The sequence below is a fragment of the Neopsephotus bourkii genome, unplaced genomic scaffold (genome assembly GCF_033783945.1).
Source record: "Neopsephotus bourkii isolate Nb327-2 ecotype Australia unplaced genomic scaffold, CSIRO-AGI_Nbou_v1 NB_1765, whole genome shotgun sequence".
In the NCBI taxonomy this organism is placed as follows: Eukaryota; Metazoa; Chordata; class Aves; order Psittaciformes; family Psittacidae; genus Neopsephotus; species Neopsephotus bourkii.
The window spans coordinates 12,103,984-12,355,803 of NW_026902239.1; the positions used below are offsets into that span (position 1 = coordinate 12,103,984).

A 251,820-nucleotide genomic window follows, 5' to 3' on the forward strand; every position below is an offset into this window, starting at 1 on the left:
CAGAAAAATTCAGGAGAACACCTTTCCTCCTCTCCTTCCCTGAGCAGGTGTTTTGCCAGGCCCCTAATAGTTTAACCCCAAGAAGACTTCTCTGTCCTTGCAGCCTTCTAGAGAGTAGCTCCTTTGCTCTCCAAAGTTCCCTCACATGGAAGAGGGGCCCTAGTCCTTGCCCAGCTCTTCCTCTCCAACATCCTCTCCCAAGACAAAATGCTCCATTAGACAAACCCATGTAACAGAAGAAATCATATTTCAGAGGTTACATATTTTGAAAGATTTTTTTTTCCCCCAAGGGAAAACTGTTACTAATTGGTAACACCAAACTACAGGCCCTCAATCCTACTTCCAATTTAACATACTGATATCAAGCCTAAAAGTCTACTCGTGCGGAAGAAGGCATCAAAATGCCTTCAGAAGCACATAAATCAGGAAAATACCAGGCAAGTAGGAAATTATTTTTTAATGAATGTTATAGCTGGCCACAGAGTTCAGCAGCACTCTATTTCCAAAGGTATCTAGAGGGAAAACATGTGAGACATATTAAAAAAGAACACAGTCTGTCAATGTCAGTGTATCATTGGGCAGATAAAGGAACATTGAGGAGGCTGATGGATAGTCATCTGTTAAATAGTGTGTTGAAAGGAAAACGTAAGTGTTTTAGCAACAGATAACAGCCTAGACAGCACAGGAAGAGCTCTGCCTGTGCTTACAGCAATGTTTGTCCATGCAGGAAAGATTCAGAGCTGCCTATTGGCATTTGGGATAAATGAAGATTTAATTTATCACATTGCAGTAATTGATGTGATACACTGACTTATAGTCAATTCTAGGAAGCTTTTGGTGTAGTTTGTAATGAAACCACTGAAAAATGGAATTCAGGAGTAGTCAAAGGGAGAATACTTGAGCAGACAATCTACTCTTGTCTCTGAGGAGATTGGAGCAAACAAATTCCAGCCTCATGAGAAGTAATAGAAATTCCATTAATTTTGAAAGCATCCAGTTGTCTTGCAGTTGCAAAGAGGTCCCTCAGGGACAGAAACAAAAATAGGACTCTGAACAAACAGCAAGATCATTTTTCTTTTTTTTTTTTAATTTTAATCACCAACTTTAGTCATGCAAAAGTACCCCTTGAACATTAGCAAAATTCCTTACTAAGGAGAGCAGTCGCCCTTTTTTGAATATTTACAAATCATAGCATTTTTAAATAATCAAGATTCATTTTTTAACTAAATCTCTGCTTGCTATTTGATACGTGCTAACATTAAATTAATGATAATAAATTTCAGTTCGTAATTATTTGGAAAAATTTGGGGAAAAAATATTTTCTGAGATACTATACTTCTTACTTTTGTGTGGCATTTTTGTCTGTAAGTCTGAATAAACAAGGAATGTAAATAGAACTGAACTGGCATCTTTACTGAACAATTCTTTTCATGTCTTCTTGCAAATGCTAAGGATGTATATTTTTCTCACAGATTTCAGTAGGCTTTAATCTCTTTTATTAGCAACTTATCTGAATGGCACATTCATTTAAAAAAAAATAAGGCATCTTTTCTGCTTTTGCAGACTGCTTAAAGATAATGTATTCTGGACCAGCTCCCCAATAAGAAAAAATATATAATGACATTATCCAGTAATTTGGGTATTTTACTGACTTTATATTCTGGCAGTATGTTTCATGCCTCATTTGGTAGAAAACTCATTAGACTAGTGCAAACCATGTTTTAATGCAATAGGTTGAGACTTCTTTCCCAACTAACTTGAGTCCCTTTCTATTTTCTGTACTTTTATGCTCAAGTTAATAAATTACAAACTTTAAACTTTTCGGTTTGCTCTGGTCTCTTTTACATAGCATTTATTGGTAGCTCTATATTCTGAGAAAGAAGGATGAAATGAAGAGCAGATACCTCTTGGGCTTATGGAATAAATTTTGCCTTTATATAATCTTTGTTCTTATAGGGCATTATATTTTATTGAGCTTTCAATTTGTGACAAAATCATTCACTGGAACACAAGAATATCAATAGGGAAGAACACAGAAGAACAAACAAAAAAGTTTCAAACCCAGAGTCTTAGCCAAGATTTTGGATTTAATAGCTGAACTCAGTTGGAAGATCTGCTAGGACCTAATCTATTCTAACATCAAATATAAGTAGATTGCTAATGTGCTTATAAAGTGTAAAATAACATTACCACTGATTAATTAAAAATGGTGCACAGGCATACATATGCAGTGATGCACTGGATTTCTTGGTTAACTGAATGACCGTCCAACTAGTAAGAACTCAGGAGTGGGTCCTTCAGCAATGCTGTGTTGCCATCTCCAGCCTCCAAGACTCATGAGATACAAGTGTGCCATGACTCTGGCTCCAGTGTTCAGAGAATTTACTGAGACTAGACCTAAAAGTAATACTGGCAGAACATCACTGAAATCTTCTTTAGGTGATCCATCAAGAGTATAGACCACAACATACTATTTGTAATTACAGAGTAAGAGCTAGCAAGACTGTGGTTGCATAGTTGCATATGTGGTTACACATAGGAAGAGGTGGAAAATGCCAATTCTAGTCTTGAAATGCAATTACTTCAGAACAAATTTTGATATTTTTGTTGGAGGATGAATTTACCATCTCAAGGACCTGGCTATGTTAGACGATCTAGAACACAGAATAAAAGCCTCTCTAATATCACACTTTTTCCCTAAAATTACATACCTTGGTAGGATCATAGGATCAGAGAATCACAGAATAGTTGAGATACGAAGGGACTTCTGAAGGTTATCTGGTCCAACCCCCTGCTAAAGTAGGGTTACCTAGAGCAGGCTGCCAAGATTCACCTCCAGATGGCTTTTGAAAATCTCCAAGGATGGAAGCTGCTGGGTATGTTGTTAGTCCCCCCAGAGCTGTCTCTCCCTGAGGCCAAGCCAAGCCAGGCCCCTCAGCCTCTCCTTGCAGGGCAATACATTTCCAGGGGTTATTTATTATGCATTTGTCCCCAGTGAATTTCTTAAAGCTCCTGCTGGCCTCCAGCCTGTGTTTGCCCCTTGTTAATGGCAGCCCTGCCCTCAAGCTCCTCAACTGATCCTTCCATCTGCTGTCATCTGCAGACTAGAGAGTGCTGTCTATCAATCATCTCCAGATCACTGATAATGATATTGTATGGGAGAGGTCCCAGGACAGAACCCTGCAGTACCTCATTTGTTACCAGCCTCCAGACAAAGTATAATCCATTGACTACCATCCTCCAGTTGTGCAAGTTGTCCCGCCACAATAGTCTCAGCTATTCCAACAACAGCGTACGTTTGTGACAGCACATGTTGTTCAAGATCCCCCTGCTTGTTTCCCTGGTTATGTGCATTTGTGTGAATACAGTTAATGGGGTGTCCCTCTACATAAATTCTGGAGCAGCCACCGGAACCCAACCACAATTCACACCTCCGTTGCTGCAACTCTTTAGCAAGGTTAGAGCAAGTAATGCACATCTTAATCCATCCCAAAGAAGTACTGAGAAAACTTCATAAGGATTTCACCAGGATTTGATATGTCGACACTTCTGCTGCAAGTCACACTTTTGCCTCAGGTTCATGTGTACACAGAATACACTATTGTCAGCTATTAGTGAGATTATTGTAAGCAAAAGGTTCTGTCACAGTAGCACAACTAAAGAAACAAAATTATAGGAGTAATTTATAGGTCAATAAATATCACAGTTGAAGGAAAAGGAAAATGAGTTTGTAGTTACTCAAGATTGCTTGCAAAAATTAGAGTTTGATCAATAATGTAAGCATGAATACAAATGACAGTCTGGAGGTTTCACTTTGTGCCTGTGATACCACCTGCACTCTTTTTGTGAATCATTTCAGAATAAAAAACACTGAGTATGTTAAAACAGCTACATTTAAAAATAATTTTTAAATGATCTCACAATGAAATAATTCCTTGCTTCTTCTTTGTCCCAGGACAAAATCATTCATTTCTGGATCAGTTACAAATTTCTGAGACATAGGGATATCTAATGATCTACAAATCTAGAGGCACTGTCATTCCACCTCATTCCCCATGAATTCTTCTGACTCCTTTGGCTTTGAATTCCAGTTCTGGTTGCCCCAGATCATGGCATGTGGCTTTTTGGATCTACATTGTTGCTTATGTGGATCTAAAAATAATTTCAGGTTCCATCTAGAGATAAACCTTATTGCAAATAAAATATAAATCTTCATGGGCTAGTAGAAACAAAAAGTGTCAACAATGAATATAAACAATTTTCTTGTATCACATAACAAAGGACAATCTCTGAATAAGGTTTGCTTGGTAGTTGTTGGGATGACCTACATAATTTAGCTTAGGCTTTAACTTCTTTTGAGTAATGCAGGCATCTCATGCCGATAAATTCTTCATATTACACCACCATGTCTTCCCTTTACATAATGCATCATGCATGGTTTGGGGTTACTTGTCGCGTGTCTCAGTCACGTGCGCTTCTGTTTTCCTGAGGGAGATGGATTGAAGGAAATATGTGAACAGAAAAGGTAAAGTGTTGGCACAATGTAGCACTTATGCAGGCACACAGTGCATGTTCCCTTTAACTTAAGTTGCACAACAGTTGAATAACTCTGGCCAAGCACATCTGGTTTAAAACACTGGAAAAAGTTATACATAAAGCAGGAGAGAGAGAAATGAAAACAGTATTTACCTTAGGGACTTCAAACACTCTTTGAGGATTATTGTGTGGCAAGTTCTTAAAAATACTCTTCCCAGAATATGACAATTAGAAGAGCCAAACTTATGTGCTTTCCTCAGTGCCCCTCCTGTATGCTCAATATTTTCCCTACCATGGATAATGTTTTTCAAGAGCCTTGAAGGTACTGTGACCAAACTGCAATATTCTGAAACTAATTAATTTGTGGCACATTTGTAAGAAGCAACTGCATCTCATTATAGCTATCTATTGCTGTAGTGAAAGAACAGCTTAATCTTTCTAATATCTAGTCTTACACGATTTATTACTCAGCTTCTGGCATGATATTTCTTCACTTTTTTGAGTATTTTTCTAATGATTGATAAGCATTCTTATAAAGGTGCTCAGGTGAGATCATTAATCAGTTTTAAGCTATTTAAATTGTGATTATTAATGTCCATGAAGTGTAACGGAGACTAATGTGCAGGTGTGAGGCCTGGGTCAGAATCAGAGGACATGGCTACCTGGTGTATGACTACCTGTTGTCCTGCCATGGTACCCCTCAGCTTACTGGGAGCTCACCAGCTACTCTGAAACCTTGCAGATGAGTACACCAAAAATGATAAGGGAGAGGTATTACTGTCGTAATAAACATTACGTGACCGCAATAAATATGAAAACAGTATCACAAGTTACTCTGATTTGTGATGAGAGAACCAGCCATCTGTGACTATTGCACAGCTCAGGTGTTAAAATCTGGGGTTACAGAACAATAAAACAGTACTGAGCTGTACTCCATTAATCGCACTGGAGATGATAAATTCTTCTCCTTTCCATATCCTCTCTTCCATGTGCTAGTATTTTTCCAGTGGTACATATTAGTAGACACAGAACCGAGTTCTTTGCAGATGAAGTGGAAATATTAATTTAAAAAAATGGGAGTCTGCAGTTAGGTTCTGAAATCTCACTTTTTTAAAATGTTGACCTTTTGGTATTGGTGTGAAAACTCAAAGCTCTCATTCTTCAATGTAAGCACCACCTGGAAAACTTTCAGATTTTATATTTGTGTTCATCTCTTCATAATTTAAATATTTTTTATAAGTGACTCATGCTCCTTGTGATAACATTCTCACAAAAAAAATCCTGAAAATAATTCTTAGTAGACTTCAATGTTTGCTGCTTTACATACAAATACCTACAGGCGTAGGTATGTCATATATATGTACCTATGTATGTAGGTAGGTACATGTCTGTACACATGATTATCAGTGTGTGAACAATATTTGTTTTGCAGTTACTTTTTTTTTCTGTTTTTTTTTGTTTCAGTTGCCTTATTAAAAGCCAGATCCAATACCTTAAGATAGAAAATATTGCATATTGTAATATTCATTGTGAGAAATTGCATACAACCTTTGTACTTAACAACTATTCAACTAATTTGACAACTAATTATAACTATTTGTCAACTAATTATAACAAATACTTGCAGAGAAATAAATGCACATACACAGAAAAGACCAGTTTTAGTTATATTTGGAAGGACTATAATGACTAGCTCCAATCCTTACACAAATATTTGCCCCAAGTATAGTTGCCCAAGACAGTTCTTTTTTTTTTTTTTGTCTAAAGTTATTTTTATTTTGCTATCAGCAATAGCAGTATTCACAGTGCACAGCAGAAAATAGCTAATTTAGGAGAATGAATCACCAAACTGTTTCACAGCCTGTCAATATAATATCAATAATTATAATTGCTATTGTTTATGTCATTAACAACCCATTCAAATAAAGCTGCTTAATGAAGATACGTTATCAAGTGTGGTATGTTGCCATGATACATTCATTCTGTATTCCATGAGAAATGCAGACTTTAGGGGGAAATCTCTCCTTACTTATCAAGCAGAGCTGTTGAAACCTTGACACTTGCAGAGTTCTATGCAAACCTTTCCCTTGGCACAGATTCTAGCCTCTTGAATTTCACTGAGAGCTTTAGACTTGAAATAGTCTAAACCTCACAGTAACACTCAGCCAAAATTGTTAATTTCTGCCAAATTCACAGAGCTTTGAATGGTTTCCATTCCTTGTTAAATCACTGCTGTACAGCTGGCTTTAAAATTGGTTCAGGTTTGGCAATAAACTTGCAAATTAAATCTGACTCAGTTCTGTGCCCACACTAAATCATGCTTGGTAAGTTCAAACCCACTCGGGGAGGGGGAACAGAGCTCCCACTGTGGGGAAACTCTCAGAGGAGCAAACCATGGGCTTCTGCAGTGAGCATCCCTTTCAGCCTGCTCTGTACTAAAATGACATATTGGATGCTATTAAGGGCAAGCATACCCTGCTTTCTGCCATGGAGATTGCTCCTCCCTAGGCCTTGTCATGTTTTCATTTTGTAGCTGTTCTGTCCTCGTTAATATAGCAATCAAATATCCCATCATCTAGCACTGGCTATATTTCAAGGGCAAAACCCCCCCAATACCATTTTTTATCTGGATTAGAGCTGCCTGAAGCAGATCCATACCTGTGCCAGGTACCTGGAATTCAGGGTCCTGATCCACAGATGAAGACTTCCTATCTTGGGACAGTGATCCTGGTTCCCATTTCCAGCTTTCTGCTCCCACTGTCTTCCTCCACTGAGGAAGAGAGAGAGACACTCTGGAGCCTACCTACCACTTACAAAGGTAATCTGGTACTAGTTTCACATTTCCAAAGTACAACAGGATACAAATTATGGGAGCCAAGCAAACAGCTAAGCCATCCAACAGGAGGGGTGAGGAGCTCCAAAAAAGCGTGTGCTAAGCAGATGGAGCCAGGAAAAATTGTGGGTTCCCCATGTTGTAAATCTGCATAATTTCCAAAGGCAGCAAGTCAAGTGTCAGGAACATTACATCACCTCTGCTGGATCTGGGGTTTTTCCCACTAAATTTAAGATGGGATTTGCTAAAACTCCGACACCATTTTGAAAAATAATTTTCTGATTTTTCAATAACACTCTCCAATATAAAACAAATTACAGCCAACTAATAAATTCAGGTTTCTGATCCCAAAGAAAACCTTCGTCTTACTTTCAATGGGCTATGATTGACACACGTAAATTTCACCACCATGAAGAAAAATGATATATTTAAATTTTTGCTTGTCAAGATGAGAATGAAGTCTAAAACCATTTCAAAAACAGTTTAGCTGCAATTTCTATTTACATTTTATTACAAAAAGAGCACAGCAGTAAATATATCTGCCCAAATTAATTTGTAAAATGTTCCCTTATTTGGCAACTTTCACAATGCCTAAAATAACCTATATCATAAAGTCAGCTGTTTCAGAACATTCCAGGTGATGTTCAGGTTAAATCTAGTGTCAGTGTCAATCAACTTGAACAGAGTGTACACCCAAATATAAGCTGCAAAATCATTTGGTTAAAACAGCAGCAAAGTAATACAAAAGGAAAACAAACATTAAAAAAAAAAAACAACCAAAACCAAACTTTAATCTTTTAGTTTCCTTTATGGAGTTGTTTGGACAAAACACACAGCCTCTGCTTCCAGATGTGCTTACAGTAAACAGTGCATCTGCTCTTTGTTAGAGAGTGAGGCAATGCAGATGAACATCAACAACTGGTCTGAAAACAGAGGGCACTAATTTATTTTTTATCATTTTAATAAAAGGAAACCCAAACTTTCTCCTCTTAATTGATGCCTTTGCTAGCACTCTCTGTAGGCAAATCAGTGAGGAAACAGCCCTGGCAAGAGATCTGCCCCTAACTCCAGGAGGGATCACTTTGCCTCACCAGGCAGAACCAGCCTCATATGGCCTTCATGTGGTGGTAGTCCCTGAGCAGCTGGCCCAGCACCAATGTCAAGCACAGGATAATGCTCTGAAAGGGTTGCACTTGGAAACCTGATTTAGCTAGGCAAAAATATAGAGACCTGGCATTTTCATCTCCTTATACCACATCAATTTTCCTTCTGCTTTCCTCATTCTCTTCTGATCATTCCCCCTCTTCCCCTCTTCCTCAGCTGTCTTTCTGCCTTAGGCAGATGTCAGAGCTTAACTTTTAGCACAGGACACATCAACCTCTGTATGGCTGCTGTCACCTTAATCAAAAGAAGTATTGCTGATAATGCTAATAGTGATGAGGAGAATGGTAGATTTTGTAAGTGAAAAAGTAGACTATGTTTAGGAAATCTGCAAGGAGAGAAGCAAAGCCACATGGCAGGGAGCAGATGGAAGAGGAGGGATCCCTTCACAGAGGGGACCATTCCCATTGTTTTGGCAGAAAAATGGGTGTCAGTGAAGACCCTCTATTCTGACGTTCCTTTGCTTTATACTCCTCCCCTTTCCCACTTCTGTTTTACCAGTCTCTCTCCTCCCTTCCTCTCACGCTCTGCCCTGGTATTTCACACTTCACCCTCACTCTGTTGTCTTCTTGGTTCCTTTTTTCCTTCCCACTTTCCATGTCTTTGAAGCCTTCCAGGCTGAGGACGGATGTAATTCCCCTCCCTGAGTTGCCCTGTTGCTCCTCCAATCCTGCCTCCATATCTCCCAAGGGACATGCTCCCAGCACAGGAGTGCCCTGCTCTGGCAGAAGGGCTACCCCAGAGATTTTCCCCCAGGCACTAGTAGCAGATGCCTGACTTGTTGGGGCATGATGAGCTGTCAGCCAGCTTCACAGTCAGCCAGCATGCATGTACTCTCACTGGAAGGGAAACAGGCAGGGGGATCTTGAACCCCCAAGGAGCCCAGCTTCTCAGATTTGCAGGTGTTAGAGCAAAACACTGATTTGTGTCACTGTGATGAAAGCTGACCAGTGCACATTTGCAGTTACTAAAGATACATGTTCTCATTTGTGGTGTCTTCTCATGCATTCCCTCAGGGACGGTACCAAAGGAATTTCACAGTCCAGCATGGCAGCATGGATCACAGAGGAATGAGCACTGGGGAGGAAAAGTGTGAATGTTTGTAAAGGCTCTGTATGCCTCAGTCTGCCTACCCTTTGCTGCTTACAAGAAAATACTCCTTAATCAAATGCTTGTATCAAATGGATCCAAATAGTCCTAATGGAAAAATAGTGTGTTTAGTATGTTCTTGGTATGCTAGGATGGTTTCCATTAATCCTTCACGTAGCTTTAAGATTTCAGCCAGCAGTCATTCATTGTATTAACACATCCTGGATTTTCTAGTAATTACTTTATCTCCTACTGTTTAATACACCACCAAGCATTTTCCAGTTCTGCCCTAAGACCTATTTCCTGCTTTACACTAAACTTAAACTTTTTAACATTCATTTTATAAATTCTTATTTCTTTTATAGAATTATTATGCTAATTCCAAGTCAATTTACAATAATTTAAGGATGCAGTTGTGATAGCATAACAAAATGTTATTGTTTTCAATGAGTTGTAGCACTTACAATGCAGCTATTTTTATGAGAAATTAAACACCTCCAAATTTATGAAGGCTATTATGTGTTTAATGACAAAATTAAATGATAGTGAGAAGAGATAGAAATCAATACATTCAGACCAGGAGGAGAGAAAATCTGAAATAATTGGGATGATCCTTTTGACAGAAAGAAACAGGGAACACGTTTTCTGCAGTGTTGCATAAAATTTACATCAGGCTAAGCAAAGCATGTAATCCAACGGAGACATTTCTGGGGTTTCCTGTCATTAAACTAGAGACAAATCGGGGATCTCTCCCAAAATTTTTCTTCAAGATTTGAAGACACAGTGCATAGCTTTGGGAAAAGGACAATTATTCTGTAATACTCTCTGGAAGACTGTTCATGCAGGAAGCTGTTTCAGAGTAGCTTGGTTTACTATACACTCATGTTGGTCAGTCTGTACATGTTGACAGTCCCTTATGAACAGGAGAAAAGAAAAAAATGGGTAGAGAGAAGGAGGAAAAGAGCACAAAGGGAAGAGAGACATGAATCCATGGAACTGAGGTTTTGAAGCAAGAAGAGTAAACCTGACATTAAAAGCAGTGAGCAAATTCATCTGATTATGCAGGAGAGATTGTGACCATGCATGCATATGTGCAAATGGATGTACCATTCTATGTATTTTTTTAATATGGAAAAAGATGGAAAAGGGGAGACCATCATGTCATTTAACAATTTAGAGAAGAAATGAATTAATGCGTTGTGGTTTTTACTAGTACCAGCATATTCCCAGCAGGAAAGAGGAAAGGGACCAGCTGGGCAAGAGCTGGTTTACATGGGTAAAAGTGAAAAACCCTAGTTCGAAAGCTCAGCAGGAACACCAGGATCCCGACATTCACCTAGGGGGTGCCTTACTTCAAAGAACACTTCTGAGCATGGTCATGGAGATCCTGAGCATGCAGAGGACAGGCCAGGCAGCGAGATACCCCCCATACGTTCTGCCAACGCCCTGGGGCTTCATCCCTTTAAAGAGAGAAGAACAAGATGTGTTACCCTGGAGGCAGTGAACACGGAGTTTTCTTTCTTCCAAAAGGGGAAGTGAGGCCATCTTACAGAAACCAAAGGATCTATTGATTTTTTCATATTTCAGCAAGAGATAGTGTGTTTTGCTTTCCCTCTGGCATTAGGTGTATGAGCTATCCCAAGAGAAATGCCCTTGCATCTCTTCTCTTTTTCTCCTATTGCTTTTCCTACTCTGGTCACACAAAGATAAATTAGTATGCAAGGTGAAAGGCAGAGAGGAATGAGGCAGTCATAGCAGATTTGTGAGAGGAGACTTTGGCATCTGGGATAACATGATGCAAACAAGAATTCTGAAGTACAGACAGAAACTAGAGACATACTCTGCCCAAGAAAAGCACAAAGATAAAAAGTCCAAGGGAAAAACTATTTTCCTCAACACCAACCCAAGGCAGGGATATGAACAAAAAGACCTTTACATCTTCTTAGAGATGGTACTATGAGTGTACAGTTGAGAATCATCAGCATTAAAGCATAAGATATGAAGGTCACTTATCTAAACTTCTATCCAGCCCTAAGCAATGTAGATGTTAATATAAACTCATTACTTTGAAAGCTCAGATGACTCATAAACTGGGAGCTAAAATCTTCAATTTCCTAGCATTATTATAGCATTTTATTAGTTAAGAACGTGATGTGGAGCAAATTCTCCCCATCATCGACATAACTTCTTTTTTTTCACACTATTTAAGAAATTAGGAGCTAGCAAAAAAACTCCATTTCATTATTGTTAATTTTATTTTTTTTTACTAGCTGCCATGTTTTTAAGCTGCCCCATAATCCTCCATCTCAATTTTCATCAGTTTCTTAACAAAAAGCCATGTAAATACAGGTGTTTTCTCAAATATCACATCTGTTACTTGGAGCTTCTTAGTAACACCAAGGATCAAGGTTTGTTTGCTCTGTCTCAGAGCTGAAGGGGCAGCATAATCTGATCTCCTCCTATGACAAGGTGGCCCACTCTAGTGAATGAGGTAAAAGCTGTGCCTGTTGTCTACCAAGACTTTAGTAAAGCCTCTGACACCATTTCCCACAGCATTCTAACTGAAAAAAAAGGCTGTTTATGAATTGGTCTGGTGTACACTTTGCTGGGTAAAAAAAATGGCTGGGTAGCTGAGTCCCAAGATTGAATTGTGGTGAATGTAGTTAAATCCACTTGGTGGCTGGTCACAACTTATGTTCTTGAGGCTCAGAATTAGGGCCAATTCTGTTTAATATCTTTATCAATGATCTGGATGAGGGGATAGAGTGCACCCTCAGTAAGTTTGCAGATGACATCAAGCTGGGCAGGAGTGTTGGTCTGCTTGAGGATAGGAAGGATCTACAGAGGGATCGGAACTGTCTAGATGTGGCTGAGGTATGGATGAGGTTCAACAAGGCAAAATGTGAGGTTCTGCAGTTGGATCCCAATAACCCCATGTAACACTACATGCTGGGGGAAGAGTGGGTGGAAAGTTGCCCAGCGGAAAAGAATCTGTTGGGGGTGTTTGTCAGCACCCGGCTGAACATGACCCAGCCTGTGCCCAGGCAGCCAAGAAGGCCAACAGCATCCTGGCCTGTATCAGCAACAGTGTGGCCAGCAGTGCCAGGGCAGTGATCATCCCCCTGTACTCAGCTGCAATGAGGCTGTACCTTGAATCCGGTGGTCAGTTCTGGGACCCGCACTACAGGACATTGAGGTGCTCGAGTGGTTAGGGCAACAAAAGAAGGGCAACAAAGCTGGAGAAGGGTCTGGAGAATCAGTCTTATGAGGAGCGACTGAGGGAACTGGGGTTGTTTAGTCTGCAGGAAAGGAGGCTGAGGGGAGACCTTATAGCTCTCTGCAACTACAAATTGTAGTGATTTGGGTCTCAATCTCTTCTCCTAAGTCACAAGCAACAGGACATGAGGAAATTGCCTCAAGTTGCACCAGGGGAGGTCTAGATTGTATATTAGGAAAAATTTTTGCATTGCAAGGGTTGTGAAGCACTGGAACAGGCTGCCCAGAGAAGTGGCTGAGTCACCATCCCTGGAGGTATTTAAAAAATGCATAGATGTGACACTTGGGGACATGGTTTAGTGGTGGACTTGATGGTCTTTTCCAAGCCAAACCATTCTATGATTCTATGACTTGTCTCCAGGTTAAGACACCAAAGTGTAGGTGTTTTATCCCCCAAGTTCACATATTGACATCTGCAGTTAGGTAACTTACTCAGTGAATGCCTCTCTAAACCCTCAGTAGTGATATTACATGGAACTCTGTTAATATTTCAACAATATGCATGGTGATTCCAGTGATTCTTATTTATTTCTAGGAGAAGACGATTGTACATATGTGCATATGGTACACATGTTAATTGTGCACAAGTACCTGTGGACCCTAGAGGGTAGCAGTTCTTTTCTCTGTAACAATAAAACTAACTGAGTTTGTACAAGTATTTTTCTTATTTCCATCCATGAGGGCAAATGATAGTAGTAGATAATCTTTGCTATGACACTGCAGCTTTTTCTCTTCAGTTGCCACATTCTGTCTGCACTTTTATCCTTGTAACGGATGTCTGTTGCCATCTCTCTTGCAAAAAGTCCATGGCACCACTAGAAACAAGGTTGTAACAGGTTGATTTATCACTGTCAGAGGTATTTTATTTCATACTATCTAAAATGATTGTTATTATTAAAGCACTTTTCTGATTACGAGCTCTTTATGTGTTCACTATTTGATACTAAGGAAATCATTTGTGGTTTTGCAAGAGAAAATTACCAAGGTCATGTAACTTTTCCACATCTTATTTTGTATTCTTAGATGGAAACACAGCACTCTCTCCATACAGAGTAATTGCTGTCTGTAAAAGGGAACATTTGCTGCTCCCACTGCAAAGGCCATGGTTTTTATATTGGCTTATTGCTTTCAGTGGGCCAACTGCTTCAGCAATTAGTAAGTCCTCTGATTCTTTTAATGTGACCCACCAAAGCAGGTAACGTTCTCACTCAAAGTGTCCCTTGATTGAAAATTCCCCAGTGCACCTCCGTTTCCTGACACTGAACACTCAGTCCTCACACAGCACTGAGTCTCTCAAATCACTCTGAATTGCACTTACAATTTACTCTCAAGCTTTTATATTCTCAGGGGATTCCTATAGTTCCATTTTCCTATGTACAACAGAGTCTTACCTGCACACAGATCATGATGGAACTCACCTTAATATATCACCTCATCATCAAATATATGAAGTAGGAATACATGAAGTATACAAGAGTTCTCCATAGAGATCACTGTAAACACAAAACCAAATTATGTACTTCAACAATGTGAGATCACAGCTTCACTGATCATCCAATACAATTAGTATCCAAATGATATTTGGCTTTGAATGCAAAGCCCTTTGAATAGAGAGGTTCTTTGTGAATAGGTTAGAATATGTCTTGGCAACAAAGGGAGAAAAAAATTTCTTCTGTACTACCGAAATTACAACTGCGTAAACCAAACGTCTAGCCCTTTTGGTGAGCAAACTAACAGACCTTATTTCACAGGGCTTTCCACTAAACTAACTTGCTCTTGATATGCTAGGCTAAACGTTGCCTCAAATTTCTTCCTTCTTAGACAACCTGTGCAAGGTGAAAATTATAGGAGCACCAACACAACCACCAAAAATACTGAGGTAGTCAAACTTCACAGCCCAGTCCCACCTTCCCCTTTGTCCAGGCAGAGGACTACCAAGACCCATAAATTTAAGTCTTGTCCTGACAGTTTTAATGAGTCAAGAACTACAGTGCTTAGTACTGTGCTTAGGATTCAGCTGCAAGCCTGACTGATCTTTCTAGCTTGGCTCTCACCTTGAGCAAGGATGCCTACGGGAAATTTCAGCTCCAGTTCACACTCATGCCAAGCAAACGGGCTGAACATCCAAGCTGAATTATTTTGCCTCTAACAATCACATTCTAACTACAAATGCTTTGGTGATGTTAAATTTTTTTCTGATTTTACCTCCCCTCCCCCAAAAGTAGTCTTCTGCCAGTATATAACTTTGTGCCTGCTGACAACACAACAATTAAAGTTGGCTCAGTACTGTCATTAAACTGTCATCCAGTATAGCCAAATTTGAGAATACGCTCTTTGCATCTACAGTACATTGGCTTATATGTTGCAACCTGGAGCTCCTAAAACTCTCATGTCATGCCTCAGGTGGCAATCCCCTTGCCCCTCCTTCCAACCTGGGCACTCACTGCAAGCACACCCTTAACAGTTTCTGTCAGAACAGGGGTTCTGAAGATACCTTCTTGTTAAACAAAGCCTACACAGGCCTACCACAAGTAATTCAAAATCTAAGAAAGTACAAAAAATACAAGAATTCTGACAGAGTAGACCTGCAAATCAAAGAATCTCTCTGAGCCATCACTGGTGGGTGATGGAAACTGCACTTACACTGAACAACTAATAGAGACCGAAACAGTCTCTCAGTGCAAAATGCAGAGCAACATTTACACCAGAAAACAACAACAAAACAACAAAACCAAATAGCATTAAGGTGATGAGTAATGGCAAAAAAATAAAAGGAAAACATTGTCCCCTGCCCTCATTCCTTCGTGACTTCTGGAAATTATGCATTAATCAAAGATCTGAGCCTGGCTAAGGAACTGGAAGAAACCTACATGTTGACTTTTTTAAGAGGTGAAACTGACCTACTAGTCCACTCTTGTCCTTTAAGATTACCTTTCCATCTAAAACCTTGTAAAATTAAAAAAAAAAAAAAAAACATAAAATTTGGATGGCTTTTTGTATGTGAAGATGCAAAAAAAAATAAGCAAATTCCTTAACCTGCCCTTGTGCTTTGATAGAGCAGCAGAGTCCAGCCTGATGCCTCCCAGTAACTCTTTGGCTCAGTTTGCAAGTAAAAGTGAAAGTACAGAGCATTTCCTGCCTGCCAGCCCAGCACAATTTTGTCCTTTCCATCACACGCAGCGGTAGCAATGCGAGGGTTAGCAGGCCAAAACGTGAACATGCAGGAAAAAACAGGGTCTGGTCCTTTTGCCAGGTGTCCTGTCACAGCAGGAGGAACAGACAGGAAAATCAGCAAAATCTGGATGCACAAAAAAAGTTGCTCCATTGGACAGCAGCATGTAACAGATTTGAAAATATGACCTTCCAGAAGAAGGCTTCCCACTAAAATCACTAGCTTAACACTGCTTTACATCAAAAGTAAATGTCAGTAAAAGAATTTGAGGTAAGCAACAAGCCTGATACTTCTGGGTGTCTTCTTGAAAAGGCAAATTTCCAACTCCAACAGTTGTTAGTCAATTTGCAGCTGTGACAAATAAGAGCTATTCAAATCATGGTATCACCAATAGTATTAATGAACTTGGTAATGAAAAGCTGATAACTTCTAAAAAGTATTACCTGACACAAGATAAATACTATTAAATATGAAAAGTCTCTTTAATTATATATGGACTTTAGAGGCTTGTACTTCCTGGATCCACTTAAACAGGAAATAATATTTCCTATTAGATTTTTTTAGTTTTTTTTTTTATATTAAAAGATGTGCTCATACTTTATTGAAAAGAAGTTCTAGCTGTGTTAGACAGGGGAAGAGAAGGGAGAGGATGGGGCAGAGAACAAATTTATGAAGTATCTTCACTTCACTTGACAGTTGTTTAAAACAGAAGAAAAATCCACTTCTCTTTGCAGTTTCCTGAATGGCACTTTAGCTGTATTTTTTATCCTGCTCATTTTCACTTCTCTGCCACCAGCACTGGAATGTTTTTGAGGAGATCATTTAGCGGTGCTTTGAGTAGCAATCTGAGTGTCATAGGAGTAACCATCTAAGCTTACAAGCACTAACCATGTATGAGCTCTGTGGTACCTCACAGGACTGGTGGTTTACATTTGATGCTGCCACATGCTGCACAGTCACATCTGGTTGCTTTTAATAGGATTAAACAGTACTGTACAACAGACTCTGTTCCTAATAGGCAACATTTGCAAGACCTGACCCTGCAAAGTGCAGCATTTTTCCTTTGAGATGTTCCTCTCTGTTGCTGCTAGGGGCTGAGGAGCCTCAGTCCTGCCAGGAATTGTTCAGCTCATTGCAGAATTCAGTCTGTTGGAGACTTACCATTCCCTGTGTATTAATTATCATTGCCATAGAAACAGACATAAAGAGCATTCAACTTAAGGAGGAAGCACAATTAATATTTTGTGGTTCCAATTTAAAATGTTATTAATCTTTCAGAATCATAACTAGATACAAGTTTTTAAATTACACAGTATTTTATTAAGTTTTGAAGCTGTCTCCACTAAAACCACTGGAAGTGGGGAAGACATGTCTGACTTTTCATGGGAAAGAGGTAAACTCCTAAGTACCTGAACTAACCACAGGAATTTTTTATGAATTATGAGGTGTGATGGGCGCATGAGAATGTGGAAAGAGTTTCACACCTTTGCAATACTAAAGGGCCTTGTCATGTTTATTGCTCACTTTCTCCTGGCCTAAGTATTTGAGAGGCCAAAAGGGAATGCTGAAAGGAGGTGGATCAGGAAAAAAAACCAACACCAAACACAGTATTAAAAGTGTGTGATGATTATCAAATTATTAAAAGAAGATTAAAAGTTTAACATATGTAATTACGGAAATTTTATGGAATTCATAATCCAAACTGCTGGCCACTTTTATTTTGCCAAGAAGAGCCAAGCAGTGATTGAATTTAAGTTTTTTTCATCAATACACACCTCATGTGCAGATCAGAAGCACTGTGGGAAGGAGATGAACCACCATACTGCATGGTAAGTAGCTGCAGTTACAGTGACTTTAGCATCTCATTATGAGCTCACTGTTTTCCTTGGGAAAAATCACAGCGTTAAAGGCAATATGCTTTGTGGTATTTTACTGTGCACTAGATTTTTGGGTGCCTTCAGCTGCCTGCCAGCTTAAATCACCACTGTGAACGTATACACACACATGGATACACAATGTGTGAGTTGTCCTAAGGTCTCCACAGCAGCTCAGCTGACATCCTCAGTGCAATAAGTAAAGCCAGGGAAAACATGATAATATCCTAGCCTCTCAGTTCTCTTCACTTATCATAAAGCTATACCTCATGAGCTTAGGAAGCTCTTGTTTTGCTCAGAGGGCACAGCTGGAGGACCAGTGCACAGTTTGTGCTTACTGCCAGCTCCATGCATGCATTTCGTCAAAGCCAAAACTCCGGCTTACACCAATGGTGCAGTATCAGAGGGAAGGTGCTCCTCAATATCATCTGGGGTTGCTGTAATATGCCAGATGATGCACAGACTTATGAAACAAAAGCACTTTCTGTCTTAGGAAATGGAACTGTAACAACAAAGTATTAATAGTTCATCTAGTAAAAGCTTCACGACATGTTTGATCACACAACTGTCAGAAACTGCCTTAACTTTCCCTCTGCTTTGAGTGCAAAGTACAGCACAAAGGCTCCAAATGAAACAAAACCCTATGAAGAGAAAATACCTCATACATTGATGCATTATAACTCACGCAGACTTTGTTATGGTTTACTTTTCTTGTAACTCTGACTTAAAAATCATACTTTAAAGTCACTTTATATTTCTAACTATGAGTATATGACATGAATATGTGTAAGCTGCATTGTAAACACAGTGAGAAAATCAACCAAAACTTGATACTTTGAGTTATGAACTGCAGAAATATTAAGACTTTATGTGGTAACAGCTTCATAGTATTCCATCCCAGAAATAAACACAAATAATTTTGTGTGTTTAGTTTTCCCAGTCTAAAATAATGCATTGTGGTTTTGGGGGGTGTGTGAAAAAACAATTGTTGAAACAACTTTGCAAGGAACCATCAAAAATTTCACATACACACCAGCACATATGTGAATCAATCAGTCAATCTGTATGTCTATATATCTCTCTAACTGCATGATATATATTGTAGTTTTATCATCCTTACTCCACTATAGAAAGCAAAGTCACAAAAAGCAATAAATTTAAAGTTTAAATTTAAAGTTTAAAATTAAGCTTATTTAAAATCAAATTAAAATCCTCCCAGAACATGTGGCATTTCACAGAATCACAGAATCATAGAATCATATAATCAGAATGGTTTGGATTGGAAAGGACCTTAAGATCATCTAGTTCCAAACCCCCTGCCATGGGCAAGGACTCCTCACATTAGATCATGTCACTCATGTCACCAAAGATTTTGCCCAGCCTGGCCTTGAACACCGCCAGTGATGGAGCATTTACCACTTTGGGCAACCTCTTGCAGTGCCTCACCACCCTCACAGTAAAGAACATCTTCCTTATATCTAACATGAACTTCCCATTTATGTTTAAACCAATCACCCTTTGACCTATCACTACCGTCTCTGAGGAAGAGTTCCTCCCCAGCATCCTTATAGGCCCCCTTCAGATACTGGAAGGCTGCTATGAGATCTCCATGCAGCCTTCTCCTCTCCAGGCTGAACAGTCCCAACTTTCTCAGCCTGTCTTCATATGGGAGGTGCTCCAGACCCCTTACCAGCCTCGTGGCCCTCCTCTAGCCTTGTCCCATCTTCCTCTATTTATAGCTATGTTCTTCATTTGAGTAATAATTAGCATTCTTTAATGTATTTATGTGCTGAGGATGTCTGAGCCCTCTTCTATAGGCAGTTGGGCAGTAGAGACAGAAAAATATCAAGCAACAATCCATAGGCACAGGTTGGACAAGTATTAGAGGTGGAAACCAAATTCATAGACCTGACTGGGGGGGGGGGGTGGGGTGGGGAATAAAGCATAGTATCTTGATTAATCAAAATGGCATAGTTGTTGTAGAAACATATTGGGAAAGATTTCCCAGTGTCTCCTACGGTGCAGGGAGGAGTTTGGTTTTTCATTGTCAAATTCAGAGGTACAAGAAGGCTGTGTTCCAGAATGGCAAAGCAGTTTTGTACTTGTTCCAGATTATTATGCTTTTCACTAACCAGTGTGAATGCCCTAAATACCCAGCTACTACTCACTACTAGTGCCTTCACTCCAAATAAATAAATTAAAAAAAAATAATTAACACAATAATGTCTTATTTTCCTCTCAGTATAAAATAGGAAAAAAGAAGGAAACTCAAACGTGTTAATGGGAGTAAAAAAATATCCAGGGAATTGTAACTCACAAACAGATATTTCTTTCTCCAAAGCATGCTACTTCTGTATGCTATTACTCCTATACCTTTCTATCAGAAACATGGAAGCAGTAGGGCTGAGAGATGCAGCCACCTGAAGACACTGAGAAAGTCACAAAATATTTCTTGAAGCAGCAAATGTTTAGTTTGCTACAGAGATTGAAGAAAAACTGGGGGGGGGAGGAAGGTTCAGGACGGAGAAAAACATGAGAAAGGTTCTGTGCTTACCTTACTGAAGGATGAAGAGATTAAATTAAAAGATGGCTAAATAAAACCGTAAATCTATGTTCATATGTCTTTTCTGAGAGGTGTAAAATGTGCAGAATAAGCAGGAATGTATAGATTGTTGTTTTCCCTTGATACAGGTCCACATTAATATTTCTGGTCTCAGAAATCTTCTCTCTTACTGAAAGTTAGGTACTCCTGACAGAAGGAGTTTCACATTTTAGGAGTGTTTAGCCTAAGGATAGGAGCTGAAGTATGAGTCGATAATGCGAAGTGAAACAAAGTAAATAATAAAATCAATGGCAAAGCTCCCACTGAATCTAGCTCCCAGGAGACTACCAATCAGGCCATAAGGTAGTAGGAATACATCCAGTGGAACAGAAATCCTGAGCTGAAAATGTATTTAGTAAAAAATGTTTCTGCACTTCTTAATGCAATTAAGAGCTATGGAAGGTAGTCAACCATTTGCATTACAATGCTGCTCATGGTGATACAGTGACCTACCTCACCAAGAGCTCAGGCACTGCTAAGGTTAGTAGAGATGTGCAACATCTGTGCAATAAAACAAATTATTACTGGGTAGAGAAGCTATATTCCCTGATTGTTGTGCATGTTGGCAATAAACCCATATTTTCCATCAATGAGGACCTTTAAATTTCATTTTCAAGGTAAAAGGAAATGAAAACACCTTCACCATAAGAAATGCACTTGGAGGAATGAACATATAGTACTGTAAATAGGAAGAGGTCAGATCTCTTCTTATACTTGCTGATCTCTTCTCAAAGGTTTCATTATAAAAATGCCTAAAAAAGCTGAACAATTTGTAAAAGCTGATTAAAAAGTAGTATGAAATTCTTTGAGAAAGGTTATATACGATCACAGGAAAGGGAATGTAAATTTATTTCTGCCAGTTATTAAAAAAAAAATACATCTGATTACCTCCTTTTTCATCATTTGCCTTTTCCTGTTTTTTATTTTAATAGAATTAAGGGAGCTTAATGAGTCCCTTCAGCTCCATCATTTTCTGGTTGGCTGCAGCTTTTAAAGGACCCAAAATTGCCAGGTATTTTTCTGGACAAGAGCTATGAGCGAGGGGCTGCTTATCATCCAGGTTACTTAGGCAAAGAAGGAAAGCACTGAGTAAATGACTTGCACAAAGCAAAACAAGGAATCTGGAGCAGAAATGAGAAAAAAACCCATGACTTCCTAGGCAGAATTCATCACCGTAACAGCCAGCCCACATTTTCGTAATGACCTTAGTGTGATCACAAAAGTAAAACAGGAATTAAAATCCGACAAATGACCCATTATGTAAGCAGGGCAATCTGTTCTGGGGAAGGTATGTTTTAATCACCAGTTTCCCTCAGTCTTCAAACAAAGGCCTGGTGACTATGGTATGGTAAATCAAGAGCTCATATCTGGCAGAACAATGCAGAAAAAGATGCAAGTTCTTTAGTGCTGTGACTTACCTGCAGTTCATTGAGGCTAAAATAAGGCACTAATTTTCCTTTACATAGCTGAAAGTATAAGTCTCATTCAAAATTTGCAGGATGATATCTGATTTTTAACTGCTCATTGCTTCCCTGTTCCTGGCTCCCTGTTGAGGACAGCAGTAACACTATTGGTTGGTCACTCTTCCGAAATGATAATAAAATAGTTAATTCTCTTGGAAATAATCAGATGCTATACAACACCCTAAATTATTCTATTGAACAAAACTCCATCAAAAGTAAAATTAACACATCTAAATGATGCTGTCATGTATTTTCAGTTGTCACAAATAAGAGATCTAGTCATACTCAACATCAATTTTTGCTGCATGGTTTTGTGGAAACAGTTGTCTTCAAAACTCATAACATCTCTGTTATTTTAATATATTTAATTAATTTTTATTATGTTTACTATTATTATTATTTATTTTAATACATTCAATTCAGCTGTTCTGAAGGAAGATTAATAATTGCAATGAGAACTGCCCAATAGCTAGATGACTTCAAAGAATTCCTGCTTTTTTCAATTTAAAACTGAATAGCATTAGATATTCTTTTGAATGCTGGGTTATAGAACCATCTGGCTGTACAGTTGTTCTAGATTTTTAATTATTTTAGACTGCATACTATGTGTTTGCTATTTTAAATTACAGTGCTGTAACTCACATCCACTGGCATGAGAGATGGAAGCTGAAAAACCTCAATGCCTACTAAAGGCTGATGGGCTCAAAGTGGAGCGAAAAGCATAAACAAGTTGGCATTCATGCCCTTGTCAGTGAGATTTTTACATCCAGCTAAAAATGCAACAGCTATCACATTTTTAAAGGTGCAATCTAAATTGTTCTATATGTATTTCGTTGTTTGGACAAGCTTCTACTTCAAGAATGTTTACACAGCTTCCCTCAATAATTGTCTGCCTAAATATTTGTCTCCGTAAATAACTTAAAAATTACACTTCTGACCAGTGGCTAATAAGCCATTAGGATTATTATAAACTTTTTCCTAACAAGAATAAACTAAGAATGACAGAGATATGGGAAGAGGTTTAATTAAATCACAGGATACTAGCTTTATTTAGACAAAGTATGCTGTCTACAAAAAATTCTCAGTGTTCGAAAGCTCAAATGATTGGTGAGTGACTCAGTAAACTACTTGTTACTTCTGTTACTGGGCTTTCAAGGGAGAAATCTGGAGAAAAAACAAACCACCACATCTATGCAACACACCACTATATCCAGTAACAGTATTCTCTGCTTTAAAAATGGTACAGAAAAACTCAGCTGAAAATTGAGTGTTGCTGTCCTCACATTGACCACAACAACATATTTGTCTTAGTGCTCTGACAGTTGAACAAGCAGGCATGCATGAATGATGCTTGGGGATGGCACTTGAGAATGCAATGCTTCCCAAAACCTGTTCAAGGACTCATCATCCTTGGAACACACAATTTCTAATTCTGACAAGTTTGGTGCATCCACAGGTTATCTGCCAAGTAATTGTCACTTCTTTAACCTAAAAGTGTCTGGGGACAGCATTGGTGATCAATGGGAACACAGATATTTTACCTTTCTTCCCTCTGCGCATTCACCTCCCTTCAGCTGCAGGTTTTCCCCACATCACATCCTGCTTTCATACGTCTACGTCCTCATCGAATGGTGATCCAGCCGTAGCACGGAGTGGTATAGGGCAGACCTGAGCTAGCTTATACTAAGCACTGCATAGCCAAGGTGACCATGGTGCAAGGCCTATTACAACAATCAATTGCTTATGAGCACTCCTAGCCTTTGCTCTACTCACCTCCGCAGTCTTGCCTCTGTGTCATCACACTTCCACTACTGCTCTCACCTCTGGCTGCAAGTAATCTGCCTGCACACATGTCCCAGTTCATCACCCTCCATCCCACTTTGCTTGGAGGGTTCCTGGCTTCACCCCTACGTTGTGCTCAGTGCCACACCACAGCTCCTAGCGCCCCATCCTGCAGACCCCTAACCCAGGCTCAGACTCAGTTCTCACCAGAGCTTTGGAAAGAGGTATGCAAAAAGCACCAATTACATCCTCAGCAGCAGTACAGCAGTGCCCCTTGCTAAAACACAGAACCGGACAAACCAGAAAATACCAACCATGCACACTGAGGGCATAAGAGGCCAATGGCAAAAAGCGGGCACCCAAAGCTGCCCTGACATCCATAACCTGACCCAGCTAATGAGAAATGCCCCAGGCACATATCACAAACTCATCGGCAGGGTCAGGAGCACATATGCAGACCCCAGTGGTAGGCAGACATGTCCATCCCCTTTTCAGTCCAGGAAGGGATAATACTCATCTCAGAAGGACCCATAGCCCTGAATCAATACCTGTCTTCCTTAGACTGACTGACGCACGAGTACAGCAGGGTGAAGGTAATCTGCATGGTCAAATGAAGTGAGAGCGAAGGCATTATTATGGTAGATTTGGGTGAAGTTTTACCCTCTAATTTTGACTCTGACTTCCCAAGTGCTCAGATGGTACAATGACAGCCACCTCCAGTTGCCTGCTTCCCTCACATCACCCCTGCTTTGAAAATGCAGACAGAGGTAAAAATGTCATGCCACAACTGTATGATTGTTGTAAAAAATAATATGCCATGTTATTGAATGTACGTCTACCCAAATACCATTTCATCTAACTCTCCCTCTCCCCAAAAGAAACTGAAATTAGTTTGATCCATCACCAGAAAATGATAAAATAGCATGTGTTCTTCACAGTAAAAATTACAGGTGACCTCTGCAATTTTTTATTAGGCTATCCCTGTATTATCCTTGTAATTTGGCACTTTTTCCCTATTACTTACCGAACTATCTGCTGAAGATGCAGGAAAATTCCCTTTATACAGACAGAAAAAACCTTCATTTTCAGCCCTGGTTCTGCTTCGCTGTTGGGGTGAGAGAATAAGGGGAATGCTATCCTGACAATGGAAATCAAGTTGTCTGCAGCCAACTTCTGCTCCAGCATTTTGATGAGAAGGCAGCTGAAGGAGAAAAAGACGTATGGCTTTGCCTGCATCTCTTAGGTGAACAGGGCCTACTCCTGTTGCACCTTCCTTCTTCCTCCTCGAGCCTGCAAGCACACAGACTAACCCACAGCACTGCCTTGCAGGCACTGAGACGCCATAGGGTGAACCGTGGGATGTTCTATACTATCTACCCTGCAATCAGGTATGTGAGAGTGGTGACAGGCAAAAGAAGCAGCCTACCAACATGGTGGGGTAGCTACACTGCACTGCACTGATAAAAGGCATTGACTAATAAAAACATGAACTCTCATGAGACATTCAGAAAAACACTGTTGTTTATTGTTTTTCCAGAAATATCTCAATGCAGACCTCTATTTCACCTATGTGAAAGGCAGAAAACAATCTCACCCTACTACATTTAGATCAGCACGTGTCTTCTCATTTCACTTCTGGTGCCATCTTGTTTCTCTTGTGCTCTGCTTCTTTGAAGTATCTCTTCTTTTAGCTATCTGGCCAAACACCATTTTATCAGTTAAGGAACCCTTGTGAAAAAAAAATTAATGCTCACTGATTTTACACTGTACAGATGAGGCATCCATCACTTTCTGGCTATTCTATATATGCTGATACAAAGTTAGCCCTTGTAGAATATAAGTTATTCATGAAGACAGTCTCATATGCTTTAAACAATGCTCTGCATTTAATTATATTGTCACAGAACAGCTCAACAACTGTTAGGAGTCAACTACTAAAATTCTAAAGAAAAAAATTACTCACATAGGACTTTTGTTTACTGCAAGTTTATATTAAAAAACATCCCAAAAAATATATAGATATTATGTAGCTAAAGATACAAATAATAGCTGTGGTAGCGGTGCCACTTTTTGGCTGCTGTTGCACCAAAGATTCACTTGCCTCTGCGTAATCCTTCCTGGGAAGCAGAAACACAGGGAAACCATACTGTTGAACAAAAAGTCCCCCAAAGTCTTGCTCCTTCCCAGGCACTTCAAATTTAAACCTTATTCACTTGGACCATAAAAGCTCCACTGCTATAAAATACACTCTAACCTGTTTGTGTGAGTTTATTGTCTCCCAAATCTCTATTTGTATATGTAAATTATGTACCTTAATGATACAATGATCTGCCCTGGATTGACCTGTACAGCATGGCAGAGTACTTTGCTCTCTGTGCTCCACAGTGGTGTTTCCCTAATAATGCAGGTATGTTAAAGCTATGATTTCCTTGGAAACTAAACCACAGAAAAAAGGGGTGAAAATCAGTGAGCTGGGAAGAGATCCTGGGTGGTATATGGGCTTGCTCTTTCCACATTTTTCACAGTTATTTAGGATAGCAAGGAAAAATAAACAGTAATTTATTAGGTAAAGCTTTACTTAACCTCTGTGAGTGATATTGTTCAGGCTACATTAAACCTGACAGTGAAAAATCTGTTCCCTGTAATTGCAGGTATGTAAACTGTGAAAAGATCTATCTTAAATGGCTTCCTTTGCAGAAAGCTGCGACCTCAGTCTTACCAGAATACTAGATAACAAGAAGCTTCCTTATAATTCATTCAGAGTGGTAATGTAACAAACAGTAAACTAAAACAAATGGAAGACTGAGCTGTTTGAGCCTTGAAGTAAAACATCCACTGAAAGCCTTTCTACAATTCTATTTTCTTCCCATAAACCTATAATGTAAGAGAAAAACAGACCAACTGATTAGTTACAAATTTAAAAACTGAGGTTGAAATTGCCCTTAGATTTTGTTCCCAGTGAATCACTTCAGCTGTGGAATCATCTTTGTAAAGCTGCCTTCTGAGTAGAACCTGACAGGATGAAATTAAGTTACTTTTAATTAATACAATACCTAGAATATTTGTACAAGGCCCAACATTTATTCCGAACAAATTTCTGAGTTTTGGAAGTCTTATTTTAAAACATGTTTTTAAATACATTGATTCACAAATGTTACACTATAAGATAAAAATTTTGTTAAAAAGTAAAATTGTGATGAACGTGTCAATGAAATGTTTACATGGGATTACTGTTGAGTCCTCAGAGATTTGCTGTCTGTTTTTTTTCATTACTGTTGATATATAGAGAAAATTGCATAGTTTTAGTAACCTACTTTTAGCCCTAAATGGTATTTTGTAATTGCTTAAGCCACTGACATTCAGATGCCTGAACTTACTTATTACCCTATAGGTGGGGTTATTTACCTTTAAATCCAAATTTCAGCCCAAACCTCTTTAGTCATTCACTGGTTATCAGTGAAACAGTGTCAGATATTCTCACAGCTACCAGTTTCCTACAGCTTGAGTATCTCATGTGCTAGAAAAATAATTTCTTCAGCTGAAAATTATGCTTTGTGTTTCATAAAAAGCTGCTATAATTACAAAAAAGCAAAGATATTTTATTAATATATATTTTACCTTTTCACACCCAGTGCAAAGCCAGCATACAGCCCAACAGCAAATTTGAGAGACAGAGCTTAGTCTCATAAATTCCTGCCTCAGCACAACCTTTAGGAACATACTTTACTGTGTGTTAAAAAAAAACGTGACTGAAGGAACTTGCGGGAATCAGGACAAAGAATAGTGGTTATCATGCATACTAAATTTGCTCTGCAATGAATGGTAGCTTTTAAATCACAAAAGATGTGAAGAACACATTTGTCAAATGAAAGAAAAAATATCTAGGTCTGGGGTACTAAATAATAAATCCATCAGGGATTCAGATGACTCTGTTAATTAGTAACAGAGTCTGAAATTTTAATCTTTAGGTCACCCATTCAAATCTAGCCAAATTCAGTAATAAAAGGTTATTGCTGTTTAATGACAGCTTTCTGAACAAGCAAAAATGTGTTTAAAGGTAGCCTTAAAGGAAGCCCAAGGACAGGAGTCCTTTGATTGTGAATCCACTGATTTGAAAGAAAAGACACTTGTCTTAATGACAGCCACAACACTTCATTATTTGTCCTCACATTAATGAGAAAACTTCAATATTATATTGAGTAAGCTATGAAGTTTTTCACTTTGATTGCATTAAATTGTCTCAGTTCTTCACAGTGATCTATAAGGAAGGAGCTTCCTCACATACGATGCTCTGTTTGCCTGAGTCACTGCACAGAAGAGGTTTTACATGGAGATGGCTTTTATAAAAACGAAATTATTTTGTGAATGTAATGTATCAAGCAGTAGCTCGAGGGGAAAGGAAAACATCCAAGGTATCAGGGCACTGACTTTATTCTTTCTTACATCAGTTTAAAAAAAAAAGTTTAACTTCACAGTCTCTCAATACCTAGTGTGAACACTTCAGAGCTCATGGGCACTGCCAGACCAGACTCTTACCTCTTCACTGCATAAGAAAAGTCCTTGCAAAGGTGAAAGGAATGGTCAGAACAAAGCTGGTCAGGACAATACCCCCCTAAGGGATATATGTGTATCCCTGGGCGAAGAAAAAGATCAGCTGTCAGTGCTCCAGTCAAGAACACTGCAGCTCAGTGCACCTCACTACAGCTTTTGAACTGGCTGTGATGGGAACCTGTCAGAGTGCAATTCAGTTACTTTTCATTAATGCAGTGACTGGAAACTACATATAAGTCCTAATGTTTTACTCAGTGCTTCTGAGAAGATTGTAAGAGAGAAAGGCCTGTTTTCACTAATAGTTCATGCCTTATGAACAACGATACAGAGCTACTAGCACATACTGCTGACAGGCAAGAGTGGGTTTTCTCTGGATGTTATACACCAGCTCGCTCACTTGCCTGCTTCCATGCCTGATTCAAAAAGGAAAATCTCCAGAGCTTTCCTACACTTCTGGAAGAAACCACTGGTGCTTGTCTGGTGCTCCTGGGTGATTATCACAGGCATTACTCTACAAGCTCCAGGAGTTTTCTCTGTCGCTTCCAGAAGAGATTTAGAAAAAAAGCCCAAAGCAGCTGTAATTTATCACATGTGAAAGGGCTTATCTTTCTCGTTGGAGACAGAGGAGTAAGTGGAAATGGCCCTTACCAGACTAAGGGTAACCATCCCCCATAGTGTATTTTTTATACTTTGTCCACAAGCAGCCGGAAAAGGAAAGAGAAAGCTTGAAAATCTACAATTTATCTTGCTTTGTAGGCTTTTTTTGGTAATGTTTATTAGTAACATTATGCTGACAAAATATTCTTCAGCATGTATTTGTTGGACTAGTTAGTGTCTTGACCTCCTGAATTATAGTCAAGAAAAGCAAAAAATCACAGCAGAAAAGAAGCATCAACTGGTTTCACCACCCTATTAAAAACTTGTAATATCACCTTAGAAGACGGATTTTTCTAAGAAACCAAGATTCAGACCATTTACAGAATCAAGGGGTCTATACCAGTATTTTATATTTAATCTAAAAATAGCTAGAAGCTATTTTAGATCATGGAATAAAGTAGAATACTTTCTGATACTTAGATTTGACTGCATTTCACACTGCCTGAAGTTTCTTAAGAGCTTTAGAAAGCATGTTAGAATGCATGTTAGTCTAACAAGGAAAACAATTAAGGTGAGGTACATGAAAGAAGGGACGTGAAAGAAGGATACCTGGGCACAAGGAAGAAGCTGGAGATTTAGTGGTGTCACGGATCAAGACTTGGTAAACAACTACTCAAAAAAGAGTCAAGCATAAATTTTCCTCTTCTTGGTGTGTTTCTTCACTTACCAACATCATTTCAGTCCTGTATTGCACTGCATTGTGAAAATTCATCTTCATCAAGTCTCAAACAGAGCCAGATCCCTCTGACCCAGTACTTGAGGTTGAGTGAAACCAGGATGCATTTTATCAACTACAGAACATTGCAGCCTGACCTCAAGATCCCTTTCAATGACTAAAATTAATCTGAGTATAATTGATTGCAGAATTAGATTTATATTTGTAAACATTTGAGTTCTGCACTGAAAAAAAAAACAAAACAAAAAAACAAATATATTTGCTTGTCTGCTCATTGCAGTTTTATGCCTTTAAATAATGTCCACAGTGGAGTTTTTAGTCATGGAATCATAGAATGGTTTGGGTTGGAAGGGATTTAAAGACCATTTAAGTTTCAGCCCCCCAGCCACCTCCCCACTAGACCAGGTTGCTCAAAGCTTCATCCAATATGGCCTTGAGCACTGCCAGGAACAGGGCAGCCACAGCATTTCTGGGCAAGTTACAAATAAGTTATAAGTTATAACTAATAGATTTCTGTATAGTATAGTATAGTATAACTTAAATATTTTATTTTTTTATTAGAAGTAAACAAAACCAAATGAAAATAGGGTTTTTTAAGTTTACTGCTTTATTGTTGGATATGTGGTAGGAGAAAGGAAAAAATGAGTAAAAAGGAAACTTTATGAGAAGCTAGTACCCTTCTTGGAGAGAAGGCAATCTGGTGTACTTTATTTACAGTTATACGAGGCTCGTGTATTTAATCCTACAAAGCTGTTTCAAGAAAAAGCCTAAAATGAACCAAAAGTCTCATTCAAATCTCTTTAGTGATACCTTGTGGAGCAAATAGGTCCATCAGGGAACTATGCTCTTTCTTAATACTTCTGCTTTGCTCCTGTGGGAAATATTTAGGCAGGACATATTGTCTCTTGTCAGGTTTGTACAGGTAGTATGAGAAAGAAACTTTAGTACTGGCCAGTTGCCACCTCATGAGTCTTTCAATAGTATCAATCTAACCTACTGTAAAAGAAAAAACAGTGGCAATGGAGTGGCAAAAGTTGGAAATATATGACTGGGTTAGTAATAACCTTTGAAGTGAACTTTGTAATTGCTTGAAGATTATTCATATATGTATCAGGTTTGCATAAAAATGCTTTGGTAGTAGAGAGGATTACAGGAATGGCTTCTGTGAGAAGCTGCTAGAAGCTTCCCCAGTGTCGGGGTGGGGGAGCCAATGCCAGCCAGCTCCAAGACAGGCCCACCACTGGCCAAGGCCAAACCCATCAGCAATGGTGATAGAACCTCTGGGATACTATATGCAGGATGGAAAAAAACCCAACCTACAGAACTACAGATGGAGAGAGGAATGAGAATATGTGAGAGAAACAGCCCTGCAGACCCCAAAGTCACTGCAGAAGGGCAGGAAGTGCTCAAGATGCCAAAGCAGAGATTCCCCTGCAGCCCATGGTGCAGCCCATGGTGACTGTGCCCCTGCAGCCCATGGAGATCCATAATGGAGCAGGTCTCTACCTGCAGCCCATGGAGGACCCCACACCAAAGCAGGGGGATGCCTGAAGGAGGCTGTAGCCCCATGGGAAGACCATGCTGGAGCAGGCTCCTGGCAGAATCTGTGGCTCCATGAAGAGAAGAGCCCATACTGGAACAGGACTTGTGACCCTACAGGGGACCCACACTGTAGCAGCCTGTTCCTGAAGGATGCATCTGTGGAAGTGACCCACACTGGAGCATCTCATGAAGAACTGTAGCCTGTGGGAAGGAATCACACTGGAGAAGTTCATGGAGGACTGTCTCCTGTGGGAGGAACCCCACACTGAAGCAGGGGAAGAGCTGCCCATCATGTCAGTGATGGGCAGCTCAGATTAAATCTCCAAACCTAAACTGAAGGGAGGCAAAGGATAAAGAGCACTAGACAGGCCTGACACAGGGCACAATTCAGCAACTTCTATTTATGGATCGACTTTCCATATCCACCCATCCTGTTTTGGGAAGGACAGTAGAGCAATTCATTTTAGGTTAATGCATGAACCAAAAGCAGCCCATTTACATTTCTTAGTACTTAATATTATGTCTTCTTATATATTTAGGCATCTTAGCATTTAGTTCACTGCAATAACCATTCATGAGCCACTTCGCAGATGAGCTTGGTAGCAACCCTGCCGCCCTGGTAGCTTAACTTCCAACCTATGCTTATAAACAGAGTCAGCTGCAGAGAACACCATTGCTTCTATGCAGAATTTATTGGTCAAAGCTTCAGAGCACACATGTGACACTCCACCATTATTTCCACATCACAGAAAGTAATCCAATTGGCTAAAACAGGATGGAATTAGGCAGTGTCTAACAGCAGTAATGGTAACAAAAGTGGTTCTAAGAAAGATTTCACACATAGTGTTGAAACATTATACCATGTATGTATTTTTCCTGGTCACTGTGAACCATCCTGGTCAACATCTGGACAACAGCAGATAAGTAGGGCTAAGAAATGCTGGTGTGTAGAGGAGGAGAGGGATAGCTGTTTTAAGGTCTCCTCCTTGCCTCTGGATAGTGCAAGAGACAACTATAAAGTTATCTTGTCCTGGATAGCAACCATGGGTTGTGATTCTAGGTGGCAGTAAATAATGTGACAATATCTGGTTTCATGACACAGTGCCTCAGGGACAGACTTCTGTTGCCAAATGATTGCTTTCTCTTCCCTACTTTTTTTTCTGCACACTTACAGCCATAAGAACTGCTCTCTACCAGCATCCTTCAGCAGTCTGTGCATCATATGGTCCTTATCTGTTTTGTCTGTCTTCAATTATTCAGAGTCAGGCTTCTGTTTTTCCATCATGGAAAAGAATTACTGGGCCAATAACCCTTGCAGAATATGCCAACACGGCCAGCTCCAGACTGGGGGGGGGGGGGTGTATGTATACTTCTTTGCAGGCTACAAAAGTGTGACAGTTGGCTGTTCCTTCAGAACAACTGGCTACAGGGGCACACTGTAGGCAAGTCTGTAGCCTGAAAGTCTGGCACCAGCCCATGTTCCAAACCTCCCAATTTTGCTGAGATGGTGACAGGCAATGGCTTAAATGAAGCTGATGTCTTTTTACCAGACCTTTCTACCAGGTGGCTACACTTGGCATAAACATGTCAATGATGGACTAAACATCCGGAGGTGCAGAAAGACCTCAGTGACACAGGTGTGGTCCCTGAAACGCCTTGTGGAGGCCTCTGTACAGCCTCAGTAGGACTGTTAATAAGACTGGACTGGTGACAGGACAATCAGCACAAGCCTTCCCAGTGCAACAAAGTAGCACAGCCTTCATCAGAACATAATTTTTCAAGTTTATTTCTGTTATATTCAGAGCTCTTTGTGATTTTTTCAAACGTTCCAATATAACTCTGGCAGACAGGCTGTTATCTTTTAGTCATGCTGTATAAACTGTTCTTCACCAACACTCTTGCAAATACTTGCCTGTTAATTTTTCCAGCCACCTGAGCTCTGCACTATCAAATTGTGACTATGAACTAAAACAGAGGAGTAAACATAAGGCAACACAAGACAGAAAATCTTTCTCTGAAGACATATGGCAAGGCTGTAGCAAAAGACAGCATGACACCAAACCACTTCTGGTAAAGATCTTTAAAGGTAACCCCATCTGTTTTTTCCAAAAGCAGTACATTATAGCTCTGCAGAAGGCATTGGATGGGTCATGTCACCCCAGACCTTTTAGAGAAGCATGACTTTTCCCTGCCTGCTAGGTAGGATTAATTTATTCTTCCTTCCACTTCAAATAGAGAGAAGAATAAATTACTTGCAGCTGCTTAAATGCTATGAGGTAAACTTTGTTGTCTACCAGGAAACACTCTTTGCTGATAAAGGAAGAAAACCCAACAACCTAATTTTAAAGACCTGTTTCAGAGAAGTCTGTAAGTAAATGTCTTCCTAATAAGGACCAAACAATAAGGGATGTCCATGAAAAGAAACCGCCTCTACACTAACCTCTGGAGAAAAAAGGTGGAAAAAGTAGGTAAACCTATGTTTATTGTGTGATTCTAGGAGCATGACAACTTTACCCAGATGCCTTATACAGCTCTGTTTGGAATTTGTGCTCTGTATTCATGTATATACGTTAACAATTAACTTATTTTGCTGTCTGTCATCTGTTGATTCAGATGCATAAGGGAAAAGACATGTCAAATTATTTTCATTTCAGCAAAATAGCTGATGCCAATGATGATCTAAAAATAAGGAATAGACCATGAATATTTTTTCAAATGTAGCCAGTTACTGGTTAACTTGAGAAAATGACAGATATTGCCTCTTACAGTAGATATATTATCTAAATATATTGATGTTCAACCACTGTTACAAAACCCCAGCATTCACATCCCATGTTTGCAACTACCCTTTATGTTTATTCAAGACAAAGGCAGGTTCACACCCTGCTGGCAGGGACATTAAAGGAACAGACTTTATATAAAAAGAAAACTAGAGAAACATACAAAGAGGCATGAAACTATAAAAAGTTTAGAGGACCTTCTCCCACTTGTATCCTACTTCGTAGATTTGATTTACATATAAAGATTTCCTCTTTTTTTCAGGACATTACATGCATTAAGACCTTCATGCCACAAACACCAGCCTGAAAGTGAAAAACACGTTCTCCAGTCTTCAGCATCTTCTTTGAGTCAGGAAGGTTTCTCTAAGAAACATTTGCTTCTGACTCAATTATTACTTCCCCTTTTCAGCCTTGAATATTTTCCTGAGTCACATCTTAAACTGAAATCTGCCTGTCTGAAAGCTACTTGCTGCTAATTCACTCTTATAGTTCTTGAGTCTGGGATCCTATACTGCCTGATGCTTTGGGGGGACATAAAGCACTCAGAGAAGCCTTGAAAAAAAGGCATCAGGAAAGCATTACACACTGCAAGCTCAGGGTTGCAGCAATGAACCAGAGCATCAGATGGCACTGAAGCAATACAGCTCTCAATAAAGCAGAAGGCTCAGGGACAACTGGGCATTTGTGGAGGAGAAAGCAGACCTGTGTTTCAGAAAGATAGCCAAAAAAGTGAAATGAACCAGAAGTGGCCTAGTATAGATTGCCAGTGGTGTACTACACATCCTTGCGTTTGCCATTGAACATTGAAAACTGAGAAGAATTTAATTTCTAAGGAAAATAAAGCAAAATTTTGTCCCCCGCCAAAACATTTCATCTAAGGATATTGAAGCAAACTCAATACATTAGGTTTCCCTGTGAAAAAGTTTAGCTCTTTTTTACAGCTGAGGAACTAAGGCTCACCATCATAGACAAAAAAACTGGCAAAGCCATTTTTCTTATCTAGATTTTCAATAAGACCCTGGTTTAGCCAAACAGCAAGAGCAAAGGTCAGGCTAGCTTTTATTTTTTCTGCATCATTTAGCTCAAGCAGTAAATCAAACAAGGGAGTTTCAGTAGGATAAAAGACCAGATTTGAGCTGAAGCTGAAACTCCTGGATTTCATTTAAAGAAGACAAATAATTCACAACTGCATAAGATCTGAGTAGATGTGTGTATTGCATGCACACACACCAGCTGGCAGTGTGCAGCTGACAGCCACTACTCTGTAAGTGATTCTACAAAAACAAATTCACAGAGCCTGTCAGATGGTACCCAGACACATCTAACACATCATCACTATGTGTCAAGGTGAGACAGAACACACATGGCACAGACAGGAGAATAACAAAAGATTAACTCTCTGTCACCAATAGACTTCTGTGACTTGGGGTAAGCGAATCCATCAAGGGCTGATGGAACCAGCCACAACAATTTGAAACAAAAGTCTGTGAAGAGAAAATGTGTGGCGGTGGTAATTAGAACAACCGGAAAAAGGTACACCACTTTTTTCTAGACGACAGAGTTGGTAAACAGTGAAGTATTTTTAACACAAAAGGTTAACTAAGAAAACTAAATACATAACCACTGCTACTTCCAACCCCAAAGCTGTGTAAGACCTGCAGAATGAAAAAGCAGCTTTAAAATAGACTCAAAAAAGAAAGCAAATTTGGAGTAATGCCTCAGTCAATCAGGGTACAGTTAGTAAGCCATGTCTACTTGTTCTATTAAAAAGTGCTGTTGAGCAGAATTAACTCATCTAGGTAGTGAAATAACCATTGGGAAGAGAGGCACAAGAACACCACTGCAGCTATTAGATGAGGACAATTCACATAATCCACATGGCATCACACATGGTTGGGGTGATAAAAGCTCGGGAGCATTTTTGGCTTTGTTTTTTATGAAACAACCAAGGAGCCATTAAATATGGAATTAAAAACTTGTACAAACTAAGCACTCATAATATAAAGAAATAAATTAGTAATTCACAGTGTCCTTTAAGATCTCTTGTTGATACTTTCCGTCATCTATTATAACATATTTTATTCCTTAGCAGGGTTATCGGGTTAGTAATCTCAGCTCTAACCACTTTTCCCTCAGGCTATGTCCTAAAAGAGCCAGCTCTGGTTTGCAACAAAGATGTCCAGTTATTCCCATCATTTGTCTGCTAAGTACAGCTGTTGAATAGCTTCAAAACCCAGCTCCAATAGCCGTATCTTGTTTTCTGCCAGCACAGGAGAATTATGTCACCTTGGAAAGAAAATTAAGTCTGTTTTCCTCTCACGCAATTTTGCCTTTCTGTCTTGATTTAATCATGTCAGAATAAACTCTAGGATCACACCTCTAAATGTGATACTCAAATTTGATGACAGCAAAGAAATCTGTGCTGGAAGAAAGCAGTTGCCACAGTCATAGTGCTGGCACAAGATATTTTAGTGCTGCTGGAGATAATTAAGACTAAAGGAAAGCACAGTAGTAAAGTGCTTTCAGTTGCTCTCAAGCAACTGAGCTTTGTCCCTTAAATATATGCCATATCTGGTGGCTTTCTACTTTTGCTAGGGATTGTGGGTACAGAAATGGGAGACTGTAAGTAAAAGAACATATCAACCTTTATGTAACAGCAGTCTCTTCAATTCTGAGGGACAAGGGAAGAGAATAGAGGTACCTGTCATGACTCGTAATAATATTTTAAAGATCTAAGGTCCAGATGGAATTTCATGGGATGTCTAAAAAAAATTTTCATCTTCAATTGCTATAAGAATAATTATATGAGATGCCTATCTGAATCTTAAATAGCGAAACACCATAAATGATAACCTCCATTTCCTAGCTCAGTAGCTAAAATTCTCTTCAAGGATGTCAGCACTGATAAACTGATTTGGAAAGAGGAATGGAAGTTTGTAGCTCTTTTTCTTTCCTTTCTTTTTCTACCTCTCCCTTCCACACATAACACCATGGCTTTGCTTGCTTGCTCTGAGGGACAGCAAAGAGTCCATTAACAGAAGCATTAAAAAAGATAAAAAGAGAGGAGTAACTTGAGATATTGTGAAAGATGTCATGTGGAGTTGAGCATGATAGCGTCATGCTAGTACTGAACACAATCCTGCAAGTGATCAGAGTTCAAATTCTAGACTCAGGCTTCTTGCAATGTTGAAGAAAATGCTTTTAATCTTTCATGCTTTTATAGAATGAGAGTCAAATATTTTCTTCAAGAAGCATTTATTACAGTTCATCTTCTATGCCTTCTGAAATCCTAGGGAGGAGGGAAAGAGCAGAGCTTTTCTGTCCTTATCTGGACGCTTAGATGGACAATTTCAGCAAACCCTCCCAATAAGAACTGAAAGTTGTGTACACAACAGAGCCTTAATTTTGAGAAATAAATTCTCCTCAGGTGGGGATAAGAAGGAGTTATGAAAGATAATTCCAAAGATACTGGTAGAAAAGAGACCTCTTATAGCATTGATGTGCTATACCAGGAAAGAGTTGGAGTGGAGTAAGATCTGCAAGCTTACAGCTTCACATCTCTGGTACATTTCTATGGTATTTATAAAGTCTGGCTATTAGCCACATTCATCTCATTTATTTAACTAGAGGAAATGTTTAAGAAAAGCTGTGATAGAATTTAATTTTCTTTCTTCTGTTTTTTTATCCTCAATAGGAGACCATCCATTGGGAAGGGAACACACTGGAATCTCCCATCTCTCAGATTCATGCCCTAGTTCTTAGGCTATAGGCTTTGCTCGGAGAGGAACATTCCCACTTCAGGGCTGTTGAGCAATACTTATCAGGGAAAACTTCTCTCCTTTTTTTCCCTCAGAGTTCTGCACTCCTCTCTGAGTCACTACTTTAAAAGGAAAGGTGGTGGGGAATGTACACATTCTCCAGGATATTACTGCAAAGCAAAAGTGGATAATTTGAATCCCCTGAGATACAAAACATGTTGAACACAGACGTCCAACTTCATGAGCAAGTGCTCTAACCACAGGGCTCCTTAATAAGTGGTCAACATTTCTTTCTTCTGCACTCTTAAAGAAAAGCATGAGGCAGTCCCTTATTCTCAAAGCACTGAAGATCAACCAGCTTTTGTGGCTGTGAATCACACTTTCCTCACATACTGAACTCAGAACTGCAGCAAGGAGCCAAATTTGGAGAGACAGAGAGCATTTTATACACATCTGGTCCTCAAACGGCCAAAGCCTCCTTCCAAACAGCATGCTGGGTCTTACGAATCCAGCTTCTGAGCCCTGGGAACCCTACATCTATGTCACACCACTCCCTTATTCCGTGAAGAGCTGGATGTCTAACTTGGGTTTGTGAATCAGATTCCCAAAGTCATGCTTGTTAAAAGTATCTCCCAAAAGCTCAGTAAAAGAAATGCATTTCAAAAGGAAGCTGTCAATAAATTTTTTACAGTAGCATTAAACAATGTAATACTGGGGACCTTTTTAAGAGAGTGGTACTCTTACAAACTCATGATTAAAAAAGATGTGTCAGTCAATATCTCTGCTTCATCTGAAAATGGACCAACTGTTAACACCCTCCTTACCTGTTACATGTATATTTTAGACCATGCAAGTAAATTCCACATCATTAGGCAATATACAAAGCTAGAACCATGATAAATTAGGTGCAGCTGATTAAAAACAAACAAAAAAAAAATTGCCTATTCAGAACATTTATTATAGGAAAGAGCCTTATCCCTTGATTATGCAAATCTCTCGTCACCTCTCATGTATCAATTCTACCTTTCTATAAATGCCTGACCTGTGTGTGTTTGCTGGAAAATGATTCCTGATTCTACAGCTAAACTCACAGGAGAAGCATTTTGCTCCACAGGAGGGGTGGAGTCCAGTGTTCTTTTGGTATAACCAAATCAGATAGGACCCAGCCTTACCCGGCACAGCAAAACAACTGCCTGAAGACTTAGGGGTTTTTTACCCATTTAGCTGATGTCATCCAGGAAGCAATGGAGATAATTAGGAGCAGGTAAATTAGGAAAAAAAAAAAAAAAAGAAAAAAAAAGAAGAAGAACAAAAAAAGAAAAAAGGAAAAAAACCCAACCCAACGTGTCAGCTACCTCAATGGTTCCACTAGGTGGATATGCTGACAAAACTGCATTGAAAGAGGCTCTTTTAGTGCAAGCTCTGGTGCAGCTGGGTTGGCTTTTCATTGCTATCACTCGATTATTGCAACCTGCAGTCTTCCTTTGTTCATGCTTTGGGGTTTTTTTTGGGGGGGAGGAGGGGCTTTTACAGCACACTGCCTGCTGGACACAGCCAGTCAAAACTGAGCATGTACAACTTCTACTTGTATTTGTGGTGGTTCTTTTTTTTCTTCGGAGACACTCCCTGTACTTTCGTGTTCTTTGGAGTATCTTGTACAAGTCTACACTGTGCCTAAAGTGAATTGCTGACAAAAGCTCCAGGGGACTTGTATAGTAATGTTGGGTTGAGGCTGGTTTGTTTTTTTTTTCTTTCAGTCCCCATTGCCCTCATCTTGTGAACAGCTCAGTACACCAGTAACTTTACATGCATCAACAGTCCCACTGAATAGTTCCCATGTGACTTTGTGAGTAACCATTTATAATATTAGGTGCTAACAACAGAAACACTCTGCATACAAAATTTAGAGACCTGCTCAGAGGAGTTCCAGTTTAGGGCCTAGATTATCGTTGTCCTTGGAATGATCATCTCATCACAGAGGCTACAGAATTTAGCAATTTCTAGCTTTGTATTGAAAATACTAATTGTTACTTTCCTCATGCTCCAAAGGAAGTGATGACGGATGGCAGTAAAACCGCTGGTGTGAATTCTTATTTAACACCTGGCACTTAGGGTGATGTTCCTGACTATCGCAGGAGGGGTTGGAACTAGATGAGCTTTAAGGTCCCTTCCTACCCAAACGATTCTATGATTCCATGACAACCAAAAGCAGGCAAGTGACTGGTGAGGTCAGATGGCTTCAGTTTAGGAGCAGAACACTATGGGATGGCTATAGAAATGTGGCAACCTAAGAATGATTTCAGAATACTGAAGAAAGGCACTTCTTCCAGCAAGAAATTCTGCCTCCAAATATTATCATATAAGTAGTGATGAGTTTTGAGGGCAATCTGTGAAAAATATTATACACCCACATACACAGCAATTGAAGCAGAATATGCTCGCTGAAGCTGTGACTGGTATTTCACCATTTAGGAAGCTTTTTCATTAGTCAACTGTCTTTCAATAGCTGAACTCCCTATGTGCTACCTTAAATGTTGCTTAAAAAAAAAGCAGCATAGATTCTTATCTCCTTTTCCAAGCAGGCTGAATTCTTCAATCCTAAATAGTTTTATCTTGGCACAGCTATTGGGCTACATTACACATTTCTGGGAAATGTGTGTCAAAATCAGAGTGCTTATTGTTTAGTTTAAGGAATAGGTTTTCATCTAAATGTGGGAAAATACAACTCAGAAAAAAAAATAATAAAGAAAACCAACATAAAAAGTGAAGGAAATCAGTGATTTTGCTGGATGCAAAATTGGGCCCCTGATCCTTCAGTTTCACGTATAATCCTGAAATTTTATAGAAGCATTTGCTCATATACTTATGGGAATTTGTAGAATTCAGTCCAACATTTCTATGTAACTGTCTTCTCTAAACCTGCTTTTAATTAGTCTATTACATATTCTAACTTCTCAAGAATGGGATTTAGAAAAGCACTGGGCAGCAGCCTTATTTTATTCCTATTAAGTCAATGGTAAAACTCCCCTGAATTCCACTGGGACCACAATTAGACTCACGCCAGGCCCATTTTCAAAATCACATTTGTACTGCTTACGCAATCCCTTCTCCCTGCCCTTGTTTAAAGCACAGACTTCCCTCTACCGTTGCTGGGTTGTTTTTTTTTCTCTTGCAAAATAAAGTCACGCAAATAGACAAACAAACAAACCTCAGCACTGTAACTTCTGGGAGCGACATCTCTCTCTGCTTTCTGATTCTCTGGCTCACATTCTGGAGGAAAAGTCTAAGTTTGCCGTGCCGAACTGCTTAGGTAGGCTCCAAACACGCTCGAAAAAAGTTCGAGATAAACCCCTAGGTGCTGGTCCAGGTAAAATTACTCAGGATTTTATTGTGTTTCCCTGCTTCCCACATCCCCACTGTTTATTGCACTGTTCTGTAACACGAACAAAATAATAAATCGTATCTTCTTGTTGCTGAAACTTTCGCTCTCGCGGGAGGCTTGGGGACCTCGATGCAGCAATTTGATCAGCTACCAAATATGACATTTCTTTGTGCCAGCACCTTGTTATTTCACTTGCACTAGCGCAGACGAGAAGTTTAATATCAACCCTCACGTAGATACAAGAGTTCCCCTACTTCCTCGCAAGAGCTTCACCTGCAAGAAAAGGAAATAAAACGAAACCCCTGTTCTTACGGAGAGCGCGGTTCCTGCTAAAAGCAGCTGGCAGGGCTCCGCCGCCCGGCCCTCCCGCCTAGGCACCGCCTGGCGCCGCTGCCTCCCCTCGCACCGGTCCCCGGCCGTGCGCACGGGTAAGCGTGTGCACACGCGTGTGCAGGGCCACGCGCTTGTCTGCACGTGTGTCGCTGTGCGCGCACCCGCACCCGGAGAGGGGACGGGCGGCGCAACGCGTGTGCGTGTGTGTGTGTGCACGAGTGTGTGCACAAGTGTGCACGTGGGCGCGCGTGCCTGCCCGCCGGCCACGTGCCGGGGCCGCGCGCCCGAGTCCGGCCTCCCGCCGCGCCGCCTCGGGTGGCCGGTGACCCGGCGGGCAGCCTCTGCCGCGATCCCCATCCCCCCCCAGCCTCCTCCCCGGCGGGCGGGCAGCGCCTGGGCAGCCCTCTCTCCATGGAGCTGAGCCCCGGAGCCAAGGGTCCGGGAGGGCGGGAGGGCGGCAGCGGTGGCGGCTCCCGCGCCCCGCCCCCCCCGCCATTGGGCCGTCGGCGGCCCCGCCCCGCCCCGCCCCCGGCCGCTCGGCAGTTACGCGCGGGAGGAGTGGGGAGCGGCTCCCGCGGCGGCGGCCCGGCAGCATGGGTTGGAGCTGACAGCGCCCGCCCCGCAGACGCCGAGCGCTGCCGGCGGCGAAGGGAAAAGTTGCTGCGTCCGCCCGAGGAAACTTTCTGCTGCCGAGGCGGGGAGGGGGCGGTGGCGGAGCCGGAGCCGGAGCCGAGCCGAGCAGTCCGGTCCGGTGCGGTCCCTGCGCGGCGGCGGCGGGGCGCGCTGCCCTGCGCTACCTGAGGCGGCGCGGGGGTCATGCCCGCCGCCAGCCTGCTGCCGCTCTTCGGTAGCGCGGCGGGGCCGGGGGCGCTGGGCGGCCCCACGGGCGGTGGCGCGGGTAGCGGGGGCAGGAAGGCGGCGGGCCCCGGCGCGTTTCGGCTGACGGAGAAGTTTGTGCTGCTGCTGGTGTTCAGCGCCTTCATCACTCTCTGCTTCGGGGCCATCTTCTTTCTGCCCGACTCCTCCAAGCTCCTCAGCGGCGTCTTCTTCCACTCGGCCGCCCTGCAGCCGCCGCCGCCCGGCGGGCAGCCCCGCGCCCAGCCGCAGCCTGGAGGCGGCCCGGTGGCGGCAGCGGCGGTGGCGGCGGCCGCGGGCGGAGCGGGCAGCCTGGAGCGGATCCGCGCGGACCACGAGAGGGCTCTGCGGGAGGCCAAGGAGACGCTGCAGAAGCTGCCCGAGGAGATCCGCAGGGACATCCGCCAGGACAAGGAGAAACTTCTGCAGGATGCCCGCGGCAGGAAAGAGGCAGGCGCCCCCGGGCTGCCCCAGCGTCTCTTCCGCCAGCCCGTCGGTGCCGTGGGGCAGGAGCCCTCCGACCCCGCCGTACGGCAGAAGAGAGACAAAATCAAGGAGGTGGGTGGCGGTGGACGGGACTGCTCCCGCGACCGCGCGTCGGTATCCTCGCGCGGGGCAACAGGTCGCTGCCGGGGCTGGCGGCGGGGGACTTGGAGGTGGAGTCCTGAGCCCTCCTGCTTCTCCTCCTCCCGGCGGGACGCGGTCTCTCCGTCCGGGCCTCGCTCGGCAGGCCCGCTGTGCGGGTCGGCTTCATCGCTCGCGGTTGCACCCTAGCAGTCCGCGGTGCGTTTCGCACCCCTGCGCTGCCGTGGAGCGAGAGCTGCCTGCGGACCCGGCACTGCCGGTGTCGGGCGCGCTCCGTGCCGGCTGCGGCTCCCTCCCTCTCTCTCTCTCTCTCTCCTTCCCTACGTTGCCAACCTCCTTCCGCTGTTGCACCGAAACCCGGGGAGAAAAGGGGCCGGGAGAGAGCTGGGGGCAGCGGCACCGGGACTGTGAAGCCACGCGGGTCCGCCTGCTCTTCCCGTGAGGCATTCCGGGCTCGGCCGCCGGCCGGTGAGCGGCGAGTGGATCACCGGGGCGCGGGAATGGGTCAACGGGGACGCGAGGCGGCACCATCCCCGTGCCGCACCGGTGGTAGAGGAGTTGTCCCGGCTAAGCTGGGTGAGGATCCAGGGCGCGAGGTGCGGTGAAGCGGCTTAGGGATGTCGCGATATGTATGTCCCGATTTGATGCAGTTCACTGTTCAGTGATAGCGGCTGCTGAAAGATTTGAGGGTGTTTGGGAAAAATACGGTCAGTGTAGCTTATAGCGGTAAGGTGTCTGCGCCCTGTGGGTTTGGATTCCTTGCTGCTCGGTTGGTTCAGGTATCGCTGTAAAGTCCTTCCTTAGAGAAATTTTCCAAACTCTGTATAGGCAAGGCTGTCGTGAGCAGAGCTTGACACGGTCCTCTGACAGAAGAATTTCCTTGATAATGTAGTTCATCTTCCCGTCATTACTGGCTGGTTTATTTATCGAGCTGGCAATTTCAGCTGCCTGCAGACATTAGGTTTTGTGAATTAATTAGTAGCGTACGTTTCCTGTTCTGTAGAGATAGGAGTGAGACCAGAACTACTGAGTATTTCTGTTTGTGAAACACAGCCTTATTAAGGAGTGATGTGTTCCTTTTTCTTTTTTTTCTTTTTTTTTTTTTTTGCGTTTGTAGAGAGTGGTCTGAAAAGTGAGCCCTGACATCTTACAGAGCATCAGATAATGCACTCTCACTAATCTCAAGTTTAACTATTTTACCAAATTGTGCAGCAGTCATAAGTAGTGAATACCAACGCAAAGATACTTTGAAGGGAGAATCTCTCAGGAATGTGCACATGATATTGACCACATCTTGAAGCGTGCAGAGGCTATGTTGTCTTCTGATTTAGTCACACAGGCTCCCCGACGCACACAGAGCAGTTAGAAATACCAGCAAACTCTTTCTAGTTACCTTGAATTGCCATGTAGAAGTATGTAGAAGTAATGAGGCTCCAAATGTGTTGAACACAATCCTGTAGTGTAGAAGACTGCAACAAGTAAATAAGCAGGGAGAAGAAGAGAAAACTTAAATATACTGCTGCTTTTGGTTGTCCTGCTATGTGACAACTAGTCCAAGTTCTCTTTTATTACATATGGATCCAGGTGTGTATGTGTATGTTTGTATGTTTGTGTATATATGTATGTATATACATAGCCCAGTATCTCTTCAATATTTCTTCCTCCCTTTCTGTTCTATCAGTCTTCTTTCTCCTCCACTCCTACTCAGGAGCCACCAACAACACAGTAACTGCCCAGAGTAGATTTCTGGCCATGTAAGCATAGGAAATAACAGAGAGACTGCACTTAGTTTCCTAGATCTATATTTTCATTTCATACCTCAGTACGAGTCTTCAATACTATGTGTTGTTTCTGGGAGTGCCCTTTCCTTCTGATTCAGTATGTGATCCTAACATGTTGTTTAGTTAAGTATTCTTACCTGGTTTGTTGGGTTTTGGATTTTGTTTCCCCCTTTTTTTTTTTTTTTTTTTCCCTGTGTCTTGATTGTTTTGATCTTTCGTTTTTAAAGAATACTGTCCCCACCTTGTCCCACTTGGCTGTAAAACAGTGTTTTCTATTCTGTGTTAACTTGCTTCACATTGTTTCATATGTTGGCCTTTATGTTGCTTTTCTCTCCTTCTTTCCAAGCTCTTCTCTATTTATGTTGATACTTTCCCAACAAGCTGAAATTCTAACCTGCAGCCTTTTTGGAAATAGATTTACTTTGTAACTTTTTAAAGTGTGAATGCTCGTATTTCACTGTACACATACAGAAACTGGAAGTATCCCTTAAAGTATCTGCTTGTGTCTGGTGGTTGCACGCTGGAGGTGCAAACGTAAAAAAAATCTTTCTGCTTTCATACTACTTTTTTATGCCTGGAATTTGTGTCTGCATTGTACGATGTACGTCTTATACCTAGAATTCAAACTTTGAAACTGTTCTTGCAGGTATTTTTGACACAAGGAATCAGGCTACTTTAAGGGAAAAGAAAGCCAAAAACATTAAGTTTGTTGTTCCCTATATTTCTGTCATGGAAGAGCCCCGTTTCATCAGCATGATGACATGAAGCTGATGGGACAGAGCTTGGAGATGTTTTGTTAATTTCCTGTTTAATTTTTTTAATTTGAAATCAGTGTTTAGAAGTTTAGCCAGCACAGTATGATTTGTGATCACAAAACAGTAAAGCGCTGTGGCTTTATAGCTTTTCTTAACAAAGTTTTGTGATAGAAATTTTAACCACTTTTTCTATGGCATACCTTTTTGTACCAAAAAAAAAAAAAAAAAAGTGAAACTTGATACAGGCGGGAATATAAAGATTCTTGAACGTTTTTGAGTATTGAAACCAGCATAGATGTATATAATTAACTAGAAAAATAAGTTGCTAGGTGCTTATCAAGCAACTGAAAGACTTGTGGAAACATGGACAAGTGGCAATCCTATTGCTGTTGCTGCCTTCCACTCTGTCACAGCAATACAGCTGCTCTCAAGGTCTGTGTGTGGCATCTGTCCCACCATTACACCCCCAGGGCCTGCCTGTGCACAGGCGTGCCTGTACAGATAAGGGATGTGGGCCAAGGACCAGAGATACTAACAGATGCTGCAATATTCCTCTGTTTCTTTTCTGATGATGACTTACAGGCGAACTCAAAAGGAGTGCTGTCAGTACTGCTGGCAGAGGGTTTTGCCCCATACTTCCTGTTGTAAAACCACTGTCAGTTGCTTGTGACTGCTGATTTTTTTTTTTTTTTTTGTTGGTTGACCTAATGTTGCCTGCTCCGAGTGTCTTCTTCATGCCAGATGCCTCAGGAAGCCTTAAGCAAAGAAACACAGCTGCTTTTGAGCATACCAGTGCACTTGTGTTTTGTCAGAACATCAGTTATTTGGAGAGTTCAACTGATGCTCTGGTATTTCTGTAACTTGCATCAGAGTCTGGGTACCTGGCATGACTCACACTTGTCTCGGTTTCAATGCCCTGATAGAAGCCCCAGTTGGTGAATGAGGGGGTTGTGGTTTGTATTTCTGTTCTTCACCTCATTGTCTTCAGAGGTGACCCCTCTTCTGAGCAAGTACCTGCTGTAAGTTTTTTCCCAATCTGTAAGAAAAAAGGGTCAATGGAAGGCAGTGATGACTCTGTTTCACTCAAATAAGCTGAAAGTCTTCCGGTCTGCCCTTCTCATTGCCGGTTGTGGCTGGACATAATTATTTCTGGTGTCCAGGGAAGACTTGCAGATGCATAGGCAGTTTGGAAAGTATGGCAGCTTGACGTGAACGGGAGTGATTAGAAGAGAGTGGCAATAGTGGGAACAGGCTATCAAGGCAGGAGATACCCAGTTTCAATTAGAGAAGTCTGACTTTGAATCTTTTCCAAACCTCATTCTTCTCTTCCCACTCCCTTCAACCCCCTCACCCCCTCACCCCCCCCCCCAAAAAAAAAAAAGGAAAAAAAGAAGCTTGAATTATTTAGGTGTTTAGAAAATAGCAAAAACTGAACTCTTTATTTCAAAAGAAAGGAATAGAAAATGATGAATGTGCTAGCTCAGGTACTAGGAGCAATATAATCACATTAGTGTGGTGCTCTGCCCTGGCTAATTAATCCTGCTGAACAGCAAGCTATTGGTGTTGGTGGAGCACCATACTAATGTGGCTGTGCTGTTCTTGTATAAGGCAGCTAGCTTGGAAACTGTACACATTATTATTCAGAGCTCAAATTAATTCACTGATTCTGTGGTCATTCCTGGGTAGTAGTCCTTTGAGCTTAACAGGGCAATGGGCACAAGTCAGCAAAACAGACTTTGCAGCTCAAGATCTCTTCGGGCTGCCTTTCTATGAAGAACTGAATTGAGGTTGTATTGCCAGTGTGAATTCTGGAGCTACATAAATCCTCAGCATTCGTTTTGTTTGTTTAACTGTTTCCTATGGTGTCTTTTATGCAGTATAGTTGGAAGTCATTAGGTTAAGCAAAAAGTCTGTAGTGTTTCAAGGAAGTTCAGAAGTATCTGGAGGAATGCTTGTGAGCATGGTAGAAGGCATTAATTGGAGATCGAGTACATGCTTGACATAGCAGTACTTGGACATAATCAGAACTTCCCCATTAACAAGGAGAACTGATGCCAAAATTATGGAATGTGGCTTGCTGCCAAAGGAGGGTGGTTGGCCCCTTGTGCCTTTCCACTATCTTTCCCACTGCCTGGTGTCCAGGTGCTGCTGCTTAGGAGAGTCCAGTTCCAGGTCGGGGGAAGTTTTATTTCCTTTTGGTGATTTTTGTAAAACAAGGAGAGCTCACTAATACTTTTTACTGTCAAAAGAGGAGGGGAGGTCTCCTGACTATTTTTTACTGTCTTCCGCTGTCTACATTGTGTTAATTGTACGGTAGCCCTTTGTGAGCTGCTTCAGCTCACTAAGACAACAGAAAATGGCCAGAATAAAAAAGTTGAATAGTTTTCTGTCAAGCTGGTAAGTTGAAGGTCTTAATGGAAGGGTGGGCTTGGCACTAGTTTTGGCTGTGGTGAGGAAGCAGTAGTACTATGTGGATGAAGGAGGTAATGAAACCTCTTTCAGGTAGCATTGTTCTGGAAGCTGATCTCTGATCTTCTAGTCTAGCTTCTCCCTTAAAATTGAATCTCTGCAATGTGACTTTTGCAAAGCAAAGGTTCAACTACTGTAATAACCTTCTGCAGCACACAGAAGTGCTGTGCTTCAGGAGAATGTTAACTCCCAGACCCTGTTCCCGGAACAGAAAAGGGGAAAAGAAACATGGTGGCAGGAATTAACGAAGTGCCAGCTCCTGTAGACCCAAGATTCAGAGCAATTTTACTGGGAGGAAGGTTGTGGGAGCCTTCACAGGAAGGGAAGGAGTTAAAATGCAGCTGTGATGGTATTGAACCGTTTGGTTTTCAAACAGAAAAAGCCGTGTTTCCTGATGGTGTATTTCTTTAAGAACAAGATAATGTGAAAGACAAGGAGTTTACATGTAATAAGTAAGCAGCATGGTGGTTCCTGGAAACATGCTTATGATGCAATGCATTTCAAAAGAAGTTTTCTTGAAGTACTGTGTGACCTTAATACAGCCATCTCGTAGCTGCAGTTCAGTTTGTTGAAGGAGTTTAAAATTAATTTTGATAATTTTGATCCCCCCCCCCCCCCCGGCTTTCTCTACCTGCCCATAATCTTCAGAGTTCTTGTATCTACTTTTTCTTTTTGACTGTTTTGCAATGCCTTCCATCCTGATAAACAGTGTTTATTACAGGGTTTTGTTTATGTTTTGGTCTTTTTTTTTTTTTTAATGGCCTTATAAATGCACTAAGGAGTTGAACTAAATGCCTAAGTACAGGGAATCAAATATGGTAGGTACCTTATAGCCCTAAGTTAAGGGCATCTTTACAAGGCTGTAGACACTTTCTCTGGCTTTGTTGGGAGATCTGTGCTCCTGTGAAGCAGGAGCTGGAAGTAGCAGGGGTTATCTTTCAGCATCTAAAATGTCACAAACCAGTAAGTTAAATTGCTTCCGTAGGGATAATGGCACTACAAGATACAGAGGAGCTTCATCTGAGTTCCCAAGAGTACGATTCAGTGAGTCTATTGAGCAACCTCTTGGCAGACCCTATGCAGAGCTCATTCTATCCACTTTTGTTGGGTGCATGGCCTGGTGGGGTAGGGAGTCAAAATGTCTTTGTGGAGGTCTGAACACAGTGGAAGCAGCAGATGCCCACTAAGCGAATGCATTTGAAAGGAGAGCAATGTAGAGGAGAATGGAATTGAGGCATTTGTCCACGAGACATGAAATAGGGCATGCCTTTGCCCACTTAATGTTCTTTCTGCTGGGGGCCCTGAAGGTGTTTCTAAGGGGGACATTGTTTCAAGTGAGTTGCTTCAGCTGCTCTTTTTTTCTTTTTTCCCTTTTTTTGGGGGTCGGAACCTGGCAGCCTCTTCTCAGTCAAATGAGTTGAAGTTTCTGTCATGCAGGCAAATGCCTGTCTCATTTGGACATTGGTCGTGAGATGGAGGGATGTCTCATGTCTGAGAGTGTGGCTGGGTGTGTATTTGACTGGAATTGGGTGTATTTCCATTGCTAGTTGGTTGGGGCTTTTTTCACTCTTACACCTGTTTTCTGTGAGCTAAGAATAATATTTACTTTTCTTATGTTTAGGCTTCTATGTTCTCAACAGGTAAATTTACCAAAACTGAAAGTCTCATGTAACTGGACCCTCAGAATTGTGGGGAAATGAAAAAGGCTTTAAATGTTCAGTGGAAAACATCTGGCTTTCACAAAAAAAGCAAGCACATGATTAATTCTTTAACTGAAAACCCACGTGCACATTTTATGCAAAGGCAAAATGTAAATTCCAGACACACAGGACTCTTTTCGTGAAAGCTAAATAAAGTGATGTAAAGACGTGAGGTAAAGCTTAAAATGGAATGTCTCCTGCATTTTGGCAAAAGTTATATTCTCATGGTGATGATTTTGTATTTAATGTTAGTATAGCACCCTATGTCAGCCATTTAATATAAAGAAATAGAGTAAATCATAATGTTGGCAAGTACAGTTGCTTAAGGCTGTGGTTCTGTGCTGTGGGCAAAGCGAAGCGGAAAAATTCCACGTGTTTATTAAAATCGGCCGCTAAGGCCATAAAAATGTCTTATCTCATTCAGGGGGAAAATAAGAGTGGTAGACAGCCAGGCTTTGATAGCTTCTTTGAATGTTAATGAAAGTGCAGGACTCCGAAAAGGAAATCATGGGCAGACAGGAGACAGCACTTTTTATGGAAGGTAATTAATGTCATTACAGAAGCACTCGTACGACTGTTGGATGGGTAGACCTTTTCTTAAAGCTGTTGGAAACATTGCTGTGTGATCTGAGTGTGTTAGCTTTCTGTTTGGCTGGGTTTGGTCTGTTAGTTTACTTCCTTCTTTTTTATATATATATTTTCTATTTTGGGGAGCCAGCATAGATATAAATTTCTGTGGTTTTCAACTTCAATAGGATATCCTAAAAAAGTAGTTCCTTTATTTACAAATATTACATTTGTCTTCCTATCGTTTTGCAGAATAAGAGTAATACATCTGGAAAGTGTCTTTGATTCACTGTTTGCAGCTGTCTAACAGTGCAGCACTTCTGGCAGTAAATTGCCACCTGAGATGGTACTGAGATGATGAAACACTGCTTTTTTGGTAACAAATTCAACTATTCAGATGTGCCTCTGTGTACAGTATATTTCAGTCATTCATTTTTGAAGTATTTTGTGGTCTATTTCAAAGTTACTCTAGAACTGCCATTTTACAGATGAAAAATATAACTGTTTAGGTAAGCCTAGGGATTGAATTAACCAATACGGCCAATGTACCAAATACTCAGTATACTGGTTCTTTCTTCCGTCTGAAAATCTTTTAATCCACCAAATCTGTTTAGTGTGTTGTTTGTTGTTTTTTTTGGGGGGGGGATGTTTTTGTTTATTTCTTGGTTGTTTTGGGGTTGGTTTGTTTGTTTTTAAGCATGTGATATAAAGAATGTGTGCACACTTCTAAGCAGCATCTTTGGTTTTCTGTTTTGCATGACTCCTTATAATTGGGTCTGCAAGTCTGTCATGAAAACATAATTGGTGAGTAATAAAGCACATGCTTGCCTGAACCAGAGTAAGTGAAACCTTTTGCAGAATTGTGGTTGAGCAGCTGTTGTATCACAGTGCTCAGCAACCTTGCCCACAAAGAGTCCAGAAGACTTTGCCACCATGAGAAAGCAGTTTGGTTTTCCAGAGGTGAGAGGGGTCTAGTGACTTGCACAAGACTGCACACTGTGACAGGTTTAGGAGCAGAGTTTGATTACCTGGATCCTTTTTGGTTGCTCCGCACCAAACCATGGGCTGTTGCTCTGTGCTGAGCAAAGACTGTCTTTCTTCCTACCTGTTGCTGTGTGCTGAGCAAAGACTGTCTTTCTTCCTACCTGCACTGTGGGTCTCTAGCCTGGGCATGTCAGCTCACTAGGGTCAGTTTAAACCTGGGCTTTGGAGACTGGCTTACTGCTGCACATGGGCAGCTCTGGTTTGCTGCTAAACTGCTGCTAATAACACTGTTGATAACAGGGGAGGCTAAACCTGAGGCTCCCTGGTTCTGTGTTGAGATCGCTGGCTGTGAGCTTTTAAACCAGTACTTGGGATCAAATGCTCTGGTCCAGTGGTGTTTTGAAGGAAGGCAAGTAGGATAGCAAAACTTCCAGTTTGCCTTTCTTGCATCTTGAAATCTTCCACTTGAACTCTGTTGTAACCAAGAAATGGTGGTACAAAATAGTATGACAACTTGCTATAACTCTGCAGTGAGCTGATTGGATTTTATAGCTGGTGTTTATGAAGATACAGGTATTGCTCATTCTGATGCCTCTAATTTTAAAAGCTTTTCAGAGAGATTGGATGAGCACATAATCTGCTGTTAACATTCTTATAATACAGCCCTTGTGGGAACACTGAGGTACACAGTCTGTTATTCAAAGGTAACTGCAAGTGTAAAATCTACTTTCATTTATCCTCCCACTCTCTCTTGGAAACTCTATGTACCCTTGCTTTTAAATTGTCTTAGGAATAAAGCAAGTGAATGGAAGTCTGGCTTCTAAGAAACTTGGGGCCTTTTTTCAAATCGCAAATCTCTATTAAGGTAAGAAAATACATGAAGATTGGCAGTGATGGTAGGCAGTATTGAACAAAAGACCAAAATTTTCTGTGCAATGAATGAGCTGATGGCTATGAACCATCTGGCTGTTACAAGACTTCCTGTGTGCATCTCAAAAAATTATTTCAGAAGAATCAACTTCTTTTCTCTGATTCTGAGCAGAAACAGACATTGCAATTTTAATGTAAAAGCATGCAGCTTTACACTTCTCGCGAAGATACATGTTGCTGGCATTCAGGTTAGAGGCAGTGCTGTGTATTGCTTATATGAATAAAGTAGAAAGGAAAAAAAAATGCCTCGTGCTTTTTTTCCAGAATTTTACATTTTCTGACTTGTAGAGGGGTGATCTTATTGCTTGGCAATGTACACCTTTTTTAATTCTTTATTCAAAGTCAGTGTATGCTTTTAAAACACTGCGATAAAATTGCATTAGGTCGGTGTGGCTTGCTTCTTTAATTAGTATTCAGACTGCTGTGAGGATTTTTTTTTTTCTCCAGAGTATCTGCATATTTTTCTTTTGCTTAGTCCATTGCATAATAAACATCTCTGCCTTTTGAGGTTTCTTTTGTTCAGGGACTGCTTTCTTCCAAGGAAGTAGGAAGTAGCTTGTGGAAAATAATACCAAGCTAAAAAACATCTTGTTTTCAAAGTATGGTGCCTAAGGAGATAGTAATTTCACTATTCACTGAGAGACACACATATGCAGACCCAGTCTTTAACTCTGCTGTCAGTTTTCTCAGTGCCTTTGAGCACTGACATCTGTTGGTACACTGAGTGGTGATACTAATGATAAAGCTTTGCCCATATTGCTGTCTGTAGGGAAATTCAGTTGCCTGCTACTGTGGTTATAGTTCTCCACCCATCTGTGATTTTGAGAATTGCACTTTACATTTTGTGTTGGACCTATACAGTAATACTGGATTCTATAAACTCAAGTTTAAAGAAGAGAAATAGATGTTAATCATTTGCAATGATCCCCCTGCCATCATGCAATAGAAAACCTGATTCCCATTTAGAAAGCAGAAGAGATATACACATTACCTATTTTAAAGTCATAGTACTTTAAAGCTGCATGCTGTTTGCTTTGTTCTGGTGAGACTGTGAAGAATCATCATGGGAAAAACTATGCTATGTAAAGACAAACTGCAAGTTGACTGATATTTTTATGTCTTATTCTGTAAAGCTCTACAGTAAGCATGGCATTGAACTTGAACCGACTTTTCATAGAAACGTGTGTGATCTTGTCCAAGGGCTGAAGTGATTTCACAGATCAAGAAGGGCATTTCAAAATACAAACTTACTGAAGAAAAGCTTGTAAGTCTCTTTATGCAGTTTCTTAAAAACCAAACAAAAAACCCCCATCCAACCCACTGAATTCATATATTGAGACATAAATGTGTTTGTACCTCTCCTCATATATATGTTTTCCATAAGAGCCAAATATATTGTGCAATTGGTAAATGATAAATTCTGTTGTCTGTAACTGAAGATATAGTTAGTTGGGGGCATGCTCTGACAGGAATAAACACCTTGGAAAAATTAAAAGGTATGGAAGTTTCTTTTTACAAATAATCATCTAAAATGAAAAAATAATTATACATATTCTGCAAGAAAAATCCAGAACACTAGGATGGAGCAAGAAATTCCTATAATTCAATAATCAGTTTTGCTCAAGTTATTTTTTATTATATAAAACTAAACCTTGTATAAAGTAGATGTTCTGTCAGAAAGTTTTCAGGCTTCATGGAAGCAGTTTTCATATACAGCCTGATCATCTGAAATCATTATGGAGACATGGTTGGTCTGCATTTATGCAGTTTGTTCTTTCTCCCAAACTTGTGCAGGATTTTGCTGTTGAGATGGAGAGAGATTCGAACTCGCAACTGGACCTCTGGAGGCCTGATCTCCTGCTTAGAGCAGGGTTAAATACCTTAAAAAAAGATAAACAGTGTTGTTCAGTACTGTGCATTCAAATGTGGAAAATCCCTGCAGAGTGGGATTCTGTAGCCCCTCTGGACAAATGTATTCCAGTGTCTGAAGACCCTTATTGTAGCTAATTTTAAGTTATTATTTATCTGATTAGAATTTGTCTTGCTGCAGCTGATGGGGCACTGCTTTCTATTCTTTCATTATGCTTCCACTGAGAAGATCTTTGCTACCTTTTCTCCATGAGTACCCACTAAGTCATTAAGAAGCCACCTCTGTTCTGAACAAACCCATGCCCAGCTGACTCTTCTCCTACATCGTGTGCTTTCAGTTGCTTGGGGCTTTTTTTAACCTCTCATTGGTACAAAGGAGCTGAAAAGCAAGAACAGGGCTCCTATTTGGGGCATCAGGAATGTCACCTAGAAAGCGCTAATTGCTTCCCGTCACTAGCAAGCACTCTTGCTGATGCAGCCGGCTGTATAGTTAGCCTTCATTGCGGCAAGGATGTCTTGCTTACTTGTGTTCAGCAAGGTGTTTCTCAGGAACCCGAGGACACTTGTTGCAAAGCTGTTTTCTAGCCTGTAAGTTCCAATCATGTACTGTGGCATGGGATTATTTATTCCATGTTATATACAAGATTTTTGCATTTGCTTTTATTTGGCTTCATAAGGCCTCTCAGCTCACTCCTTCAGGTATTGAAGCCCTTTTGGTGGGAGCTCTACTTTCCAGCTTCTAGATTGCTGGAGTTTGATGTTACCAGTGAAATTAGTGAGGACATGTTCAGATTAATTGGAGAGAAATGTTGCCCATAGCTAGGATTTTGACCTATTTACTGCTGTCTTGAGTTTGGAAGTCCAGCAACTCTTTTTCATGAACTTTATTGGTTAGCCACCTAGTCCGTGCCTTTTATGGCTGCTGTAGTGTTAAGGGGGACTGCATCAAAAATGGTAAAAGTCAAGGTAAATGATGTTGCTGCTCTGTTCTCATCCACAGAACCATCGTAATACGTAACTGGGTCGGTTGAGCACATTTTGCCTTTGGGAAATTATACTTGGCTGTTCACAAAATTGTTTCTGTCCTTCATATTCCTGGAAATAGATTCAAGGAGGATTTGCTCCATTTTCCTCCCAGGGTTTGGAATAAAGCTGACTGGCCTGTAGTTTCTCAAATCATCCTTCTTGCTTTTTTCATCAATTATCCGGGACCTCCCTTGGTTACTGTGACCTTTCAAAGGTGATCCAAAAAGACTTTGCAATGACATCGGCCAAATCCCTCAGCACCATCAGAAGTATCTCATCTGGTCTCATGGACTTGTGTGTCCCCTTTTAAGTGCTCTATTCCTGTCTTTGTCTTCACTTACCTGACACCTTTCCCAGGCTCTTGCCACTTTAGCCCCATGAGTTTGCCTTGCTGGCAGAGACCAAAGCAAAAAAGACGGTGCTTAATCTTTTTCATGTCCTTCACCACTGGTTTTCTAAACCTGTTCACCGGGAGGTCCCTGTTTTGTTTAGTTCTTCTTTTGCTGCTGATGCACCTGCAAGGGCCCTTCCTGTTCCATGGCAGCTTCCAGCTGAGCTTCTTGGCTTCTTTCCCCTGGCCTGGGCAGCACTTCTGCACTGTTGTGGGGCAGCCCTTATCTTCACTTGTGTGCTTCCCTGAAGGCTTGGCCTTGGTCTCAGCAGGTCCCTCCTCATGCAGCCACCCTGCTTTCCTGCCATGGGACAGTGAAGATCAGTGCAGTCTCCTCGGCACCGTATCCCCACACAAGGAACTTTCTCATAGGATCCTGCAGATCAGGTCACTGAACAAACAAGAGATTGTTCCCCTGAAGTCTGGGGTCTTTATTACTTGTCTTTATTACTCAGTTCCTTCAGGATCTTAAACTCCCCTGTCTAGCATTTAAATAGGGATGGAGTTTAGATGTTTCTCATTCATGAATTGTCGCAAAGTGAGCTTTTATTATGGGGGGGTGGGGTAATAGAAGCAAATGACATGTAGCATTTCCTGGCTACTTTGCTTCTGTGCTGCCTCTTTCAGTTTCGTTAAGGAAGCTGTCATAGTTTAACCTCAGCTGGCAGCTAAGTACCATGCAGCTGCTCACTCATTGCCCTCCCCAACTTCCCCCCTCCCTCCTAAGTGGGATGGAAAAGAGAACTGTAAAAAATGTAGAATAATACAATACTAACACTACTAATAATGAAAAGGGAAGTAATAAAAAGGAGATAAAACAAATCCCAACAAACAGTGATTCTGACCTCCTGCTGACTAACACCCAACCCATTCCTGATCAGTAATTGGTCCCTCCTGGCCAACTCGCCCCCTTTTATATACTGGGCATGATGTTCTATGGTATGGAATACCTCTTTGGCTAGTTTTGGTCCTGTCTCTGCTCCCTTCCAGCTTTTTGTGCCCCTCCTCACTGGCAGAGCATGAGAGACTGAAAAGTCTTTGATCAGGGTAAATGCTACTGAACAGCAACTAAAACATTGGTGTGTTATCAGCATTGTCCTCAGACTAAAGCCAAAACGCAGCACTGCACCAGCTACTAGGAAGAAAATAACTCTGTTCCAGCTGAAACCAGGACAGAAGCCGAGCAGGCAACTACATGTTAGCTCAGCAGGTATTTGGAAATTTTTAAAAATGAGGAAATGTTTCCTGGACATACAGATATGGTTAACGTAGGGAATTCCTATTTGGATTTTTGAAATACAAGCTATTAATGCAAAACAAAACTCATATTTGCAGCTTTTGCCACTTTTGTGGGTGTTAATGGGTTATTGACGTATCGACATGGGCTGGAAACATACCACTGAAAAATTGTGTGCTGTTTTGAAGTGACTCTCCTCTGCATACAGCTGATCAAAATATCAACTGTGATGTTTAATCATAGCAAATATGAAACTAAGGCTATGAAACTAATGCAGTGTCAGTTCAAAACTGATTAGGTTTAGAGTTTATATTGTAACTGAAATGGATAGTATTGAATTATATTTAAAACGTAGTTCTATTTGATTTTTTTCTTAAGGATCTCATCACTAGCTTAGAAACATTCTGTTATGTGACTTACATAGGGTTATACTATTTGCACTGCTCTACCAATTCATGAAAGTCCAACTCATCAGCATTTGATTTTCTGTCACTTTTGACATCAAAAAGAAGTCTAGCTTTACAGAAGGTTGGTTTTGAAAAAGAATTCTTTCTTTCCACTGCCCCATGCTCAATGTTCAAACTTGCTAGTCACTTCTAAAAGAGTAGACTTCCAACATTACAGCGATACAGGAGTATCCCTTCAGTTTGACACCTATTCTGATTTTGTGATGTGAGAAGCAAAGTGCTTTCCAACTAAAGCCGGGAATATATAACCTTACTTTTGCCTCAACTTTATGACCCTTTGTTACTGGAACAGTGATCACCCATAGTTTTTATTTGGCCTTTAAAGTAAAAGTCTGAAAAAGTAGCTATAAAACTACATTGACTGCTTTTGGTGGGAGCTGAATAAGTTGAGGAAGGGACCTCCACATTTTGGAAAGGAGATAAGCTTGTTTAAATTTATTCTTTTTTCTTGAATTGTCCTACTGTGTCTGCGCATGGAGCCCTCATTTCATCAAGGAAGTTATTTTGATTCCTGTTTAGCAATCCAAAGCGTGACCAGTGGCTGCACCTCCACTTTTACATTTTTGATCTTGAAGTAAAAATTTACCATTTCATTTTCCAGTGTAAAGCAGAACCTATAGTCTAAGCTATTGAAGTCACAACACTTGGGTCTCTTTCATGTGAAAAGAAACTTTGGATGAGCAGTCTTCTGATTTGTATGTACTGAGCATTGAAAAATATTTAGGGTTTTGGGTTTCCTGGCTGGTTTTTGGGTTGGTTTTTTTGTTTTGTTTTGTGGGGCTTTTTTTTTTTGGTGTTAGCTACAGTGTTCATTTCAGTATAACAGCTTCCTGGTGTGCTAAGTACCCATTACTGTGTTCTGTGGTAGGTGAGATTTTGTGGAGTTTTTTCTTCCCTTTGGTTTGAGCACAATATTTTTGTGATGTCTAATTTTTTTTCTTTGTTATGAGGAGTCATTTCCACTTCAGATTCATGCCGCCATTTGAAAAATGTGTATGTTTTGCTTTTCTGAGGAAGGAGTAAGACCAATGGCTGATGCCAAGGCAAGTCTCAAAACCACCTTTGAAAGTCTTCTGTGTTCATGTGAACACTGCAGTGTAAATAAATTAGGATGTGATTTACTACCTCAATGCTAAACACACCTGGCTGTTTTACCAGCCCTACCTTATGTCCACATGGAGAAGCATTTCCTTAAGAACTTTGAGGCTGGTTTTATGGCAGTTTCACTAATAGTGATACTCCTGTACTTGGTAATTTCATGTTGCCATTAGCCCTGTGTTACGCAGGGAACTTCTGCAGGCTATAAAATGATCTATGAATGTGCTATAATCAGAAGGATAATAACTTATTCATAATCTCTCTTTGATATTCCCGCTGTGCTTTAATATCTAGTTTCAAATATGCTGTTTATAGGAAACATCCTGTGTGGCATTGTACTGCTGTGATCAAAACAACTGGGAATTTGTTACATCTTACCTTTTCTACCACCACCATGCCTGCCCCCTACTCAAATTTCAGCAGTCTTTTCCTTAAAATCATTTAGGACCTGACTACATTCCCCAAAGATGCTCTGCAGGAGGAGAGAAACTTTGTGGGTTTTTTGACAAGATAAGGAACAATGAAAGTATGGGAAGAAAAATTTTCTCCTATTTCATTTGAAAACTGGTAACTGGGAACATGATGAATGCGTCACATTTTTCCAAAGAAGCCGGCATATGAAAGAGTGTTTGGAGTGGAGAAAGCTTTGCGTGTGTGTATGTATATTTAGCTACATGTGTATTAATGAAAAAAGACTAAAGAAAAAGCTCATACCTTAATATGTGGAATCATCACCAAACAAGTAAAGCCAAGCTATAATTTTTACCATCTTTTTAAACATGGAGAAGACAGGGTTATAACAAGCTTTTCTGTCTGTATTTACTCTTACTGAAATGAGTATGAATGTTTCACAGCCATTTTGGCTTGCGTATGAGACTAAAACCTCGGAAAGGCTCTCATTTTGGCTGGTAAGTAGGGAGGAAGTGTTTGGCACCTCAGATGATGTAAAGTAGTTCTTGAAGCTTACTGTATAGCTGTATATAAAGGTGTACTAATGATTATCGTATGAAGTCTGATTAAATATTTTATTATTCATATATTTTACCTTTTTCCCTTTGGACTGCTGAGGATAAATAACATTTTTGATCTTCAGAAGTGCTAACGCTAATTAAATATAGACCTCTGAGTAAAAAGAGTATTTGCTTGCAAGTCAAAACATGTTTTAAAACAAATTTCATTCACCATTTTATAGCTTACTGAAAATCCTAATTAGCAGTTCTTGATCATCTTTTTATACAAAGAATCTGATAACAGTTAATTTGTACAGTTAATCTATGTAGTTAATCCCTCTCACTTTGGGACATCACTCATTTCATTCATGCTTTCCAGCTTTTGTGATAGGCTTAGTGTTACTGAAGCACCGATGACCTCAGTAGTACCTCTGGGTAATTTTAGAGCTATTTTGGCTTTTTCTAGCATAATTTTAATTACTTTTGGCATCTTACCTCTAAACCTTCTTGATTCTGTTTCTACAGACAAATACTGAAAATATGCATTGTGAGGAAAAGAGTTTTTACCTTTTCATGACCTTGCAAGATCTATACAGTCAACCACTTTCCCAGTTCAGTATGAACCCATGTTCCTTTTCTTCTTCCTTGGGCTTTGGCAGTACGTTTGATCTAACCAGCCGTGGCTCTGCCAGAGTAGAGCTAGAGGCAAATTCGCCAAAAGCCCAGTGTTTTTCTGGCACATATCTTGCCACTGAAAAATCGTCTTCCCTGAAGGCAGAGTGTGTGTGCTGGTGTCGATCATAGAAGAGATTTAAGTGCACTTGGTTCCAAGCCTTTTGGACTGTAGGGGCCAAATATTTCTGGAAATGAAGGTGGATTGTGGAATATTTGTACTTTTTCCTTGAAGCTTTGGTCATATGATGAACATTGATTCCTTTATTTGCTTTATAATGTGGATGAAAGCCAAGCTAACTAAAACTGTGGTTTACTTTGATCTATAAAAACCACAGCTTGCATGAACAAATTAATTACAGCAGTTTCTTCCCAAGAAGAATATTAGTGTACATGTATGGATCACCCACAGATCCCTCCAGCTGGGGCGAGGGATTAAACTCTCCCATTGTCTGTCTTTTAAGGATACTGTGACATGATGGCTTGAAACTGGCTTTCCCCAGTGCTTTCTTAAAGCATTCTAATATTGCTCCTTCAGTATTGAAAATGGAAACCAATAAGAATTGGGGTATTGCAGTGGATGAGTACTTATGTACTGTATTTGTCAGTTTCTAGCAAGGCAAATGCTACCCCACAGGGGATGTCTCTATCAAGAAAGAAAGCAGTAACCAATTTCTCTTAAAATCAATGAAAAATACCAGACTGCAAATATTAAACAAGTTTTTCAGGGCAGGTGTTTTGAAGACTGTAATTTTTGAATTCAATTTTACTTAATGCTGCTAGGGATTGCATCAAATGCAGATGTATTTCTGGTGTGTTGCTTTTCTTGCAGACCCTTCTTTTTCCATTCTGCTTGATACCCCCTTGGGTTTAGTTTGTGGTCTGATTACAGCATTAGCTTGCATCAGCAGGCATTATTGACTTTTAGAAGCAAGTATATGTATTTGATGCTGACTCTGAAACCTTTTCAGAAGTGTAAAATACTCAGTATTTAAACTTGTTAGATTCTTGCTGTTGCTTCCGGTTCTTACCTGTTAGCAAGTAGCAGTAGCATCAAATATAAAGTAGGCATGGAGTCAGCTAGGGAAATTAAATGTCTGAGCTGCTGCGTATTTGAATTAGTGACGTGTTTGTGGAACCAACAGCAGGCCTGCTTTTTGGCTTTCAGTCCCTGGTGAGAGGCCCTGATACATAACCAGCTCCAGTAACGTCATGCACCAGAGCAAAGCCTTCTCTCCTGTATTGCACAGCCCAAAGGCTTTCCTGCCATGACTCACTGCTGTTGGATGGGATGTGAAAAGCTCAACACTTCAGCTGTGGGCTCTGACTGGTGTGACACTTCTGGAGGGGCCTGCTTAGATTTAGCTGGAGTAATGGTTAGTGACCTATTTCAGAGTCGGAGCAGATGAACACTCTGCCTAGTAGCTTTTATCAAAGCAACTATGCTAGTATGTGTAAAAGCACTAGGCTCAAAGCTGATTTCTCCTCAAAGAAATGACAGCCTTAAAAGAATGTAGGCTATTAATGGGTACAAGTAGAATACAAGGAAATGAGTCTCTTCTGTTCAGCAGGGTAAGGCAGTGATAGAGTTGGCTTGTTTGTTTTTATGACTGACAGATGGGACACTAAGATTTCCCCTTCAGTGTCTACATCAGCACAAGGTAAATTTTTAACTCTCAGTGAACCACGCCAGCTGAAAGTTCATAAATAGGCTTAACCCGGTGTGATGGGTTGAACTTGGACACGCCAGGTGTCCATCAAAGCTGCTCTGTCACTCCCCTCCTCAGCTAGGCAAGGGAGAGAGAATACAATGAAAGGCTCATGGGTCAAGACTAAGGCAGGGAGAGATTACTCACCAGCTACTGACATGGGCAAAGTAGTGACTTGGGGGAAATTAATTTAATTTATTACCAATCAAAATCAGAGTAGGATAATTGGAAATAAATAAATCTTAAAAACACCTTCCCCCCACCCCTCCCTTCTTCCCAGGCTCAACTTTCCTTCTGGATTTTTTTATTATTATTTTTTCCTACCTACTCTCCACCACCAGTGGCACAGGGGTAGAGGGAATGGGGGCTGTGGTCAGTTCATCGCATGTCTCTGCTGCTCCTTCCTCCTCAGGAGACAGGCTCCTCACACTCTTCCCCTGCTCCAGGATGGGGTCCCTCCCACGGGAGACAGTCCCTTATGAAATTCTCCGAGGTGATTCCTTCCCACAGGCTGCAGTTCATGGACTGCTCCAGTGTGGATCCCTTCCATGGGTGCATCCTTCAGGAACAGATTGCTCCAGTGTGAGTCCCTTCCATGGGGTGCAGTTCTTCAGACACAGGCTGCTCCAGTGTGGGTCCCCGGTGGATTCACAATTCCTGCCAGCAAACCTGCTCCAGCACAGGCTTCCCCACAGGGTCACAGCCTCCTTTGGACATCACCCTGCCCTTGTGTAGGGTTCTTCATGGGCTATAGGTGGAGACTTTCTGTACCATGGACCTCCATGGACTGCAGGGGCACTGCCTGCCTCACCATGGTCTGCACCGCGGGCTGCAGGGGAATCTCTGCTCTGGCGCCTGGAGCACCTCCTGGCCACCTTCTGCACTGACCTTGCTGTCTGCAGGGCTGTTTCTGTCACTTCGCTCTCTGGCTGCAGTTCTGCAGGGTGTTTCGCACATGCGCGCGCGCGCGCACACACACACACACACACACACACACACACACACACACACACACACAGTTGCACAGTAACTTCTCCTCCCTTCTTAAATATGTTATCCCAGAGTCACTACCACCACTGCTGATGGATTCAGCCTTGACCAGCAGTGGGTCTGTCTTGGAGCTGGCTGTCATTGGCTTTATTGGATGTGAGGGAGGCTTCTGGCAGCCTCTCACAGAACCCACCTCTGTAGCCCTTCCTGCTACCAAAACCTTGTCACATAAACCCAATATGCCTGGCAAGGTTGTAACTGCATGTAAATCTCTGGCATGTAGCCATTACTATTAAAAGTTGTTACCATGGCAGCAAAATCAGTGATAGCACACTTTTGTGGGGTGCAGCTTTGAGTTTCCAGGTATGGAGTTTTGTTGTCCTAGATACAAAAGTGTGTATTACCATCTTTAGTTATGCTGCTTGCCCAGAACTTAGAGAAAAGTTTCCAACTTCAGTGATAAGCTTAACTTAACTTAACAGACCTCACACTACTGATTTTTTTTAAATGATGCTTTCGAACAGTAGCTTTTTGTTTAAATGACAAGGTAATTCTCTTAAATCTGAATTTCCTGTCCACACAGCATCCTGTGTTTTGACTCCTATTTTAGAAGGTAATTTACTTGTTTGAACAAGTAAATTATTCCACTTCCCTGTTAGAGCACCTTAATTGTATAGAGAAATCATTTCTTTTTGTGCTTTGTACTAGCCCTTAGCTTGTATTTCAAATACATGCAATTTTCCTGTTTCATGAAACATTTATAAGTGTGTGAAAAAGGTAGAAGTGAAAATCAGTGGACTCTTGAATTAAGTTTCCTGCTGTTGTCCATAGTGGACTACTGTAGGTTACTTGGGTTCTAAATTAATACCATGCCTTTTAAAGAGAAATACTTCCTTTTACTTCTCCAAAATGGTGTATATTTAGATACGCACTGGCAATACTGCATTGCTAAAAATTATGAGAAATAAGGTATTCTGAAGTAGCTCCTTATAACATGCTCCAAATCAATAAAAAATTGTTAAAATGAACTTGGTTATGCCGTAATAGAGGTCTCCAGGTTGCCATTGTAAGCCTTTGACAAAGAGGGTCCTAAAGTGTTCCATATGCTTGGCAGACTTCAATCACTGGATGCAGAAGGTGACAGGGCTTGCTTTTTATGATTAACAGAAAACAACTAGGATACATTGTGTTCTACTGTAAACAAGTGATGCTAGAACTTTTCAAAGTGTGCTGGTTTTAAAACAAACAAACAAAAAAGCTACTATTACGGCTCCAAGTCAGGATGTGTAGATGAGTTCTCTATTGTGGTCAGTCATCTCCTGTGCATGTGGAAAGTATAATTCAGCATTTTGTGAAAGTGTGCAGGCAAGACAGACTTACAGATGTGTCAGGATGATTTTTTGTGATGGTTTTCTTTAAAAGTGGTCATTTACAAGGATGGAAACCTTGGAATGAGGGGGTTTTCTGTGTTAGTCTCAAGCACAACTGCAGGGGAGCATTTGTAAGAAATGAAATGTCTCTCCTAAATTCTTTGATGTCAGAGTGAAACATTTCACATTTTTGTGAAAAATGTAGTATTAGAATAACAAATATTTCTTCCCCTTTCATTTTTGAGGGAGACATTCTGAAAGAATTTGTAGGAAAGAAAAAATATTGCTGTTTTGAGAAGACTCTGAGAAGCTAGCTAAACAGCTTTCACGTTTGACTTCTATGCTCAAAAAAGGGGCTCCAGAGGACTCAAATCTCTGTTCTCCTAAGCTGTCGTTTCTAAGGCATGTTAGGGTAATGTGCTAAATGTTATACTTGAAGTCCTAAAAGTTCTGTGTTTCTGTAATTTGATTCTGAAATCAGTAAGTGTATGGAGATGTGAGATCATAGGCAGGTAACCTGCACATCAGTATGAGTAAAAGGGTACTGCTTATGGGCATGGTGTAGAAACTGGATGTTATGATGACACATATCTTATATAAGGTTTTTATGGATGAATTTTAGGAAGTATTTCAGAGAAGATCAGAATTGCTTCTCCATTTTAGAATGCAGGTGCTAAGGCAGATTTGAAGCACTTTGGCTGCTTCTAATACACAAATAGTACATAATTAGAAGAAAGCTAAATTACACATCTCTGACAGTCTGTTTTCCACTGCAAAGATTTTTACCAAAACACATAATAAAAACATACCTTGTTTCAAAAATTTAAGATAAATTTATTTAGTGTTTTCCAGGAAAATAAGGTAATTGGGAGAAAAAGGTAATAATAAGACATTGATTCTTATGGTGTATTTAGTGATGTTATTTAAGCCTGTTCTGAAAAATGTTCCTGTTTGTCAAATATAGGGCACATCAAATGAAACTACTAGATGACAAAATCAGAACAAACCTGTTCTTCATACATCATGTTGTAGAGCTGTAAAGCCCTTTGTGCAGGATGTTGTGTATATAAAGAATACAAAAAGTTCAGAAAACATTTGAGAATTTCAAGAAAGAACTGTTCTGGGGATTATTAATCATACAAACGTCACATCTGGCTCTGAAACTCCCCAAGTCTCAAGCGCTAAGCATTTCTATTACTCATAGGAAGCATTTGTTTGCTTGTACTGTTCTTAAACTTTTGTTAGGAATAGGAAGCTGCAGTAGATAAGCCTTTTAGATTCTCATCTAGCAGTCAGTTTTTCTGTTGGAGATCTCATAAGAACTGGAATGTTTGTTACCTGGCTTGTACTGAGTGAAACCTATTTTTGAGAGAGGATCAACCACCAAAAAAAAAGGCTGGAAGTTAGATGCTGGAATTATTTCAGATTGTCACAAACAGAGCTCCTGCCTGTCTTAAAGAGAATTACGTTAGTATTACCTAAATGCTGAACTGATGAGCAATAAACATCGGGAAAGGTCTGTTCCATTATGAAATGTCGTGAGGCCGTCAGGAGGTCCCTTCCAGCTGTTCCCTCACTGGCAGGTAGGGGGAGCACCCAGGTTCTCCTCGCTGCGTAAGTTACTTTGCAGATATGACCAGAGCATAACAATGTATTGTCCTGTTCCCAGATGCACTGATGATATACCCTCAAACACCTGAGTTGTTTCCCCCATTTTTCTCTTCCCAAGTTCTTTCAATTTATCATACTTATCACTTCCCAATTCAACATAAGGGCAGACTTGAAAAAGGGATCAAGCCCTGAGCTGGATAGAGAACATTCCTTGGGGGGGGGGGGGGGGTGGGGGGGGTGGAGAAGAATTTGGGAAGAAATGTGAGAGAAAAGAACAATTCATGTATTTTCCAAAAATATTTCATTCAAAAATAGGATCTTCAGAATTTACAAAATTTGCTCATGGGCAGCCAGTAAACCAGAAATGAAAATTGACAGGACCTGTCAAGTAGGCTGCTGGGGAAGCTCAGTCCCTTCCTGATCTGCATCTCACGCTTCAGCCTGCCTGGAAGGGACTTGTCAGATTTGCTTTCTATCCACAGCAAGTGAAGTTGATGTGTTTTTTAGTTGTTTGGTTGTTGTTTTTTGTGGGTCAAGGGGAAGCTGTTTCTTAAACACGTACAGCTGGATTTTCAGCAGGGAAATTCTCAACCAGCTCTACTCTACCAGACACTTTGTAGCTCCATGACTTGAGACAGGTATTATTTTTTTGAGGTTGTTATTATCATTTGGATGCTTTGGTTTCACTTTTGCCACATAATTGGGCTCATCTTTAAAGTATTTCTTAGAAACACCTGCAGCAAACTTCCTAGATGGTTTTGGATAGTTTATGCTGAACTATCTAAAACAGTTTGGGGGAGAGCAAACACTTTGTCTCTTCTGTATTGTAGTGTTAAGTATAGTAAATGCTTTGATTGATCTCCTTTGGAAAACTTAGTGTGGAATCAACAGAGATGATCTGGAAAACTTGTGTGCTTTTACATATCTGCCTGAAAAAAAAAAAAAAAGGGCAAGAGAATGAAAAGAAAGGAGTATGTGTGCTGGAAAATAAGTCCTATCCATAGTCTTTCCTTTCTCCAAGCTTGCAGATCTGTTAACTCTGTAGCTGGCTTTCCTGTTCCTGCTGAGGACGGGACAGAAATTTCAGATAGTTGTTTGACTGTACTGTATTATGAAGCCCATCTTCAATTTATTTTTTTTTTTTATGATACCATATATGCTTGTGTGAAGCAACTTTTGTGCTGAAAACTATTAAGTTTAGAAGGCAGTGCAAACCTAAATTTTTTTCCCCAGTGTGGAATCAGAGGTTGTTTAGCCTGGAGAAAAGGATGCTGACGGAAGACTTTATTGCTCTCTGCAGCTACCTGAGGGAGGTTGTAGTGAGGTGGATGTCATCTCCCAGGTAACAGGTGACAGGGCAAGGGGAGGGTTAGATTGGATATTTAGAAAAAAAAATTTCAGCAAAAGGGTTGTCAAGCAGTGGGAAGTGGTGAAGTCGCCATTCCTGAAAATATTTAAAAGACATGTATGTGTGCTGCTTAGGGGCACAGTTTAGTGGTGGATTTGGCAGTGCTGGGTTAATGATTGGACTCAATGATGTTAAAGGTCTTTTCCAACTTAAATGATTCTATAATACTATGATTCTATAATAAGTCTCTACTAGGTGGGTGGCTTGAAAGGTGTCTCCTCCTAATGACGCTACACTGCATGAAAAGTCATCACGCCATTAGCTGTGTTACAGATAGCAGAAACTGGAATTACACTCAATTTGTGCTGTGAAAGCTATAAGGCACTTTTTGTTAACAGCTTAGGAAGTGAAGTATGAAATTTGGGCCACTATGACCATCTGGTCTCTTAAATCTTTCTGTTTCCCATTAAGTTGTCACTGCCTGTATCTTCTGGCAATGATTCCTGAGTGTTTGCCTTTTCGGTAACAAACCTAATGTTTGTGTGTTTCATTTTCTCCTTTTACAAAGATGTTCAGAAGGAGACCTTGCTTTTTCTACGCCTTTACTTTTATCTTGTTCTCTTTTTTGTCCATTTAAGAATAGAGCTAATTTTTCAGTCTTTCCATTGATGAAAATATCTCCATGTCTTTTAATTGAATTATTTCTGTTTCTTCAGTATCCTCTACTGCCAGGAGGTGATTAGAACAGAAACTAGTATTTATCTTGACTGTTTTAATTGCGTATCAGTTTTATGGTTTTCCATTCCATTTCCTTGTACAACTGAGCATCTGATTTCTTCTGCCTGTCATGAAAGCATGAGTACAGATATTCTTCATAAGCCTGAGACAGCTCTTATCAAATCCATGTTAAGCTGATGAAATATTAGCAGTACTAAAATTTTCTATCTATCTCATTTATAAAGGCTTCTTGCTCAGGAACCTTTTGATATATAAGAAAGGTTATTAATTAATGCTTTGCACAATATTTATGTATAACACCAGAAGAGATGCTACCTAAGGATTAAATATCTTCTAATACATAAAAGCAGATTTGTATAGCTTTTTGAGGTTGTTTTTAAATTATATCCTTCCAAAAAAGGATTTACTGCATACACATACTTTCCAGTGTAAAGGTATAATTTCCAAGCTGTCATCCTTAACTCCAGCCTGACTGAAGGAAATTATAGACACCAGTAGATAGGTTTTTTTCATCTGTTGGGCATGAGGGCAAGTATTTTATTACTTTTTTTTGCAGATGTGTTTATGTGAACTGGAAAGCTAATTGATAAATCTGGTCATTGTTCTGTAACATATATACACTATGGTAGTGAAATTAAGCAAAAAGCATAAGTTCAGCACTGGTTGTGTTAGGATCCACAGGACAGGTAATTACATAAATGTTTCAAGAGGAAAACAAAGGACTCATAAAGAATACTAATATTTAGGTTTACAATATCAATTTCAAATGCTGTGATAAAAGTGGGAAAGGAAAATAACTGGTATGTTTTCTGTTGTGGTGGTTCTGTCACTGTTTGTGCAGAGATGCTACGATTAATTTACAACAACAAATTTTCACCTCAGAAAATTTGCTACAATACAGTCCATGTTTCCTGGACATAGTTCGAGGGCTGCAGAAATAAATCTTTCTTAAAATAATTTTCTTCTGAAATCAGGTGCAGCCTTGGGGAAGCTGTTTGATCAGTCCTGACCAAGATAAGTAGATGTAAATGCAAAATGGGCAGAAATCATGAATTCGTACATGACACTAAATCTTCATCATTTTTCACCAGGGTCTGATTATCTAAATTGTTCTTCTTGAATCTTTCTATAGTCAGGCAAAAAGTAGATAGCTCTTAACTTCCTGTCAGATATGAGCTGGCAGTGTTTTGCATAGCTGAAGTAGTTTATTCAGTATAGAAAATCCCCTGAAATATTTCTGGAGGCTGGGAAAAACCTTTTAACTCATAATTCTCTTCTGGAATATTCTAAAAAGCCAGAATCTTGGGCTGAAATTTGAGTTGTGTCCTTGTTTTTGATGGGGAGAAGCAGGTCAATTTGCTTGTTCTGTAAAATTTAGGTAAATATGTGCAAGCCACATTGAATTTAATGGGATCACAGGATAACTTGATCTGAAGGTCTGAGGGCACTCTGGTCTGGCTGTGGCGCAACAGACTCAGCGCTGAGCAGCTCAGATGGAGATACTAAGGGCTGTGCCCTCTTAAGATTGGAAGCATCCAGATGGAGCCAGCACAACCTCCCTAGGTAGCCTGACCCCAGGGAAAAGCCTTTTCCTTCTGGGCCATATGGACTTATTTGTTGGTTGAAGCTCCTTGTCACTGTTGCTCCCTCTTCTTGACCATTGCAGGTACTGGGAGCTGCTGTCCGTCCCCACCCCAGAGATGTCTCCCCCAGGGCTGAGCTGGCCCCATCCATCAGCCTCTCCTTGAGAGGCAACTGCTCCAGACATCACCAGCTTGGGCCCCACCTCACTGGACTCACACCAGCTTTTTCCTGTAGTGGGAGACCCAGAACTGGACACAATATGTAGATGGGGTCTGAGTGCTGAGGAAAGGATAATAATCCTGTACCTTGATGGATAGTCTGTAGTCCTGCTGTGCAGGTGCTGCTGGAATGTCAACAGCTTGCTGTGCACCACAGTCGCAGCATTTTCCTTGCAGAGCTGTTCCCCAGTCCAGCCCTCAGCCCCTGCTGAATTTCAGGAAGTTCATTAACAGGTCAGCCTCCTCCAGCCTGCCTCTGCCTCTGTGACTGGGAAACCCGATTCCCAGATAAGGCGGAGAAGGGAAATCCCAATTTGGTGTCACCTGAAAGCTTGATGAGGGTGTACTGCCTCACATCCTCCAGGTCTCTGATAAAGATGGTGAGGGGGGAGGGGGGGAAGTTCCTCATTAACTGATATATAATAGGTTTTCTAACTGGTTTATGGTTTTACTTACTGTTATTGGCTACTGAACTAGGTTGGTGATAGTCCCAAATCTACTTATAATGCATGGGTCACTGTTTAATTCTTTTTCCTTAAGAAAAAACTGCTGCTGCAAAAAAAAAAAAAGTGTTTAGAAATACTTGCTTCAAATGAAAGCACTTAAATAGAAGAAAATATAGTTAAAGAAAAATTGCACTTAGAAAACGCACCTGAAATTTTGCTTTCCAGTGCCAGATTGGCATTCCTATCAGAACTAGAACAGCAAGGATACTCTCTTGTCTCTTCCAGTTTCTGACGTGTGCCCTGGTAGGGAAGCAGGAATGTGGGGTGAATGTAGGCTCATTCTGCAAGGGGAAGAAACTTTAAGTGGCTTGTTGGTTTTTTTTTGGCTGCTGTTCCTGTTGGATTTTTGTTTTGAAAGACACCATTGTTAGGCCTGGATGTATGGACTTTTTCCATATAATGGGGTGGACTAACATTTGTTACTTACTCAGCAGCAGAGCAGTACTTAGAAGAGTGGAAGGGAGATAAATTGCAACTTCAATATGTGGAAAGAAAAATAAACAGGTTCTTCAAATCCACCTTCATTTTTATGAATTTTAATCATGCTCTAAACCAGCAACTTGAATCACCTTGATGTTAATCACTTCATCTGGATGTGTTGTACTGCATAGCATTGTGCTTATTCTTTATTTACATTACCCCTGGTGAGATTGGGAACTTCAGTAGCAGTGCGGCTATGTAGTGCCAGGTACCTAACAAACACGTAGGAGACACAGTCAATGCTATGAATAATTTATAATCTAATTAGAAGCAAACCTTATCAAATAACTGTTTAAAGAACAGCAGGAAAAAAATGGAGAACAAAAGCATGATTGTATTGTGCAGTTGCAAGAGCCTAGCTGCTCACACCGTTCAGCCTGGGAATTCCTGGAGACTAGCAAGTCATAAGTAGACCTGGGGGAAAAAGAAGTCTGAGTGGGACGAGTCTATGTATGCCACTAGTCTTCGTAAGAGTAGTATTTCCACAAATTACTTTCTTTTTTTCTTTCTCTTTTATGCCATTAGTCAAATTATGCATGAACTTCAGAGGCTGCTACTAGTTCTGCATAAGATCAAAGAAATACATCAGTTTTTTGTACAACTCTGCAATGTTTTTCTGCTTTAAGTGAAAATACTTCAGCTTTCTTTCTGGTTATTATCAGTAATGAACAATGACTTGCACATTACCTTATGATGTGATATGTTTCTCTTTAATAGATGTTTCACTAACGCAAAACATGTGATTTGGCTCTTCAAAAGTTAGCCGTCAGCAACTCTCCTTAGGAGAAAAAAAACATTGGCACATCACTGATCTGTCCATCACAGATATTTAAAAGTAAATCCAAACCACTGAAATAAGAGGTTGTCTGAAGAAACATCATCTACCTCTTGTGATAATAACAAGAAAATAATTTTGCAGTCCCTCTGTTAAAGATTCCATCTGACTTTTTTGTTAAGGATTTGAAGAAGACTCAGCTTTGGAAAAACACGGTGGTCTTGAACGGCAAGCCGTAGGCTTCATGTTTTTTCCCCAAAATGCAGATCTTGGTAACAGTTGCTAAATTGTGAGATAGGGGCTGTGTGGCTTATTCTTTAGACTGCTCTTTTGTTTGTAACAGGATGATTTGGATGGTTCATTTAAGATTTCCATCTTTTGTATGTATGCAGATGCAAATGGCAACTGAAACAAATTGAAAATAGAGCATCTTCAACATTAATGTCATATATGCTCAATTTCATAAAGCTACACTTCAATGCTGTATTTTCATTTCTTTTTCCACTGGTGTAGTTACTGGGAACATGTTGGTTTCCTTACAAGTAACTGAGTTGGAGGCCAAAGTAGTTGGATCTAAAACTGAGGTAAAACTGACCTGTTTTGCATAGTTCAAGGTTGGATGAATGCTGTTATGTTAGATTTGGGTAACTATGTGGGCAAGACTTTTGAACCATGCTTTTCTTTTCCTGAAATCATTAATTTCATTTGGCTGAAATTAGCCAGACCTTGGCTTGGGAAAGTCCAATGACAGTGCTCTTCCTGGAAAGGGTTTACATGTTGTTCTTGCCTTCCTAATTTTTGGTTAGTCAAGGAAAGGGTTTCAGCTAGGATGCTTCTGTTCTGGGTTAAACAGTTTGGGTTTATTTATATTTGTGCTGTTGGGGTGACCAGGTAAGAAGTAAGCTATAGATACCAGCTTGTACTGACTGATATTATTGTTTGGAGTATGCAGGTGATATCTGGTCTTCCTTCAAGTTTCTCTGTCTTATCATCCTGGACTTCTACAAAAATGAACCATGCAATAGTTAAAGCACTATGGCCCAGCTCTCAGAAACTAACTGTAAAGCACTCTAGTATCTCAAATTTTCTGGTAGATTCTGATTTTAGTACCTTACTGTTCAGCAAAGAAAGGCATGCCTGATGAATGAGTAAAATGTAGCTTGTTATCATTGAGTAGTTTGGTATGTCATATAATCGTTTTCAAATGAACTCATGTTTTTTTTGGTGCAGACATATCAAAGCATCAGGGTTGCTGTTCTTATTAATTATTTCTTACGTGAAGTAGTCTCATTTTTCCTGTGTGTTTGTGCATTAAATAAAATATGCAGCAATAGAATAAGCATAGAAAATATCTTACCTGCAAATTTCCTGTTTTCTTTAGTTACTTTCTAATTAGAATTCTTGCTACAGAATTAAGAGGATAATTGATTCCTTTTAAAATGTGTAACTGAATGAAGCACTGCGCAACGCTTGTCCCTGGTTAACAAATGATGCCCAGAACAGCATATGATGAATATTAGTTGGATAGTTTAATACACTGCTAAAGAGGTTTACAAGCTACTGTGAAGAGTAGAAAATATAAGAATTGAAGCTTATCTGTAACTTAACATGTGGGAATAATATTTAGCATTTCTGTCAGGCTTTCCACTTGAGGATTTTGAAGTGCTTTGCAATAGAAATGACAAATTAATCCTCAGAATATTCCTTAATGTTGTTATTTTCCCTTTTAGTTCCTTTTTTTTTATATGCAGATATTAGATTTTTTGTTTTAATTTAGTTTTGTAGGCAAGAAATGAATTATATGTAGGATGCTGAAATGCTGAGGAGTAGCAGGATTTTGCTCACATATCCCTTTAAAACAGAGCATTAAATACAGAGCCATATAAAATATTTCAGTATATGATGTGCATGTTTAATATTAATGGAGAATCCCATAAAACAGTTTGACTAGCTGAGCTCTATTGTGATTTTAAGAGTTGTAGGTATTTTCCCATCTTGATGTGTGGCAATGCCTTGCACTGTGTGCAGCACTCTTGGCCACACTTGAGTTGTTTAAGAGTTCTCCAGTCCTGTCACAATGCAAAATGAAGCCATGAGCTAAATGGCAAGCACCTAAAGTTCCCCAAATCTTTATCTGCTACTTCATGGAAAACAGCAGTTCAGAACCCTTGTTACTGGCCTGTTAACTAATACAAAAGTCTCCTTTGGGGCTTTTCTTGGCTAAGTGGAAGTCCCTGCATGAAGCACTCCAGGAATTCCTGCAGTCTGCACGGCCTTTGGGGAGTGGTTGTCATCCACCTGCTAAATTAGAAGCAGTGACTGTTAAATAAACATTGACAGTGTGTAGCTTGCTTTTAACTGGGGATGATATCATTAGGAAATCAGGTTAGAAATACAAGAAATCTGTCAAGCTTATGATTAGCAATAGTTTTCTTGCAGACAGGTAAGAAATGGTGTTATACATATATATATGTGTGTATATATATGAAGGATCATAGTGACAGGATTTATTTTACGTGCCTTGAAAGAGAAAAACCAAATTTCTGATGCCAGTAGAGAAAGGGAATATGTTGTCATTTGTATGTTCTTCTGTCAGATTGAAGGAAAAAAAGTAAACAGTAATCCAGTGACATGAACCTTCTTGGATATTTGAGATTTTTTCTTTTCATTTCTGGAATAAGAAATTGTAACTAAAAATTAAGAAATTAGAATAAAACTACATCAACTATAATAGATATTTTTTAATTTGAAATCAAACTAGACATAATTCTGCCTACAAAAACCGAGTGACAGAGCACTGGAACAGGTTGCCCAGGGGGGTTGTGGAGTCTCCCACATTGGAGATATTCAAGGCCCGCCTGGACAAGTTCCTGTGTGATGTACTCTAGGTTACCCTGCTCTTGCAGGGGGGTTGGACCAGATGATCTCTTGAGGTCCCTTCTAACCCTTGGGATTCTGTGATTCTGTGATCTGAATATAAACTTTTTATATTTAGTTTTCTTGTGAATCTTGGTCTTCAGCTGAGAAGTTAACTTTGACATTTTGTTTTGTGAAAAGTTGCTTGAAACTAATATTGTCAGCAGTCTAGTGTAACAAAGTGAAACTGAAAAAAAGCAGAAGCAGATATGTATCACTCTTAGTCGTGTGTGTGTCTGCGTGTCTGCTTAGTTTAGGTTATAAACTAATTAGGGAAGAAGTAACTGCAGTAGAACACCCTACCTCTTTACCTAGAATTTCCACTGCAGAGCAAGTCTGAACAGGGTAAAAAGCTGTGGATATTGATAAAAATTACTTCAAAAATCTGATTTATCATACAGTTTTTCATGGAGAAATCCTGACTGGTGGCAGTATCTTCAACGTTACCGTTACGTTTACTAATAACAGTTTTCTGAACGATTGTAAAGTTTTTCAGCTGTACTGCAATTTCACTGGTGCTTGGTGAATGTGAAAACAGTTGAGAATAGGTCTTTTGGTCGGGGTTGGGTAAGATGATCTCAAGAGTCTCTTCCAACATCAGCCCTTTTGTGATTCACATTCACTGGATCTCCTTTAGCTTCAGTTGTTGGTTAACAGTAATGGGAATGGAAAGCAAGAAAGTAAGGCTTTCTAAAACTTGAGGTTTTCCTAATGGTTAATGTAATATTGCTGTCAGAGTGAAGAAACCAGCTGGGGGTTGTGTTGTGGTCATAAACTTCCAGCACTGGTGACGCTATGAGACGTTGTGGTGGGTTCACCTGGGTCAGCAGCCAAGCACCCACACAGCTCTTGGCCCACCAAGTGGACTGCAGGAGAGGATAGGAAGGACTAAAGTGAAGAAACTGATTGGTCAAGGTAAAGACTATTTATTAGGTGAAGGAAGGACGGTGCAGGGACAAGTGATGCCAAGGCAGTCACTCACCACCTTCCACAAGCAGTCTGATGTCCAGCTTCTGAGCAACAGCCACCTTGGAAAGTACCTCCTTTTTCTGCTGTCCCATCTTTTATTGCTGAACATGATGCTACATGGTAGTGAATATCCCTTTGGCTAGCTGGCCCAGCTGTGTCCCCCTCCCAGCCTCTTGGTCAAGCCCATCCTACTTGTCAGGGAGAGTGAGAAGGGGCAGGAGTTGGAAAAAGGGAAACCCTTGCTGTTTTACAAACACTGTTCAGCAGTAGCTAAAACATTGCTGTGCTATCAACATTATTTCAGCCACAAATTCAAAACACCATATGAGCTACTCTGAAGGGCACTAACTCCATCCCGGCCAGACCCAGTATGGTCATCAACTATGCAAGTTGATTTGTACAGGAGAAAACTTTTAGTGGAATGTTTATAGAGGTTTCTTACAAATTCTAGGGATTTTCCTTCATTTTGCTTGCTGATGCTGTGGAAAAATGAAGTATGAGTTACTTCTCTCCTTCCTGTAGCTCTTCTACAGAAAGGAGAGAAGATGCAGGGAGACTAGGCTGAGCGAACATGTAGTTCTGATAAGGAGAAGTTTGAAAGGCGAGAATAACTTAAATATGTAAGGAGTCCAGTGTAAGATGAGAGAAGATTATTTAATCTAGCAATGAGAGTTTAGCAGAGATTAGGCAAGCAAACTGTAATGTTTTCTTCAGAGTTTGGGGTTTTTTTGGCTTGGTGGTGGTTATTTTTCTTTTTTTTTTTTTTTTTAAATTTGTTTGGGGTTTTTTTGTTTGTTGGGTTTTTTGTGTTTTCTTTTTTTTGGTGAAGTTTTTTTTTTCTTGATTGGTTGGTTTGTTCTGTTTGTGAGTTTTTTTATTTTATCTCTTCATTTCCTGGTCTTACCGTACGTTAGTCCTCTGCCTCCCTCCCTTGTCTTGGCATGGTTTAAAGGATTCTGTTGAAGATCAGGATGATACTATTTCAGTGCAATCTTATTTTTTTTTCCTTTAATATCCCAGTTCTAGAAGATGCTTGAACTCTTTGTGACATCCCCTTTTGACATCTCCCCAGCTTGTATGTAATTGCTAAAAATAAACCTTGTTATTATTTTCACTCCACCTGGTACTGCAGTAGTTTGCATCTAAATACCACTATTACTGTGCTTATTCAGCATCACTCTTGTTTTCTGGCCATGTTTTGTGCCTGAACTCCTGGGTACTCCAGTTTGAATAGAACTGTATTTTGCACATTTCACGTGTCTTGCATCCCCTGTAGACACTGTGTCAGAGTGCTTTGGAAGCCGGCAGTAACTAAAATATGAACAAATGGGAGTACATTATCATCACCTTTTGGTTGGGTAGCATTATAACTGTAGAAAAGGCTTTTGTATTTGCTTTTTGCTTCTGGAGAACAAATGTGTGTGGGGTTTTTTATTTCTTTGTTTTTGTTTTTTATTCCTACTTTGTTTTTCTAATGTTCAGTGGGTTTATGATTTCAAAATTATGTTTCAGAATACTTTGCTTAGAGCTCAAGAAAGAAATGCACAGGTCCTTTAGTGCGTAATGTCAGACCTTCACCTTTTTCTTCCAGATGATTTTGCTGATATCAATTACAATAACACACTTTGCTATAGTAGAACAGAAGTAGAGCTCCATCGGAAACAGACTTATTAATGTAGACACAAGGCTTCCTAGTGTGCAGTAAGGCTCTTCTGGAGTTTGAGATTCAATGAATGTATCTTAGTAAAACTAGAAGGACTGAGGAATATGTAACTCTGCCTATTGACATCCTGGAGGACTAATAAGAAATTAATTGAAAGTACTCAGGTGAATGATTTTATTAGACTGTAGAAGACTTTGTATCTGGAATCATCTGGTCGAAAGCTGTTATACTCTTCGTCATAAGGAATTTCTTTTTTTAACAGGATCCTTAATGTTATGTTGAAATATGGATGTTCTCAATAATAGTAATCTTTATTTAGACATTTTAAGTGATCAACAGTACTTGTAGCCAGAGACAGGATTAAAAGGGCCTTTGGGAATTAAAAAAGCCTGGAGATAATGATTTGGGGCTGTCTCATGCAAACAAAAAGGTGAAGACTGCAGAGATAGAGGGATTTCTCAAAAAAAAAACCCAACCCCCTGTTAAAATTAATTCCTGAACTACCATTGCTAAGAGTTTTCCGTAGCACTTCAAAGAATAGTTATCGGTGGGCTGGATCTGTTCATATTGCTGCTCAGTATTTTAGAACTTTTTCATTCTTACGTAGAAAATAAATCTATTCACAAATAGACAATACTGGAAAACTTGATACAGTTTTGTAGTTTCCACAGAGAGGAAAGCATATAGAGTATTTCTGATGTACTGGGTTCTAGAAATGGAGAGTTCCTTGCTGGGTCTGAAGCCGAAAATCACTCATCCAGCAAACAGTGTTGATTAAGGTAGCGTTTTTTTAGGGTACTGTATCTATGGGCTGTGTCTAGTATGGACAGTAACACTGAGTCCTAGTAACTTTTTGCTAAATAGCCATTCATGTGTGTGTCTAGTTGGGATAACCCTTGTCCTTTGGAAACACTAGAAGGCTCGCTGACTATTTTTGGTGGTTTTTCTTTCCATGTGATGCCCATAAACCTCCAAATATCCAAAGCAAGCATGTTCTAAAGGTGTATATTCTTCAGAGGAAACTTACTAAGGTTGGTGTTTTTCTCTATATCTAGACCTTCTCAAAGAGTTCTAAATTACCACTTTGATTAGCCAGAAGAGATGAATCTACTGAGATAATCTAATTCTGGTGGTGTTGTGTTTGTTTTATTTTGTTGTTGGGTTTTGGGTTTTTGTTTTCCATGGAAATATTTCTTAATGCTTTGGGCTTTTTTTCAGATTACTGAGTTTGTCTGTCTGGTTGGTTTTTCTGATTCATGTCTTATATTCATGTATATCATATCATGCTGTTCTAATATGAGTTGTGGTCAACGGCTTGATATTTGCATGGAGATCATTGACAAGTGCTGTTCTTCCACAATTGGTAGTAAGACTGGCACTGTTTAACATTGTGGTCAGCAACATGGACAGTGGAATTGAGTGTGCACTCGGCATGTTTCCCAGTGACACCCAGGCGTGTGGTGCAGTCAACATGCTGGAAGGAAGGGAGGCCATGCAAAGGGACCTTGACATGCTTGAGAGGTGGGCCTGTGTGAACATCATGAAATTCAACAAGACCAAGTGCAAGGTGCTGCACGTGGGTCAGGGCAATCCTAAGTACAGCTACAGGCTGGGTAGAGAAGAGATTCAGAGCAGCCCTGTGGAGAAGGACTTGGGGGTGTTGGTCGATGAGAAAAGAAACATCAGCCGGCTTCAGTGTGCAGTCGCAACCCAGAAAGCCAACCGTATCCTGGGCTGCATCAATAGGAGCGTGACCAGCAGGTTGAAGGAGGTGATCCTGCCCCTCTGCTCTGCTCTCGTGAGAGACCCCACCTGGAGTATGACATTCAGCTCCAGGGCCCCCAACTCAAGAAAGATGTGGACCTGCTCAAGTGAGTCCAGTGGAGGGCCATGAAGACGATCAAAGGGTTGGAATACCTCTCCTGTGGAGACAGACTTGAGACAGTTGGGCTTGTTCAGCCTGGAGAACAGAAGGCTGCAGGGAGACCTTTGAGCAGCCTTCCAGTACCTAAAAGGGACCTACTGGAAATCTGGAGAAATTTTGCTTACAAAAGTTTCTGTTTCCTGAACTGACTTGGTGTGGGGATAGATGAGCACTGCATTATCTATGCTAGAGAAGGAGCAAGAATGTTCTACGAGAAAAAAGAGAGAGAAAAAGGAAGGACTGGCTTTAGCAATTTTAATTTTGTTGTAATATTGCACCTTTAGGCACTTTTATTCAGCCCACTCAATGACAAGCAGATTAAGAATAAATAAATTAAAAGATTCTGAAGTGACTTTTATGAAAAAATAAGCTTTGACAATGCGTAGAAAACCTCAGGTTCAGGGCAGGGCAGTATTTAGCCTGCTGAAATATATAATAATTTGTATATTAATATCTAAAGCTGGGCTTGCAGGTCTGACACATGAAGTCAGTGTAAAATACATATTTTGTTTGCTTGTTTGTTGTGGTTTTTTTTTTTTTTTGTAATGTGCAAAACTATCCAAAACCTTCAACTGGTAAATTAGAAAATACCCTGGGGCCAAATGGTCAGTTTCAGATAATCTTGATCCCTGTAGCCAGGGATTGTGAATACCCAACAGACATAAAGTCTATCACTTGGCTTCCTATTACCAGTTCTGCCTTGGGACAAATTACCCCATCCTTGGAGAGCTCCTAAGCTGTTTTGCAATGAAGTCAAGCAAAGGACACACCACTCCTGCCATCAGTCATACTGGTGCCGTCCATGGCCTGAGACCATTTCCACAGAGCCACTTACTTGCTGCCTTTCGGCTGAGATCTGACCCCAAGCTAACCTTCTGCTTGAAAATGTTAATGTATTAAGTACAGATGCCACTTTTTGCGTTTGTAAAGCTGGGCCTGTAAGGCCTAGAGTAAGTTAACATCCCTGAATTTTCCTGCATTTTGGGTGCATATCTTTTCTTCCATAAATAACAAAGAAATGTTTAGTCTCACTAATGTAGCAGTACTCCAGAAAAATATGTTATTTATCATAGTCTGGCTTAATACAGATTTTAAATTGACACAGTTTCTCTATGTGATTTGAGAAAAGGAAAGGGGAAGGAAGGAAGTGCAGGCTTGCTATTATCAGTGTGTCCCAAGGCTGTTGCTTTCAATTTAGGATTATAACTGTTATTTAACAGAATTATCCTTGACACACATGGCCTCAAGAAGAGGTCTGAAAGCAAGAGGGAAGAGCAGTGTTGTCAGCTGACAGCCTGAAGCAGTATCTTTTGAAAAGGTCTGAAATTGTCACTTTTCCTCTAGAAGATGACCTTTGGCGTTCCCAGGGCTGCTCTGCTTTGTGGAAGAGGGGGAGGAGAGACAACACTTAGGCAAAAATCTCCTTCTGTTATATAAAGTCAGACTGCTTGTGAGGATCCTTAAGGAAGATTCTTCCGGAGCAGGCATTAAAGGTGGTGGTCAGTAAAGGCAGGTGTTGGACCTGCTGGAGTGGCAGTGGTTATTCATCAGGCTTGCAGAGCTGTGTGCACTGCCCTTGCTGCATGATTGAGGAGGGACAGCTTAGCTCCTGGCCATGCACCTGGACCACCCTCAGAAAGAACAGCTTGGGCTAGGTCTGGCTGGTCGTGGTGGTAGAGAACATGAGGTTTCCTTGAGTAAGCCTGCTGCCTTGTCTTCTGACATGGATGTCCTCTGCACGTACCGCAGAGCTGCTATGCTATGTTCCCTGAGCCAGTTTCCTGAAGCAGTATTTACTTGTGGTGCCCCTCTTTATGCAAAACATGGTTTTGTAATAGTAGGTTTAGTTGTAAAAGTTTGTGGCTATTTGTCCAAAATTACATGTGAAAGGAGCTACAGGTACACACAGTAGAATTTACAGTCATAGAAGATCATGTCATAATAACCTCAAAACCATTCTTAGGTGTTCTGCCTGCTCACTCCAGCTTCCTCCTTCTGTTATTAGCCATACTGAGTTTGAAGCACCTAGATTTATGCAGGAAAGTGTCTGCCAGAATCTGAAAACTACTGTGAGCTTAATTTTTACTTCAAAGAATTCCAGCTCTAGGAGAAAAAAATACTCTTTAAAAATGTTACTTCCCTCAGTTTCAGAGGTGTATGCTTAAAAGAAATAAAACCTTATTTGAACTGATATCTAGCACAATAAGTCCTAAAATTAATTATTTGAGTGCAAGTTGACCATAAGCATGCAGGTAAAGGTACAGGTGTATGGGACAGACATGGAGTTCTTACTGTAACCCCTGCCACCTGGAGGAAGTACCACTGTTGGTCTGTATTTCTATTTCACTGTTTCATAGTTCTAATGCATACATCATGAATTTAATTAGGCATTGAATTAAATGTGTTTAATACTAAGAATATTCTCAAGTCAGTATTTGCTGTGGCTTCTTGCTAAATCAACATTATAATCCTGCTTTCGTTTCCCTACAGATGATGAAGCATGCCTGGGATAATTATAAGCGTTATGCATGGGGATTAAATGAATTGAAACCCATATCTAAGCAAGGACATTCAAGCAATTTATTTGGTGAGTAGAGTGTATTTTTGTGCTTAGTGATGTTAGCATAAAACAGTAAATCAGCTGAAAAGCTTACAGGTAATAAATGTGTTCTTTCTGCCCTCTGTCATGCAGTGAGGTGTTTCTTGCTTCTGTTAGGTATAAAAAGTACCAGTAAATGAAGGTGATGCTTTCTATGACGTTTATAGATTCCCTTCTGAGTGAGAATAAATGAAGCATGTCCTTGCTGCATGATAAAGAAGTAGTTTTGTTGCATTAAATAGTGCCCTACCTCAAATTTTTCCTATGAAGTGGAACACATTGACACCACATTTAATAAGCAGGAAACAAAAACTGGGGTGGGGGAATGAGGTAGGTGGGTGTATGGGGGTAGGTGGATGTATGGGGGCAGGGGAAATAAATCTGGTACAAGGAACAAAAGATGCTTTCTGCAGTCATAAAGGTAGCTGAAGCTGTCTACAGTCCTTTCCTTAAAAAAACCTTGCTAATCTGTATCAGTCAGGCTCCCTTATCAGGCTTTCTCTTTCATGAATATAACCATTATTTGCATCTCTAAATGTTGCACAGGAGATGCTTAAATAAGGCCCAAGTTGTTACTGATGTAGAACAAATATGGGGCTAAAAAGTTCTAGGAGGTGAGGCACACTGCAGAAATCCAGTGTAATGAGGCAAGACTTTTTCGGTGTCCAAGTGGGACATAAATAGCAGCTGTAGAGCAACGGCATTCTGAGAAAGCATGAGGAAGCAGTTCTATGAACTGTCATCATCTTAAACTTTGCAGAAAAAATGATGAATTAAACTGTTTGACAGCAATTTTTGTATTCAAATAGCTCGTTTTCCAAACAGAAAACTGAAAAATGAACTAATTTCTAGAGCTGAGACAAAATCAATACACTATTTTGATTTTAGCAGGAACTTATTTTGTTGAATGTTTGGAAAAGATAGTTTGAAGTGGAAGCATTTCTTAAAACACCCTAAATAGAGCACTTATCAAATCCTCAACTATATTTGGAAGTTGCTAAGAGACAGCAATTGTGATTACAAAAATAATTTTGAAAATACTTCTACATTGGTCTTGCTGCACTGGTTGTCTGCCCAAGGTAACACCAAGAGTGTTACTAGGTAATTATTATGTAGTTTGTTACTGAGCTTAAATGTGAATCGGGTGCTTGAAAACAAAGTAGTCTGAGGGAACTTCAGGGTTAAGTCCTATTCTTGTTTTCTTCTGTTTTCTTGAAAACTGAAGGTTTTTATTATCTGCATTCAGGTGACTGTAGTTCTGCAAATCAGGGTAATATCTGAAGAAATATTTAATGCAACCCTGTTTTCTTGGAGGACAACAAAATGTCTCAAGTTCTTAATGTAGTTTCATTTTGAGTGAGAAGTTGTATAAAATATTAAAGGTTTGAGTTTTTAATGATATTGCATGGATTAGCAGAAAAAGCTAATGTATTGATTTCTGAAATTCTTATGTAGTTCTGTGGGTGTTGCATAAGAATAAGTCACTGCATGAAACAGGACAAGTGTTGAATTTGAAAATAAAACTGCATTTAAAGGAGTAAGAGCCAGAGTCAGTCTAAATGCAGATCACTTTCTCGTCGTGCTTATCTAGCATAAGATCTTACTGCTGAGGAGATTTCCTTAGAAACATCTTCACTCTTATTGATCTTGGTGGCAAATCAAAATAAGCATTAGGTCTCCTTCTGCTGAATTGCTTTACTGAATACTAAAGAACAACGTATCTGCAAGCAGTTCTGTCTCATAAGCTACTGCTTCCTGAATCCATAATCTCCTTTTGTTTTTTAGAAACAAATCCTTGTTTCTGTAATAGTGTCCTCAGATCATTAGATCTGATCTGTACCTTCATGTTATGGTTTTGCTTGCTTGCCTTTTTTTTTCTTTTTTTTTTTTTGTCGAATAGTTGAACCCCTTTTTCTCTGAAACGACAGTGGTTTGGTTTTTTTTTTTTTTTGGTTGGATTTGTTTGGTTTTTTTAATGGATTGCAAACTGTTGACTTACTTCTAAGGTAGTTCTGAATTGAATTAGCTGAGAATAGGTTACCTCCAGCTCAGTGTCCCATTAATCAACTTACAACCTTCAGAAATTAAGCCAGACCCTTCAGCTTACTGTTACCCATCATAACCATCTCAAATTTTTCATGGTCATCTTTCTTCTTGATTTCAGGTCTCAATTTTCTGAAGTACAGGTTTCTAATTGTCTTAATAGAAGTAATATATAGCATATTTCATTAGCCAGCTGTTTAACTGTGAACACTTCCCCTCCTATGAATTAATTGGTGCAGTTATAGTACTTTGCATATGTTGGTAAAGTCTGTTATGGGATAAAGACTTTAAGTACCTCACTGTGGGGAACTGCAGGTTCTGATGTAGCTCACTGATGCTTGATGTTGTGTAGGTTACAGACAGTATGGCTCTCCTGACACAGGAGGGGAGAGTTGTTTTCAAATGATACGGTTTCTAAGCTTAATTTCGAAAGTACAAGTTCTTTAGTCCTTGCTATAATGTAGATACATTATGATGGGTGTATCTTGCAGGCATGATGTGTTTCTCTGAAACACAAAAATATAATGGGCTTTTAAGACGTGTAATTACACATAGGTGTGACTTAGCTAATACCATCATGAATTTGGCAATTATGGTGACACTATTGTTAAGCTAAGGGAAGAGTAATTCAGTGGGATGATGATGGAAGAAAGGGTAATGACAACTGGTGGTTCTGACCTTGGGGGAAGAAAAAGCATCCTTATCACTTCATACAAATTAAATATAGTAGAGCTTTTCTATAGCTGAGGATTTCATGCCGAACTTTGAAATGACATTTTATTTGTCCTAAACCCAGGCCCTGAAAGCAGCTTTTGAAGACAAGGACTGCTTTGATCTTGCTGGCATTCTGTGAGCAATATGTGTGAAGAGTGTGTTTGATAAACTGAGGTATTCTTTAGGCTTGTTATGAGCAGAAGTTGCTTTTTCTCACAAGTGCACACTAAAAATAATTAACTTTAGAGAAAGGATAAACATATGTAAACTGAAATATTTCCATTTCAAGCCAAAGCTACATACTTGCCTCTGACCATTGCAAAGTTGTTTCAACACAGCCATATAATGTTTTGATTCCCTTTTTATTTGCCACTTTAGCTTTTACCATGTTGTCTTGGCAAGTAATAAACATTATTGTGGATTTTTTTATAGTTTACTCCAACTACAAAGAATTTAGTGACAATAACATCTATTTGAAAAGGCGAAGTGAGAAGTCATCAGTTGTTGTCTGCATAGCATTCTTAATAGCTTAATTTCATTAAGTGTACAGTTATTTCTAGAGTAATCAAGTAAATTCTTACAGCTAAATGTCTGTTTGCATCATATCTGTGCATCAGCAAAACAAGGCATACTCCTATGCTGATGTGACTTCTGCTCTGAGTACTAATCCTTTTCCCATACCTGGTAAAAGTAGGCCCCAAGTAAGTGCTGTTAAGTTTTAATACTTCAACCTTTAAAGTTTCAGATTACTGTTAATGATAAAGCTAAAATAGAGCTTTATCCACCTACCCTAGTAGTGTGGAAGTGGCAAAACCCCAGTTTTGTCGTTTTTTTTCACAGCACCCTGCTACCAGCCCCCCAACCCAGAAGCTATTCCTCTTCAAGCCTTCTGTACTTATTTTAAAACTAATGAGCATTGCCATACTAGCTGAGAGCTCTTTCTAGAAGTGTTTTCTGCACTTCAGTGAGTGTTACTAAAGGGCTTTTTTAATTACCTGCAACTGTCTTTCATGTGCAGTGTTGCCAGTTTAATAATATTGTAACTCGTGGGCATAGTATAATTAGTCTCTGCAAGTGGAAAAAAAAGGAGCTTTTCTGGAGGGGAAAAGGGAGGCATTTAATAAATACTCAAATCTGCAAAGGAAAAGCACTATAATTTAGCAAGATCCCATTCCTCCCACTTCGAATGGATTTTCATACTTTCTTGTATGGAGAATTGAGGTGTATGAAGATTTTTAAAGCATGCCAAAATTCATATTCAAAACTATCTTGCAATGTACAAAAATATTTTTAAACTGTAAGATTATTAATATAGCTCTAGAAAATTACTTGTATGTGTATTTAAACGGTATGTTGCTTTAAATTGAAAAGCTTCAACCTGTCTCCCCAGTCCCCACTATCTTGTTTTTCTTCACTTTTGCTGCTGCATTCCTTCAAAATTTAGATTTTGGTATGTGGTCTTAACTTTGGAAGTAAGCCCGACATCCTTCCCAACTAAATAGTAACTTGTCTAAAGAATAACATTCACAGATATGTGGATGAATGATTCAACATAGCGTTTGTGAGACAAGGTCAAGCTACACAACTACTTTTTTTTTTTTCAAAGAAGCTGTTCGGTAGGAAGACGAGTTGATTGCCTTTTCAGACTTCCAAAAAGCATTTTCCAGGGTTATTACTTGTCTTGTGGAGCGATTCTTTGCTGCTGAGGCCATGCTCTCAAATTGCTTATCACAGTTCTGGAAAATCAAGTGACCAGAGTGACTGACAGTTTGGCAGCACTAACAAGTTACTTGAGGTAGCTACGACAATGTCAAACTGCAAGCAGTTTCATGAACCCAGAAGGATTCCCCACCAGATGATAATTGCACTTTGAAATAGCAAATGAGGTCCTAAAATACCTAAATTTAAACTGGCACATAATGGCACAGGAGATACAATTCTAAGTTAAAGCACAGAACTGGGCAGACTTGAACTCAAAAAAAGTAGCAAAGGTTGAAAACCCATAAAGAGTTGCATAGGTGGAATGAGCTAGGATTTATTGTTCCTTGTCAGGAACTATACCCTTTGTAAGGGGTGGAAATACCAAAACAGTAGGCAGCATGTTCAAAAAAACAAAATAATGTAGCTTGTAATGAAACATGTAGATAAACTGTGTGGGTGCCAGAAGCAATGGAGGAAAATTTCATCGAGCTCCATTAAATGCAGGCACCAGAGCTGGCTCCAAAATGCACAGATGTACAGAATCATAGAATCAGAAAATATCTTGAGTTGGAAGGGACCCATAAGGATCATCAAGTCCAACTCCTTTCTCTGTGCAGGAGCATAGTTATCTATAATATGTTAAATACGTAAATAACAATAATATATAAAATACACTAAAACATATATAATATAAACAATATAAGAATAAAGATTAGGGAAGGATTCTAGAAATCCCACAACATTGTTTCATATTACACATATGAAAAGCTAGATCTTTAAAAACATTGAAATTGTCTTCTCCCACTCTTACCAGCTGGTAACAGTGACTGAAATTAAATATGTTAGGGTTTCTGAGGGTTTGCCAGTACTTAAGTAAGGTTTCCATGTTTTGGAATAGCATACTTTAATAATTAATCACTCCTGACGCTTTAAATTGCTAATGATATTGGATAAGAGACTTTTCAGTGAACTTCAGATAAAGGAAAACATTGTTTTGCAATCTTAATCAGCTTTTGAAACAGTGCTGTAAGAAAACTACAGTTCAAATAAATATGTTACCTTTGTCAAACCTGTATGTGTCCTTGAATATACTGAGAATAACATAGTTCAGTTGTTCACGTCCAATGTATATACAGTTGAGGAAAACTGATTTCTTATAGTTGCATATTTATAGTTTCTTATAGTTGCATATTTAATGTTACAAAGTGTCTGTTCATACTCCCCATGTTAAGAAAATCCGAATTGTTCTTAATGGACAGATTAAGAAAACATCGTGACAGTTTATGTTTCTGTATTTTTGGCTGGAATCTTGAGTCTGAAACTATAAACTGGAGGAAGATTCTATAGAATACATGTGCTTTGACTGAGCTTCCTCAACTTACAATAACTGGAAGATGACAAAATAGTTTTGCCTCACTGGCTGAAAACAGTGACGAACCTAAGATCATCAGGGTGATACTGAGTGCAATTGAAATACAGCTATGTATAAAAAGTAACCCTAAAGAGTAGTTCTTCTGACAATAATAGAGGAAATAATTTTTTTAACATTTTCACTTTAATTTAAGGAATATCTGTTATTATTTGTATGTGCTGAATTTTTATCACAGTAAAGAAATTACAAATACAGATGTCCTTTATTAACTTTCATTAACTAACGTATCAGAAACACAGAAATGTAACATTTTCTGGAAGAAAACCCAGTATTCTATTCAGCTTGTGCAGTCATGCAAGAACAAGAAATCCTAGTTTATTACACTTGTTGGATGGTGAGCTATCATAGGTGAGGGAGCTAATGTATTGTATGACCTGAGGCCACTTCATAGTTCATCTTTCCTTATCTTCCAGTTTTGCTGTACATGTTGCCACAGTTTCCTTCCATCAGAATATGACACAGAGTCAGAAAAAGAAAAGAATTTGAATTCGAGGAGAGTAAAGGGCCTGCCTTCCATCCAGTTATAGACAGTGCACAGGGACACGTCTGAAACTTTCCTCCATGTACTGTTCTTTATGAAATGCTTGTAGTCCACAAATCTTCGTCTGTTTCACATACATGCATCCCTATTACGTCTGTGTGTATATATATTATATTTGATGGAGGGGAATATGGATATTCTGGAGAACCAAGCCCCACACTTGGTAAACAAGGGATGGGAACAAAATAGTAAACAAACTATAAACGGTACCAACATGCACTCACTCTGGCATCCTGGCAGTATTCTATTACAGAATCTTTTGGCCAAAATATCATAGAATCATAGAATGGTTTCAGTTGGAAGGGACCTCAAAGGTCATCTTGTTCCAAACCTTCTGCCACAGGCAGGGACACCTCCTCAAAGCCCTTTCCAACCTGGCCTAAAACACTGCCAGGGATGGGGCACCCACAGCTTCTCTGGGCAACCTTTTCCAGTGTCTCACCACCCTCACAGTAAAGAGTATCCTAATGTCTAATATCCTAATATCTAGTATTCTAATATCTTCCTAGTATCTAACCTAAACCTACCCTCTGTCAGATTAAAGCCATTCCCCCTTGTTCTGTTCCTCCATGCTCTTATAAAAAGTCTCTCTGCAGATTTCTGGGAAGCCCCCTTTAGGCACTGGAAGCTGCTTTAAGGTCTCCCCCAAGCTTTCTCTTCTCCAGGCTGAACAAGCCCAACTCTCTCAGCTTGTCTCCATGGGAGAGATGTTCTAGCCCTTTGATTGTCTCTGTGCCTTCCTCTGGACTCACTCTAGCAGGTCCATGTCTCTCTTGTGTTGGGATTCCCAGAGCTGAGGTCTCACTAGAGCAGAGCAGAGGAGCAGGATCACCAGCCTCTACCTGCTGGTTACACTAGTTTTGCTGCAGCCTCGCATAGTTGGCTTTCTAAGCCGCAAGCACACACTGCTGTCTCATGTTGAGCTTCTCATCAACCAAGAAGCCATGTCTAAAAACCCGGGCTAGACAAAAGCTTTTTTTGGCCCATCCTCCAGATATTTTGGCCATAAGCCAGTTGTGGTTCTTAAACCATATGGCCACATATGCTCAGTCACAGAGCTGTGCTAATAAGCTTGTCATCCACAGCAGTTCTCCCTGCAGTGACACTGTGGAAACACATACAAAGTTACCCATCCTCTGATCACTTTTGTTTTTCATTCTGCTCTTCCCGCCTGCCCTGAAGCACTACTCCATTCTGTAATGTAATCTCCTCTTATTTCTGTACACATACCTTTGTATTTTTAGATATTAAAAAGCATGCTGTTTAAATGGTCCCACTCTGCATTATCCAGAAGTGATCTAGAATGCTCTGTGCTTTGTATCATGCTATTCTGAAACGTCAGTCATCTTAGTTAATCATCCCCAAATCATTTTAGCAGTAGGTTCTTTTGTTCTTTTGGGTTTTTTGTTTATTTATTTTCTTTTCCTCCAGATCATTGCTGAAGATTTCAAGTGTTAAATGGGAAAGGATGCTCTGTAGATGCTGCTTGATAGTCCACTTGAAGTTTTATGCTGACTGATTTCTTTTGCTTTCTCTTCAGTTAACTAGCTTGTGGGCAATTTTACATATTCTACATGAATCACTCACGTGGAATAAATGGTGCTGTTAGTAAAGGAGAGAGAGAAAAACAGAAGCAGGTTTAACAAAGGAAGTAAAATTGAACATATCTAAGTTCTTGGTCTGAAGGTTTTGGTACGGACTAATAATGTTTCACTTTGGTGGGCTTGTACATTTATCTATCTCTCTTATCAAAATTACTCACTTCAGGCTTATGTTTTAAGAATTTCAAGTACAAGCTTTTCTTGCATGGAGTTACTAACATCTCGAAAGCCTTTGTAGTACTGCTCTTGAGCATATATCCTTCAGCAGTTTTCCACCATTGCTCTCACTTTCTTATGAGCTCAGGAAAAATACAAGTTACTTTGCCAAGCTTAAGGGAAAGTTCTTCCTTTAACATGAGAGAAGAGCTTGGCTCTGGAAAGATATGGTATCCTTCTTATCAAAGTATGCTGCAGTTTTATTAGTGGAATATCTGGGGAAAAACATACAGATTACTTCATTCAGAGAAAGGATTTTATAAGCAATTAGCAGCTGCTAAAAAGAAGTGTATTGGGATGTTGTGTTGTGGCATGGTAATCAAAGTTAAGGCTGTGAATGACTAGTTGCCCACTTGAATGTTTATATACCCAATTTTTAATTGGATTAAACGAAATTAGATTCTGAAATTAGAATTAATTAAATTAATTAGTTCTAACTGAAAAGCCTTCTGTTGGAAAGTAAATCTCTGATTTTTCATGTATTTCAGGTAACATTCAAGGAGCAACAATAGTGGATGCCCTTGATACACTATATATAATGGAAATGAAAGAAGAATTCAAGGAAGCCAAGGAATGGGTTGAAAAAAACTTAGATTTCAATGTGGTAAGTAGTGCTGCTGATTAACATTTAATGCTCTGTTTAATCTCCACGGGTCAGTTGAGGACTGTGTACTAATATTGCAAGCATGATACTAGGCTACAGAATTTAGATCACTGATAGATAAAACGAGGCAGGAAGCAGAAATATGATAAAGTTACTACTCTGCTTCTACATGCAGTTTTCCAGTATGAGAAATTTAGATAGATAGGAGGCAATGACCTGAACTAAAGGAAAGAAAAAGAAATAGAGTATTTACCATTGTAAAGAAGCTTTTCAGTTCTTTTGAATAGAAGAATCAGGACACTTCAAGCATTAATTTTTTAGTTATGTAAACGCTTTACATTTTCGCTTTGTGAAACCTTCTACAAATTAGACTTGCATTTAGAGAAAGCTACACACCATGCATACCATTTAAGTTGTGTATTCTAGTAAAGCTGAACCCCAAGAGTTAGGCTGAACTGTTGGCACAAACTGAGCTGCGTTAGTCTTATGAGACACCGACTGTCATCTACAAATCATTCTCTTAACTGGTAAATATGCATCTGAGAGCAAAGTTCATTATTAAAGTTTTGTCCTAGAAAGGCTCTGAGCAAGCCAGAACCTCTGTAAAACTTTGATTAAACTGGTGAATTGTTTTTAATTTGTAGGCTAGAGTAATTATTGGAATTCCTCAATACAGAGAGCTAGTGGAATACGTTTACTGACAGGTATAGTGAAGTAGGAAAGGGTTGTAGGCACAGTATACCGAGCACTTAAAAGCTCTTGTAGTTGACATGCATAATGGCAGAAACACCTTCTGAAAACAAAGTACTCCTTCTAATATGTTATGCAGAAAAAGTCAGGACTAATTAGCTTCTTTTACATGCTTGAGAATTAATTACCATTTTAAGAAGGAGGAGTTAATAAGAGTGGGTATTATAGTTTATATAAGCAGCAATTTAGTGTGTTAATAATGTAAATACAGGATGTTAAAGTGTGCTTCCAAGTAGTGTCAGGTATACATGCTAACTTTATCTTGTGCATAAGGTGGATTATTTTTTTCCTAAAGGAATCTTTTTAATATTAAATTCCTGTCTTATCAGCTTAGTATTATTAATGTGTTTCAAAATGTAAGAACAAAACACAATAGAAAATAGCAAACTCCACTTTAACGAAGAGCTGAGCTCCACTTGGAGGAACATTATAAAATGCAGTAGAGTGATTTAGATGAATAACACTAAAATCTTTGGGCTTACGTAAATCTTGCTGTGCTTTGCACTGGTAACTTCTAGGTATTGTCTACAATGTTAGCTCCTCTTATTAATTTAGGTACTTTTAAAAATTATATGGCACTTATTTTTCTCAGTAATGCTTAAAAGCTGTGAAGTCTTTCAAAGTGTCTGAAAATCTGTGTTGTTAGTCGGTGAGTGTAGCAATCCAGCAGGTCTACTAAAACTACTTTTACATAGGTGTGCTTAAGGAGTAATACCTTCCTCCTGGTATTCCTGTAAAAAGCTGCCTTGAGTTCAACACTTCACAAAATTATTTTCATAATACTTTATAATCGTATAGAATATTACATTGTTATCACTAATGAGTAGATGAATTTTCCTAAAGCAAAGTGAGGAAATGAAAATAAATAACCTTAACACCAACTTTAATAATTGATGTCAGTTTGTTTAGTGGCTGAATTGTTTGAAGCTGTTCAACTAAACTCTTTTTTGGTTTTCCCCCTTAAAATATGAGTTCCAGTTTCAAATGCTGCTTTTTATATGTATTTTATAGCTTTAAGTTTGAAATTACTTAACACAAAGGACAACAGGGTCCACTTGTTTGTGTTTACGCATTTATCAGGCATTACTTGACATTTTATGTATTAATGTTTCATACAGTCTTACTTGTTCCTGTTTTAGAAATTTTTCCTCCATGAAAGTGAATTAGGTTTTAGAAGCTGACAGACTGACGTGGCCTTAAGTGTTATTTCTTGCGAGTAGTATAAAACATGCTTCTCTTTGACGTTTTTGGTCATTTCCTGGGGAGTGACTGCTTAATCAGCTTCTGAGCAAGCGTGCTTGCCCTTTATTTTTGTACATAGGATTATTTCCATTTTATCTTAAAACTATGCTTTTTAAATAATAAATTTTCTTTAAGCTGTTCTTTACAAAAAATAGATGTGACTGTATTATGTATCAGAATCTTTTCTTTTTATATTCTACACCAGTGTAGCTGGGTAAAGCAAGTTGTCCTCTAGAAGTTTGTAATAGGTCAGATACTCATTGTACATGTTGAACCATTTGGCCAGCACTTGATCATTCCCATCACCCAATCATGAAAGTTTCTAAATGTCACTTTGTAAAGTAAGCACTAGTTTAGCCGTATAAAAGGATTTATGGAATAAAGGTGACTTAATGGGAAATTCCGTAATCTCTTCACATGTTAAGATTTTAATCCCCCAATTCAGTGAATTAGTTGTCAGGGCTACTCTTTTTTACCTTTCTAAAACAAGCAGACTGTTCTGATTTTGAAGGAAAATTCTAGAAAAGTAAGTAAACACTACCTTTCTCGGCAAATTTGTGAATCTTTATAATCTTGTGAGTGGACTTGTTTGGAAACTTCACCTTTTGAAGTATATTACACTGAAGTATATTACACTTTATTATAGCTGGAGCTGGTAGCCCTGTGGTTTTATAACTGGGATATCCACACTGGAATGCTTGGAATTTTTTCCAACTAAAACAGCTAAAACTAATTTTTTCCAAACTAAACTATTTTTTCCAAAGTAAAACATAACTGCTGAAATTCCTTGTATTTGATACATTGCTGTCGTTTCAGCCAAACTGTGTAATCTTTCAGGAATTAAGTTCCATTTTCTGATTCTGTCAATACTGTAAGAGATTTAGAAACACTCATACCTTTTGAAAGAGTTGACATTTGCATTGGCTAAATCCATGGTCTTTGTATCATGGATGTGTGACCTGTTTTCCATTAAATCACTTCATCCCTGTGGGGGGTGTGTCTTTGCTCTTCAGTTAATATAGCTGACAATTTGGGCTGACTTCCCCGAACATGCTGCTGCCCACACAACCTTTGCACAGTGCTCCTGCATGGCCCTGCGTAAAGCTGCACTGGGCTGGGTTCTATATCCGTACGTTGCAGCAGAGGAAAAAAGGAGCCAGTCTTTCATGGGATCACTAGGGATCTTGGCTGTTTCCTAGCTACAACTACGCACATCTGAGTGTTGCTCTGGTTTTATTTTTTCATTATTTGCTTTAGAACCTGCACACACACAGAGCATTCATAGCTTTCTGAAAGGGCTTCTGTACCAACACCCAACTTTAGCATCACACTGGGGAGGAAAAAGGTATTGGGCCCTGCAATGCAAGGGGTGAACCACACTGAATTCATACTCAGTAAGAGAAACTGAAAGAGGGATTTTAATGAAATGGATGAAGGGATCAGGAGTTGAGGAGCAGTAGTGCAGGAGCTGAGCTGTGGGGCAAAGCAGTAGGGTTGTCATTTATTAAGTGCTGGAATTGATTGTTCTTCACATCTACACCCAGACAGGCCCCAACATCTTTAGGATAACACTGATGGATCTGTCCTCATCTTACTCAGCCCTGCCAAGCTCCTTCCCCTCAAAAGGAGAGTCTTGCCCATACAGCATACTGTGAATAATCCTTGGCCTATGTGGCATCCTAAAGCATGCCTGAACATTGGCTGGAACAAGAAGGATGCAAACCAGACCAGAGTGTGCTAACAATTTAATGATATGTGAGATGGTGCTTGAATTCATTCTCTAACCCACTGATAAGCTGTCTGATGTGGGTGTAGTCAGGTAGAACCAGAATGGGAACGAGGTATGGAGCGGGAAGCCATGCATTTATTGGGAGAAGAGGAAAATTGTTTATTTTAAGATACCTCAAGGTGAATCCGTATTCAGACAAAAATAATCTTCCTGTTGATTACTAGTGGATTTGTTTGCCTCATCACTCTCTATTTTATATCAAAATGAAGGATGGCAGGAAGTTATGATTGCTTAGTCAGACACAAGTGGCAGAACATTTGTTCAATAGCTCTATCTATGTGGATATAATTTGGTTGACTTCAGTTGACATTTTGTGAGAGCATTGACTCATGGTGCGTTGTCTGTCTCATCACAGATAACTTCCCTTGTTAACTGCACAGGGTGGATCAGTCTAGGAAAGAGCTGCTCTTGTGCTGTGGAAGAGTATAAAGAGCAGCTCATTATTTGCTCTCAAAGACAGGTAGTAAATTAATTGAGGAACTGCATAAAGAGAAGGGAATGAGTAAGACAGCAAGGCTACTTTCATTCTTGTGTCCTGCCAGCACTCTTAAGCAAATCTGTTTTCAGAGACCAGTCAGTTACTGTGTATAATTTTATAATCAACCCTGAAGCTTGAAGGCTTGCTTACCAGTTCTGATATTCATCTTTGTTCTTAGCTTTGCAAATTTGAGTGTCTCCTAAAGAAGCTTTGTGTGCAGTTTCATGCAATGTAGTTTAATGTGTAGAATGTCTTCTATTTTGGGAATGAAAAAAGAGTTGGAAAAGCATAGAAACTTGGAATTATGTTTATTTCTGCTGCCATGTATAGATTAACATATCCTTTTTCCAAGATCCCAGAATAGCAAATAGTATTTGAATGTAATAATTAATGCTTCCGGCATATATCTTTGCTTCAACTCTATCTGTGCTTAGGTAGTCAGTAACAAGATAGAACTTTTAGAATTCAGATTGTTTATTTCAAACTTCAGAATTTGAGGATTTAAATCATACTAATCTCAAACTATAGGTGTTATGATTGACTTGTAATTATATTTAACAGCCCATAACCTAATGTTCTGGCTTGGAGGAAGATGTTTTTCTCGTGCTTTATTTTTGGTGCTTTTTCTCTTTGTGAGAAAATCAGAAAGTTTCCTTATGCAACAATTTGCAACAGAAGAGCTTTCCTGTTTAAAAAAAACCAAACAAACAAAAACCAAACAAACCGCTAAAACAACAACAAAAAAAAAGTGTGGGATGTATGAGTAAATAGACTTCAAATAAATGTTTAATGGGTCTGTGAGGAAGATTAAGGAAGCCAGAAGCTGAAAATGGTTCTTCAGCTTATAGAACTGCTTATTTACTAGTTTGCTAGATAACTTGTTTTATTACACTCAAAATAGAATCATAGAAACATAGAATAGTTAAGGTTGGAAAGGACCTTAAGATCATCTAGTTCCAACCCCCCTGCCATGGGCAGGGACACCTCACACTAAACCATCTCACCCAAGACTTCCTCCAACCTGGCCTTGAAAATGTCAGACTTCAAAGTGACACTTGCAATAAAATGGTGGCTAAAACTGCTCCCCTTGGCTAGAGGAACTGAGTATTTTAGCAAGCTACCACTAAATGACACTTAATTTGTGGAATATGAACGAAACTTTGTTTCCCCACAGTTGCAAGTAATTGAAATGCAGTAGCTTTAAGTGATCTATCCTAGTGATCTTCGTGTCTCTGTCATATTTCCTGGACTGCTTGAAAATGCTAAGATTTGTTGTTGTTTCCAGCCTTTTTGCTTCAACAGGGAAATATTATTATTTAATATTAATTATGTTGTATTATGTTTTATTATGTTAATTTATCTATAAACTATTATATATATTTAATCATTATTATGTTCAATAATATGTTTAACATTATTAATATTATTATATAATAATAATTATGTATCTCTCTCACTTGAAATGCAGGCCCTTTGTGTCCATTTTTTACTCTAAAATTATATACATTATTTAGCATTGTTCAGTGTAGGGTCCCTGGTGTTTTCTTGCACAGTTTATTAACCTGCAGGATATGGGCTGTTTATAGTGGCACAGTACTTTCTGTTACAGATCTGAAGGAAAAAAAAAATATAAAGAATCTGTAATAAAGAAGACTGAAACATAATTTGGTGGGATTTGTGGCCTTATTTGGGTCTTTATAAAAACTAACAGAGTAAGCTGTTTATCAAATATAAATTAAGTTGAGTTGATTGCTGTGAACATATTCATTCACATAAAAAGCACACAGTATTTTCTCCAACTGAATCACAAATGGCAGAGCAGGTACCGGTGCTTGATGAGTGCCAGGTGAAAGCTGATACTAGATAAATGCAATTGAGTTGTATTTCAAATGCTGGACTTGTAAATGAGGGTGACTTCCCATGAGAAAACATAGACAAATTATTTTGGCCTTGATCTACAAATCTGTGGAGAAGAAGACTTTCAGGAAAGAGATGTGTTAAGGAAATTGTCCAGAAGGATGTGAATACTGATCTGATTTTTTTGAAAGCTAAAGGCATCCATAAGGAGAAGGGCTTCAGAAGAGCCCATCTGACAGTAGTTTTGTTGTCTGAACAGTGCTTTCAACATTAAGTTCAGCCACAGCTGTTTGAAGCTTCAGTAGCTTACCAGTTATAGACTGAATCTTATGGTTTATGGAAGGGTGAGATGCAGCTGATATTAGATTGACCTGTCATAGGTTTGCAAATGAAATGCAGAAGCAGAGTAACGTGAACTATCTCTTGGAACTTCTGCTATTCTGCGTTTGGTAATATCTGTTGCTTTTTGAAGATGGGTCTTCCTAAGGTACAGACAACTACTCTTTTTTTAAAAGGAGTTAGTTTGATAGCTTTACTAGTTAAACTGCAACTTCTTGAGTGTTTCTAAGCTATGGTTCTTCTCTTGGTTAAAACCCCCTCATTTTAATATTTCTCCTTGTCAAGTCAAAATGGGGTAACACTCAACTGTTTTGTCATTTTAGCATAGAGACTTACTTGTGTGCAGCTGGATCTGAGGGCAAAATAAAAAATAACATTGCTTACTTAGGATTTGACTGCTGAGTAGAAATATACAGACTTCTTTGTGCAAACTGTGTGTGGTTGCTGATTAAAAATATGAAAAGAGGGTAATGATCAAGGTGTGGTGTCTTAAATGCATAATACAAAAAATTATTAAAAATCGAGCCAGAAAGAAGGGTTAAGTTGGTGTAGCAGAAATCAGCTACTTCTAGGAACAGTTCACTTTTCCTACCGTATCACTTCTTCACGACTTCCATGTAGAGGTGAATGTCTCTTTGACATGAAACTATAAAACTTCCTTAACTGTTTTAACTTCTTTAACTGTTTTGCAAATAGCTATAATTCCTATGCTTTCTGAGAATACTACTAGCCTAAAATAATGAGCTTAAGTATAACTATGTAGCATATAGCTTTCAAATGTACCATTAATGAAATGTCTATTTCATTAATTGCATCTGCTTCAGCGGCTTGTATGAGGAGTTCAGAATGAGATGAGGATTTTGACCAAAGGTTTAGAGATGTGTGCAAGTGAAGTATTGGAAATCTGATAACATTAAAGCAATGATCATCTTCAAGAAATGTCCCAAAAGACCACCACTTCAGCAAATGTTCAGGATTACAGTGCCATTAATCTTTGTGATTCAACAGTAAAATCTTCACATTACCTCAAAGTCTTCTTTTTGTCCATATTTGATTTTCAGAAGCAGGTGACGGTGCATACATACTGAGCTTTTCTTAAAAGGCCTTCGTATTCCTTGACAGATAGGACTGGTTTGTGAGTTAAGTAGTCATATTAATCCGGAAAGGCAAAATGTAAGGTTTGGAGACAAAATATTCAGCTCATATATCACTCAACTTACTTTGAGCAATTGAAAATCAAAAAAGCAGTTTAATTCAGTCCTCACAGGAAACACAAGTGTCTGTGTTTTGAGATAGATAGTGCCTCGATCTGCACTGCTCGGTACAACAAACCTAGTGTCTGTCATCGGTAAAGACTAGGCCAGTACGGGAAAGGATGTCACTGCAGTACTGAAAGATCATCTGCTCCCTAGTGAATACACATCATGATTACATTTTTGTCATGAACGTGTAACTGACTCATTCTAGCGTTACCTCTCATTTTACAATAACCTGCATTTACACTGAAGGAGGAAAGCTCTTGATACAACATTCTGATCAAGAACTCCTACAGTGTCTGAGAAGAGATGGCGTGTGGTGTGAGGTAGTGTGGGACATATGACCTTAGACCACTTCGTGTTTTTGAGTGCTGAGTCATCTACAGGGAAGTGCTGTGGATGTGTGGATTTAGAGAAAGCCCAAGTGGAAGAGATTGAAAGTTAAACAGGATGAAGACAATGGAGAGGTTATTTTGTTAACACGAGGAAGAAAAGAAAATACTTTAAAATGCCCTTAAATTAACTTATGTTGTCTTTCCCTATATCTTATGTTTTGCTGTTTACAGCTGTTATAGCTTAAGCCTACATCTATATAAAAAAGACAAAAGAGGCAAACAAAATGTTACAGACCATACAGAAAAGTATCAGGGAATAAAACTATGTTTGTTTATTTCAACAGAATGCTGAAATTTCAGTATTTGAAGTGAACATTCGTTTTGTTGGTGGACTACTTTCAGCTTACTATCTTTCAGGAGAAGAGGTAAGAGATTTCCACATGGTTTATCTTAATTAAACTTGTTTTGAACTTTGAAAATGGCTTGTACAGCAGAAATCTGTCCAGTGGGTTTTCTTGCTTCTATTACTGTTGTTTTATGTAAGTATTAAAGCTATTACTTCATGTAAACGTTAAAAGTTTTTATTTTTTTTTGTTTCTGAGTTGAAACCATACCCAGTACATTCTTACTGGACCTTGTGCTGGACTGTGTAATTATGGAGTTCCTATGCCACGGTAGTGGTAGATTTTGCTCATCAGGTTCTTGCTTCACAAATTGGTTTTGACCATATCCTTTAACTCCTATGAACTGTACTTCTGTTGGCCATCCTGAAGCTGAAGCTTCAACTCACATGGAAAAGGCATGTTAAGAATGAAAACATAACTGGTAAACCTATACATGTGAATGTCTTTAAAGAATCAATATCCCATTGATCTCTATTGTCTGTCGTGTTTTCTGGAGAGGATGAAGAAGTAGCTTCATCTAAGCGCTTTGTCTAATGCGACTATTTCTGTGATGTATTTGGAGAAGGTTATACTAAGTCGTAGGTATTGTGATATTTTAAATTTTTAGCTTGATATTGAAGAGTCTTTAATCTTGCTAATTTAAATTCTTGTTCCTGTTTGTGGATTATAGTAGTGTTTTATTATAGGATTAACACAAGTTAATACTCTTTAACCTTAAGTTGAATTTATCATCAGATTTCTTTAAATCCAAAGCAATTACTGGTGGAAACTCCACAAAACCCTGAAGACATATAATTTTCTTTCATATGTAAATTTCCCCAATAGTGGGTAAAGCTCTGTTTTGAACCTGCCTAACTTGAATTCTATGGTGTCCATGTTGTTTTTTGTTAAAGTTTATCATTATGTTAAAGCTGTCTTAGAAGGCACTATTGGGTCATGTACCTGACAAAGCAGTTATGAGGAGGTAGTGTTCCTTTGACATTTTTACTTAAGTAGACTTACCTTTTTATTTCCCATAGTGCTGAGGGTAGGTGATGTTGATAAGACTTTAATGTTTTAAAATAAACAGGCTTCCTTATTGTATCTATCTTATAATTTTCTCTGGGAAGAGAATTGCACGTAGACACATTTAAAATTCACACTTAACAGTAATGACAGAATTTGGGAAGTGGTTGGTAGCTGACTTCTTGATCTTTACTAACTGCTGTTTTATTTAGTGTGCCATCACTGAGTCTTGAAGGAAATAGTTTGTCCCTCTACAGTAACTCAGCAACCAGAAGTAAGAATATCCAAGGGTGTCTAGATTTGAAAGCTGTTCCTTCTGCAATGAAATAGTGACACCTTTCACTGCAGATTTACTTCTTGCAAATAGGAGTGAATTTTTCCAGTATAACCTATTGCTACATTTTAATTAACTGATTCTGACAGAAGCAGAGGATGTTTGACAGACAACAAGCTGGTAAAGGACTGCACGTGAGCCTTTACATCAAGCAGCAGCTGTCTGATAAGAAATGCCTGAAGCATTTGTCATCTGTGTTTCATATGTATGTTGATGATTTATATCTTGTGTCTGTTAATAAGCAGTTTCACTTTCAATCAGTGCACATAGTTTCTCCTAAATAACACCTACTCATTGCTTCTTACCCATTCCCTCATTTTGTGATGAGTGGCAGTTTTACCACCACCTCTTGGACTAGACTGATAGCAACATCAGCGTTCAAATAAAACTCTTGTACAAATTAAATGAGGAAACATTTAAAACTGAAGAGTGTTTCACACAATGGTTAATTAAGTGGAACTCTTTGAAGTGAAATATCGGTGATACTGGATCCTGTTGTCCATTTTAAAAATGGACAGACTCATTAATGAAAGCAAAATGGGTTCATAAACACAAAGACAGCATATATGATTAAGGAGGGTCCTGAGCTCTTGTAGGCTGGGAAAGACACCATCCATGCTTGGTTTTCATACTCTTGGATAGACAGCTGCTGTCTATCCAAGACAGAGTGATGTTCCTAAACTAACAGTTGTCCTAGTGGCTTGATGAGTGCAACTCGGCATTCTCTGCCTTTATCAGATTTGGGGAAACTTCCCCATTTGTCTCCTAAGTCCAAGATACTGAAGCAATAGCCACTGCTCCACTGGGAAGAGAAGGATGCAGCCATTCTGAGGACAGAACAGCTGTGCAGCAGCATGAGTTTTCCTGTGTTGTGTCTGTCCTTCAGTGTTGCTGCTGCTGACAAGTGTAGAAAGGACCCAGAGCCCCAGAGGCTGGATGCCACCATAGAAAATATATCTTTAATCATTTATTAGTCCATTATATTAGTAGGCATTCTAAAGAGGTGGAGCAACTTGTATGCAGGCTGTTAGGAAGATTAAGCTTTCTCAGTTAAAAGCTCATTTAATTCTTTATCAAATTAACCATTTAAAAATCTTATATTTGCTGTGCTAACTTATCAATGTCCTAATTTAAAGGAGCTATGTTTCAGTAAAAGGAATGACGGAAATAATTATTGTTTGTACTTCTGAATTACATTTCCATGGGTAATGATCCAAAGCTGCAACACATTGTATGTTCCATAATTGTTTGTAAGTCTAACTAATCATGATTAGAGAATATTCTATCATAGAGTAGTTCCTAAGACATTCTGCTCACATAATAATTCATTTAGATAAGGGCACCAATGTGAATAATTCTAAAAATGAACAAATTTAATACTTTGCCTCTCAATACCTGTGTGTGGTGCTCACTTGCAAATAGAGCTATGAGATGCATTCTATTAAACTTCGTACAATTGCTGCCTTACTAGAATGAGTAAGTGCTAGAAGTGTCATATACTGTCACCTCTTTTTTACTGTTTTATGATTGCTAGCATAAGCTAGCAAGAATTACAGTCAAATGTCAAACTTCATTTATGAAATAGCTGCAAATACCAGAAAACTTGATTTCAAAATGAGTAACTGATTAAGGACTTCTCTTGGTTTTGTTTTGTTTTGTTTTTTCTAAGTCCCTCATAATAATATTGCATGTGAATGCTTCTCTGGTATTCTTCCATGAGTCAGCAGTTGTAAGGAGTTGTTAAAAATAAACCTGTCTCCTTTAAAACACTGCTAGTATTGATTTTGTTTGTTTGTATAAAAACATCTAGGGGAGCCTCTAATATGGCATGTTTAACCCATAGGAACAGGGCTAGATTGTTCAGCAAACTTTCTTGATAATTCATTAGTAGACATATGATTCCTTTTCTAAGGAACTTGGTATGCAACCTTTTTTTGTTTTGTACTGGAAATAAGATGTTTAGTAAGGGAGAGAATTGTTTTACAACTGCTTTGCTGTAGTTACTAGTCTAACATAAAATTCTGGTACACTGAGGGTCTAGAGTACTGCATGAAACAGGATTCTGCAGATGCAGATAATTGCTTAAAGCACACCCAAATGTAGTCATATAAGGAGATAAATTGTTAACTGTTGGAGGAGGACAACAGTGCATCCTCTAACAGCAGCTAAGACCTTTCTTTATGGATATGACAAACATGTGAGCACTGTAATGTTCATTGTTGGGAGATAATGATGTTGAGTGTCATGATAGTTGTATGACATTGCTTATAGGGAATATGAAAGCCAAACTACTGATGTGACTAGCTCTTCAGATTTACTGATAGTTGCTTCTTATAGATACTGCTAAAGCTGTGTAATGAGGGGACTGTTTCACTTGAACGTTGGTTCTGCAATCAGGGAATATATCACCTAGGCAGAAAGAGAAGGAGCTTTTAATAATTGTTGTTTGTATGAGTAGCAAAAAAAGTAAATCCAAAATGCCCTGAAGCAAATAAGGAGCATGTGAGTTTCAGATCTAGCTGGTAAGTTCTTGATTCCTTTGAAACATTTCCATTTTTTGAACGAGATGAATAATTTATTTTTTTTTTTCCACCAGAGTTCAAATATTTTGGATTTACCAGCTGTTCTTCCTGCATAATACAGCTTTCTCTTTTCTAGGACTCAAGATAGTTATCTTCAGTGGAGGAAGACAAAATAAATTTGATAATGATGTTCATATTGCCATTTCTCTCCATGGCATGAAGCAGAAATGAGACAGGTTTTTATTTTTTCACTCTGGCAGTATATCTTGTTTGAAGGAACATTTATCATGATTGGGATGAAGGAATAAAAAAAGGCACAACAAACTGTTCTTCATGATGATAAATGTTGGACTTTCGGATTTTCATCTGTTCTATTACTCTCTACCAACTGTTAATTAGAAGTACAAAGGAAAAAAAGGGGGGGGAGAGTGATGGCATATAACCTAATTAGCTTATATCTGCATTTAGAGTTGGAGTTACAGTACCACTGTTCAATGTCATATAGTGATCTTGGCCTGTTGTCTGACTTCAGAGCTAATCATTGCCCACTTAAAACAACCATCTGTCAGTGATGGTTGTGCTGTCTTATTAATGAGGAGCACATGTGAAATAATGATGCAGATGCTATTGATGTAGAGCTGCCTTTGCCAGGATGACCACAGAATATCACTGACTTCATTTAGTGCTAAGACATTCTCCAGAATTTAGCTGTAGCTACTTTTATCTGGCTTTCCATCTCTTATAGAGTTCTTCCTTCATACAGAATATTTATGTACCATAAATACAAAGAAAAAAGAATGTTTAGCAATATGGAATAATAAGAGTTTTTCACTTATACAAAGGTATTGGCCTATTTCTGCAAATCAGGAATGTAAGTTCTAGTACAGGTGCCTTGGGTATCTTATCTCACTCGTGTGAGAATTGACCACATGTTTTATCTCCCACTTCCTTTCACTTAACTTGACAGTAATTAACAAGAGGACTTTTCCTTTTATGTCTTGGAAGTTTGATTTCTAATGCTGTTTGAAACTCCAGGCATACTGTGTCAGCTTGATCACTTCTGTGTGTATGCTGCTTAGCTCCTTCTTAAGCATCTCCACAGACTGGCAGTAGTGTTTACTGTTTATTAGAAATTGAAAGACTGCAATTGCCTGTAGTTTCCTGCAGCCCTGTTTTCAGATTTTGGTACTCTTTGCCACCTACCATCCATCTGCTGCCACTTTAAATGATACATCACTACTTCACTGGTATCATGTGTTAGTTCTTTTAGAGCTCTGAAATTATCTTGATGATTTGTTTATTTTTTATTGTTTTATGGTTTCTTTTAATTTCTGTATTTCACAGAATCCTTGAGTCATTCAGCTTGGAATGGACCTCAAGAGGTCAGCTAGTCCAGCCTCAATACTGGGACAGAGCATTAGGCTTCTCCTTTTAATAATTTCCTTGCATGAGTGTTTGCCTAGGCTCTTCAAGACTGAACATTAGGGCAAATTTAGCTTTTCTGCAATGGCTTATTTCATACATTGCACTGTTTTACACAGAAGTCTCTTAATTGTTCCTCCTGGCTCTAACAGATACCATGTTTCTCTTTTTTTCAGTTTAGAAACTTGTTTTTCAAAGTTTACTTTTACCCTCACTTAATAGTTTTTTATTTAACTTGTCAGACATTTTCAGTTTCTGTATTTCTTAATTGGACATCATATACTTTTGCTTTTAATCACCTTCTTTGCAATCACACCAAAGGAAGATAGAAATCATCTGAACCTTTTGATTTGAGAATCCTGTGGCTCTGCACCTTATCTTTTGTCCTCCAAATAATCTAGCCTTTTACCCATTTGGCTGTTCTTTCTAAGTTCATTTCAGCTGGTCATCTTGATTCTCTTTCCAAACTTAAACATTACCAAAGCAAACCCTTTTTGTTTGTTTTTGGTTGGTTGGGTTTTTTTTATTTTTTAGAACAGCATGTTGGTGTATGTGGCCCTTGTTAGATGGTAATATGTCAAACTAAGTCGAGCTACTTCTTCCCTTGTATACCCTGACTTTCTGCAAAAAGCTGTCATTACAGTATATAAAAGCATAGTTTGTATCTGCTCTGATGTAGCACTTACCAGCCTACTCAGGGACAGAGAAGGATTTAAAATCTCTGTTTCCCACAATCACAGTCTGTAATCTCCATTAGTATTTCAGTCTCTTCACCACCTTTAATAGGTCTAATGCTCTTCTCTTTCCGTGCTAGCTGCATCAAAATGTACTACAGAATCTCTGTGGATTCAGATTCTGGACATAACCTAAACTCCTAAGATTTTCTTTGATGTAGAAGAGTTCTGCTGTTGAAAGCAGACTGCCCTTCAGTCTTCTATTTCTGTCTCTTAAGTTGCTGCAGTGCAATTATACTGTCACTGTTGATGAAACCTATCTCTGTGAAATAAGTTCCCTATACCCTAAAAGCCTCCAAGTTCCTAATGCTTCTGTCCTCTTTCTCTAGTGCTACTTGCTCAGCTGCTCTGTGCAATTCTGCCTCTCAAGATGAGATAATTCTATGAAAACATCAAAGGATGGTAATAGAGATGCTTATTTCCAGTCTTGCACTTAATCCAAATTTTGCTTCTTGGTTTTCCTTCTCTTTCCTCTCTGCATTGGAGTTACTGATACTACACAGACATACCACAACCAGGAACTCTTCTTACTCAGCTCTATAAGTACGTAAAGCCCTGTGGAGCCTCCACCACTGTACAGCAAGCATGCAATTAGCTACTATCACCAACAGTTTTTGTGCCTCATAATAACGTATACTAATGTCATAATAATGTCTACTAATGTATAGTGAAAATAGTGGCAATTTGCATTCATTCAGTGAGCTGCTGTCTGCTGGAGTTCAGCAGTGGGTATGTTTTAGATGTCTGTCATCAATATGAGTATTCACAGCAGGAGGACAGGGAGAAGCTATGGTGTTAACCTGCTCTAGCTGCCATAACGAAGCCTACCAAGAAACCAGGAACCAGAGCCCTTCTTTTGTTCTGAGAAACATGAGTTTAGAACTCTGACCTGTACATAACCATATTCTTCACTTTTAGTGGTTTTAAGTTTCCATAACTGAAAGAAGTTTGTTTAGAGAGATTTTTCAAAACAACAAAAAAATTATTTTGTCACATGGCAAATTTCTTGGACATGTTTTTTTGCATTCATGTATTGACTTTAGAAGTAACTAGACCAAAAATCTTTATTGCTCATTACATTAACAAAAAGTCCCTGCTCACCTCCAAACTACTGTAGCCTGATACTAAAGCTGGTAAACTGTTAGAAAGTAGAATGGATGATAATGAGAGCTAAGTAATATCTAATTGTGTTTGTAACAGCTGGTGTGTTTGACATGAGCTCATAAGCTATTTTATTAAGTAGAATTCAAGCAGCTGAGAGAGAGCTGGTTTGTTTGTTCTGAGGATTTGGCTCTCAACCAGCTCCTGCAGTTTCACTTGATTGTGGCTGTACAGCACAGTTGGAGAGGGCATGTTTACCAGATACACTAGTGTGGGTTCTTTCCTTTTGAGCAACAGCTCTAGAGAGACCCAGAAGAATTCTTTGTGTGGGGGTTAATATACTATACAGAAGACATGATATGCTATTCACAGTCTGTCCAGAGTCACTGTGCCTCCTCGAAGTTCAGTTTCTAAGACATTTGTCTCAGTATTCCATTCTGTCATTTTGCAGCAGCAAATGTAACTGCAATCATAAAGGAAAAATCATTAAAAGAGTAAAAACTTTGCCTAAAGAGTTGGGGGATTGTTCTGTTCTGCAAATTCAATAGAAAATGTACAAGATAGGGTTAAATACAGGGTTCTGTGGAGCCATTTACAAATAGTGTTAAGATTGTTGAAAGTATCCTAGCTATATTTAAAGAATAATATGTATAATTACATCTGAGAATTTGACTTATTCTGCAAAGGAAAGCCACATAAAAATGCCTCAGTCAGTGCTGACAGAGGGAGTAGATCACCATTAATTTATCCTCCTTTAATTCTAGGCTATATAAAATATTTTTGAAAGTGTATTCTCTCTGTGGATATATTATAAAAGTTCAATTAGGTGATAAGAAATAAATGTTATTGAATCATCGTACTGATTTTTGTATTTTTTTCCCCAGGAAGTACAGGTGAAAATTGTATATACCAGCATTTTACTCTAGGCATGGTGTAACTCTTCTTTTCTTCATTTAAATCTTTCACAGTTATAGCTACTTTATGTAAGATTCCATTTTGTGCTTTGTCTCCATAGACTGAGTCTGATACATAGGTTATTTTTCATTAAGCTGGGAGTTAAGTAGAAGATAAAGCACCCTCTCTTTATTAGCCTGGAGAAGAGAAAAGCATGAACTATCCATCCAGTAGAAGATTTCCAAGTTTTTCATTCTATTGGAAACTACTAAAGGCATTCCATCAGATTCCCAAATCTGATTTTAGCAAAGAATCCTTCTACTTTTGTACCTTTTTGTAAAAATTTAATTTACTTCTATTAAAGGTTATGTAAGCATTAACTCTACATATTTTAAAGTGTATAGAAACATGTGCAGAAATGAAGTTTTGAAGGATCAGATTGGAGATTTGTTACAAAGCAGCACTTTGTGCTACATACAAGTCCTGCTGCTTCAAGCTTACTCAAAATCATTGAGAAAATGAATGCCTGAAATCAGAAACAGACATAATTGCTGTTCTTGTGTGTCCTTCATGCCTTCAGCAATAGGTATAGATAATGGCATCTTTGTTGCAGAAGAAACAAATATTCTTTAGTCTCCTTTGGATTTAGCAATACATCTTGCTCAGCAGATCAAACCTGGAACAGATATAAACAAAGTTCACTAGCTTTAAGTTGGCACGAGCTCTTGGGATCAATGTATGGAGAGTGCTAATTGGCCTGTGTGGGTTTTTGGCAGGGTATATTGTTTGTGATTTTCAAACAACAGAAATCTGAAACATTTGAAAGGAGAGATGAGGAGGGAGCTTTTCCCAGATCTTCTGGAAATTGCAGGAATCCACATGCTATTTGTTTGCATTGTTTGTAAAAATGCAACAGTTGAATAATGTTGATGAATGGTTGACAAATGAGTGCAGCCCTGTCTCTCCTGTGCCAAAAGCTTGCCTCTGCCGTACACAGACTGTATTTGAAGCCTATGTGCAAATGATTGAGAAAGAATTTGGGAAAAATGTTCACATGAAAAATCCTGTGCCACTTCCAGCACAATGGATGCCAAAGAAGATTTGGGATTTGGCAGGTGATGGCACCTAAACAGAGCTGTCATTAAGTGTTTGAAAACCAGATCTTTTTTTTCCTCAGACCAATCAACATAAGAGCTCATTTTGCATAGGGCAAAGAGCATAGAAATAGACAAACTTTGCTTAAGCCAAAGACTGAGAAGAGGATGAAGAACATCACTGCCACGAAGATTTGAAAGGTGAAAAAGAGGTGAAGAGGTTTAATATGTAACGCCACTGTTTTGTATAAATCTTACTTGCTTTCTTCAAGGAAAAACAGTTTAGGATGTATTTAAACAGCAGATTCAGTTTCTTAGCTCACTGTTTACATTGCAAGTCTTTTGTCAACAGCTATTACACTTTTGATTTCCCACAGGTGTTAGCTGGTTAGGTATCTTACTGTTTAATTTTCTAGTAAAGCATAAGGTATGAGAGGTCAGGAGGTCATCAGATATTCTGAAGAACTTGGATTTTGCTTGATGTGTTCAGCTCTGATATTCTTCACACAACAACTCTGCTTATAGTAACTCACTTGACCTTGATTAACTCCTTCAAATGGTGGCTAAATAAGACATTACAGTATGAGGGGACTCTTATCATTTAGCTACATGAAAAGTCAAAAGCTTATGTTAACATCCAAAAAAACACAACCTTGTGTAAACTGACAAAATCTAAAGCAAACGAGGAAGATCATTCCAGCAGCAGTGTTACTGGAGTAGAGTCTCAACCTTCAATTAACAGAAAGTAATCTTCTGGCATCAAGGGCAGGTTCCATTGTTTCTTATGATTCAGATGCATTACTACTGAAAAGGCTCTGTAACAAGTTAATCTGAAGAACTAGATATCTGGTTTGTTTCTGTTCTTCAGCCCTTGGGCAATCATCTGCTTTTGCAGGCTAAGCAAAAGAAGCATACTAGTTGTTTTTGGAAGCTGGTTCAGTCCAGTTAGTCCCTTAAAATCGTGCTGTCCCTTGGGGGGCAACTTGTCCTTAATTTTTGCAAGAATGACTAGATAATTTTACAGTCCAATAGATCCTCAGGATCATCATATAAAAAGGAAATGCTATGAACTTCATTCTTTTCTCTTTTTCTTTGAAAACTTTTTTGTTCTCTTCAAACCAACAGCTGCAGAACAGTCAGCAGCTCACAATACCATTTCGTAAAGGATGCTATTTTCCCTAACTTGTTCTTAAAAACACTATTCATAGTATAGAGACAATTTCAATCTTTTTGCTTTCATCATGCAAAACCACTGAATAATTCAAACCTTCTCATCAGCATTTGCTGCTGTGGTGTGCTTACAAACATCATTCAGACTCTGTGCAGTCTTTTCTCACCAGAGCTGCTTTTATTTCCATTTATATTCTAGAAGGAGGAACAAATAATCTTTCTGATTCCAGGCAAGATCAATTACTGCTGAGGTGCTCTGGGCAAACATTGCCACACTGCTGCAGGAGACTGAGGATAGTACTCGCACGTCTGGGCGGACTTACTTCAATGTTAAATGCCATCAGCCTTTCTGATTTGCTTGAAGGTTGCATGTTAAGCTAATATGGTTATTAACTGACCCAAGGCCAAAAGTAAAGACTTACTGAGATAACAAGAACTCCTTGCTCAACCAATTTTTTCTTGACAGACTATGACAGCTGGTAATAGAAGTAATGACTGTAACTGGTGCTAAGATGCCCCTTTTTAAATCTTACTTTTAAGACTTTTTCTAATATCTAGTTCCAACTTGAAATTACAGTTCAAGGTACTGTAATGTTTTAATTTACATACCATCAAATGTAAAAATAATTTAGTGAAACTTGCAGAGTATTCTCTCTAGGCATGGCTGTATGAAGTGTGTTCAGTCAAAGAGTAAAGTATGACACTAAAGCCATGTCATGAATTTTGGTAAAAATTGAGAATTATAAGACTGTCATGTCTTTTTTTCTGCCCTTGTTTCAGGGTGGGGGGATGGAAAACCAAGTAACAATGCCTATGTATGCTGATATGCATACTTGAAATCTTTATGAATACTTCCATTTTTCCTCCAAATGTACACTGCATTCAAAAATAATGTTAGATCTTTGAAGAAAACATCTTACGGCTGTTTAATTCCAGGAATAATGTTGAGATTTTAACTGTAAAAGAAGTTTTAACTGCAGGGAAATCAGAGAAGCTATTGAATTGCTCATAGATTTATGACTTGCTAGCAGCACCGCTCTTCAGTTAGAGCACTTGTTTCTTTCTCTTAAGAATGGGAAATGTCTACTTGCCCTCTTATGTTTTAGTCACTTTAGTTTTATGGCTTGTCCAGCAAGAGAAATACTCTTACAGTAAACAGAAAGGAATTTGTCTGTCTGATGGTTTAACTTACAACATAAAAGCAGCTTCTTAAATCATAGTTCTCTCTTGAAGCCTCCTGTTTGGCTTACATAAAAAGAACTACAAGAGAGTTCACATTTCTTATACTTAATTTAAGGAAAATACACAAGCACTTTATTTAGGCTTGGTTTTGATGTGCCTGTTATTCAGCAGACAATTCAGTAACTATTGTCTTTCAGAGAAATGTGAACAATAAGAAAGCAAGTACTGAGTTAAGAAGCCATCATCTTCTTTTCCTGCTATACAAAAGAAGTTTTTTCTTGTTACTTGATTCTATTCTGATTCTATAAAAAGCCAGCTAGATGGTATGTTAGGGGTCTGGTAAAGGAAGGAACCTGCAGAGCCTGCTAAATTTTAACACATTCCTCTCCCCTGAAAAATAATTTCTTAGGAACACATCATCAATGCAACTGCTAGCGTTACAGAACTCACCTGTCATGGGGTCAAGCTAAGCTATTTGCACAGCTGCAAATCCAAGCTGAATTTACCCAAATGGGCACCTTGTCAATCCCATTGTTTTTAATGGAATTTATATCCAAAAAATTAAAGAAGTAGTTTCTATGGTGGTTGCGGTTGTGACATATATGAACATTTATTTGTAATCCGAGAAACCACTAAAATATTAGGGCTGGAACAGATAAAACTCTTGGCTCCTTTTCCATATATATATAAAACAGAAGCAGTCTGTAGCTGCTGGAGGTAGGAAAAGATTAGGCTGTTTTATGATCAAATGGCTTGTTCCTAAGCTGTAAATCTAGCAGAGTGACAGTTGGCACTGTCTTTGTACTTGTGATCATTTTACTTTTTAAAATATTTATGATGTTTCCAGTATCTGAGATCACAAAGTCTGGAAATTCCTGTGTCAACTTCAATCCTAACGTAGCATAAAGATTAAAAGAAGCACTTTACTCTTTAAACATGGGACCGCCTTAATATAAAACATTAATTTTCAGTGAATACTCGTTTATATTTGTGTCCTGGTTTTGGCTGGGATAGAGTTAATTTTTTTTTTTTTTAGTAGCTGGTGCAGTGCTGTGTTTTGGCTTTAGTCTGAGAACAATGTTGATAACACACCAATGTTTTAGTTGTTGCTAAGTAACATTTACCCTGATCAAGGACTTCTCAGTCTCTCATGCTGTGTCCCTGAAGAGGGGCACAAGAAGCCAGAAGGAAGCAGACACAGGACACCAGACCCAAATTAACCAAAGGGGTATTCCATGCCACAGAGCATTATGTGCAGTATATAAACTGGGGGCAGTTGGCCAGAAGGGACTGACCCCTGGTCAGGGATGGGCTGGGTATCAGTCAGCATGTGGTGAGCAATTGTATTGTGCATCACTTGTGTTTCTTGGGTTTTATTCCTCCCTCTCTTTTCTCTATTATTGGTATTGTTGTTATTGTTATATTTTACTTTATTTCAATTATTAAACTATTGTTACCTCAACCTGCAGGTTTTACCTTTTCCTGAATCTGCTCCTAGGGCATGGGGGGCTGGGGAATGAGCAAGTGGCTGAGCAGTATTTAGTTGCTGGCTAGGGCTAAACCCTAACAATTTGATCTATGTTTAAAGAGCAGGAGAAACGCTCTAAAAGAGTAGGTTATAATTTATTCTACTTGTAGCCATGAACACATCAAATTAATGGTGAGTGGAATTGCCCAAGTATGAAGAGGAACAGGGAATCTCTGGTAAAGGGCATTAGAGTAAACTTCAATGCAAATGAGACTCTTAAAGCTTTTTGTGATTAATGAAGACTGTGTAAAGCCTGGAACTCCACAATTCTGTGCTGGGCTTGTTTTAAAACTTTGATATTCAAATTTGTCAGTTTGGATTTTCATCCTGCTTTGTTCCGTGCCCTACTCTTTTTGTCACCTTCGTTATATGTAGTTTGCTGGTTCTCAGCTGTTGTTTTTAGGTTACAGCTTGCTTCTTTCTAAGGCAAGCCACTACCACTTTACAAGAGGAGACTTGCTGATAAATAGTTTGTTCCAATGTTTACACCAGACAAAAGTCACTTAGGACTATTCTGTGACACTGCCCTGTGCAAGCCCTAATGCTCTACCAAAATATATGTATAACATTTATATATAACTTTCAGCAGAAACTGAAGCACAGATTTCCTCCGAACATCAAGGAATACATTTTTACTGTGAGGGTGACCAAGCACTGCAGAGGTTGCCCAGGGAAGCTGTGGAGTCTCCATCCTTGGAGATACTCAAAAGCTATCTGGGCTTAGTCTTGGGCAGCTGGTTCTATGTGGCTCTGCTTGGGCAGGTGGGGTCAGACCAGATGACCTCCACAGGGTCCCTTCGAACCTCAACCATTCTGTGATTCTGTGAAGTTTCACTCGCAGCTTCATGAAAACACAGCCCCTTGGCTATCTGGAGCACTTTGCATGAAAAGAACAGGGAAAAAGAAATATTTCCTTTTTTAGGGCCATGGCACCAGCAGTAGGAATAACTCTTTCCAGAAGGAACAAGTCCTGAGCTGGCCTCTGGGTGATACAAATGCCTGACTTAAAATACTGGTGATGGTGTCAGATTGAGACTGTAGTGATTCAGGAAGACTGCCCTTTTGAGGAGGACCAGAACAAAAAGACAGAGTAGTTATTTTTGTTTTCTTGGCTTAGCATGTTTACCAGGTTTGCTCTGCAGGTAGCCATGTGGTCAATGCAAGGAAGATGGCAGAATATGGGAGATCTTGAGTCTTGCACCCTTCTGTCCAAGAATCATTTTGATTCCAACTGTTAATGAGTTGTTTCATTAAGCTATTATTCTGAGGTTGGAGAAAAATATTAAAGTGTGTAAATTAATCTAGGGAAAAAAAAATGAGCAGAAGAAGAATTAAAGTGGGCATGCTTAGTATCCTGTTCATGTTGTTATACTTGCATATTTGATAAGCATCATTTAAAAATACATTAGCACCAGGACAAGACTTACAAGTATCACGTAACACTGGCTGAAACAGCTCTTCATTTGCTGCTCAGTTAACCATAAAAAGCAAATAGAATAACCTTTACCTATGCAGAGTGATTTCAGCTTTTTCTATGCCTGACACTGTGGACTAGGAGCATACTTTGGAGTGAAGGTATCACTCTGAATCACTTGAATGGTATCAGAATTAAAGATACAATTGTATTTACAAGGCCAGGAGTGAATCTTCTGTTAGCATTTTATGCTACATTAAGGATGTAATTATTGATTCACCATGCAAAGTTTATTAGGCTCCTCCATCGAACGCCTTGCTTTCACACAGATGGTGTTGCAAATCACCTCTCAATGGTCACCTGCTTGAAAGGAGAGTTTCATATGCAAAGTGCTATTCTTTGTTTAGATGTGATAGCTTGCAAAATGTAAAATGAGGCAGCTATTTAAATTTGTTGTTACAGCACTTGGGCTGGGTACACAAGATTAAATAAAAAGAAAATTAGGAAGCAGATGCTTGTGGCTTAACAGAGGAATTCTGCTACAAGATACTCTTCATTACTGGTGGATATGAGTAATTTTACTAAGGCAGCTGTTTCCTTAATCAGGAAAAACACATCTCTAAGATGACATCCAGATGTTTTCTGTATCGCTTCACAGTATAATGAGTTTGCATTGTATATGCCATATTTTTAATTTCATTCATATTTACTTACATCCAATATATTTTCAAATACATGTATCATCTTCCTAACTGTGGAACACCTGAGCTCTAACTGCATGGTATATTTTGTGCTCTTTACATCCCTGCCTGGTGTTAGTCTTAAGAGTTGCTTCTAGGGCTGACAGTGTCTCTCACCAGCATCCAAGCATTGGAATATTGGACTTCTGCGGGTTTAAGGGGTGGTTGTTTTGTTGGGGATGGAGGGGTCTTGGGAAGGAGTTTTTTACTGATAGTGTGTTCATCCTTCAGTTGTGCAGTTTCACGGTGCCTCTTACATTGCTGCCTGCTGTTCAAAGCAGGATATACCATAGTGTTAATAGGTATATAACGGGTTCATATCCTGTTCCAGTTATGTGGATATTGGATAAAAGCAGATATTTGAAACTTCCACTAGTTCTTAGGTGTGTGCTCAGTCCTCCACCATGGGCTGCTGACAGTTTTAATGCCTGCTAGCTTTGCATCTGCCCCTGCTAGAAACATGCTTTATTTGACTGGAGAACTAGGATTCCAGGCCTTCTATTGCTGATGGGATGCAAAACTTGCATCCTAAGTCTTGACACTGATTGACTGACACTGAGCTGTTTCCTAATTTATTTATGTGGGGTGGTATGGGATTTCAGAATCTTAAGATTTGAGCACAGCTTTTGTAAGAGTGAGCCTTGCTACCTGTGGTTTGGGCCTCAGGAGCCAGCTGCCAGCACACAGTTGTTTGCACATATGCAGCAAATCCAACTCATTACTCATTGTGCATGCTGTATATCACACCTCTTGAAGCACTGAGGCTGCCCTGAGTTTGGAGTGAGGAATTCCCAAAGGATTTACACCTAACAAATTCCTTTTATAACAGGCAATTGTTAAAGTTTGTTTACTACGTTCATCACCAGCTTTTCTTGAATTATGACAACAAAGATGTTATTAAATGGTCAGTTCATGAGCTTTCCAGGTGTACCAATGGGTTCTAGCTTTTGATTGTGCAGGTATACATAAGCTTTAAAAAACCTAATGCTTTCTTGACATTAGTAGATAAATTAGTAGTTACATTTTTTCTTTTGGTCTTAAAGTTCTTCCTGGTAAAAAGCTCTTGGAGTTTACATATGTGCAACCAATCTAAAATAGACATGTATAGCACAAAAGGAAATAACTAAAAATAACTGGAACAAACCCTTAATTTTTTTTTTAATTCTGCAGTTATTTAGCAATTCCTTCATTACAGTTTTTAATGTTCAATTTAGATGTGTATAAGTTACTGTATGTTTCTTTGGTTTATACCTTGCCTTCTTTCTGCCAGTTCATCTCATGTATTACTGGCCTTTCTAAGATTTTCAAACACAATGTATCTACTTAGAAATTCTTTAGTAAAAAATAACTGAAGTTATGTTGGCTACTGCTGATAACTTGAGGGATTTTGTGCTTGTTGCTATGTACATTTGAATTAAGTCTGGAAATCCCTCACTGGATTCAGTTACTTGCATTTGAATACGTTCTCTACAGTCTTTTCTGCAGGGGGAGTCTCTTCATGGCACTATGGGGCTTCTTTGGTACAATAATCAGCTAGGAAAGAAAATTCATTTTCTTGCCATCAGTGAAACCATAACAAAAGCAGGCTAATTGAATTAAGGAAGGGATTTTTTATTTTTTTCCCCCCAAAAAATATAATCTACTTTTTTGTAATAGGGATCTTTGTAAGGTATGTCTGCTTCTATGAGCTGGTGACCAGTGTACTGAGCATTTTACAGTGCAGTACAAATCTAAAGGCTTACCCATGGTTGTTTTTATTTCCTCAAGTTGTGAAAAAGACTCTACCAGTTTGCAGATGAGATCATTGTTCCTCACAGGTGCCACAAGCTGCCTGAATCTCTCCAGTGAGGCTGTTTACATACTTCTATAATCACGATATTCAAAAGCTGGAAACTTATGTACACCTGAATGGCCACGTCATCTTGGGTGCCAAGAGCTTTTGCAAGGTTTGAGCTTTCTGATACCTGCTGCTCTTCATATGTGTCACATGTAAGCTTTGGAATCCCATACTGAAGCTGTTGATATAATTACTATCCTGGGGTTGCTTCAGCCTTAGATTGGTGTAGAAAGTTCCCTGTTAACTACAGGACTCTATTTTCCAGACTCTCCCTGCTGAAAATCATTTGCTTTTAACACGTTCCAGCCCAGCACTGTATGGTGGTAAATGCTGAGCAGGATTGTAAGAATGGCTGCAGATTGTCATTCTTTTTAAATGAAACATCCCTCCTGCTTTATACAGCTGTGATATTGTTTGTATGTCTGAGGGAGAGATTTGTATAGAAACTAATGCTGCTTTGAGAATTTTAATGAGACCATCTGAGATTAGTTACCAAACTCAGGGTAGGGTTTTGTTGTTTAATTTCATCCTTTTCTTGAGATTTTTGGCATCACCTAACCCAAAGATGCCCCTGCTCCGTTCTGTGTTAACAGCCTATTTTGTGCTCCCTCTGCTGGCATCGTGATGAGAGAGAAAGCGGGCAGGCTGTGTTTTGATAATCTCCAGGGAGGAGGCACCTGTTCAAATTCTCAATAAAATAAAATGCTGCCCTGTCCAGTCAAGTTTCTCATGTCAAGGTGTTGCAAACCATGCTTTGTAAAAAAAGCTAAAGAGCACTTTGTTTTCTTCATGCCGCTTTTACAGAATTGGTGGAAATTTAAATTTCCAGCACATAGTCATGTCCTTGCTGTCTGGGCTGGCTGTTCCTTGGATGCTCCTGTTGGTGGGTTTGGCTTGCCTCTGCAGGGAAACTTCCCACATTCAGACAACCTTCTGAACTTTGGGTTGGTGCAACCCAGGGAGAGCCAGCCCTGCTCTGCTCAGCCACCAGTGACCCTTTAGTCTTGGGGATTGAGGGGAGGCTTATTAGCTCTGGACAAAGTAATAAGGATGGGCAAAGGTACTTTGAGTCTATGCTTGAAAACTGGAAAGCTTCCTCAACATGCAGGGTGCTAAAGAGCATGATGCTGACAGATTTCAACATGTGCACTCATGCTAGTTAGCTCTGTCTTATGTTTGGCCATTGTAGGTGTAGCCTCAAGCAGACCCACTCATTTTTAATGCACTGTCCTCTTCTGTATCTTGGTAAGAAGACATGAGGTTGGGTGCAGCTGTGGGCTGGTCGTGGGCTCATGCATTGGTGTGGCATTTCATGTGTGCTCCGTTTAGGTCCAGCAGGACCAGGGCTGGCTCAGAGCTAGCAAGCTGGTCTTGGACCCAGTCTCTTTTCTGAGGAAAATGCTGAAAACACACTTTCAGCATTTCTGGATCTCGGTGTACAGTAAATACTACTATGGCTTGAAAGTCCTAAATGAAGTCCGTTGAGCTCCTTCTGTTGGTAGTGGTAACCACACTGATGTGAACCATTCCAGCACTTGTTTCCAGGAATGTTATTAACTGTCTCCTCACCTTGTAGCACAGATAATTCATAACTGACTTGGTTCAGCCAGCTGCAAGTGAGGACTGAATGAAATTAAATTCAAAACCACCTGCTAGTGTCAAGGTGACAGTAATTCTAAAAACAGTAATTGCTGCTGAATTAATGCCAGCAGCTGGGTAACTTTATCCAGGTGTCATAAACACTGACAATACGTTACAGGAAATAGTTTCAAACATGATACTTTAGCGTGGTATCACTTGGTATTGAAGGTAGTGGGAGAATTGAGCTTACTGTATTTCAAATGTTCTGGTATGCTAGGTGGAGTGCCACAATTTTTGTAACATTTCTAATACTTCATTGCAAAAATTAAACAAATGCAAAAATCCTGGTTCGTATTTCAGGGAAGAAGGTATTGGACCAAGTTCTTCTAAGAGAGTTCTCTTTTGTTGGCAGATCACTTTAAACCTAAATCAACATTTGTTACGCTGAAAGGATTTCTATTCAGTGTTCCAAAAAGCAGCAAAGCGACCTGTCCCTGTTCATTTTTCTGTTCTTGTTTCCTGCTTTTGCACTGAAATATTCTTTCCTTACCCTACTGGGAAAGGCAGTCAGGTACAGGAAGAAACGCAATAAATCTTACTTAGTGGCTTGTCAGTTTCTGTCTATAAATATAATACAAAAATGAAAGATGTTTAATTTGACACAATTAGAAAAGTGAAGAAAATGTCTTTGTGAATTGAAAAAAAAAGAAGGATTATTTCCTTTGAGGTTAAAATTTACTTTCTGGTTTACTTCATTTGGAGGACTTTTTAAGGCAGAAGTCTGGCTGCTCTTTGATTTATGATATTGTACCATGTTATGCTCTTTTTTAATTAGACGCGCCTCATACGCAAATCAGGATATTTCTTTGTTTCCTGTGTTTTCTTTTCTTCCTGATTAGCAACAGCAATTAAATCTATGATGAGGTAATCTAACATTTTCAAAGGGGTTTGTCATTCCAGCCAGAGGAAATGTTTTTGTTTATACAGAGAAGTTAACATTCTTACACTATAATGAAAGCCAGTGCTCACCAGATGATAGCTCTGGTCTCAGCCCTGTAGTTGCATCTGTGCAGCCAGATCCTCATTTCTCTGTGGGAACACTGTTTACCTTAAACAAGGTTTGATAATGGACACAAGTTTGTAAAATCTGATTGATTGTGGGATTGGGTCTTTATAACCATGAGCAAGCAATTCTGGATGTATGACCTCTTTTAACAATCTGTTTCAAAAGAAAAATACTTCTTCTTCTGTAAAGCCATTTAAAAACAAAAATCACAAAACATACTTTTGGTATCTGCATGCCACAAGGTTGTGTAGAGAATAATAGTAACTGCTTTAAATTAAACTGGTATTTGGAAAACATAGTTCCTTAAAATCACAACTTCTTTGTGTCCTAATTCACACACAAACCTGTGCATTTGCATAAGTGGCACAAAGTAAGCAGAACAAAAAAAAACCAAAACACATACCCAGAAGATGTTTGTAAGGAAGAGTGCCTCACTGAATTAAGGTCACATCTGAGAAAAAGAAAAGGAAATTTTTATTAGAAAAGTGATTACTGTAGCAAAACTGCTGATGGAAGTACTGTGTATGTAAATGTGGTTGCTCCCCTTAGCTTTTTCAGTAAGAGTGCTAGCAGTCCTACTAGAATGAAAGATGCAGATTATAGTTCCTGAGGAAGTGGATGACTTCTAGCATTGGGATTTACAACATCCCTACGTACAGTGTTGTGCAAAACATCTTGTGCAGTGGTTGTCTGGTAGGTGAAGTTTCCAAGTTACTTTGTTCTTTCTTATGGAGACCAAAAATATTTCTATGTATTTAAAAAACAGTTAAGAATGTCTAATAGAATGAGAAAATAATGTTTTGCTTCGTGGCTTGGAATGTGCATTGCCTGTGGAGTGGACAGTAATAGGAAAGCTAAGTGTGCACAGCATTTCTTGCTTATGTATTACTACTTTCTTCTTGGAGTAATGGTGATGGCTCGGAGTGACTTTTGTGTTTGTAAGGCACTTGAGATTGCTAACTCAAAGGATAAAGAAGGTGATGCTTTGCTGAGCATTGAGCTTATTTTAACTAACAATTCACAACCTACTAATATAAGTGCACGTCTGAATAGGAAATGTACTAGCTCTATCTTCTGTATAATCTATTATATGACTATAGTAACTGTAATTTGCTTTAGTGCTAATTTTGAGTAGGACTGCAGAGTGTGAACGGATCTGTGTTCTTGTACCATGAGTCTGCCTTATACAGGACTGTCACACAGTGTGGATCAATATCATACAAGTTTGTTAGAGGTCTTACATATTTAAAAATATTAATAATACTTGTAATTTAACAAGAAGGATTACCTCACATCCAAAATCTGTCTTCTGGTAAAAATTAGGTTCGAAAGAAATGCTTAAGAAAACATTTAATATCCTACCTGAGCTTATAGTGTTACACAGTGATCAAGTATTCAACGATTTCAATTATAATTTCTATTCTGCATCACAGTGCTTCACTTAGAATAATTTTCTTTGATGTAGTATAGTATCTAATTGAGTTAAATGTCAGTGCAAATTTTAGTGTTTTGTTTTCTTTTTAAAGGCAGCCATAGTACTTTCCTGTGAATTCTCAGTTTAAAATAAGGGATTGTTGACAGTGTGGCTTGCTCATTGCATCAGCTGATAAAGGGATAGCTGATATGTCAGGTAAATAACTCCACAGTCCCTCTGCCTTAAAAAGTATGCAATCTTGATCTTGATAGAGCAGCGGTGCAAGGCGTAAAGGTCTTGGGAGTGGTCTGTAGACTTTTAGACTTGTAGAAAATATTTAAACTGTGAGAACTAAGTGTGGGATGAAGGGTACGTGGAGGCAGGGGGCTGTGATAGCTTCTGCCAGGTTTGATCCAGTTTGAGTACTTTGTGTAAATAAGCCTTTGTTACTGCTGGCTGAGCATCCATGAGCAGAGGCCAGGAAAAGTCCTAAAGCCTTTCAAAATAACCACTGTCATGGGAAATTCTGCTGTAGAACTTTTCCTTTATTATGTGTAATGTCTCTCAGTTTTGTACTCTGTTATTTCTGCCTTCAGTTTGTGCATCTCAGAAATGGTTGCCATACTTTTTGCTTACTGAAAAATGACTTTACTGAGTGATAGTGGGGAGAGATTATGGCATGGCAAAAAGTTGAAATTCATGTTGGCAGTAGTGATATCAAGTATAAGTTCCTGTTCTTTATTTACTTTTATTATCTGAAAAAAAAAGTTTACCTGGTGCAATATTTATTTCTTGTTCAATATTAGATGTTTCTGCAAAAGAAAAATATGGCAAGAATTGTGGAATGTGTGCAATAATTGCTGTACCTGCTTTTCCTATTATATTTTTTTCAATTGTTAAAGCTGCAAATTGAACAATAAAGAGGTTCCTTTATTACGCATCACCCTTTTATCCTTGCTGAAGAGCATCATTTTGCTGCATGAGGTTGCTGTCATGGTGTTCAGTCATTCAGAGTGGTGGTGTATTCTTGTCATTCTTGCCTATACTGTTGTGCTTAATAGTGATTTAGCAGTCATTCAGCCATGTTAAATTAGCCCTTCATATTGGATGTGTTTATTTTTTGATAACCATTCTTTTTGACATTTCCATGAAGTAGGCAATTTTATTTTGAAAGAAATCAATTAGGTTGTTAATTTCTAAAAGAAATACAATATAATTGAAAAAAGTGTGAGTTGGTAGAAATGTGAAAGTAAACCATTATTGCTGTGCATCAAATCTTTAATTAAGATACTAAAATGTTACATTTTTGTCCAGAAACGATTACTGTAACTTACCTCTTTCTGAGTTTGCATGTAATCCTTTTAATGAGGAAGGAATAATACATCCTGCAAGGTGCAGCAGTTACTGAGCTTGGCTGCCACTGCTCTGGTTAAATATGTATGTGCTTTCTGAAAGGGAGACCTCCTTTTATCTTTAAATACACATCTAAACATAGTATATATGGCACCTTTAACCACATTGCATAAAGTACAGTGTCTGCTTTCTTTATCTGTAGCAAAAGGTAGGGTTTTACTCTGCACAGCAAGAGCTTCTACAGCAGTTCAGGATCTTTGCGTGTCCATTGCTTGGGAGAGTCATCGTAACTGTTCTCCTGTTAATACTTCAGTGTTTCAGGGTAGAGGTACTAAGGTAAGCTGATGAGTTGATTACACCATATGTAGTGAAAGGCTGAGGAGACCTCTCTAGTGCTGAAAGAGCAATGCATAGGTTTGACTTCAACAGACCAAGGTAGTGTAACGGAAGGAAAGTCTGTATGTTCCTGGTGAGTTATGGTCACTTGCTTCTCTCAGGCAAATCTACTAAAAGATGATTATATTCTGCACCAAACATTTCTGAGTGTCCCTCAAGGTTTTAACCCCTGGGGAGTCTGAATTATGTGGTGGATGAAGATCACAAATCCATAACTCTCAGCAGAATCCACACAATCAGTGAGCAGGGGAGTCAGAAATAACATGGATTATGATAGGATTTCTGAGCAAATTGTTTTCCTTGCTGCCCTTCTTCAAGTTTCTCCCAGCACTCACATGCAATCCACTTAAAATATTTTCTGACTCCAGCCATAATTCAGCTTCAAATGACTTAACATCCCTCAGAATACCGTCTACTGTGATTCTAAATCATGGACTATTGTCACAAAACTCTTGAGATCTGTGTCATATAAAGATACTCTGGGGTAGTCTAGAGTTTTTTACAAGTAACATGATTATTCCAGAGTTTTACCTTCATTTATGTGTACAAGGCCCTGGATCCTGTGCACAAAATACACAAGAAAATTTCAGGTCCTGAAGGAGCTGGCAAATGAAGTTGCTCAGCCACTGTCCATCATATTTGAAAAATCATGGCAGTCAGGTGAAGTTCCTGACGACTGGAAAAAGGGAAATATAACCCCCATTTTCAAGAAGGGGAAAATGGATGACCCAGGGAATTACAGACCAGTCAGTCTCACCTCTGTGCCTGGCAAAATCTTGGAGTAGATTCTCCTGGAAGGAATGCTAAGGCACATGAAAAACAACAAGGTGCTTGGTGACAGCCAGCATGGCTTTACTAAGGGGAAATCCTGTCTGACCAATTTGATGGCCTTCTATAATGGGGCTACAGAACTGATGGACAGGGGTAGAGCAGTTGATGTCAACTACCTGAACTTGTGCAAAGCATTAAACACTGTCCTGCATGACATCCTTGTCTCTAAACTGGAGAGACATCAATTTGGTGGATGGACCACTCAGTGGATAAAGAATTGGCAAAATGGCTTCATGCAGAGAGTTGCAGTCAAAGGCTTGATGTCCAGCTGGAGACCAGTAATGAGTGGTGTCCTTAAGGGGTCAGCGTTGGGACTGATCCAGTTCAACATCTTTGTCAGTGACATGGACACTGGGATTGAGTGCACCCTCAGCAAGTTTGCCAATAACACCAAGCTGTGAGATTCAGTTGATACGCTTGAGGGAAGGGATGTCACCCAGAAGGACCTTGACATGCTTGAGGGATGGACAATGCCAACTTTAACAAAAGTGTATTTTTTTCCTTCAAAAAAAAAAATTACTGTATTTTCCTATGCTGTGAGATGCAGCAGATGTACAAGTTGATTTCTTATACATAAATAAATAAAAATTCATCATAAATATGTCTGAGAGGATAAAAAATTAATTGAAAGGAGCTGTTATTAGAAAGGGATAACAATGAAGGTGACTTTGCTATCTTGGTCACTACACCTGAGATAATCCCTTTCAGCGTTGCATAGGATCTCAGTGCAATTCCAAGCAAATAGGCCTTGAACATACACATACTGAAATCACTAAATAGGTTTCTATATTTAAGTTGGAACAATATTGCTTCTAATTAAAAACTATTTTACTAGAGCACTTAGTGCTCAGAAAGTCAGGTTAATGTAACTTGAGCTGAGCTGCTAGTTGAAGGAGAGCAAAATTTTCTTTATTCTAGCTTTGTAACTATTACTGTGGATACAAAAGCTCCTCATGCTAAATTGTTTGCCAATTTGTGATCATGTATTAAGTGTTTGGGGTTACCGCTTCTTGTTTTTAAGATGAAAGCTGGAGCACTTTGGATGCTAAAGATAAGTGAAGTCTCAGTTACCTTCAGGGATATATTCCAATTTCTTTATGAATCATGGCATTGACACCATCTGGGTATAAGCCAGCTGTATAAAAGAAGTCCCTAAAGACTGCGATGCTGCAAAAATACAGTTTTTCTTCTTTTTTTTTTCTGAGGGGGGTGATGTGATTTGTCTGCAGACTGCCCATGCAGCACATTCATAGTATGGCAGGCACAAAGCAATCCAGCCTGGGTTCCCACAGCATGCTTAGCTGCTGTTAATAAACCTCATACAGAGCAAAGGCAGCATTTCTGTGGCTGCATCCATGAGGCTGTGGGAGGAGATGCCGGCTGCCTACCAGCCAGCCTGGGTCTAGCAGCATACCTGGAGAACAGCCCTCTCTCTGACCCTGGAGTACCTGGCAGACACAGCAGGCAGTGCAGAAGCAGCTCTGCACAAACTGGAGCTGGTGCCGCCACGCTGATGTCTCTGGCTTGATGCTGGTCATGCCAGATGCAGGTCATCTGGGTATCACCACTGCATGATCCTGCTGTGTGTGTTCTCCACTTCCTGTGTGTAATGGAAAATGAGACCCGCTGCTTCATTCCTTTGACGTCACTAAAAAATGCAGGGATGCTTTGTTGTGCTGAGAGGACTTGCAGTGTACACTTAATAATGGTATTATCTAAAGTAATGTAGTAGGAGCAACAACGCATTTTCCAACACTTTGTTTCTTCTTAACTTCCAGGTTTTCCGAAAAAAGGCAGTGGAGCTTGGAGAGAAATTGCTACCTGCTTTCAACACTCCCACCGGCATACCTTGGGCATTGCTTAATATCAAGAGGTAAAACAACTGGTCTTTGGTGACTAAAGCATAGAAAAATGTTATGCTGAAACCATCTTCATCACAGAACTATTACAATTGCTACACAGTTTTTGTCTCCCCAGTTACATAAAAGTTGATATAATATCCTTAGTTCTATAGTTTAAATTGGGAAGTTTAAGTAGATATATGTTGTATGCACAGGAATGCATATAGAAGTACATTTGTTCATGTACTGGCTGTTTTTTTGTCAGTTAGTATGTTGCCTATCACTTTTACTGAAGTTCTTCATTGCTTTTAGTGTTGCTATAGGTAGGGTAATAGCAAAAGGGCATGTGGTGCTCTGAAGGGATAAGGTTTTCAGCCACTTTGTACTGTTCTCACACGTAGTATCAGTCTATCCTTCTTATCAAGAAGCAGGAGTAACACCTGCTACAAGTGACTTGCTGTTACGTACTTTCTCCCAAAGAGTGGTTGCTTTGATCATTTGTGATCTGAAGGCAGCTATGTGTTTGCTGCAGAAAATGCATGCACTCCTGAAGTCTCTCTGACCTCCAGTATCTGACTCCAGACAGGTGTTAGCATCAGCACGGTCCATTTCAGGGCTGCTGGTATTGATACTGTGTTGGTAAAGAAAATGTTTTCATTGCACTGCTTGAGTAATAATATTGAAAGTTACACCTGTGAGGGATATTTGTGTACTCGTATGGACGCATAGCTTTCTCCATACTGCAAATAAACCCCAGCAACACCTGTCACAAGAAAGTGAACCAAGAATTTCACACATCCCTGTGTTGGTGTTGTGGTTTTTTTGTGTGATTCCCTCCTTGGTAGTCAGCATCTTCCACTGTTCTCTGTTTGATCTGTATTTAAGGATACGTTTTTCCCCATATAAGGATGTACATTAGCATACTCTCTTGGTTGGCTTCAAGTTTCACAATAAACTGCTCAGAGCCCCTACAGAAACCTCTGGTGTGTCAGTTCAGACAGGCTTGTCTTTCACCTTTCTTTCAAAGTGAGGTGGGAGGCAAAAAGCATGTCTATGTAAGAGCAGGAGGGAGTTAGCACTTTCTGAACTTGCTTGTCGTTGAAAGGGCTGATTAACTGCTGCCCAGTGGTGATCCTCAGACTTGGAGTTGTTACTTGCATGCATGCTAATTATTTTTTCTCAACAGATTTTAATGAATTCTCTACAAGTTCACTAGCACAACAGCGTGAGTTTTGTGGTTTTGAAATTTTTCTAAGCTGTTACAAAAAGAAGTCTACCTTACATCTGTAAATGCAGTACCTTATTCTACATAGTGTATGTAAACACAAATTTGTCTTATATGTAAGCCTTATCTAAATCCCTGCTTATCCACGAAATACATCAATGTGATTTGCAAATAGTTCAGTTCTGTAATAGGTGTTCATGGTTTTGATCCTAGCTCCTCACAACAACTGCTGTGGTGCACTACAAATGTCAGCCACAAACACTACAAGGTGGTAATGCAAAAGAGATTCATTTCTTATCGGGCACAAAAGTGGAAGAGGATCTCTGCCAAGATAACTTCCTTTGCTGCAGCAGAAAAAGTTACATTAAATGCTAAGTTATTGGTTTTTCATTCTGAATCCTTGCACATCTGTCTAGATTTGACCTTCAGTAGATGACTCTTCCATAATACTGTGTGTAAACTAATATGCTGTCATCCAAGCTTAGGAAATGCTAAGCCACTGAAACCTGCATATATTACAGATCTAATATGTCTCATTTCTGATTAGTACTTTATTTGATTTTATTTTGATTTGTGCTTCAAATTGGAGAACACTCACAAAAGATTGTGGGTGTCAGTGGTTATTTTTAAATTACTATTTTGGGATTGACAGATGAGCTGGGTATTTGTTTCATTATGCAAATGTTCTTCACAAAATTGTTTGTTTTCTCTGTCCTGTATCATCATAGCCAGACTTGCTCTCTCCTTGCATGCCACTGTGTGTAAACACATATGTGTTTTTTTGTCTGAGTGTGTCCTTATGTACCAAAGGCATCCAGCTGAAGTCTTATACTCTTCTCCATTGCTTTTCTTCATCCTGCTTCCTTCCTCATGACTTAATGACCATGGGACACTCACCATCTTACCTATCATGTGTACCATAGAATCATAGAATAGTTAGGGTTGGAAAGGACCTTAAGATCATCAAGTTCCAACCCCCTTGCCATGGGCAGGGACACCTCGCTCTAAACCATATCACCCAAGGCCCCGTCCAACCTGGCCTTGAACACTGCCAGGGATGGAGCATTCACAACTTCCTTGGGCAGCCCATTCCAGTGCCTCACCACCCTAACAGGAAAGAATTTCCTCCTTATATCCAATCTAAACTTCCCCTGTTTAAGTTTTAACCCGTTACCCCTTGTCCTATCACTACAGTCCCTAATGAAGAGTCCCCCCCCAGCATCCCTATAGGCCCCCTTCAGATACTGGAAGGCTGCTATGAGGTCTCCACACAGCCTTCTCTTCTCCAGGCTGAACAGCCCCAGCTTTCTCAGCCTATCTTCATATGGGAGGTGCTCCAGTCCCCTGATCATCCTTGTGGCCCTCCTCTGGATTTGTTCCAACAGATCCATGTCCTTTTTATGTTGAGGACACCAGAACTGTACACAATACTCCAAGTGAGGTCTCACGAGAGCAGAATAAAGGGGCAGGATCACCTCCTTGGACCTGCTGGTCACGCTTCTTTTGATGCAGCCCAGGATACAGTTGGCTTTCTGGGCTGCAAGCGCACACTGCCGGCTCTATTATCAAGTATATTTAAGAGTCTCTGTACTATTCTTCAGCTAAAATTATTTGCAAATTATTGAGTGTGTGTTTGTAAAATTGCCTTTTGTGTCTGAAGTGCATTTAAGTAGAATGGTAGTTTGTACTAGGATTTCCTTTTCTTTCAAAATGTTTCACTGCATTTCCACATTTCTGATGTTCTCATTATTGCTCCGTATCTTAGCTCATCATCACCATTTGTTTTTCACTTCTTCTTATACCACCAGATTTGAAATTCCTTTTACAGCTCACTTGCTTATTTGAGTACCCAGTATCGTATAACACTTGTGGACTGTACTGACTGAAACCACTGGTATAAAGAGAGGCTGCAGAAGGAGATATGTGTAAAGTGATGGTGGCTTAATAGACATATTTGTACATTCCACCTGTGTGAGGTGTGAGCAGGTAGAAGATCTGCTTAGCTTGGTGGCTAAACTTAAAGAGGAGGTTGAGATGCTGAGGAGCATCAGGGAGTGTGAAAGGGAGATCGACTGGTGGAGTAACTCCCTGGCTGACCGGTTGGAACGGCTCCAGGGAGATACCCCCCAAAAGGGGATGAACCCCCTTCCCTCTCAGACAGAGGGGGATGGCCTGAGACAGCCCCTGTCATGTAGCTGTCGCCCAGAGGTAGAGGACCAAAAAGATGATGAGGGTTGGAAGCGAGTTCTGGTTAGGCATCGTGGGCAGCCCTCCTCCCTTCCTGCCCCGCTTCCCCAGGTGTCCCTCTGTAATAGGTTTGAGGCTCTGGATCTGGAAGGAGAGGTAGGAGAGGATGTGGTGCAAGGCCCGCCTACAAGGCCACATAGGAAAAAGCGGTCGACTTCACACCTCAAGACTGCCTCTGGTAAGAAAGAAAGAAGGCTCATTGTAGTAGGTGATTCCATTCTGAAAGGAACAGAGGGCCCGATATGCAGAGTTGACCCTCATCATAGGGAAGTGTGTAGTCTGCCTGGAGCCTGGATCAGGGATATCACCAGGGCGCTCCCCAGCCTGGTGCACCCGACAGACTACTACCCGCTGCTGGTCTTCCAGACAGGTGAGGGGGAAGCTGCTTACCGCAGTCTGAGGGAGATAAAGAAAGACTACAGGGCCTTGGGGCGGATGGTGAAAGACTCTGGGGCTCAGGTGATCTTCTCTTCACTCCTTCCATCTTCTGTTGATGATGTGGGACTGAATGGGAAAATGCAGTCCATAAACGATTGGCTTCGAGGCTGGTGCTGCAGGCAGGGCTTTGGATTCTTTGATAACGGCTGGTTTTATAGGGCACCGGCCTGGACGTTGGCATGTGGGAAAGGTTTATCGCACAGAGGTAAAAGGATGCTGGGGCACGAATTAGCAGGGCTCATTTGGAGAGCTTTAAACTAGATTCGAAGGGGGATGGGGTTGTAGCTGGGCTTGCCTCAGTGGGACAGCGCTCCGGAATTGATGAAGACTGGGAGGCCTCCTGTAATCCTAGGGTGAAATCGGTGTGCTCGGCTCGCTCCCTGAAATGTCTCTACACCAATGCGCGCAGCATGGGAAATAAGCAGGAGGAGCTAGAAACCTGTGTTAAGTCGGGAGATTATGATCTGGTGGCAATTACAGAGACGTGGTGGGACAGCTCACATGACTGGAATATAGTCATGGAGGGCTATGTCCTTTTCAGGAAAGACAGGCCAGCCAGGCGGGGTGGTGGGGTTGCTCTTTATGTGCAAGAGCAGCTACAATGCGTTGAGTTCTGTCCGGGGACAGATGATGAGCGAGTTGAGAGTCTGTGGGTGAGAATTAAGGGACAGGCTGGCAGGGGCGATACTGTTGTGGGGGTCTGTTACAGGCCACTGTATCAGGGTGAGGAAGTTGACGAGGCCTTCTACAGGCAGCTGAGAGCGGCCTCACAGTCACAGGCCATGGTCGTCATGGGGGATTTTAACTTCCCTGATGTTTGCTGGAAGGACTACTCGGCAACCCAGCCGCAGTCCAGGAGGTTCCTCCAGTGTATAGATGATAACTTCCTCATGCACATGGTGGATGAGCCAACCAGGAGAGGTGCGCTGCTGGATCTCATCCTCACTAACAAGGAGGGTCTGGTTGAAGGAGTGAAGGTTGGGGGCTGCCTTGGTTGCAGTGACCACGAGATGGTAGAATTCAGGATCTTGTGTGGTAGGGTCAGTAGAACAGCAAGTAGAATCGCAACCCTGGACTTTAGCAGGGCAAACTTTGGCCTCTTCAAGCGATTGCTAGGGGAAATCCCATGGACTAGGCTGCTTGAAGGGAAAGGGGCCCAAGATAGTTGGTTGACGTTCGAGGACTGCTTTTTCCAAGCTCAAGATCGACACGTAGGAAGTCAAGGAAGAGGGCCAGGAGACCTGCGTGGCTAAATAGGGAATTGCTGGGTATGCTCAAGTGGAAGAGGAGAGTTTGCAGGTCATGGAAGGAAGGGCTGGCCACTTGGGAAGAATATAAGGCTGCTGCGAGAGGATGTAGGAAAGCTGCTAGGATGACTAAGGCCTCCTTGGAATTAAAGCTGGCGAGAGGGGTCAAGGACAGCAGAAAGAGCTTTTTCAAATACATGGCAGATAAAACTAACACCAGAGGCAATGTAGGCCCGCTGATGAACGGGACGGGTGCCCTGGTGACAGAAGATACAGAGATGGCAGAGTTACTGAATGCCTTCTTTGTCTCTGTCTACTGTGCCGGAGGCAGTCCTGAAGAGCCCTGTACTGCTGAGACCTCAGATGAAGACAGGTCAACGGAGCGGTCTGCCTTAGTCGATGAGGAATGGGTTAGAGACCAGTTGAGCAATCTGGACATCCATAAATCCATGGGTCCAGATGGGATGAACCCACGGGTGCTGAGGGAACTGGCGGAGGTCATTGCTAGACCGCTCTCCATCATCTTCACCAAGTCTTGGGAAACGGGAGAGGTGCCTGAGGACTGGAGGAAAGCAAATATCACTCCTGTCTTCAAAAAGGGCAAGGAGGAGGACCCGGGTAACTATAGACCGGTTAGCCTCACCTCCATTCCTGGGAAAGAGATGGAACACCTTATCCTTGGTGCCATCTTAAGGCATATCAAGGATAAGAGGGTTATGAGGAGCAGTCAACATGGCTTCGCCAAGGGGAAGTCGTGCTTGACCAATCTCGTAGCCTTTTATGAGGAAATAACACGGTGGATGGATGATGGCAGAGCGGTGGATGTGGTCTACCTTGACTTCAGCAAAGCGTTTGACACAGTCTCCCACAGCATCCTTGCGGCTAAATTGAGGAAGTGTGGTCTGGATGATCCCGTAGTGAGGTGGACTGTGAACTGGCTGAAGGAGAGAAGCCAGAGAGTTGTAGTCTATGGAGCGGAGGTAAAGTTGGAGGCCTGTATCTAGTGGGGTGCCTCAGGGGTCGGTACTGGGACCAGTATTATTTAATATATTCATCAATGATTTAGATGAGGGAATTGAGTGTACTATCAGCAAGTTTGCTGTTGACACTAAGCTGGGAGGAGTGGCCGACACGCCAGAAGGCTGTGCTGCCATCCAGCGAGACCTGGACAGGCTGGAGAGTTGGGCGGGGAATAACTTGATGAAATATAGCAAGGGAAAGTGTAGAGTCCTGCATCTGAGCAGGAACAACCCCGGGTTCCAGTATAGATTGGGGAACGACCTGTTAGAGAGCAGTGTAGGGGAGAGGGACCTGGGGGTCCTGGTGGACGACAGGGTGACCATGAGCCGACACTGTGCCCTTGTGGCCAAGAAGGCCAATGGCATCCTGGGTTGTATTAGAAGGGGGGTGGTTAGTAGGTCGAGAGAGGTCCTCCTTCCCCTCTACTCAGCCCTGGTGAGACCTCATCTGGAATATTGTGTCCAGTTCTGGGCCCCTCAGTTTAAGAAGGACAGGGACCTGCTGGAGAGAGTCCAGCGCAGGGCAACTAAGATGATTAAGGGAGTGGAGCATCTCCCTTATGAGGAAAGACTGAGGGATCTGGGTCTCTATAGTTTGGAGAGGAGGAGATTGAGGGGTGACCTTATTAGTGTATATAAATATATAAAGGGGGAGCGTCACGAGGATGGAGCCAGGCTCTTCTCAGTGGCAAGCAATGATAGGACAAGGGGTAATGGGTACAAACTGGAACACAAGAGGTTCCACTTAAACTTGAGAAGAAACTTCTTCTCAGTGAGGGTGACGGAACACTGGAACAGGCTGCCCAGGGAGGTTGTGGAGTCTCCTTCTCTGGAGACATTCAAAACCCGCCTGGACACGTTCCTGTGTAACCTTATCTAGGTGTTCCTGCTCCGGCAGGGGGATTGGACTAGATGATCTTTTGAGGTCCCTTCCAATCTCTAACATACTGTGATACTGTGATATTTGAGTCTTCTTTGGGGGATAAGGAGCACAAGTTGGCAAAGCCGCTTTTGTTATTTATTTACTCACTTATTTTCCTCTCTCATTCAAATCCTTTGTTTTAGATATCTTCAGTACTTCCAAAACACCAACTATAACAGGTTCTCTGAAATGCCTCTAATTCACAATCCTTTATTTTTCCTCTCAGTGAGCCATACGATCTGGCATCTTCATGCTAAAATTTTCATTTTCCTTACTCTTTAAAAACTTCAAGTAATTTATGACTGAGCACTCGAATTGCTTGTGTATTTCTCTAATATGCCTCTCATTTATTGGAATAAAGTCTGAAATTATAACTCTCTTGAGGAGTTAAGTAATCTTATAAATACCCAGCTTGCATCATGTTTGAAGGTTCAAGTAACATTTTTAATCTATCTATTTATTTTTACCCCTGTAACTATTAAAAAAGGACTTGTTGGGACTTGTGTTTATGGGATGATGCCCACATGTGAAAGACAGAGAAACCAAATTGCTGTTAGTTTGTTGGATCAGGCAGTAATAAATTTCTGAGTATGAGATCCTGGACAACATTTTTTTTCTTTTGGATAGAAATTGTCTCTTTATGCCACTTCTTCCCCCTTTGAAAGTAAACCTGTATCTTTTTTTAGTCACTGTTGTTTCCAATAAGACCACATTACTATTTGCTAATAAGCAACCTAGAAGCATTCCTATATGAAAGAACATATTTTCCATAAAATGTTTGCTCTTTATATGCTGAGCACTTGAATAGCTGTTTTAAGGTTCTTTATTATTTCTTGTGTGGTACAATGTAATAATACTGTTAGGCATAAAGGTGCATGGCTTTCTATGAAGAATCAGTGTATCATATAACCTTTAAGTGCATCTGAAACTTAAAAATGATTATGAAAAATGAAATGAAAAAGTTAAATGAAAATGAAAAGTTTAATGAAAAAGGTTTTGACTGGAGTAAAGGATTTTTTTTTTCTGGAAACAGAGCAAACTAGAAATAGCATTTTTGGATGTCCAGCCTATTTTCAGATGTTGTGGCTAAGGGGGATACTGTGCCTATTCCGCTGTCTCAGTGACAAAAGCAAATTATGTAAACATTTACAGATCTACGGGACATGGGAAGTTCTTCATAGGAAGAGAAGCTGTGAGGTATGGGTGGAGTGGATCAGAGAAGGGAAGCCTAACAGAAATAAAAAAAGGAGGAGTTTGAAATAAATCTGATTAATTTGTATTAAAATCAAACCATATGGAGTGGTAAAATTTAATTGACATAAATGTAAAATGTTTACTGTGCCTGATGTCAGCTCAGGATTCTTTGCCTTTTACACTTTAACACTGATTATACATTAACAGTGGACCTGAGTTGAATTCAATATTATGTATTTTATGAAGTGAGATAGCAGAGGACTTGTTAAATTTTTTACACAGTTACTCATTTGTAGGTCTCTAAGGAAGAAAGTGACAAAATTGCAGTGTTTGTGCTATTGGAAAGTTGTCAGCTTTATTTTAAAGCAAGGTCCTCTTTTGACTTTTTTATTATTATTTTTTTATTTATTTGTACGGTAAACTACAACTACAGAATATTTAAGTTATGCCTCTCCGGGCCTCAAAGTATTCAATGTTTCAACAGAAGTTTTTTTGGAGCTACTAAGCCCTCAGAGCCACTGTGTGGATTCCAAACAAGATAAACACAGAGCTTCAAAACCAGTCTTTTTCTCTCACATTACTTGAAAAAACTGAAAATAACAAGGAAAAATGCACCCATAGTTTTGTAGGTGGTTTTGTTGTTGTTGAATGGTTTAAGAGGGATTTTATGCTAAAATGCTGCAGAGTCTGCCAGGGTGACCATGCACAGGTGTTGTTCTCTTCTGGGACACATGCTCTGGTATTTCAGAGCACTTTAGGTTACAGGCATTTAAAGGAGCTTATCAGCACTTTCTGCCTAGGAGGAAATATGGCTGATAAACCAACCACCAAGGTACAAAATGCTGGTCTTTAGACAGCAGAACTTGCTCAACAATATTTTAAAGTTTCCATGTAATTCCCAAATTCAAAACATTTTTAAGGCCACAAGTGCCTAAATCACTTGAGGAATCGGTGGCCTTCAAAATGTCTTGAGTGAGCTACCTCCTTAGAAAAACTTTAGAAAACGTCCTAGCATATAACAGTATGGTTCTCTTTGAGTTTTGTGGCTTCTTCCAAAACATAGTCAATGCATCTAGGAGTATCTTCCTTTATAGTTTGCAAAGGAATCTTAATGCACTGAGAGAGTTTGACAATACAAAGAGGAAAGGATCCAAACTTGCAAATTCAGTAAACTTTTTTGGACAGCTTAATTCCCTCACTTACGCAATCAGAAATGCCTGAAATGTGATTGTTACATTATTCTGCAAATTCATCCTAAACATCAAGTTGTTTGTATGATGTATATTCTTCAGTATGCTATTATATTCTTCAACAAAGTTAGTATTTCATGCTTTTACTTGTCCTAGTAACAAGTGCTCCTTCCTGGTGAAGAAGCACTTCCTTGAAGAGATTCAATCAGGAAGACTAATTTAAATTTTCTAGTTTGCATTATTAACCCTCGTGTTTAAAAAATATATAAAAAAAAAATACTACAGAGTTAATAATAAAGCTTATTATTCAAACTTAACTATCTTTGGCAAAAATAAACCTGTTTTTAAAGGGGTTTTAGAGAAGAAAAACTGAAATTGTCTGCAGAATGTCATTGTAGAACCATGCAGAAGTTGTTTTTAGGCGGAATCGTAAATAATTTTTGATGAAGAAATGAAAATTACCTACAAAAAACCCCTAAAAGTAGTCTAGTTTGCACACACAGGTATTCTGTGTGTGTTTTTGGTAAATGTTCCACTGATGTAATAAATTAAAGTGGTAATAATAATAAAAAGGCTTTGGATATTGAGTTAAAGACTGGGATTTTTCCTGTAATAAAACAGACCAATTGAAACCAGACTTTTACCTTCAGACATCTGAATCATAGTGTAGATTTGTATTAGCACTAGATTCAAAGAGATAAATCCTAGCTGAACTGTATCTCTTTTGTTAAACATGTTTTGGCAAATAGAATTATTTGCCTTCTAGAGATAACAATCTCTTTTTGTTGACCGAAGAAGATGTTAGGAAATAATCAAAATAACAGTCTTTTTGAATGGAGGAAATTAATTCCATCCTAATTTATAAGTAACTAGTGACAAGGATGTTTTCAGCAAAAGGTACATTTTTTCAGCACTGTTATTTCAGGTGCTGGTTAACCTACTGGTTCATTGCATAATTCATAAACAAGTTTACATTTCTTGAGTCAGTACTGACTGCAAAGCAAACTTGAAAAATAAATTTGTGTTTGGGCCATTTTGATATCACCGTGTTATATGTCATCTGATTAGGAATTTCATTGTTTTAGAACATGTTAGAGCACCACAGTAAGCAATTTGCTTGCCATCCCTTTACCTCATCTGAAACGATTAGCCAGTTCTGCGTTACATGACTACTGCTTTATACCCAGTAAGAATCAAATGAACTATTGTAAAATTGTATTAAAAAAGAACAAAAAAACCCAAAAAACCCACAGACACAAAAAACCACAAAACCACAGAGGTTTCCTTTTTTCCTTTGGATTTCCGTAAGTAGTTCTTCTGTGGTCACACATAAAATTACAAAAATTGGTCTGAGAATGCTATTAAAATTTACATTTTCTCCTTGTAGGTATGAGTACATGTCCGTGCGCTCTCAGGGTAGATACTTTTGATGTGTGGTGGTGTCTCTTTTGCCATTGAGCAATACAAAATATCTCATTTTAAAAATATTTAAAAAATTCCATGCGATCACTCAAGAAACATATCTGTTTGGCAGGAGGAAAAAAGAACCAAAAAAAAAATTATTTTGGTGATAGCCTATGATGTTAAGTTGTATTATTCAAACAGCAGCTTCAATTCAATATTGTAATGCTGAATTTGTGTGGGAGGCTGCCTTCTGGCAATAACACAGGAAGAATTTGGGACCTATTATTGCTACTGCAAAATATCTTTCTCAGTTCAAGTGCTTGCTTTATAGCCAAAGGAAACAGATTCTAGTTCCAAATTCAGAGTTTAAGCACTGTTTCCCTACAGTTTATTAGTGCACTGTAAAATGAGTATAAATACTTACAAGTTCATAATTACCAGACTACTTATCTGTGAAAAACCCTATGTGACTATTAGTAATGCAGTTCCTCAGTGTAAAATGTAGGATTTCAAACACTTTATAGATCTCTGTGGTACTAATAATAGATACTATTCTTCTACAAAAAAACTTTTGCCAGACAGTCCCACAGAAACCAGGGGGTTGCAGGAGGGTCTTGGTCTTCATGGGTTTGGCCCCCTCCACAGTAGACCCTCTCTTCAGAGTATCAAAACTTTCCACAGATATCTTTTTTTTTTCCCTCTTGATGGCTTAAAAAAGGGGGGAAATGGTTTTTTGTGTGTGTGTTATTTATAAAGAAGATATGAAAATTTTCTATGCCGGAAAGAGGGAAGGATTTGAGTCAGAAAAACACTATTTTGTGTTTTGCCCTAAGAGAAATCAGGAGTAGGAAGTTCACCCTGGTCATCTATGGCATGTACCAATATTTAGCATGTACTGATCAGGTACTGCAAATTTTCTACTAGTCTGGTTGCAAATTAATGAGTCCATCTTTGAAGCACAGGGTGGATAGTGATGAGTGTACAAAAGTTGCAGCAGATCCACAGTTTGCTTCCTGAGCAACTGAATAGTTGCATCAGATCCTCGCTTTTGCTGCCCTAAGAAATCTGCCCACAAGATTTTGAAATTGCATTTTTTTAGAATATGATTTTATAAACCAGTATATAGGTGTTGGTGGTGTTTGTGCTCTTGCTTTAGCTGGGTAACTGCTATTATCACCTTGATATTGGCAGATAATTAGGAGTTATTTTTATGACATACTTTCTCACTGCCTAGGAGATGCCTAGGGAACCCTTTGTGTTGAGTTGCCAAACAGCTGAGAGTTGAAGTCATACATAAAGATGTACAGGATGAGGTTCAGTTTGAGATGAGACATCTTTGTACATTTGACTAGCACAGCAGGAACTAGCTCCTGTCAGAGTCATTAGGGAGCCAGGCACTACAAAGCAGCCTGAGGAGCAGTTATCCTGCCCTGAATAAACTACCCAGTGCCTGGCCTACACAGCTGCCCTTTCTTGACCACATATTGACTGTGCTTGGAAGTCCATCACCTGAGTGTAGGCACATTAATCTTTGCACTCATTAAAGATCATTTCCTTTTAATTGCTTGTATCATGTATGCCCTAATTTTACTCTGTGCCCAGTAAATGATTAGTTATAGTAGACAAAATGTGACTGCTGGAAGAGACCTCTTTCAGAGGGAGGGGAATCAATTCATCCAGACCTCAGGTTTCATTGAATAAATAAAATGAGCACAAGCATTTCTCAGTCACTTCCACTGCAATTCCAGTCATGTCAGGGAAACATATCATCTAAAAATGATAGAGATAGGACTTTCACTTCAGTATTTTCTAACTGACAAATTTTGAAGACAAATTATTTGCTTTGTGTATTTCATGCAATTATGTACATTTGTGGGAATTTGCCTGCAAAACACATCACTTGTTTCTCCTTAGAAAACTCTTTAAATGACCACCAGACGAGGAGAGGAGGCATTTACAAAGTGTTTTGGTTGTGTATTTTAGCTGGAATTACTTTAATTCCTGGCTAAATTCTCAGATCAGACAGGTCATTTTAAAAAATGATTCCTAAATGGAAAGCTGTGTGGGGTTGGGTTTAGTTTTTTGTTTGCCTTTTTTTTTTTTTTCCCTACTCTGATTTAAGCATTTTTATGATGTGGATAATACAGATTCAGATTTACCAAGCATGATACTTTGACTGAATTATGATACCTGCTCAATATTATAAGACTGAAGGAACAAGGTTTTTCTTTAGCATCAAAATCAGGGCTATTTTAGATTCTAATGTAAGCACTAAATAGGTGACTGTTTATAGTTATTTTGTATTCTTACTGTCCTAAAATAATGAGTGTGAAGAAGAGTTTCTATCCACATTTTTTCAGAAATCATTACTGAGAACAGATTCTGCTGCCATCTTCACAAAAGACATTTTTTGCTCAATAAAAAAAAAATTCCATTCAGTACTTTTCAAAGTACATTACAGATAGGCACATAGCTATATGTGTGTTTATACATACTAGTAAATCTCTATTCATTGTTATATGGTTTCTTATTATTGTGGATATGCGAAGATCTCTCATTTACCTCCTCCCAACTGTAATCTCCCAGCTGGACAACAAATATATAGTTTTCTATACCTTACAGTTAGAAGCCCTACCTGTAACTGATGCAGTTCCAATGCATCATGTATAACACAAACAACTATTTCACTTACCTGAATTTTAAACTTCTCTTTATAGTATTTAATAATCCTATTAATACTGTGAAACTTGAATTTTGTGCTTTTCATTATACTGATGCTGACAGGTATTTTCTATGCCATTTGCATAAGTATTTTTGATTTTAAGTTGACTAGTCATAACTGCTGTGACATCTTTTGCTCTTCAGAATTTCATGGCATTTTCATTGATACATCAGACACTCTTTCAGTGCAGTTTTTCATTTAATCTTTTAGAGTGAAATTAAAATAACAAAGCAGCCTAAAATACCATTTTTTTCTCTGTATAACTGTCCATAATATCAGAATAACAAAACTTTCATACAGATTGATTTTTAGCTTTAGATTTTAACATAAAGTTTAATATTTGTTAATTGTTCAATTACATTTAGCATTTGGTGGGTTTTGAGGAATTTTCGTTTCAGAAATCTTAACATGATCTTTCCAGGAAACTTACTTGCATAATTGCTGATCATTAGTTGGATTTTCTCAGTTTTATTACCAGCTTCATGCATGCAGCTGAATACTGAACGCATCCATGTTTTTAAACAGTAATTTCAGAATTAAATACAGATAGGTGTAGTACTGTACTTGTTAGTTTCAGTTATCTCACTGTTAGTCAATGTAATGGTACAGGGTTTCGTTGGAAAACAGCTATATTGTTTCTCGTAATGTCTTTTCAGCCTTCAAACCTTATTTAAATCCTTATCTAAGGTGCAAGACAAGCATCTGAGATCATCCATTGCCTTTTGGTTTTATGTTTCCTGTAAATCAAGAGCTATTGTAGTCCTTTTTTGATCCTGCTCTAATTTATGTATTTTCTAACCCTGGTACTCCTCTTTCATGCTTGCTGCACTCTTTCAGTCCATTTTTATTTTGGATGAGAAGCATTTCAGTGACAATTTTCAGCTCTAATGGAAGTTTTTTTACTGAACTCTGATTCTGCCCTTACCCCCACATCTTGCATAAGAGGAATCTGAATCATGGGTGCATTGTGTTTTTCAGATCTACAGGGTGTTTCTCTCGGCCTTTTTTTCAGATGTTACAGTTTCATAGCTTGTGAAAACTAATGCTTAGGAGATGTACTGAGCATTGTGCTGTATGTGTCTTCTGAGACTTCTGGGCTGACTTTTTCAGCCCTTTCCTTCTTCCATCCATACTCCCTCATGACTTTGAGGTTGTCTAGTTGGTCTGCTTCTCTGCCTCTGCAGTACCCAAAATGGGGCATATGCTAAAGTTGCTACCTTAAGGTAAGATGTTTTATGGAAGAGTTGATCCATAAATCCTACTCCTCCTAATGTATTATCATGTATCACATTTTCCTTAAGGTCTTGAATATTTTTTAAGTACTTGAATATTCTGGAAGGTGTGATAATCATACTATTTGTAGGCATATTTTGGTTTACATTCAGGGGGGTGTGTGTATGTATCTATACACATATATAGATGTTTTTTATATATGTCGACATATTTGTAACATTTAGATATATAACGTAGTAGTGGTGGGCAAATTGGGCTGCTGAGAAGCGATAAATAACAAAAAGGTTGTGCTTGACTTTGCTGCTGAAAGCCATATATTCTTTAAAAATCCTTTTTCTTAACTCCCGTTTCTCTTGAATACAGAATTATTTTATCACCCCCTGGAAGACTTTAGAAGTGGTAAAAAAAAAAACAAAGGCAACAAACCCAGACTCAAAACATTTTTAGCTTTCATTTAGTCATTTAATGCTGGATATTCAGTCTTCCCTTTCTGACACCTCAGCTGATCAATTGAAGACTTGTGCTATATCAGATAAAATAGGTTGCCGCTCTTTGACAGCCATGACTGCATAATTTTCATATTTCTACTCTCACCTTTTATGAAGAAGGGGAAGCAAGGAGAGAAATAGTTTTTAAGCAGCAGTGAGGCTGCAAAAATAAAACAACTTTCAGGCATAAATGAAAAAAGGCATATTGATTTTACTTGTGTCTCCTTTTCTCACATAAGAATCCTTGAATAATCCTTTCTGTCTTATAAAAATGCCTTTTGATGCTAATACAGATATGGACATGGGAAAATGTATGCTGCTGGAGTGCTGCATTAATTATCTTTGCAGTATTTATAACTGAACATTCTTGGTAAGAATTCTGATGAACTTTACCCTGTATCTCTATGAAGCCAGTTTCCTTTACTAGTTCTTAACATTTCTTGCAGCTTGTGCTCTCCAAAGGCCAGGCAGTTATGGAGCACCTTTAATGTTTTTTAATGACAATGTCAGCTGATTTGGTGAGGCACTGGAATGGGTTACCCAGGGAAGTTGTGAATGTTCCATCCCTGGCAGTGTTCAAGGCCAGGCTGGACAGAGCCTTGGGTGGCATGGTTTAGTGTGAGGTTTCCCTGCCCATGGCGGGGGGGGTGGACCTAGATGAACTTCAGGTCCTTTCCAACCCTAACTATTCTATGATTCTATGATTAAGAAATTTAACATGTCTCAGAAATGAAGTCTTCCAACAATGCAACCACAAGTAAAACTTCTAGCTGAAAATATGTTGAAATACTATCCCCTTTTCAATTTTGTCATTAAGAAGTTTCTTTAAAAATTAATTTTTAAGCCTTTGTAGTTATTCTCCTAACTACATTAAGTCAAATTATAATTTATAATTTATTTGCCTTATTACAACACTTCATTAAAATGTCAGAAGACACAGCTTCTAGGCAGGGTATTACACCAAGAGCTATGCATGCAGTGCTTTTCGCATATGGAAATAGCTACAGCAGTTCTGTTCTGCAGCATGAATTAACAAAGATTGATTGCAATCTGTTTTTATTAACTCAAGGAAGAAAAGCAGTGTAGTGATATTAAGAAAATTAATTATAACTTTCTAACGTGGTAATTAATGTGCAGCTGGGCATGAGTGCAGTTAGTGCAATTCAGTAATTTGGCAGTCCTGACAAATTATCATCACCTGTGTTAAGGTAGGCAACTGTTTTTTAATCTTTGCTCAATTTTTTATAATCTTTTCCATTTCAGAATGGCTTTAGCAATTTAGCTATTAGATATGACCTTTTACTATAATAACTAGAAATGAGGTTCTGTTGTATCTTTTAGGGCTGAATTCCAGTTGTATTTCTTAGAACCTCTTTTATTCTTTTCCAGTGCTGTACTGGAGTTTCTTATGAAGCACTTTAGGAAACAAGAGATTACTGGCAATTGACCTGCATATGTCGAATAATCTTAAAATGCTACTGAGAATTTAATGTACCTTGCAAACTGAGATGCTTCCAATTAAATAGAGTTCTTAGGATAATCACTTTCAAAACTAATCATGTAATATAATGGTGTTACTAAAACTCTTATTGACTTAATTGTGATAAATTAAACTTATCCAATGCAATTGCAGCAATGGTCATATCAGTTTGCATTTTTCATAACCTGTCCATGTTTTTCAGAAACACAAAGGGAAAGTAGAAATTACCTAGGTTTATTGAATTATCACAACAAGGTGACTTGAGTGGGGAGTGTTTGTGACCTTCTTACCTTACTTATGAGGCATGAAGGTTATTGTGGATGACCTTATGCTCAGTGCCTCTCGTCTATTAGGAAATGAAATGCTGCTGAACAAAACTTAGAACTAAGATCCTTGCAGTGGAACTGGTAAGAGAAAATGCTCTTAATTGCTCTTGGCTGGTTTTGCTACTATCAAATTTGAACTCCTGCAATACATTCATGAGCAAGGCATTGTAATCTTGTCATAAGGTTGATCTTTGTTGTTATTTTTAACAATTGAATGGGAAAAAGTGCAAACCACCTATATTAGATCAGACTCTGAAAACTATCCAAAACTATTCAGTATCCTTACACTGTCAGGCATTTTAAAAATCCGCCTTATTTACGCAAGACTTTTGGGGAGTTTGCTTGTCTTGTTTTAGGGCTTTTGTTGTTGTTAGAGTGTTTATAAGGAATGCATTAGAGAAGGTGTCGCTGGAAACCAAAAGCCAGGAGTTTTCAGCCCCGTGAATCTGTCCTTTCAGTTGTTCTGTGACGCAGTTTCAACAGGAGATACGATGGACAGCCTTTGCCAGAACAGCTTCTTCCCTAGTACTTAAGGGCTTGGAATTTTTTAAATTCTGTTGCTTTGGTGGTAGAGAGTAAGCTTCAGACAGATCTCATAGTGGGTTTGCTTTGTGCATAATTCCTGGCCACACACACAAATCCAAAGAACAAGAAACAAAAATACCCAGAAACAGAAATCAAACCCATGGAAATTGAAAAGTCTCTGAGGTTTGTTGGTTGACATTAATGACTGAGAATGCTGAATGCTGGTGTTCACCATCTTATGCTTTCTCCTGATTTGTGTTCCACAGCCAGCATATTAGTGATTTTAGGATCCTGAAATATTTAGTGCTGTTCTCCATGTAAAAAATAATAAAAAAAATCATTTCATACAATCATAGAATCATAGAATAGTTAGGGTTGGAAAGGACCTTAAGGAACATCAAGTTCCAACCCGCCTGCCATGGGCAGGGACACCTCTCTCTAAACCATATCACCCAAGGCCTCATCCAGCCTGGCCTTGAACACTGCCAGGGATGGAGCATTCACAACCTCCCTGGGCAGCCCATTCCAGTGCCTCACCACCCTAACAGGAAAGAATTTCCTCCTTATATCCAATCTAAACTTCCCCTGTTTAAGTTTTAACCCATTACCCCTTGTCCTATCACTACAGTCCCTAATGAAGAGTCCATCCCCAGCATCCCTATAAATAAATAAATCAGCTTGTATTTCAAAATAAATAATGAGCAGCAATGCAGTTTATTGAATTAATCATATTGAACATTTTGAAACAAATTAATAATGAATATAGCAAATTTGGCTTTTTTTTCCCCTTTCTGTTTAGATACATGATTATCAACAATTCAAAGTGTCATAATTTTTTTTGCTTCAAACCATTTTGCAAGTACCTTAAGATTTTTTTTTATTGTTCTATTTTCACATTTGCTAAATGTTTTCTTTGTGTTTACCAGTGTTACAAAATTTTCACGATCATTCACATTGATAAAGCTCAGTTTGCACATGGCAAACAGGAATAGTTACATGACGTGCAGCTGCTTGGAGAAAGAGATGTTTTAAAGTGTCTTATGTATTCTTTGAAGTCATTCTGTGGTGGGTTAGGCACTCCCAGTACTCTGAATCAGTGATCACACTGTAACTTTTAGTTAGATCAGCTATACTTTTGTTGTGTGCTTTTATGTGCTACCAGATACTATGACTGACAAAAAGTGCATCTTACAGAATTAGGTTGTAGATATGTAGGATAAAATATAACCCTAAGTGATATCCAGTGTTGTAATTCATTCAGCTGTGCTGACAAAATGAAATAGATGGTTGCAGAACTCATGTGGCAAGTAATGTCCAAGAGGTCCTCCAAAAGCAAATCCAGTCGTATATATATAAATGCCTCAAGGTGTTTTGTAGATGTTTCTATGTTTTTCTGTATTAAAAAGTTTGATAGTTTGGCTTGTAACATTTTTTAATTTAAAGAAAAAATTTTAAATTTCTCTTTTTAATCTCCCAATTGCTGATCAGTTGCATGCAAATATAACCTTGAAAGCTGATCCTCTGTCATAACTTTGGGTTTCTGCTTTGACGGTCTCATGATACTCATATTGAGAAAAAAAAAAACCTGTAAAAGAAGATGCTGAATTCTTCCACCAAGAGAAAAAAGTATTACCAGAGAACCTGTATCTGCCGGGATTGCTCTGGATTTTGCTAAAAACCCCATACACTTTCAAACTAACTGCATGGCATTATCATATCAATGTTATGGCTGGGTGAGCATCTCAAGTGAATGTGCCTCTTGCTGCTGGAGCCTGACAGGGTGATTACTGGGTGCTGTGTAGGCTGACTCTCTGCTATGTTTTTCTTTTCCAAAAATTGCCATATAGTTTGGAATTACTATAGTGGAGAGCTAATGCCTGGGTAGTCAACCTTGAAAATGAATGACTCAACAAGCAATACTTCCATGATCATGCTCTGCTCTGATTTGCCTTTTTACTCATTACAGGTTGACTTGTGTAAGGGCAAAGAAGAGTAGGAGCTCACAAGCATGTCTTTATGTTGCAGAAAGCAATCAACCTGACTTCTTAGTCCAGTGGACTGATGTGGACTCAGCTTCTAAGTGTTGACCTAGGTGGATGCACGTAGACAACATCAAAAATACATGATGTCCTTGCTCTAATCTCACATTAAAAAGTGAGTGACCTTATGTTTACTGCTTTTTGATGAGCATACCTTGGTCACTGTAGTACACCATAACCTAACTGCCTAGACCTAGCTTAGTTGTTGCTAAGGAGTATTTACTCTGACCAAGGACTTTTTGAGTTTCATGCTGTGCTAGGAAGGAGGGAAAGCCGAGAGGAAGCAGAGACAGGACATTTAACCCAAATTAGCCAAAGCGGTATTCCATACCAGCACGCATCATGCCCAGTATATAAACTGGGGGCAGTTACCCCAAAGAGCTAGATCACTGCTCGGGTAGGGCTGGGTATTGGTCGGCGAGTGGTGAGCAGTGGTATTCTCTTCCCTTGTTATTTCCCTTACCATTATTATTATTGGTGGTAGCAGCAGTGATTTGTTTTATACCTTAGTTACTGGACTGTTCTTATCTCAACCCGTAGGAGTTGTTAACGTTCCTTTGATTCTCCTCCCCATCCCTCTGGGAGTGAGTGGTTCTGAGTTACCGGCTGGGCTTAAACCATGGCAATATGGTATAACTGAGCATAATTTTTAAAGACTTATCAAAATAGTTGGTTTCCTCTATATTAAATAATCCACTGCCCACCAACAAGCACTAATAAAAATCCCAGCAGTAAATGCCATAGGCACATGGATCTTGCTGTAGTTGAGGGTAAACACAAAATGAGACTATGGGGGGGGGAGTTTGAGAGCTACTGAGAAGAAAACAGAGACACTAGTGTGCCAGCTAAGCAGTTTGTTCCAGAAATTTGCCTTCATTGGTTTAAACTTCAGGTTAAAATGACATTTTTATTGTTACAACACTGACACATCTTTTCGAGGAAGTTAATAGGAGGGAACAATCTTTCAGCAAATTAAATGAAAGGCTACTGTTTCCAGCTGACATCTGTGAAACTGCTGCTACATTACTTGCAGTAGTGCTTGGAGAAATAAATGAGCAAGTATTCATTGTAATTGAGCTCTAATGGTATCCATATGCTATATATCTTGTAATGGTGTTCATATTGTGTGGTTCCTGCATAGTATAAAAAAATTGAGTGCTAGTCTGTCAAAGGCCCATTAATGTAAATGTCTTGATTCAGTACTTAGCCTAGGTGAGGCTTGTGTGTTTTAAATATGTCCCGGCAAATCGTTGGTACAGCAGATCTGACAAGTCTTTCCGGTTGACCTTTCAGCCTATCCATTCCATGTCATACAGCATACTTTCTAGATAATGAAATCTATTGAAGCAAAGAAGATTTAAAAATGTATCATTTTAATTCTTTTTAAATTAATGTTTTCTAACGGACATTAGAATGTGCAGTCTTTCAGCAGTGTTGTTTCACATGATGTCACTATGTTCTGTTGAGGCCGTAAATAAATTTTTTCTGTCTTCTACCCACAATTCATTTTGTAAATCAATTGAGTTTTGCATAACTATGTATTTAGTAAGCATTTTTAAAAGCTAATAGCTTTTGCACCTGCCTTTGAAGGCTTAAATCTGCCATTCTAGTATTCAGCCAGTGTTATAGTTAAGGTTTGCAAGTATCCAAGATTTTTGTGAGCAGTACAATTTCATAAGCCTACTTCTGAGTAACCAAACTTTAGAGAGTGGTTCAAACTTGCCTCCTTTTTCTCTACTTAATTAAGTCTAAACTGACCAATTTTTGCATGATACACTGTTTCTACCGAATGACTTACCACAGATGCTTCAATAAGGCATACCTCAAAAATTAGAAATGGACTTTTTATGGGCTTTGCTTGCTTCCCTCCTCCTCTTATAATGCACACAGATGTCATAAACAAGCTTAATTCATTAAGGAAGTATCATTTAGCTTTATATTCATTTATCAGATGTTTTTTAGGAGGTTTCAGAAATGAAATAATCACAGAAAATAAGGCAGAAGTCACGTATCCAGTACTGAACGCTAAAGCTGCGCCTAGTTATCCCAGATGGATGTTTGTCTAGCTATTTCTTTAACACCTTCAAAACAAAGATTCCATGCTTTTCTAAGGAAGCTGATTCCAGTGCTTCTGTGTCTTCACTATTGTCAGAATTCTTTTGGGTGGGTATTATTTTCTCTGATATCTGTCCTGGAAGCTAAATATGTCGCTATTTTGGTGGAAGATTTATCCCCTTTTACGAGTTGGAAGAAGGCTATTGCCATGTCTAATCTATTATCTGTTAACAAGATCACTTTCTCCCCTCATCCCTGGGGCAATGCTGTCTGGGTTGGTGATAATTCTTGTTACTGTTCTCTAAGCTTTCTAAAATTTTTCCCTGCCTTTCTTGAAATATAGCTGATGCCCAGTATTGGATGCAGGTCAAGGAAGGGTTTTCTGTGAGTGAATAACATAAACCCTTCAGCATCCTTATTCCTCAGTTCACATTTAAGCCACATCATACACCTTGTGAGATGCCTTTCTTGCATTTCCACAAAAGAGTTCATTTCTAAATCCATTTTCCCCACCCCTGCTTCTGTCAGCTTTTTGTGACGCTTCTGTAGCAAATTGTAATCCTGGGTAGTAGCTTCATTAATTCTCCAGACCTCTTTTCCATACACATTTTCTGAGTCAGCAAAATACTTGGCTTCTCAGAGCAGCTCTGGTATATGCTCAGCATCATTTATGTTTCTTTCCTCTCACTCAAACACAACAAAAAGATATCAACACTGGACAAAAACATGGCATCACCATCACTTCTATGTAATTTTTGAGTTGTTCTGTACCTATGTCTACTTGATCCTCTGACATGGAAGACTTGGTGTTTCAGTATCTCTTGAGCCTCTTTGAAGTAAACAACCAGTTTATTTTTTCCTCTTTTCTTTTTACAACCCTTTGTAATTGTATAGGTTTTTGTGTGTAAGCCAGATTGGTTTGTGGTTAATCAGCTATGTATTGACAAAACATGTCGGGTGTTTCAGAGGATTAGAAAAAGACCTGTTGCTGTCCGCAGAGATAGCAGCTTAGCAGAGGTTGTTCTTCATGCTCGCCTGTTAGGGAGGAGGAGGATGGAGCCTGGCATTTACATTCCATCCCTGCACTCACCCACACATCAGAGATAATTTGGATTCTGGCTGATGAGCTTTGAAGACACACCCTTTGAAAATCTGCCTGGCTGAATGAGATGGGAGAAAGGGAAGCCATCTCTACTTTTGTGTTACTCCAGTAATTTTGACCTGTGTCAGGGTGTTGCTCTCATATTCCTTAATTTGTAATATAATAAAAGTCAATATATAAATAATTTTGATAAGTAGACATTTTTGTAAAGTTTCTCAACAAGAAGCCTACAGATAGTTTATTCTGATGGCTTTTGAGTTCAAAGTCTTTCTGGTACCCAAAACACAAATGTACACCTTAACAAAAACACTTATTTTGACTGATGTTATCTTTCTAAAGTGTCAAAAAGACTAACCAATATGCTATACCTATCCAGAAGGTACTCCATTACTGACAAGGGCTTCATTTATGGAGCTTCTTGCATAATGATCCTTGCAAAATACGCCATGCTAAACTATTCCAGTCTACTGTTAGAAATACAAAAAAAGAAAAGAAAAGAAAAAAAAAAAAGCTTAAAGTACAGATTCTTGCACTAAAACAACTAAAAGCAATGAGAGATTACAAATGACATTTAAAAGCTGTGGCCAAATATTTTGCTGAAATTGGGACAGAAGCCTGATTTTCTTAAATGCTTTATAAGACTGCAGCATCATTGTTCTCATTGATAATTTAAAAAAGAAAAATAGCAAGCTATTTTCCCTGTGTACATTGTTAAATATACAGGTGCTTTTTCAACGTGGTTAATGAAACAGCATGTGCTGGTGCAGAAGGAAAAAGTACACGTACTGTCTCCAGCAGGATACCAGAAGTGGGGGGGGGGGGCGTGGGGGGGTGTGGTTCTGAGACCTTGATTATTCTATCATTTTAAATAGTGATCTTTTCCTGCTGATTTCACTTCATCCTTTGTTATCTTATTTTCATTGTATTGATTAAAATCCCAGTACTGTTCAGAAAAGCTTATTTGACTACTTAATGCCTGCGCCTTTATCATCTGATAATCTGGTCTGCAGAATCCTCCAAGGAATATCTGAAGTGTGGTCATGGGTATTAATGCATGGATTTTGATTGTTTCTTTAAGAAATAGTTTTAGAAGAAATGTTTGGTACTTCTCATTTTTTTGTTCTGCCAAGGTAGTGTAGGTCTTTCAGCCTATTTCAAGTCTATTGAATTATTAGGCAATTGGATGGAAAACTCCCTTCTTTCTTGAGGTTATTAGCTACTTTAAAGTATCATCGTATCATAATTTAAAACATGTTTTATTGCAAAAAAGAAAAGATTATGGAACAAAATTACTTTTTCTTTAAAAATACAAGTCTTGCCTAATCTGACTTTCCTGTGTTTTCAGGGTAATATTTGTCCTTTTTTTTTAATTCTTCATCTCTGTATTGGATAATCAGATTATGCTGGATCATAGCTTTTAGTGAAGAGAATTAAGAGAATTAAGGTGTATAGTGCTGTGCCTTGCCATCTGAGATTGTCAGCATCATTGGTTTCTTGAAAATCACTCATCTGTAAGATGAGCAGCAGCTGTGTAAAAGTATTTGCTGCTTGAAGTAATAATAAGTAGATTAAAGGCAAAGTTCTGGGTTTGGTGGAATACTGCTGAATAACTGATAACAGAGACTCTAGTGCAGGAAAAGTGTAACGGAGATATTTTCCCCAGGTGAAAATCAGGAGTGTATTACACTATGTGGATGCTGGTTTGTTTTTCTATCTGCCTGTTATACAGTAGGAAATACTCATTTAATTATACATTAGTTAATGAATTTTATCATATCTTAACCATTGGTTGATTTTCCTTGATGACACCAAAAGCGAGGGACTTGATTAATATATAAATATGTGATCAACAAAATCACGTTTAATGTTTATTAAACCATACTGCATTATATTTGGAGCACAAGCATAAGAATCACAATCAGAAACTGATAAATAGCATGGATATCTTCTACTACCCTAGTGATATGCTGAAACTAATATTATTTGAGAAAACTAGGGATAGCTCTTTATTGCTAAATTGACTGGATTATGCTGCTTAATATATATCTTCTACAAATGTATGAAGCTGAGGGAAAGGAATCTGTAAATTGCATGTAAATAAGAACTTCTTTCCCTTAAAGTAATTGACTTTAATCTTAACTTTCACATAGTTAATGGGCACTGAAGGATAAAACTCTGCATAAGCAAATACCCTGGGAAAAGAAACCAAAACAGTCTTTTTCTTAGCATTGTATGGCTAATTTCTAGAAAGAGTACCAGTTCTCAGTTCCCAAATCTTGACAATATTAATGGAAAAGATTTGTACAGTGATGATGGTGTTCCAGTCAGGCTGAATATGGATTCCCTGCATTCATATTAACCTGTCATCTTTATAGAAATTTTAAAGACAGTTACTAGATTTTAATGCTTCGTCAGTGACTGTTGAAGCCACCACGAGTTTTTCTGTTGGCTGTGAGTAAGGATCAAGCCCTTAGTGACTGGCACTGTGAGAAACAAATGTTTATCTGATCCCAGAACAAATGGATTTATATGACACAGCAATGTGCAGGTAAAGAGGAAGGGGAAGATTGAAGCAGGCTGAAAAAACAGGGACATTTATACTTTTCTTAAAGCATTTGTCAAAACAGATTATGTTTTAGGAACACTTGTCTGAAAGACTGCTTCAGGTTGTTTTTTTTTTTTGCCTGGAAAAGCTGTCTCTTTCTGTGAACCAGAGTGCCATTTCAATAGCATTTTATACAGGTGTCAGAGCATCTGTGAAAGCTAATACTGAAGAGAGGGGCCCCTCTCAACAACAGTGGTGTCTCTGCATTGTACATATTTAGATTGCTACGCGTACCTGTAAATGCATGTGCAAATGTAGTTTATGGTATTTGTAAGTTAATGTTATATCAGATGAGCTTCACAGCTGCCAGTCAGTCTTGTGACAAGCTGTCCAGTACCTGAAACCACTGCTGATCCAACAGCTGTGTTAGAAGGAGAAATAATTGACTGTCAGACAGAAAGCCTTTCGTGTAGGCTCCTTGCGACGAATGATAGCTGCAAAACTGCTTAAAGCAGACCTTTGCAACTTGCCAGCCAATTACTTTTAATAACAGAGCCATGCGGTTAGTGTAACGATTTTGATTTTCACTTCAAATATTTAATGGTACCGCATGCAATATCAAGCACAATCAATATGACTAAATGCTTTGAAAGATTTTTTTCAGTTAAATGACTGTGAATCCAGTTAGATATTTTCTTGATATGAGAAGCTAAGGAAAGCAAATTAAGTTCAGAAAAGTGAAATTAAAAATGCTTTTTAAAGTTACCATGGCAGGGGTGTTGGAACTAGATGATCTTAAGGTCCTTTCCAGCCCTAACTATTCTATGATTCTATGATAAGGGATAAATACGATCTGGATAAACAAGAGTGATACAGATGTACTTAAAATTCCCAAAATTGAGATTAGGATGGTCTAGAGTATTATAAAGTAACCACTGAGAAGCAGGAAAGTGGCAATTAGTGGCTGGGAAGTTTCATATAGCCTGTCACTTGCCATCCGTTACTTTAATGTTTTGAAACTTTACCGTCTCTGAAAAGTCCTCATCAGACTGAAGAGATCAAATAGTTGGATTTTGTCCTGTCCAGATCAGTAGTGGCTTTTCTTGGAAAAGTGACTCCTGCTCTTTTGACAGAGAAGCCACTGTTTTCACAATAGTACAGTATGCTACTATTATTGATTGGGTTGTGAGGTCCTTAACTTGAGCTGGAGGAGACCACTGCTGCAGGATCTCCATAGAAATGCATTCTGCTGCTTTCCACTTGAGGCTGTGTAGAGAAAACTTAAAAAACCTCAAGTGACTGGCAGTACAGGGAATAATATCTGGTAACACAGAAGTTGACTGGGAGAGCAAGAGAAGACTTGTGAGGCCAGAAAGAAAGAGCAACAGCAAAAAAAATAAAAATAAAACATGAAACAACAAACACATGAAGAAGATAAAAGAAATGGGGACATTCTGGGGTCTAGCACCAATTGTCCACACTGTTTCTTTGTTACCTGGTCACCTACCTGCAAACTGTTATTAGCGAAGGAATTCTGGTGTGGAATGGAAACTCACTGAAGTCAGAAGTTAATGAATGAATCAGAGTGGAAGGTGGATTTATAGCAAACCCTTAAAGTTCAGTGTTGGAAAAGTACTGAGCAAAATAGAAAAAGAGTGCTGTTTGCCATGGCTGTGGTGGTTTAAGGCAGCAAGCAGTCATTTAGTGTGAAATGTAAAGTTCTGAAAAAAACTTTAGACTTAAAGAAAGTTTACCTTTTAGTGTGATCAGCCTGGAGAAGAGAAGGCTGTGTGGAGACCTCATAGCAGCCTTCCAGTATCTGAAGGGGGGCCTGTAAGGATGCTGGGGATGGACTCTTCATCAGGGACTGTAGTGACAGGACAAGGGGTAACGGGTTAAAACTTAAACAGGGGAAGTTTAGATTGGATATAGTTTTTTGGAAGCTCTTTACTGTGGGGGTGGTGAGGCACTGGAACGAGTTGCCCAGGGATGCTGTGAATGCTCCATCCGTGGCGGTGTTCAAGGCCAGGTTGGGCAGAGCCTTGGGTGAGATGGTTTAGGGTGAGGTGTCCCTGCCCATGGCAGGGGGGTTGGGACTTGATGATCTTAAGGTCCTTTCCAACCCTAACTATTCTATGATTCTATTAAAAGGCATGGCAGAAAGTAAGAGAACAGATATAGATAGTGTTTCTCATGGACTGTCCCAAGATTCTTAATTATTTTTCTTGCCAGTGAATTTGTGAATGAGATGTTTTCCTTTTGCTTCTCAGAATCAGGAGGTTTTGGAGTTTTTCTTGCTTTGGGGTTGTTTGTTGGTTTGGGTTGTTTTGGTTTTTTTTTTTTTGGACGTGAAGGCACTTGTTTTTTGGTTGGATTTGGTTTGGGGATTTTTTTACACTGCCACCAACACTGAATTGTACTAGTTGTTTAATAAGGTTGTTTTTTTTCTGATACCTTCTTCTTTTGCACTGTCTAATTTATTATCACATGGATGGCAGAACTGTAGACTTCCATTCATGGCTTTTCATTTCCTGTTATTTTCACTTTTCTTCAGGGACCTGATTAAAAGTAGTCTGTGCTGGTACTTATTATCTCTAGCCTTGCTCTGTTGTGTTGTATTCCCTGTTGCTTTTTTAGCCCTTGGAACTGATTAATTAAACCTTTAGTGCTAAAGTAATGGGAAACATGAATTGTTTAGTTTATTCATTAGTGTGTTGTGGGAGATATGTAGGTCTGTGGTGTGCTCAAGATAACTTTCATCAAAAGTTATTATGGTAACAAGTACAGTGTTAGATAGTGACACTGAAAATTACCTTTAAACACTTGATGTGTCTCATAGTGACATTTCAAATCATGTACTGCTTGGCTACTAATTGTCTCTCCCTTTCTCACACTCCTCCATGTGTGAGCGTACATGTGAGTTTACTGCTCTGTTAGTTTGCTGCAGGGTGCCAGTTCCACAAGCTTTGATGCACCTTTAGAACACCAGTAACATGAGAAGTGTCACAGGGCAGACAGCCATAAGGAAAGGATTGAACAAAACCTGCCAGTGAAGTCCTAAAGAAATTTGGACTTTTTCCACAGAGAAATGCTACAGGAATTTGACATAAACCGAGCAGCCCAACAGTCTGAATAGACTGGTAAGAAAAGATAGTCTAATTATTTTAAGCGCCAGTAGACACAGTATCGCTAGATCCAAATGTTCGAAACCCATAGATCAAGAAAGAAGTATACGAGACTGTCTGGTGACTTTTGGAGCACATGGAGGAGGTGTTTTATTTTTATTCTCAACAATTGTCAAACTTCAATGCATACAGTTAAGCACGGTGTTCCCACGGGCAATTTCACTGGCCTTTGCTTATTCTCTGCTGCTCTCCAGAGGCAGATAGCATTGCCTCCTCTTCATCTTGGTTCTCTCAGGCATTTTGGTCTCCACCTGCATCTTGTCTCCTCCTGCTCCCTCTGCTGCTGTTTCCATTCACTTCAGTGTCCGCTCACTTCCCCCCAGGAGCCATCATTATTCTGACCTAATCATGAGCAAGTACCTTTCACCACAGAAGGGCTGGTCCTGTTGACAGCAATTTTAATGGTGGTATTGAGCAGTGTCTTTTTTTTTTTTTTTACTGAGCGAAGAGTTCTTGGTGGGGTTTCATGTGCCATCCAGAGGGACCTTGACACGCTTGTGAGGTGGGCTGATGCCAACCTCATGAAGTTTAACCATGCCAAGTGCAAGGTCCTACACCTGGGTCAGAGCAATCCCAGGCACAGCTACAGGCTGGGCAGAGAAGAGATTCAGAGCAGCCCAAGGAGAAGGACTTGGGGGTGTTGGTCAATGAGAAAATGAACATGAGCCAGCAGTGTGTGCTCACAGCCCAGAAAGCCAACTGTATCCTGGGCTGCATCAAAAGGAGTGTGACCAGCAGGTCAAAGGAGGTGATCCTGCCCCTTTATTCTGCTCTCGTGAGACCTCACTTGGTGTATTGTGTGCAGTTCTGGTGTCCTCAACATAAAAAGGACATGGAACTGTTGGAACAAGTCCAGAGGAGGACCACAAGGATGATCAGGGGACTGGAGCACCTCCCATATGAAGATCAGCTGAGAAAGCTGGGGCTGTTCAGCCTGGAGAAGAGAAGGCTGTGTGGAGACCTCATAGCAGCCTTCCAGTATCTGAAGGGAGCCTACAGGGATGCTGGGGATGGACTCTTCATTAGGGACTCTAGTGACAGGACAAGGGGTAATGGGTTAAAACTTCAACAGGGGAAGTTTAGATTGGATATAAGGAGGAAATTCTTTCCTGATAGGGTAGTGAGGCACTGGAATAGGTTGGCCAGGGAGGTTGTGAATGCTCCATCCCTGGCAGTGTTCAAGGCCAGGTTGGACGAGGCCTTGGGTGATATGGTTTAGGGCGAGGTGTCCCTGCCCATGGCAGGGGTGTTGGAACTTGATGATCTTAAGGTCCTTTCCAACCCTAACTATTCTATGCTTCTATGACTTGGACATGGAACAGACAGAACTGCTCTTGCCTTCCCTAGGTGTTTATACACACACTTCTCCAACAGCTCCTCCACCACAACTTGATCCTTCTGGGAGGTGGGGACCTGTCCTGGGAGGTGGCACAGCACCAGATGATACTGGAAACATAGTAGCTCGTGCACCTTCTGCTCACTACTTGCATTGACAGTAACAGTGCTGTTCAGCCTCTGTTGCTGTTCTGTCCATTTTCAAGAGAAATTGCTTGTTGGATGGTCGCCTTGAGGAACTTGTTATCATTCTATGATTGTTGAGCATTTTAACCTTTGACCTGCAAGTACAATAAGGAAATAGTGACCATTCTTGGACAGCTTTAAAGTTCACTGTGTAGGTTTCCTTACAAAGGTGGAATGCAAAAGTGTTGGAAGATAACTTTTGTTCTTGAAAAATTTAACCACACACAATGCAACTGATGTGCCTTGGTTACCATAAGGTCTCTAAAACAACTGTTAATCTTCAAAACATCAACACTATTCTGACTGGTCCTCGTCCTAAAATTAACAAGGTGTCATGGTTTAACCCCAGCCAGACAGCTTTTTTCACTCACTCCCCCCCCCTTCTTGCCCTCCCCGTATTACTGGAAGGATGGAGAGGAGAATCAGAAAGAATGCAACTCCCACGGGTTGAGATAAGAACAGTTTAGTAACTAAGGTATAGCACAAATCACTACTGCTACCACCAGTAATAGTAATGATAATGGAAATAACAAGGGAAAAGAATACACTCCACCAGCCAACCGACAACTTGCCTCCCCAGCCCAACTAAGCACCGACTGATATCTCCAACACTGCAATCTCTAGCCCTTTTGGATAACTCTCCCAGTTACATCCAGGGAATGACGTGCTGTGGTATGGAATACTTCTTTGGTCAGTTTGGGTCAGGTGTCCTGTCTCTGCTTCCTCCCAGCTTCCCTCCTCCCTGGCAGAGCATGAGGCTCACAAAATCCTTGGCCAAACCAAAACATCGGTGTTATCAGCTCTGTTCCTAGCCCGAAAGTCAAAACACAGCACTGCACCAGCTACCAAGAAAGAGAAAAATGACTGCTACTGCTGAACTCAGGACAGAAGGGAAGCAAAAAAACTGTTTCCTCTTCTCCTGCCCCTTTATAGAGGGACTTCTCTGTAATGTTTGGATTGGAAAGTGTGCCACATACATTGCCTTTGAAGGACCTCATGAACCTCCTGGAGAAAAGCAGTGATCTTGTTTGAAGGTCTGTTTCATATTAGCATGTTCGGAGCTGTGCCGGTAGTTTCTTACAAGATGAACAGTCAGCTGCAGTAATCTTGACTTTTCCTGCTCTCATTTCCAGACAGATGATGTGCATTTGCCTCCAATACAAATGAATGCATCTCCTGTATTGAGAGAAATGAAGTGGCCAGGAGATCAGCATATATTAATGCTGACACTGCGTATGACTAGGCAAATAGACAAAATTAATGTTCTCAAACAAGCAGTTCTTGAGGCTATGCCTCTTCATTATCCCACTTCTTACAGGGAAAAAACAAAAACATTGAAGTTTTCTCTGACATTACAGCATATAATTTATTGGTTTTGTTCCCCATTGTACTGTAAAATTTAGTAATCACTTTTGTGTTTTTCATACTGCAATTGCTGATGGTATTTATTCACTGTCTGCCTCCTCCTGCTAAGTCAGTATCCCTAGAAATGATCTCACCAGGTAACAGCTAGTATCACCCAGTTTTCAGAGAGGGCGGCTCAGCTGAGTAGGAAGCTGCCAGCTGGGCAATGATCAGGCAAGGGCAATAGTTACGTGTTCATTGGCACAGCTGAAAAAATAACCAACTGTTAGGATCTGCCGAAACAATTCTCCTAACAAAGAGGAGTAAAACAGACATCAAACACTACTACATAGGCTAGCTTTTAAGTTTCTTTTCCTGCTGTCTCCAGCTGTCAAGACACCGTGAGAGAGATTCTTAAGCTGATTATAATCATTTTCCTTTCTCAGAAAAAGGGATACTGTGGAAAAGTCAGAGGTCCAAGAGTTGACTGTCTGCCTTTGCTGGTGCTATCTGTGGGGAGACAGGAGCCATATAGGCCTGTAAATAGTTAGTTGCCATTTATTGGAAGTTAGACAGGAAGGTGTTTCACACTTGCTACTGGGGCTAGAAATACGCAGCTACTGTGCTAGCCATGTTACGTGTTTCCCATGACTTTGCCTACAAGGTGCTGCCCTGGCAGGTCCCACCACTAGGTTTGCATGGAAAAGTTGATTACCAGTGATGTACTCAAATGTGGGATTTCTGTGTTCCTATCTTTCTTCTGTCAAACATGGGTATGGATGGTTTGTCTGGTATGGAAAAACAAAACCATGTTGAATATCTTTGAAGTGTTAACAAATACATCATCAATTTCAACACTTGTGAAGGCAGGCCCCTGCACCAAGGTCCCCTCTTGTGGGCAGGGGGTGAAGGAAATGAAAAAAATCTATCATTTGGTCATGTAATTTGTCAAATACTGCAGGTGAAACCGTAACAAGCTTTGCTTGTGTGTTCCATGGTTGGTTTTTTGTTTATTTGTTTTAAAAAGCATGAACCTCTAATAAAACAATTTGATTCTTTGTCACAGCTTCTTTATACTTAAACATAGTTAATTATCATTGTTAGCCTCAATACTAAAAGGAAAAAGATGAGGAACAGGAGTTTGAAGGGAAGCTCTTCTGAATTTTATCAACAGCAGATCACCCTTTAACTTCCCCGGTTTGGACTATGGTATTGGATTTAGCTTCTCTTTTAGCAAATTGTTAGCAAGGAATGTGTGTCTAATGACCAGTATTGGTTTCTGGGAAGAGAAGAAGCTGCTTTTCATCTTTTCATTCTTTTTGTGACACATTGACAAATGATTCCGTTCAGGGCAATATAAAAAAATTATTCTTATGAAAGTGTTTTCAGATGTGGCAACCCTAAATAATGCATGAAATATTAGATATTCTATGAAAATAACCTCTGAGTATCATCCTTTTGGCTGCCATAGAGACTCCCTTAGCTGGTGAATCACAGTATTCAGCTACAGTATCCATGAACTGGTTTTCCTATTATTTGCTTAATTTTATCTTGGAGTGTGTGTCACAAAGTATATTTAGAACATATTAATTTTTTTTATTTGGGTTCATTCATTTCCCTAGGAAATGCTGAAAGCAATTAAGTTTTATTTAGCATTTTTTGACATATTTTATGCCATCTATGGCTCTTTAACAACTTAATATTTTAAATTTATTTTGTTTAAAGTGATAAGTAGATGTTGAGTATGTAAATGAAAACCTGACCCTTTACTGACTTCTCTTCATTTGTTCTAAGGAGACTCAGTTGACTTAATTAAATAAAAATATTATAATGGAATACTGGTAGTGGCAGAAAAGAAATAGACTGAAGGCTTTACAATGTATAAGCGTTTATTACAAATGCAGTGACTGGCCATCAGGTAGTTACACTGGCTTTTTGTAAGAGGAAGACATTTGTTTAGAAAAACAAAAAGTCATCCATAGACTTCTGCCAAAACGGAATGTGCCCTTGGGGACTTTTCCTCACTGGATTCAAATATGGCAGAGAAAATAATAATAATTTGACATGCATTACATCTATGAGAGAAATTTTTTATATGATGCATTCTGTTAACTTGTTTATTTTACTAATTCACAATATGTGGCACCGTCTGTATGGCTTTGTGTGCTGGGTTCAGATGGGCTTAAACGACGGCACTTTGCCTGGTTAGGTATTGTAGATTCATGGACTTTGAGGTACCATTTTCATGTCACAGTACTGCAGGAAGGTTTTAGGTGTTTATTTTTGTAGTTTAATCTGTCAGAATTTATCTTGCAATATTTTGTAGAAATGTCATGCAGACGTGGCCAGGACAATCAAAGACCATTGGAAATAAATTGTAAGCTAGGAAAAGATTGATTTTAGAACTGATGAATTAAAAATATAGCATTACAAATTGTTTAACTCCAGTCCTACTTTTTGTTATAAATATCTTCTTGTGCTGATTATGAGGGGAGTGCTGAAGAGATTCATTTCTGTGAATACTCTTGCTGGAGTAGCACTGCACTTGCATTTTCCCAGCATTTACCCATTATTTTCACCCACCATCATAGTAACTTTTTTGAAAAAACATCAGCATTAGTAAAGTCCAAAGGGGATATGGGGAGTTATTTTAATATTTAGTTCTAAAAAAATGCACAACAGCAGCTCTTGAATGCTTCACATTGTTGCTGCTGAATCTCTTTTATTCTGGCCTTCCTCCTTTTTTACAGGCTAACTCTGCAGGACTATTAGCTTTTGCATTAAATATTTAAATTCTGAAGTCTTGCTTTGCCTCCAGCTTGTGGAGTTTTCCTGGCAACCTTCAGGAAAGGTTGGGGGATAACAGACAAACTGTCTGCAGAGGCTGAAATAGTTCTGCTCACTGATGGCAAGAACTTTGATTTGATAAGTGTTTTGACCCTTTAAAGTATCTGTGCAGTTTCCCATAGGATTTGCTGTTTCTTTCAGATGAAAATTGGCTGCTTTTTTATATATATTGGGGACATTATGTAATATTTTTTTTAAATCTCATAAATGCTGTGACTCTGAATTTCAGTAATTAAAAAAAAACCACAAAGAAACCCCCCCAAAATACTTATATTTCCTCTGTGGTGCACTCTCCTGGGACTTTCCATACATTTTAGAGCAGATACTGATCTCATACTTTCTGTTCATATGTACAGAAGCAGCAACAGTGGTCTACTGGAAAAATACTGAGTTACCAACAGCTGAGGTCAATCAGGCTCATATTTCCTGAGAATGAATGACAGTGTAATTGCAAACACTGTATTTCAGATTCTGTGACACTCAGTATTCAGTAACAAAGCTTATAAAACAAATGGGAAATACCATAAAATAGTGATGGTCCTGCTTTAATACGCTTTTCTGATCCAGATCCTTACTTCAAATTTCACTTCATTACATACTACTTATAACACTAGTTATAATAATATAGAAATAGGTTCCAAAATTAATGGGATTTAAGAAGTATAAAGTATATGATTTTAGATACAGTGATTTGAGATACATTAAAATAGTGCCCTTTAAACTGAAGTTAATTAAGTACTGGTCTGGAACATCAAACAAGTTTATGTGGTTTGGCTTCTCCTTCCTTCCTGAAAGCTATAGAAGGAGTTCTGGTTCTGACTCTGATGTCGCTACATGACTGACACTTTGTACAGGTTGTAGTGTGTATCAACATGGTAAAATTGAAAAATATAATGAAAAATTAAATTGCAAAAAGAAAACAAGATAGAGGTATGCAGCTAATAGGAGGGATGTGTGTCATATTTAGGCCTGTTTTGCTGTCCTCTACAAAGTGGTGGTATGTACCTATCTCTTTCTGAAGAGCACATTTGTCAGCTTACAAGGCCTTTGGGGCATTAAACCATTTTAGAAGAATAACTGAGCGAAATTAAGCTGCACAAAGTTTTCAGTGCTTTGCAGATTATACTCTGGGATGAGTGAACAGCACGTAAGGTTGGTGCAGCTCAGAGAGCCGTAAGCCTTCTTTTGAAAATCCCCAAAATGCCGTGATCGTTCTTTGCTCAGACTGCTGCTGTAGTTTCTTCACCTGAGTAGTGGGTGCCCTTGGAAGAAAAACTGTAGGAACTTGCACTGTTATAAATAGTTTTGTTAAAACTTGGAGTAGAAATAAAGCCTTTCACCAGAGCCCCAGGCTTGCATCTCAAGACTTGAGGAACGCAGCCCATAACTTTGTAACTGAACAGTAAACAGTGTCCCACATTGGCTTTGTGGCTGAAGAATAAAGAAATACCCAGCATTGGCTTTTTTAACTTTGGAGAATTTTTTGGTCACCCTAATAATAATATTGGTGAAGAGATTGAAAACATGCCTGAGATGGGAGCATTAGATGTATTGTCTCATGCATGGGTAGAAATGAGAATTTTACTATGCCTGGTTAAGATTTACTGAGCTATTACACTTATTTATTGCATGTTATTTTCTAAGGCATCTCATGTCATTTATACATGTGCTCATTTATAATCCTTGACACAGAAGTCTTTCTCCATTTCACCATATCTCTTCATCTGTTCAGGTTCTCTCTTGCTTAAGGCCTGTTCTGTTTAAAAGTATACAGTATTTAGGAAAAATTTTTAGGGGTGGGATGGAAAAAGAGCACCCTTTTCAGTTTCCATTTTTTTTTTAAAGCCAAGACAAAAGCCAGTCTACTTTCCCTGGTCAAAAAGGAGAAGAAAATGGGAAATCTCTCTCATTCTGTATGCTGAGAACTTTGTTGAGTATCTCCCAGACTCTAGTAATGTCTTTTCAGAAGCTGGCTGTCTGCGTAGCTGTACACACTGGATTATCGCTTTTAAGGACAGAGTTAAATGGAACCAGAAGGAATACTGTGGCTGCTCAAGTTAGCATAAGGGAATATGGAAAACTTACTTATTTCATTTCTCCCAAAGATGAAATACGTGAGAGACTATCAGATATCTGCAGCTGAAGGTTGCATGAAAAACAGTTAAGGCACTGAATCACAATTCATGTGTTCAACCAATTGTTGAAATGAACTTGTCGGTTTTGACTTAGATCACCCATCTGGGAATAAACCAACAGATATCCTCATTATTTTGCAGATATTCCAGAAATATGTTGATGCCATTTTTTTTTAACTAGCTTTCCCAACTGAAAACAATAAAAGCTACATTAAATAATACATAGATTCCACATAGATGTTTCTTTCTACTTTTCTAGCATTAAGAATAAAGAATTCAAGTTTATATTTTTCAAACCATCTTCAGCAAGAAGAAACTTCCACTCATGGTAAAACACACTGCTGCTTGCAGAAAACCTCTCAATAGCCATACTTGGAAATTTTTCTTGTTAACAATGAAGTACATCAAAATGTTCTGACAGGTTGTGTTGAGATCAGCAGACATTGTGGTGGAGTGAAGGTAGGGACTTTATTATGTTTTCTGCCAAGTCCAGTTGATGCCTTGATGCAGAAACAGCTCAATTTTTCCACTTTGAGATTTACTGAGAAATAATAAGAGGAAAGGCTGCCCAGGGAGGTTGTGGAATCTCCTTCTTTGGAGACATTCAAGACCCCCACACCCAACCACACCCCCCAGGGGATTGGACTAGATGATCTTTTGAGGTCCCTTCCAATCTCTAACCTACTGTGATACTGTGATACTGTGATACTGTGAAAAAGTGGGCTTTTGCCAGCTGCACCATAACGTGGTAACTTTTCAAAACCTTGAAATATTTCCTTTTTTTTTTTTTTTTTCCTGGTGAACTTTATTTATCAATAGTGTCTTTTATCATCTACTGTAATCTGGGTGATCTGGAAACACGCTATAATATTTTCATCTAGTAGTCAGCAGTTTGGCAGAACTTGGAAGAGTGTGTCCCAGTAGTTGTGCCTGTTCTTGAGTGATAACCAGTATGTAGGTATAAGCTCTTCCGTCTGTAGATATGAGGTTTCCAGACATATTATCTGCAGTGTTCACCTTGATCTATTTTCTGTAATATCTGATGCTTTTATGTTACCCTTTGGAAAATTCTGACCCACAGTAGATAAAAGTATGGAGAGCTTGTAAGCCAGGTGGGTTTTTGCCGTCACTTTTGTTTTCATCGAATGTAGAAAGCACTCTCTGTAAGATTGTTCTTAAAATGAGATATTCAGATCCCATAAAACTTGTGTTCTGTTTCTGTCATACAAATACCATAACAAAGCTGTATTGCTTGAACCTTTGCAGTACCCTAATTTCATTGATTTTATCTTCAGCTATGAAGATTAGAAACATTTTTCTCCTTTGGGGTTTTGGGTAATCGTCTGCATCAGCAGACATCCATGTGTCCCAGCCTCTTGCACCTTTATGGTCAGCCAGGGGACCCTCATCTGATCTCTTGCCTTTTGCTCTGCCAAGTTCTCCCTCCATTCAGCACTCAGATAAATTAGTAACTTCAATGCTTTGTGATCTGGGAAAATTTACAGCATACCTGTGGGGAGTGTTTGATAGATACTATGGAACTTCAAGAAAGGGACAATATATCATATTCTATATTAATATAATATTAATATATATATTAAATGGGACAATATGTCATATTATCAGTAGATAATATTCTGACTTTAGTTTTGGTGGCACTTTAATGAGTTCCAACAGTGCCATCAGCTCAAGGCCAGGCAGCCAAAGGTGTCGCACAGTTTAGAGTCTTGACATTTAAGTAGAATACAAACATGCTCTTTATTTGTAGCCTTTACCCAGCTTTTAAAGTTTAATGACTTGCTTGTATTTTGTGTGTGTGGCAGAGATCTCAAAATATGTGTTAATATAGCTAGTGGGGAAATTAATTTAATGGAGTCTTTCATTATATTAGTCAAACTTCAGTTATAAATACTTGAACTTTTGAAGAAAAAAGCTGAGTACAACTGAGGACTTCCATCATGATGAACGAAAGATGGGATTTCTTGGGGTTTTGCTTCATTTTGTTTTTTCTTAACATGAGTCACATTTTAACTGAGGAAGAATACCCAGTTTTCATGGTTGTGCAAGTGCTAATTGGTGACTTAGTGGCAGCTTATGTATAAGAGTAAAATTAGGTTTTTATATATATGCATATGTGTCTGTGTTTAATGCTGTTTACAACTTGAAAATAAGGAAGACATTCCACTACCTAATAACTGTATTTATACCTAACATTCATGCTAATAATATGCTGGTCTAATATGTCATCATTCACCCAGACGCTCCAGAAATATGGTTAGCTTTTCTCTAATTTCAGGAGGGTTTCTGAATATTGCTGCTGGAAATTTCAAGGGAAAAAAAACCCACCTTTTTTGTAATGCAACTTTAGCAGACTTTTCATGCTGAATCTTAAGCAGCATTAGTTTCTAGTGGGGATTTAGCAATAAACATGCCATTCTCTACTCTCAGCACAAAACCTGAGATTAATTTTGCCGTGAAGTGTATTTAGGTCTTAATTAGAACTGAAGTTACTCAACCTGGTAAGAGTGCCTTGACAGACAGCACCTACATATCCTACTGTATTAAATTCTCAGGTATGAAGAACAATATACTTACTGCATGTAGTACTTTGTTTGTGCTGTATGTATGCAGTATTTCAAGTTAATAAAAAATTGCACTGTAGAAAGAAGAGGTAGAGTTGAGGAGTGTTGTGCTAAATACAGGGAAAACGGGTGAAATGTGAGAATGCTTTCTTATACTCTGTGGATTTTGTAATGTCTTTGAATATGATATTATGAAACACTGGTACAATGATGTATGTAATGGAGCTATTCATGGCCTAAAAGACTGGCTTGTTGAAGCAATTTTACAAGCCTAAGCAGAACTGGACCAAAGTGATTCAAGGTCCTGTGATGAAGTCATGGAAGGCTGCTGAAACATGGTTTCTTGCGCAGATATTAAGTACATTTTACATCAATTACCTTATCTCAGTAACAGTATATCTCCTACCCATTATATTTTATTAACATTGTCTTATAGACGCTCATGCTTATTTTCTGTATTTCTTTTCCCCTCATCTTAGTGGAATTGGTCGAAATTGGCCATGGGCCTCTGGAGGCAGCAGCATTTTGGCAGAATTTGGAACTTTGCATCTGGAGTTCGTACACTTGAGCCACCTGTCTGGAAACCCTGTCTTTGCTGAAAAGGTTAGACAGTTCAGTCAAAATCATGTTGTAAAAGATAAATCACAGGTTAGGAGACTAATATCTCTGGGAAGAGACCTGATTTTCCTCGGCTGTAAGCATCTGTCACAGTTTCCCTAATCACCTTGGTGTGTTTTTGTACCAAAACTCTGTTCCAAAATCATTGTGATGCATATTCTTGTATATAGCATTTACCTGGGCCCATGAAACATGTAGTTTCTGTTTATGTTCTAAATTAGTATCACATTAAACAATAAGACTGTAGAGCTTGAATGCCATGAGAACAAAAATTGGCATATTTGGGATAATAAGTGATGCGTATAGAAAGCTTTACATTGTGTGATTTCAGCAAGTTTAGTTTTCAAAGTGATGTATAGTATTACTATTGTCAGTGTGGTCAGAAAGCCCTTCTGTTGCACTGACCTTTGAACTTTCTTTGGGGGAAGGGAAAAAATCCCAAGAAAACATCATTTGACAAAGCTTTTGCCATGCTTACCTATTCTTCCAAAATTTGAGAACGCTGTCTTCTAGATACTTCCTGTTTACAAGAGCCATGGAAAGCAGCTCCTCTTTCCCTCAATTCCCACCTAAGCAATTCTGCTTTGCTTTTCGGTGTGTAAATAGTGAGTCCTATTCTTTATAATACACATTACCATTTCTCTTCTTTTTGTTTTTGGGGGGGTTTTTTTTGCTCCCTAATTAAAACTTACACTTGTTTTGGTTTTGTGTTCTTACTGCAACTGCCCCATGTTAGCTAAAAGTGGTATTACCTATTTAATAATCTAATCGATAATGAGACTCCAAATATTTAGCCATAGGCTTAAAAGCAGTGGTCAAATCTAAAATTAATTCTAGTTGTGCCAAATTTAAGGGACTGCATGACTTTGCTACAGTACCACTGTCAGGGCTGAAATCAGTTTTGCAAATCAAACTCCTAGGAATGTTAGTGTATTTAGGGTGAATTTGAAGACAGAGTTTCTCTTAAATAAATCTGAGCTGGGCTGGGAGGAGGGATGGGTAGGTTGCAGCTCCAAGGAGCAGTCAGAAACAAACTTGCTAGATAACTTAATTATCTTTTGGCATTTATGGTAATTTAATGTATAACATTTGTTCTACTAAGAGACAATTAAAGTGTGATGAAAGTGTGTATCTCAAAAATGCTAGCCTATGGTTCTCTTCCAAAGTGGCATTGAGCTATAGCTGCAAGACACTGGAAATCTATTTATGTAAGCTGCTTTTAAAACTCTTTAGAGACTGCGATTCTACAGCCCTCTGAGGCAAGCCTTTCCAGGGCTGGTTTGCTTGATAAAGAAGAAGAAACACTGGAATAAGCTTTGCATTGAAGGATTCACAGAAGAATTCATTAAATGAAGTCTAGGTCTTGTTGCAGTTTGCTTTGGGCAATGACTGTTAGCAACATAGTGTCAAAATGAAGAAGGCAGTTTGTGTACCACAATTGGAAATCCTAAAAAAGCTAATTTTTCTTCTTCAGCAGCTAGTTACTTGACCTGTAGCCATTCAGGGTGTTATAATGAAGCTGTCTGTACCTTTTTGTTACAGACTCTGGTCTGTGGAGCTCAGGATCTTCATTCTCCCAAGCTGCTACATTCACATTTTCTGTAAATGTTATAATTCAGCATAAATTATTTCACCTGTTCTCCAATGGATTATGTTTCTGGATGACTCCAGCTGCAGAGCATGTGCACTGTAATTGTTTCCCTGGGTCTCTCATTTGTTGCGAGCTCCTTAGCAGTATCAGCAGAGTATTCAGCGCTGCGTGGGCTCCTGCTGGGCAAGCTGGTTGCATGAAGCTCAGTTGCAGCAGTGCTCTCCTTCCCAGGCAAAACTGCTTTACAACTCACTTCTGCACCTGAACTAGGTGACAGGCTTAAAATTTAATACCATTTCTGATTTGTGTATATGAAGACTATAATGCTGGAGTGCTGAAGTAGCTTAGTTAAAGCAGCTAGCTTCCGTGAATTTCAGTATCCTGTGGAGAGGTGAGATACCCTGTATGGCAAGCCCTGAACTTCAGAGCTTGCTTCTGTTGCATGATTTCATTAGTGATATTTGATGAAGAACCTCCAGAGGTTTTGAGGAGCTTCTTTCCATGATGCTAGCAGCTTAGAGGATCTTTTCCAACAGCAATATATTTGAACAGAGGTATTCAGGTATATGAGTTAAATAAAACATTTTTTTTTATTTTTGAGCATATTTGTACTTGTGTGGCTACACTGTTTTATTTAGGGTGTGGGGAAAACGGATCAGTGCTCAGTGGTTTGTGCCTTTCCAATAGGTAATGAATATCCGAAAAGTTCTAAATCGACTGGATAAACCAGAGGGCCTTTACCCCAACTATCTCAATCCCAGCAGTGGCCAATGGGGCCAACGTAAGTAGATCTCTTCCTTGTCACCTGCCTGTTGGTATGTGTTTGCAGTCGTTAACTTCTTTCTTTGGTCACTGTTCCTTGGTTTTTATATATGTGTATTTATAAAGAACTTCTTTAAAGTATAAAAACCGTTATTATATCTGAGGTTCTGTACAATGAAAAAAAAAAAACACTACAAAAATAACCATCCTACTTGCTATATTTTAATGTACTTTTATTGATATTTTATTTTATGGCTTCTGCAAGTGGGGGAGTGTCTGAGTATGTATTGTTTTGGAAAGGAACTTGTAGGCTACAAAAGCCTTTTATTCAAAAATCTAAAGTGCTCTCTAAAGTAGCTATTTAAGGAACAATAATCAGCTGGTCTGAATCAACTTCCATATTTTTAGAGTGGTGTGGCTCCACTGAAGATAAAAATAGAAAAATAAAACAAGTCTTTCCAGTTAATACTGCTGTGATTTCTTTTGAAACCTAATGCCAACAACTGAGGAAACAAATGAAACAAAACTGTGTCGTGGCATTAGTCCCCTTGGAACTATTACTGGAGACACCAAAATTAGAAGTGAAAGAGTATAATAAAATGCTTGAAGTATTTGAAGCTCTTAGCCACTTCCTGATGACCAACCTTTTCTTGTACGTTGCCTTCTCTGATCTTCATAACACATTCAAAGCCTATATAGTGTGCAGGGTCACGATTCTAGAGACCCTACTTCTTTTTCCACTTTCCCTACTGGGGCTTTGTCTGCCACTATCCAGTTCATGTGATTCAATGTTCTTATATTTTTTCATTTCTACATTATGGAAAGAAACAAGCAAGATACATTACCTTGGTCTGAAAAGACACAAGTAGATGAGATGGTCCTGTAGATCATCAGTGTTGGTGCTGGTTAGACAATACAAGAGAGGGAGATGACTGGAGAAGCTTTGGAATATAATGGTTTGTTTAGGATGTAGCTACGGTGTAAGTTAAGTCTGATTCTGAAGTCCTTATGGGACTGGCCACAGTCTGGATAGTTAAGGTAATTTTCACAAGTGCAAAGAATGAGTGTTTTATTGAAAAAAATAACATTTTTGAGTGCTTTGTGTCACACTCTGAATTAAAAAGATGTGCAAAAAGGTTGTGCTGCTCACTTGTATTATCCCATCAAGGTAAAGGCCATTTCCTTTTATGAATTAGAAGTATGCTCATCATTTTAAAAAGCCGCCTAGTTTGCTGCGCTGTGAGGTATCCTTCAGGTCACCATCCACAAAGGCTGTGGCACCCATGTGCGTAACCATCGACTCTGGTTGGCATGTTGGTACAAACTCTGACATCCATTTACAGATCTGAGAGATATGTGCCCACTTGTTACCCCTGTTGGTCCAGTACAGCTTTGCAACACATTAAAACCTCCTACTGGAAGTGTTGATCCTATAGCAATAGGCATCAGGTTTGGCTAGAAGGCCACCTCAGCATCTGTGAGCCAGGTCCAGTTACCCCTTCCTTGGTTTCTGTCACTCACAAAAACTCAGTGTTATGGTGAGCTGCATGAGAACAGATCTTTCTAGTTAGTTTCAACTAACAGAGTGGCTCTGCCTTGTTTATTTTAAAGCAGTTAAGTAGCCTTATGGGCTTTGCCAGTTCCCTGTTCTTAGTATAATTGTGCCTTGTGTACTCCTTGTGCACATTAAATGCCAGTTCTTTATGGTGTGCATAGGAAAACTTTGTTTATACCAGCTGTGCTTTCCGATAGCATATAGTATTGACAAAGAAAGTGCTTCCTGCATATGCAGGTATGATGGACACAGATGTTGCTGCAGTCAGTGCCTACACACTGAAGCAGCAAAAGCAAATTTGATCTCGTTGCATCTCTTCCAATTCAATTGCCTCTGTCTGAGGATGCTGTTTTATCAATTTTTTTTCCCACAGTAGAAGACCAGAATGTAAGACTAAAGATGTTTTATTTGAGATTGTTTTTCTAGGCTGTTTCCAGTTGATTACAACAGGGGAAAAAACCCCAAACAACCTAGAATCTTCACTGGTACAAGAGAGAAGTATTTTCTCAAACATGAAGTAGGGAGGGAGGAATAGTTTCTGAACATTTCTTTTCTAGCAGTGCTGTAACTGTGAAGGACACTGCTGGATCACTGCCATTGTTCCTGTAAATTCATTTAGCCCTTGTTATTTTGACAGTAAACTGACAGTGATTTGCTGCAGCATGTATCAATTGGATTTGTCTACTGCAATAATGTATATAATAACAGGGCTTATTATTGATGAAACTGTGCTTGTGCTATTTAGTTTGTAAATGTCAGAGGTTTCTATGGTAATTTATTTAGGAAACTGTAAAGGTCATTTAAATGCTTCTGTTCAAAGATCAGCCTTTGATCGTAGAAAATGTTCTCATTTTTTTAAAGAAGCCTCTTTCCCTTTTGGATCATAAACATTTAAATAAATGGTGCATTCTTTCCAGGAATTTAATATAGCTCGTTCAAAATGGGGCAGAGTGTTTGAACCTACAATGTATTTGTTAGGCAAAGGGACATTTGGAAAACAGAATTATTCTTGTATGTCACAGGCTACTGGAGAAAAAAAAAAGTTTAAAAAGTTTGAATGGAATAAAAGTCTCTCATACATTTGCATGGCTTTGCAGCCTATTCAGAAGGTGAAAGGAGGCATTCCGAGAAGAGAAGATGCTAAGTTTAAAAATAAATTCTTTGGGTTCTGTTGAATTCCTCCAACAGAGCAAGAACTTTGAAGCTAAGGTCAGAGTTAAGTGTTTGGGAAGTGCGAGCTCTGTACCACTTACCCTTCTGCATCTTGTTTTATGATCCTGGATTACCTCATGCGTGTCTTGCTTTTGTCATGCCCAGAATTTTGTGGTATGGACCCACAGACTTGTTGCATAATATATATGTAACCACATCACCATCCTGGATGTCTTGGGCAGAATTCGTAGACCCCTTCCTCAGTGCAAAATTGATGGTTATAAATGAGTAGTACTGGTAAAGCACTTATAAATCCTTTCACTGAAGACTCAATAAATGCCAAATCCCTTAATGTTACCAGGCAGCGCTAAGTTAAAAAAAGAAAACCTCTAGCTAGTGTTCTTAGTTTAATGGAGCTTAAAGAAACACTTTATAAGCATATATATATATATATACATGTATATATATATAGTTGTGGAATTTCATGTGTTTAGTGGATCTATGCTGAAACTGTGATAGCCCCTTAAATTTTCGCCAAGAATCTTTTAGGCTCCCGCAGAGCAAGCGAATACAACCTTGTGGAAGCAGCTAAGATCATCACTAACTTGCACATCACTGGTACAACTCACACCAAATGGTCCAACATATGTGATGTTAGGGTTTGCAGAGTTGTGTCCTAAACGTATACAGTTGAATAATCACTGCATGCATAGCACCAGGTTATTTCACATAGTAAGCGAAGGGCAGAATAAAGTAGTGTGATAGCAGTAATCTTCTGTAGATGTGGCAAAGTATTCTTTATTACTTCTGAAATCACTGTTGAGTTCTGAGAGCAGCCAGAGGTTCAAAAATGTAGTATTATTTTTAAATATATGGGTTGGCATTTTGAAATACCATTAAGTAACCTGAAATTCAACTCTGCAGTAATGAGCTAAAACATTTCATCCTTTTTTATGAAGTGACTTAAATGGAGCATTAGTGAATGAAAGAGCAAATAAAAACAATGCCTGCATGTTAAGAGGGGAAAGCCTTTGTCAAATTAGAGAGCTCTTTCTACATCTTTTCCTCATTTTAGAACTTGGATTAATACATTTTTGTATGGGATGGAGTACATGAATTTAATGTTAAACGTGTAAATTATTGTTTCTTTGCCATGAACTCCTGTGGCACATTGTGGACGTTGAATAACTCCGGTCCTTTAACTTGACAAAGAAGTTACCATTTAAAGAAATAATTCTCTGTATATACCAGCTAAGTTTTTCCTGAGGTTCCACACTTGCATTTATTAAAGATTGTTGTAGGAAGAGATCATTAAATGCACTGTTTCAAACTGTATTTTGTTGCCCAGACTGAAGATTAAATTCCTGTTCAATCTCTTTCTTCCTTTTTAGATCACGTCTCCATTGGAGGGCTTGGGGATAGCTTTTATGAATACTTGCTCAAGGCATGGCTGATGACGGACAAGACAGATGAAGAAGGCAAGAAAATGTATTATGATGCTGTTCAGGTATATAAAATAGTTAAATCTTACTTTCCATAAGAATCTAATCTGTAATAATCCTAAAGAGAAAGGCTCAAGGAACAATGTGAAGGATTTATGTCTTTGCCACCACAGTTGTGTTTTTCTAAAGAATTAGTTTCACTTTTAAAAAGACTTCATCGAATATAAATGCAGGAGGAATACAGATACTGTGGGAAAGGACAGAGTCTTGAAGTATAGCTATTTCTTTCCAACTGCAATGCAGTCAGTCTTCGCTGATACTGGACGAGAAAAGTACAAAATATGCAACAAAAATGCATCTACAAGCATCTCTCAGATAGGAATTCAATTCTTTTTTCCTCCATCATCCCTAAATATATTCCTTCTGACTTTTTTCCTTACATCCAGGAGAGAGCTCCTCTGTTGTGTTTTGACCTTATATTTCAGCTGTCAGAATATTTTGATTGTGGGCAACACAGGAATCGCTATATTATGATAGATAATGATAAACAAAAATAGGTTTTGTTGCATAATGCCTTTTTGTTACAAAAGGCATATATTTGCCAGCTTCTGTGAAAACAACCAGTTATTCAATTTTGACACAAGAGAAAGTTTTCAAAAATCAGAATTGTTCATACTTACATTTCCATGTCACATTTTATTTATGATCCTTCTGGTCTGCAATTTGCTTTGTTATTGACAATATTCCCCTAATATGCTGGTTTGGGAAAAATAATGGGTTTGTGACATCAGATTGAGACATGAGAAGTATTAAGTTTAAATTCATATTTACAGGCTTTCCTTCCAGTCTTGGGCAAATGACCTATTTTCTCAGTTCATTGCTTTCATATATATATATATACATACACACGCACACGTGTGCACATATATAAACACATATACATACACATATGCATATGTATACACATACACATATACATATATATAAAAGAAAAAGAGGATGATATTACTTCTTTTTTCCCCCTCCTTTCATCTGTTTTGGCTGGAAGCTCTCTAGGGCCAGGACTTCTATCTCTTGCTAACTTTGTGTATGTACAGTGCCACTGCAGACAAGGCTTCAAGATGCTAGGCAATATCTGCTTATTCTTTGATACATCTAGAAATGCACTATCCCTAGTGAAGAGTTATAAGTCCCCTTTTAATTCCTGTACCACAACAAGTGGTGACCTTAGGAAAATGCAGCCCTGGCTCATTGCAACTATCTTTTTTTTCTTTCATTTTTTTTATTTTTGTTTCACAGAATCATAGAATGGTTTGGGTTGGAAGGGACCTTAAAGATCACCCAGTTCCAACCACCCTGCCACAGGCAGGGACAGCTTCAGCTAGACCAGGTTGCTCAAAGCTCCATCCAACCTGGCCTTGAGCACTGCCAGGGAAGGGGCATCCACACCTTCTCTGGGCAACCTGTGCCAGTGCCTCACCACCCTCACAGGGAAGATTTTTTTCTAATCTCCCCTCTTTCCATTTAAAGCCATTGCCCCTGGTTCTATCACTACATGCCCTTGTAAAAAGTCACTCTCCAGATTTCTTTTAGGCCCTCTTTAGGCACTGGAAGCTGCTCTAAGTTCTCCCCAGAGCCTTCTCTTCTCCAGGCAGAACAACCTGAACTATCTCAGCCCATCTCCATAGGAGAGGTGCTCCATCCCTCTGAGCATCTTTGTGGCCCTCCTCCAGACTTTCTCCAAAAGGTTCACATCTTTCTTATCTTCAGGGCCCCAGAGCTGAATACAGTAGTCCAAGGTGGGGTCTCACAAAGGTGGAGTAGAGGAGAAGAGCCACCTCCCTGTACCTGCTCGTCATGCTCCTTTTGATGCAGCCCAGCTAATGGGGTGCATTTCTCATTAGAGAGAAAAGTCATTTGTGATGATTTGCGGTAGGGTGTGATCTCTGGCGGCAGTAAATCTGACGACCAAGTATCCCCTGCTAAAAAAATCCTGCCTTTAATTTTGTAAGTGCAGATTTGGATGCAGTCAGCTTCATTTTCACTGCTGATGTGGTTTTAGCTTCAGAGCAAAAGGTGGATTTTAAATTAGGTTTGAGTGCATTTGAGGCTTTAACGTAAGAACAGTGATACTGTAATAGCTCAGCTATTAGGTTGGCAGCCAAATGGAGAGAACAAAGTGTCTGATAATACAGTATCAATTCATCTTACCATGGAAGGCATTCTGAAGCACCTCAAAGCTGCTTCCAGTCTTCTACTTCCACTGGTTTAATAATGTCACGTTTCTCTTTTAAACACTTCCTATGCAGGCTAAGTGCTAATGCAGAGACTCATGCAGAGGAAAAAACCCACGTGCCTTTGTTAGTATGTCTATTCTGGATACCGTTGCAGCCAGAATATCACAAATGCGGTGTGACCATCATTCTTGTTGGAAGGACTGTGAGCACATTGCCTCCCATTCTGCCTGGGAGCAGCAGTGGCATTTTCATCCCAAATGAAAACAGAGAGATTCCAAGAGAGCCCTGTGCCTCAATGGCTAGTGCTGACTGCTCCTACTAAGGCTGAAAGGTTCACCTTCCCCTGACTTGAGCACAGCTGAGCTGAGGTACATCAGGAAGTCACTTGCTATATGCCACAGAAGCAGGTGTGCTGTCCCACGTCAGCTGCACAGTGGGAGTGTGCCTGGATGCCTCCTAAGCCAGCCCAAACTACCCATTGGGTGGAAAGCTGCCTGCATCAGGGAAGAGTACTGGGAGCGCTCCAAGCTGTGTCCATGCAGGGTGCAGCAGCATGGCTTTGTTTAAACTCACACTTCAGCTATACCTGGATAACAACCTCCTTGGGTTTGAAAGTACTTGCAGGCATCCTGAGGTCACAGTGGGGAGCAGAAGTGGTGATGGCCACCACATTGTACAGCTGGTTCTCCATGCTTGTGATTGAGCTGGGGGAGCAGAACAGCCAATCAGCAGCATCACCAAATGTGGCAATATCAATGTCAAGAGACTGAGCTCTGCTGTAGATTACTAGAGCTGAAATACCTATTATCTTAATATTTTTAGCAGTACTACATCTTAAGCAGTCCAAGCCTTGTGTCTGTCCATTGTGTCAGCATTTGAGACAGCCAAACTAAATATGTGCTAGATTTCACCATGCTGATGGTTGAAGGCTACTTCGGGTATTTTCTGAGTGGTGGCATTCATGATCTCTGTTTCGTGTACCGAGGTACAGCTATACCAAAGCTGAAAGTGTAACATGTAGCATGTGGGGGTACAACTTGATGCTGTAATGTAGCTGGTTCAGAAAAAACAGCAAGGAAGGTGGAGTCTCACAGAAGCTGAAAACTGCTTGGGCCCCATTGAGATGACAGGTTCTTCACCGAGTAACTAGCCTGTTTTGAAATCCATCCCCATATTGGCTTTATTGCTATTGATCTCTTACTAATCTAAATTAAAGTTAATTTAAGTGTCTGCACAAGCTGCAGTCTTTTTTTATGACTAAGCCTACACTTTTGGGCATTCTGAGACTGCTTCATATTTTCTTAGATAAATTTCCCCCGACGCTTTCAGAATCTTTTTAAGACTACGCCAAAGGGAACAGTGTGATTATTCCTGGCCGTTTGGTCCAGCACATACCCACCAAATTCTGAAAGAGCAATGTGAAGGTTTGATGCCTAATTCAATATCTTCCACAATCCAGAAACCACAAATGAAAATATATGGTGTTATAGTTCACTGTGAAAAGCTGAAATTTATTTAGGTACAGCTTTGGGGTGATTTCTTACATTGTTCTATAACTCATATTAAAACAAAGAGTTCTTTCTATTAGAATTTTTGTAGCACCTACAGATTGTTTTATGGTTTAAGTTAAAAGCAATAACTAAGATGTCAAACTAGATTTAGAAACTTTTTCTGCTTTCCAAAAATAAGATGTGTATTTCGCTGATGCCATTTAAAGGATTGATTTCTAAAGGGAAAAGGGACAGAGACAGTCTTGTTTTGAATGCCAGAGCATAGTATGAATGTATTTATAAGGCCATCAGAGGGATTCATAAACTCTAGATTTCACACAAAAGACAAGTGAATGTATTTTTAATGTAACTTATTTTTCTCTTTTGTAAAGCAATGCATATAATGTTCTGTTTCATATAATACAGGAAGAGATCTTCTTAAATTGGTTTTGGTGGATAGCATGCAACATTTACTTACAAAACAAATGTTTATTCAGCTTTTAGTCCTATTTTGATCATGTAACTGCCCACAGAACAATCTATCAGTCTTTGCAAATATCCAGGACAGGAGCCATCCCACTCTTTTCAGTTAACATAGTTGATTTCTGAGACACAGTTGAGTAGGTTCAGTAAGAGAGCATGATAATTTAGAGAAAAAGTGGACCTTGTGGGTTCACTTATACCTAGTCTAGCAACAGCAGTGCCACAAGCAACTGCATCAAATCCTCCCCTCTTGAATGTGTCAGCACTCATTTTCTAAGTTGAAGGGCAATTTTCCCACTATTCTTATTAATAGGTTGTCTCACACTTGATGTCTGATAATCATGTATCTTTTCCAGATTGTCCCATTATGTTTATTTCTGGCCATTGCTGCAAGTGTTAAGCATCTTAAATACTTTCTCTCTGATGCTCCTTCACCCTCTTCTCAGTTCTAGAGAAGGGGCATATCTAAAGGCTGTAAAGAGAGCAGTAATTCAGCCCAGGAGAACTTCATGGGAGTAGGGAGAGTCCCTCACTAGGACTTCCCAAGCAGCTTGATTCAGTGCAGCCCTGTGGTATCAGACAGGTAAAGCTGCTGTGAGGCATGGCTTTATCTTAAGCCATGATATTTTACTTTTAGACATTTAGATTGTTTAATTTTTCATCCTGGGTAACAGCTGCTTAGAAGATTGTAACAACATGACTTATTGATCTCTGGAGAACCTAGCATGTGGAAGCAGAAATAGTAGAAATAACAAAAAGAAGAGCAGGTGCTGTGAAGCAGTGCCATGGCTGTTCTCTGCCAGATTCCAACAGCAGTCCTGAAAGTCAGGCTCCTGCTAGGCTGGGGTGCACGATTAAGGGATGCAGTAACCTTTTGTGGGTATCAAAAGGTGAAAAAGTCATTTTCAGCCTCAGGATTTTGAGTATTCAGACAGAAAGTATAGAGGATCACTCTATAATTTTTACATACTATTTAGTATAAAATATTTGTATGGCTTACAGTTTTTGTTTCCACATTGCTAACTTTGAGACTAGCCTTATACTCAGTTTGTACTCTGCCAAAGGAAGCTATATGGTTTTAGTTCTGCAGGCAGGAGTATGGTGTATATTTATCAGCATTAAGTAGTGAATATTCTTCAGAGCTGTCAAGATTTCAGACTTTCAGATAAATAAAACAAATCCATGTAGACTCTTTTCTCATTTACATGAGGGAGAGAACAAAGTGTTGTTAGCAAATTGAAAACATTATATTGGCACATAGGCCCTTTTCATCTCCAGAGTTTCATGAGTGTCTGTTTAACTGTGGTGACAGTCTGATGGCTGGTCTGTGCTGATTGCAGTTTCCACTAAGTTGCTTGAAGTCGTTTGCTTTGTGATTGTAGTGGTCTTAAAAAGTACTTAACTGGTGTGGACAATGACAGAACTGCAACAACTCAATTAGAACAGTTTGTCACACTGGGTAAAGCTAAAAGTATATTAATGAACTGAACATTCAGTACTTGAAGCACTTCTTGGCATTGAAGGAAATACATACATAGGGCAGACAAGGCGGTGCAATAGGAGCCTGTCTTCAGAATGAAACAGTGCATAGAACCCAGCATTCCCACTGCACACATTTGGGGTTTTGGAAGGGGGGGGAGGTATTGTCTATAACTTCAATGTGTAAAAATGAATGGTTTATTTACATATTTTGTCAGCTGTCATGTGTAAAATATTTATCACTCAACTGCACTGGTGCTCTGTACATAACAATAGCATAGCTGTATTGTGTAGGAATGCAAAGTTCATTGCACTTAGCAGATGAAAACACCCAGAGGACTTGCTGCTCCTTTTTATTCACTTTGCTGTATTTCCCCTCTTGAGAGGAATTTTAAGGCTTTCCACAGCTGCTTCCAGAAAGCATTGAGATTAAAGACAGGCTTCTGCAGATTTTTAAGTTGTTAATAATGTAATTGCACAATGCCTATGTTTTGGACTTAGATCTATGTTTGGCATAGAAAGTAGACTTTTGGACTATGTTTGGTATAGAAAGTACTTATTAAAATGTTTGCCTATTTATGAACTGTCAAGGAGAAGTAGCAGAAATTGTTAGGTCTCTTAAGGATAATTTGAACTAGAAAAGTCCTGTGAGAGACATTGTCCCCTTTTTACTCTTGGCTTTGCTATTGTCACAGCAGCCTTGTCCTTACTACTTGTGCTATTTTCATTTCCTTTTTTGACATCAAAAGAATTTGTCAGGAGTAGGAGATACATAGTCTAGAATACTCAGAAAATGCAAAATAAAACATTTTGAGAGTGACTTGCTTTGATTCATGCCATTCCATTAATACTGTTTTAAGAATATGAGTAAATCCAGCCTTCTGGTAGAAAAAACAGTATTAAGTACATTTAGTGCAAGAGCACTGGTGCGCTCAGAGACACTTACAGATCTATACAGGGGAAAAAAAAAACCCATAATTAGATTTGCAGATAAAAGCAAGTTATCAGTTTTCCCCTAAAACATAATTATCTTTTTAGTGATCAGATGGATAGACAGCACGGTAGTAGATGTTTGCCAGTGCTTCTACTTCAAAAATTTAGGTATCTACATTATAAGCATTCATATTTCATTTCACAGGTAAGCTTGTCTGTATAACATGTCTTCAGTAAAAAGATGTAAAAGAAGTAAAAGACTTCAGTAAGTGCCTTATTGCTTTCAAAATGTTTCTTATATACTGTATTTAAACAAATGAAAACTCTTGTGTGTCCAAATCTCAGGTTTGATTTTTAAAGCACAGTTTAGTAAGCAGAGAGGACCTTGGGGTAAGAAGATGCCTCTTTTCCTTGGCAGCAGTATTTAAATAAATTGCAATACGGGCTTGAACTTCCTATTTCATCCTAAGTTTTCTGGCTGTATGCTTTCATATGATTCAGACATCTTGGAATGTGTATTTAAAACCTGTATGAATAATATTTAAGAAAACAGAATAACTCATGAAGTTTAAAAAAAATAAAAAGTGCAGTGTTTTTCTGCCATCTCCAAAACAGCTGTACTAATGCAAATCTTAATCTTTGCATAACGAACTCATAAGAATTTTGGATAAAAGTATAAATTTGATGAATTATTAACACTGCTGAAGAAAAGTGTCTGTTGCATTAGACCAACAGAGAAAACATGAAGGAAGTAACTTAAAGTCAAGAAAACAGCATGCAAAACCACAGTAATCCTGACCCACACCGCAGTAATCCTAACCCACCTGCTGTGTGCAGTTTCAAAGCAATAAAATGTATTTGTGCAAGCCTTAAATACTAAAATAAATGAACAATTGACATTATATATCTTTGAATTACCGGAAATAGCACGTGGTAGAATTCTCTTTCATACTCACTGTTGCTTCAAATTGTCATAATACTGTTTATGAACAGCAAGATTCCTCAGGGAAGAAAAATGTATTAGAAGTTTGAACTGAGATAATTTATAGTGCTTTGTTGTAAAGAAGCCTTCTGAGTTGTAATTATTCCCAAAACAAACATTATTAATCCTAGAAATTTAGAACTAGGATGATAGTTTTGAAGTTTCAAATTCATTAAGGTATAGAAATGTGTAACTATGACTTGCAAGACAATTTTATCTCCAGCTACAGTGACATCTTGAGGTGGGAAATGAAATACCTGGATTTTGTTAAAACAGCAGTAGTCAATGAAATTCATTCATCATAATTAGAGTTCTTGTAAAAGGAGAGATAAAATGGCTAAGTGCTAGGGGAAGTAGAACTGCAGTTCTGCATTGCATTTTGAGGCTTGTAATTTGTTATCCTTTCTCCTTTAGCAGAGTTAGCCTTTTTGTGGTGCCTGAGCAACTTAGAGGTGGAGAATTTTTTTACTGAGAAGCCTCCTTCTGTGCTCTGTAGACTTCTCTGTTAATATTTTTATTACCTGTCAGCATAATCCACCAAGAAATTATCCACCCTCTATTAAAAATAAGCTTGTTGATTAGGTTTTTTTTACTCATTTGATCGGTGAGACTACTTCAGTTCTATATCCTTTATCTTTCTCTTTAAGCAATCCAGTTCAAGGTCCTAAACAATTCAAAGGGCAAACGAAGGACTTGCCAATCACAAAATCAAGTCATGGACTGAGGAAGGGGGTGATGAAGACAGCATTTAAACTGTGTGAAAACCTTAAAGGAGTGAAGAACTAAAGGAAGGAAAATGAGTATTTATTAGGAGAGTCCAGTTCTGCTTAATTTTGCACGGGTAAGGAGCAGCAGTGTAATTAATGTACAGGCTTAGGAGCAGGCTGATAAACAGAGAATACAAAACAAGTTGAACATATTGCTCGTAGAAAGGGGGCACGAGGGGGAAGAAATTAGGTTGAGAAAAACCAAAGAGTTTCTCTTGTACTGTTGGTAGCAGAGACTACACATGTGCAATTTGCAGTCCTGTAATCTAGACAATTCCTAATGTCTCATTCAGGACAGTTCTTTCAATGTGACAGATAGGCAAGGGCACAACTTTAATATATGAACTCATGAGAACGATGCCAGAAGTAAGACAAGGTGCACTTGAGTCACAATTCAAACCATAACAGGGACTGTTTGTGTTTCCAGTTGAGTGCTCCAGCATTTTTACATGCTGGGAAAAAATAATTTCCCAAAACATGGGGAGAAAAATAATTTAGCTAAAGGCTTTCTTACCTTGAGGACTGTAAGTAGAGCCTTACATAAAAGCACACACAAAAAACCAGTTGCCAGGAATTGTATCAGCCATAAAAGTTAGTCAGGCTGTAAGTGCTTGTAGGTGCATGACATGTAGTAGAAATATTTCTTTAAATATCTGGCAAATATTTATTTTCCTTTAGTTTCGCTTCCTTCCTCTCCTTTTCTGTTCACTGTCTTTTTTCCAGGCTGTCTCAAATTTTATATCTTTTGGGGGGGGGTCACTACGAGGGAGCATCTGCTATTGCTCCCTTTGGGAACACACATTTGCAGCCACTTTTTCTTTGCAGCCTTTTATGTTGCACAATCTCTCTGCTTTACCTTGATGGAAAGAAAGAAATTACTATTTGAATTGAAGGAATAGATTCTGGAAAACAATAAAATGAAATTTTCATTCACTTAAAAGAAAAACTGTACCAACTCCGAACAATTATCCACCAGCAATATATTTTCAGCTAAGCAAAGACCCCATTCTTCTAGCTTTTTTTGATTATTTGCAGATACTATATATATTGGTTTGTATTGAGAATATTTATTACGGTTAAAGGAAATAATAATCTCTATAGCTATAAATAAAACACCATCTGATCTGCAGCCAGTGCAGGAGGGAATTATTTGTAGGTGGGTCCAAATTGTAATCTAGCTGCAGTTCAAGAAATGTGTCCCATTTTTTAAGTGTGTAGATACTTACATCAAAAGAAAAGTAAATTGCTCCTAAGTATGAAATTCAGAATTAATTCTATGAAACAGAGCTTTTCACTTTGGTGGATCATTGTAATCATTCTACATATTCATGTTTTATAACTGCACCTACAGCACTGCAGATAACAAGGGCTCACCTTTCTCACCTTTGCATTCAAGATTATTTATACTTAAAACAATTGCCCGTGTATTCTAGCTAGTGATGTAGTCCTGCACTGGACCTCAAGCTTATGTAAGAAATTAATGTATTTCAGAAAGTTCTGTCCAGCCTAATGGCACTTAAAACCTTTGTGAAACTCACTGAGAAATATTTTAATGTGCTGCTCCCTGAAGTACATACCATTATGTTATGACCGCAGAAATACTAAAAATATGAATAGCAGGTTTGTGAATTGCCAATGGATGGATGATAGATGGCATTTTGGCAGTTTGGGTATAGATTCAGAATTGAGAAGTGAAAGAGTACTGATGTTTGTTTATTGTTCACTTTGAAACTATTTTATTATACTAATGCATTATACAGACGTACATTCCAGAAGTAGTGCTTTATTTGGAAGTAAATTCTGAAACAAATAATTATAGTTAGGCTGGACTTATGGTGAAAAGGAAAGTTTTACTATGTCTTATTGCTGCCAATACTATTATCAATACAGTTTAAAATTTCAATGTTGGGGAGATTTTTTTATATGTTCTACTCATGCAGGTTATACTTTTTTTTTCTTTTCCTTTTTTTTAACTTCAAATGCATTTCATTCTTGAGGCTTTCTAAATATGCTGATTTTTTATAATAACTTTCTTTGAGTTCCAGAAACAATTGTAACACATCTAAAAAATTCACACTTTGATGCCATGCTGGAATTATTCCAGATTTCATGAAACTTTGATACTACAGATTTGTTAACAAGCGTCCTGGGTTCAGCAGTAGCAGTCATTTTTCTCCTTCTTAGTAGCTGGTGCAGTGCTGTGCTTTTGACTTTCAGCCTGGGAACAGCACTGATAACACTGATGTTTTTAGTTGTTGCTCAGCAATGTTTACTCTGCCCAAGGACTTTCTGAGCCTCATGCTCTGCCAGGGAGGAGGGGAAGCCAGGAGGAAGCAGAGAGAGCACACCAGACCCAAACTAGCCAAAGGGGTATTCCATACCGGCAGGGGGATTGGACTAGATGATCTTTTGAGGTCCCTTCCAATCTCTAACATACTGTGATACTGTGATACCACAGCACGTCATGCCCAGTATATAAACTGGGGGCAGTTACCCTCGGGTTGGGGTGGGTATCAGTCTGCAGGTGGTGAGCAGTTGCATTCTCTTCCGTTGTTATTTCCCTTATCATTATTATTACTGGTGATAGCAGTAGTGATTTGTGTTATACCTTAGTTACTGGACTGTTCTTATCTCAGCCCGTGGGAGTTACATTCTTTTGATTCTTCTCCCCATCCCTTTGGGAGTGGTGGGGAGGAAGAGAGGGGGAGTGAGAGAGCGAGTTGTGTGGCTGTGAGTTACCAGCTGGGCTTAAACCACAACAGCAAGACTTTGGAAAATGTTCCAGGGCAAGTGGCTAACCTCTAGTCTCAGTCAGAGGGTAGATAAATAGCAATGAGAGAAGGGAAACCTATATTTAATGAGAAAAGTTTGTCTAGCTCAGACCAAAAAAGGCCCATGAAGAAACTTCTCAGATTTAACTGAAGCTTTTGCCAGTCCCCCTGCAAACTCCAGGGCAGTGGTTTTGTGTGCTCTGCTGGTACAACAGCCAGTAACACAAAAAGAGCTACCAGCCTTCTGGAAGAGATGCTCCTTTGCCCTTCATGTTTTACAAAAGCTGTTTGATTAAGGTCAGTTTGCTTAAATCATGTAACTTCTACAAAATATGACTTCATAAGCACATAACTTCAAATGAAGTTTAGGCTTTACCAAGTTACAATGTTTGTTTTCCTGTCTTCCAGAGTAACTTGAGTTTATTGAGTGCTGATGGATTTGCAAATCAGCACACTTGGGCTGATGGATTCTGAAGGTTATTTGTACATATCAAAGGCTATTTGGATTTCATGGCTAGGTAGAAATTATTAGTTACCTAGCATGCTGTAATAAGGGCATATGCATCAGTGTAGGTATTCTCTAGCACTCAAGGACCCACGACTGTACAAAGTATGACAAGGCAGTTTGACAGTCTGTAATACATCAAATAACTAGCTAATAAAAATAGCTTTAAGTGAGATGCTTACATAATAAAAATAACTTTTAATAGGCATATGTACTAGTTCTTAATAGGACCCATTTATAAAACCAAGATGATTTGCTTTACTAAACATGAATAATTAATTTGGAAATATATTTTTATTTTGTGACATTCTTAGCATCCATTAACATCAATTTGTTGGTTTCTGAACATCAGTTTGTCAAAATAATTTTAAAATTTCACAAGTGGAAGTCATCTTTTTTCAGACTGAACTTTACTTTTGAGCCAAAAGAGGGGAAAAAAAACCTCTGAAAGATTAATTGGTATTACAAAATCAATTTTCATACTATAAGAATCATCTCTGGTCTAGTTACTATAGTTCTGAAGGTGTATGATTAATCTTGTTTCTGCAAGAGACAGTAATATTTCGTTATGTTTTTCATTAATTCTTTACTGAAAGATCACAATGTAGGTAAATTCAGTCATTAATCTATTTTTCTGTTTATTTTTAAAATAAATTCTGACTCAACAGCTAAGTGACCAGTAGCGTTATCAATTCTTGCCAGAGTTGTTGATTTGGTGAGATGGGGATACCATGCTGAAAGGTTTAATGAAATGTTGTTTAAATGCTTTTCATTTCTGAACTTAGTAAATAAAACTTCTACAGTTGTTCTGCTGATGTTTCTAGGTTAGAGAAGATTTTTCATGCCTATAAAAACTACCTTTACAGATGTTCAAATGGGAAGGAATAACTACAATCAATACCTTCTCTTTATAGTACCTTTTTTAAAAAGCCTGGCTTTTTTGTTAGTAATTCACTGTACTGATATATTGTTTATATTTTTTCTCTTGTATAATGCATGTTGACCACTGTTTCTGGATCTTCTTAGGATTTCAATAGAACAAACCAGAGCACTGCTGGATAACTGAATGTATGGTAGCATTGTCTGTCTCTTCTCCATTACCCTTTAAAGAGTAATAGCTTTCTTGCTGTGTGGGCTTCTAATTAATGTGCTCTTCTGCATCTCCTCTAGTTTTTTCATTATGTCTCTACCACAAGGGAAAGTTGTTTTCCTGGGTTTTGGAATCAGTGACCATACATTGCTAATGTCACCAACTTCTTTTTCTCTCTAGTCGACTTGTATATTTTTTTCTTCTTAGGTTTCTTCCAGAAATCTCAGTGAGACACTACACTTGATTGTTAACTACAGAGGAAATCAGTCTGGGAGGGGAAACTCATTGGAATACCATATAGACTCAGAGGCCTAACATCATTTAGTGCACTCACTGAGTCAGGCATTTTGAATATGAGTTACATCTGCATATAACTGACATAAAATTATATCATTAACCACATCCTTTAAGCCAGAATTAAAATGGGAAGCATGAAAGCTGAAGGGATCACTAATCAACATTAAAGTGAAATTACTTGAACCTGCTCAAAGAGAGAGAAAGAAAATAATTTTAAAATGTAATTGTATTTTTTAAGTCTTTTCAATATTTTTTAAAATATACTGCCTAAATTGATCAAAAATGTAGCAAAATTAATTATTATTACTGATGTATACTAATTTGTGTTGGTTTGGCTGCACTTTGAGGTTATGCTACCTCCTATTATCCATTTTACTTTATAAGCAAAGGCAATAACAGAGAAAAAACAACCAATATACAAGACAAATTTGTCCTTCATACTTTACCAAATGGTACCGTTGGCTTGAAACCATGTACTTTTGCAGGCCATAGAGACCCACCTCATTCGAAAATCAGGCGGAGGGCTGACATACATCGCTGAGTGGAAGGGTGGACTGCTTGAACACAAGATGGGACATCTCACTTGTTTTGCTGGAGGCATGTTTGCTTTAGGAGCAGATGGAGCACCCAATGACAGGACAGGCCATCACATTGAGCTTGGTGCTGAAATTGCAAGGACTTGCCATGAATCCTATGATCGTACAAGTAAGTGCTGCATGGCAAAGTTTAGTTTCACAGCTTGACTTTGTGAAGGCAGCCACCAGTATTTTTGTGTAATGCTGAATGAAAATTGTATGATGGTAAGAATTCTTCATCCTTTCTGAGCAAATGCCTCTTTGCTCTAAGCAACTTTAAGAATGCTGCTCTTTTTTATAAGTAGCTGCTGTGCACCTAAATCATAGCTACTCACTCTGGTAATTAATGTAATTGCCTTTTTTCCCACTTTGCCAATTTCTGTATAGTCAAATGCAACTAAGAGAGGCACATGTTCATTAATGCATCAATATAGCTTTTAAACATTTAATGTACAAAAAAATTATTTTGTTCTCAGTTCTGCTGGTGCTATGCCGCAGACAATAGAATTGAACAAAAAGTGGATTTCTGTGCGGGAAATTTCTTTGGATTCTTCATCCCCTTACAGAAAAAAAACGTAGGAGCTTTTCAGGTCTCAGAGTGCATTTTTCAGTTTGATATAGAAAAGTAAATATCCTTGTCTTTTAAGCAAAATTTCACATGTTACTAGTTATATTAAGTCTTCCAGAATACAAATGTTAGCATCACTGTTCAAACTGGAATTGCCATTCAGGGCATTGATGAAGAACAGCTCTCTCCTACTCTGAATTATTTATAAAATATTAAAACCAGGAGGTGCTGCAGTATGTTTCAGAAATTATATACCCTTTGGGTAACCTGGCTTTGTGCCCCATGAAATGATAGTTGATTTGGTAGGTTACATAATTCAAAACCTTTAAAAATGCCTTTATTCTAGCATGTGTCTTTATATTGGCTAGGCATGAAATTGGGACCAGAAGCCTTCAGATTTGATGGTGGTGTTGAGGCCATTGCTACAAGACAAAATGAAAAATACTACATCCTACGACCAGAAGTTATAGAGACCTACATGTATATGTGGCGGCTCACTCATGACCCAAAGTACAGGCAGTGGGGATGGGAAGCTGTAGAGGTAATGTTCTGTCAGACTTTTTTCTTACTGAATGATACCTGAATCTTGTTTAGTACTTGTAGCATAAATATATATTTTAAACCAGTAATATTTAATTTCCAGATATGCATTTACTCAATAGATGAACAAAGATCATTTTGACAAAACCAAATACTGCTGGTACCGTATATTAGAAAAAATAGATTGTGATTTCTCCTTCTTCAACACATTTCAGATCAAGGTCATATTTGGATGTGCTGCTCAAGATGTGGAATATTGCTGCAGGTGAAGGGAAAGTGCAAGCCTGTCAGATTTGAGCCTTGGACATAGAATTAAGTTATATGAAGTGCATTTCCAATAGTAATTTTGTGAAGGTGATTTTAATTGAGGTGATGAAGGCCAAGAGGAATTACTAGATAGTATCAAACATTTTAAAAAAAGAGTCACTTTCAGAAAGCACAGGTCATCTGGACTGAACTCCATTAATGATAACAGTTTCTTCTAGATCTATATTTCTGTGTCCCACTAGCATTTGAGCTTCAACCAGCTCATGTTACTGGGTTATGACTCCATGTACCTGGCTGCAGCATGACATCCACCAGTTACCTGTCTCTGTCAACAGCATCAAAGAACTGTAATTGTGTTCAGTATTAACTGTGTGAGATACTGAACTTATCTCAAATATTGTGCAAGTGTTGAATGTTTGGTGATTAGGTATTCCTGAAGAACGAACTTTATGGTAAAATCTACTTCCCATAAAGAATAGTTGCTAGCATTAACTATACTTCTACTCTCTTAATTTCTCCTTGTTCAAATATTCACAGCAGCCAACACTGTATTCAGCTAGGTAGACTGTAGTTATTTAGGACATTTTATTTGCCTCCCTCAGGTGTTGGCTCTGTCAGCCCTGAAACAATATGCTCCTGAATTACTGACTACAAAGCAATGTTTTTTGTTTTGTGGTTTTTTTCGAAACCACTGATTTGGAATGCTGTTCTCTTCCTTTCCTTTTTTTGCTAACACCACTCAGAAAGGACACATTTTACTACTGGAATCTTCCCAGACAGATTATAATTGGGATTTTTACAGTGGCTGTTTGTGGAAGTCAGCCCACCAGGCTTCAGCAATGCCAAGTGTTATTCTCCAGGAGATGTTTTTCCTGATTCATTGTTGCTGCCCACACTGATAACATTGTTCTAAACAATTGAAATGTTTTCCTTATTATTCTTTACCATGTTGGTTCCATTTGTTTGTGTTTATTTCAAGTTTGTGTACTCATTTACCTTCCTAGAGCTCCCCATGTGCTCTTTGTTTAACATTTTTGTGGCTACTCTCGTCTGTCTCTAACGCAGTGGATTATGGCCCACGTGTGAGAGATGCTGCGGGTTCCATTCTGGACAGGCCTATCTTCTACTGCCCTAACGCACAGTTGCATGTTTCATGAAAACAAAGCTTACAGCCTCACAGAAGTTATAGAGTCAGTTGTAGGTTTCAAATCTTTTTTTCTTTTCATCTTCTTCCTTGATGTTTCTAGCCACACAGCTCCACCTGATACTGTATTTTTTTTGTTCCAACACATCTTGATAGCTTACCACAAGTATTTCATAAATTCTGCTCCCTCTTGCTCCTTATTCTTGCAGTCCCTTATTTCCCTTTTTGTTCTTGGGGAAGTCCATGACCACTGAATATAGTTGGTTTAATTACCGATACGTGCTGCATGAAGAGGAACCTGAGAATAAAACAAGAAAAAAGGAGGAACAATCAGATCATTTGTTGTTGCCCAGAAAAGTTGTTCAAGTGTTTCATGTCCATTTTCAACTCATGATACTGTCAATAAAAACACATCAGTTTTTTTCCCAGTGCAGAAAAGGAGGCTGCTCTCTAAATCATGACTTCTAAGCTCTCCAAGAAGTCTATTAATTCTTTCTCTAACTTTGACAGACTAAAAACATGCTCTAGCCTGTCCATTTTTTCTGTGGAAACTCACTTTGCTGCTTTAATTTGAGCCCAAGATCACTTTGTATCTATTGCAGCAGCTGGAGAAAATGCAGTTATGACCAGCACCAATATCCACTGTTACTGAGTCAGAAAGGTTTTTTATCAGCTTAGACCATGAAAGTCTCCCCTTCTGCATTATACATGTGGCACATATTTTGAATTCATAACACTTCCTTTGTTTTTTTCCCTTTATGATACTTTGAGACTGTCAGCCAGTTTGCACTCTGCTTGATGTTTCCCATTACTCCAGCATAACTGATCTTAGCCACCCTCATTTTCTGAGAGCTACTAATTTAAAATGTGTTTGATAGTTTCTTCCCCACCCACCAGTACCCCACTGTCAGTATGAACATCACTGTAGTCTGAAACTGCAGATATGGGCACAAAAGGCCAGTACTTCCAGTTAAAGGAGGGTGACAACCAGGAGCCTTTTAATCATACTTAATGTTGCACATGAACATCCTGTTCCTTTAGTAAAGTGGAAGGTAATTTTGAGGGCTAAGATCTTTGTGTTTGTGTCAAGTAGGTACTAGCAGATGGCTAACATGGTGCAAGTTAACCTCTTATTTTACAGCATAGCAGTTTGTTCAGGTACCTATATGGCATCTCCCTACCATGAACTCATAAAGAAGACCGACTACATGTTAGAGCACATAAACCACAAATGCAATTTACTTTTGTTTTACCTCACCCTGTTTAGAATGCAGATACTTCCTTGAATAACAGCTATCTCCTTCAAGTGCAAGTTCTCCTTCTACTGTGCCTTGGAAAACATAATCTTGTGTTTGACATTGAAAATCCAGACACAGATTCAGCATTTTGAATTCACTGCAGGTTGAAGTAGACAAGAGGGAAGAAGCATCAGCCAGGGGAAATTACTTGCTTAAACTTAAGTATATTTGTCACTTAGTAAAAGTGTCCAGGAAAATTAAGAACCTGAAGACACATAAGGAAAGACAAATAGGCCTGTTATAAAATAAAGAATCTCTCCTGGAGAAAAATCCCTTTTAAATATACCGTAGGCAGCTTACTCTCCAGTGAAAACTATGGAGAGACTGACATGCAAGCTAAATATATGCAGATAGCTACAGGGACTCCAGCAAAAACAAGGACATTTAGGATATCTACTCAAAGCAAAAGACAGATCTTGATCAGCCTTTAGAGCAGGTGGAGGTGATGGATACCTCAGAAATTATTAGTGACTTTTTAGCCTCTTATCAGAAAATGCTTTCAGGAGGTAAGGAAAAGACTGGTCTTTATAATGATATTGGATTCTATCACAATAATTTTTAAGCACTAAAGTGTGACCAAGAAAGGTATGTGAAGGCTGATAGACCAGCCTGAGAGAGAGGTTCTCATTATCACTATTAAAAAGGGCAAAAATAAAATAAGTGAAAATCCATATATCTTTACATCCTTACATCCATATATCTTTCCTTCTGAAAACTGGCTTGTGTTCACTTCTTTTAGACAGTTTTCATTTTGCTTCTCTTCCTCAATGTTAAATTAGACATGTGTGTCTTGTCTTTAAGAGTTTTCCATCTAGAGTTTTGTCTAGTTTTCATCTCTTAATCAAAACATTTGTGACAATTTTTAGATTTTTTTTTAGCTAGCATTACTATCAAATGAAAACTGACAGATGAATCTTTTTGTTAATCCTATTGTTTGTTTTTTGGTTTGAGTTTGGGGTTTTTTTTCCTTTTCAGGCACTGGAAAAACACTGCAGAGTAGATGGTGGCTATTCTGGAATTAGAGATGTTTATAACAATCATGAAAGCCATGATGATGTGCAGCAAAGTTTCTTCCTTTCAGAGACGCTCAAGTAAGTTAAGAAAGTTGACTTTCCATTAATATGAAGTAGTTCTATGTATCATTGTTACAGATCAATATTTGTCACGAGTACCCTTGACATTCACTTAACAGAACTTAACTGAAATAACAGAGTTTTTCTTAGGTGATAGGAAGCCAAATAGGCCTTTTTTTTTTTTTTTTTTTCTTCTATGTAAATAAACTAAATCCTATGGCTTCTGGAAATTATCTTTATTTCTGATAAAGGTACTTGATAGTCTTTGTGGAGAAATTACATCTAACTTTGATAGGATATAATTATATATGTCAACTCTAGTGAAACAAATTGAACTAGACCAATGACTTAGCCAGCTTGTATGGCATACTTTTCATTTTAGAGGTACAGAAAAAGAAAAAAAGAAGTCAACTTGCATGGTAAGCTTGCAGGGCCTGTTAAGAGAGTTAAATAAAAGCTTTAATTATCTCTCATCTCTGAAGTTTTTGATGAAATAAAGGGAGTTTTGTCTTGGTCTCTTCACTTTTTTTAGCAAAGACCAGAAAGCAGGAAAGAAGCAATCATGCTATTTCAAAAGAAAGTTGAAATTCAAGTATATGAAATATTGTAAATATATTTAAAATACATTTAGATACATAGTGACATGGTTTTTGAGATAATGCAGTCCCTCAACTATACCTTTTAAATTGGCCTATCAGAATTAGACCAAGAAAACCCTTCTGGGAAGGATGGTGATTGAGGAAGAAATAAAATTCCACTTCCTAAGCAGACCTTCAACCCTAAGCAGACTGCAATAATAGCGCTACAGTAGCTACTACCTTGTATCATGACAATAAATAAAATTTGGGATTTGTTTATTGGTTACTGCTGGGTTCAGTAGAGTCTGTCTTAGTAAACAGATGCCCAAGCTACTGGCCTACTGCTAGTTTACATCTTTAAAAGTCCTAACCCAGAGGTTGTTCTGAGATGAAGGACAGAATTGGACTTCAATATTTCCATTACTACACCTTGATATATGTGGACATTCAGGAGGAAAAAAAAATAGTGCGGTTATATATTATCAAAACAATATGTAATAAAATTACTGAAGATGAAATGGAAGTGCAGTGAACTGATATTTAACCTTGATAGTCTAAACTTCTTTGTCCTTTATCAGGATAGAGGCATTCTTTTATTTTCTCAAGTTGTTATTGCCCTAACTCCAATGTGAGACTCAAAGCTTTGTACTAATCACTGTTGATGCTGAGATTTACTGGTAGTTTGTGTTTGGTCAGCTGTTCCATTGATACATTCATCTAGGGAAATCAGGTATTTGTTTTCCTGAAGACTACTGTAGTTCTACTCCCCTGATGTGGTCACATTTCCTGCTTTTTTTCTTGCCAGGTACTTGTACTTGCTATTTTCTGAAGATGACCTTCTTCCATTCGAACACTGGGTCTTCAACACAGAGGCTCATCCTCTCCCTGTTCTTCACAAAGACGATGGGAATAAAGAAGACGACCAGAAATAGATGAAGATTAAGTTATATTCTATTTCATTCCCGTGTTTCTTTTCAGGACTTGGGCACATAATTTGGTTTTAAATTCTTGAGTTAATTTTTTTAATCAAGTGTTTTGCAGTCTATTTTCTTTAACAGTAAATGCTTATGAATGGACCCAAACTAATTATGATATAACCCAAGTCCTCTAATCCAGCTGAACCACTTCTTAGAAGAGAAATAGGACATCTCTCCAGATTGTGTTAGGCTGCACTGCCTTCTTGGCCAAAAAGAGCAGAGGGTCTGCATGTTACTTCTTATCTGTTATGCTTTTAATTTGACTGCAAAATTCTTTTCTCCTCTGTGAGGAGATGTCTGCTTTAAGCTGTAATATTTTGCCATGTTGCAAAAAGCCATATTGAATTAAGTATAAAGAGCTTTTTTTTTTTTTTTTTTGTTCTATGTTAATTTGTTTTGTGTGTCATCCAAGACAAATCTTGTGACTGTGACAGCCTCTTCTTATGCGGGTCTATCATTACTTGGTAAACTATTTGATGTATTTCACTGTCAATGAACTCTACATAAGAATATTTTTCATCTCATGCAGACACGACTTTGAAACTGCAGTATATGTTGAAGTTAGACTAAACTAGTTTCTATGAATTTAGCACATTAGTTAGCAGACCTTAGTTTTTCAGATTTTGAGTAGAATATTGTAATAGAATAAATTGTTTCCTCCCTTTTCTAAGTGGTGTTATTCTCATGTTTTCAGTCAGGCTACTATGGAGTAAACTAAGGTAGTAATTTCTTATTAAGGAAGGGAGTCATACCTTCTTTATGTATTTAGTCCAGTAGCTTTCATATGGTTGTATGGTAAGGAGACAAAAAAAAAATACCAATGGCATTTTCTGGTAAGCTGAGAATTAATTATACTGGAGATAATTTTTTGGGACTTCCACAAACATTCAGGTAGGTTCTGACTTGAAAACAGACTTGATAGTTTATTGTCACAAAACAATTTGATGTATCAACATTAAAGCTAGATGTTCAGATGCCTTTAAGCAAATTTGTCTTCTTAAAAGATGATAATTCAGAGAGGAAATTATCCAGCATAGAACTAAAACTTTCAGAAAGCACTGAGTCTGTCTTATGTAAGTGAAAGAAATACAGTGTGCTTAAAAGTATTTCCTAGATTATAGGCCTAGATTACTAAGAAAGGTAAAAGCTTTGCCAAAAAAGTTTTAATGTGTGGTATCACCAAAGGGAAAAAGAAATGGGATGTGATCAATTCCTGTTTCTATTTAAATGTAGTTTGAAGTGGTTTACATGATTATTAAATCTACCTGTTTTTATTTAGTGACAGGATGACTTTCATTAATTTTGAGTAACACCTGGCTTCCCATTCTGAGAAAGCACATAATTCACCAATTGGATTGCAACAAAACAGATATGGTTCTGAACAGTAATCTTGAAAAGGTATTTAGTAAGATAGCTCAGTCCAGCATAGCTAATCACAGCTGAGGAGCTACATTTGTTTAGGCATTATGAAGTACATTTTTTCTGCACTGATAGAGGTCTGTGATGTAAGTTTTCTTAGGTAGAAGCCAAGAGCAAAGATAACTAGTTAAATTTTTATATATAGCAGCTGGAAGCTGGCCCATAAATTTTACTCTCTGGATTCTGTAAAGACAGCACTGCCTCTCTGCTTCCCCTGCAGACAGAGAACACGGTGTGTGCCACATGAGCTGCCAAAGACATTTATGTAGGGGGCAAGGCAAGAGGATCTTCAGTGATGCTGATCCTTCCTTCACAGGCTTGGCAGAGCTGAGCATTTGTACATGGAAGTTAATAAGGGTACCCTGCTGAGCCTGGGCCGCCCAGTGCTGAGAGCATGGGCACAAAAGTTGTGCACCTGCAGATAAAGCCTGCTTACATGGAACCAGCACCTTGGCTCAGGAGTTTTTGCTTTACTGCCTTTTTTTTTTCTTTTTTTTTAATTCTGTTATTATTTTTCTTTCTTAAAGTATGATTCCCTCATGTCACAGTAACAGTTTTCCAAAAGTGAGCAAGGGTGAAGTCTTGGTTCTCTTCAAGAGCAGAAATCCTGCTGATTCTGATATTCGAGCAATTGTATTGTTGGAGGACTATAATATTTAATTGTATTTCTTCAGAAACAGTATTTATAAGGGAGCTCTTCCCTCCCACCCACGCTCTGAGTACCACAGAAAAATTACAGCTGTTATAGGCCTCGTATTGCTTAAGTAACTACAATAGCTCAGACAAAAAAGTCTTTAAGAAATGTTTTGTAAGTCTCTTTTTACATGGTTTTCTCAACCTCAGTGTATCCCCCAGAAGTATCTGGTGATCTTATTTACCAAGCTGAAGAGAAACAGAGGAGAACAAGGTAGCTCTTCATGTTTCAAAAAGCAGGCTACAAACACACAGCTCTTGTATGCATCAGATCTTACGTATTTAAATATAAGCATCATGACTGTTTCCTTGTAATACAGACATAAAGTATGTTGGGGTTTTGGTTGGATTTTTTGTTTTGTTTTGTTTTGTTGGTATTTTTTAGTTTGGGAGTTACAATGATTTGAAAGAGCACAAACGTGTTGTGACTAGTATTGGTATTCAGGTTGTATGTACAAACTGCACTATACTGTACTTTTTGTAAACTAATGTAAGTAGACGAGAAGATTGTACAATGTGTAGATCTGCCAACTGTAAGAAAAAAACCTTTGCATAAGCTGAGAATATATTGATTTTTCTTCCTTTTTTTTTTTTTTTTAAATAACCCCAAAACACCAAAGTTGGAGCAATCATTTTGAAACAGTCCATACTTACCGCTGCTTGTTAGAGTGCTGAGATTGTGTGCATTTTATTTCCCATTCACTTAACTAGCTACATGGAAGTGGCTAGTGCTGGTCCCCATGTATTCCCAGTCCTTCATAAGAGCAAAGGAAATTGCTTTATCCTTGGGAGCATGGGAGGGTGCACACACATCTTTACATAAACTGCCTATACTTTTACATTTCTTCATAGCATAATAATGCATTTAAATCTTCATATGTTAAGTCCTAACAGGTAAATTGCTTAAATGGCACCCACATTGTTTCATGGGGGAAAAAAATAATGTTTTGATTGTTTGTGAGATAAGTATTACATATGTGTTGGCTGTACACAGATTTTTGCAATTCCCAATGGCTCACTGTTTCTATGGTGACTTCATCATACATATCCATTTCTATCATGCATTTAAACTGTTTTTTGATTTGTACAGAGTCCATTTAGTCTTTTCATCTTTATATAAACAGAAATTATGGAATACATAATAGATCAAGATGCTTAATTTTTAAGAACTTATATTTGTAAAAATTTCTCTATTGTGAATAAAGTCTTTTAATATATCTGTTCAACTTGTTATAATTTTTCATAAGTGTATTGCAGAAGTAGCTACAGGAATCTGCTACATATTCTGGTTTGGCTGCTATAGTAATGAATTTTCTGTCAACAGACTGGTTTGATAAAGATTAGTACTCTGTGTACTTGTTAAGATACTATTGTTAACTAGTGTTAACTGGTGTATAGAATTGTTACCACAGAAACAAATTTCTAGAAATTTTTGTCAATAAAATTCAGCATACCAGACGTATTTTAGTAGAGAGTGAACCTACTAATGAAAAGCAGAAAGCTGGGAAGTTGGTAGTGGCAGGCAGCAAGCAAAGTGAAGGTCAGTCACTCCAATTCATGTTCTGCACAATACAAGCAGGCTTCAGCTAAATGCCATTTAGGAGCAAACACCAGAGCAGAACTGACAAGGCTATCACAGTGCCCAGCATTACATGACCATGTAATGAAATGCTGTCGTTAGTCCATGCTCCAGAGGGGAGAGGAGCAGTTGTCATAGGAACTGTAACTATATTTTGTGTCAGAAGGATGTTAAGATCTCTAGTCTAAATATTGAAATAACAGCTCACCTCATAGGTAACCTTGTTTTCTCTGTTTGGTAGAAAGCCTCATTTAAAGATGATAGTGAAATAAACTGCTGTGATTTTACAGAACAGTCTCAGTAGCGTCTATTTCTGTCAAACAACTTGCTCATTAGACCTGCTTAAGTCATTTTTGAGGGTAGCTCTTTGATCTGGCATCTCACTTTGCCAGCATAGTTGCAGGTCTGCAGCTACATAGTGCAGTCCTTGGGGTAGCCAGCAGGCAGCCTCCAGACCATGCAAACTGCTGCTCAACATTAACTAATGGAAACCATACCACAGAGTATTATTCAGAGCATAAATACAAGCCTGCTTATAATTTCAACCTATTCAGTCTCTTAATTAGATACTTTGTGTGGTTTGTTTTCTGCAGGGAAAAAAGGAGCTAGGACTGAGCTGACAATTAATCAAGACAAACAGGATTTGCCCCACCACCTGCATTGCCCTATCGCAAGAGGAACTCGGTGCTCACATGACAGCATCTGCTATGGAAACTGCCCTTCATCAGATCTGCCTTAATCCTCAGATTAGGCTGTCCTGGTTGATCTCAAATGCAAAAGGAAAGATAAAAAGCAGTCTGTCCAACCCAGGAAATGGTCGCCAAGACCTGTCTGAACAGTTTGAGGAGAGATAAAACACATGGGTTTGCTCTTTCCCATGGTTATGTATGCATTCATACACCCACAAAGTGGTGGATGGAGCAACTCACACAGCTACAGAATCTAGTTAGAGCCCAGCAGGCTGTTAGCATTCAACAGCACCTCAAAAGTTAGCAGTTTGACCCTTATTCCTCAGGTATCTGCTCCTCTGTCTGCACCAGCTCTCACCCTGTAAGTAAAATCACCATAACCAACCTTCTCTTTAGAAGCCCCTTTCTTAAGACTTTCACATGCTTTACAAACTTTCTGTGCAGATTTTGTGGTTGATTTGTGAAAGGTTGTTTGCCTTTCACCATTCCCATATTGATGTTTTACAGACATTAAAGACCCTGTCGTTAATAATTTATCCCTTCATTTCAATTATACCTAGCTTTCACATGATCAGAGCAGTACAGAGCTTCTATTAGTCTTGAGCACCTCAAGTTTAAAAATAAAAACCAGCAAACAAAATGCTAATAAAATTGTCAGTGTGACTTTATTGTACTGTCACATTCTGGCCATTGATTCATCTGCCAGGGAGCATCACGCTATCACAAGGGGACTTGCTGGTACTCCAGAAGCTCAGAGAGGTGTTATGGTTGGCAAGGCCCATGACAGAAGAACTCAAAATTATTTATTTCAGCCATGGGGGATAGTTAAAGCATTCCGATGCTGCAAATAGTGATCCTACAGTAATGGTAGGTTATGTGATTTTAAAAAGTTCATCAGCACATATCCAAAGGAACACACAGGTAGTGGCATACTGAGGCACCATGCAATACCCTCTACCAGCTACTCCCAACAGACCCATGGTTGTCAGCCCAACAAAGGCCCATCTCCACACTCCCAGAGAAGCACTGGAGCGCACAGGCAGGTGGCAACCTGAGTGAGGCACTTGGAAGAAAGGACAACCTGTCCAGGACCCTTTCCAGGGTTGTCCCAGGTGGGACTCATCCCTGGTGCCCAGAGTCCACCCATTAGGAGTCAACAGGAACAAATCTCTAGAGCACCTTCTGGAAGTGGGGGAGATAGGAAACAGGAAGGGACACTGCCAATGCATATGCAAGGAAAGAACATTTTGGCATTGCACAAGACCTAGAGGATATTTAGAGCAGGCATCAAAGGTGGATAAAGCAAGGCTTATAGGTCATTTCCCAAGCATAGGAAAAATAAGGAATAAAGGACTTGCATGAGTGCTGAGTATGTCTGTGATGATCTGTATTGCTGATCACATGTACATGTACATAAAGGTTCTGTATAGCTCTGTCTCTGTGTGCATGTGCCTACATAGAATCATAGAAAGGTTAGGGTTGGAAAGGATCTTAAGATCATCTAGTTCCAGCTAGCTGGACCTGGGGACAGAGCTGAGGAAACTTCACCGCTGCCAAGCTGCTAGATTCAGCTGCCCCAACATCACATGGCCTAGCAGCTATGGATAAGGACAAGGCCTTAGGAGTGCATGCATGGTAGGCAGCTGTGTCACTGGTGGACCTCAACTGGTTTGAGCTTTCTTTATTAAAATACACTGTCAAAGTTTTTCAGGTTTCTTGCACTGTGATCCTGTTGCTCTTCCCCAACAGTTCGAATGTTATAATCTGCCTTCTATCTCTAGTTGGAGATACTTCTAACCTCTACCTGCTAAATATTTGTTATCTAGCAACCAGCGCATTCCATCTTAAAAAAACTTCCTATTTTGGTGCTTGTTCCTTGAGGAACCTCAATTGTATGAAAGATTCCTGTGTTTCAGTCCTACTTTTCTCAGTCGAGTGCTCTGTGTTTGTTGCTGGGGACACCTCTGCTTTCCTTGGCTCCAAGTACCTCAGATTCCCCCTACCCCTCAAAAGCAGATACCATTCTCACAATGGTGTTCCCAGACCTCACTTTGCTGCTGCTTCATGAATCTTACAAGTCACTGCTGCTTGCTCTGAGCATGTTAAATCCCTCAACTTAAAACAAAAACAACACCTCAGAATAAAAGTAGACTCAGAACCTTGCTGCTTTCACAGTTGCTGTGTCCAACTGTGTATTCAACCCCATGGGAAAAACTGTTTCTATGTACTGTGTTACTATATCTGTAAACTTCATACTGTTCCCTCAATTTGCAATTTGAAATATTGCAACACTCTATTTCAAAAGTACAGTGCAAAGAATTGTATAGCAGTATGACAAAGTAAAGGACAAGCAAAACTATACCAAAATCTGTATTTACAAGAGGTTTTATTATAGTTTGATTATCTTTTAGCTACAGCTAAATGTTCAGCCACAGTTGTTTTCTATTCCATTTGCTTCTGGGTTTGATGTAATTCCCAGCTCCTCTTGTGTTTCAAACGCTTTCTCTCGGACATTTGCATTTAACTTTCCATTGCTAACTAGCCATCAGTTCTCCATGTTGAAAAAAATTCCCCAAACCAAAAAAACCCACAAAAAAACCAAACCCAAAAAAAAACAACAAACAAAAATAAACCAACCCAACAACAAAAAAATATACACACGACAAAACCACTCACACCAAAACTTTGTTACTTCAAATATTGAGCTACAATTCCATGGTACATAAGCAAGTAGGAATGGAACTTACTCTAAAAACATACTTCTCATGTGCAGTTACAACCATTACAGTTTATACAACACTTTCTAATCTACAACTGCAAAAGAGTTTCAGGATTTGTCACAGCCATTCTCAAACATGCCACCCAGACCTAACAAGGGCAGCAGCACTGAATTAATACTACAACACTACACACCCATTCTGGGCAGGAGCTGACAAACAACAAATTTCAGGAGAAACGCAGGGAATGCATAACATAATGGCTCAAAATACCACTGGAGGAGTCTGATGTCCAGATACATTTACTATGGTGTTCTCTTGGAAGGGCAGAGGAAGAAGAGAGTCAAACCATTGGCTCAACCATCAAAGCACTCCTTTGTGGTTCAGGAACCAAAGAACTGTCCTTGATGTTTTCCCTGTAGTAGGAGGGAAAGTAGGAACTTGACACTGGTCTCCTCTGTTGTCTGTTCATGCACAACCATTGTCACGCACTGAAGGTGTCCCTCAGTCCTGCTGCCCACCTTTGTGCCACTATAGTGTGATACAGTGATGTCTGCTTGCTGCAGACCAACACTTTTGGGTATTTAGCAACAGAGCTGCTGGCAGTTCCCCAAAAGCCTCTGCTCCCATCCCGTCACTTGTAATCCAGCTGAATGCTGACCCTAATGACTCAGAACAGAATCCTCCTCTCTCCACAGTGCCAAACTCCCTTCCTCATGTCTCAGAGTGTAGAAAAGCATAGGAGTAAAATTCCAAAAAGCAGGAGCAGTGATTTCTCATGGCACAGCAAAAGCTAGTATAGCCCAGGAAGCTAATTTTGGTGACTTAGTTCCAATGCAACCCATGCAAGCAAAAAGAATGAAAAGCAAAGGAGAGGGAGGCTTAGCAGGCAGAGAGCAGGAGCTCAAAAGAAAGATGCTAGGAAAAAAAAAAACAACACCTGAGTCTCTACAGAAAAAGAAACTTGTTATTTCCTCCTGTTCTCATGGAGAACCTTTCTGCTGTGTCATTACAAGAATACAGATAGATAGAAAACTAATTAAAACGCACATGCACTGTCCAAAGGGACAGAGACAGACAAAGGGAGTTTATAATCTTATTGATCACCTCTTTCCTGACATCTACAGATGCAAACAACAGGAAGAAGATAAGCTAGGACCTACATAACAAGCAATTACCTGGGAGGCCTCCCCAGGGTCTCTTGGCAAGACTGGCACAGAGCAATTCAAGCCTGCCTCTCAGTTTCTGCTACCATAACGTTTCCACCCTGAGAGCACTAGAGAAAAGTTTACAAGTAAAGCCTGTTGGAGTTGCAACCTGACCTGAAGCCCTGAAAAACTACCTTAAATTACAGGAAATTGAGGCTAGAGAGAAAAACAATCCTATTTTTCAATTTCCTGGTTTTGTCTCATGCTTATCTCTGACCAAGTAACTAATGAAGTATTCTTTGTTGGTCTTATTTTTTTAGATCCAAAATTGAATACATTTGTCCAGTAAAATCTATTGCCCACATCTTTAATTCAAAACCTGAACATTTCTCAATACAAAAAAGTAAGAGTATATGTAAACTCTATCAGTTTTTTTCTACTAAGATGTATTTCCAGATATAAGCAATTTTGTGTAACCATCTACTTCTGCCACAGGATTTGATAAGACTGTAACATAGATCTCAGTATCCAGTTCTTTTTTCTTTCTGTTCTGAGGCAAAAAGGGGGAGGAAACAGCCTCACAATGAAGAGTATGAGCATTTTCTGACTAGAGAATTAATTGGCTGCTTACAGTCACAACTTGTTTGGGGTACTAAATCTTCTATCTTTATACCCATACTATTGCCAACAAGGACTAACTGGGGAAAGCTTCTTGCACTGATGATCATTTTTCTTTCTAAAAGTAACTTACACATAAAGAAAACCAGCTCCTTTCAAGTCAATGGCAAAACTCCTGTTTATTTTTAAAAAGTCAATTTTTCCACTCAAAGAAAACAATTTCATGGAATTTTACATGGATATTTATAGAACAAATACAGCCTAGGGAACACTCACGGAAAAGACATCTATGTCTCTTCTTTCTTTTTTAATATCCTGTGAACAATCCGTTTTTCAAATATGGCTATTTTAGACTATAAACACTGTGTCTGGATTTATTCTTGCTGAGCAAACTATCCATTTTCTTATCAGAGCTATGTTATACCTACTGAAAACATATCAGTGCTTTTCATTCAGCTGACGTTTGGCTACTTTAATTAAAGTGTGCATGTCTTAACATGAACAGCTTAACAAAATTTGAAGCTTTCTTTTCCCTATTATTTTCAAATGCAATAATATATCACATGTCAGCCTCTTTTTCTCTCCCTCTCCCAACTGGCTGCTAACATACATAAAGCCAAATCTCCACCTTTCATAATTTGCATACAAAATCCTGTAACCTCTTTACATTTTGTGGCAAAAAATCTAAATGCCAGACACAGAAGCGAGTTCCCATTTTGTGTGACTCCATTAATTTTATAAAATATGCTGCAGAACACTTAAAGCATGCCATAAATATTATAGTTTAAAATAAAAGTACACTTGTCAAATAAGAGACCATTTTGAGATGCATTATTAACAACCACCATTTATACTCAGCAATGCCATAAAAGAACAGCAAGTGATACAGACACATTATCTTCCTGAAATTTTCACACTATAAGACAAATGTAAGCCAATGGACAATTACTCAAATGAGAAAAGGGCACACGAAGATCAGTGGTGAAAATAATAAGGCAAAAAAAGAATTGCTGAAAACACTGGGTAGACAGGAATGTGGAGAAGAGACGATGTAATTCTTACAAACAGAAGCCACTAAACCAGGCAAGGTGAACTGTAATAAAGGCAAGATACTTCAGAATGGAAGAGGATAAGGAGTCAGAGATAATGGGTGTGTCTCCCCAACACACTCAAACTGGGCACTTCATAAAAATCATCTTCACACAAGCCACAAATTGAATTACGGCAAAAATGGCACTGCTGCCTCAGAGATACCTTCTCTTTTTCAAGGCTGAGGCACGCAGAGCAAACACAGTAAGCAAGGCTGCTAGAGTACTCCTGCTCTGCATCTGCAGAAGCATCTACTTTGGAAACCTAACATTACAGTCTATCATTGAAAAGATTCCCCTGATATGACCCTGCATTGCAGACTGGCCTTCTATTCCCTCAGGAGTCCAAAATTCCCTTCCTCATCCTGGTCTGTTCACAGGCTCTGTGTTTTTCCATGGCACAAGCAGGTGCTGTTAGCACAAAGGGACCCAGCTATGAAGAAAAGTTGAAAATATTCCTGCAAAGCTTTCCTTTCCTGGCTTGTTAAAGTACAGTATATGTTACCTCCACTTTTTGTCTTTCTTTGTGTTAAAATAACAAAAGAAACAAAAAAAACCTTACGAGTTCATAGTTTTTTCCCCTATAACAGGTTGTTGGTTGCTCATCAACACAAACACCACCGAGCAGTTTTTACTGATCACCCAGCTCTCTGCTTTGCCTTGTATACTTCAAAGCCCACTTGAATCCCTCACTGGATTTGCCCTTTCACCAGGAGGTAGGTATCTATAGACTGTTTAAGTAAATCTCCTAGAGAGATGCACACAGACCTTTTAAAGGTTATGAGAAATGGAGAGTTCCCTGAGCTCATACAGCTCTTTCCTGCCTACCCAGACCTCAAGCATTTGCACAGCTTCCTAAATTTGAATAGGCTTTTTTAAATCCTGGTGGTAAATCTCATCCCAGGCTGCAAAGCTCGAGGATTAGTACTCAGGCTGAAGCAATCACTGGAGACTTCAGCGAGTCCCAGGCCAAAGCTGTTTGTGGTGTTTAGTGAAAAGCCTCAAACTCTTGTAAACAACATTATTCACAAATTTGCAGCATGATGAGCTGATTAAAAGCACAGAAGCAGTGTGTATGTGGTAGTATGGCCACAGCAGCATCTTCAGAGTAATTTAGGGGAATGTTTTAAAAAGGTACAAGTCATCAGTTACCAGCAATAACTTGTAAATAATTCATTAAGAAAGGGCAGCCTGCAGATCATCCCCACTCAGAGGAAGCAGAAAGCCCACAAAAATGAAAACAGAAACACAATCATTATATTAATTACTGGCAATGCAAGGTTTAGCAACTCCGTTTTACATATAATATTCCAGCTTCAACAAGATAGCAAAGACTTCTTAGGAACCAAAATGCCAGTAGAAATAAGCCAACCTCATTGTTTAGCTTTCTTAAGGCCTAAAATGTGCTGAAAGTAACACCATTAGGCAGAAAGTAGGCATTTTTAGGGGTTTTAATCCATTCAGACCAGTATACAAACATTACCCATACTGTGGACCAGTGAGTCTTTGATGGTCCCAAAGACTTTTACAAAGCACACTCCTGAATCTTTGAAAGCCATAACCCACGTTGGAGCCAATCCAGTCTCCCCTCAAACCTCCTCTTTCCCTGCCCCACCTTCAACAATAGAACAGACACCACAACAAAAACAGCTGTCCTCCTTCACTAAGGGGTGGGGAAGGGGAATTGTGCCAAAATGAATTGATGCAAAAATCTGTAGCTCTTTGCATGCATTTTTTAGCATTCACCTGTCCTTGCCAGTTCTCTCTCTCATTTCAGGCCATCTCTAGACGTCACAAATGAGCCACTATTCAGCCCACACCACAGAGCAACCCTGACCATTGTTTGAGATTTGCACAACATTTTCACTAATAACAAGGGGAATTTTTTCTTGCATAGTTTAGCTCAGTCTCCTTTTACATTGTGCTTTTAATAGGCAAGTCCTGGGAAAAACTTCCCAGGCACACTTCATTTGTGCCTTCAGCCCAGCTTATTTGTCCAAGGAGATAGGTACCTCAGAAGATCATATATACTTCATCTAAGTGTCATAATGCCCACTCCCTCAGGCCCTAATCTTTTTATCTTACTATTATATATCTTTAAAACCAAAGGATATTTGCTTTTCTTTCAGGATTACATTCTACTCTTTCTGTCCCTAGGAAAGATGTGAAGGCTGAAACACATTTATGAAGCAAATATATCAGCCACAAGAGAAGAAAAGAGTGGAGGAAAAACTGTTATTTAAACTTAGCAATACAGCAGCACTGCACTGGAGTCCTATTTTCTGGTGCTTCACATAGGGAGAACAAAACCCTCTACAAACTGCCAAGAATTAGATCTGTATCTAGAGAAGGCAGCATGTACACCAGGCACACAAAATGACTCACCCAAGGTTACAGAGCCAGGCAGTCAAACCCCCTCACACAGCTGTCAATTGTCAACTCCACTCTGCTTTCCAGCCACTAAATACAATTCTTCCTCCCACCCCCATGTAAGACATGAGCCAATTTTAGTTTTATGAGACTAAATTACCTCTATTCATCTCCTGTCAAGATAAATGAGTTACTAGTGAACTCCCTCATTTCTCAAAATCTTATTCGCAACGTCTTGTCTTTATAATCCATTTACCTGTATGTGAAGAAATACATGCTGTTTATACAAGCATGAATAAATCAAGTATGAGCTCCTTCGCATTAAGTTGTCGTTTATTTTACTGCAGGGGAAGAGATAAGCATAAAAAGTAAAAGAAAAAAAATGGAAGAGCAAGGATTATGGCTAGTACACCTTGAACAGGAAAAAGTATTTCCAGTTTCAGAAGGCAGACTTAAAGAGACATCACCATGAAATAACAACCATGGCACATGTCCCTCAACATGTGGGAGCTGACCCAGGATGCCTCCTGCATCCTCTTTGTGCGCCTATGAGGGAAGGAGGAAAAGCCATGGACTAAACAGATTGCTCCACAAGAGGTTGGGTGCAATCAGGAATCCATAACACAGGAGTGAAAGAATAAATTAAAAAGTAAAAAAAATAAATCCAAAGAGATAAAAAAAAAGATACAGTCATTTTTCACTATGTACCGCCAGACATGGCAGCATGTAAATGATCATGGCCTGACAAAGTTCCTGGAAAAAACGGTGAATTCCTAGCTATAATCCATTTCTTATTAGTCATTTAGTCTGCTCACGTTAGTCTGTTCCTTTCTAAGGGCTTTCTAACCTGTCAGGCTCATTTCAACCTTCGTTTTTCTCCAGAGATGAAGCACTCAAGTCCCACTAATACACATCAGTAAGTTCTTAAAAATACATAGTTAAGAAAAGGAGAGGGTATTTGCAATAGCTACAGAATTTTGATTCTATCAAAGGTGGTGGTAAATCAGTTGGGAATATGGAGATACTGATTTTAGGGAATACAGGGATCAAGCAGTCATACATTGGTAAATCAGGGCCCAGCACAGCTGGCTGCTCCCAGCAAGAGGGATACCATGGAGGAGCAGGGAGGCAGCTGCATCACAGCAGGAGTGGCACCCTTTCAGAGGCAGCGAGGAGGGCTTAGTGGGGGTCAGAGCCCTGGTTGCACTGTGTGAAGTCGGGTCTGGAAGGAAGTATCTTTGCACAAAGACTCATTACACCACAGACAAGACAGGAAATTCCTTACCACTTGTACCTGCAACCCAGCTATTTTTACCTGCTAGAATTGTCCAAAGTGTGCCAGATCCTCCTTCTAGCCTGAAGGAGGGGTAATTCTTTCCACTGAGAATTTATAATTTACCAAAATTAAAATGGAATCTCAGTTACTACATAAGCATCTTATATGCCTATAAGAACTCTGTTTTTCTGGTGACCTTTTTATGATTTCTTTTTTCCTTTTCTTATGACTTGGAAACTATAGTCACATTAGCATTTCTGTAGCCAAAAGTTAAAAAAATATTCCTGTAAGAGCCATGTAAAGGAGATGAATATTCAACAACTGTTTCTCCTTCATTAAACAGAAATAAGCAAGGCCCTGGGTGGTGTTGGGTTTCAGTTTTATCTTAAGGCAGGGAAGAGAGGAAGAGAATTATCTTTTAATAAAAAGTAAGTCTACTACAGTTCAATGAACTTCGAATTCCCAAGTTTTTAATTAAAACGTGGATGAAAGTAACAACAAATGCCAGTTGGAAAGACCTCATTCATCTGAAAACAGAGACCAACCAGACCAGAACTTTCCAAACCCACCACACTGAGCAGCTCCACAAGGGATGGAGTGGAACAGCACAGACCTACTCAGTCAGCTGGGCTGTCAAGTGGCTTTTATTTCCCCATGCAAGAGAGCAGCAAAGGCTCTCTTTGAGTGGACAGATGATGAAAAGCACAGGGGGGAGAAGGAGGGCAAAACATCAGAGGAAAGGGATTCATAAGAATAATTTAATGTAGAACATAAAATTAGTCCAACAAAATAGAGGAACAGATGCAAAGGGATTTGAAACTCCGTCTTGAATCATATCCCCTTAACTTTACTATACTCACAATCTGAACTTGATCTTATTTATTCATAATATTGAAACCATTTTAATTAAGCAATAAAATACTACAGACAGCTTATTGTTAGGATTATTTACATAATGTGTGTATTAAAGGGGGAGGAGGAGAAATTAGTGGCTTCACCCTAAGAGGTGATTAAATGCTAGAGGAAACAATTCCTGGCTTTTTAGAGCATGAAGGATTCCTCTTGCCACAGTTAGTTTTCCAAAGAACTATGCTAATTAAGATATGTACACATACAAGCAAATATTTGGCTGCCACAGTGTTGCTGTGATCTCCCCTGTGAAGCTGAGAAAATCAAGGCAAACAGAGAGGAATAAGGAGATCTGAAATATTTCCCATCTCTGACCCCACTAAGTAGGCTAAGTCAGTCATCTGCTTTAACCACGAGGTGATTAGTACAGTGAGGACAAACAGATACAAATCTAGATGAGTCCTCTGGGGAGTCTGCCAAAGAATACACTGCCTTTCCAAGGAGAAGATGTGCCACTCTTTGCCATATATAACTGATGTGCATCCTTGGGCAGCAAACTACAGTTCTTGAGGATACTGTTTTTGCCTCCAAGGTAGCAGAATAAAGGTCACATTGCTTACCTCCTCTGCTAGCTTTTTCAAGCCACGCCTGTCTGTTATTATGGAGCTATGGTATGCAGGACCTGGCTGAATTTTGCCTGCACAAAGAAACTTGACAAATAGAAATTAATTAAGAGCAGAAAGAAGAGGAATGAGTTCATTAACAAGTGCTTACCTGAATATTTGGGGCAATATGAAAGTAATTTTCTCTGTCCATTCAAAGAGCTCTCTTACTTTACAGCCCTTGAACTACCTTCAAGTTTAGCAGAGGTGGTCTCACATTTTTTTCCAAAGGGAATTATTATGAGCCTGTTCACCTTAAAGCTGGATTCAATTTTAAGACACAACACTGATCTCCTAAGAACTTAGTAAATACAAGTCAAGCCATCATACTTACGAAATCCATTAATTAGGCAGCTGCAACTGTGGTCCAGGTGCCTTCACTATTTCTTGATTGTTTTCCTTTGGAGAGGAAGGAACCATTAACACCTGAGCTTTTCTTCATAGTTTTAGTCTTCCTAATCCTGTCTGCCAGCCATTCTCTGCAGATCAGTGAGGACCAAGATTTAACTGATGACCAAATAAGTGTGGCTGAGGAAGGAAGCAGGAACATATCTCTCATTGGCATGGGCTCAGTGTCCGTGATGAGCATCAGCAGAACAATGCTTGAGGGACCTCAAATTTTTAATGATTTCACAGAATTTTAGGGCAGTATAAAAGGATACATAAATTCAAAGGACTGGGAAGGCTTCCACATGGAAAAAGACAGAGATAACTAGGTTTGTTCAGAGTAGACAAGAGAACAATCAGGGGAGACCTCATCACCATGATTCAGTATTTAAAGGGTGACTACAAAGAAGATGGAGTTTCCCTTTTTACAAGAAATCACATGGAAAAGATGAGGGGTGATAGGCACAAGTTACTCCTGGGGAGATTCCAGCTGGACACAAGAGGAAATTTTTTCACGGTGAGAACAATTTCAGCCACTGGAATCATCTCCACAGAAAACTGGTTGATTCCACAATGTCAGACACTATTAAGATTCAGCTGGACAGGGTACTGGGACCTTTAGTCTATATCATGCTTCGTCTAGAAGTGTTGGACCAGATGATCTTTGAGGTCACTTACAAACTGGTATTCTATGATTCTATGATTCAACATCTACAGAAAATTACATTTACTTGTTTTAAACACTCCCCTTTTCCAAAGATTAAAGTTTACCCTAATCTTGGGACCAGAGATGGTAAAATATGACTCCCCAAAGTCACTGCTTTTACCAATCTTATTTAGTTTGTTTGCAAGTGACTTAAGAGAAAAGCTTGCTTTTTTTGTGTAGATAAAGGCACTTTGTATGAGGAAGAGACAGTCTGGGAGCCCTATGTTTACATTACAGTACTTGAGAGTGGAAACTTCATCACTGCTGTGAGCAAACTGTTACTTTCTCTATCGTAAAGTCCAGACACATCTTTAATCCTGGAAGAGAAAACTATTTTATTGATCTCCTTTCAGAGACAAATTGAAGGAAGAAGATCTCAAAGGGTTGGTAAGAAAAAAATTATTCAGCCACCAGGCCATTACTGACAATATGCTAGAATGCTGCAATAATTCTGTCTAGGTTTTGATACAGCGATTCAAAAAGATCTTCCCCTTCCCCCTGAATAATTTTGGTTTTTCTCCCCCAAGCAAAATATTTATATTAAAAACTGTATTCTACCTTGCCCTGAAATAAGCATCTCTTCTATACATACAGCAACAAAAGAAGGTTTTATAGTCAGGTTGCTATACCGAAACCTAGAAAGCCTATGTTGGGTCAGTCACAAAAAGACATGGCTGTGACGAATGAGAAGAGTTTCTATCAGAGCAGATTACTGACCTAACCCAGTCATCTGTGAGGCTCAAGTCTGAAATGCTCTTTTAAACTGTGTCATTAGACAGTAAGGAATTAGAATTACTCATTGTGTCTAACCTAACCTCATTACAGCCTCCACTGGGAACAATTATTTCAAAACGATTCTTGCTCTTCGAAACCTAAGGGCACAATTTTTGAGTCTTCCTGAGCTTGGCTCAAATCACTTCTCTAAATTCTGGGGAGCTGCTCTGGCTCCCAGCACAAACTGAACCCACCCAAGAATTAATCTTTTTTGCAGTAAAGAAGCATAGGTGGTTGCTGCATTCATCAATCTGCCTGACCCCAGCCAACATTATCACAATGCAGCCCATGGCTGTGCCCCTTACACCCTTTTCCATTTACAAAGATTCACTTACCAGGTGGGGGGGGATCCCACGTTTCAAGTCAGGGCAATGTTACTCCTACCAAATTATTATGAAGCAAACCTGCCAAACATCAGGTACTGTCCTAGTTTACGTAACCCTTTCCTGCAGAAATGAAAGGATAATGAAACATGTGTCTTTACATGCAATATGCAACTTCCACATATTTTGGAGAAACACCTCACACACCCGCATCCAACCTCTGGCAGAAGAAGCTTTTCTGAAACTGTGATTCGTAGGCAGCACAATACTTCATTAGCAGAAAATGGGTCACTGCAAATATTTCTTTCAGCATCTCACCTGATTTGTGAAGATCAGAGTGTACTTAATAAGAAATGTGATGTCAGCAAAATAAACTGCACAAAGTTGTGGCAATAATGCTAGCACAGGTGCAGGAGATTATGAAATTGGTGTTTAAAGGAGTAACTAGAAAGACTTTCTCAGAAATATTTCAGATTCTTTCGACAAATATGAAGTAGGGTCACAATGAAAATGTGTGCTGTGACTTCTATCAGTCAGGTCCTGCCTTGTCTAATACTACTTTCTTTTTTACTAGTGTAAATAAGCCTGTTCAGAGCTGACCTCTGGTTTTTATATTCAGAATCTCTGTTTGCTGAAGAAAGGAACTAAAATTAATAATAAAAATAAAACAATCTAGTGATGAAGCCAGAAAAAAATTTCTCAAGAGGGACTGAATCAAACATAGAAGTGAAAGCCGACTGGTAGAATCAATCTTTTCTCTCAATTCTTCCAAGTCATTGGATTTCAGTGGAGTTAAGTCTACCAAACTCTTCCACTGTTTAAGTGTGGGAATAAGTCTTCCACAACTAAACAGCTTTTAAAGTTTCTAGAATATTACATCTTCAGCTCAGGAATGTTTGTGTTCATTGTTCTGATCTAAAATCATTACCATTATGAAATAGGTATGAACGCTGGTTCTGTTTCCCAGTAAGCTACTTAAGACTTCTGGAGATGATTCATACGTGAAATAATCTCCACTGGAATTATTAGATATAAAATAATTTCATCTGCACAAATAAACAGATTGGGATGCATTTCCTGACTAGCCAAAAGAGCACAGCAAGTCAAGATGAAGTAAACCAACTGATGTAAAAGCAAAATCATAGAATCAACTAGGTTGGAAAAGAGCTTTAAGATTGTGAGGTCCAACCATTACCCCAGGACTGCCAGGACCGCCACTAAACCATATCACTAAGGGCCTCATCTACATGTTTTTTGAACACTTCCAGGGATGGCGATTCCACCACTTTCCTGGGAGGCCTGTTCCTGTATCTGATCACTCTCTCTGTGAAGAAATTTTTCCTAATATCCAAATTAAACCAGGCACAGCTTGAGACCATTACCTGTTGTCCTATCACTTGTTATTTGGGAGAAGAGACTGACTGCCATCTCACTACAACTTCCTTTCAGATAACTGTAGAGAGAAATGAGGTTCTCCCTGAGCTTTCTCTTCACCAGACTAAACAACCCCAGTTCCCTCAGCTGTTCCTCATAAGACTTACTCTCCAGAACCTTCACCAGCTTTATTGCCCTTTTCTGGACCCACTCCAGCACCTCAATGTCTTTCTTAGAATCACAAAACAGTTAGGGTTGGAAAGGACTTTAAGATCATCAAGTTCCAACACTCCCCCCCCCCCCCCTCCATGGGCAGGGACACCTCACACTAAACGACATCACCCAAGACTCTGCACAATCTGGCCTTGAACACCGCCAGAGATGGAGTATTCACAGCTTCCCTGGACAACCTGTTCCAGCGCCTCACCACCCTCACAGTAAAGAACTTCTTCCTTATATCTAACCTGAACTTCCCCTGCTTAAGTTTAAACCCATTACCCCTTGTCCTATCACTACAGTCCCTAATGAAAAGTCCCTTCCCAGCATCCTCAAAGGCCCCTTTCAGATACAGGAAGGCTGCTATGAGGTCTTCATGCAGCCTTCTCTTCTCCAGGCTGAACAGCCCAACTTTCTTGTAGTGTGGGGCCCAGAACTGAACACAGTATTTGAAGTGTGGCCTTATCAGTACCTATTATCCCCCAGTACCTATCATCCACGGGGATGATCACTGCCCTGGCCCTGCTGGCATTTGTAAAAGTGGCCCAGTGTTTGTGTGTATGTTATTTTTCTTTTTCAAAGAAGCTCTTATTATAACACGTCATAAATAAATTATATTTTACTGCTATAGAGTTTCAGTAAATATCATTTGGTAGTTATGTTTGTTGTCTTTGATTTACAGGGCTTTTCAAGCTACAACATTAATGCATCAGAGAGGTCCAAACCACATCGCCAATTAACAACAATATAAATAATTGCAATATAAATAATATATGACCAATTTTCAACAATACAAAACTTTTCTGTTTGAACTTTGACCAATGTGCCCCAGAAATGTTGATCTGACATCTGAAAGCTGACCTCTCATTCAAAACACTGGAGACAAAGGCTCTTCCTGTTAATGGAGGAAATGGGCAAGACTTCCTTTCAGTGCTCAGCCAGGTTCTTCTAAAAAGAGCTAATTTTTGACACCCATTCAGCAAACCTTTTATTAATACTAAGAATTGTGGATGACCCTTCAATAATTCTACTTTTGATTTTGGTTTTGCTTTAGGCGGCTTAAAGGACAGTGGGGTTTTGGTTGGTTTTGCAAGTTTTAGTCCTGCAGTCAGCACAGCAAAATTCCAACCTGTTCCAGTAGCACATTAAGTAATTTGTTATCTAAGTTACTCCACAGGGGGGTAATGCAAAATGAAGGTTCTGGAATCATACCTCCTTCCAGAGTTATGGTCCATTCCTTCATGCTGTGATTCATGTCAAAGATTCTTCACCTACCCCACAGGCTAAAGCTGTTTAGAGCCTCAGTAGCATGGTTGTTTGTTTACCCTTCCTTCTGCTGAAAAATGGCCTGTTTGTTGTCATTTGGGCAAGCAGAAATTTAATAGTATTTTATAAGTTAAAGATCAGTGACTGGCATCTTTTAGAAGCAAGTTTTGTCTCTGCATACATACACTGGATACATGACTCATAGTTTAAACCTCACTGCCTTAACTGAAATCAAACAATAGATACAGTTTAAAGCACACCAAAACACACCAGGCAACCAGAAGTTATTTTTGCCCTGTTGTGAAGCAAAACAAAAAAATATATACATTTAATTAGAAGCAATTGTGTGTGAAATGCTTTACACCCACTGCCGCAGCCTCTCTGTCTTGTGCGGGTGCGCTCTGACAGCGCTGTGCTGCCACCCACTGTCCTCAGTCCTCCTGTGCATCAGCAACTAATACCTGGGCAATATTAACTTCTTTTCAATCCGGCAATCCGTGAAGGTTTACCTATATGATATAAATGTTAAATCTACACCATACAAGCAGCTACTGAGTTTTCAGAGCATAAGACAAAACTCATTTTGCTTCCCAGGCATATTAAGCCTTGCTGAGCACCCTGTGCTACCAATAATGCTGTGGTTACAGGACCATTTGGGAAGCCCATGGTAAATAATTTGAGCTTGGAGGGAGAGTTTCAGTGAAACCTGCAGCTGTGCTCAGCATACCAAGAAATGAACAAAACCTGAAGCTGACCCCATATTCGTGAGAACCTGACCACTTCTGCTCTGGTGACTTAGTTTAGATTCTTAAGGTCAACATGTCTGTCTCACTAGTCCTCATTTACTCTGTGATAAGCCTTTAGAAACAAATACAATTAAGCATTGTTACATACATAAATTTCTTGTATTTCAGGGTACGTCTATCCAGTATTACTCATATTTGAAACAACTGGAGAATACACTTTCCCTTGCATGTCCCAAAATGTCCCAAAGGACCGCTGTTTTACAGGACTTGTCAGCTTTAGGATCTTCCCCATTGCACTGACGGGCACTGACTGGCCTTGGCTATTTCCTATGAAGTCAAGAACTAGGATTATTTTGTCCACAGAATCCTCTCCCAGACCAGGCTTCTTAAAGCATTTCAGTTGAACATTTGTCACTTTGTGAGAGAGGGAGGAGCACTTAATGTTGCTAGAGAACCAAAAACCAACACAGACCCTCAACCATAAAGGCAGAGGAGAAATATCTTAACAACCAAGCAGAGTGGCAACACGATTTCCACCTTCCTGGCTAGAGTACACCTGACTCCAATCCTTCAACTCAATGCCGAGTAACTTCCAGTCCCATGTTTAGGCAGGTTCCATCAAGAAATTAAGAATTATGACAAGAGAGACTAACTTAATAAACTCTGAGCACTAATTAGGTCAAATACACACCTTTCTAGCCTACCTATATTACAGCAAGGAAAAGAACCCCATGGCTGGTGACATGGGAGACTTGAACAGAACATAAAGAGCCCAAAAAGTGTCCTCAGTCTGTTAATCTCAGCTTTCCATAAGAACTGCCAATGGCGCTTTTGAAGGCTTCTGTCTGCTCTGAAAGGAAGGCATAAAGGAGAATGTAAAACTGAAAACAAGGATAAATGCCAATAAGAATTTCTCTTCTGTGTGCTTTTCCCCAGGAAGAGAAAAATACAGACTGTAATGGGCTAAAATGAGCTGGAGTCCAGAGAAAACTGACTATTTCTCAAGAGGTTTTCAAGCATTAACAATATTCCATCGTACAGCAGTAAGCTTGTATGGAAAGGATTTTGCACAATGCTAGCAATGTACCAACACTTTGTGAATCCTAGCTTTAGACACACTTGAGCTGCCTAGGAGGAGCTTTACAAATTATAGTGGAGGGTCAGGGGGAAAGCAAGATCTTCAGGGTGAGGCAAAGTCATTCCAGGATATGTAGCTATTTCTAGATGGCTTTGCAACATCCTGCTCTCCCTTCAGTGTTTTGTTGTTTCTGTTCTTTTTTAGATTGTCTGCCCAATGGCACTATTATGCCTTACAATATTTGGAAGTCATAAGTGCCCTTTTGCACTCATTAAGCTCTCAGCAGAAAGTTGCTGTTAGTGTAAAATAAGCCAGGGTGTCAAAGTGTGTGGCAAGAAAAGAAAGCAGAAAGTGTGGAAGGAGTGAAAGGAAAACACAAGGGCATGTGTCAGGCCCTCCTTTGCAGGGCAAGGGAGAGTTCATAAATTGGCCAGGGGTCACTATGCAATCACTAATGCCAACCTCCTGCTAGTGGGCTGCTAAGCTCTGTTTGGACAGGGAGGGAAAGGGAAGGACAGAAAAGCAGGCATTCCTCTTTATTAGAGTTACAAAACTACAAACACTTCATTTCACATTTAAGAAGGTCACTTTTGCCGGTGCTTGTGGCTTTATCACAAGCCATAAGGGCCACAGCAAGCAGTAGACAGTTGTGTGCATACCTGCGTGCACCCACATGCACAGGGAAAGGCAAGATCTAAATAAAGACATTCCTAACTATGCATGGACTGTTGAGGCTGAAGAGTCACTGTAGAAACTGTAATAGGTGTAACTCCACTTTAGAACCTTAAAATCACAGTCCTCAGAAACTCCCATGAGCTGTGAGTAATGCATGCATTCATATGCATCCCCACTGGTACATAAAATGTACTGCAGAAGAGAATCAACAAGTACGTGTATATCAATGACAGCTTTTTCCTAGAGGAAAAAACCCAGCCTTGTTTCAAAATAGCCTCCCTTCACTGACCCTGAGAAAGAAGCAAACATTGCTTCTCCTCCTGTTGCTAAACAGCAGCTTCAAAATAGCTCTTAGAGAACAAGAACTTTCCTAGCCTTCTGACCCAGAACTGCTCCTTCGCTTTTTCTCCTTGCAAATATATTGATTTTCCAAATTAAACCATAAGTACACAACCAGCATGAAGACAGCCTCTTGACTTTATACTACTTCCCCTCAGGCTCTCAACACAAACATGCCTGAGGCTCCTCTGTTCTTAAAAAGGTCTTAGAAGAGACTGAATTGGATGAAATTATACCCTGCTTACCACCTATCTGCCACTACTATGTCAACACCATTTTCCCATTACATTTACTATCTAATTTTCTCTGGTTCAGCTTCCATCCTTGTCAGCACCAAAAACCCTGCTGGAATTTCAGATAGCATCTTCTTTATCAAAATTTCTATTGCTATACTTTAGCTTATTTTCCCTCATTTGAATTTTTTTATTCAAATCCTTATTCATAAATCTGCAGAGACCTGATAATGACAGTTGAGTACATTGCTCTCTGTCATCCAAAAATCTGTTCTACACTTCCCATCTTCCATGAACATACTAAAAAAAAACTCAAACAAACAAAAATACCAAACAAATACAAAACCCCACAAAAACAAAACAAAAACCCACACAAACCCACAAACGACAAAAGTGCACATCCATGAAAAATTATTTCTACTTTTAGCTTCTACAACATCGGTAGTAATGAGGCCCTTTATTCATCATACACTGTGTGAAAGACTACTATCTGCTCTGCTCTGAAGTTACTACCTGAGTTTTGTGGTGCACCTCTTACTCACTAAGATGACAAAGGTAGACAGGTGAGTAATAGTTCCTTACAGCAGACATACATGTAACCCACAGATGCCAAAATAAAAAGGACATCACTCTTACTAACCAACTTTGGCATGAGCTCTTTAATCACCACTATTTATAAGACCAATTAAGCACCCAAGTTGCTTGACTATGGTAAGGTGAGTGATTCTCCCCTCCCAGTCTGCTCTCTCATACTTTGTCATTGTTTGGAGGGAACCTGTCAGTGGCTGTAGCTTCTAAGACTAGACTTAATTTTCTCCTAGCAGTCAAGAGCTAGCTGGCAGAGAAAGAGAAAGCCTGACAGCCTTCTGGTAGTACTAAAGCACTGTCTAATAATGCACCTGCTATCAGAGGTAATTTTACAGAGAAGCCTAGAGATAATTTTTCAATTCACTGCCTAGTGAATCAATTGCAGCTCAGTAATCAAGACAATGGCTGTAAAATGCAACGTGTGGAGTATGTAAGTGGAGTGACGGTTTCATGCTGAAAATCTGAATCAGAGTAGAGTAATAGCACATCCCCTTAAGCCTATTGAAACCCCAGAAGGACTTCTGAATTTAAATAGGTAGAAGGAAACAACTGCTGATACTCTTAAAGATTCTTCTTTCTTCTGACAAAACCAACAGGGAAACGGGTGTAGGCAGGCTTTAGTAAAAGCAGCGTGCTATGAAAAGGCATAGTCGAGATCACACCCTTCTCATAGAAGAATACAAGGAAAAAAAATTAAGAATGCTGTAAATTGGGCAATACCTCCAATTCACAGACATCATTGTTGTTCTTCATGTAAAAATCTTCAAACAAAACATAGCATCTTAAAGGCATATGTGCCATTGTCATGTCGTAAGTCTCATTTGAATAGTTTGGAACAGCGTTCTGGCTGGATTTTTTATTCTGATTTTTAATATATGTTTGCTTGAGGAAGAAGGAAAGAAGGAGAAATATAAACAGGAAAAAAAACAAAGGTTAGGTACCTGATATGGTATGATATTAAAATGTAACAAAAAAAAATAATTGTATAAAGTCCTATCAGGTAGAAAGATATTTCAGTTATAAGCAAAGCAAATCCTTCCTGTTTCCTTTTGTTCTCAAGAAATAGGCTTTCCTCTAAGATCGCCAAACTTCTAAGAGATCATTTGCAAGGTCCCAAAGTTTGAATGATCAAAAGGTTTAAATTTCATATAGAATTAGAAGGAAGGTTCTATAAACTGCCCTTCTAGAGATGCAGATTCCTCCTCTATGCCATCAGTGTTTTATTAATCATTTACGGTTTTAAGTCTACATTCAAAAGTTTTACAACCAAAAAGGTTGAGGATGTCAAAGCAATCTTCTGTTTCCTTTTTTCTGAATTAGAGAGGTAGGAAAGGAAATTACATGTCTTTCTAAAGAAGAGAGATGAAACAACGTAAGAAAGAGATAACCCATATCCATACTAATCTCAGTGTACAGATGACTGAAAATGGTTCCCCTAGTAGGCATATCACTACAGAAAATTTTAAAAAGAAAATACATATTTTTTTCATAGGAATGTTCTCCAGGCTTGAGCAAAGCAGCTCCTCAGAGAAAAGGTAACAGAACTACAACAGGCTACACCATGTCCATATGTTCAAAAAGTTTTACCTAAAGGAATCTTCAATGTTGAGCAGTTATATAAAAATATAAAAAGGAACAGCAGCAGAAACAGGCATGTTTGTTGTCTCCTAGAAATTGACATTGATGTATCTTTTATGGACCATATAAGAGATGGTCTCTGCCTCAAACAAGTTGTAACCTACTTAGGGAAAATGGAAAGGAAGCAGTACTACAGAAATCCCAATGGAAAAAAGAATTTAATCTGTTTAATTTGTCCATAGTAGCACAGGAAAGCTACAGCCAAGTGAACAACTACAAGACCAGTGCTTTACCCACAAGCCTATCCTTCCTTTTAGCCCTTAAAGAAGATTAAATATCTAAAGGGGGCTTAAATATTTTTATTATATGCTGTTGAAATTAAGCTGAAGAACTACCTGCAATTTCTTGTGGAATAGTGTAAAAATTAAAAAACCTAGCTAGATGCAGCTAATACTACAGTTATACATCACTTGTTTTCCTATGGACATTTGCAAAACAAAAGAGATACTTCACTTCTTTGGACAGATGCACCAGCTTTAGAGGCAATAATTTAAATTCTTTGCCAGAAAAAGTGTACTTGCACTTTAGCCTGGTAATTGCTCTGGGCAAACAGCTTTTGCATAGTGAGCACTGACTACTTTGTTATCAAAGGCATAATGGAATTGACAGAGCAGGCTGTTGAAGTCCAGTTCATGAACACACAGGATCAAGAAAGATAGTTTGGAGACTCTTCTGGTTTTATTGGTACATTGATTTGTAGAATAGCTTTTAAACTCAGATCTCCATTTTAAAGACAAATTAAGAATACTTGTTCTAAAACTACCTATTGGATTGCTGGAGCTATCTTAGTACTGGATATTTGTTTCAGGTACACAAACCTGAAATACTTTGTTGGCTTTGCTAACTGTTTGTAAACAAGCATGTGGGCCAGGCATCTGTGCATGTGTGTAAGTCCCCTGCCTAAATACGTCTGTGGGAGTTATTTATGGCAAAAGATTTCTTTCAAATTAAACAAAAAAAACAAAAACAAAAACAAAAACACATTTCTAGGCCCACATGCCTTTCCCAACACCTCCATTTTCTGACAGTCATCATTTTCTCCATGAGAAGTGCCACTTCAGGGACCTGTGTGGAAAACAGGCATGGCAAACTTATGCTGGGAATAATAAGTAACACCTGAAGTACCCAGAACAATTGAAAAAAAAAATCCAACAAGACTATGTGGGGCAGCAGATTAGGCCAGTGCATGAGTCATCACGAGTCAGTTTGGTTTTCTAATATTCCGCTATTTTCTCTCCAATCCAGCCTAACCTATGCTTACTCATATTAAAAACCTGAGGTTAGACCTTGTTTCTGCATCAGGGAAGCAAACCTTAGTCTCCCTGTTTCTCCCATATAATTCTCTCATTTTCTTTCTTGATAAGGACTGGGCCATAGATTTTGCTTCTATTGTCCAGCATTTCTGACACGTCTGACATGGCAAATAAAACCCCATATGAAAAAAAAAAAAGGGGGAGAGTGGGGGAGGCGGGGCAGGGAAGGGAGAGTGTCACTTTATTTATACAGAACCAGAAATTCATGTATTCTGACAAATGAAATTTGTCAGAAGACAGAGCAGTTGCCTGGTGTGAGAGTTCACAGTATCTAGGAAATTCCTCTGGCAGGTTTCCTATATTACTGGATAAAGATCTGACCAGTGCCAAATTTGCTGCAAAGAACCCCAATTTGCTTTTGCCATGCCCCAAGAGAGACAATCCAGCCTTCTTTCCAAGAAAGTGTGTAACTGTGAGTTACACGTGGAATTCGGTATTCATTTATCTTTGGCATTTCTTGATGCCTTGCTTCTCTGACTCTACCAGTGCCCAACAATCCCTTTCTTAAGCATCTGACACCACACATTAACTGGAAAGCCTAGGAACTTAGCTCCAGGTTGAATATTCACGGGTTTTGGTCAAAAGGTCACTAACATAGTAGCAGCTCGTGAACACGTTGGATTATTTGAGCCATATCCCACCAGTCTTATTAGCATACCAACAACAATCAGACAGTTTACCAACAGCTTGTTTTCACTCCAGGAGATAAATTAAAACCAAGCTAGTTTAGAAATTAAGCTGGAACACCACATATAGAAGATGCTGTTAAAAATGCATCCATGTGAAGTACAGGTGACTGACTAGTAGAGTGCTCATGCAGCACTTCAAGACCTTTCTGTTGCCTACATTTTACCTGGAGGAGTTATTAACATTTTATTGGACCATGTGTTTTACTGTGTCAAGCTCTAACACAAAAATCAAAATAAAATCTTTCCTCTTTAGAAGGTCAGGAAGAATCACTGCTTCTTCACTCTGTATTTTAAATGGTACTGCAAGCTCTTCTGCACTTAAAGCAATTCAGGTTATTTCCCATTTTGCCTGATCAAGGCAAGAACCTCTATAAAAAGAATTTTCAGGTACTTGAGCAACTTTCATGCAGTAAGTTAATGGTCTTCACACTGAAAACCAAATGCTTTTCTTTGCCAGGATCCCTTTCAGGCAGTAACTTGGACTTTAGGAGTACTCTCCGTTTTCCACATAAGAATTTTGCACAGATCATTGAACACTATCTACTTCACTGACAGAACAGCAGGAGCAAGTTTAACTCCTTTTTAAAGAGAAAGGAATAATAACAAACATGTTTCAGAAAAAAAGAGAGACCTCTTTGGCTAGGACCTATAAGTAGAAGGACTGGCTGATAAGAAAGACACAAATTCTAAAGAACTCTTCTTTTTTTTTTTTTTTCTGTAAGAGAGGTAGGAATTGAAGATTAAAGTCATTCAGTGCTGCCATCCTCACCCCCAGAACAATCCTACAAAGAAGGCAAAAGCACAGCCCAAAGCACAACAATGAATTAGTTGGACAAGTTCCTAGACAGCAACACCTACAAAACATCCTCCAGCTGGTTTCAAAGTTATAGCGATTACTTGGAAGGTAAAGCAGAAGACAGGATAGATGAAAAAACACAGCAAAACACCACCACAGCTTTAAACATGAAATGCTCAAGGAGGATACACAGACGGAACAAAACAAAGCAGGGAAACCTTCTCACTTGGTACCCACATTTTTCTCAGTATAAGCACTGTTTACCTTGGCATATTTGATGTCTGCAAAGCCATATTTGATGTCTGTAAAGCCAGTAGCCGTCAACCACCATTTCTCAATAGACAAGACTGAAAACTTCTGGCAGCATCACACCAGAAGTTTGATATGTCATAAAAATCACATTCACAGTGTACTTGCTTACACAAATACCTCATGGGTCTGTCTGTAGGCCTCCTCTATCCAGCTTTCTGTCCTAAATTAAATCACAGAATACCAGGCTTTAAAACTGATCAATATAATCTTGGCCTAAACATCCAGTAATTTAAGCCTCATACTTCAGCTTGCCACCCCTCAAGGCAATTTATCAGTTAGATGCACAAATATGAATAAATTATAAAGCCTTGTTTCTTACCTTCCACACAAGTGCTCTAATCACCAGTGTTGATGATTGGGTGTAAGTAAAGACACAGTCCATTATTCCCAGTTGAGCCATTCAATGTCTAATAAAGGGAAATCAAAATTAACTGAACCAGAAGAACACAAAAGACTGTGACTCTTACACTGACTACAGTTATCGTATGTTGGGGGAAAAAAAATCACTCTCCATCTTTATTAATTTTTTAATTTTCAATACAGAAAAGTCCTCAAAGCAAGGACCAGGGCCTAGAGCATCTCCTTGCAAGTGAGTGACCTCATCACTATACACATTAGGAAACAGCTGAGTTTATTATTGCAATTTGCTTCAGTTTGTCTCCTGTTTTCTAGAAGAGTGCTCTGACCAGAGATGTTGGTTACTTCTACACAGAAAGCCAAATAATGCCAGAGCCTATTCTCTGACATTACGAATCCTGTTCACTCATTAATCTCCTGTTCAGATATATTTCTGAACATGTTTCTGAGCTGCTGGAAGACTTAATTTTAGAAATATGGTGATTACAACTTAGGTATTTCTGCTACATGCAGTAGCAACAGTCCAATAAGCATTGTAAAGAGTCCTTATTAACGAATTTTTGGTATTCATGTCTCATTTTGGAGCAATTGGGAGAAACACACCTGGTTGGCTGCTATCATCAACATAATTACTTAGCTTCTCCAGGCAGCTCTTGATGCTTTTTTTCTTAGTTAGCTGTTCAAAGCCTACTAATATAAGCAAAAGTTTAAAGCAAAACATTACATAAAATTGAGCTGCTTGGGAAATGAGTGAAGGAGGCAGGGCAGGCTCTGCAAATAGCATTCCTTCTCCCCCATAACTAAATACTTAAAAACCCTCACTACATGAAAGCCTCTCAGAGCATAGTGTAGGAGTGCTGTCTCAGGTGGAGCTCTGTCAACCCACATATTATTTGTTATTTTGCATCACTTCTCATGACTGGGCTTCAACATCAAAAGACAAATGTTGCATAACAGGTCTCAGAAAATTTATTTGGTGGAATTCAGCCTCAAACCAACAGTCTAGCATGCACACTTTCAACAATTCCCCCTCTATGTACTCTTCCACACTCCTCTAGTTGCAAGGGAATAGCTGACCAAGGAACACTGGAAGAAACTGCTACTTCGATATTCCATAGAGAGCACAAACCTTGAAGCAGTCTATGTATGTGCTCATAGTCATCACCAATTCTTACCAACACCAGTGAGGGCCCATTCAGTGTCTCTACAGTGATGCTGCTTACCTTTTATTTTGACCAAAAAAAAGACTAGGAAAATAACTACAGAAAGTCCAGTTTATCTTTCAAACTTCTGCCTCAGAGAGCCATTTTAAATTGCTTCAGGTTTTTCACCTCCCAAGATTAGCTACTATAAATACACATCAGAATATTTTAGAAAGAAGGTTTTATTTTTGTGAAGATACAGGCAATTTAAAAAAAAGAGTGTCAAGTGAAAAAGTGGTTGGAAGTTTCTTCAGCCTTAACCAAAAAGAGAGGAGTTTTTATAACCTGTTTTGGCACTCCTGAAGTGTATCCTCTCTGCAAGGTGCCAACCTGTTGCAGTCACCTCCCTATTGATCCATCTGCTGCATCTCTAGAAAGGTCAAGTAGGATGAGGGCCCTTTCCAATGCTCTTTCAAAGTACTTCATCCTCTCCCAGAAAGGGCGAAAGCTCTCAGGTGACAGGCTAATTAATTCAGTCTTCTCAGCTGTGCAAAACTGTGACATTTATAATTTATTCTGAAAGGAAAATAAATATAATTTAATCCTGTCGGAGACATCACCACATCCCTTACCAAAATCTTGTATTGCACTGTTTTATTCAGACACTTCAAATGTGTCAGATTAACACTTTGTACACATTTGTATTCTGTGCTTGCCTCTTTCAAAGATGGCTACATTGCTACCACATACAAATAACATATATATTTATATATATATATATATAAACCCAGTATTTCACAGCAATGGCTACAAACTCTTATGCAGAGCTTTTGTAAACTATTATTTTAGGACTATTACTGTAGTATTTTCCATAAAATAAGGTTTTGGATTTCTACCCAGGAGACTGCTGCTTCAAAAACACTACAGGTACATACCTCAGTCAGCCATAGTATAGGTATAGTTCATTATACAAATTCTTTGTGTGTTCAGATAGAGAACTGAGATTCTCCTTCAGGAAATGTGAAGATCATCCTGGCAAACAAGAGATGCATGTAAGAACATGAGCACTGCAGATAAGTTTAGGGAAAATTTCAATGTAGTAAATATTTAGAATAATTTCTGACAGAATGCACAGAGCTTAGACTAAATTTAAACAACCCAAATGCAGGCAATGTTTTGTCATGTCCAGAAGTGCTTTTGCTTTCCTTAGATGAAGAAATGCACATGACTCACTATCTCCTTAGCAGGATGAGACCCTTGTAATAGCTTTATATAGATAAGACTGAATCAACTATTAAACCAGGTTTAGTTCAGATGCAGTTTCTCCTTCAGAGAAAGAGATGCCTGTATACAGTCTGCCCTCTGTTAAAACTGGCAAACAGAGCTATTTTTCAACAGAAGGTATCTTTTCCTTAGGCTAAGGCAGAACATAACGATTTACCATGCAATTCCTTTCAGTATAAGTCCATGACAGCTGTATGGACACTGGTGCAAATAGATCTTGAGTCTAAGCCTCCTTCATAATAAATACCTCTTACACTTTTTCAGTGGCTCAAAATGTGCTAGATACTTCGGAGAAGTAACAACCCTTTAATATTAATGGCCTTACGAATCAGAGTGATTTATTGTAGCTTTTAGAAACATAGAATCATAGAATCATAGAATAGTTAGAGTTGGAAAGGACCTTAAGGTCATCTAGTTCCAACTGCCCTGCCATGGGCAGGGACACCTCACACTAAACCATGTTGCCCAAGGCTTCGTCCAACCTGGCCTTGAACACTGCCAGGGACGGAGCATTCACAACTTCCCTGGGCAACCCATTCCAGTGCCTCACCACCCTCACAGTAAAGAACTTCTTCCTTATATTCAATCTAAACTTCCCCTGTTGAAGTTTTAACCCATTACCCCTTGTCCTGTCACTACGGTCCCTAATGAAGAGTCCATCCTCAGCATCCCTATAGGCCCCCTTCAGGTACTGGAAGGCTCCTATGAGGTCTCCAGGTAGCCTTCCCTTCTCCAAGCTGAACCCAACTTTCTCAGCCCATCTTCATATGGGAGGTGTTCCAGCCCCCTGATCACCCTCATGGCCATCCTCTGGACTTGTTCCAACAATTCCATGTCCTTTTTACCTTGAGAACACCAGAACTGCACACAATACTCCAAGTGAGGTCTCACAAGAGCAGAGTAGAGGGGCAGGATCACCACCTTCGACCTGCTGGCCACAGTCCTTTTGATGCAGCCCAGGATACAGTTGGCTTTCTGGGCTGCGAGCGCACACTGAAGCTGGCTCATGTTCATTTTCTCATCGACCAACACCCCCGAGTCCTTCTCCGCAGGGCTGCTCTGAATCTCTTCCCTGCCCAACCTGTAGCTGTGCCTGGGATTGCTCCGACCCAGGTGTAGGACCTTGCACTTGGCATGGTTAAACTTTATAAGCTTGGCATCAGCCCACCTCACAAGCATGTCAAGGTGCCTCTAGATGGCATTCCTTCCCTCCAGCGTATCAATGGAACCACACAGCTTGGTGTCATCGGCAAACTTGCTGAGGGCGCACTCAATCCCACTGTCCATGTCAGCAACAAAGATGTTGAACAAGACCGGTCCCAACACCGATCCCTGAGGGACACCACTCATTACTGGTCTCCAGCCGGACACTGAGCCATTGACCACAACTCTTTGAGTGTGGCCATCCAGCCAGTTCTTTATCCACTGAGTGGTCCATCCATCAAATTGATGTCTCCCCAATTTAGAGACAAGGATGTCATGTGGGACAATGTCAAGCGCTTTGCACACGTCCAGGTAGATGCCATCAGCTGCGCTACCCCTGTCTATCAGTTCCATAGCCCCATCATAGAAGGCCATCAAATTGATCAGGCAGGATTTTTTCATCAAACTGTTCTGCTTACACTTCTAGAAGGACAATGTCCTTTCCAATCTTACATTACAAAGTCATCAGCTTCTGTCCTTTCCTGTCCCCACAGGCGTATCAAATAATTTAACAGCACCAATATGTCCTTTCCTGTCCCCACAGGCATATCAAATAATTTAATCAAGCACCAGCCAAGGCCTAGATAATTTTTAAGCCCTATTACTCCTGTTGGAAAGTTATTTCAGAATTTGAACGCCACCGTGGTTTGTAACTTGCTGCAGTGTTTACTGACCTCATACCCAGCTGTTCTGGACCTAACATCATATCCTGTATCTTACACAGGCTTTCTTCTGTCATGATGTTTACCACCTTCATGTACTTAAAATCATTAAAAGTTTTGGTTTTCAGTCTAATATTCCTGAACTAAGTAAGTGATGTTCTTTCAAGAAAAGGAGTTCTCCGTTTCCTCAATTCCTGATGAGCTTGCTCAGGTTTGAATTCATCTTTCCTGATAATGGCTACTGGAGGTGTCTGTCAGACATCTTAGAACTTTATCTGCCTTTCCCACAGCTGCTTAGGCACCAGTGGCTTTGTTGGGTAACAGTCAGATAATACAACCTGATTTGATCAGTTTATTCCCTTCAAAATGCTTATTATCCCCAGGTTTTTACATAGCAAACCACAAAATTGTTTCACTGCTGTAACTCCAGTCTTATTTGTTTCTGGTCTATATGCTAAATTTCCTACATATAAACAGTATTTCCCAAATTTTCTCAGCATTCTTCAGCTGGAATAAGTGAAAACATTCTGAGTCCCAAGAATCCATGCTTGCAAAAAAACAGTAATAGCATTCTTTCATCCATAAATTTTGACTTGGAAACAAATCTTTCGAAGAACTGTAGAATAAATTAATTTGAAAGAGATCTCTGGACATCATTTGATCCCACCTCCCTCAAAGCAGAGTCAACTTAGGCATTAGATCAAATGGCTCAGACTCAACCCCAGCAGAGCTCAGAATCAATTCAAGGGTAGAATTTTCACATTTTATCCAGACAGCTTGATAGGAAGTTTGACCCTGCTCACTGTGAAAAAAAAAACCACCACTCTTCATAACACCTAATTAGAATTTCCCTTGTTGCAACATGTGTCCTTTGCCCCCATCCTATCACTGCGCACCTCTGTGAACTGTCTGGCTTCCACTAGTTCTGTATTTTCCTGCCGATTTGTGTCTTCTCATGTAATGATTTTCTCCCTAGGACTGTAACAAGTGCTTTACTGAACTACAGAGGACTCATAAAAAAACCCTTGTCAGCCTGACACAATCTACTGCTAGAAAACACATACATCACATTTCATCTTGTTTTCCATTTATATGCAAGTCCCCATGTACTCTTACTTCAAAGCTGGTTATAAAGGCTTCTGTATCTTGACAGTTGAACAGGTTTGTAGCAATCTGGATCATATTTCTTTGTTTACTAACATATGTAGTATTTTACTATTATTTTAGGATAGCAACTAAGCTTTTTAAATCAGATAAACTTCCATGTCCAGACTTTCTTATAGAAAATTTTGATTCTAGCCTCCTTTAACTATGTCCTAACCGCATTACTGTATGTTCCGGGTTCAGCTGTAACAGTCATTTTTCTCCTTCCTAGTAGCTGGTGCAGTGCTGTGTTTTCGACTTTAGTCTGACAACAATGCTGATAACACACCGGTGTTTTAGTTGTTGCTATGTAACGCTTACCCAATCAAGGACTTCTTAGTCTCTCATGCTCTGCCAGTGAGGGGAGGCAGAAGAAGCTGGGAGGAAACAGAGACAGGACACCTGACCCAAACTAGCCAAAGGGGCATTCCATACCACAACATGTCATGCCAGTATACAAGCTAGGGGGAATCACCTGGAAGGCCCAAATCACTGCTCAGATCAAGATGGGTATCAGTTGGCGAGAGGTGAGCAATTTTATTGTGCGTCACTTGTGTTTATTGGGGCTTTTTCTCCCTTCTCTTTTATTTTCATGTTATCTCCCCTTGTTGTTTCCCTTATTGTTAGTAGTAGCAATAGTTTTGTATTATACTTCAATTATTGGACTGTTCTTTTCTCAGCCTGTGGGGTTTATATTCTTCTGATTCTCCTCCCCATCCCACTGGGAGCAGGAAGCGAAGAAGAAGAGGGGAGTGAGTGAACGGTTGTGGTGCTGAGTTACCAGCTGGGCTTAAACCATTATGTTGTACTTAATTGTACCACTTTACTAAAATCTAAGGAAATGCTCCCTTTGTTCTGGTGCCATATTAATACCACCTCTAATTGATAGCCTGTTTTTGCTACACTGTACCAGTATATCATCCCTGATTCTCTGTTCCTTCAAAGCGAGTCAGTTACAGCAACTTTCAGCCAACTGTCAGTCCACTTAATAGGCCCCATTAGTTATGTACAGTTTAGGTTTAACCCCTTTTACCTAGTTCAGCTCCGCCTCTTCTTTTCACCCAGCAGATCCTACAACTATTGTCAAAGACAAAATACATGCTGATAGCCTCAGCTGTACAGCCTCCATCTTCACATCAATGCATAGCTCTCAAATAGTGTGCAAATTACCACAAACCAAGCAAAAACTCACATAGATATATATGTACCCTCTAGAAAACATAATGACCTCTTCATGAAGTATAAGTTTCATCTGAACATCTTTATTTACTGTTTTCTATTCCTCACTCATCTCAGTAACTGCCAGCTGTTCAGCTTTCTAAATCTTACCCCTCAGCCAACTGTGCCTCATTTACCCTCAGCAGCTAGCTTTGAGTTATCAAAAGTAGGGAGACTCATTGTGTCAGATGCAAGGTTCCTATTTTGTCCATAACACATAGCTTCCAAAAGGGAACTAAACTACAATCAGTCAAACTCACCATCATACAACAAATGGGGAAAATCTCTTCACCTAAGGAATCCAGGATTGCTCTTTCCTTACCTGGGACAAGCCTTGTGCAGACGTCCAGGCTTATCATAGTTTGTTCACTGCCTCCACTCACCCTGGGGTTGCAAAAGGACGTAATGACCAGCCAGGCAAGCCTGATCTACCCAGAGGCCACAAAGTCAGCAGGGTTGCTGGGAGGCAGCTGGGCCACTGCTGAGGCCTCAGCAACTGAGGAGACAGCAGGAAGCTCATGGTGAGACAGGGTTGGAAGTGGCTATAGCATGACAGACAGTGCCGCCATGGTTGGTGGGACACAGCAGGGGACTCATGGGGAGACATGAGCTACAGGCAGACTTCGCAGAGAACTGGGGAACTGGAGGGGACATTTGAGGACATTTTGGGGAGTATGATTTTGCAAAGCTGATATCATGTAGGTTGTTATTATTATCACTATTTCCATAAAAGTCCAAGATCACCTAGGTAATGGTATTAGAAATTCCAAATTTGGGTACAGATACAGCAAAATAAGAACTAATGTAGGTAAAATAATTAGGGGCAAGTTGCTTTTTCAGGGGGACACTGGGATAGACAAGGGAGGATGCAAGGGAAGCAAAACAGGGGACCAGGGACAAGGAAAAGGATAATGTGGCATGCTGATCATATGCCTGCTGCTGTCAGGGAGCACCTGTCAGTCAGCCCTGCACTTGATAACCACAGTTGGAGCAGGACAATAAACAAAACACCTTATGGTAATCATACAGTAAGGCTCAAGCCTGCTTCCACAGTCAGGAATGCCCAAGCAGGTGCTGAGTGCTTCTTGTCCAGATAGCAACAGATACACCAAGCTTCCTGGTATCACCACATCAGTGGTCAATCCAGGCCTGAGGGCATCAACAGTACCTCTCACTTCATGACATTACTGTAGTTCTTGCTGGCATATCTCTGCAGAGCACTCATCAGTGTTCCTAGGATTCACATCTAGATTGACGCTTTCAAAAGATGTTTGGTGAGCAGACACTGCAAAGTTTTACATTGCATACATTGCGTCAGACTCGTTGAGCACACCCTGCAGAGCTGCATGAGCAGGAAATGTTTCCAGTTAGACCATCACGCAGTCAGAGTTGCTGTTTCAGAGAGCTACCAAGTCTCAACTCTCAAGGAGGCCTGGGGCACATGTGGAGTCTTCAGACTTCTTGTGGACACAGTTTCTACAAATGTTGAAAACAAGAAGTACGTGGTGGCCTTCTATTAGCTCCCCGCTTCCTGGCACCTGAAAACATGGTATTATTCAAACAAAATCGATACATTTTGTTCCTCTTACTTTTTGAACTCACCTTGCTTCCTAGCTCCACAACAAAATGTATTGTTAATACTGCCAAGGATATTAAATCAAGTGCATTGACCCTCAGTACACAACTTCTCGCCATTACTTATGTTACAGGACTTTACAGCTGCCTTTATTCTTCAACAGCCTCCAATACTCTTCCCAGCTCTCATTTCTATCTGCTTCCTCAGACTTAACATGTATTCTCCCCAGACCACAGGAACAGCTTTAAGAACTCCCACTACTTCCCCCCCCTAATTTTACAAGTCAGATGACACTTCAGGACTCTTTTATTTTTCTCCTCTCCTCCCTTCTTTTCCTTGGACAGGTGGAGGAGCGGGAGAAAACTCACCTCTTTCTCAAATGAGCTGATAATCTTTTATTCCTTCTTCTCATGTACATTGTCAACTGCACTTGATCATAAAGAAAGTAAAGGAGAATTTTGCTTGACTCCTATAGTAGTCTTTATTGACAGCTTTCCAGAAGATAGTCAATTGGGGTCAAGAAGGAGCAAAGCGTGAAATTTACTAAAGATTGCCTATCTTAAGTTGCAAAGACCACCAGACAAATTTTGATACGTTTTAGTTTTAAGCTGCTGTGAAACTTTCTGCCTGTATGTGCAGGCTTACAATACACCCTAATGCTACCTTAGCTTATGACTTTTTAATTAACATTACTGTACTGGACAGAAAGATTGTTTTCCTATATGAAAGAACAGTCACCGACCTTGCCTTAAGGGAGGAAATTTTTCCCAATCAAAAATCAGAGAACATGGCCAAAACCTGAACCTTGTGTCTAAGTGAATCTGAGATTCTAAAACACATGTGTTGGGCTTATGGCAGATGCAATACCTTGAACCAAGTTACAAGTTAATCTTTAGGATCTCTCAGAAAGTTTGTAACTCATATTTTGCAGTACAGAACCAACCAAAACAACATTAGCTTTAAGTCACCAAAAAGTGCAATGCAGAATGTAAGGTATTTTCTCATATTTTTCTTTTATTGATATGCTGTTGCAGGGTACTCTGAATTACACCAGTAATTCAAGAAACAAGCAAACTAACATTTATATCAGTATTTGTTTTCATTATGCTTTTGCATGGATTTTTATGCTCTTTACTAATGGAATCTGGAAAAAAAGGTTTGCACTATCCTTTTTTCAAGATACAACCAGAATGCGTTACAAATTTACTAGCATAGTCTTACAGAAGATAATTTTTATAGGTACAGGTTTCATGAATTCTGAATGTGTTCATCATTAGCCAAATCACATAGTGCATAGTAAGAACTTTCAAATATAGATATTTTAGCTTGTAAATGTGCTAGAGGAGTTTGAAACAATACCTGTGAAGTGTGATGCAGTTTCTTTACTAGAGCACAGGAAGGATTTTTAAGTACTATAGAAACTAATACTTGGCTTTCTTATCCAGACAGTCAAAAAACATTTCATACCATAACACTTCAGTAAAGTTTATTGACTAGATTCATTTGAAAACAAATTAGAAAACTACCCAGCCATACTTAGAAAATGTTCATGCCACAACAATTTAGCCATATCTACTGATTTCCCTTCTGCCAATCTCATTCTTTTATGTAAATATTTATTTCTATGTTTATCTGCAGGAAGTGTGAAGAGCTGCACAAGTATCTCTCATACTATTTTTATGTATCTCTACAAAATTGTAAAATATAGAAATATTAAATGTATATTGAAATATATATATCCCAAATGTTCTTTGATGCATTGAGATTTTTCTGGATATGTTGGTGCCTAGAGTGATTGCTGTACCATGGAGGTAAATCTTATTAAATTTACTTTTCTTACTCTGTTCTATACCAGCCTGATAGATACAGGCTTTAATGTCTTTCTGTTCTGTACTAGGATCCACTACACACTCTAATGAGAAAATCCACTGCAGTAGTAAAGGGAGAGCTATCTTACATCACCAGCTGTCCTCCTACGTCCTCATAGAGATGAAAGAAGCAAATAGTCCAGTTCAGAAAATCCAGGTGTTTAACTCTCATGTTCAAACCACTCAAGTTCTATTTTAAGGCTGGAAAGTTTCTGAAAAGTACCTGCTCAAAGTTTAAACAGTGTGATTGTGTTATGAGATTTTATAGACTGGAAACTGAACTAATTGTCCAAAGAGCGGAAGATGACTGTGAGAATTTACTATCTATCTGGATTGTCAATGAACTTGACAGCTAGAAGGAGTTTGTTAATTTTATGTAAACAATTCTCTTGCTTCTGCAGCACCAGGAACTTGATAGGACAGGATGATAGTCATTATTGCATGGCTTGTCTGAGATTTGAAGGCCTTTGAAGATGTTGGGAAGGAAAAATCATTTTTATCTGGGATTAATATTAGATTTCAACTGCAGATGGCAGCAAACCCCCAAATATATCTTCAGTCTCACCCAGGTAATCTTTGATTCATATACAATGCATAAAAAAACCCATGCTTTAGCATATTAGAAATAAACAAAATTGTATTTAAAAATGAGAACACATTTGCTAAATTAGAGGGTGAAATAGCTCATGGAAACATGCAGAATTTTGTAGAAGCATCCAAATGCCAGTGGATGATGAGAGGTGACAGCTCCCCCAGTGAAGGTGTCAATCACTTGCATAGAGTCCCAGGAAAAATGACAGTGAACATTGGCTGTAGATTCTCCCTGCCTTCTCTTACGCCTTCTAGCTGTCCCTGCAGCTCTGCAGTTAGCAGCAAGAGGTAGGAAGTTTGATAAAAGAGGACACTTACACGTCCTTGCCTCGTAGCTTAATTCAAAATAATCAGGGGACATTTACTGAGGACACTGTTATGGAGAGAGATAACCATCAAAATGGAACCGACAAAATTTCCAGACAGGGTACTGACCACAACACTTACACACTGGGAGTAGATCAAGAGGAGGGAATCCACATCTGCCTTCACAGAGGAAATAAATGGTGTGGCAGAGTGCATGCACACTAGTAAGAGATGGGCTTGTAATGAAATACTGACCTGGGGGCCTGCTACAAGCAGCACTGGCGGGAGAGGGAACCCAGAAGCTTAGTAGGTACATTAGTGAAAAGGTGGTCTTGAAGAACAACAAAAAGATTTACTCCAAGGTACAGCCTAAATGGTGCTTTTCTAGACTATATTTCCAGGAAGCCTGAAATCGTTTAATGGCCTTGGGCTGGGAAGATAAGCTTGTCTCATTGGTTAAACATCTGGCTCTTTGTTGCTATACTTTCCTGAGACAACTTACAGTAGTAGAGATACTACATGCAATATGTCAGTGAAAAAAGTGACAAACAGTGATCAGATCAGGTGTCATATTTTAACCACATAAGGGGAATTAGGGCTCATTTTTATTCTTTCTCCCAAGGGGAGCCTTGGGTCCCTGTATTACTGAAAGGCAGGCCAACAACTTCACTCATCCATGCTGCTTTTTTCATATTCAGACAGGCAGAAAGAGGTGTATCCCCTATTGTCTAAACCATTAGGTACTAGTTATATGTCATTATTAGCAAAGTTTATTGTTGTAGATTATTTGATAACATGTTTCTTTATTGTCCTTTCCATTCCTTTTTACATCAGCTCCTACCTTTGCCCCTTACATATACACTTATCCCTTTCCCTAGTACAGTGGGTATTTTATTTAAACTTCCTTTAGTTTTTATTTCCTTTTCTTTCGTAATGGCTGGGAGATCACAGAAGCTGTATTTTAACTCAGTTTACCCATGGTGCAAAGCTTTATCAAAAGGCAAGTTGTGCATTGAAAATCCAGTTTGATTCCAAAAAACGTGTAACTGAAAGCTTTAAATCCATCAGCTGAAAAAAAACAGGCCTATGGGCTGATTCTTAGCACTTACACAGTTTCTTTGTTGGCCACTCAGCACCAAATATATCCTGTTACATAAAAGAAGAAAAGAGATGGGGAAAAAAAAAAAGAAAAAAAAAATTGAAGTCAATTCCAAAATTGCCACTGAAGATGATGGAGTGAGGATTTGATTCTAAATCTGCAACACAGCGACCCTCTGATGACTCGTTTAACAGCTTTCTTTTTTCTTCTCCAAATTTAAGGAAAGAATGCTGCTGAAAACTCAGCAGGAATTTGGAGTTGCTTCTTCCCAAATAAGCTTCCTTCTTTTAAGCCACCACTTCTTGGCATCTTGCTTCAGTGTGACTGCTGAGGATTGAGCCCAGCAGGAACTCAGACGTAAGAGTTGTGTCAGACCATGCCTCACGTGGGGCTCTTCCCACAGCAAACACAACATTATAGTGCTGCTTCTGTGTAGGAAGGTGAAAAACAGAGTACCATGTCTTTTGGAAAATGTTACTGGTGTTCTAGGAGTGATGAGAAGAACAATTCAAAAAAGTTTCCTTTGGCAATGTCCAGGCCCTGATGGCACCCATAGGCCTTGTTGTCCCTGACCAGCTTCACGTGCAGCCTCCCCTGCCCATGGGCCTAGGAGCCCCATTTCAGCTCAGAGCGGGGCTATCAGTCCCTGCCTGGGCTGGGCTGAAGAGGTTGTGCTGACTCTCCCACCTCTGACTCTGGCCTGGCCTCCTGGACCTGTGCTGTGGGCAGCCTAACTCTTGAATGGCCTCTGTGGTCATATGCTGCAGCTTGCTTCCAGGCCTGCCATGTTGTAACCTTGTCTCTAGTCCTGCCTCCAGCCCCTTCTGGTTTAGCTCCTGACAGGAGCCCTGAACGGCTCCTGGCCCTAGTTCTTCATTTCCATATCAGGGGCTGTTGATGAGCCCTGTTACAGCACCGGCCCTGCCCACAGTGGTCAGACATACACAGCAGTAAAGGCATGGCCTGAACTGGGGTCACCCTCAGGACCCAGCTCATCCTCCCATTGGGAGTAACCAACTCTCATTGAGCTCTGACAAGTGAAAAAAGCAGGAAAACTATTTGTATTTGATTATGAAGAGCTAGCCATGTTGATTCCTTATGAGCTCTCTGAGGGAAGCTAAGGAGTAAGCTTACTTGAAGTAGCAAGACTGCTGTAGGAAGGACTTGCAGTGAGTGGATAATGAGAAACAAGATGCTGTTAAGTCTCATTAGCATCTTTGCAGGTAATCTGTCATCACTGTTTGATATGGCACATTCCAGCACAACCCAATCCACACCTTGAAAAAAATCTTATAAGGCTCATCAGAGGAAAACTTATTTTATCTCTACATGTATAGAGTTCAACAATTTGGTTGAACTACAGAGAAGTGACAACTGTTTATACTCACTGGATGGTACTGTGAGATTACAGCTCCTTGAGGATCACTAACGCTGTTGTCTACACTGAACTTGCACTCTTGTTTTTCAGTCTTTATCACTCCACAGGTTACAGACTTGAGTTCAGTCAGTAAATATCAAGGCTCCTGGAAGGAAGGAGAAGCACATATTATAACTTTAATCAACCCTTCACACTGAATGCTGGCAACCTACAGGTATGTAACTTTCTCTCAGGCTATCATGACAACACATTTTTTTCTATCTTTCCTTCTCTTCCCCAGTACATGTTTGAGCAGCAATGACCTTTTCCATGTCTCTAAATACTGTCTTCAAACTACTAGGAGCCAGCACATGAAATAACGTGGCTTTTTTGGGTACAGGACTCTTCCAGAGGGTATTCATCAGGCTAATGTTCCTTGCATTTTAAAAAGTAACTCTCAAATGTATTCTGCTTAGAATACCTTTCCCTAAACTGACTAAGGTGAGCAGATGCAACATGAATGCACATCACAACATTCCCAGGGAAACTAAACAGAACCTGAATAAAAGCTATATTAAAACTGAGCAAATCTGATGCAAGTTTTTTTGCTTCCCTAGGCAGATAAAAATTGCTGTCCTCTTTCCTTATCAGTACGCACTCTTTCAAAATTTTCCACCCTGCTCTATGCAGCTGTTACCTCTTTGGGCTCTGACAGATGTCCTCTGGCAAATCTTGTATGGAGATCTAAATCCGCAGATATCTGCACTGTCCCTGTGCCAGTAGCAGCAGTGGGAGAAGGGAATGTGTGTTTGTGTTTCTACTGTCCTGATCACAGCTATCAGTGTGAACCTGAGCAGTAGGCAGCCTAATAAATGGGAATTAACAACAAAGGAAAAGATTATGCCTCAAAAATTATAATACACCTGAAACACCATTAAAAGCTTGCTCTTATTGGGTCAGTCCTTGTGCATTCAGTCTCTGACCCTCAGTGACTTCATTTACAGCATACATCCCTGACATGACAGTTGAGGAATGCCAGCCTTAGAACTGATGGAAAAGTGTCATGACACACATAGGACACATACAGATGTCAGACCTATGTATAGATTCTGGTTATACGAAACAGGTTCCCACTTGTATATCTGCAGACTCAAAATGCAATGACTGGTTTTTTTGAGCTACCACAGACTTCTCAAAAAAGTTCCTTGAAAACAAAACAGTTGATTTCTTCTGAAGCCTCCAGGGTCTTCATCAGAGACTCATTGCAACACAAGAAGTAATGAATTTAAGCACAGGTATTACTGGCTGTGAAGAAGAGCAGAAGGGCAGTACATGCCTTCCACAAGCAACATGTCACGAAAAAAATCAATTCTGATTCTCCTACATTTGTAAATTCAGTATTATTCATATTCTAAATACAGTCTGTAAGTCTGTGAGCTTAAAAGGCAATTGCAGATTTTATTTTCCAGTACTTCCTCTAAAAATGTCAGTGGTTTGGGTTTTTTTTCTATTATTCTTACCACATCTTGCAATTTTTTCAGAGTAATCCTATGGAAATTATTTTTAAATATGAATTTAGAAATAAAACAGCCTTAGGGAAATGTGTGGTTTAGAATACGTGAGACAGTAAATATAAAGAAAATATTTAATCTTAAAATTCAGTACGTCTTATATGTTTTCCTACCAAAATGCACAACTCTTAAAAATACACATATCAAATTTGTTTTTCATCATTATTTTGTACCAGAAATACACACAAGGATGAAGGATTTTCCTTTTTCTTTTTTTAATGCTTATTTACATTTAAAATACTGTATATACAATCTTTTTATGTAAGTTTAGCATATGCATGTTTATGCATATCCATTGACACTTTTTAAAAGGAGGCCTTACAGTACCAGGAAGACACATTACTCACAAGATAGATTTTCAGAAAATCTGACTTATTTAAAGCTGTCAGCTTTATGTTCAAGGCTGCATCTAGTTTTTGCCTGTAGACAGTGAGTCAGAAATACAGCCAAGCCTGCAGTCTGTATGAAGGTACACAGGTCACAGAACACTTTCCCTCCCAGGACAACAAAATCTCTCCTTTTGCTGTCATGTTTTTCAGTGGCTGACAGCCTTAAGTCTCACAGACTGAGGTGATAGAGCTCGGAAAGGCAGGAACATACTGGGTGGTTTTGGTGTGAACATTAACTTGTGCACAGACTACAGTCTTCTGTGCATTTCAGCAAGTCACTGCTTCTCCTGGGTTATCTTTCAAGCTCAGAGGACATGGTCTATACCAGAGGCTCACAAGCTCTAACTCTGGGAAGAGAAAGCATCCAGCAGAACAGAGCAATTCAAGCAGTGCAGAGCTCTTGTCTCCAGCTGCTTTCATTCCCATACCCTTTCATCTAACAGAGATCTTTAAGTGAATAAACCACAGCAGCCTGAAAAGCAATTGCTTGGAAGCTTAAACAAACCTAGATTGGGTGACTAGAAAGGAAGCTGGCTCAGGAGCTGGACCATTTGAAAATTAAACTTGCTTGGCAAAAAACAGTAGATAGTTTTTGGCTGATCCCTGTACCAGTGAATATGCAAATGACTACAGGAAGGAGGTGCAGGAATATGCGCCCAGGAGAGAAGACAGGACGGCAGCAGCTTAGCCTAGGTAAGCTTTGACTGCCACAAAACAGTTTGACTTCTAAGATAATTTCAGACAACACAGGTCTGATGCTGCTAGCTCACAAAGGGGAGATTAAAAATCCTGTGCCAAAGAAAACAAAAGTGAGTGTGCAGCCGGGGCAAGCAAGGAAATTCCATGGGACCATAACAGCACCAACCTAGCCTGACTTCAGTCACTATGGAGTTGCATACTCAAGTTGTGGTTAAGTGAACACCTTAAGCCAGTAGAAATAGACGCTGCTGATAAAAGCAGAAGCTCTGTTCACCACCCACCCCCTGCCCTGGTGCTGGCACAGACATTTGTGCTGCCCTTCAGCAACTCTTATCAAAGAATTGATCCAGGTCAAAAAAGCAAATTTTTTCAAGATGAGTTTTCAGTTGTACCAGAACATTTGTTGTATTTTTCATAATAAAGTGCAAATTCAGTGCTGAGCTGTGGAATTTTTGGTACTTCTCTAATTTTGCACTATGTCTATGAAACGAGTACATTTACATGGCCTCCACAGAGAGAGCTCTGTGGCTAGAGTTGATAACAAAACTACATATAGAAGTAGTACCTTCCTGTCATGTGCAAGGAACATCTTTTAAAGATTTTTTAATATACATATCCTAAAATTTAACAGCAATAAAAAAACAAATCCATTTGGGTTTCTACATTAGAATGCAGTATTAAAAGATAAGACCACATGACATCAAACAATGCAACTATGTATTTGCTATAACTGTCAGCATACTTAAGGCATTTTATACTGATTACTTAATCCTGTATACTTACACTAATTTCACTGTGTTAATGGTCCAGCACATTTATTACTTAGCTGTACTCAAGTTTCATTCCTCAAGAATGTGCTTAAATAGCATTAACACAGTCTATGTACAACATACTTAATTTTTGTTATCTATACAACTCTCCTTAGGTAAAAAGCAGAAGGTTAGGCAGTGAACTTTGAAATGGACTTGCACAAATAGGTGACGTATATTTGCCAGAAAATTTTCATTGTTTCTTCTTTCTCTACAGATAATTTTAGCATGTTCTATACTTTCCACCTACATGATTTCCACTCTGTAGGAAACAGTCCCACATAGGATCACAAGACATTATATTTTCTGTCTCAGATGTGTATGATATTACTTACTGGAATGTGCATAAACCGAATGGTACATGCTTATACGTACTGACAATAAGATGTGCTTTTCTTGATATCTTTGAATGTAGAGATATAATCTTCCTTATACAGATGCAAAGGATTTTCCAATGGAGCCTTTTTTTCCCTGTTGACAGAGGCAGCTCTGAGAAAAAGCTCTGTAAACTTCAAACTTCTGTGTATGAACTCAGACTGGCTGGAGCTACCTGCTGCCTGCAGGTATTGAAGTCACCTCAACACAGCTGACAAGTGAGCGGAGTGCCAGGCACACCTGATGAGTTTGCCCAGGAGCAGCCTCCAAGCAAGATACAAGCGGGTGGTCAAACAGTTGTATGTCGAGCTGGGAGGCACAGCATGCTTTATCTTCAGCCATGTTAGAGACCACTCTTTCTTCAGAATATAGAATATAGAAGAACTTCATGCTTGATATAGACATATAAATATATAATTCCATAACTATAAAACTTCACCTTCAAGATCTGTATCTCAGCTCCTCAGATTTTCAATACACTTTGGAAAAGTTACTAGGCACTTCCCAAAGTTCTCATAAAATTCTTCCAAGCTTCCTAACTCCTGTGATTTATAGCTGTATGATTGCCCATTCTTTAAGCATCTGAACTCCAAATGTATGACCAACAAACCTTTTCACACTGGGTGGTTCATTAGTTTGAATAAACAGTTGAACTGCTTAAGTATCATCTAATTTTTGAAGTCTCATACTATTAGCAAAGAGAAATAAATGTTCCTCTTAACAAGAAAATACATTCTTTAAGACTATTTCATGCCACATTCTATTTTGCAATTTGGGCATCTTAACTGCATCTATACAGTCTGACATGCTTTTTAACTCTCAGTTTTAAAAAGTTGCAAGTTAGTTGCAGTCAAAATCAATATACCTAGCTGCATATCTATGTCCATTTGATGGCATTTCAACCACTCATAATCTCAGAAAATTACTGTTGTTATTGTTTAGTGTGTTTGAAGTCTTCCATTTGTTTGTTTATCACTTAGGCAAAATGTATACACACATTGACTTAAGCCATAGCTTCTTTTTTCCAGTAGTATGTCAGAAATCAAGTTGAAGCCCTTATCCATTATTGTATTCTCTCTATGTATCAGATGTACTATTATCACAAGACACAAATTATGTGCATCAGTGAGAAAGTATGTTATTTCCTACAAAAATAGCTGTAAGTGGGTGGATGGCTTTAGCCATGACTGAACAAACTAATTTGTAGCATAGTACAGCACTGAGCAATCAAAGAGCAGATTTGGAAAGCCTCCAATTGTTTGTGCTAAAGCTGTGTGGGCTGCCTCAGACTGGGGAGATACAGAGTCTGGAATTCATAAAAATTTGCTTTCTCTTCTTTTCTCTATTTGGCTGCTTCTTTCAGATTTCAGATGAACCTGGTGGTTACTAGGCCTGACATAATACCATTTTAGAAATAGCATATGCTGGAAAGGATTGGTGGTAATGAAGGCAGGAATATGCAAGCCATGATGACTTCTGGGATTCATTTCAGCCTTTTCCAGCCATCATGTTTGCAGAGTGCTATCCATGCTGCAACAGGCATTTGCAGGATGCTCACACTTCGTTGTGGTGATTAGGTAAAACATCTGAGCTCCAATCATGAATCAGGAAATAATCCCCTTGAAAATCAGCTACTGGTTAGTACAGTTATATCCAAGTACTCTGAGAGTGTCTGGCTGCTCCTGAGCTCCCACAGGCTAAATCACTGTTCAGGCACAGGGAGCAAACAGAGTGGCAGCTGTTCCACATGGGTAAACTGAAGAACCCACTATCCTAGAGCTATGCAGAATGGAAAGAGGTCATGGGAAGCTGTCCAACTACTTAGAGAAATGCAGAATCAGCTAGGTCGGAAAAGACCTTTAAGATCATCAAGTCCTACCTTAGCCCCAGAGTTGCCAAGACCACCACTAAACCATATCACAAAGGGCCCTGTCTGCATGGGTTTTTAATGCTCCCAGGGACGGTGATTCTATCACTTCCCTGGGCAGCCTGTTCCAATGCCTGACTTCCCTTTCCATGAAAAAATGTTTCCTAATAGCCAGTCTAGTTCATCATGAGGCTGTTACCTGTTGTCCTATCACTTGTTATTTTGGAGAAAAGATCAATCCCCACCTCACTACAACTTCCTTTCATGCAGTTGTAGACAGCACTCAGCTCTCCCCCGAGCCTTCCCTTCTCCAGACTAAACAACCCCACTTCCCTCAGCCATTCCTCATAAGACTGATTCTCCAGACCTTTCTCCAGCTTTGTTGCCCTTTTCTGGACCTGCTCCAGCACTTTGCTGTCTTTCTTGTAATGAGGGGCCCAATCCTGAACACAGGATTTGCGGTGCAACCTCACAAGCAGATGATCACTGCCCTGACCCTGCTAGCCGCACTATTTTTGTACAGGCCAGGATGCTGTTGGCCTTCTTGGCACTGATTCGGAGAAAACTTCGGAAACAAACTCACCAACAAAGTTTTCAAGTTGACAAGCAGGTATTCTTTATTGTGGCGCCAGGAGACACAGGGTATAGCTCCACTTAGAGTGTATCTCCCTAATTGCCACACAAACCGTCCTTTTACAGCCGTTGGGCATACATACATATTCATGAGGCTACGTATGGATTACATCACTTTCCAGAGAGCTTCTCGCATGTGTATAGAATTGTGGTGGTGGTCTCTGAGGGTCGTTTACTTCTTCCAACAATCTTCATCACTTCTGGCAGCCTTTGAAGCACGTGCAGTAGATGCTCATACCAGTTTAATTGGTTCGTTAGCACCAGAGACATTATAACCCTCCTATCTTCCTACTTATCAGCACAAACTGGCTCATGTTCATCAGCTGTCAATCAGCACCTCCGGGTGCTTTCCTGCGGAGCAGCTTTCCAGCACTCTTCCCCAAGCCTGGAGCATTGCATGGGGTTGTTGTGGCCCAAATGCAGGACCTGGCAGTGAGCCTTGTTGAACCTCATATCATTGCCTACAGCCCATCAATCCAGCCTGTGCAGATCCCTCTACAGAGCCTTCCTGTCCTTCAGCAGATCAACACTGCCACCCAACTTGGTGTCATCTGCAGATTTACCAAGGGTGCACTCAATCCCCCCATCCAGATCATCAGTGAAGATGTTAAGCAACACTGGCCCTAACACCGAGCCCTGAGGGACACCACTAGTGACTAGTCACCAACTAGATGTGATACCATTTAGCACAACTCTTTGGGCTCGTCCATCCAGCCAGTTTCCAACCCATCGAAGAATGCACCTATCCAGGTCATGAGCAGCCAGTTTCTCCAGGAGAAAGCTGTGGGAAGCACGTGCTTTACGATGTCACGTAGGATCAGCTGCTCCATGAGCCCAGAGGCACATGTCAAGTTTCAGCAGACACCCGCCGCTGACACCTTGGCAGTCCGGTCAGGTCTGCCCTACCAGCCGCCACATAAAAACGGCCCCGCGCAGGACACAGCGCCGCTGCGCGCCCAGCCAGCAAGCAGCAGCAGCGGCGGCACCTGCTGTGGGTGCGCATGCGCGACTTGAGGCGGTCGGGGAGGCGCAGGGGCCGCGGGAGCCTGGCAGCAGGAGCGGCTTACAGCAACGGTCCAGGGCCGGTGGGGAGGTGGCGTTCCGGCGGGTCGCGGCCCTGGGTAGGGCCGGGCAGTGGGGGGCAAGAGGCGGGTGCGTTTCTGCCTCGCTGTTGTGCTGCGAGAGCCCGGAGCCTGGCACCGGGCCGAGTAGGAGCTCCCCTTTGCTCCCCTCGCGGTGGCAACGCGTCCCGGCTTCAGCGATGAACAGCTCTCTTTGAACGTTTCTTCGAGAGGGCTGCGTTAGACAAGGACACAGAGGCAGCAACTGCCAATGAAAGCTTGGGACGTTTGCAAGAAAGGACTTATTTTAAAGTTATGATATTGGAACTCCATTTGTGCAATGAAGCCGTTAGGAGGAGTGGGATTCTGTGACACTGCTTCCCTGCATAATCAAACCTCACAAAGTTCAATGCAGCATCTCCAGAGAGGTTCTTTGGAAGGTAATTTTTCATTTTACTGCAGGTGATGTGAGATGGCCTGTCCCCAGTGTGTGGGCTAACAGTGTTTGTTAGGATGTAACTCCTCTGTAGAAGCTTTTCCGTTATCTCGGGTCAGCCCGTACAGAATATATGCAGGACAGAGCTAGAAAATTTCTCTTAAAAGTCTGGCTGAGAACTTTCATATTCACAAGCATCTTGAGAGTAAGGACTGAAACTAATGTGTCGCTTCATGAAGGAAACCAGTGTCAGGAACACAGAAAGGTTACTTTTACTCATAATAGTCCCCGCCATGTATATGCTTTTCAGATTAGGATGTTTCCCAAATTGCTGGCTCCAGGTACCCAGCATTCCTGTGTGGACATAATGAAATTATTTTCTAGGTTAAGTCAGTTCTGTAACCTGGGGTGCCATTGTTTCTTCTACAGAAAATATAAAATGTTATTCATGGGTGTAATGTGCAAAGAGCTCATGATGGTTAAAAATATATCCCATTTGCTTCCTTCTGTCCTCTTGATGGCAGCCATCCAGCTGTTTGTTGTTAAGGTAGATGGACCTGAGTGTTACCTCCATCTCTGTGGTACCTGAGCTCAAGATCTGGCCACTTATGTTCACATAAAAATGATACAAAAGCAGACACTGAACAGAACTAAAGCAAGGAATGATCTTTCTGGGACTTTCCCAGGTATTCTTCACTGTGAAATGCTATATGTTCTGCTCCTGGCTCCAAAGTCTTAGTGGACTACACAGTAATATATAACCAGTCTAAAATGGGCATAACATTTCCTTCTATTGTCAGTCAAAGAAAGAAATAATTCATTCACCACGGCCCAACAATGTTCACCGAGACAGAGCAAAGCCAGCCCCAGGTTACTGAAGTGACCTAGTTTCATCCTATATATTCATCATGTAGCAGCATTAAAAAATTCTCTGACAAGTCAAAGACTGAAATTGCAAGTGGTAAGTAGAAGTTTTACAGCAGGAGGAGGCAGCCAAATAACATGATTGCTTGTTAAAAAAATATAATATTTAATATTACAATATTTTATAACATTTATATTTTATATAATATGTATGGGGTTTGGGTATTTAGAACATGGGACTCGATTTGGAGGCCAGGTCTACTGGAGGCTGGCAAAGCTGGTCTGGCAGTAGTGGTTTTGGTAGGAGGCTTGCCAGGCTGGTCAAGAAAGCTTTAAACTAGATGTGTTGGGGGAGGGAGACATCATTCCATCCCAACACACCCAGTCAGTTGCCAGCACCTATAATAAATGCTCAGAGCAATGTAGAGATAGTCCAGCTGCTCCAGCCAATGAGCCAGCTTCATTTGGAGCTCAGCTCAGATGCCTCTATACAAACACCCATAGTATGGGGAACAAACAAAAGGAATTGGAGATGGGTGCACATCTACAGGGATATTATATAGTAGGTATCACAGAAACATGGTGGGATGGCTCCTGTGACTGGAGTGTTGGAATGGAAGGTTACAGGCCCTTTAGAAAAGACAGGCCAGGCAGATGGGGAGGGGGAGTTGCTATTTATGTTAGGGATAGGCTGGAGAGTATGGAACTCTGTCTGGGGACAGGTGATCAGTTAACAGTGTGTGGGTAAGGGTTAAAGGGAGAACAGCTATGGGGAACCTTACTGTGGGGATCTGTTACAGACCACATGATCAAGAGGAATCTCTGGATGAAGCGCTCTGTAGACAGATAGGAACAGCCTCATGCTCACAGGTCCTTGTCCTCATGGTGAACTTCAACCATCCTGACATCTGTTGGAGGGATGGTACGACCTGGCACAATTCAATCCAGGAGGTTCCTTGATTGTATGGAAGCCAATTTCCTTCTGCAAGTAACAGAGGAGCCAACAAGGAGAAGTGCCATGCTTGAACTCATGCTCACCAACAGGAAAGGGCTCGTTGGAAATGTGATGCTCCAGGGCAGCCTTGGTTGTAGCGATCACGAGATGGTCAAGTTCGAGGTCCTCAGGACAGTGAAAAGAGCTTGCAGCAAGCTCACTGCCCCAGACTTCAAAAGAGCAGACTTTGGCCTCTTTAGGAACCTGCTTAGGAAGGTTCCATGGGATATAGCCCTAGAGGCCAGTGGGGCCCAAGACTCTTGGATGCTATTTAAGGATCACCTGCTACAAGCTCAGGAGTGTTGCATCCCAACTAGAAGCAAGTGTAGCAGGAGGGCAAGGAGACCCTCCCGGGATGGATAAGAAGCCGCTGAGGAAACTTCAAATGAAAAAAGAAGCTTATAAAAGGTGGGAGCAAGGACACACGGCCTGGGAAGAATAGAGGGATGTTGTCCGGGAAGCTAGGGACTAGGTTAGGAAAGCTAAGGCCCAGTTAGAATTAAACTTGGCTAGGGATGTGAAAGATAACAGGAAGGGGTTGTATAGGTCCATTGCAAATAGAGGACAGACTAGGCACAACATGGGCCCTCTCCGGGAACTATCTATCAGGAGAGCTGGCTACCCTGGGTTTGGAGAAGGCTGAGGTTCTGAATGACTTCTTTGCCTTGGTCTTCACTGGCAAAGGCTCTGACCGCACCACCCAAGTCTTGGAAGGCAGACGCAGGGACTGTGAGAATGAAGACCTTGGGCCCACTGTAGGAGAGGATCTGGTTCGAGACCATCTTAAAAATCTGAACGTGCACAAGTCCATGGGTCCTGATGAAATCCATCCGCAGGTTCTGAAGGAGCTGGTGAATGAAGTTGCTAAGCCACTGATCATCATATTTGAAAATCATGGCAGTCAGGTGAAGTTCCCAATGACTGGAAAAAGGGAAATATAACCCCCATTATCAAGAAGGGGAAAATGGATGACCTGGGGAGTTACAGACCAGTCAGTGTCGCCTGTGTGCCTGGCAAAATCTTGGAGCACATTCTACTGGAAGGCATGCTAAGGCAAGGTGCTTGGTGACAGCCAGCATGGCTTCACTAAGGGGAAATCCAGCCTGACCAATTTGATGGCCTTCTATGATGAGGCTACAGAACTGATTGACGGGTAGAACAGTTTACGTTATCTACCTGTACTTGTGCAAAGTGTTCAACACTGTCCCACATGACATCCTTTTCTTTAAATTGGAGAGACATCAATTTGATGGATGGACCACTCAGTGGATAAAGAACTGGCTGGATGGCCACACGCAAAGAGTTGTGGTCAATGGCTCAATGTCCAGTTGGAGACCTGTAATGAGTGGTGTCCCTCAGGGATTGGTGTTGGGACCAGTCTTGTTTAACATCTTTGTCAGTGACATGGACAGTGGGATTGAGTGCGCCCTAGAAGGTTTGCTGATGACACCAAGCTGTGTGGTTCAGTTGATACACTGGATGGAAGGAATGCCATCCAGAGGGACCTTGACATGCTTGTGAGGTGGGCTGATGCCAAGCTTATAAAGTTTAACCATGCCAAGTGCAAGGTCCTACACCTGGGTCAGAGCAATCCCAGGCACATGTTGGGCAGAGAAGAGATTCAGAGCAGCCCTGCGGAGAAGGACTTGGGGGTGTTGGTCGATGAGAAAATGAACATGAGCCAGCAGTGTGCGCTTGCAGCCCAGAAAGCCAACTGTATCCTGGGCTGCATCAAAAGGACTGTGGCCAGCAGGTCGAAGGAGGTGATCCTGCCCCTCTGCTCTTCTGAGACCTCACCTGAGTATTGTATACAGTTCTGGTGTTCTCAAGATAAAAAGGACATGGAATTGTTGGAACAAGTCCAGAGGAAGGCCATGAGGATGATCAGGGGACTGGAGCACCTCCTGTATGAAGATAAGCTGAGAAAGTTGGAGCTGTTCATCCTGGAGAAGAGAAGGCTACATGGAGACCTCGTAGGAGCCTTCCAGTATCTGAAGGGGGCCTATAGGGATGCTGGGGATGGACTCTTCATTAGGGACTGTAGTGACAGGACAAGGGGTAATGGGTTAAAACTTCAACAGGGGAAGTTTAGATTGGATATAAGGAAGAAGTTCTTTACTGTGAGGGTGGTGAGGCACTGGAATGGGTTGCCCAAGGAAGTTGTGCACCACCACCTGCATCCCTGGTGGTGTTCAAAGCCGGGTTGGACAAGGTCTTGGGCGATATGGCTTAGAGTGAGGTGTCCCTGCCCATGGCAGGGGGGTTGGAACTTGATGATCTTAAGGTCGTTTCCAACCCTAACTATTCTATGATTCTATGATAATATATTGAAAAACCTTGAGTAGTTTTTATCACTGTGCTTTCAACAGACAGTTGATGAGTAAACAGTGGTTCCTTTGCATCCCTGCATGAACTGATTCTCGTTTGTATGGGAACCAGGAATGAAAAGCCGACAGAGTGACTTATCTAATGCCATCAGAAGGATCCCAGCTTTGTATCCGTATTTCTATCCTGAATTTCCTCTGCTAATACCTTACGAAAACAATGTCAAGCTGTAACCATTTTTGTAGTGTATTGATACAGTATTTAGTGTGTTGGATAAACACCATTACTAATATCCTTCTGAGGCAACCTGAAACATTTTTTTTGTTGGGCATTCTGCTATCATCCCAGCCTGTGAGTAGCTAAAACACGTCTGTGGTATAACCCTGAATGTAGCTGCCTTGCTTCATAGCTGTATGCAGGTGAGGTTGTGGAGAACCCTCTTGTAGTTCCACCCTGCACATTTCTGTTGCCAAGAGAGAGCAGAGCAGGTGACTTTCCTGGTACCTCTGCTGTGAAGGATTGTTTAAGACAGTATTTTCATTATGAGAAAGATTATATGTTGGAAACTTTCATTTAAAGGCCTGGTTTAATATTGTAGATTCTGGGCTGTCTAGCAAATATTATAAGGGCTATGAAGCAAGATCTCTATGGAATGAGGTATCTTTCATCTTATATGATGATTTTATGTGAAAGCATTTCTGCCTTCCTGGTCAAGCTTTGCGTCTGGAAGGGAAGCACTTTTTGTTATATAAAATTCTTTTGTATTACATGTACAGAAGGAAATCTGAGAAAGAACTCTTCCCACATCTACCCATCTCCCACATAGATGGACTTCAAGGAAGAAAGCTTTTAATAAAGGTTGATCTAATTTGAAAAAAAAATAAAAATCCATCTTTTCGTTCATTCTTCTCTTTTTCCTCAAACCCTGGCAATAGAATTACCTCAATTCTTAAACTGAGAGAAGCAAAGTCACAGATAATGGCTGTGTTTTGTTAAATTATTTCTTTAAGAAGATCATCTGTTGCTTCAGATATTGCCCTTTGTTAGGAAAAGGGAATGTTTATCAGTTAGGAGGATGAGTCAGGTAATAGTAGATGTGCTAAAGACTGCAGGATAAATAGCATCTACACTGCTGGTTAACCTAATAGCTACTTGCTGAAAGTGGGGTTCAACTGGTTCTTTAGAATTGTTGTCCTAACAAAAGCAAGGAATCAGGGTAGGGACATATTGGATGACCCTTTAATAAAACCAAAACAAAAACCATAAGTGGTGCAAGCCAGTGCCAGGGCTCTCTTTTGAAGCTAGTCAGAACAGATTTGCAAATGCGTTGTTAGAGTGTGTTCAACCTGGAGAAGAGAAAGCTTAGGGGAATCTAACAACAATGTGCTAATACCTACAAGGAGGTTATCAAGAAAACCTTGTAGTGGTGCATGGCATGGCAGAAGGATTTATGATAGTGGCACAAATCGGAACAAGAGAGGTTCAAACTGAATGCAAGGGAAAACATGCTCCATGAGGACAGTCAGGCAGCATGGCAGCAGGCTGCCTGGAGGAGTTATGCTGCCTCCATCGGTGGGGATTTTCCAGCCCTGATCAGGCAAAGCTGAGCCTCACAGCTGAGCCTGTTTGGGCAGGAGGTTGCACTAGAGACCCCCTGAGGTCCCTACTAACCTGATTTATTCTAGGAATGCTTAGAACTACAAACCTATCTGGGTATGATTACTTTGTGTCATAACAATTTATCAGAAACATACTTTAAGTAAATTGTCTTTTAGCTTAATAAAAGGATTTTTAGCTGATGTGGTCTATTGACTTCATGTCCAACATCAAGTGTTTGTGCAAAATATGTTAGTTTTTAAGTGGAGACAGTGGCATTACAGTAGAAATGTTGCAGAGGAGAAAAACAGCTTAGAAAGAAAATAATAATGAAAAAAATACTTCAGAAGAAAACGATGGAAGACTGGTTCATTACCATTTTTTTCTTTAATATACATGTGCAAGACTGAAAAGGGTTGGGTGACATTCTGTAGTACAGAGGCACTGCTGTACACAGGCAGTGAAAATATCTCAGAGAGAATTAAAGGATCCAAGAAAAGAGAGAAATCTTTGCTTCATTATATAAAAGTGAGGTAGTAGTACTTGGTGAACAAGTAATATAAAATTATTGTAGGGATTTCTCACTTGTTAAGATGTCAAATTGATTAAATTGGTATTATGTAATTAGTGTCCTAGATCTGTTCTTCTTCTATACACTTGTCTTGGAATCGTAACATGAAACTGATATCACAAAGAACTTCTAACAGCATTGTAAAAATAGTTTTCTCTAGGTGATACACATTGAACTGAATATCCGAAACTGCATTTGAAAGAGAAGGATGTTTGGTCCCACTAGCTGTATTGGTATCCTGCCAAGCAAAAAATAACCATATTGCCCATACTCTGAATTAGCTATGTGCTATTAGACCTACTTACTATTTGATGTGCCCGGTGTTAAAGGGGTTTGTCAGTGGTATTTTGTATCAAAAACAATGCTGACAGTTTATTTTTTCCTTCTCTAGGAGGAAATGATGTTTGGCTAAGTTTGGATCCTCTAGCCCGGGACTATAGTACCTGATGAAGCCAAGCTTCACCACGGTGCTCACTGAGGAGGAACAAAAAGCAGAAGCTGCAGTAATTCATACAGAGGTGAATATTCTTCTCTTCAGCCATGTGTCCTGGGTTTAGCAGCAGCAGTCATTTTTTCTCCTTCTTGGTAGCTGGTGCACTGCTGTGTTTTGACTTTCGGGCTGGGAACAAAGCTGATAAAAATGATGTTTTGGTTTGGCCAAGGACTTTGTGAGTCTCATGCTCTGCCAGGGAGGAAGGGAAGCCAGGAGGAAGCAGAGACAGGACACCTGACCCAAACTGACCAAAGAGGTATTCCATACCACAGCACGTCATGCCCAGGGGGGAACTGGGAGGTACCCGGAAGGACAGGGGGTCGGCCGGGTCGGACTGGTGGTTCGGCGCGTGGTATTGTACTCCTTTCCTTTGCTATTTTCTCTTATCATTGTTGTCGTTGGTGGTAGCGGTGGTGATTCGTATTGTACACTAGTTGCTAGACTGTTCTTATCTCAGCCCGTGGGAGTTGCATTCCTTCGATTCTCCTCCCCACCCCTCTGGGAGCGGGGAAAGGGGGCGGCAGCCCCTGGGGAAGGGGGAGGGCGGACTAACGTGGGCCTCGATTGCTTCCAGCCTGGCACCACTCACTGGGAGTAAGTGCACAAGTTGTCTTGGTTGGGGTTAAACCACAACAGTTCTTTTTGGCGCCCAACGTGGGGCCCAAAGGGGTTGAGATAACAACAGATCTGACCGGATTAATAGTCACTCGTCACAATGCTGATTTATTGGCCCTCAAAGTTGTTCCTCTTGATCTCACAGCTTCAGAATGTTGTAACTTACTTAGATCTGGTATTTGCTGTATTAGTGTTTTTCAAGTGTGGGGCTTGGGCTAAAGTTCTTGTCTCAGTGTACTTTATGATAATGACTTGTAACACAATAGAATTATTTATCATGAAACTTATCTGGCTTATGTTCCCAGTATGGTCACCACCTTTATACTTTGGGAGGTATATAATAGAAGTGCTTAGCAATTACACATATTCTTTCTCCTTCTCAGGTGGTCAACCTGTGAAGGAGGCATTCTTTTACCCTCCCAGTCCTCCCCCCAGAGCATTTACAGCATCATTTGAGAGTTTTGAATGGCCTTTTAATGCTATTGAGACTTGTTTGCTGATTGTGATGGGGATCACCATGTTGGCACATATACAGAGTGTATTTTGGCCACAACTATTTCATCTGTTTTCAAAAGTTAAGCAGAGTCAGGTTTGGGTCTTGTCTGGGGTTAAACGACGAAGTAGGAGGACCAAGAGATTTTCTCTGAGGCTGGACAGCCATGAGTGGCAGGGTGTGTGGGACAGTATGGGCAAGTATCTAGGTCAGTGGGCCCCTCCAGTACTTTGGAATTTCACCACCGAACAACTGCAAAATCCAGAAGAATTAGTAAAACACTTAAATGAGGTGTGTGGTCAGTCTGGCCATACCAGAGACGGACAAATCATGGCAACGTGCTGGGGCTTGGCCTATGCTTACAGGGCCATGTTCAATGCTTTCCAGCACCTTCAAAAGGAAAAAAATGTCACTGGATCTGAGGGCAAAGCAACAGCCAGTACAGTTACTCCAGCTCCAAGTACAGCAGCTACACCACACCCAGCAACAAGTACAGCAGCTACTCAAACTTCGACTGCAACAGACAGCGCAGCTATCCCAGCTCCAAGTACAGCAGCCACATCACCCCCAGCAACAAGTACAGTCGCTACTCAAACCACAGTGATAACCACTGCAACTAAACCAGAGGACCAATTCGTACCAATATCGGTTGCCCCTGTACGCAAGAGAAAAAGCAAAAAGGAGGCAGGAAGGTTAAAGCAAGATGAAGAAACAATGTGTTCACTACTCGATCCAGAACATGATCAGGAGTCATCATCACATGATGAAGAAGAAGAAGGAGAGGTGACCTCTCGACTTCGGACCTCAACCGAGCTACGGAATATGCGAAAAGATTTTACCCGTCAACCAGGGGAGCACATCATCACCTGGTTGCTCCGATGCTGGGACAATGGGGCCGATGGTTGGCTTTCTGGGCTGCAAGCGCACACTGCTGGCTCATGTTCATTTTCTCATCGACCAACACCCCCAAGTCCTTCTCCGCAGGGCTGCTCTGAATCTCTTCTCTGCCCAACATGTGCCTGGGATTGCTCCGACCCAGGTGTAGGACCTTGCACTTGGCATGGTTAAACTTTATAAGCTTGGCATCAGCCCACCTCACAAGCATGTCAAGGTCCCTCTGGATGGCATTCCTTCCATCCAGTGTATCAACTGAACCACACAGCTTGGTGTCATCAGCAAACCTTCTAGGCGCACTCAATCCCACTGTCCATGTCACTGACAAAGATGTTGAACAAGACTGGTCCCACACCAATCCCTGAGGGACACCACTCATTACAGGTCTCCAACTGGACATTGAGCCATTGACCACAACTCTTTGCGTGTGGCCATCCAGCCAGTTCTTTATCCACTGAGTGGTCCATCCATCAAATTGATGTCTCTCCAATTTAAAGAAAAGGATGTCATGTGGGACAGTGTTGAACACTTTGCACAAGTACAGGTAGATAACGTAAACTGCTCTACCCGTCAATCAGTTCTGTAGCCTCATCATAGAAGGCCATCAAATTGGTCAGGCTGGATTTCCCCTTAGTGAAGCCATGCTGGCTGTCACCAAGCACCTTGCCTTAGCATGCCTTCCAGTAGAATGTGCTCCAAGATTTTGCCAGGCACAGAGGTGAGACTGACTGGTCTGTAATTCCCTGGGTCATCCTTTTTCCCCTTCTTGAAAATGGGGGTTATATTTCCCTTTTTCCAGTCATTGGGAACTTCACCTGACTGCCACGATTTTTCAAATATGATGGACAGTGGCTTAGCAACTACTTTTGCCAGCTCCTTCAGGACCCACAGATGGATTTCATCAGGTCGCATGGACTTGTGCATGTTCAGGTTCTTAAGATGGTCTCAAGCCAGATCCTTTCCTACAGTGTGCCCAAGGTCTTCATTCTCACAGTCCCTGCACCTGCCTTCCAAGATTTGGGTGGTTTGGTCAGAGCATTTACCAGTGAAGACCAAGGCAAAGAAGTCATTCAGAACCTAAGCCTTCTCCAAACCCAGGGTAGCCAGCTCTCCTGATAGATAGTTCCCGGAGAGGGCCCATGTTGTGCCTAGTCTGTCCTCTATTTGCAATGGACCTATACAACCCCTTCCTGTTATCTTTCACATCCCTAGCCAAGTTTAATTCTAACTGGGCCTTAGCTTTCCTAACCTAGTCCCTAGCTTCCTGGACAACATCCCTCTATTCTTCCCAGGCCGTGTGTCCTTGCTCCCACCTTTTATAAGCTTCTTTTTTCATTTGAAGTTTCCTCAGCGGCTTCTTATCCATCCCGGGAGGGTCTCCTTGCCCTCCTGCTACACTTGCTTCTAGTTGGGATGCAACACTCCTGAGCTTGTAGCAGGTGATCCTTAAATAGCATCCAAGAGTCTTGGGCCCCACTGGCCTCTAGGGCTATATCCCATGGAACCTTCCTAAGCAGGTTCCTAAAGAGGCCAAAGTCTGCTCTTTTGAAGAGAAATAGATTTAATTCAGCTCATAATTGAAGGCATTGCTAGCCCATTGATAATACTTTTTTTTAAATCTCATACTTTCATAAGAGTAGTTGAACATACACATCTTAATATTCTTTCTAGTGTAACTTCATTGATTTTTTTTTTTTCCTTAAATACTTGATCTGACTAGGCTAAGCAAGTTCTCTCAGCTCCAAGCTGGAATTACATTTTTCTTTCTCCAAGGATAAGTTTTGCATGGAAGTAAATACCATGATATATTCCCACTGAAATGGATTCTTCTTTTTCTACCACTGAGGGGATGCACCTCCACGCTGATTTGGACTGTCTTAATTATTGCGTAGTTCTTTAAATGACACCAAAATATTTACTACCCACCAACAAGAAATACCCAATTTAACTAAATATTTGTGACTAACTAAATGAATTGAGGACTAGGATCAAAAATAGGCAGTTTGCTTCATTCTTATTGAAAAGGACAACGAATTGAAGGTAATTTACAATGCAAACACAGTGAGAAGTGCATGGTAAGTCTTTAAGGCTGACTGATACTTCTGAAAGAGCTGTTTTGTGAAGAAAATTGAGTTTGAGTGGTGGGCATTATTTCTGAATCAGACACCTTCATCCCTGAGTGATGTTAGGTAAGAGCTGAGCAGCTGAATTATGTATTGCCATCAAATAAATATTAATTTCTTGCATGAAGAACTAAAATACTCTTTTAATTAAAAACAAGCTGTGTATAGATCTTCCAGTAGTTTTCATACTTTGCATATCTACCAGATGACAGCAATATTCTTTCCCCAAATATGATTTACATCTTTTATTAGACTTTGATGTTCCAGATTTCTCAAAAATAGAATAAGGACTGTGCCACAGTACTTTTAGTGCAAGATTTTTAGTTTAGTGTACAAGTATGGTATTCCTGTGCACATCAAGTAGGTTATAATGTAAACCTGTGTATTTACATAGTATAAAATCACTGTTTTGGTAAAGTAGCCTTCCATATAGGTAAACAAAAGTCAGTGTTCTTCCCTCATATACATAAGGGTTATGTGGCCCTGAAGGTC

The 251,820-nt window shown here is 39.6% G+C and overlaps 1 protein-coding gene and 2 long non-coding RNA genes across 3 annotated transcripts; 1 reads left to right on the forward strand and 2 right to left on the reverse strand.

The window, feature by feature from the left end:
• The first annotated feature begins 42,006 nt into the window (after positions 1 to 42,006).
• MAN1A1 (mannosidase alpha class 1A member 1) lies at positions 42,007 to 193,482 on the forward strand. Its single transcript, XM_061378131.1, has 12 exons — positions 42,007 to 42,880; positions 81,095 to 81,191; positions 89,940 to 90,055; positions 98,446 to 98,526; positions 123,902 to 123,996; positions 163,459 to 163,582; positions 165,876 to 165,969; positions 170,049 to 170,164; positions 183,619 to 183,838; positions 184,645 to 184,817; positions 188,501 to 188,616; positions 189,982 to 193,482. The coding sequence occupies exons 1-12, from the start codon at positions 42,284 to 42,286 to the stop codon at positions 190,106 to 190,108; spliced, it is 1,956 nt and encodes a 651-aa protein (XP_061234115.1). The 5' UTR covers positions 42,007 to 42,283; the 3' UTR covers positions 190,109 to 193,482.
• On the reverse strand, positions 50,828 to 51,842 carry LOC133225598 (uncharacterized). The gene is made up of 2 exons (XR_009729204.1): positions 51,285 to 51,842; positions 50,828 to 51,244 (listed from the first exon to the last, which is right to left on the reverse strand). It is a non-coding gene; the product is annotated as an uncharacterized LOC133225598 (long non-coding RNA).
• On the reverse strand, positions 183,833 to 187,589 carry LOC133225597 (uncharacterized). The gene is made up of 3 exons (XR_009729203.1): positions 187,486 to 187,589; positions 186,389 to 186,525; positions 183,833 to 184,087 (listed from the first exon to the last, which is right to left on the reverse strand). It is a non-coding gene; the product is annotated as an uncharacterized LOC133225597 (long non-coding RNA).
• Positions 193,483 to 251,820: the final 58,338 nt, after the last annotated feature.

What these genes read in the sequence shown, in the direction of transcription:
- MAN1A1 (XM_061378131.1), top strand. Translation starts at nt 42,284, where the DNA reads ATGCCCGCCGCCAGCCTGCTGCCGCTCTTCGGTAGCGCGGCGGGGCCG. An exon ending in AAAACTTAGATTTCAATGTG is followed by an intron (nt 90,056 to 98,445) that starts GTAAGTAGTGCT and finishes TTATTTCAACAG; the next exon opens with AATGCTGAAATTTCAGTATT. An exon ending in CAGTGGCCAATGGGGCCAAC is followed by an intron (nt 165,970 to 170,048) that starts GTAAGTAGATCT and finishes CTTCCTTTTTAG; the next exon opens with ATCACGTCTCCATTGGAGGG.